This window comes from Blennius ocellaris, assembly GCF_963422515.1.
Source record: "Blennius ocellaris genome assembly, chromosome: 4".
Classification (NCBI taxonomy): Eukaryota; Metazoa; Chordata; class Actinopteri; order Blenniiformes; family Blenniidae; genus Blennius; species Blennius ocellaris.
In genome coordinates this window covers 7,265,101-7,553,458 of record NC_137653.1, presented here as the reverse complement: position 1 = coordinate 7,553,458, position 288,358 = coordinate 7,265,101, and the positions used below count along the sequence as shown (strand labels likewise).

General features: G+C 40.2%; 16 protein-coding genes and 1 long non-coding RNA gene across 32 annotated transcripts; 11 read left to right on the top strand and 6 right to left on the bottom strand.

The window, feature by feature from the left end:
- Positions 1–11,181: 11,181 nt before the first annotated feature.
- Positions 11,182–12,735, top strand: kcna3a (potassium voltage-gated channel, shaker-related subfamily, member 3a; the record flags this gene model as incomplete). Its single annotated transcript, XM_080494747.1, has 1 exon — positions 11,182–12,735. One exon carries the CDS (start codon positions 11,182–11,184, stop codon positions 12,733–12,735), a length of 1,554 nt encoding a protein of 517 aa, XP_080350873.1.
- Positions 12,736–28,027: 15,292 nt separating this feature from the next.
- Positions 28,028–29,524, top strand: LOC308129044 (potassium voltage-gated channel subfamily A member 2; the record flags this gene model as incomplete). The annotated part of the gene is made up of 1 exon (XM_080494796.1): positions 28,028–29,524. One exon carries the CDS (start codon positions 28,028–28,030, stop codon positions 29,522–29,524), a length of 1,497 nt encoding a protein of 498 aa, XP_080350922.1.
- A 19,530-nt stretch (positions 29,525–49,054) lies between these two features.
- Positions 49,055–50,746, top strand: LOC308129043 (potassium voltage-gated channel subfamily A member 10; the record flags this gene model as incomplete). Its single annotated transcript, XM_080494795.1, has 1 exon — positions 49,055–50,746. One exon carries the CDS (start codon positions 49,055–49,057, stop codon positions 50,744–50,746), a length of 1,692 nt encoding a protein of 563 aa, XP_080350921.1.
- A 9,772-nt stretch (positions 50,747–60,518) lies between these two features.
- LOC308129443 (uncharacterized protein) lies at positions 60,519–65,354 on the top strand (the record flags this gene model as incomplete). Its single annotated transcript, XM_080495385.1, has 6 exons — positions 60,519–60,657; positions 61,321–61,926; positions 62,025–62,135; positions 62,396–62,457; positions 63,499–63,759; positions 64,181–65,354. The coding sequence occupies 6 exons, from the start codon at positions 60,519–60,521 to the stop codon at positions 64,217–64,219; spliced, it is 1,218 nt and encodes a 405-aa protein (XP_080351511.1). The 3' UTR covers positions 64,220–65,354.
- Positions 65,355–67,221: 1,867 nt separating this feature from the next.
- On the bottom strand, positions 67,222–69,511 carry rplp2 (ribosomal protein, large P2). Its single transcript, XM_080495847.1, has 5 exons — positions 69,439–69,511; positions 67,963–68,086; positions 67,798–67,846; positions 67,562–67,666; positions 67,222–67,350 (listed from the first exon to the last, which is right to left on the bottom strand). The coding sequence occupies exons 2-5, from the start codon at positions 68,083–68,085 to the stop codon at positions 67,274–67,276; spliced, it is 354 nt and encodes a 117-aa protein (XP_080351973.1). The 5' UTR covers position 68,086; positions 69,439–69,511; the 3' UTR covers positions 67,222–67,273.
- A 4,616-nt stretch (positions 69,512–74,127) lies between these two features.
- Positions 74,128–76,107, bottom strand: LOC308129292 (adenosine receptor A1; the record flags this gene model as incomplete). The annotated part of the gene is made up of 2 exons (XM_080495171.1): positions 74,128–74,764; positions 75,752–76,107. 2 exons carry the CDS (start codon positions 76,105–76,107, stop codon positions 74,128–74,130), a joined length of 993 nt encoding a protein of 330 aa, XP_080351297.1.
- A 6,653-nt stretch (positions 76,108–82,760) lies between these two features.
- Positions 82,761–83,932, top strand: LOC308129442 (adenosine receptor A3-like; the record flags this gene model as incomplete). The annotated part of the gene is made up of 2 exons (XM_080495384.1): positions 82,761–83,089; positions 83,281–83,932. 2 exons carry the CDS (start codon positions 82,761–82,763, stop codon positions 83,930–83,932), a joined length of 981 nt encoding a protein of 326 aa, XP_080351510.1.
- A 14,264-nt stretch (positions 83,933–98,196) lies between these two features.
- On the top strand, positions 98,197–108,265 carry LOC308128980 (tubby-related protein 3-like; the record flags this gene model as incomplete). Its single annotated transcript, XM_080494707.1, has 13 exons — positions 98,197–98,211; positions 100,474–100,600; positions 100,699–100,809; positions 100,929–101,057; positions 103,894–104,013; positions 104,707–104,853; positions 104,924–105,003; positions 105,137–105,301; positions 105,571–105,683; positions 105,832–105,940; positions 106,057–106,155; positions 107,273–107,444; positions 108,132–108,265. The coding sequence occupies 13 exons, from the start codon at positions 98,197–98,199 to the stop codon at positions 108,263–108,265; spliced, it is 1,521 nt and encodes a 506-aa protein (XP_080350833.1).
- Positions 108,266–112,062: 3,797 nt separating this feature from the next.
- On the top strand, positions 112,063–145,629 carry tead3b (TEA domain family member 3 b). 10 transcript variants are annotated; one of them, XM_080495152.1, is made up of 16 exons: positions 112,063–112,208; positions 112,589–112,714; positions 128,013–128,262; positions 136,677–136,741; positions 138,053–138,115; positions 138,258–138,320; positions 140,932–140,943; positions 141,773–141,898; positions 142,009–142,052; positions 142,249–142,305; positions 142,695–142,759; positions 143,092–143,228; positions 143,391–143,564; positions 143,745–143,888; positions 144,012–144,164; positions 145,392–145,629. In XM_080495152.1, the coding sequence occupies exons 3-16, from the start codon at positions 128,112–128,114 to the stop codon at positions 145,503–145,505; spliced, it is 1,368 nt and encodes a 455-aa protein (XP_080351278.1). In that variant the 5' UTR covers positions 112,063–112,208; positions 112,589–112,714; positions 128,013–128,111; the 3' UTR covers positions 145,506–145,629. The 10 variants fall into 10 exon arrangements, with proteins under 10 accessions (XP_080351278.1, XP_080351277.1, XP_080351273.1 ...); XM_080495151.1 differs by having other exon boundaries at positions 112,560–112,714; XM_080495147.1 differs by lacking the exons at positions 112,063–112,208; positions 112,589–112,714 and adding an exon at positions 117,556–117,861 and having other exon boundaries at positions 141,773–141,892.
- Positions 145,630–148,744: 3,115 nt separating this feature from the next.
- On the top strand, positions 148,745–155,458 carry LOC308128934 (sphingomyelin phosphodiesterase 2-like). The gene is made up of 11 exons (XM_080494655.1): positions 148,745–148,817; positions 150,084–150,217; positions 150,335–150,431; positions 150,569–150,645; positions 151,101–151,194; positions 151,480–151,569; positions 151,641–151,723; positions 151,881–152,013; positions 152,425–152,529; positions 152,641–152,818; positions 153,199–155,458. The coding sequence occupies exons 2-11, from the start codon at positions 150,168–150,170 to the stop codon at positions 153,621–153,623; spliced, it is 1,332 nt and encodes a 443-aa protein (XP_080350781.1). The 5' UTR covers positions 148,745–148,817; positions 150,084–150,167; the 3' UTR covers positions 153,624–155,458.
- An 874-nt stretch (positions 155,459–156,332) lies between these two features.
- LOC308129056 (plakophilin-1-like) lies at positions 156,333–168,792 on the top strand. Of its 2 annotated transcripts, XM_080494814.1 has the most exons (15): positions 156,333–156,396; positions 156,516–156,566; positions 156,705–156,894; positions 158,703–158,785; positions 159,173–159,660; positions 160,707–160,848; positions 162,032–162,239; positions 163,469–163,637; positions 164,744–164,861; positions 165,622–165,795; positions 166,330–166,500; positions 166,608–166,761; positions 167,353–167,539; positions 167,708–167,792; positions 168,242–168,792. In XM_080494814.1, the coding sequence occupies exons 3-15, from the start codon at positions 156,705–156,707 to the stop codon at positions 168,314–168,316; spliced, it is 2,244 nt and encodes a 747-aa protein (XP_080350940.1). In that variant the 5' UTR covers positions 156,333–156,396; positions 156,516–156,566; the 3' UTR covers positions 168,317–168,792. The 2 variants fall into 2 exon arrangements, with proteins under 2 accessions (XP_080350940.1, XP_080350941.1); XM_080494815.1 differs by lacking the exons at positions 156,333–156,396; positions 156,516–156,566 and having other exon boundaries at positions 156,609–156,894; positions 165,622–165,753.
- Positions 168,793–169,449: 657 nt separating this feature from the next.
- On the bottom strand, positions 169,450–174,857 carry tnnt2b (troponin T type 2b (cardiac)). Its single transcript, XM_080494480.1, has 10 exons — positions 173,985–174,857; positions 173,846–173,867; positions 173,675–173,738; positions 173,469–173,585; positions 173,300–173,377; positions 172,865–172,966; positions 172,680–172,789; positions 172,509–172,599; positions 171,282–171,322; positions 169,450–169,869 (listed from the first exon to the last, which is right to left on the bottom strand). The coding sequence occupies exons 4-10, from the start codon at positions 173,565–173,567 to the stop codon at positions 169,830–169,832; spliced, it is 561 nt and encodes a 186-aa protein (XP_080350606.1). The 5' UTR covers positions 173,568–173,585; positions 173,675–173,738; positions 173,846–173,867; positions 173,985–174,857; the 3' UTR covers positions 169,450–169,829.
- A 171-nt stretch (positions 174,858–175,028) lies between these two features.
- On the bottom strand, positions 175,029–177,311 carry LOC308128810. Its single transcript, XR_013936584.1, has 3 exons — positions 176,985–177,311; positions 176,760–176,808; positions 175,029–176,660 (listed from the first exon to the last, which is right to left on the bottom strand). It is a non-coding gene; the product is annotated as an uncharacterized lncRNA (long non-coding RNA).
- A 3,321-nt stretch (positions 177,312–180,632) lies between these two features.
- On the bottom strand, positions 180,633–182,365 carry tnni1b (troponin I type 1b (skeletal, slow)). The gene is made up of 5 exons (XM_080495621.1): positions 182,228–182,365; positions 182,003–182,134; positions 181,820–181,909; positions 181,515–181,691; positions 180,633–180,861 (listed from the first exon to the last, which is right to left on the bottom strand). Exons 1-5 carry the CDS (start codon positions 182,234–182,236, stop codon positions 180,757–180,759), a joined length of 513 nt encoding a protein of 170 aa, XP_080351747.1. The 5' UTR covers positions 182,237–182,365; the 3' UTR covers positions 180,633–180,756.
- A 3,960-nt stretch (positions 182,366–186,325) lies between these two features.
- csrp1b (cysteine and glycine-rich protein 1b) lies at positions 186,326–188,873 on the bottom strand (the record flags this gene model as incomplete). 2 transcript variants are annotated; one of them, XM_080495476.1, is made up of 5 exons in its annotated part: positions 186,326–186,827; positions 187,528–187,621; positions 187,740–187,869; positions 188,176–188,344; positions 188,765–188,873. In XM_080495476.1, 5 exons carry the CDS (start codon positions 188,871–188,873, stop codon positions 186,751–186,753), a joined length of 579 nt encoding a protein of 192 aa, XP_080351602.1. In that variant the 3' UTR covers positions 186,326–186,750. The 2 variants fall into 2 exon arrangements, with proteins under 2 accessions (XP_080351602.1, XP_080351603.1); XM_080495477.1 differs by having other exon boundaries at positions 187,758–187,869.
- A 26,665-nt stretch (positions 188,874–215,538) lies between these two features.
- Positions 215,539–260,291, top strand: nav1b (neuron navigator 1b). Of its 3 annotated transcripts, none has more exons than XM_080495666.1 (27): positions 215,539–216,533; positions 221,804–221,906; positions 223,335–223,694; positions 238,197–238,347; positions 239,273–239,573; positions 240,404–241,166; positions 241,727–242,143; positions 243,201–243,361; positions 243,977–244,150; positions 244,946–244,998; positions 246,214–246,315; positions 248,122–248,205; positions 248,599–248,710; positions 249,242–249,363; positions 250,369–250,547; positions 250,649–250,805; positions 251,096–251,294; positions 251,773–251,870; positions 251,971–252,066; positions 252,449–252,617; positions 254,619–254,854; positions 254,982–255,136; positions 255,228–255,299; positions 255,453–255,649; positions 255,752–255,870; positions 256,511–256,708; positions 256,845–260,291. In XM_080495666.1, exons 1-27 carry the CDS (start codon positions 215,801–215,803, stop codon positions 256,926–256,928), a joined length of 5,595 nt encoding a protein of 1,864 aa, XP_080351792.1. In that variant the 5' UTR covers positions 215,539–215,800; the 3' UTR covers positions 256,929–260,291. The 3 variants fall into 3 exon arrangements, with proteins under 3 accessions (XP_080351792.1, XP_080351791.1, XP_080351793.1); XM_080495665.1 differs by having other exon boundaries at positions 251,770–251,870; XM_080495667.1 differs by lacking the exon at positions 246,214–246,315 and having other exon boundaries at positions 251,770–251,870.
- Positions 260,292–262,293: 2,002 nt separating this feature from the next.
- mybphb (myosin binding protein Hb) lies at positions 262,294–273,459 on the top strand. Of its 3 annotated transcripts, XM_080494471.1 has the most exons (14): positions 262,294–262,596; positions 263,377–263,433; positions 265,083–265,151; positions 265,321–265,455; positions 266,067–266,234; positions 268,273–268,361; positions 268,459–268,654; positions 268,734–268,873; positions 269,150–269,309; positions 269,948–270,084; positions 271,977–272,163; positions 272,248–272,303; positions 272,997–273,028; positions 273,123–273,459. In XM_080494471.1, exons 1-12 carry the CDS (start codon positions 262,356–262,358, stop codon positions 272,277–272,279), a joined length of 1,611 nt encoding a protein of 536 aa, XP_080350597.1. In that variant the 5' UTR covers positions 262,294–262,355; the 3' UTR covers positions 272,280–272,303; positions 272,997–273,028; positions 273,123–273,459. The 3 variants fall into 3 exon arrangements, with proteins under 3 accessions (XP_080350597.1, XP_080350598.1, XP_080350599.1); XM_080494472.1 differs by lacking the exon at positions 265,083–265,151; XM_080494473.1 differs by lacking the exons at positions 263,377–263,433; positions 265,083–265,151.
- Positions 273,460–288,358: the final 14,899 nt, after the last annotated feature.

The window sequence follows — 288,358 nt, the reverse complement described above, 5'->3', positions numbered from 1 at the left end:
TCATGTCATTCTGGGCATGTTGTAAGGACTGCTTTATAGCCCTGTTTGATTTTTAATGAGGCTGATGTACTAAAATACGTCAGGGTTTGTGATGTATTGGAGGTTTGTGGTTCCTTAATAAACTCATAATGATCCTTTGACTCTTTGGCTTTTTTCCTCTCTGTGAACAGGATTTCATGGATCTAGAATGGCAAACACGGGAAGCTGCGACACATCAGCAGACAGAATGATGTTGGCATCGTGACATTAAATATGAAATGGCCTCACAGAGGTACCTCTATCGGTCCTGATTTAATGATCCACTGGTGCAGCTGAGTGCATTTTGATTAATCAATTTTTTTTTTTCAACTGGAAATAGTTTATGCTCTTGTTTTTTTAAAGAGTTGGGTTGAACATGTTTGTTATTGAAAATATCAATGACATCATTGAAAATCTCATTTCTTATGAGATCCAAGTGTGATTACTCCTCACAACACATGGCTGTTAGGCCAAAAGATGAACCAAATGTTGAAGATATGACAATTGTTCATGCAAGTGTTCTTGAATGTGATGTACAAATTGCGGTATTTTAAAAGAAACAGTGAAAAAGCCACATTTCCACTGCACATTGTCTTTCTTGTTTCAAATTTCATTTAATTCAGTTTGAACCTAAGTTAGTTCAATAGAGTATTACAGCACGTCAATGTACAAACAAATAAATGCCATTTAATCATAAGAGCCAAAAGGACTAGAAAATAGGCATTTAGAAATACATTTTCTTTACCTTTTATGCTCATTTAGCTGCATTTTAGTGAAGCTTTTTGAAATGGAGTGAAACATGCTTTCATGCAGAAAAAATTACTTAATAAAACAAAAGTACATTTCAATCTAAATGTATCCCCACGTGTGCATTCACTTTGTATCACTTCTTTTCACATGCCAACACCTTGGTGCACAAAACACAAGTGTTCAATCCTCTGTCGTCCATAATCATAAAATTATTACCTCCTATTCGTACCTCTCTTTTCCCATGGTCATTTACCACATGAAAAGAAACAAAGCCAATAGCAACACACCCTGCAGTCTGAATTGTTATTTGTCAACTCACATCACAATGCATTATCGCCACCCACCGTTAGGGAGTACGACGAGATGCTGCCACTCCCACCTCCTCTTGGCAAAAGCTTGTGACTGACGAACAGAAACCGGGCTGGTGACCTGGTTTTGGGTCCTCAACTGCAGGTGCTGGATCCGGCCCCAGCTGAGTATGGGAAAAGACAAGTTTCACTCTGAACAGGTCACTAGTCCATCACAAGGCAAACACACAGAGACAGTCCGTCGCAGGCACTCACATTCACTACAAAGGGCAATTTTACAGTCACAACTTAATCTCAAGCACACATTTTTGGACTGTGTAAATCAAACGGGAGGAAATCCCTGCATCCCCAGGGAGAACATGCAAAGTCCACAAAGAGATGTCATATTGAATATGCATGCCTTGTGTACCAAATAACATGCAGTAGCTTTTGTAAAAACTACTAAGAAGTCACCGAGTTAGCAGTGGATGCTCCATGTTTACCAGTGGCAGTGGTGGTAATAACAGTCACAGCAGACAACACATGAGTTTTTAAGGAGGCAACAGCGTGTCCCAACACATTCACTGTGTCATCATCAATACACATGTGCTCACAATGTCAGGATACATTGCACTTCAGTCGAGGTGTAAACCCACACTCGCATTTTAATAACATGTCTTCTAACAGTCTGAATCACGTTTTGCGTCAATATCTATATTCATGTGCTGAGATTCTTCGAGGCTCCCACGTCTCTGCGTTTGCGGCGAAGTGGTGAACATGGAACAGAAGTGAATCAGCAGCCGAGAGAACACTGAAATTAAATAAGCATATGCGTGGTGTTGTTTATTGTGATAAGCATTTTAATTGAGTTCCTGCTCCACTCCATCCTGGTGATTCCTGCCGCAGACTGCCACATTCCCAAATGAGCCGTTCTGCCATGTCTCACTGCGATTTGGCAGCACAACACACACACACACACACACACACACACACACACACACACACACACACACACACACACACACACACACACACACACACACACACACACACACACACACACACACACACACACACACACACACACACACACACACACACACACACACACACAGCACCAGTCAGGAGTTACATTAGTCAGCCCATCTGCTCTGTACAAACTGTGGTTCACACTTCAAAGATGTCTCTCGCATTGGATTCTGCAGGGAGGTGCAAGCCTGATAATTTGCACACACACACAGAAATAAAAATAAAGCATGATGCTATTTTTGTGAAACATTCAGAGAGAAATGAAAGAAATAACATTTGTTTTACTTTTCTGTCAAACAGCCATTGCTCTACTGGTCAACTACCGAAAGATGACCTGTTGAATAGAACATTTGTTTTACTTTTTACTCAGAGCTGCAATGTTGTTTGTTTGTTTATGATACTTCCATTTTTTTTACACAATTTATTCAAATCTAAGAGGGCTCTGAACCAATGCGAACTTACATTTGGGTGACAACAGGTTATACACGCGCACACACACACACACACACACACACACACACACACACACACACACACACACACACACACACACACACACACACACACACACACACACTCTGTCATTGTATGTCAAACGTGGCAATCAGAGCATCTACAGTAGTAAATCTCACTTGAGAAAATCTACTGTATATTTTCTAAGCCCTGTCCTCACTTTCTTACACCTTTTGACATAATAAATGTCCACTATTAGCCCGAAGTCAATTAAAGAGTTTTTATCAGCAGCCAGGGCCGTGCCTGTGGTCTGAAAAGGTTTCCTCTGAGGTCAGGCATAAAGCAACAGTCCAATGCTCCAGGGGGTCTTTCCGTGTAGCCCCACCAATCCATTACTGTGACAGCATGTCAAGCCAGGGCCAGAGAGCTCGTTCTCCCCAGGGATCTCTAATCCAGGAGGCTGGATCTTATCCCAAACACACTCCCTCCTCCGTGCTCACGACCTTCACACTTCACCGCAGGGATGCCGTTTGGAATAGCAACGACACTGATGTGGCGTCACATCCCATGTCTGGTGCAGTAATTCATACTTGCTTCACATTCGTCCATGTGGACCATGGACTGTGGCTCTCACGTCCAATTCAGTCGGCGGGGATCATTTGGACCCGTGTGCTGATAAAAATTCAGATTTGATTGTGTCAGTTTTAAAGGTCGGGTGATGTTATTCATATTTAGCATTCATCAATTCAGTTTTGGGATTTGAGTCTCACCACAAACATTCTTGTTTTTAATTCTTGTGCATTCAGAAAAAAAAAATGTCTTGGAAAGCCTGTGTTGTTGTACCTGGGTGCCTCTGAGTGCTTTTGTATGCATAATGCACGTGTAAACATGCTATATATAGGTATGTTCTGGTTGGCAGCGTGTCTGTGTTTAGTGTGTTTGTTTTTGAAGTGCAACCATATAACATAAAAGCACGGGAGTTGATGAGATGCTCAGTTTAATTCCCTTGTGAGCCTCCATATGTGTCACACTTGTTTTATGCATCGCCGTGGAAGCAGCTGCTCGTGTTTCCTTGGCGTAGCAATGAACTTACTGGGGCATACAGCATGTCAAATCCAAATTTCTGAGCATCAACACACAAATAATGTTACCCAGGCAAAACTACTTCTGTTCACTCTCTTAATAAATGTTCCTCTGAGTGGTCTTTTAACTGCAACTGCATGTTCATGTCTCATGTTGTATTTACACACGCTTACTTGATTACATTTTTCATTTCCACTGGCAGAATATTGATGCTCTTTTATCATGTACATATTCATATAATTTTTCTATCAATATTAATGTTTAAGGTTAATTCTTAAGGTTAATTAATTTTTTTTAAAGGTTAAATGTTTAATGTTTAAGGTTAATTGGTGAGTGCAAGTACGTGAGTGTCTTTGTGTCTCAGTGTTTTTTCTGTAATGGACTGGTGAAGATGACTGATTTGAGATTAAAATTTTTGGGGGTTTGAATCTGTGTGATTGTCTGTCTCTCTATGTTTTCCAGAGTGAACACCACCTTTCGCCCAGGATCAGCTAGGATCAGCTGGGATCAGTTCCATTGTCCTAAATTAGAGAAAAAGCAATATAATTGGTGCTAATATTTTCAGACATTCAGATGCTGAACATTTTTTCAGCAACTGAATTCAAAAAGTCACTCATTGGTAATCATCTAAAAAGTGAAACAGCACTTTGAACATAAAAATGATCTCTATTGCATGTTTGCCTGTAACGCATGTCTAACTACCTGTTGCAAATCACATCTGTAACCACACAGGATTTGAACACAAGAAATTCTAGTACTGTGTCCACTGGGGATTATTTCAAATCAGAATGAGGCCTGATCCTCAGTATTTCTGACTCACAGCTTACATGAATTAAAGGATCTGCTGCTCATGTCTTGGTGCCAGTGCCATGGTGCTATTGGGCAGCTTTAGAAGTCTTGTTGGGTTTGTTTTTTTTCTATGTGAGGGGGGGGAGTGGTGGACAAAACATGTTCGTCTGGGTTGCTCATGATTTGCATTATCACAAATTTCAAAAACCAAATTACAGTTTTCAATGGTTTGAACCGCGATTTCAATTAGAGATGGTAATTTATCAGTTTGCCCTCGGGTAATTGGGTTCAGCGTGTCAGAGATTCAGGCGTGTAACTTGACGCTGTCTTAAACTGGATTTGATTATCACTATATTCGTTCATCGACTCGCTTGGCTTCTGAAAACTGAGGCAAGGAAAGTGTTTGGTGCCATAATTTTGACCTTGGCCTTGACCTTGACTCCTGACAGCTGTGGCATCGGGCAGCGTGGATGGATAATGATCCTGTGTTGGCAGGCATCACAGCCAATGCACAGCTGATCGATAGGGGCTGGTCCCTCTCTTTCAAGCTCCCTCTGCCTTTATTGATCCGCCAGCTTGTGCCTGTGAGTCAGAGAAACAGCGAGATAAAGGAGGCCTTGCTCCTCGTTACTCAAAAAGAAGCATTGTCATTCTTGATGGAAACCCTTCCTTCGTTCCCTGAGACTCGACATTGTTGAAGAATGAAAAATGCTGTTAAAATCTTTTTGGGAAGGGATTATTATATAAAATGGGCTCACCCCCCTCCAGACCAGACACACAATGTCATTTGTAACGTCACTTAAAATTCCAGCTTCTGCCCGCGTTAATAAGTCATTTTTTAACTTCCCAGACTGATAAAAATGGGCTATCTTTAGCTGCCTTCTGCTCCAGAGGTTTGGGTACATAATAGGTCTGTTTTATCCTCAGCGGGCAGCCAGCAGAATGAGTTAGAAAGCATTGGTAAAATGGACTGGGTGACCTTGTGGAATAGAATCGCAGTTAAACATTTATGATTGTTTGTGATATCAGACATAGCCATGTGCAGGCCAAGGTCAGCATCCATACCGCATCTTTGGCTTCGAACAGTAGATCACCTGTGTTGGTGTGACTGTTTAAAAAGAAAAGAGAGATTTGAGCGTGATAGTATCTGCACGGAGATGTATTCTTTCAGGACGGCTCTTCAGATTATTTTTTGTGGCGTTTTGTGAGTTGATTTATTCATAAAGCAAACCGAATGCACTGTACCTTGCTGTTCTGACAGTCATCTTGAAGGGTGGGGTGACATTGGATATGGTCTTATACTCTACATCCTTGTTAATGCAAAAAGACATTAACATCAAGGGTCGCATCCATCTGTTGCATCCTTATTTATCCCACTTTCTGATTGATGGGGGTTTTTTTTAGGGATAAAATGTATCTCATCTGCTTAGCGATTGAAGCTACTTATCTTTTATCCCTCTCCTGTATTGCAACAATAATCAAATTTTAATTGAATTATGCATTTCCTGTACTTTTAAAATAATTTTACTATATGCATCACATAACTATTGAATTCTGATGGGTTTTTATATCCAGAATGCAACTATGTTGCTCAGTATGAACTTACACTGCTTATTTTATCACCAATTCAATCATTGAAAAATGTGTGGTTTAATGAGTTCGGCGACAGATTTCCAATTCATCTATTTATTTTCATCATAATTTCTTTCTTGAAAAAAACAAAAAAACATTGTCATGTTGCAGCATCCTTGAGGGAAGACCTTCCTATGGGACTACACAAGAGTTTCTGTATTGATGTGGTACTTTTATATATGTTTTGTAGGTTTTATCTTTATCTTGTTTTTTTCATTTTGTAAAATTTTGTTTGTTTGTTTGTTTTTTACCTTGGCAAAGCTTCCTATGCAAAAGACATTGTCATCTCAATTAATGTACAATTAATGGATATCCAAATTGTGTTCAAATATTTCATTCTGAGCTTCAATTTAAAAAGTATCACCTGAATTTTCTCTAAATTTGAATCATGTCTGATGATGAATGAAGTGTTCTTTAAAAATGGAACAAAAAATAACAGTTTGTAGATTATTATTTATTAGGAAAGTAACTTTATTTGGTGAATTCCAAATTCCATCCAAACCAACAACAGTGACTTAATGGCATTAGCAGAATACATGAATAAACAAGTATGACACATTTTTAGATTTTGGAAGATAGTAGCTGGCCTTGTGTGCTTCAGATTTCTGCAAAAAGCAGAATGTACCACAAGTCACTGGATATGATCAATTTCACCTGGACATATTAGTAAATAATGTGGTGAAAGAAGATGTTTAGAATCACATAATATTCAAGTTAAGGCCAATTTGAAGCTACAAATTGTTAAACGCGTGGTATTCTGGTCATTTTCACAACTTAAAACAGATTTCATGAAGTTATTGACATGTAATGCTATTTATTATTACAGAGGTTTAGCAAGTCACTAAAACTTAAGCTTGAAAACCTCGAGGCTGCAAAGTATTTCAATGAAAGGTTAAAGGAATGTACATTTTAATTTTTTTAACGCTGTTCTTTTAAACTGAAAATCTGAAATTTGAAATAGCAGTTGGTAATGAGTGTTTTCAGGGTTGAAGCTTTACAATCCATCTTCTTCAGGGTTTGATAAGTGGCCTTGTGCTCAGCACACACACTCGCCCTCACACACAAACAGGTTGGTTCCTTTTAATACTGATATGTAATGTGTTCATTCCCCAGTGGGAAAGTGAAAAATAGTCTCCGGTCGACTCGCTCCTGCACGAGTTGGACCGGAAATTATGCAACGTCTTCAACTTAACTATTTTTCCCTCTTCGCAAAACACTTGATGTTGTGTTGCCATGGAGACCAAAGCCCAGACAAAACTTCCCATCCTTGCTCATTTGCAACCACTGGGAGGTCATTAAAAGCAGATGATTTGTCACTGCAATGGAAATATGCATGTACTATATTTTTAACATTTACCAAATTTGTACGCATCTTTTTAGGCACACCAGTGGGTTTTGTTTACACGAATTACAGCGGCGTTCCCAAAACATGCCAGACCTCGAGCAAATAAATGAGTGAAACAAAATGAATCTATATATGTCCATTTCACCCCGGCAGTGCTCCACTGACAGTCTCTTGAAATCAAATAGAGGAGCTGATCGATGGCTGTATTGACAAGTCTGTCTTTAACCCCTAGATTAACACTCACTATGGCACTACTCTCAATGAGTTCACACAAGAGGACTTTAAAAAAAAAAAAAAAAAGCAGCATATATTTGGAATAACTTGAACATCTGGTTAATTAATGCTGAGTGCATTCAGATCTACATCCACTTCATAAAGCAAAACTGTACATATTTGCTTCTGTTATTCTCAACTGGGCCTCATGTCTGATCCGTACAGGTTGGTCAAAAAGAAGACAACATTTGACATGTGTTTCACACATAGTTGGATTAAATGTGTGTATTTATATAAAAGAAAATCCTTTTCAGAAGTTAATTTAAAAAAATACAATGGATTCCTTGTTTAATTTTTTTGTCAATGTAAGTTATGGTTTAACGCTCGAGGGGAAATTTGGTTTCAAAGGTGCTACAAGATGAGAAACACTGAAGTGTCTCATATTCATCTGTGTGCGAAGCAGCAGCATTGGCATTATTGATTATTTATCTGACTCTTTTCCTAATCCTTTAATCATTGTCTGTCTGCTCTGTTTTCCTCAGTCTAGCCAGATTTCTTCTGTCACTTTGTTTTAGAACACAAATGGCTCAAATTCCAAGACATTTCTTGAGAGAAATCTGTCCATTTCCTTAACCTCGCTCCCAGCTGACCATGGTGCATCCTGGACATGCTGTCAATCACAGGGCAAACACAGTCACTCGAACTCACACACACAGGCACCTCTAGAGTCATGCATGTTGCATGTTTTTTTTGACAGTTGAAGGAAACGGTGCCTAGAAAACCTCATGTATGAACAGGAAGAAACCCCCTCTGCACATGAAACAAAAACTGTTTTGCTATGATATGAGAGTTTCAACCACTAAACCACCATGTAGCCACCTCTTCAATCTCCTATACTCTCGATACATATTTCAAGGGTAACACACCTCCGATAATTCAGGAGCCCATAGAAGGATATATGTTCTGCATTCACATCATGAGTCTTGATTAAACACACAATGCAAGCTTTCTTTTTCTTCCCTGCAGGAAATCAGACAAAATTTGCTTGTCCTACCATGTGTGAAGCTGGAGAGTCAGTGGCTCTGCACTTGATAAATGATCAAACCAGTAAATCCAATAACTGATTAGTTTTAATTTAGCTGGTTGTCTGTCATAGATTGGCTGTGTGTTTCAGCCTTGATGTAAAAGCTGATTCAGGTCATTGGTCCTGTTCATTTGTTGTGGGATTCGGTGGGAGCTACACTCTGCTCTGGATGATTTGGTTTTCTTTTGCTGCAGTTAACCTCAGTTTTTTTTAGTATCCATATTTGACATTATATTCAATTCTCTTACTTGCTTCTTTCTCTTGCATTTATAGTTTTCTTTAGTTGTATGATTTCACAATGAGTAACTGTACCGTCACTGCTACAGGCGTCTATGACTTCACAGTTCGGTGGGTCAGCAAATTGCTGAGCAGCGAGCTGCCGTTAAATTACTATTTGTTTATTCAAGCAATATTTCAGTAAAGGAAAACACTCTTTAGAATGTTGCTGTGTGGAAATACCATAATAAATGGTTTGGAGTGAGGTGGAGTGTCTGTCTGTGGGAAGCGGAGCAAGACTGAGATCAGACCGAGGGGGGGGGGGGGGGGGGGGTCACATCATTTCTGGGCTTCAGAGGCAAGACAAAAAAAATCCACAGTTTACTGCCATGGACTTATAGTCACGTACATCAGATGAACGTTTATAAAATCAATGTGTGCATGTTTTTGTGGATCTCTTTGATTTTTAATCTTTAGAAATACATCAACTCATGAAAAGAGATCAGAGTACCTGGAAATAGCATTTCATTCAGCACAATTTTAATCAATTAATGAAGTATTTCAAATACATTCTTAAATAGAAATGCACATGCCAGCCCTTCATCAGAGAGGAGATCTGATTGGTTTTTCAGACAAAGTTACATCACAAAATGATACTTCGTAGGCCTTGAAGAATTATTGTACAATGCAGTTAAAATGTTCAAAGAAATACACAGGATAAATAGCCGAGCAGAGAAAGTAATGTCTCTATTTTTATGGTAGCAAGTGAAGATCCTATTCAGAATAATTTTTTTTTTTTTAAACAATTTTCAGGTCCTTGGACTAATTGAAGACAATAAAGCAAATGGTCTCAGTAATCTGGTTTGAGAGCTGTAATGATGCAGTCAAAGAGATGATTTACTGCCTCACTTTCACTGCTCATGTGCTTGTCTTTGTATATGCTGTATTCCTCAGAGGGAGACTTTTTCCCATGCCCTACAACCGTTTTGTTTTCTTTTTTTCCCTCTCTTTCGGGCAGACCGAAAGGGGTCAGTAGGTTTTTTGGATCATTGTCATGCTTTAAGAGGATTTTCTGAGTATGTTCATGAGTACCAGTTATGGCCATATTTGGAGATGAGAGAGGCTGAGCTTTCCTTTTGGTCTGCACATGCTGAAATTAAAACCCAGTGTGGCACAATAAAAAAAATTTTTTAAATGAAAGGGTATTATGCATTCGCCCCGAATCCCATTTGAACTCATTTACCCCGCCTATGTCACCCTAATCTACTAATATTGATGGACTCCTTTGATGAAGCCCGTCACTTTGAATTACAAACACTGGTTTTACATTTTCGTCATTAATGACGGATTTACAAAGGCGTCGTCTTTAGGGCGATCCTATCAACACGTGGCGGCAAAGTTTTTTTCGAGTGGAAATGAGGTGACTGGCCACAGATCTTCTGTGTTTATGTTTTCCCAATAAGGGAGAGAGTAATCTTCAGACGTACACAAACACGAGCTGGTTAGAATAAACTCCGCTCAGCGCTGCCGAAGAGCGCGCACATTGATTTACAAGCTGGCGCGCGCTTGTTTTCAGCACCATGGAGAGCAACACTCCCACAACAAGAAAGAAGACGCACAAGAGGAAAAGCTCGTTAATACACTGATTTCTTTATTCGTCGCTTGTGGACAGAGGATGTGTTGACATCCACAGCGAAGCGCTTTGTTGTGAAAGATCCAGATTACATCAGTTCATTTTCAGCGGGAAGAGCGATGCGATGACTAATGCTGTCACTTTGTCTTTGTCAAAGCAGTTAGACCCAAACAGACAGAACCAAAACAAGAGAAAGAATCTTTATTGTTTCTATCTGTATTCTGTTTGTTATTCGTTGTCTTGCTAAATCACAAGAAAGGTTATATCCGTGTGATGAAGGTGAAAACAGGCGCACGAATCACATTTGGATCAAACAGGTGTGGACGTGATTTCATCAAGTGTGTTTTATTGTTTTTGTTTTCAGCACACAAGGGTGTTCCACATTGAGTGTTAATTTCCGATTGGGCGGGTGGTGGACGTATGTCAGACATATGCGCGCCGTGGGCGGGTGTCGACTTGTTGTTAAAAAAAAAAAAAAAAAAAAAAAAAAAAAAAGGCAATAGGGGTGAGCAGCGCTTTGGTGTGTGGATACACAGAGATAGGTGTGATGGTTAGACGAGATGTAGTCGGCATCAGCTCTCCAAAGCTGTAGGCTTTGGCTGGGAGTGGCGTGGCGCACTCTGCCCCGACCAGACCGAAAACCACCTGTATGGACGAGCAGACCTCCGGCGTGATCAAGACGCCCTCGTTTGCCAGGAGCCGCGGCAATAACGTGACTGACAGTCTGGGTTATGCCGGGGTGGAGAGGGGCAGCATGACGGTGGAAAACATGCTGGAGGAGTCCGCCGTGCTCTCGGCGCCTCACCTGTCCGTGGAGCGATACGAGCGCAGCCGTCAGGGCTGCTGCGAGCGGGTGGTCATCAACATCTCGGGTTTGCGCTTCGAGACGCAACTTAAAACTTTCAACCAGTTCCCCGACACGCTGCTGGGGGACCCGAGGAAAAGGATGCGCTACTTTGACCCGCTGAGGAATGAGTACTTTTTCGACAGGAACAGACCCAGCTTTGATGCCATCCTGTACTACTACCAGTCAGGTGGGCGCATCAGGAGACCCGTGAATGTCCCCATTGATATTTTCTCGGAAGAGATCCGGTTTTATCAACTCGGAGAGGAGGCCATGGAGAAATTCCGTGATGATGAAGGGTTTATAAAGGAAGAGGAGCGTGTACTGCCCAAACATGATTTCCAAAAGCAGGTTTGGCTTTTGTTTGAGTATCCCGAGAGCTCCGGGCCAGCAAGAGGGATAGCAATTGTTTCAGTGCTTGTCATTTTGATTTCTATAGTTATTTTCTGCATGGAGACTCTGCCGGAATTTCGGGATGAGAAAGACCAAGCGACAGTGGCACCAACAATTAATGGCACTGCTCCCTCCGCGCCAAGCCCGTTCACAGACCCCTTCTTTGTTATAGAAACGCTTTGTATTATATGGTTCTCGTTCGAGTTGCTGGTCAGGTTTTTCGCCTGCCCCAGCAAAACTACTTTTTCCAAAAATATCATGAATATCATTGACATCGTCGCCATCATCCCTTACTTTATCACTCTGGGGACGGAGCTGGCAGAGAGGCAGACAAACGGCGGCCAGCAGGCGATGTCCCTGGCCATCCTGAGAGTGATCAGACTGGTGAGAGTCTTTCGTATTTTCAAGCTCTCACGGCACTCGAAGGGACTTCAGATTCTGGGACAGACCCTCAAGGCGAGCATGAGGGAGCTTGGCTTGCTCATCTTTTTCCTCTTTATCGGAGTCATCCTCTTCTCCAGCGCAGTTTACTTTGCAGAGGCAGACGACCCTTCGTCCAGTTTTACCAGCATCCCAGATGCGTTTTGGTGGGCAGTCGTCACCATGACCACTGTGGGATACGGAGACATGCACCCAGTGACCATCGGTGGCAAAATAGTGGGGTCGCTGTGCGCAATAGCGGGCGTGCTCACCATTGCCTTACCCGTGCCGGTGATTGTGTCCAATTTCAACTACTTTTACCACCGGGAGACAGACGGAGAGGAGCATCCACACTACCTGAACACAGGCAGCTGTGAGCACCTGCCCACCGAGGAGCTGCGGAGGTCGTGTAGCTCCTCGTCCCTCAGCAAGTCTGAGTACATGGTGATAGAAGAGGGCATCAACAGTGCGTTCAAACAGCCCAATTTCACTACGGAGAACAACCAGAACTGCGTGAACATCAAAAAGATCTTCACGGACGTGTAAATGAGCCCCGATGAGCATGAACAAACTGTAGCTATAATATTTTTTTATATAGTCGATCGTAACGTGTCCAGTCCATATCTGTGGATGAACGCAGCAAATGTCAGTTTTAACAAGGCATTTATTACCCCATTTATACAAATATATGCGTTTCAATTCGAAACGTACCAAAACAAAAAGACAAACATGCTGCGCACGGACAAAAACGTAATCATTACGCATGTAAACAATAAGTAAATGACTTGTTAAAACATGCATTTCCTTAGTGTATAGTGCCACACGATGCCTACATATCATGTTGTTATAATGCGAAAGTTGTTGGTGTTCATGATTGGGATACACGTGTAGCTGTCCACTATATTGAATCTACCCGTCCATCAAAACCGACGTCTTGTGCTTTGTAAAGAGAAAAGTGTCATCGTCCAGTAACGTAGACTATGGTAATTTATATAGCCAAATATGCTTGTTTAGGTTATATTTAATATCATAACCTGTGGACATGTTGGAGTCTTTGATGACGTTATCTAGATAATAAAGTGCAGAGTGGTGTAGATGCATACACGTATCATAAAATATACTTTGAGCTTCTTTTTTTTTTCGTAAAAATGTATTTTTATTCAGAAATGCCTCTATAGCCTATATACAATAAAAACCGAAATGTGAGTAATCGCGTCTCAAACTGTCAATCTAATGTTTAGAGAACTAAGCAGAATCTTTGCCAACTTGCCAGAGCGATAAACGGATAAGCGAGTGAAGGGTGCATGGCTGTATTTGAGGTCATGCGCGCACTGATGAAAACAGCATGGATGAAAGGCGAGAGCACGTGCCGCGCGTCCCCGCCCTCCGCTGGTTGAACCCGCCTTGTGATGCAGTCTCCATGACGACGGTGGTTTCCTGGGCAACCCCCCCTACCCCCCCCCCCCCCCCCCCCTTTATGGTTACCATGGCATTGTGTTGCATTTTCACAAAAAGACTCCCCAATAGCAGTTGATTATCACCTTCACCTCCATTGAGAGGGGGGAAAAAAGGACTGACTACTGAAGATGCATATTTTTGGATGTCACTTAAACTTATTGAGTTTAATTATTCTGTTTCTTTCAAAATGGAAAAAAAAAACATTGGGCTGAATGTCAATATGGCTGTGATTCAGTGGCAGACACTACATCTGGTGACAAATATAATTACAGTCATAACAACATGACTTCTCGAGCATTTGCCTTTAGACAAACACTCATCAACATCACTGAAGTTAGATTAGTTGACAATAAGCAGCTATAACTGAATAATTAGTTGATTAATTTAGTCTGTGCTAAAACAAATAGGGCTGCGTGTAAACAGCAAGACTGTTGTTTATGTTTGATATTGTTTCGTATTGACAAGTAACAGGAGAATCCGGTCCTTTCAATCATGTTTATTTGTGAATTTCAGATTGATGAGAAAGACTGTGAGCTATGGCAGGAAGTAGCTGTTTTCTTTTGTGTTACACATTGTCAAGTCTCTCAGGGCTGGCATGCTAGTGGGGCATTCAGGAAGCTGGACAGTTTGTAATTTAGCAATTGGAAAATGTAATTTCCCTTTGGGGAGTGTTAACATAACAACAGCCAACGAACCAGCTCCAAAGAAATCTGCATGTCTGTAACAATGTCTTCATTACAAATATAAGCAATCACCAAGGCATGTGCATTTAAAGTTAATAACAATGATGACGTGTGTCCATGTAAATACTTTTGTCGTGTTTTTTAAGCATCCAGCTTAAAAAACTCATAAACTCCCATGTGCAATTTGCAAAGGATTATTTGAAACAAAGTGCTTAATTGTTTGGCATTTATCATTCAGATACAATGGCTTAGTGTTGCTGGACATCATCTGTCCTCCCCATTGGTATGTTTTAAGTCTGACAGGTTCAGACATATAGATTTTCCATTCAGAAACGGGGCATTTCCACCTCCCCATGCGCCCCAATCAGATTGATCTGCCACATCTAAGTGGTGCTGCTGTAACGTTGACATATGGATAATGTCCAGCGAAAGATTGGCCGTGGTCTCGTCCACTGTGTTGAAAAGCTGCAGAATTAATGCTCCGGACCCTTTTTACTAAAACATCATCAGCAACTGTTTTTCGGATGAGCTCCTTTCTTTGAGTTGGCATGCCAACAACATCTGACGTCGTCGATATCTTTCATCACCTCCAGCAGACCCTCATGCGTCAATTTCTGGTACAATCTGGCACAAATCTAAAGCAAATTTAAAGAAGTCTGAAAATTAATAAGAGCGCTGCATCTTCTATAACTTTATCATGTATGCTTCCATTATGTACGAGATGTTAGGAATGCATCTGAGACTTGCTTCAAAGCTGTACTTTCTTTTATAGCTTCATACGTTGGTTTTCTTCATGAAGAAAGGATTCATGAAAGGATTCATTATTGATTCGCAGGAGTTTTACAAAACAGAAAATGTAATCGGTCAATGTGACTCATTCAAATGTGATTTTTTTTTTTTTTTTACCTCAGAAAAGAAGAAATGGTGCAAACATTTACATTTAGCCGATGTGAACTGGTTATTTCTAGTAAACATCATCAAAGTCCTGGTATAGCATGTAGTTCACAAAGACAACAGGGCTGGTTTGAAGAATTAGCAGTGTTTCACTTCTCATTTGAGAGATTCAATCTCTAGATGAACAAAACAGTTGTGATTGTTTTCCAGCATTTGGTCCTTAGGGACCCCTCAATCAGCTTACCTGCTCCACCACACATACAAATGATCGTCTCATCAATAAGCTCTGCACGTGGATTGAAAATGAGCCATTTATTTGATTCCAATGTGCTGGTGGGGAAAGGAAACACTGAAACCGTGCAGGGCAATCTGTCTCTGAGGACCAGGGTTGGAAAACACTATCATATATCGACCAAACATTTCATCACAGAGCTGAAAGCTTCAACTGGCATTATTTTGTGTTTTGAAAATGTCACAAGTGGATTGTAACACAAGACATTTTTGGTATGCATGATTGATCATCAAAGGAGCCAGTAGATAATGATCAAGTAAAGACATTTCAGTTTTTTCAGTTCAGAAAACACTATTTGATCACCTTTGACATGTTCAGCTGAACGATATCTGCTCAACACGGATCTTTGAAAATAGCTCAGTACTGACATCTAGTGGATTGTCTCTGTCGTTGCAGTAAGAAAACACGTCAACATTGTTTGGGTTTCGAGTTCTTCTCGAGTAATTCTGTGACAGTCCCATCACGCACATGCTAGTGTTATCTTTAGACGTACCTCTCAGAAGTTGATACTTTGTTGTTTCCCTTGAAGAAAGTACTTCTTGATATTCAACCAATCTTACTCATAGTTAACTACACCAACTCAGAGCCGTGGGCTGCAGTAGTGGAAGGAGCTGTTGGAGGTCAAAGTGTGCCTCTCAGGGACCCACAGTGTTACCCTGTCAGTAGTGAGACACCAATCTCCAAACATAACCTTGCTTCTTGAACCTCAAGTCCACCTCTTCCATTACCAGTGGTGTTTTCCAAGTGCTTGTGAGAACCAATCACAACTGAGCTGATAGTATTTCAGAAGTCATTAACAGAAAATGTAGTTAAATTCTTGTAGTTTGTTTCCACTTTTGTTTGTACTATTACTGATGTAGTACACCATTTCTCGAATCTATGGCAGTTCTGTTTTTTGTGGAGCTATTCAGGGTATTTCCACCTTTTTTGTGAAGAGACCAGGGAATTCACATGCAGCAAATCAAACCAGGAAGGCACTATTAAAGGCACATGCAATTTCCACTGTCATTATATAATCAGTTCAACCACAAACAGATTTTTTGTTTTTCTCCCCAAACATTTGTATGTATTGATCCTTGAAACATTTACATATTACTTCTTTTGTCTCTGAGTCATGTATGAAAGATTCTGTCACTGATCATTCTATTAGGAGCAGTACTAAAGCCTAAACAAATTAAAGGATAACACTAAGCAATAGACTATCAATGTTTAAACTCAGCTTTCAGTGTCATGATTGGAGATGTGAAGGCATTTGTTCTATATAGCATTGCACAACATTTTAGCTGTGTTTTTGTATTAGTTCTTTTTGAAATATTTTCTTAATGGAATATTATTACCCTCTTATGAACCGCAGGTCAGGACATGGCTGTATATTTAAACTAAATGGGCTTTTTTTATGAGCCATAGTTCCTCTTTCAAAGACAGCGGTAGTTACAGTTTCCCGATTTTGGGAAATGAAGCGATCACAGAAATTAGCACTGGGATTTCTTGTGTTTCACTTGCTGTAAGCTTGGCTGTTGTTAAGAAAAGGCACATTTTTGCATCACATGAAACATGTGCATATTGTCAAAATGTGAAGAAGGAGCTAAGTATAAACCTCACATGCTCCAAAACAACCAGAAATATTTAGATGCATTGAGTGCATTGAATCTAAACATATGTTTATCTGTGTGAGTTAGCATTATGGATTTTGGATGACTTGTGATGACACATGACTGAATATTTACATTTAGGCCATTTAATCTTTCTATTGTGTGTCAGACTTTGTTCAGAACACGCATTATGTTAGCGTCTGTTGAGTACAAGTGTCTTCAATGCATAAGTCAGTGAGTGTTGTAAATAGGTCAGCATATGTCATCCTGCTGTGCTTTGATATGTTCGAGCATGCCGTACACATGTCAGTGTGTTTTAGAGTGATTGATGTTTTTTTTGTTTTTGTTTTTTAAATGAGAATCTGATGCATTGTGTTCGACTGAGGAAGCTGGGCTGATCAGCAGGGTTTTGTGTTGTACTGGTTAGTGCTCTTACCTCACAGTGAGACCATCCCGGGCTTTAAAACACAGGTACTCCAGTTTCTTCCATCAGGCTAAAAACATGCATTTGAGGTTAATCTGTGACTTTGAAATGTGCAAAGGCATTGATATGAGTGACTTCCTCGCTCTGTGTTCGCTCTGTCATGGACTGGAAACCTGACTTCTCCGTCGTCCATTCAAACATCACACCTGGTGTCATATAAAGTGGATTAGAAGATCCAAAGATCGGACTATAACATCATGCTTTCGAACCATTTCATATTTAAGATGTGAAGTCTCACACATTTGATTTTGTCTCTACTTCTTTGCTGAGTCTTCTGTTCTACGGGCCAAAGCGACCTCAGTCCTGCAGACAAGACGCCACGTGTGCTGAAGCTCCAGGTGCGTTGTTTCAGAACTGCTGAATGGCCCTGTACTCGCTGTCTCCCTTCGAAGAGTTAAAGCTCTTTTGTCAATGTATTTTTAACCACAGGAAAATGAAAATGTGCCCTGAAATTACACTGGCTGTTAATCTCTTGTTGCAGCTTGCCGGAAGCACTGGAGAGTTATACCTGCAGTTCAGAGTTTTTTGTTCTTCTGCGGCGTGTGGTGGAGGTAGAAATCGCATCAGAGATCAGTTTGTTAGACTTAATGGGCACCATGCTTCCTTATAAATTAATAAAACATATGTATTCAGTCAGGTCTACATTCATGCTCATCTTTTAACAATAAATAATATAATTAGGCAAGAAGACATTATTAAATTTTTATTCAATTATCAAGACTGTTTAGCCGGAAAGAAACGGCTGCATTGCTCTATAATAATGTGTTTTCCTTATAACGCAGAGGCTGGATATACATGTTTATATTGTTTCTACAGCAGAGAAGAAGGAAAACATTCAACTTAATGCCAATAGCTGCCTTAATATATGCATTAATCTAGATTTCTGTATTAATTAATGTAATGTGAAATAACGCACCCACAGTTAAGAGTCACTGAACTCCATAGTTGTCCTCAGTTACCTGAAACATGACTTCAATTTCACGTTCCTGTTGCTTTAATTGTTTGCCATAACATCTGGTGAGTGTGTGCTGCTTGATAAGAAACAGGCATTAAATATATGAGACTCATGAGAAAAGAGGAAAATATTATATTAGCTCAAGTCTCTACCATCTCTTTGACACTCTTCAACTTATAATTGTCTCAAGCCACAGAATATACTTAATCTTAAAATTTGAAGTAACAAACTTTCTATTTTACTTGTTACTTTGAGTTTCATTGGTGGAATAGGAAAACTACAATCAAGAGCTGCAGACATACCACACATTGGCTTTTGGCTCTTTCAAGTTTCAACACTACTTCTTTGGGCGTTTGCTATTTTTTTAGTCCACAATAGACATACAGCAGCCACATGGTGGCGTGGCAGTTCATACACCCACTTCACAGCGTTACAATCCCTGGTTTGAATCGTTGTTCATTGTTTTTGTTAAGAAAATGCTGGAATATTGTCAAATGTGTCACTTCGAACTGCAGGAAAATGTTTTTGTTTTTTTTAAGATGATTTGCTGTGCCAGAGTTTTTACTGTGCATTTACATGTGAAAGCTACAGTGAGAACCTCAGTTAGTCTCATTTAAATATTTTGACAGTTTTTGGCTTCTTTTGCTGAGACTATATTCTTGCACAGCTGCTCATATGTACACAACATGTAGTATTTGAAAATAATAGGTGAGTTTGTTGAATAAAATAACATTTTGTTAAAAAAAAAACAAAAAACAGAAGTGTCTGGGTATTTCTTTTAAATACATGCAGCCCCAGTTACATAGTGACAAGACTTGTTTGAAATTACACATCAAAACATTGTCCAGCACATTCAAGGCAGCATTGAACGAGGACATTTTAAAGCAGGATGCCAACCCGAGTCTTTAATTTGCATCTAATCCCAGTCCTAAAATGTGACATGTCTGATTGTGTTATTCTTCTGTGAGAGCTCAGTATGCATGTGCTTCTGTCTGTACACATATGTATGAGCATGCTGGAGTGCTGCACAGCTGTAAGTTGGTCACAGCTGGTGCGCCTCACTGCACTTTGCAGCAGGATCCTGGTCATTAGAATGGATAAAGTGTTGGTGAATGAAAGCAGACACATATGATCTTGCATGCATGGTGTGCATGCACAGAGAGAGAGAGAGAGAGAGAGCGAGAGAGCGAGAGAGAGAGAAGGGGGGGGGGCTCGCACTGTGGCCAGTTGATTCTGTAGCTGGTCCTCTGTGTCAACACTGCTTCAGGCTGATGTGAGCATGTAAAGGATCCTTCTCCGTTAAGGTGCGGGGGTGTGGAGGAGGAAGATATGGAGGAAGAGGAGGAGGAGGAGAGACCCTGGGTTTCTCCCTCTCCTCTCATCCGTCCACTGTCCCCATCATGCCAGTGTTCACCACATGAGAGGATCCATGCCTTGCACCGGCATGGCAATACCCAGCATGCCTGAGTGTCTGCCAGGAAACCTGCTTTTTGTCATATTGTGAATTTCACCAAAAGATGATCATTTCCAATTCCGATTGGACGAAAGAAAACACGGCGTCCGCATCTGCTGCCACCATCATTCATAACACTGGAGCTTCCTCTCCCTGAACTCAAGATATTTTTATGTGGTACAGTTTTTGCCCTAAAACTGTAACTCAGTGATGCCAGAAATAGAAGGCATGAGACATATTGCCATTTTTTCCCCCTTTCTCTCTGGGTGCCATTCATCCATCTGCTCTTTGGAGAACATGTAATGGCACTCTTGGGGCTATATATAAAGTTCACTCTTCTGCAACAAGACACTGTGTTATAGCTGTGCACTGTGTTATGGCCTTCAGTCAGACAAAGGAAGGCCCAGAAAGCATGCCAGAGGAAGCACTCCCCCCGAACCCCCCAGGGCTTAGAGGAAGCTCAGATTGAAGCTCCTGTAGCGTTTCATATAAACTGCACCATGTGCAGGAAATCAACGTCCCAGGTGTGAAACTGTGCGACAAGAAAAATAGAAGAAAAAAATAAATCCACATTTTACACTTGTCCTAAGCATTTATTTTTAAATGTGGCTGCGGAGAACTGAAAAGTGCTTTGTCATGGTGCTGTAACTTTACCTGAAATACTGTAGCTCATGAGTACCAGAAATGCTGTGGATGTGACATCATTGGCTGGACTCCTCCCACTGATGTCCCCAGAAAAATGGTCTCCGTAGCAACAAAAAGATGCTGAGCAACGGTAGAAGAGTCGCCCCACAGAGACGATGGCGACTAGAGACGATTTATAATAAAGAGTGTTGAAACATAGGTAGTACGCACGTGTGTGTGTGTGTGTGTGTGTGTGTGTGTGTGTGTGTGTGTGTGTGTGTGTGTGTGTGTGTGTGTGTGTGTGTGTGTGTGTGTGTGTGTGTGTGTGTGTGTGTGTGTGTGTGGCTCATGGGGGCCCTGTGACCCTGGAGGCTGTGCAGCCTGGAGCGTCCCTCAGGTGTCTTGTGAGTCAGAGTGGCCAGCTGCAGCGTGGACCTCTGCTCAAGGCTGAAACACATATTATTGTTCCTTGAGTCACAAGAAGAAGAAGAATAAGAAGACAACCCAGAGCATTGCATCATCACAGTGACACAGTAGCTGTCACTGTAAATCCCACAAGTCCCATAATGTGCATCTGTGGCGCTACTGCAGCAAACAAGTCACAGCCAGTCCCGACCATCACTATATGGAGCAAACCAAAATACTTTCCGTGTCTTTTTAAGAATGTGTCTTCTTAGTCCCAGTCTGCTTTCAAACAGGACTTAATTTTCAAATATAGGCAAAGTATTTAGGTAGATGGATACATTCTGGAGGGATATTTGTAGCTTTCTATTGAGAGTTCTCACTTTAGATACTCTCTGTCAACTGTATGCTCCTCTATCACTGCAATTCTGAATGTCCTCAATGACCATCATGTTCTCCTTATGTTGGCAGCGCCACCCTCACCATCCTTTTTCCCTATATGAAAACAACAAAAAGTGTCAAATATACAATATGCGCTTATTTAAATGCCGACGTTCATTACAGTAGAATTAACACACAAACACAAATATACACAAAGGTCAGGAAAGGATAGAGAATCTTAAACAAGAACAGAACATAATTGCAATGTGGTGTCGACATATGGGCAGTTTGAGTTTACACATACACAAATATGTTGTACTGTAGGTTATATTTTTGATGTTTCATCATTTATGTAAATCCTCCGCACTATGTCAGTGAACTTGCAAGGTTCAGGCAACGTCAAACCAGGACAATGTGTGTTGAAGTGTTTCCATCCTATTAAGTGTCGAAACATGTAGATATGATGTCGCTATCTTTGTATGTTTTATTTTTCTAATGTCACATGATTTACTTGAATGTAGAGAAAATGTGTTTAAATATACTCTACCTCTTTAATACCAAATTATTTCATGCACCATATCACAATTTTAAAAAAGTGCTAGTACTGGCCCTGCTAAAATATTTATTGGTGAGGCACAAAAGTCACCCCTGTGTGCAAAGCCGAAGTGAACCACTTCATTTTATAGATCCCTGCACTGAATGTAAAAACCTTTCTGTCATTGATACAGTGCTTGATTTATTTTGTCTCCTCTTTGTCTTGGAACAAACGATATCTAATTTCTGGAATGACCTTGGTGTAATACAACCTAGTGCTGCTGAGGCAAGCACTTGCTCTCCACTTGATTTTCACTTTCTCATACGGACACGGTGTATAATGCAGCATAAGGGTATCCCTGCAACAGTGACACTGACTCACTTACTGACTCATAGTCCTTCCCCTTCGCATCAGTATAGCATACTGAACTGAATGCAGCCAGGCATTTAGTTTTTTTTGTATTTATTTTCATGTTACTGTAGCTGTTGAATGGAGGAGCTCACGAGGAATGAAGGAGAAAGCGTGAATGGGTTTGTTTGTTGCAAACTTTTGTGCTGTATCTCAACAGTGTGTCGCGTGCTGTATACAAAAGCTTGTTGTCATGCTGGAAACGTCTACAAGGTGCCGCTGCTAATCTGCAAATGTGTATGGTCGGAGAGTGAGCTCATGCAGTGGGTGTACGTGCCGATTTCTCAGAGACGATTTGGCTAAGTGAGATGCAGCTTGGCAGAATGCGGCAGTGGACCTGTGTCCTTGTGCCTCTCCTGGTGCCTGGCTCTTATCCAGCATCTGCCCTCATTCTGCTGGACCTCAGTCGGAAGAACACGACTCTCTCTTTACCTCCCATTTTTTTTCTCCTCCCTCTCCTTGCACAATGCTCTCCCTTCCCTATCCTCACCTTCGCCATCTGCACCTTTCTCCATCAGTATACCTCAGACATATAGCTTGCTCCAGGGAGCACCCATGATGAAGGCTTTAAAATGTTTTATATTTGTGTACCTAAGCCATTTATTTATTGTGTCTTCTTTTCTAACCATATGGGTTTGTGTGTGTAACCTGGCCTCTTCTGCAGAGCACCTCAATTTCTGTCTCTGGAGCAGCAGTGCTGGAATGACTCATCTCCCAGAGGGTTAAATAAATGGAGAAAATGTACCGGTAAAAGTGTTTAGCAGCAAGGTCCTGGGATTATCATGTACCTGAAGAGTAGGGGAAAAAAAAAAAAACCTCTCCTCCCCAAAAATAATAAACTTATCTCATACCTGTGTTGCCAAATAGATTAACGCTGTGAAAGATAGACCAGGACCTAAAAGGTGAATCATAGTATAATTTTACGTACGTACGTGTGTGTGTGTGTGTGTGTGTGTGTGTGTGTGTGTGTGTGTGTGTGTGTGTGTGTGTGTGTGTGTGTGTGTGTTCATCCATGCTGAAAACCTGTGGCCCTGCAATGCAGTAAGAAAGAGCAAGCAGGCACACAGGACCTCACGAACACGGGAAAAGACCACTGCACTCCAGGGGCTGCGAGGGCTTGGTAGTGCCAGTATTTCACGTTAATATCCATTTACTGTGAGCCGTCTGGGCACGTTGAAAGTTAGATGTGAAGTGGCACAAACTTCGCTGTATGTCGATGGCAGAAGCCGAAAATGTATGCATGGTTCATGTAATTCAGCATATGATTTAATTGTGAATCTCAGAAAACTTGGATTAACAATTAATCAGTAATAAAAGCAAGTACCCCCACAAATGGTTTTATGTTTTTTTTTTACATCATTATAAAGTCAGCTCATGTTAAGGCAGCACTTGTGCTGCTTGATATTATTCTCTTACAGTGAATATTTTCAATCAGTACTTGCTATGATATGAAGCATATAGTTCATATAATTATTGTTTTGTTTGGGTGGGGGGTTGGATGACTTCAACTTATCAGAATACTACAGAAAACATCAACTGTCGTGAGTTAGTTCTTCATTCTGCTTTAGCAGTTTCAACACATTTTCATGTTCGTCATGTTCACGCGTTCACACACACAGTCACTGACACTCATCTGGCGATGGCTGCCTTTCATGAAAACGTAGAGGTCTTGCCCAAGGACACTTCGACATAAGGTTAAGGTGAGATGGGGGCTTGAACCACCAACCCAAGTATTTGAAGATAACCCGTTCTTCCAAATGCATATTTCATTTGAAAAATGCAACACAATTGCGCTGATGTGCAAAATACTAACTGTTTAAAAAATTAAAAAAAAATCTTCAGGACTGATCCACAAGATACTTAAATTTGCACGTAATTCCTACCATTTAAACCAACAATCTCGTAATGATATTTCAAACTGTGTGGACAAAAGTTAGTTAGTTTAATTTAAATATTGCTATTATTTAGTAGTTGTTTAATTATTCTGGTACAATAAAAATTGATGCATTGAAGTGACCACAACAAGTCTATTTTATAGTATTGTCTGTTGTCAATGAAATGAAATCATTTGATAATGATACAAAAACTATATATTTGTATTCACACAAAATGTTTGTATTTGCTCATACCTGACTACAATGAACTTCAGAATAGTATATATATCGAAGGACAACTAAGTTTACGTTTATTCATTGTAATGTACTTAAATATTTCATGTTGTATAAGATTAGATTACAATTGACCAACTTTTTGTTGTTCTGAAAATTAATTCAACACCCCCAGAAAAAAAAATTCTCAATAGCAAGTTAACAAATTATGGATTTGTATCAATGACTCTTCAGTTTCACGGTTCTAAAGTTTATTTTCTCTGCTTTCTGCCTCTACACACACACACACACACACACACACACACACACACACACACACACACACACACACACACACACACACACACACACACACACACACACACACACACACACACACACACACACACAAAGCATCTGGCAGAGACAAGAACAAAGTGCTGAAATCAATACCTGTTGGAAACAAATTCATTGCCGACACCCTCATCTGCCAACTATAACAATCAGCCAATTCATTTTCACCTCCCGGTATGATTAAAACACGCAGAGCATTTACGGCGCTGGGACCCTTCACTTTTAATTAAAGCCAAGTCTCCTAATGCAAAGTGAACTGAGCTTTAGAGTCCGCATTAACGGTCTTTGTAACGGGTCCCCGGCTCATAAATAATGGCTGTGCTGTCATGAGGAACCTGGGAAAGCCATTAAGAGATAGTGAGAGGTATCCGCCTGTGTGGCAGCAGGCCCGCCTGCAGGCAGACAGACAGCCGGGACGAGGTTGGGAGCTGCGATGGTCTCTGGTCTGCCAGGAGTAACCTTGGCAGAGCCGAGTCTCACACAAATCATCCCCATCGCTCCAGTTCTCCGCCCCATCACCTCCCTCCCGTCTACAACCGAGGGAATCCCGCTGACCTTTGGCTTCTGTGTCAGTCACTTCTGACCATGCTGCCTTCATTCCCAGCTTCAGTGTCGATAGCGGTGAAAGGATTCAATATTGATTGGTTTGATGCTCATTCTGAACATAGCAGGGCACACAAATGGAGGTTTTGCTCTATTTTTGTCCCCTTCCAATCTATTATTCATGAGGCTTGTTGCCAGGAAAGAAGACAAGTATGACTGTTGTGAACTAACAATGATGACAATTACAAGAATACAAATGCGTGTTTTGGCTTTTCAAAAGTAAAAAAAAAATTCTAATTTAATAAAAAAGCCACCTGAGATGTGCTGATCACCGCAATGACACAAATGTCTCACTTTAGCATGCATTGAGAATAAATCTGGAGGGTAGATACAACTGAATGAGTAGGCTGGATGTATGCATATCAATGTGAGGTCTGGCAAAATGGAGAAAAAAAATATACAGACTGTTTGAATAATTATGTGTTCTTAATTTGAACAGTATATGTAATGAGATGACCACCAGTACTGTTGCTGGACAATGCTGAGGCTGTGTACCCCTTTAAACTGCCTACACTGCAGATAAGGTAAGTAGTGTTAAGCCACAGTGCGGATGGGGAGCGCCTTTTTTTTTTTTTTTTGCCCCTGCCTTCTCGATCACCAGTACGTCTCTTGGTATGCATAGTAATGCCCGACTGCAGGTTTGACTATAAGCTGTATGTATAACAGCCCTGGAGCCCTGGTCACTTCTAAGATGTTACGCACGGATTTTATTCCCACGTTAAAAAAAAAAGAGAAAGAAAGAAAGAAATGTTGTCACCTCCTACCCAATAAAGATCCGCTTGGTGCGTGTATGTTTCTGAGCGCTCGGACTCAATGAAATTGCATAATCTTCAGTATCTGCAGACGCGCCTTTGCTGACCATGGAGGTGCTACGGGGAGTCGCCCTTTGTGCAATAAACGCCCCAAGTCTTGTTTAGATGCTGATTACTGTTGTGTCTGAATACATTTCAAATATATGTATAGATATAATGTAAATAGAACGCATGACGCATGAATAGATTAAAACTCTGTGAGCAGCAGATTTTCTTCCCACAACTGAAATGAAAGGAGGACTTATTATTGATGATCCCAGAACGGATCGGATTATTAAATCTTGGTAATGAGATTATGTTTTAATGCTCTGACCCCCCCCCCTTGCAGATGTTGCCTCTGTGCGCACCTTCATCAAGACTGTTTACCTTTGCGCCTCGTCTCAGTCGTGTGCGAGGAGGAGATGCTGAACCCCGCACCTTTCAGTTTTTTTAAGGGAAGCTCCCACACCTTCTTGATCGGATCCCTCCTCCTTTTTTTTCCTTTTTTTCTTTCTGCCAAATCGCCATCCCACGGCAGCCTACCCGGAGGAAAAGGAGTCGGGGAGGAGGAAAGCGAGGACACACCCGCACACTGTACGCGGTGTACACGGCAAGGGATGCTGCAGTCAACATGAGGTGAATATCATCGACTGTCCCTTATTGGAAAATCTTTTTTTTTTTTTTTTTTTAAACCTCCTCTGAAGACAGAAGACCTGCTTGTCGCAGTTATTTACCTTCTTGGTACCCGAGTCCAGCAGGGAGCGTTCACTCACATCCACATATGGTGGAGAAGATGTCTGCAGGTATGTACAGGAGCTGAAACATCTTCTCCTATCATCTCGATCTTGGTTGAACGTGACTTTCCATGGCGGCATTTTGCGGTTCTTTATTGATTTATTTTTTTTTTTCACTTAAGTATCGGACGCAGTAACAGGACAGTCTTCACCTGCAGTATTACTGTGGATTTATTTGTTTCACAAGCGTTTCATGTGCCCTCACTTCTGAGTATAGACGATGCAGACAAGAGATACAGTTTTTCCTCTCATGCAACCTATTTCCTTCTATTGATAAATAATTTAGAGATGTTTTTGAATATTTCAGTGACAGGAACCATTTCAAGACTAAAATGCCCCCATCATAACTAAACACAAGTCAGATTATATGAACTGGGTGTGTATTTGTTTGGAGCAAATCTTAAAAAGCGAGTCATACATTTGTGTTTCGACTGCAGTGGGTTTCTGTGATATTCTCGACAGGATGCTTGTCTGTGTGAGTTTGGTGTCTTGCTGCATTGCCATATTCATGCATGGCTTCACTGAAAAAGGTAGTCTCGTTCATTTCAGCAGATATTGCCCATTGCAGCAAATCAGTGTCCTAATTTATGAGCTTCTGTCCATTTTATTTGCCTCTTCGCGCCAGAGTTTACCTGCATAGGAGCAATTTATATGCAAGGGGGAAGGCTTATTTGCATATTAATGTTTCTGAAGTCAGGAGCAGGAGTGTCTGCATCAACTTCCCATGAGATCATTAATTTGTATCACCGACTGCTTTCTTATGACAGAGAATGATTCTTATAGCAAATCTTATGGCATTTCATACATGCTTCACCTTTTCTGTATATAGCACACTGTGTGATCTGCCAATTATGTCTCTTATTTACCTGACCTTGTTGTTTTTGTCTTTGCTTTGTCTGTCCTACATGCAGTCAGATCCTAGGTGACATCCTGTGGCCGTCAGGTCTCTACAGTGTTGAGCCCCCTCCCTCTCCCGGCCCCTGCCTGCAGTTCTCCAGGCTGCAGGACCCAGACTCACTGAAAAGTGCAGGCCTCCTCCCCCTGCAGAATGACTGTTGCCACAGGCGACCCCTCTGACGAGGCGGCTGCACACCCGGGGCACCCGCAGGACTACGACCCAGAGGCCGACCATGAGTGCTGTGAGAGGGTGGTCATCAATATCTCAGGGCTGCGCTTTGAGACACAACTCAAAACCCTCTCACAGTTCCCAGAGACTCTCCTCGGGGACCCCAAAAAGAGGATGCGGTACTTTGACCCACTAAGGAACGAGTACTTTTTTGACAGGAACAGACCCAGCTTTGATGCCATATTGTATTATTATCAATCAGGAGGCCGGCTACGGAGGCCGGTCAACGTCACACTTGACATTTTCTCAGAGGAGATTCGTTTTTATGAGCTGGGCGACGAAGCCATCGAGATATTCAGAGAAGACGAAGGTTTCATTAAGGAGGAGGAGCGACCTCTTCCTGACAATGAATTTCAGAGACAAGTGTGGCTTCTGTTTGAGTACCCAGAGAGCTCAGGTCCCGCTAGGATTATCGCCATAATCTCCGTCATGGTCATTCTGATATCTATTGTCAGCTTCTGCTTGGAGACCCTCCCCATTTTCCGCAATGATGAGGATGATATGCACAAGTCTCAGGCCCAGGTTTTCTCACCTGAGACCAACACCACCATCATCAGCTATACCTCCACCTACTTCACCGACCCCTTCTTCATCCTGGAGACTCTTTGCATTATATGGTTCTCTTTTGAGTTTCTAGTTCGCTTCTTCGCCTGCCCCAGCAAAGCAGGCTTTTTTGGTAACATAATGAACATTATTGATATTGTCGCCATCATCCCTTATTTCATCACTCTTGGCACGGAGCTAGCAGATACGCCAGAGGATGGTCAGGCGGGTCAGCAAGCCATGTCTTTAGCCATACTTAGGGTCATCCGCTTAGTGCGAGTCTTCAGAATATTCAAGCTCTCTCGGCATTCAAAGGGGCTTCAGATTTTGGGTCAGACCCTAAAAGCCAGTATGAGGGAGCTCGGCCTTCTCATCTTCTTCCTCTTTATAGGAGTCATCCTGTTCTCCAGTGCCGTCTACTTTGCTGAAGCAGATGAGCCTGAATCGCAGTTTGAAAGTATCCCTGATGCGTTTTGGTGGGCCGTGGTGTCCATGACCACGGTTGGCTACGGTGACATGGTCCCAACTACGATTGGCGGCAAGATTGTGGGGTCCCTCTGTGCCATTGCCGGTGTGCTGACCATCGCCTTGCCTGTGCCTGTCATCGTGTCCAACTTTAACTACTTCTATCACCGTGAGACTGAAGGCGAGGAACAGGCGCAGTATCTGCAGGTCAACGTGCCCAAAGCTGATTCAGCCGAGGAGCTGAAGAAGAGCCGCAGCGGCTCCACCATCAGCAAATCGGACTACATGGAGATCCAGGAGGCTGTGAACAACAGCAACGAGGACTTTCAGGAGGAGAACCTTAAGACGGCCAACTGCACGCTGGCCAACACAAACTATGTAAACATCACCAAAATGCTCACAGACGTGTAGTCATCTGGTATTTTCCTCCCTGTCATAGCTGGTAATGTCGAACGAAGCGACTGAGTGGGACAGGTGCACATCCTCCCACCTCATGTGTGCTGGAAAAATCAAGGCAATAGAATTCACGGTGTTTGATGATGACCGACTGAAAAAAAAATTGCAAATACCATCCACTCCCTCTGCTCTCATCCTGTCCTCACTCTTCACAACCTGCCCTTCAATCTCCTGTAAAATGTCGGTTAAATCTCAAATCTTGCATTTCTGCATGGAGTTGGCTTTGTCTTTGTGGCTATTCAAAAGAAAGAATGAAAAAAAAAACCTTCTGATTTCTTGCTCACAACAGTAGCCAACAGTAGTGCACAGAGAGAAAAGAAAAAGAAGACACAATGAGAAAAACTAGCTTTAAAACAAACAAAAAAAGATAACACAACACTGCTTTATTCCTCGCCTCCTCACCTCTTGGTCCCTCATTTCCCCAAGGCACACTGCTCTGCCATGCGCTTTCTGAAGAGCCCTTCTTGCGCACTACATATGCTGCTTCCTGGAGCCAATGAAACAGAACTGTTATGCGACACTATTTAGAAATTAAAGGATGTGGAAGCATAAAGCAAGCCCACTCCAGCGCTGATACTACGGCCTGAGGGTGACTTGCGACGAGGTTGGTGGTAAAGTGCACCAAGTTATTTCAAGGATGAATGACAGCCATCAGCGCTAAGCTTGTGGTTTGACACCTTTTTTTCCCGGTAGACATCAGTATCTGATGAACGACTGAGAATGGCCTTGAATTTTCACTGCTTTGGTCTTACATGTACTGTATGTATTGCAATGCAAGCTTACCCCCTCCATTCACCCAAGCTGGTCTTACTGCAGAGCTTTGAGGACAACTTGAATGTTTCTTCTCATTTTGTTTTCCACAGATTCACACTTGCCGTACTTATTCATATAGATAGGTTAACTGTGACTTAACTGATAGCCGACAAGTAGGTAGGTGCTGTTAGTAGTAAACATAGCCAGTAGATTATTGCATGACATTTTTACCTGAATGAAAATTTCCACTTGTTTCTCAACTGCCACCTTGCTTCATCGCAACACTGTATATTTGTCTGTTCACTGCCTTCTGTACAAATCCACGTTTTTTAAAGGGATGCCTGCAGGTAGTAGTTATAAGAATCTAAAGCTGTATGTTAGAGGGTTTCCTAACACGTAATCATAAGGCCAAATCCTGCACCGAACAGGATGTGGTATCCTTGTCAAATATTTACATTCCATGTAGACGTCATTGCCGATTAACTTTTTGCCAGGTCGCTGTAAACTCAGCTGTGATTTTTGGTGGCATAAACTCACAGTCATTTTGGACTTAAATATCCAGTCGCAGATGTGATAGACTTGTAGTGCTGTCTTTTTCACAGGATTATCCCATGACCACGTCCACATGATCAAAATAGTAACTTTTAAGGACTTGTGTGTGTGTGTGTGTGTGTGTGTGTGTGTGTGTGTGTGTGTGTGTGTGTGTGTGTGTGTGTGTGTGTGTGTGTGTGTGTGTGTGTATGTGTGTGCGTGCGTGTATGTGTGTGTATAGAAAAATGCTTTCCCTGAACTGCCTTTTATCTGGTTAACGCTACTCTCCTAGTGTTGCATGTCCTCAAAACATTCCTAGCATGCATTTAATCTTAATGAAGAAGAAGAAGCCTCTGAAACAAAAAAGTATAATTATTGCAATAGGAATATGTATTTCTTAAATATAAAAAAAATATATGTATACAGACAGAACACATATATACAGTGCATTCAGTAGATAATTTTATCAGAGAATATAAACTAACAATAACAATGTTTAAGAGAAAGCAAGAGTCTTTCCACCATGTGCAGATCATTGCCATGTTTTTTTTAATTTTTTGATGATAAAAATAACTCTTCTGAGCACAATTGTTCTCCTGTTTCAGAGCCTGTTCAGAGTTGCCAAAGACACACTCTCACTCGCCATTTCAAAAGCATCATCTCGACTGACGAGTTTTCACAAAACCTGAGACACGTCCTGGATTTTTCTTTTTAAAAAGTTGAAGTTTGCTTCACTAAATTCAAACCTGCATTCTGTGATATAGTTGTTGAAAGGCAGCGTGCCGCTCTCAGCTGTGTTCTCTAACCAGGATCTTTTATCGGCAGCCTTTTATTGACAACGAATTTGCCAGAATTGAAATGGAGTCTGGCTGTCCTCTGAGAAGTCTCTGATGCCAGGAGCTCAATCTGTCTTTAAAAGTTGGCATTAAATGTGAATTAGGTTCTGATTCTAGGAACACGTCCAGCTAAGATTTTCCACTGTTTGCTCATCACTGCCAAGGTAACATTCAAAGGCAGTAACATCAATATGGAAAGTGATAATAAGCAGCAGTGTAGCAGATATTATCCAACCTAGGGGTCCTTTGATTTCACTCCTAAATCTCTTGCCGTTCGACATCTTTTCACAGATGTCTTAAGTAATTAGAAAGGTGTTGGATTGGAGGGACAAAAATAAGTCTGTAGCAAGAAATGTATTGATGAAGTCTGTCAAACCAGGATGCACGTCTTTTATTCTTAGGGTTCCATTCTGCTCACTACAGTTTTAACCTGCAGTAGCAAAATATTTTGTCGTCATTGCTGCCAATATGTGCTCAGGATGCCTCGCACAACTGCCTGACATGAGGCTTCTGACGTCTTTCTGTCGCTCTGAATCTGTTCGCTTTCATGTATCTTGAAAAAGATCTTCAGAGATTTTTAGGACACAAAGACTGGAGCAGATGTAAGCGTTGTTTCTTTCCAAGGGTAGCTTAAAGGTGGATCGAGATGTTAAAATGGTCTGTAACTCAAAGTGAGACCAAATGTAATAGTTGTCTAGCAATATTTCCATTAATCTGTTGGAGGAGGGGTCAGTGTGAAGAACATTGTTTGTGTCTTTCTGTTTGTTTTCGAAGGGTTAACCTTTATGGACTTCTGAAGTTCAGCTAAGATCTTACTGATGTTGATTTTAGTATTTGGCTTGGATGTGCACAGGAAGGAGTTGAGTGTGTGTGAGTGTGTGTGAGGGAAGAAGAAAAAAAACCCCACTGAATGTCAGTGTCTTTGCCTGCTTGTACAGCTGCGTTTATGCAACATTCATTTGCATATCTGTGTATGTGGGAATTAACACTCACAATCTGACCAAAAATATTTGTCTATGCATGCAAATGCACCACATCTTATTGTTTTTTTAATTCTATTTGTTTGGGTAGACAATAAATGTGACATGCTAACGTGTTACCTGTTATGTTATGACAATGGACATGCTCGTGTACCTCAGACAAAGTCACTGTAGCAAAACTCATATACTGAAGTTCACCATTTTGTACTTTGAATATCCACTTTCTTCTGCTTAAAGCACAAACACAAGTAGAATCCTCATCATCTGTGCAACCTGCAGGTTTGAACTGCACAATGTTCGATACAGTGGATACAAATGTCAAATGGAAATTATGTTGTGTTGCTTTACTGGGAGCGCGATAGCCTCTAAGAATATATCATCTCTCACCTTCTGAGGGACCCACCAGCAAATCCACTTCACAATAAAAGGTACCCAACAGTGAAATCACTGAGAAATCTATGCAGAGGTTGATTGTCGGCTGGTAGTTTAGGATGACGCATGTCTAAGTACAGATTTTTAGTGTTTTATTGGGTACCGATTCCATGTTGATTCACAGAGTTGGCAAAGCATTTGAAAAGAAAACCACGACGCAAATGTGAAACACGTTGCAATATTCTGCTGCTGTACGTCAAACACTCACAACGTTAGCTGAATGTCGATGTGAGCTTTCTGAACTGTAGGTTCAGTTGAACTGCAAGATCAGCTCCCTGGTAAAAAGAAAAAAAAAGAATAATACATACAGGAAACAATATGATAAATATGCAATCAGTATGCATGTGTGTGTGTTTGAATTTTTAATTTTTTTTCTTTTCATTTGACCCCAGAGCCTGACAGTGTGGCATCAACTGACACTACATGTACAGTTCACCTCACCAACCCATCCTCCCCCATATCATAGAGGCCTGAAAACTTCCATCAATGTTGGTACAGTGGATAACGGATTTTCTTTCTATGAAATGAAATGAGTGAAATAATAATGTAAATACTTGCCGATGGATGATGGAGCAAAAAAAACAAACAAACAAAACATGTACTATATACTGTATGTGAAGTCTGGATTTAAAACATAGTATTATCTGCACTTTACAAGAAAAAGGACAATCTATGGAGAAGAAAAAAACATGTGAATTTAAAAATGCATATTATCCTTCCAAATGATCATAACCCTGAAAAAGTGATATCAATAATGAAGCCAATTATAATTCATCTGAAAACTGTGTTGAGTGTGTTTATTGTGTGTGTGTGTGTGTGTTCTATTTCCATGTTTCCAATATGAAATCAGTACAAGCTGAGGTGGGTTTTTTTTTTTCAAATGTTATTCCAGCCTTTTGTTTTGCAAATTATTTAGTCTGCAAATCATTTGAGGAGCTAATTTTAGCTGAAGAGCATCTGAGCTGATACAAAATGCCATGAATCCATCAAATAGCGCTTTGTTGCTATTCTTAGGACAGCCAGCGTCTTTGTAGCCACGGGCGGCGTAGAGGACATTTTCAAAACGCCTCCCGGTATCTACAGCTTCTGATTCTCTTTAAGTACATGGTATATGCTCCCAGCACCGTTAAAAAGAGAGAGCAGGACGTGCTATTAATAGTCTTTTTGTCGGAGAAACAGATAGGAGGAGGTGGAGGAGGAGGAGGAATGTGAACAGAGGAGAATCAGAGAGAAAAGGTGAAAAGATGATGGCAAAGGAGGAAAAAAAAATTTGGGCCGAAATTCTTCACACTGAAGTTTTCTGTGGCTCCGCAAGTTCTGTTTTCATGCACAATAACGGATTGTGTGGGAAGTTTTTCTTTCTTTTTTTTTTTTTTTTTTGCATATGTATGCTGGTTGTTTCTCCTGCTACAGTTTGAGAAAGCACGTCTTCGAAGACGATGTGATTCTTCTGGTGTTTGTGGCGTGTTTTTATCTACACCTCCAACCACGGTTTGTTGCCACCTCGTCCGCATGCTATCTTTAGTCTGCATGTGGCTTAACTACATCACTACGAGCCGGAGCACTCGGGGCCTCGCTGCTCTGGCTACGGCTCCACTGTAGTCATTAGTCTTGCTTTGATCCGTCGACGCAGCGCAGAAACTCTGCAGCTCGCTGCACTGAAACCAGGGCAAGCGGGCGGAGGCAGATGGGCCTGAGAAGCACAACCAAGGACAGACAGCAGGAACACGGGCCTGCTGCAGGTGGCTGCCACCACCAGTGTTGTTGTTATTGTCAGGGTGTGTGTGTGTGTGTGTGTGTGTGTGTGTGTGTGTGTGTGTGTGTGTGTGTGTGTGTGTGTGTGTGTGTGTGTGTGTGTGTGTGTGTGTGTGTGTGTGTGTGTGTGTGTGTGTGTGTGTGTGTGTGTGTGTGTGTGTGTGTGTGTGTGTGTCACTCAGGGATGGTAGCATGCCCACTGGAGCGTGGTTGAGTAGTCAGACAGGCTTGCACTGTGCTTACCAGCTTGTAATTAGGAGAGGAACGCAGTGGGACTTGGAGGTGATCCAACCAGAGGCCTGCTCCAGCTTCAGACCACACCCCATCGTTAGGAGTTAATTCGTTCATCACCTCCTGTCCTGAGATCACTCCGTGAGGTGTTTCCTGCCCTCACCTGAGAAGCACTACTGTTAATATTGCAGAGGCCCAGTTGGACAGTGATGTAAACATCAGCTGTTTTTTTAAGGTGTTTCCCTCAGGGTGATAATCAAAGTGATACACTCAGATATTTGTTTTTTTTTAGAAAGAAAACAGTTAGGTCATGAGGAGGGGAACAAGAAAAGGGGATCACTGCCCTCTAGAGGATTTGATCCTGTAACTACAACATGTTTTTATCAATTTTTGCAATGATTGCAAAAAAAAAAAGTGGCTGTTTTTAAATGCATATTTTAAGAGAAAGTGATTTTGTTGAGGCTCTGAATTAAAAGAACACAAAATCACAATCTTAAAAGGAAAGAGGCGCAAACCAGAAAATGTAATTAGCTGGGCTGACACATATTGATAAAATAATTACATCTTCTAAGAGAAGTTTGCAATATTTACAGGTCTTACAGATCTCTAATCGAACAGGGCCAGTGGCTTCAACCCCTTAATCCTAATTTATATCTAATTACACTGAACTTACTCTCTACCTCTGCTCGTTCCTCAGTCATATGGAGAATCAATATTCCCCAACAGTGACACACACACACACACACACACACACACACACACACACACACACACACACACACACACACACACACACACACACACACACACGCATACACTCCCTTTCCCCTCTGGGGGTGACAAATGGCCCAGGTTAAAGTCGGCCAACCATGAATCCCAGCTCACAGGAGGCAGCAGACCTGTCAGAGCATGCGGCACAAGCATTGGTCAGACAGATGCTCCAACGCTCACTAACGTGCATGAAATCAGGAGACATGAAGTCATGTAGTGAGGGAAATCTTCCTTTACATAATGACAAGGTTGCCTGAATAAGCAAAGAGGTGAAAGGTCACGTGGAAACTGGCGATTATCAGGCCACATGACACAGTAAAGCTGCAGTAGCAGGTGTTAATGTGGCGTTGATATAGAACACAGCAGCTCTCTGACCTGGCCAATGGAGGAAGTGTTGAACACAGAGAACCATGACAGTGGTTAGACATGTTTATGTCATTTTTTTAATTGTGAGTCGTATGAGGCGATAACGTGTAGTCAAAATGAAGCAAGTTGACACATAATGGATTTTTGCTTTTGTTGTTCCTCAATGTGTTATTTTGAAGAAAGTCCAGATGTATGAATGAATGGACAGTAATTTTACAATAAAACAGTGAGTTGTGAATGTGAGCATGTAAATAAAGGGCTGATATATGTGGAAATGTATCTGAAAATGCTACAAGGAGCAGAAATAAATTTAACTAATGTATCTTAATGATTACTTGTTGACTAATGCTCCATATGTTAAGGTAAGAGAAAGGAAGTCTTTGTCTCACTGTGGAGCGAAAGTGCTAACCTCTAACCACTTGAACTATTAGTTCAAATGGTTACTGGCTAATTAGCGACCCAACACTCCTTTAGGAAGAGCTGCTGTCCAACCAAATTTTTTCCATTGCATTTAAAAAAAAAAAAACATCTACTTAGACTTTTGTTTTCTCTTTTGTATAAGCCAAGCTAAGCTACATTTAAATTAAAATCAATATAATTGTTAATTACCTCATGACATATGTGTTGCAGATAAGCTACTAGTTAAAAGGGGAAGCAGTATTAGAAGAAGTGGGATAATCAAATGTGTTAACTAAGACATGTTTCACATGTTATAGCATGTTCACCAATTCATTCTCTAGTGAATCATTAATAGCAACTTTAACATCCTTTCAGTCAACTGAGCTCCTTACAAATTCTTAAATTCACCTAATTTTGTGAACACAAAACATTCATATCTCGGCAGTAAAGTCAAAATCAGTCCAGTGGACGTCTGATAGACGTTGTCCCTCAACTCAGGAGGAAGTCTGCATCTCTGCTGCTGGCTGCATGCACATCTTTGTGGAAACCACTTCCATCATGCCTCGAAAAAGAATGTCAGTGGCTTTAAATATCCTGCATGAGTTAATATTTTATCAACATTTCAGTCCCGGGGCCTCTTCCCCCTTTTCACTTCTCGCACTAAGATTGTGCACAGGGCAGGAGGGTACAGTGCGGTTTGTGTTCAACATGCCAGTTTGTTTTGGGTTTTTTGATGGGTTTTTTGCACCATAAGCAACCTCTGCAGCCTCTGTAGGCCTTTTTTTGAGAGCTACAGATCCATACAGAAAATATTTGGGCTCTTTTCGCAGAAGATATGACTAATTGTTGATCTGAATCTCACTGATAAGAACAAAGAGGAATCATAAAGTGAGAAAATGAAGTCTTGATTAAAAAAGATAACCTTTAAATATGCTTCGTAAGCAGTTAAAAGCATGATGGAAACAGCTCTGTGTGGATGTACGCATGCCTTTGCATTGAGAGCACTCATCCATTATGTACGCGGAGATCTCATGATGAGCTTCGGCCTCTTGTCTCAGACAAGGAGTCATAATCTCTGGATGGATGACGCCCCCTTTTCCCCAGAGATCGAAGTCCACATGTGTATGTGTGTTTAATTACAATGTCAGCATCAGCGTGTATGTACCTGATGCAAAGGTACCTGTGATTTAAAGGAACTTCTTTTCATTGTTTGACCATGACGTGTTTGTTTTTGTTGTCCGTAAATGAAGCTGTGAGATTTTATAAATGAAACAGCAGACAAACTGAAAACCTGAGGCATTCTGAAAACGACATATATTCCTTACATATAATCATACACAGGAAGGCAATAAAAGAGGAAAAGTTTTCATTTTAGGATTATGGATAAAATGATAAAATGTTGAAGAAAGAAGTTTTGAAGTGTTTGGAATAGAATTCCGTCTGAATTCAACAGAATTTTGATTAGAGGGATATGTCTTTGACATTTTCAGAAAATTCAACTGAGCATAATCTTCTTTATGTTCTTCTATTAATATGGCCTCAATCAGCATTATTGTCTTCAATATATACAAACTAAAACAATTCATTATATACAAACTAAAACAATTCATGATATACAAACTAAAAAATTCATTATAGACCAACTAAAACAATGTTTAAACAATCTGGTGTAATCACACTAAATATCATCTATGAACAGTATTTTATTAGATAATGTAATCTATTAAACAATCTATATTCTGTACCTATTGTAAACAATCGGTACAGAATATATGTCAGATATTTGTACATACCAAGATGATACGTGATACATAGCTTGGCTAACATTTTTGGTGTTGACTAACGGATCATTCAAGCGTACCTGAATAACAAAGTCAATACATTTGTTTGTCCATTGAAGTCTATCTGTTGAGAGTGGAGTTTTTTAATAATCCTTTTGTTATTATTTTTAACATCAGTTAAACTAGTTTTTAGGAAAAAATGTAAGTTATCACAAAAGTTTGAAGAAAATTGTTAAAAAAAATTTTTTTTAACATATTTGTTCCATTATTATGTTTATTTTTGTTTGGGTTTTTTTTTTGTTTTTTGTCAAACGATCTGTAAATCCAATTTGTATTTCAATGTTTTTACCATCACAGGTGATTTTACTCAAATTTCACACTGCCTCCTTAATGGATGAGTCCAAAATGTCAAACAATGCGACTTTAACAGTGATCATCTATTCTTGTGATGCCTGACCCTAAATGTTTGTATTATCCCATCAGAAACTGGAGCTGCATGCCTGCTGACATAATGAGGTTCTTGGGTGGAGTGCCTGCGTCAGGTGCAAGAAACCAAGAGGTTTAGCAGCTTGCGTTCATTCATTATTCATGTTTGATCAAAGAGAGTGATCCACGAGAAACCACACGGAGGTAAACAATGTCTTAATACAATGGAAGAAATTATGTTTAATCAGCATGTTACTCAGCAACCCTGTCACACACCGGTAAAAGATTCCTTTCAACAAAAATGTTGTTCAACTCGTTTCACAGGAACAGAGGAGGCTGCAAACACACTGAGGATTCCTCTGCTTGTATATAAGCTACCATTACTTGATTTATTTCATCATTCAAGTTGGCCGGTGTGTGAAAACCAGTGCTATCACTGCCGCAATCTTAAAGATTTATGGCTGCTCTATTCTACTGAAGCAGCAACCCGTGCAGCCACATCTCAACAACAATGGCCGACAACGTTCCACCAGTGGATAAAAAGACACTCGGGCTTCAGAGTTGAATACCTGTCTGTCTGTCCCCAGCAACACGGCCGCACCCGGGGGCTTTTCAGCACCTCTGAAGGGAACCACGCTGAGCTATCTGATTCCTGCACATACCATGGAGCCTACACAGAGCAACCAGAGACTTTGTTAGGGTGCAGCACAAAGGGTTTGCTGCAGAAATGCTTTGAAAAGCAAAGGAGTAAAGACTGTTAGCAGCCTGAAATTTAATTTACAATGACATTCTGGTGACAAGTCTGCATTATTTTAGAGCTATAAGCTGTATGATGGGTACATTTTCATTAATATGCCAATTAGTCTGAATGGCTTCTATTTTAAAGTGCTTTGGGAGTTAGCTTGACACATATATGGTCAGGTATACTTACAAATGAGAGTATTGAATTGTTAGGAAATTCTATTCAAATTTGTTTAATTCTCAATTTAGCCTCTGAGGCTGAATGTGTTGTTGATGGTGGCAGAATGGTGGTGGTAAATCAGTCAAATTCAACATGATTCATTGAAATATGCTGAAATTGAGTCAAACTTGTATGAACATTAATTTAATTATAAATTAACTTAAAGTATTCATAGCAAATATATTGCGGTGATGCAATGATTGCATTCACTGGAGTGTTGTTTTTTTGTTTTTTTTTAAATAAATTGCAATACAGCACATTGTAAAGAAGTTAACCAGGTAATTGGGTGAACATTTGATGCATTAAGTGAGCCCACTTGTTGATGAATGCATAATTCAATACAGATATATGACTACAATCTGTAACATGGTTTAAAAAAAAAAAATGTCTGTGTCGATTTAGTAAGTCTGGTAAAGCTACATATTTGTGATGACCCAGCTCCCACAGGTATAAGAATCCTTAAAAGAAGACATGTATTTCTTATTTCTGTTTTTGTTTTAGTTCGACCTTCACTTTATCAACCCTCCACTGACTTTCAACAAAATGTGAGTGGACAAGTGAAAGGGCAGAGAGGTGAACACACAGAAGAAAAAATTGGCGCGCGACCAGTGCATCCTACGCACGAGTGTGAAATATGATCAAGAGCCAAGCAGGAGCAACGGGCAGGCAGACAGACTGTCCAGGACTTTACTAGCAGTGGGGAAAAATGAGCTTCATGCTGCACAAACACAGGTTCACTTCTGTCCCGGGCTGATGAGGATATGCTGATGAGAGAACAAAGTGAGGGAAAAGAGAACAGGATACACATTATGTTTTGGGTTTTTTTTTTTTTTTACATAGAAGAGCTGAGAAGTCACAATAAGAACAGCACAGTGAAGATGTATTTATCTGTGTGGAGGCCACACTGACCAAAATGAAACCTTTACAAGATGGTCAAAACATCTGTGGCATATCAAACTGCAACCGCCTTCTGTCAGTCAAAACATCACGCTTTAAAGAGATTTACCGCTGCTCCTTAAGACATTTAATCCAACAGGATCCACCAGTGAGTTTCGACAAGCTTCTTTCACTGCTGGTTAATGAGTTCAATTTAATTTGAAGAGTAATACAGTATGTCAATGATCCAGAGTTGATTTAAGTAATTAGATAAGCATTTAAGAGGATTATACACCTTCAGCTTCTTACTGATGTTAGATTAAAAAAAAGGGAAAATTAAAGGTTGTTTTGGTTGTTTTTTGATATCAGCAAAATTATTATATTTTTTTTTCATTATTATATGTAATTACTTTCAAGAGTTTTGGGATTACAATCAAATCTTTCATTGTGCTTCATGTTTCACCTCCAAACGGTGGTATTTTATTAGAGCGTCACGGCATTTGGTTTGAAAAAACATTTCAGCTGAGCCTCACTCTGGTGAAGATCACTCATCGTTTGTAATCACTATGTTTTCTACACAACCACAAGCCATATGGGAACATGAGGAGGAGGCACGGTGTAGCTCGGGAGGCTTTGGATGAGCTTGAAGCTCTGGATCCTCCCCGTCCAACGGTGAGCAATGTTGATGTCAAAAACAGTGGGTGGTGTGTGGCATTCATCCTCCCTGCATGGCTGTTGGCTGAGAAGTCATTCTTCCCACAGCGTGCGATTTGAAGAAGTCTGCGCAGTGTTGTGAATTTAGAGAAGAAGAAACAAAAGTGCCCAAGAAAAGCTCATGTACTGAAGGAAAGCACCATTTAATCAGCAGGGGTGGGGGGAATTGCGGGGGGGGGGTGGGGGGGTTAAACCGCTGTGGATTGTGGTGTTAAATGTTGTGGCTTCGAAAGTGATTATAGTGAGCGTTCACCTCTCGGTGGCACGACGGGTCCAAGGAGTCAGCCAAGATTAGCACTTGTCTTTTTGATTAGTGATGCTGCACAATCCAGACATTTCAATTAAATCTGTAGTATTTAGTCCGGGCTATTCATCTGCGAGGGTGATTCTCCAGGCTGATCTCCTGAGTTACATAATCTCCTTAGTGGAGTTGCAGTCCTCTGAATGAGCACATGCGTTTCCATCAGCTACAGACCAAATCCTCAGCCCAAACAATGACGGGGAAGTGTGCATACAAAGCGCTCTCCCATTGCGATCTTGGTGCACTGAAAAATGGGGTTTCTTTATTCTCTTGTGGGACATTCGGTGTTTACATCGCAGAATAATGCAATGTGGTGAGTTTTATCTGAGAAAAGTTTTTCATATCTACTTTCTGACAGAAAAAAAAATCTAGACAAAAAAATATGGACAAGAGGGGAAATTTGTTTGTTTCTGATATTCTCTCCTATGCTAACATACGAAACACTGTACCGTGAAGAAAACCTTTTAAATTTGTGGTAAACAAAAATAGAAAATGCATTATGTTTCTGACTACTTGAAGAGGATCTGTGAGATTCTCCACCTGACAAATGTTGTATTACTGTCTCACTGGAACTGCATACTGTATGGTAGTTTGGTTATGACGTTTACAGGTTAGATCCTCTTTAAACAGAGTTTCTTTGGATCCAGTGGTGAAATTCTGTGGTCTTTCACAACAAGACAAACAAATCTACAAGAAAGTCACCTCTCCACACTGTTTCATACATTTCTGCTACTGACATATTAGTGTTTGGTTAGTGCAACAAAAAATGGCAATGAAAACAACAGATCCTAAATGTCAGCATTGAGATGGTAAAATAATGTCCACATGTCACCACACTGAACTGTGGGTGTAAAATAAACAGATCAGAGGGACTGCGAAGAGCAAGCAGTTCAGAGTCAGAGCTGGAGAAGCCAGGTTGAGACGGTTTGGATGTGTTTGGGCTGGTTTAGGATGTTAAAGATGCAGATGCCAGGCAGGAGGAGAAGAGGAAGACCTCAGTGAAGAGTCCAAGATGTAGTGACGGAGGAGAATGAGATGACTGGTGTAACAGTAGCGGATGCAGGGGATATTGGGTGACATGTAGGTTGATGGTCTGCAGTGGTGACCCCTTGAAAGGAGCAACGTAAAGACGAAGGTGGTCAAATAATTCAGCAGTGACTATCACCAGGGGTATAATATTTATGAAAACGTAAAAGCTATACCTTTAGGATCGGAAGTTTCATAATGTAAAAGAGGCTCGGGACCTGAGAACTTCTTCAAACTTTGAGAATTTGAGGTAACAAAGATAATACTGTACACAATGCAATACTCATACCTGGAGACTATTCTGTCTTTATGCATTGCTAAATTTCATTATGCAGTCGTTCATGGGCAGTAGTAGAGTCCTCTGTTATCCCCACCCTTATTTATGATGTTGACGTGCAGGATGCTGAAGCAAAACCGAGGTCAGCAGGGTATCGAGTGTGGAGCGAGAGCGTCTAGTGTCTGCTCTTTGCAGATGATGTTGTCATATTGCTTTCTTGGCACAGTGCCTCTAGTTAGCTTATACTAGAATGTGATAGTGAAAAGGGAGCCGGACTGTAAGATTCTCTATGTTTGTCAGACATCTGCATCTCCACTGTCACCTATAGTCACACACATTGGGTCATGATATAAAGAACAAGATCACAGATGCAAGAAGCAGAAATGAGTTTTCTTTACAGGAGACTTTGTGATACGGTGAGTTTAGATATCTGAAAGCAGTTTAAAATGAGAGATGACGTTTATTAGGTATTCAACCCTCAAAGTTGCTTCTTTATTCTTCTTATAAAGTTGTCACGTTTTGATGTGGTCTTCAATGATTGTGTAAACTGGCCATCATTTGTGACGGTAATGCTGTCCGTAACATTATTTACACTTAGGTTAGTGTGTTAAATCATTTATGGTGTACTCAAAGTGAGGTACCACGCCGCTGATAAGCCTGTAAACTCGGGTGGTGTTTTTTTTTTTATTGTCCTACAGTGTTCAGGCTGTCACATGAGTCTGAGTGTTGCATTTCTCTTTTCATGGTGATAGTAATAAGAAGAGAGGAAATGAGGACAGGTGATACACGGTGAACATCCACACTAAAGTGGGGGACTGCTTTTGAACGTGATGTGCCAAATTTTATTTCTCCTTGTGAATTGAGAAAATGGCTGCTCGTGTTTATTTTAGATACATCTTGGTATCCTAGTATCCTGCAAAATGTTCTTTGTTTTGTTTTGCTTAATGTGATGTGTTATGTAATTGTTATGCCTTTATATCTGTTTTTAAAGCTAAAACAAAAACCTTGAGGTGACCAGAGATGTTTATGCTGTTTAGATAAAAACTGAACTGAATAGAATTCCTAACTGAATTTCGAAACAATGATGTCTGGCTCTCAGGGTTTAGATTTTCTGCTATAATCACAGACAGTAGCTCTCAATCCACAATGCCTTTTGGCTCTCTGTGAGGTTTTGAATGAACACGCCTCTTATCTAACACTATGTTTTGTGTGAGGGTTTATATACGCTCGCTGTCACGCCCTTGCACCCTCCTGACTCAACCTTGTATGTTATTTGCAATGAAGGGAACCTCTGCCGCAATATATAGGATTACTAGACTGGAATAACCAGCTGCATTTACAACTGCTATAAGATTACGAGGCTGGAATATCTAATCCGTGCTACCTGACATGCACTTTGAAATCCTGTCACCCTTAATGGATGAGCATATGGGCATTTGAGGTAGAATTACCAAGATCATGTGTGCGAGACGGGTAGTTCACAGCTTTCGTTATTTCCATTGTCATTTCCCACCATCGGCAGAGAACTTATTCAAAATGACGTTTCATCTGAGTTCATCTTGGTGTTGCAGTGTTTGCGACATGTATGGAGATGTTCATTTTAATCATACAATAAAATGACGTGATCATTTTCCATTCAGCTCAGTCTTTACACCAAACATGTAAATAAATAAGTGGTAGAATGTAATAGAGAACATTTACCCAGGAACCTTTTAGATTAGCATTTCTACGTGTGTATAAGCATTTAAAACAGCCAGGTTTTTTGATAGCTAAACAGCCTAAAATACAGATAAATATAATTAAACTATGCCTTTGATCATTATGACATATTTAATATCCAGCAAGTTAGAAGCTTTTATTTTTTATAGTACACAAATTTAAATACTTGGAAATTAAATGTTAAAATTTTTGTTTTGTGACTCAAGTTTATCAAATTGAACACATTGAAACTGACCAAGAGGCATAACATGTTTTGAAATGGAATACGATTCTGCTGATTGAATAGCTTTAAAATGTTGTTCAGACAATATTGTCCTCAAAAAAAAGTAATTTATAAAATGCAATAAATAAATAATAAATAAACTAGATGAATATGTACTATGTATATTCAGTCTTAAACAAGTAATTTTGTTTAATGTTCTTCATTAACTGATGTCTTGGAGTCAATAGTTTTCTTATCAAAGAGATTCGGGTGAATATAAGCCACACATCTGGGCCATACATTTATTTAAAATGTTCAATTACACCAACTTGAAGAAAAAAAAAATCTTATACCATCATATGCTGTCATACAACCATTTTTATTAGAGAACTTACCAATTATTTAAGTAGTTGATTCTGCAGAAAATCTTGAGAGAAACAGCAAATCAGAACTATTTAGAAATGTACAAATCATTATTTTAATATCACCCATGAATACTCATTCTGCTTCGTATACCTCTTTGTACAATAAAATACAGTTGTAGTAGTAGTAAGTGTAATTTCATCCAGCCTCTCCAGTGACATGTGAGAAGTTTACAAAAGCCGAGTGTTTGATATTTTATCCAAATTCATGTGAGTACAAGGGCTGAGTGGAAAGTCCTAGGTGCTCCGTTCATGAAGCTCATTGTTTTTGTGTTATTCCAGCTAACATTTGAGTTAAACAGTTTTGTATCCTGTGTAATACAGTGAGATTCACATTGAGCACAGCATAAAATCTTCAATAAAACAGACTTACATGTGGATGTAAAGGACTTCTAGTATAACTTTTAATGTCACCTTGAATGGAGGACCCTTACCTCAGGATTTTTTTTTCATTGGGAAAATGCTGCTGCTGCTAAAGTTACATGTATTAATGGTTTTATTTTTCAAACGTTTCTATTTCGGTCAAGTGTCAATGGCTCAAAGTCAAGCTCCGTAAAGGTGTACAGGAGGTGTTTATACCTATGCAGCGTCAGTATAGTTCACATACAAGCTGCTGATGGAGGAATTGCTTTGTCAACACAGTCTGTTTACAGTTAAGGTGACAGTGTCATCAGAGAAAGGGCTGGATGCAGGGAGGGCGGAGGGATAGATGATGGATGGAGGGCTGTGTGGAAGGACAGAGGGAGGGATGTTATCCCTCTGGTATCCTGTCAGGACTCCTGAGACGACAACTGACACTGCAGTAGATGCGGTCCGCCTCATCCTGGAGCACATATCTCACGCATTTACCTCCCCTTCCCAAATTTTTTTTTTTCTGACACAAATCATTTTGCAGGGGAAAGGATCGATTATCTACCCTCTCCGTCTCACTCTTGCAGTCTATGATCGACTGCCTCGCTGTCTATCTTCCCGTCCGTTTGTACATGGAGAAATTTCTCTCATGACGTGTTCGAGTGACAGGTCGTGGCTCAACTGGCTGAATTTTCAAAACCATGTCCACTTTTGCAGAATCACACAAGGATAATAAAACGGTGCCTAAATATAAAAGACACCGTCAGCTCAGGGACGTTTCCCTCCACACATGCACATTCTTGTGTTACCGTCACCTCTCTGCATCAACACATCTTGTGTGCACATCTGAGGTGAAAACCTTTTTATTCATGGACGCTCATGTGACTGATGAGATTCCTCGAGCAGGTGAAGTGTGACATATGAGAAAGCCCAGGCTGTAAAGTCTTAAAGCACTTCTCTGTGACCTTGAAGCGGCGTGCCCTTGCCTGCAGTGGGTCCTGCTCACTCCGCAATGTTACAGGGGACCAGCAGACAGCCTGCTCCCAGCTACAGCAGTGAGATGAAAGAAGGATTTCAGGCGTCTATCAGGTAACACAATATTCAATGTGTGATGCCAAATTGGCCGCCCTTCTAAAAAGTACAAGATTAACTTTGATTAAAGTTTTTGCTCCTTGAGACAATTGAGAGGGCTGTTAAGAAAGGAAGTGTAGTATCTCAGTAACTGTAATCTAACCTTTCAATTAAGCTTGTCACAATTCTTCAAAGCTACAGAGCTATTTTATTTCACCTGAAGTTGTTCAAAGATGCAAAGAGTGAGGCGTTAATCTATGATACATGTACTGGATTTGTTTTTTTCAGCAAAAAAAATTCTATTCTTATACATCAACCTTATCTATTGTTCTTTTTTCTGATCAGTAATATTGATTTAAGTGCACTTTTAAATTCTTCTTACAACAAACAGGACCTTTGCAGATAGGCATCAGGCTGCAGGACTAATATAAACCGACAACTGTGACAGTTCAGTGGATATATTTTCATGGAATACTATTTGTCAGAGGGAATGCCAGTCCACATCAGGGTGAATTACTAAAGATGTAAACATAGAGAAGCTGAAGTCCCTGGGCAGATGTGAGCCGCTGCAGGTATTGAGAGCTATGACAAGTGCTGTAGCAAGGGAAGAATACAGTTTAATCCCCAAGGTGAGGGGGGATTGGATGATCCCGCATGTGGATGCTTACTCTGCAGGAAAGGGGGGGAAAAGAGTGGGTCCCACAGTCCCTCCGCCTCATCAAACAGTGATTGGCTCCTGCAGGGTAAATCTCCTATCACAGAGCCTACCTAGAGCTTCCCCACTGTCGGAGGAGGGAGCATGGAGAATAAAGCCAGGTGACCCCCACATTCAAAACACAGTGAGTTGCCTGCACGTGTTTTTTTTTTTGTTTTTTTGGGGGGGGGGTTGCCAGTGTTTCTGTGTGCATGAACCTGTGCATGTTTGCGAGTAGGTGTGGATACCTCTGGCATCTCAGGTTTCCTATATGGTGTTAAATTACCCAGTGGGAGCTTTAATAGCGCTAGAGACACTCTTGATTGTGAGTTTGGATGAGGGAGAGTGAAGGGAGTAAGGAGAAGCAGAGCGGAGCTGCTAGGCAGGATAGAGAGGCAACAACAACTTCTGCAGAGTCCGGGACAGAGGTGAGTTGTGCAGACATTTGCACACAGCTGGATTTACACTTTTCCACTTTTGCATTTCAGAATACATTTGCATGCATTTTTGGAGCCTTTTGTTGCTGCAACCTGAAGTGACGTCAATCTATCAGCTGTGTCCTTCAATGTCAATTCAGTGTCATATAAAGCTAAAATCATAGTTGTGATATTTTTGCAGGATAGAGTTGTTATTAGAAAGAAATTAAAGTTTGTAAGATACAAAAAGGTTCCACAAATTGTTTGGTTTTTTTTTACTCCTCTGTGTCTCTGTCTGCCCTTCATCCTTGACTCAGAGATCCTTTCATGCTGACACGGCACAATCAATACATGTATTTTTGCATAAGCTCTATATGATATCCTTTTGTAAGAAGACTCAAAGCTATATCCTGAACTGTTATGTTATCTGCTACACCTCAAGTGGAAAAGAAACCCAGTGACTCTCAGAGTCTCGCAGGGCCCCCAGTGTCAAGTGGACACAGAGGTTACGTTCTAAAAGCGTGTGTCGGGATTTGGTTACCTGTCCGAACCCGGCAAATGGAATGATAAACAGCTACTTAGAGATAAAGTAAATGTGACGCTGATAGACTATCCTGCACCTGAACAAGGTTTGAGATCTATTAACCAAGTGTGTTGTTGGAAACGTACAATTAAACATTTAGACACAGAGAAGGTTAAAAGTAGTTCAGTATTGGTGAGTTAGATTTGATTTCCATAAGGAAATGAAACTCTTTCGCTGCACCAGATCAGCAACAATACTATCCATGCTCTGGGTAAGCACTTTAAGAGCTAAATTTGTGGAGTTTATTGTTTTCGGTTAGGTCAAGGGAGAAAATTGAAAAGGGGGGTGAAAAATGACTGTACGAGCAAAGTATCAGATGACAGTTTTCCTGCTGAAGCAAACAGCAGCTGACAAGAAATTTCTTTACAAACAAACCTACGATGCAGAATAAAAAAAAAAAAAAAAGAATAGCATGACATTGCTTTGATTCTCCTATTTTTCTTTACAGATCACTTAAACTGCTGAGACCACAAGTAGCACACAACTGCCTGAATGATAACCAGGAGGAGGGGGGCACTGCCAGGATCTTCAGCGTGGCACTGGCTGTGGCGTCTCCTCCGTCTCCTGAACCAGGCTGATAGTCTGAGATCTGGCTAAAGATCACTCAGGCGATGGAGGTGCCGCTTGTTAACTTTGAGAACATGGATGATGTTGGCATCAACCTGGGCGACCCCAACGACTCCGGGTACCCGACTTCACCACCCTCAGAGGCTCCAGACCAGAGTCTTTTAACCCATCGACTGGCTTCTCCTCAGCAATCGCCACACCGAGGACGGCGCAGCCATCGGTCTGCTCAGGACGGGTTGTCGCCCTCCACTCCTCCAACTCTGACCACCAAGGCCAACTCCAGCAGTGGCAGCTTAATCTCTAACCTGAAGCTCCTGATCAACAGCGAGTCTCCCACTGATAGCGTCTTCAGTAGGATGCCCAAGGAATATTATGAAAATGAAGATTTGTTTGAAAAGATCTGCATTGAAGAAAAAGATGAAAAAGTCATCATCAATATATCGGGCCTGATGTTCGAGACCCAGCTCAGCACCCTGAAAAAGTTTCCGGAGACTCTGCTCGGTGACCCCATGAAGAGAATAAGCTACTTTGACCCAATGAGGAACGAGTACTTCTTTGACAGAAACCGCCCTTCCTTTGATGGAATTCTCTATTACTACCAGTCCGGGGGGAGAATACGCAGACCAGCCAATGTTCCGTTAGATGTTTTTGCAAACGAAATAGTTTTCTATGAGTTGGGTCATGAAGCGATGGAGCAGTTTCGTGAAGATGAAGGATTCATCAAAGAGCCAGAGGTCCTTTTGCCTACGAATGAACTCCAGAGGCAGTTCTGGCTCCTGTTTGAATACCCTGAGAGCTCCAGTGCAGCCCGATCTGTAGCTCTGGTTTCTGTGTTTGTCATTGTCATTTCCATCTTCATCTTTTGCCTGGAGACTCTGCCAGAGTTCAGGGACGACACTGACATTCTTTCGGGTTTAACCCAAAATATCAACGGCACCCAAGATGGGTCAGCCCCTCATCCGGCCACTAAAGACCTGATGGCATATGTCACAGACCCCTTTTTCATTGTTGAGACTATATGCATCATTTGGTTCTGCTTTGAAGTTGGCGTCCGATTTGTGGTGTGCCCCAGTAAAAGTGATTTCTTCAACAACATCATGAATATCATTGACATAGTCTCTATAATTCCCTATTTCGTAACCCTGGGAACAGAGCTCGCCACAACGCCCGATGATGATATGAACTCTGGTCAGAACATGTCCTTAGCAATCCTACGAATCATCCGACTGGTGAGGGTCTTCCGAATTTTTAAGCTTTCCCGACACTCCAAAGGCCTTCAGATTCTGGGGCAGACCTTGAAAGCCAGTATGAGGGAACTCGGACTGCTGATCTTTTTCCTTTTTATAGGAGTCATCCTCTTCTCAAGTGCCATCTACTTTGCAGAAGTGGATGAGCCACAGACACAGTTTGTTAGCATCCCCGACGGATTCTGGTGGGCCGTGGTGACGATGACCACCGTGGGTTACGGAGACATGTGCCCCATCACCATGGGAGGCAAAATGGTTGGCACTCTCTGTGCCATTGCTGGTGTGCTGACCATTGCTTTGCCCGTCCCTGTCATTGTCTCCAACTTCAACTATTTTTACCACCGTGAGACTGAGCAAGAAGAAAAACAGGTGATGGACGCGGCAGCCGAGGCTGCCCAGAAAATGTCTGCTGCTAACAAGTATGGAAGCACACCCTCACTCAACAAAAGTAATGGCAACTGGCAGAATGAGAAAAATGGCATGCACTGATAAAGACACTGACGTATTCATTGATTTAAAGGACGTTAATGCTGCTGAGGGATCAAACATATCCTTTAGCGAGATGCGCCAGGTATTATCACTTTGTTGTTCTCATTATTTTGTACTTCCAAGTATGACAGCATTTGTGTGGATAATGACAGTATTAATAGGCACTATGTGGCAAGACATACTTTACACAAGTTGTCTTTCTGTATGTGGATGTGTCAAAGTGCAATTAACACAACTCAGCAACAACAGTTTTAGTAAACTTTGATGAGAACATGTGAAAAATACCATTGTTGTCTCCTACAGTGCAATTAGCAGTAAAATGACTGAACTTTAAAATGCTGATTGTTGGAGTAAATAACGTGGAGGACCGGTCATGTCAATCTCTATTAGCATAGTAGATATTATGAGTCAGAATTGTAAATTGTAGCATTTAAGTGAAACTATAATCTGTGCTCGTATTACATCACTGCTCCATGTTAGTCTACACTTCATCATACTCAGCAGGTCCCAGATGGGACTTGGCATGATTCTCAAGGGCAAGCGAACGTGTCCAGTGTAAGGCTAGAGGACAGCAGCGCGCACACATTGTCTTATCAGTATATCTATAGCTGTGAACGCTCAGCCAGCCGCACTTCTCCGTGTGACAGTGTAACAATATCTGCATGATGAATAGTTGGCACATTAACACGTCCACTGTTAATCTTGTAGATAGGCTGCAAAGTATAAATCTTTGTATTATTGTGCATGCAGCAGTTGCATGCCTCAGAGTTACACCTTATTTTTTAATCTTTAAATGTGTTTTTTTTTTATCATTATGATATGGCACAGTGCTCCAAATTAGGCAGGTCTTGCTGCATATATTATTATGTGAATTCACCTTTAAAAAAAACATATCACGGCATTGCACTAAGATTTGCTTTCCACATATCTCTTATCTCATGAGCACTTTTAGAGCTTTATACGATGCACACACACACACACACACACACACACACACATATATATAAAAGTACAGAGAAAGACAGAAAATTGCACAGTTTTTTTTTTCTCCACTGGCTTTTGTTTCACATGTTTGTTATTTATTTGCATGGCATATTGTGCCGAAATGAGGTCTAATTCCTATTATCAGTCAGTGAAAGGTTGACTTGTTTATTATGGCTGAATGTAAAATATTATCATCTTCATATATTTAATGTGATAGGGAAAGCCACTACCTTAAATGGATTTCAGATAAGAGGAAGACAATTGATGAAAATGCACAGCACATCAGGACATTTATGAATGGATCCTATTTATGCATGCCACATTTCAATCTTGACAATGTAATGTATGTGAGATTATTGTATGTTTAAATACAGCTTGTTTTGAAATGTCTCTGAATGTAGATGTAACTCAGTAACTCAATGCCTTTCTAATAATCCTACAATATGCAATAATAATGATGATAACACGTGGGTGTTTAAAAAAGAAAGTTGCACTTTCCACCCACTAGGAAGAGCAATGTCTGCTGTTGAACTGAAATGCAATAAGGTGACATCATTTGGTCACATTGGTACTCAGCACTTTACTATGTTATGAAGCACTAAATATTTGAATACTGTTACTGTATGTGTCAACACTGCACAGTAAACAGTGTCACAATTTGCTTTGTTTTGTTCATTCTGCAAAGAGTGCCTTTCATTAAACGTGTATCCTAAATATGTTTCCCTCAGGTGATTTTGATGCTGGGATGAAATCCACTTGTTATTTGGCAAAAATTGCAGTTTTTATGTGTGCGTGTGTATGCGTGTGTGTTGTGAGGAGGGTTATTCGCTCCATTTTTGCTGTGTTTAAAACTAATCGTGATGAATGGAGGTGTAAGTGTCAGTGTATAGCTTCAGGGCTGAATATTCATTATCACCTCATGTTAGCTGTTATTGTCGCCTCCTCGCTGCTGGTTCTCAGCAATGATATCATGTGGGCCTCCCTCCCCGCATTTCTTTTTCCACACAAAAACAATTATCTCCAGTCACACCTGCCCTACAAATGTGTCACGTCACAAGACATGAAGAGGTTTGCAAGTTATTTTGTGGTTTGTTTGTTGTTGTTTTTTCAATTGATATTAATTGAAATATTCTTATATTTGCTGTTGTGATGCAGCTGTCAAACCAGAGTGGCAGATGTTATTCCCTGGGTGCTTTTTAATATGCCTGTTAACTAATATGGAAATGGGGAGGACACAGCCTGGCTAAAAATGGGTACAAAGTTCAGAATAGATTATCAGATCAAGCAGGAATAAAACGGATGTAAAGCAGATGCACTGAGGAGTTTTTGTTGTTGTTGTTGTTGTTTTTTTCTTATTGTCTGGTGTATTTATCAGAACTATGAAATCAGCATTTTTCTTCTGTTTGCAAAATGCCTCCATAGACAAAAAAATCCTAGTGCTGTGAGCCTGACAATGCCTTTGACTGCGATCACTTCAAAAGCAAAAGCACCAAATTAAATATGCAGACCAAATGAATCATTTATAAGATTATCTATCTTGGCCTCGGATAGGAGCTGGCTGTTTCACTTGATGCTTGCTGAATGCATCCACGTGAAGTCTTCATTCTCAGTCAGTGCGTGACGACAACACCAATGCTTGAGCTGTGCGCTGTTTGTGAGTGTAATGCTCATGATTTGACAAAATATTCAAGAGCGGATTTCGGCTCCTGTGAGCAGAAGACGTCGCGTCTTTTCCTGCTAAGAAAATGCTGGCTGTCGTCTTTTCCGTCTAGCGGACTCTCCGCATTGCCAAGAGATAACGCTCAGGTCCGCGGGCTGCCCTTCTGCCCAGCCGATCATTGATTCTGCCGTGATATCCCAAAGACAAGGCATTTTAGCAGTTAAAAGGCAGGTGGCTCCTGCAAGGTCAGTGCCAATGTGAGGCAATCATTTATAATTCATAGGTTGTTCCATGAGGAGATCACATCAATCCCGCCTTTGATAAAAGATTTCACCCCAAGAAATCCATTCGCGGACCGGCAGATGGTCCAGTCACTGTGACACAGCAAACTCTATACTGCAACCCCTTAATGGATCTAAAAATATCACCGTGGCATGACTCTGTTCTTCTCTTTACTCTCCGAGTTGGTGACAAGCTGTGTCCCGTTGCTTCCAGCGAAACAATGGACGGGTCTCACGCAAAAGCTCAGACAGTGAGTCTCATATCAGTAGATTGGGTTACTGTTTTGTCAGCAGACACGTTAAGCCAATTTCAGAGCTGCACAGACAGCAGCCTGTGTACTGTAGTTCACGCCCTCCAGAGGGCAAAGTCATCTGGAACCCGGCAGCGTGCGTTTCCATTAAATCCCTCAAAAGTCTCTCGTTTCCTCCAGTGTCAGTAACTCTTGTGACAGGGTGCACAATGGCCCCGGGCTGGATGACCTTGCCGCTATATTTTTCTAAATCAAATCTTAAATGCAGTGCAGCTATTGGAGACGAGTAGGTGTGATATTGAGTGACAAGGCAATCCTTCTGGTTTAATATTGATTAAGGTTCAGTTGAGCTCACCCACAGTTTTGCTCGAGTCATTGATTCTGTGCACTGCCTTTGCTGACCAACAAAGGTTCAGACATGCATTTTGCATTAGCATTATAGCTCCTGTACAAACCACAGGGCAAGAATGATTAAATGAAAAAGCCAAAACAAAAACATACAAAAAAAAAAAAAAAAAGACCAGGGTGCATTATAACAAATAAAAGGAGTATTTGTTGGCACGATATGAAAAAGCTTTGCACAGTACTCCATCTGCTCTCTGATCCCCAGAGGAAGGGGACAGACAGGTGGACACTCCCTGCTTCTGGGGTGAGGATCAGGCAGTCTGGCACAGTGCGATAACAAGCTCCTCCACAGAAGGCGCTTGCTTGAGAACTTGTTCTATTTACCCTTTTTTTAAATATTTTTGTTTGCTTCATCCTGCTGGAAATCCCCTTGTGTTGCCGAAGAATCCCACACATACTCAACTGTGGTGTATGCGAGGATAAGCACATGAATGAAAGTTATATCATCCTCTTTCACCTCAAAGTTTAATTTACAGGTTATTCTATAGTTATTTTTAGCATTTGTACATGTGTTTTGTTTTTTTCTTACTTTCACTCTCACTTCATCTCAAGTGCATTTCAGCAAACAGTGCTTCTGTTTGGTGCGAAGAGAAAAAAAATACTTTTACATTTTAATGGCATTTCATTTGCATTTGGTTCCAGAGGGGAACTATGTGTTTATGGATAAGTCTGTTGGTATATTTATACTCACTGATTCCACATGGTCTCTTTTCTTTTCAGCCAAAGAAAAAAAACAAAAAAACATTGTGCAGCCACCAAGATACACTGAGTGACATGTCCCTCCATAATAGATGAGAGCACTGACCGTTATCATTATAACAGCAGATGTAAAACAATTAACACCTAAACATAAAGATATATATATATATATAGTCATAAAAACTGAGGACCTCAGAGGGAAAATAAATCTCAGATACATTTCAAAATATGTACTGCCCCTATTTGTGATATCATTCAAAAGACTGACATCGCTACTTGAGAGCTCATGGTGGACAAAGGCAATTTATCTCAATCTTGGGTCTGTTTACAGTAACAAAACCTATGTCAGCTGTATCTCTCAATTCCAGCCATTTATTAATATCCTTTCTTGCCAGATCACATTCTTCACGAGTTAATGTGCTGCTACAGCCAAACAAATGGAGTCTGGATACAGGAGTCTCCATGAACTATATTTTCAAATGGCGCAATGATCCGTAGAGAGAGCAGGGAGCGCTGGAGAGGACAGGAATGAATAGAAGCAGGAATAAAACTGAGGATGTGGATTAGGACAGTGAGGATGCAGGGAGTGGAGGCAGCAAAGAAACGGGGGTTTTGAGGGTTTAAGAACCTGGGATCAATCTTTTGAAGTAGTGGGAGTACAAGCAGGGTGGACTTTGATAGACGGGTCGAGCCCTGCTGAGGAAGAGGAAGATGCACAGGAGGGTAGTGAGACAGGAAGCTGAACTGGAGGTGGAGGAGCTGAAGATGTTGAGGTTTTCAGTGGGAGGAAGCAGAATGGACGGGATTAAAAAGGAGTTGGCGGGACAGCTTATGTTAAACAGTTGGATGGGAAAGAGAAAGAGGAGGTTGAGAAGGTTTGGTGATCTATGTTGGGCAGATGATCTTTTATAGGGGAAAATAATGCAGAGGATGAAGGAAGCATACATGAGACAAAGGGGATTAGTAGAAGATGATACACTATAAAAACCTTAAGGCACTGTTACTGTGTCCATCATATACCCATAAAGTCCAGGCAGTTGTGAATGTGGCCAGGAAATATGAAAACATCATTACACATTAACAGATTCCCTCTTGCATTTTCCTCTTTCTTATACAACAAGATGCTCCTGTGATCCAGACTGAGAGTTCATTGCTGAGGGACTTTGTTCCCCAAATGTCTTCAATTATTCAAACACATTTTTATCCACTTGAATTATTCAGAGTTTCACGGAAAACTTTGAGTTGACGAGCTCTCAATACATCAAATAAGACATTACAATCAATAATAAAACACGTACAGTCTATTGCATGCACGGGTGATTTATAACTGTGAATGTGGACATTAATAGAATCATTGTAATGTCCAGTATCAGTTTGAATATGTTTGTTAGCTCTGTTCAGCCCTGCCTGGATACACCTCTGACCATCTATCATTTTGAGACCAGAGAGAGGCCGGGTAATGATTCAGGGAGATAAAGATTTACGACAGGTAAATGCACGTCGACGGCTCCACTGCAGTGCGTCAGGACTGGAGGTCAATGACCAGACCTTGTGAGACGAAACGTGAGTCTCGCATTTGTCCAGGTTAACACCCATGAAAAATGAAGAAGGTGACCTGAAGTATCACCCGGGTTCAGACGGTCTTTAAATGACCGCAGGGTGTGTTCCACATCTGCAACAGCCAGGAAGATGAAGTGGCTCCAATCAGATAATTAGTTCATACTGAGTAATTATGAAGAAGATGATGGTTATAAAACCGTAGAGTGATAAAATAGTAAATGTGGGCGGCAGACAAACTGTAATAATAGTTCCAATGATCTTACCACCACTATGGGGAATTGTGACCTCTTGTCACTTGTTTATTTCTGTGCAAATGGGATATTAAAAAAAGTAAACTAAATGTAAATACTTCCTCAAAATGAATGATTTTTGGATGACAGGGAAACAAACAACCTTAGATATAGTATCATGCTAGACATTTAACCTGCAGGTATCAGAGTAAATAATTCAAATATATGTCAAAGCAGCATGTCCCTGCCTGAAAATATAGTTTGGATAATAGTGAATAGGTTACTATATTCTCATAATGCATTGAAATAACAATTACTGCACACTACAAAAACACACTATAACAGCAGTGCACTCATTTATGACCCATAATTTCCCGTTGAAGCTGATAAAAGTCTGCTATAGTTGATCAGAATTACACAACCTCGGGTTGTTTCAAAATAACATAATAAAATAAATAATAAAACATAAAACAAATAAAACATTTTTGCAAATAAACACATATTTACCTTTTAAACTGCAGGACTGGAGATAGATAGTAAAGATGAAATAGTGGTTAACCTTAGTCCATTTTAAAGTGGGAAACATGAGATGCAAGCATTCTAACTAAAACAAATACTAGTTTTGAGGCATTCAGTTGCCTCTTCAATATACATTCCCAATAGATCCAGACAGACTATTAAAATGTGTCTATCTGTTAAATAGGATGACTTTCCGTGGCCCTCATAATGTTCTTAGTGGATCAACCTTGAAATAATATATGGCGCGAAGTCTTTTTTTATTATTATTTCCAATGCTTTCTTTCGTGAATAAATGTGACATGAATTTACCGACAAGGTTATCAAACTGTTTTACAATGCAAAGCGCGACATCTTGTGGCTTCGTTCTGCTATTACAAACAGTGCAACGGTGATTTGTAATTGGTGTGAGATTATTTAATCACATTCTTGTTATTAAAGGGTGAATGTAAGTCAAACCCGGAGCTGACGCTTTTAGGTTGCAAGGAAACAAGCATTGCATTGTGTTACTCCGCACATCACCAAGTGGCTTTTTATTTTTTCCTCATGAAGAAGAAACTAAACAAAACACATTTCTGTAAACTGTGAAATATTTGACTGGATGTAAAATGTGTGTAAATTTAAATGAAGAGCTTTTTAAATATATCAAAACTAATTTTACTAAAGTAAAACTAGTATTTAGTGCAGGTTGATGTATCAGACTGCATGACAAATAGATCAGGATCAGACTATTTCCGATGTGAATCCATAATCAAGGAGCTTATAATAAGTGGATTATTGAGAATGTCCTTGTTGGGTGCCCTAATTTGGGTCCAACAAAGTCATTTTAATTGTCCATGTCATTTTACATGTGCCACTAGCGGCTTGTGGGCCACATCCAAACCTTTGTTCCCTGTGACCCAGATAACAAAAAATTAATAAATTATTGGCTTCACAGTTAACTTGATCACATTTGAACCAACTATTATTTAAAAAGACTCAAAATCACTGTATTACTGTTTATTTCAAGGTGAACACTACCAATGTAAAAGTACTAATATTCACTAAATTAGTTGCCATCATTTTCATAAATCCTTGAGGGGGTTTGTGTGAGGAGCTCAGTTATAATTTGATCCTCTGATAGTCACATTGATCAGAGTTGCCCATCGTTGGTATATGGTCTCTGTTTCAGAATGTTTCACTACATAAGTTTGTAAAAATGATGCAGTTGTTAATATCATCCAAAAGTGTAAAACGTATTTGACTTGTTCTATCAGAAATCAATAAGTTCTAAGAGGATTTGTAGGCTGAAGGATGTCATGTGATGAAACACCTTTCAGTAACAATGCTTTCAGTTTTCATACAGGATTCCCGGAAACACAGCTGATAACAGATGAGTCATGAGGTCATCGGTACTGTCTGGTTATATCACAGCTGTTCCCCAGGGTGAATGGGGAATATGTGAGCAATAGGTACTATCTTATGAATGGATGAAATTGTACTTTGATCCCAAACACTGAAACTCTTGGATAGTCCTGAATTGAGCTTTGAAGGGCCTGTCAAAGTCCGACATTTACTGGAAAACTATGAGCGGAAAAGTAAAGATTACGCAAGCAGGGAACACGCCTGCGTTCAGAATGACTTCAATGATAATTCCCTTTAAACTGTGTGTGGTAAACCTTTCAATGCTGTGGAAAAACAGGGGTAAGATCGGAGTTGCCAAACCAGTTGTCAGGAAAGGCAACAATGGAAGTGAAATCTAATGACAGAAACCAGCAGAAAGTTCAACAAACTGTAATATGAGAGGATGTCAACTCAGGCTATTATTATCCATAGCCTGAAAACATAATTAACCAACAGAATATTAATCCCCGTCGGGATGAATTAGAATCTAGAGATTTTTTTTTCTGCTTCCAAAATAATGTGATAGCAAAGTAATCAAACATATTTCTGTGGGTTTTCAGCCGCAGGCGTCACAACACAACTTATCTAAATGTGTCCTCAGAAACATTTAAATGATTTCATCTGTATTTTTCTAATGTTGACACCAATGGATGGCTCATTCAATTGATGAAATATACAGAAATTCAGTCAATATTAGTGATTCAAAGGGATTTGGGTGTTGTGTTGTGTTGTGTTGTGTTAGTGTAAGAAATTTTTTTTTTTTCACCCTTGTCCAATTCGGCAGCTTGGGCTAACAATATTTTGTGATTGAGAGCCTTCCGGTGTCAGAACAAAACTAACTCACATCACTAAACATCTACATTTGCACCCGGACATCTTGGCCAGGTGACCCTTGTAAAATAGATCTCAACGATATTTTCTACCTGATTAAATGAAAGATACATAATAAAGTAAAATCCATTTGTTTATATGTCCTTCCAATATGGTTGGTTTACATCCATTTAAACAATTCTTCGTTTATTGACCCTGTGTGACTGTTTAATGTAGTGATCGTTTCTTCTGTCTTATACATTTGTTTCAAATAAATTTACATCCGTTTTTAATGCAAAGAGCAATGAGATCACAATGTGGCATCTTAACTGTGGAGTTTGTATTGAAATGGACTGGCAGAGGGAGCAGGCATCAGAGCAGCACTGCTTTCAATCTGTCCACAAAATGAAAAAGAGCTGTTTTTCAAATAAAATGAAGAAAGGCTTCGGGATGAGATGAATACATGAGGTGGAATGTGTCTTTTACTAAGTCGGATCTTACATGAATGTTTCGTGGAAGGTCAAGGAGAAATCAGAGCTCACAATATATATATATATATATTGATAATTTTACGCAAACTCATTGTTTACACTCGTAAATTCACGGTTAATGATAGATAGAAATAAAAATTGAAAAGTTATCAACATTACTTAATTTAAGTTTTTGAATTCTACAGTTTAGACTTGAAAACTACTGAATATTATTTACTGCCACAACTAAAACTCCTGTCCATACATATTTTGTTTTTCTTTCTCTTCTGACATTGGATAAGACAGGAAATGATGTGTGTGGGGTTTTTTTCTTTCCTCTCAGGCTTGTTACACGTGGTCGCTTCCAGCTGACGTTCGAAACAACAGTTCGGTTTGACGTCTTGTGACTCACATTCAAACCAGGAAGACCGTAGATTTCTGCTGCCTCCTTCCTCCTCCGGTGACACACGACGGCAACGAGTGAAGAAGAAAAACAATAGGAGGGGCAGCGACGTGTCCATACATGGGAAGAGAGGAGCAAGAGGAGGCGGAGGAGGAGGAGGAGGCGGAGGAGGTGCGAACAGGTAAGCGCACTTTGGCGATGCGCTCCAAGAACTCCATGAACACAGATCTAAACTCCGGGAGTGAAGCAGCTTCAAAAGGTGAGTGTGCTTTCTGACATTTTAACTACCATGCAAACACACTGTGCTTTTGTTTTGGAAACGCTTCCTCTTTTGACTGTAACTTCCACAGCTGTCTGGTCATTTGACTGTCTCTGCAATAAACTCTGCGATAAGAGACGAATGCAAATAATGTACAAGTACATTACAGTGAAAATAATACTTGTTTTTGATGCTTCTGTCTTTACTGTTGGTTAGAATGTATGACTATTCTTTTACAATTGATTTGAACGTTTGAATGAAAAGCCAAACTCATATTTGCACGTTGATTCTTTCGAGTCTAAAAACTGAACAGTGTTCTAGTTGCATAACACATTACTACCAAGGACTTTGTTTCGCAGGCAAATTACTCCAACTTGTTTTCTATAGATTATTTTAAAGCTATGGTACTTAAATACATTGCCTCATGTTGGGGAAAGTCCCCAGTTTAAGTCTGGGTTGGTTTTAGGGAAGCTTTCTGTGTGGAGATTGTCTTTAGCCGTGTGTGGGTTATTTCTAGGTTTCATTCCACACTCCAAAAACATGTTTCTAAGGCTCGCTTTTGATTGTGATTGCCAGTGAACTGGTCTGAATGCATTTGTCTGAGAATACAACTGAACACAACTACAGTGAATAACACAGTGTGTGTCTTCTTTTCCTCTTCAGGGCCCACCATGGAAACACGTGTAGAAAAATACAAGCCGTCTATCAGCCAGCTGATTTACGTGCCTCACAAGGACACGGTGCGTCTTCTGGAGGTGTACGTCAGACGCAGCCTCAGCCTGAACGACAGCACGGTTAGATACAAGAGATCGCCAAAAAAAGAAAAGTGGGTGACCATCCCAAAAAGGCACCGGCACCACTCCAGCGACCCCTCCCTCCACTTGAGTGACCCCTTGGACGAGAGGGAAATCGGAGGGTTTTCCGCGGTCGAACCACCAGAAAATCAGCTTGAGCCATGTGCCGAGGAAACGGAGAAGTCGTTCAGAAAGCCCAAGAAGAACAAGAAACCTTCGTTTTGGAAGAATTTGTTTGAGATCTTCTCCCGGAAGACCGGCGAGGACAAAGATGAAGAGCAGGACGTTCCTGCCGAGACGCCTGGGACGTCTGACGCCGCCATCACCTGCATACCGACCACCCCGGTCCCCTCACAGAAGAAGGCTTCGAGAAAGAAGTCCTTAAAGAGGAGATTCTCTAAAAAGAGACTTTCTATCATCAAACCAAATAAGCCTGGTAAAGAGCTCAACGCCGGTGACGTCAGCGGCGTTGAAGGTAGGTCCAAAGAGAAATCGTCCGTCGTGTCGGCATTTTGAAAGTTCTTTGTCGACCACAGAAGGGAACGTAAAAATAATCAAACTTTTGCTTTGCAGCCATCGTCAGTGTGAAACCCACTGACTCCTACTATGAGAACGTGTCGGCAGAGCTCGAAAAAATTGTACACGAGGTCAAAGTGAAAGAGGAAGATACGCCTCTATCAAACGGTAAGAAAAACTGCTTCTCTTTTTAATCTTTGAGCGGCTTTTAAAGTGTGAAATATCCCTTTTCTGAAGCAAAGGAATATGCATTAACAGCAGATTTAGACACAAAGTCAATCAAGTGGAGTGACTCCAAAACTGAAAGTCTTGCTGTCACTGTCTGCATTTCCAAGTATGACTAAGAGGCTGTTTTCTGTAGTATGTTGTGTTGTCATGACTGTTTTCATGCTTAATATATTGTTGTTTTTGTCTTTGTTTTCTTTCAGAGGAACTAATTAGCAGGATCATTGCTTTGACAAAGGAGCAGGGAGATGCCATCGACGTTAAGGTTGGTACTTATTACTCTTTAATATAGGAAACGCATGTACTTAACAGGCAAATACCCCCAGGATAGGGGATCCACTTGCTCGTGGTGCAGTTTGATTTGATTACAGTAATTTTCATTAATGATTACCACATCAAATTGAGTTTCAACTCAAAGCTCACCAACAAATCATAAACAGGCTATGAAGATTATGATATAATCTACTTCATATTACAACTACACGATAAAAGGAAAGCACAAAGCTGCAACTGTATTGAGGTCTTGCAGTCTACCAACACATATGTAAAGGCAAATTCACCTGACTGAATTTGCTTTGAGTTGTTTTTTTGCCCCTCAGCCTGACGTCAAGGTTTCAGTCTTGTCGCACCAATAGAAGAAGAAACTTAAGGCGGCAGGAGATGAGCTCATAAAACTGGCCATGCAAAACTGTTCTCTCATGAGATTTGCATGATGTGTCAAAAACTTTAAAGACAATGGCCGACATATTTTAGTGATCAGTTTAAATTTGAGCGAAAGCTGATGATGGGCAATGATTAGAGCCGCCTAAATGTAAACATTCACTGTGTTTATTTTTCCAATGCGATCGTAAACCGGCTGCATTGTTGCTGATTGGACTAATCACTGTAAATATCCCAGTGTGGGTGAAGAGAACTGTTATTGGCTTTTTGGTTTTTAAATATGTCCTAATGTTTTATAGACCAAACAGCCAATACAACGAAGGAGTAAATCAATAATGGAATCAATCAACAGCTGCAGGTTTAATAAAGCTGCCTTGGACTTTCCAGCTTTCTGCAGCTCCTACTGACAATTATTCAACCCCGTAAATTAAAACACTAACACTGCCAACAGTTCACTGCCGTGAGTCCCCGAGACAAGGAATTTACTTGTGCCCAATCAAAATATAGGACTTGCATTGATTCATTGTTTTTATCATTGTGATTGCCTAGTTTAATAACATTTATTTTCTTGTCGGCCGGTGTTGTTCAAAGTAACTCAGATAACTTGAATCGTCACTGACGGCTGTCGTCTCCTCGTCTCTTCCAGCTGAAGGAACACCCCACCCTGAACAGTTTCTTCCAGGGAATGACCTACTCGTCCTTCCAGAAGCTGGCCGACACCTATCTGGAGGAAGAAGTGGCGCCCACCATGGCTCCCGTCACCGTCCCCCCAACGGCCCCCGAGCTGGTCAAGCTGGCCTTCACGCTGGACTTCACAGCTCGGATCGCCAGCCTCTCCAAGCAGAACGTCTGCCACATCACCGGGCTGGGAAACCGCTATTTGCAGGACCGATTCGAGTACACACAGGTGAGAAGCCGATGGTAAAGCACACGGGTTAACATTCATCCATTTTAAACCGACGACCGAGTCCCTATTCTCAGGTTATTGTAGCTGCCTGTGTGCAGTATATTTATTTATTTATTTTGTATGTGAGATGACATGTATATGCTGTGGCTTACACCTCCCTTGTTATTAACCAGAGAGTGCTTTTTGTTTTATAATTTCATGGTGTAATATACATTGACAATCTCTATTGTCAATGTATGGAATTTCTGCAAGTTTAAACCAATTTAACATAAATTAACTTCACAGCACTTCATAGTCATTTAAGTATAGACAATAGAAAAAGAATCCTTTGGCTGGACTTCACTTCTGTATGTAAAGTAAATACAGGTGCAACATGTAGACAAAGTAAAAGGTTTTTTAAAACTCCTGTTGTCTTTTCCAGGCCTGTACTGATCATCCATGGTCCGACAGTGATGACTGAGACACGTAAATCCAAAACTGCAAGTGAAATATCCACTTTTGTCATCGTCACGTGTGTGTTTAAAGGATGTCACAAGTTCCTCATTTTAGATTTTGAAGCCGTGTGAAAACATAAATTAAGCTGTAACTCTTTGCTTTTTTTGTGAAAACGGAAATTTACGCTGTTCCTTTGGGGTTTTTTTTTCCCTGTTATGAGACTGAAACCATGCTCCAACATGATGTTTCTGTTTACAAAAAGAGACGTGCCGGGTTTTACACTGAGGATGAACTTAAAGTCGACTATGCGCTGTACACTCTTAGTTGTCTTGGACAAAATCTGGAGAAAAGTGTTTATCTGCAATTGTGGTTTAAGGTCGTTCAGTGATAAAAGTTCCACAGACATTTGTCGTCGGCATCGAGCGATCGCAGGAATGCTAAGACGATCATCTGACAGGGTTGCAAATTTCCCAGCCGACATGTCACTACATGGCAGTGTGACTGCTGCTACGAGCCACGGCTGGTCACAACCAGTGGAAATACAGCAGAAAATTATGCAACGATGAAATTGGCAGATTTCTACTGTGTTAAAATGGTGGAAGATTTCCACATTATTTGCTCCATGACCTCTATTATTATTTTTTTTTATTTTTTTTTACCCATCAGCACATACAAAATTCAAATCTCTTTACTTCATGGCTGCAACATGATTGAATTGCATACATGGAAATAAGGTTCTGTATTTACTGTGCTTAATGAAACTGAAAAAGCAAAGAAAAAAGCAGTTCTATACTCAATCATATCCATCAAATAACACTCAGACAGCAAACTTAAAAAGAAAAAAAAAATGCTGTGTGATTTATGGCACCCCTTATATGGAAGACTGAGTTTCATTTCCTGAAGGCGGCACAGGTACATGACGTACATAATGTTGGGATTTTTGCATACTGAGGTATGCCGTAGCAAAAGTTAAATGTTCACGACACAAGACTTTCAACCAACGACACTAAACATGTCTGCCAAGTCGGTGTTTTTACACTGATTTTTGTAATGACAAAAAAGAAAAATCTTTTTATACATCAAGAACTGTGCAATAATTTATTTTTAGACATTTCTTGTGTTTACCAGATTTAAAATGTGACTGTAAATGTTTGTTATGAATGCTGGCATTCTCACTATGTTCAAATAAAAGATATTTTATTTTCCTGACTTTTGGCTTTTTTCCTGACTGAACTCGTAGCTCTTAAACAAGGAATGACGGGGGGGGGGAACGCAAATCAAAACCAGGAAGGTAATCACTGTGAAAGTTCTTCCACTTATTAATTCATCAGAAAAGAAATGTCAGACAGCTCGAGGCAGATTTGTAGCTGCTCTGACTTGTTTTGAAGAGGGCGGGAGTGCTTTTTAATCAAAGAAAATCCTCTGTTGGTTGGATAGATCACTCACTTCCGGAACAATACGAGTAAGAAATACTATAAAAGCCCATTATAAGTGGTGAAAACCTATTGGTAACCCATTCATCCACTTCAACATGAGATTCAATCTTAAAGCAGCAAACTTACAGTGACTTTCACTTGTTTTGGAAAGACTTTTTTAGTCATTCTTGTCTGTTGCTTATATTCAACTTGGATCTTCTGTTGCAAATTCTCTTTCTTGAATACCTTTATTTCAAAAGCTAAGAAAAAAAGTTGTAAGGCACAGCTCCAAGAAAGAAAGGTCAAGGCAATCACAAGTTCTTTACTGGGCTAAACCTCTTTAATCTTTCCTGTGAAATGCTGAAACAGCAGCCTGCAGCGTAGGACTGAGCACATTCCTGAGTGAAATCAACACGTCATGGCAACAACTGCGACGGACGGTGGTTGGTAGGTTCCCCACAATATCCTGTCGTAAAATATGTAGACGTTCCATTACATAATGTCAAAATGGTTAATAGAAGTGCATGAAATCTAATGCAGCCATATTATCAGGACCTGAAGCAACAAACCAATGAAGCGAGTGAGATTTAGTGATGGAAAAATGATTTAACAGCCCGTCGGTTTCATGCACAGTGAGGAGTGACGGCCCTCACCTGTGGAACAGGACCTGCCACAGGTAATGAACTCACAGGAGATTGTGTGCGTGTCTTTGTGTAACCAGTGCAGTGCTATGCAACACATGCACTCCAGAGAAAACAGCTCAGTTTGTCTGTAAAGCCAACAAAAACAATTCATTTTAAATCCATCCTAAGAACCATTTCAGCTGGTTGTCCCCGTTATTTAAAAGTTTATTATATTAATGCGTGTATGCGTGTGTCAGGTAAAACAAACAGGATGTGGAACAGGTCAGGCAGTGGAAAGTTTAAGGTCACATTTCTCACTAAGATTACTAGACGGTGACAATGCGACACAATTCAGACTAAATACTAATGAATCAATTGCATCATGTAAACTGTGAAAGACTGATGACGAATGTTTTCATACGTACATTACGTCGCTGAATCTTTGCTCAAATTGAGGAAAAAACAAGTGATCAACTGCACACTAAAAACCAGCACAGCAGTGTTTGCCTTCACCTTAACCTGCATTTTCATCGCGATTAACAGCTGATCAGGACACTGAAAGTCAAACAACTTCTTGTTTGAGGAACATTATCACCACACCTCATTTCATAACGGCAGATCAACACATTTACCAGAAGTCTTTAACCTGTTTTCTTACAAACTTGTCTGCTTCACCACAAAGGGAACACACACAGCGACTCAAGCATCAAATACACAGGGTAACCCAACTCAAAAGTCATTGTAAGGACCACAATAGTTTCTAATCCTGTTTTGTATCTACTGATGTGGCAAATGTCGCGTTGACTCACTCAGACCGGACCACAATGTGGTTTCAGTTTGCTGACCGACAGCCTGACCACACACACTCTGGATTGCCTCATGACGACATACTGCCGGTCTTTTCTATTTTGAGCAGGCGGCAAAACATCTTGTATACAATTATATTAAAACAAATTTGAAACCAATCAAATGAACCAAATACAACGTGATTTGTGTAAACATTTTACATTTTTATTGCTTTTTAAACTCGGAGAAGGCAGATTAATCAAAGAGTCCGAAGCCCATGTCTTCATCCGACTCTTCAGATTCCTCTTTCTTCTCCTCCTTTTTCTCTTCCGCTGGAAAACAGAAGTTAAGAGTAATAAGATTTACAGGCCTTATGTTTAAACAAGTCAATTCTGGATGCATTTACAGATTTATTAAATCACTGGAATTACAGCCTCATAAGAGCAATCCATTTTAAAAGCACTTATTTTGAAAGGAAATGTTTTTCATTTTGGTTTTTTTTTAAAGAGAAAAATTAGGTCAGACTGATGTAGGTGTACATACCAGCAGCAGGTGCAGCCCCAGCTGCAGCGGCCCCACCACCACCACCAGCAGCAGCAGGCGCCGCTACAGCACCACCTGCTGGTACAGAGGCTAACTTGGAGAGACCTGCAGAAAGAGGAAGGAAATACAGCATTTCAGCAAACCTTCATGTGTGACACCCTGAACTTGACCCTGCTGAACGAGAGCCAGCTGACAGCCAGTGAGAAGGAAATTAATTATGGGTGAAAAGGCCATACCTGAGTTCATGACTTCATTGATGTCTTTCCCACTGAGCTCGCTTATGACCTGCAGAGAGCGGCCAAAGTATTGTCAGTGTGTGGGGGGAATAAGTGAAGATTCACAAACACACACACACAAAAAAAAAGAAAAAAAATCACACATCACTCAGCTAAATGGTTTACCTTATTTAAGCGTTCGTCATCGGCCTCAATTCCTACACTGCCCAAGATAGCTTTGATGTCTTTAGCTGAGGGGCTGGTGTTTCCACCGAGCGCAGCGAGGAGGTAAGCGGCCACGTAACGCATTCTGCAGAGGGGAAGCAGAAGATGAAGAGGTGAACAATCTGTGTTAAAGGTCATGCAGTCTGCCGGGGCGCAACAATCAAGTGACAGCAACGTCTCAATATGAAACCTGTCAGGTGACAAACAGCGCTGACTCTTTTCTCTTTTTTTTTTTAAGGATCAGGGTTTTATCAGGGTTATTAACAATCACAGAATATGTTAAACAGTTCAATTAAACTTTGAATTAAGGATTGCTTGTGTTGGATATTGAAACTAAAAACTTGGTTTTGAGCCCAAAGACACAAAATTTGATCATATGCATATTTGCATGCATCTTCTCAATTAATATAAGTTACCCGCATTAAATTGCATAAGACCCTTTCAAAAACTGTGTAACATTATTTAGAATCCAGCAATAGATGCATCTTATTTTACAAGTAATTCTCAATGAGTGCTCTACACAGGGATGGTATATGTGTCCACCAAGATATCAAGCTGACACTATAACGATACAAAAAACAGAATCATTAAATGAACCTCAATAGGTCTTTAGGAATACTGACATACAATATGGACATAAAATCCAGGTTTAAAAAGCATCCATTATAGGATAACTGCCAATTTTCTTGACCTTATTCTAGTTTTATTTATAGTTAAGATACAGACAACTGTTTAAAGTAGTCTTCACTCACTCACAACGAAAGATTTTAATTAAGAAAAATGCCATCTGACCCCTTATATAAATAGAACAAAACCGAATTTTTATAATAAGTTTGTTTGTTTAATTTACTCATAAATGTAAACATGATTATCTCGTCAGTACTTAAAACCATCACTAGATGGCTGCCTTAACACGCGATGGGTGTATTTTAATCAAAGTCGCATTACAACTTGATCCTCCTGCAAGAAGCAAAATCAAGAGGATTCCAAACAGCAAGACACTGAACAAAACGTCTGTAATTTGTTGATATACTACTGCGAGTGATGAATCAGATATATTCAATGTTCGCTTACCTCATGTACATAAGCTAAGCTAACGTTAGCCATTTTATCAATGAGTCTGAACGATGTCAGATGCAGATTACCCGCGAACAAAAACACGTGAACCCATTAGCGTTAGTATTTAGTTGATGAAACAGTTCATAATAACATTCCTATCTGGGTTAAGTTCTTTGAGTCGATGTGTTTAGCAGCTAACAGTAGCATCATGGCGCTCAGTCACTGTCTTCTCAGATTAAAAAAAACAAACAACGCGTCTGTCCCCATTTAAAAACGATTACAGAGTGTCTGAAGCCCACATAACAAGATAACGTGAATGATGACCAAGACAGGCTTGATTAAAATGTAGATTATTATTGTTGTTTTTCAGTTACTTACTTTAAGTCTAAAGAGACACGAAACGTCGGTCACGCTAAGTATTCAGGAAGAGGGGGATGGGCGGGACCGGAAGCAGTAGAAATCTGAGTGCGTTGATTTCATTGGTTTATTTTGATGTCAGTTATAAGACGTCATATAACGACGCATGCGTGAAATAAAAAAAAAAAAAAGTTTTACCTTTTAAACACGTATCCACACGTTTCATTAAGATGCCCCACCATACGTTGAACTGTAGTTCATATTAACGTTTCTGTGATCTATTATAGTTTAAGAAAACAATAAATTCAATTCAAGTCATATTCAATATAAACCAGAAATAAAATGTATAAATGAAGGACAAAGTCAGGTTTATTTGAAATGTCCGTTTCTGTGTATATAGGACAACAGTACTGAGAGAAGAATAAAACACAATCCAAAATAGATTATCAGGATTGAATACATTAACCAAATCTTGAACAGTGTTAAATATCTATATCCTAACATAATACTTTATTATCAGCGAGCTACAACATATCAGCAAGCAATATTTTGTAAAAATAGAAAAGAATAGATTCTTCTTTTTTTTTCATGCCAGGGGGGGAAAACAGTTCATACACATTTGATTAGCTTATCATATAAGAAGTGCATATTTTTGGGATTCAGTTGTTTTGATGGGAAATATCTGATCACAAAATGGAATGACAAAAAATGGATTGAAAGTTTGATCCAAATACACAATACATCTGTTTCATGGCATAACCAGGCGGTTAGTAGATTTCCAAATCTGTTAAGTGTCCATAATGGTTTTGTGCTTGAAAATAAGCACATGCCATTTAAGCAGTCAGAATTGGTGTTTTTAAAGGAACAATATGTATCCAGTCTACATACAGTCTCATATAAACGTATGTGCCAAATCAATGGGACACTTACCAAAACACTGGAAAACAAGGTGACATGCTGGAACACAAACAAGTGGGACTTGTGCAGTCTCATTAATGAAATGCATTTAATCGTGTAATACTTTTCTGCATGATTTACTTTAACATCGCAGATTCAGTTGTTGTGGAGTACTTTTTCTGCACTTAAATCAACAATAATTATCCTTTAGCATTTCTTATTATTTTGCAGTTCAATTTCCTTATCCTGTTATTGTTTTTGCTTTATTTGGCTGGCATTATCTGCCAAGTGACTGAAGAAGGAAATGAGCTCTAGCTGTAATCTTGTATATTTATATATTTAAGTTCATTATTTTTTACCGTCTCTTTTATCGATTAAGACATTTTAAAGTCAACACGTAATTTTCACAGTACTTGTTGAGCAGAATATTATCACTCCACAAAGTTTCATTATGTTGTTGCAGTTTTAGTTTTGTGGAGATCCATTTAGTTACCGGTATATCAATTTGTGATACTTTTTTTTGATGGATGATGCTTGAAGTCAGTGTGAATGTGAAGTAAAGTGTAAATGAAAAAAGCATTGCTTGATCAACGAAGGTTTTGATGTTTAAGAAGAAAATATATAAAGGTAAATCAATCTGGCATTCACAGTTACAATGCTTCAGTAAAAAAGAAGCAAAAGGAAGATTTGTCTCAACATGCTTTAAATTCATATATATAAATGTTTCTAAAAAGACTGGAGAAGAACAAGTTCTTCGCAATGCATTTTGGAATGTTGTCATACTACATTCATGAGAGGATTAAAGAAAAGAGCCTTAACTTCATGAAATGTTGGACCTAAATTGTAGTCTGGCTCTATGACATCATACGTTGCAATTTGTATTTAAGTGAACAGTGAATCGATTAATTCATCACTGAGTTAAAATTATGAAAGGCGACAACCAGACACAGCAACTTCTCCTGTGTGTCGTGTGCTACTGACACTGACAGGCCATTGAGACAGTTGTTTCAGGTAATATTTATTTAAATTTTTTCAAAAAATATCATCCTAAACACACTATTACACTGCATGTAGTGAAAATGGTTTATGGATTCGTGACTGAGTGTTTGTAAAACCACATGTCTGGATGGAACACAAAAAAATAATCCAGTTGAGGGATTGATTGTATTAATCAGCTACAACTCAGCCAGCTCTTCATGTCTCTCCTGCGTAAAGAGCCAGTCAAACAAAGACACCAAAGAGTCCAACACAAACTCTCCGATCTTATTCACGTTTGACACGTACCACATTTTATAGCCACACTCTCCCAACAGCAAGAGTAAGAAAGTGACGAGAAACCCCAGGAAGATGCGGTCCATGTAATAGTTTGCTTTGTCCCTGAATGTCCACTGCTCCCGTGGTAACGCACGCCGAGCTTCGCCATGTTTGCTGAAGTGCAGTAAGATTTGATGTTCATCCTCCAGCTCCTCCTGCGGAGCCTCTGGGTCTGGACCGCCCTCTGCTCCGTCACTCTCTGCCATTGTGCAGTTGCTTAGTGCTGCAATTTCCAAATCTTCTTCTTTGCCTGAGGATGTCTTCATCAACAAAGAGAGTACGATTGTTATTTAAATCAAAAACAGTGCTCAATGAATATATCTGGAGCAACATAAAGAGCCTTACCTCAGAGAAGATTAGTCTTTCACGTGAGTTGGAGATGAGATATACTCACAAGATTGAGACTCTTGGCTCGTCTCCCCACTCTTATGCCATGCTTTATGTGCCTGCAGCATTTGTTTGGGCCACAGGCCACAGTAGCGTATGGCTTGTGTGCAGTAAATGCCAAGTTGGGTTATGCAGTACTTGCCTCACTAGGATGAGAGCTGAGGATTAGACCACACTCAGCAGTTTCAAATCCCTCAGTGAGGATGAAGGTGACAGATGGTAATATACGTATTGATGAGTTCATGATTAAGAAGCACACAGCGACAGACAGATACACAATGTCGGCCTCACATGTTCATAAATTTGATTGAGGTAAATGTCATTTTGAAGTTCACCATAAGTTTTTACACTGGACCCGATGTTTTAATCATATAAAATGACAATGGAGTTAAAGCACCATATTGTACGCTTGATCGAACACATGCCGTGGATACTGTAGGACTGAAATCAGGCAGTAGTCAAAGTGATGACAAAGCAGAGTCGATGCAGCTTTAGCCAAAGCGTTAGCATTAGAGTTGGAATAAATCACTCCAGCATAATGCTCGATGGGCAATTTACTGAAATGCTCCCAAGCCTTTTCACAATTCTGCCAGAGCTTTTGAATTATGGCTTAAACCAGCTGAATTAGCTCCAGCAGTCCCTGCATCCCGTGATAAAGACTTACGGATGAATTGCTTTGATGTTGCCAGAATTTTGCTTCATTTGGTGAAGTGACTTTGTTATTAATTTGCATTCCCAGCGAAGCTTTTTCACTTCTCAGTATATTGGAGGGTTTTTCTGAAACACACACAGAACATACTGTGCTCTCCATCGATCTCCCTGTAATTTATCTTCCTGTGCAGACTCCTCTGCTTTGGCTAGTGCAACTTCTAAAATAATCAGGCCAAGCATTTTTTAAATGAACCTTTTGTGATGTGATCTCATGTTCAGTAAATACATCTTTCAAATTCAGATGACAAAAATCCATTGGGATGGAGTAAAATAAAAGTTTGCATAAACATGGATGTGGTTACAGTGATACACACATATCATATGTTTCAGTCTTGGCTGGGGACTTGGACTTGAGTTAGAATATTCTTGTGTGTCTTTGTTTGGGTTTTTTCCCCCACAGTACAAAAACATGCAATTGAGCCTAATACGTGTCCCGAAAATTGCCTCTTTATGTAAATGTGAATGTGTGCAATTGTCTCTGTGTCCCATAGTTAAAGTAGTTTAACAGATGGATGGATAGTCTTCAAAGAACAATTACATCACTTTTAATGAAGCATTGCAAGACAATTCAGTTCATCTCATCATAACGTTCAAATGAAAATCTGAAAAATTAAATGCTATCAATGTACCATGATCTCTGAAAACAATTACTCTAATTAAGGTGGCGGGTATGAAATAGTTGTTCTTCATGCTGTAAATATTGTGGACCATCTCATAGCATACTTTCTCTCCCTTTTTTAATTTTAATAAATCTGTCAATGATGAATAAAAACACTAGCAATTTGTATGTTATATGAAGAAGTTGTTCCTTTTTTCAAGTATCTAAAAGTTTATTCAACAAATTTCCACCAAGAAAAGTTCATCACATTTTATATGGGCTTTGTTTTCAGAATCTACATGTTTAATTCAAGACATTTCCACAGATACCAATTGAAGGAATTTTTATTTATGAGGAAGAAATAACTGCCCAGTGTATTCAATCTGAGTTTCACATTTCCTGGTTCCAGTTTTTTTTTTTTTTTTTTGACACAATAAAACTTTCCAAAAAGAAGCAAGTTATCCATAAAATCCAAGAAAGTTTCAATTTCCTGTATAATTCAATTAGATGCAGATTAGCATTAATGACTATGAATGGTCCCAGATGTTTGATATTTTTATTGTTCTGTTTTTTTAATCTGTTTGGTGTTGATATAATTGTTGAATTGAGAGAAAGCAACACAATTCAGTCTGATTGGGTTATTTTTTTCCATGTTGTTGCTCCATTTTTATTAAGACATGGCTGAAAGGATGATTGATGGGTCAGACATTTTAATGGGTCAGAGAAGTGCTTTGAACCTGTGAGTGTCTGTTGTTGATGTGTTCCCACATCAAGTCATGAACAATTAGGTGCTGGAGTTCTTTTTATAGGTTTACATCCACTTTTTCAGTCAGGGCTGGTGTGCTGGTGGGGCAAGGGGTGGGCTCAGCTGCTTTACATAACATGCAACGGCGAGTGATTCGGATCAGCGTGACACGAAACCGCTTTATCCTGAATGCGTAAACCATCGGGTTGAGGGCCGAGTTCACGTGGGACATGAAGATCCCGATGTACGTGGCAAACTTGGGAACGTAACACGTTGGGCAAAAGAAGTTGACGCAGTTCATGATGTGTATCGGCAGCCAACACACAGCAAAGAGGAAGACCACCAGGGCCAAGGATTTGGCCAGCTTCAGTTCCTTCTGATAATACCTGTCGGCGTCACACGTGGCCTCAGCTCGGCGGTTCAGCTGCCGCCGGATAACCCGGAAGATTTCACCATACAGGATGATCATTATTGTGAGTGGCACCACCACCCAGCCGAAGAAGTTGAAGTACACCATGTAATCCATCCTCATGACGGTGGTGAACTTGCAGGTGATCTCACTGGAGATGCTCAAGTTTCCTTGGGCATCGCGATTGTTCCAGCCGATCATCGGGACCAGTCCAGTGAGGAAGGAGAGGATCCAGCACAGACACACAGCCACATAGGCCCTCCCCTGGGTCACTATGATGCTGTACCTGAGCAGGAAAAGTGGGGGGAAAATGACAGGTTTTCTCTTAATCTTAGTGCGCACACAGATTTAACTGTAATTGTACAACTTCTGAACCAACGCCAACTTGTTGTTTTTTCATCTCTCATCTTTAGCTTTAGACATCCAGGTCCAACTGATGAACAAAAACCTGTCTGGGTGACGGCCAAATCCTTTAACAGACTGTGCGTATGTCAGTTCTTTAGACAGACACTGACACTTTAATTTACTTAAAAGGTTTTGATGTCCAGGCCATTGATTTGCATTAAACAGTGCTGCAATATACAGTGTTACTGTACAGACATCTCTTATCTGACTGCATCTGATGGAGAAAAAAAAGTGCACAATCAACAAAATGATGGTCGAGAGCTTCAAAACTAGAGACACGATTGTTGTGACTGTGTGGATTTATTGTTGTTTGTACTGTGAAGAGAAAATGGAAGTGGTTTGCTGTTTGAGTTCCTTTTAGTGGCAGTCAACAACATGTTGGTTTTAGGATCAATAAAAATAGAAGTGCTCCATTTAATTAAAATGATATGAGAAGGTATGCATGCTGCCCAGTGTCATAACAATTTAATTTGTTGTATAACACTTACTGTGGCAAAGGAGGCTACTGTCAGGGTGGGCTTGAATCAGTATATTTGTCAAAAGGACTGGGCCAGTCTACAATAATGAATCACAGATGACGCTCACATCCATTTCCTATTGCTCTGTGTTATGAATATTTTATTATTTTTTACAGTGAACACAGAAGCATTAATTATGATGACACTGATGTTTTTAATCGAACATAACCACAACACATTTTCAATGACATGATATTATTCCATAGAATTTATATGTTGTCTATTCATAAAAGTTATACCATTTATTTCACTAGCAGACAAGGGAGGTGGGGGTAGGGGGATGGGTTTTGAGACTCTTAAGAGTCTTCTCAACTGATCTCATGTGAAATGGTTGAACAACAGTTCCTCACCTGGTGGGAATCTTGACTCGCAGGTATCTGTCAATGGCTATAGCCAGCAGGGACAGGATGGAGCTCTGAGTGATGATGAGCAGCAGGCAGGAGAGGAAGAGGCAGGTGTAGAACTGAGTGCTAAATCCCAGACTGATGACAATAGCCAGAGGTATGACCAAAATTCCCACAGCGATGTCGGCCACGGCCAGAGACACAATGAAGGAGAAGGTGGTGTCACGGAGCGCCCGGTTCACACACACCACCAGCACCACCAGTACGTTCCCCAACACCGAAACCAGAGCAATGGCCGTCTCAATGGAGATGTACAACATGTCCACATGCTCCCGAGGCTTGATACCAGGAGAGGAAGACATCTTTGTCTCTTCAGATCCAGCCTACCTTTGTGGATATTATGAAAAAAATAAATTACTTGGAACTTCTTCTCTCCACTTTGGGGTCTTCTTCAGCAAAAACATCTTCTGATTTGTATATTATCTGAGTGGGAGCAGAGCACTTCCTCTCTTTGCCACATTTACACAGTGAGTTTCCCTTGTGTTCATGAAGGCTCTCTGAACGATCAATCCTGTGCATGTTAGTGAAGCTCTGCTCAGGGACTGGGTACCAGAGCATCGTCACGCTTCTGCATCCTTACTCTCTCACTCCCTCTTCCCCACACTCCCTGACCAGAGTCATAAAATTGAGGGGAGGGACTTTAATTTCTGCAGTACTCTGCAGTGATACAGTTGTCCCACATTTACTGTTTGTGTGGATGTGTCTGTGTGGTTTTTGAGAGGAATTGTGGTCTGTCATAAGTGGCAACTTTCATTGAGATGTGGTTGTTACATTTTAAAATCCCACTGATCAAATCAATCCATTTCCACATATGACATGATATAAATCAGAACTATTGGTCATTCCAATAGAATATTCCATTCCAGAGAAGTGTCAAAATGCACCACAGTCAAATGATACATCTTCCATTTATGGACAGATTTACACAATTGTGCTATAAATATGGTAATCTGTCATTTTTTTTTAAAATCTTATCTCACTCACATTTGTGTGTGTTTGGCTAACTATTGATTGACTATATCAAACAGATAAGAAAACAGTTTGAATATGTCCATTTAATTCTCATCAAAGTGTAAACAAGACTACTTTCTCTGGATCAAATGCTCCTCTCTGAAGGAAAATGAGCTTGACATACACAAATCACATTAAGAAAAAGCTTTGGAATGCAATGTCAGAATGTTTTTGTTGTTGCAAATTATTCATCCACCTTCTTTACTGGATTTATCTGCGGTCCTGATTTGGTGGTGACTACATGTCGCCATTATTGATGCTGTTCTGTGCAGTCTCATCAATCTCTTTTTATCCAACACCAAGTAAAATTATTGCTAGTATTGCCAATACTGATACGATACTTTGTACAAAAGACCATGTGCTTGGGCATATCTAAGCTAATGTGGTCAGAGAAAGTAGATACTGTTGTCCAATATCATCCATCACCCAATATTTTTCTCTTACAACTTTCAAGTTAATACCAGTTGGATATATTGTCCCCATTATGTCTTTTTTTATTATTTAAAAAAGGCTCTTAAAGGTTGCTTGCAGAAGATACAAACTTGATTGCCCAAAATTTTTTTTACAAAAATTAAATTATCCCACCAAAAATGAAATGCCTTTGGCAGCAAGTAGAACTGCGCAAGCAATCAATGGGATGGTTTTTACTTGCTTAAGGAAGCACATTCAACGTTGGCTTGTAAATGCATTCAGCTAGATCACTTTAAAGAAAGCAATGATTCAGGATGTTATGGTGGAACATGACAGTGGGATGGTGCCTCTAATCTTTGGCTTCAGTGTTTACATTAGAGCAAACAGTAAATCAGCTTTATTTGGCCTCTATTATCATGCTGGGACTCACCATTTACTATCACCTTGAGAGAAAGAGTCAGTGTCAAACCTTATGTTGCCCTTTACTTTTTGTTTAAACCATCCATCCATCGTCTCCCCCTCTCGCTGATGTCATCCATGGCAGCTTTGTTGGGAACAAAGCACACACACATGCAAAAGCCATCGGATATATAATAATGTCTTGTTAAGGTGGCAATAAGTTAATTACATAGTCAGTTATTGTATCAGGGACGTGTAAGTGCTCAGCTCCTGTTGCAGACCAAGAACAACAGTGACGGTAGTGAAACATTTCCGAAACATGAGCACAAAGGACAATATTGTATTACTTTTACAAAAAAACATTGTTCTAGCCTGTTTCAGAAAATACAATTAGCGAAATTAAATGAAAGTGATCCAGTAGACATAATGACAAATTGATAATTTAGGGCATTTTAGGAGACTGACAAGCTCAATCATCACACTTTGGTTTGGGCATCATACTTATATGTATATCATCCTCACATCCATAAATATCCCTTTCTATGGGTCCAATGCAAAACATTATCTAAAAACAGGAGTTATAAATTTGATTAAAAAAAACTGTAATTACATTTGGCTCTGCAGAGTTCCGCTTGTGCACATGCCAGAATAATTACATGACAATGAAGCTTCCATTACCGGTTCCAATTAATGAAATTATTCCCAACGTCTTCACCGAGCATGCCATATTAAAGCAGAATTAATTTCACCCTGACATAACAATTCAGCTGCTCTGTCGTCTCTGGTTGTGTTTATATTAATTCGTCAAACACCAACTTTTTCAAAAGGATATGCAGGTTCAAATTAATAGCTGAATGGAGGGCAAATAGACAATAAACAGGGGGGAGCTCTACCTATTAAATGTACTGAGCATTTCACTACAGCTGTGAAAAGAGATGAGATTCATTCCTGGTTGTTTGTTCCTTTGAGTCTTTTTGTTTATTGTTTTAATCGTTTTAACAGGATTTCTTCTTTTGTTTCATCATGAACAAACCGGAATTATATGAATGAAAAAAAATGGTATCATTCATATCCTTATGATACGGATGCTTTATTCAGAAGCTGGAGAGAATGAAGCAGAAAGCCAATTTTTTAATTATTATTATATTTGTATGAAATGAGATGGGAGGATGAAGGGGCAGAGGTGTAGGTACTAAGATTTTGATTGAAAATGACCAGTATTTTTAAAAAAAAAAGATCAGATGGGGACAACTAAGTCTGCACAGTGTCATGATACAGCAAATGAGGCCATGGTATAATATAATAGTGATATATTGGACAAATTCATGGATGTAGTGAAGGAGGACAAAGGTGAATCCATCCATTCATCCTCTATCCTACTGTAACATTTTGATGACATTTAATATTCGATAATTAAGATATTCACAAAAATTACCTTTGAAATAAATATTCGTTTATTCAGCATTAATGAGGCAACCATTGTCATTGTGGAAAAGAAATAGGAAACAACCAGTTTTACACTGAGAAATAAGCTCAATTGATTCCGATTTATTTATACCTTTGTTTTCCTCATCTTCAATGTTGCACATACTTCACATTCAGAAGCAGCTGAAAACTAAGTGCCTATAGAAAAAAAAAAAAAAAAGACAAGAACAGAGGATATTCTGGCTGTATCATGAGACAGCTATACACGACCATCACACCACCTAACCAGACCAATATCTCACTATCGTTGTCCAGTGCTCTCAATAATTTGGACATTTTTGCATTTCACAACATCAGATTTAAGTGATTAAATGGATATCAAGCTTTTTCAAAACATTCCTTTTGAATGGCGTATGTTGTGGTAGACAGATATGTTAAACTTCCTGGAAAGGAGTAATGTCACTGCTGGATTCATCATGTCTAGGATTTGCTTTTTCAACTTGTTAAAATTCCTCCTTCTGCCTCCATTAGCCTTTATGTGATTTTGTTTGTTTGCTTTTACCTGAATGTGGCCTGTAGACAGAACTGATCTTGTGACTCGCATACAAAAACAGGAATACTTCCTTGCTGAGGGCGTCAATGGTATCATTGTATTTAGGAAGTGTTTTCATTCAAGTAGTAATGACATGGAGACGTGTTGATAGGCCATTGCATTTCAATCTGCTGACAGGTTTTTCCTTGTCTTTTCAAAAAGGGAGTTGTGTTGGAATGAAGTGTGAATCATGTATGTATTCAGAATTTCAGCGATAGCCCAGTGACTATTTGCATGCTGGAAAAGATGCAAATTAATTCACTGACACGGAAGGAATTTTAATAAAAGTACAAAACAAAATTGGGGAGAAGAAATACATGTTCATTTCATAGTGAATATAAAACATATAAAGATATTTAGTCCCCTTCCCATTAAGATGTTTTAGTTATTGACAATGCCATTTTGATCATTATGTAATTTCTATTGAACATTTGTTTTTATCATAAAGTCTAACAGTTTTAGTGTCTTCTGTAATAAATATCTGACAGCTAAGTTTTATGGTCAAATTTCCATTTTGTGGTCCTCATTTAAAAGCATAAAAAAAACACCTTCCATAGACATGAAATGCACTTAAATCTGGCCAGGTGCCAAACTGAAGGCTGGATAGATGGATTCTCTCCCTTTTACTGTTTTAGGTCTCTGTTGTGTTTGGCTCAGAAGAGGACGCATAATGCCAAACACTGCCATCGGTGGAACAGGAGCTCATTTGAATTGCAACCAAAACGTCTGATTGATCAAAATAACAAAGTCCTTGAGACCAAAAGGAAAAAGAAAAGAGGTGCTGGGGAGTTTAAGCACACAGAACACATAGAAATAATGGCGAGCCACTGACACAGAAACACAGACAAACCAACAACAAGAACACAAACCAGACACTCAATATATACCCCAGCCATGCACCAGGTGAAGATGATCACACATTCAGGCACAGGTGAATTACATCAGGGCGAGCAACAGCAATTACACACGATGAGAGAAAGTCAAGAAACCTGAGACAACATGCATTGTAACATTACTCTCAGCGTCAAAAGGAGGATTGCAGATAACGATATAAACAAAGAATGTACAGATCACCAATGTTAATTATATAGTTTCGCTCATATTATTGTGTATGCTATAAAATGAATATGTATAACTGTTGCATGTCTTATAATCATTATGTCATTCACGCAACACGTCTGTTCTGCCTTTCATAGACAATGTCAGTGAAGACTGACAAGGTGGACAATAACAGGGTGAACGTTGGACTTTGAGTTACTCATCTTTGAAGGTGGCTGTATACTGTTTTGAAAAATTCCTGTATATATGACGAATAGATGACAGAGTGGACATGTTAAGTTTGACGAGATCCATGTTCAAACACGATTTAAATTATTGAGAACAAAAAAAAAAAAATGTTTTTAAAAATTGAATAAATACTCACAGTTGTTTCCAATAAAGAAAGGTTGATGATGACGTTACTCAGGAAATGAGCTTTGTTCTTAAAGAGCAAAAATCCCCAAAGAGACAGGGTGGACTTCAGGTACATGTGTAAAATATGAAATATTTGCATGAAAATAAGTTCAAAATGACAAAATTGGTGACAATAAAAACATAATGAAACCGGTTTTGCTTTGTTTTATTGAACCATTCATTTAACTGACTGAAGTGTAAAAAGTTACGCACCACTCAAAGAGCAGTGTGTATAAGTGTATAAGAGCAATAAAAACAAATTTCAAAAATGTTATTATTTTAAAACCCTAAACATATGTGTGTAAGTGTTTGCCAATTTATAATCAAGCCTCTGAATCTTATAATGTTGCAGTATAGTGTACGACAACAGCTGGAGTTTGTATCAGGACACCAAAGGCAATTCATGCTGATATTGTTCCTTCCATCAATTCACCCTCAGTTCTAATGCCGCTTACTTCACAAGCAATAAAGCAGATGTATCCACTATATCTCAGATCCGTTTTCATTGTTATGTCTGATACTCCTAGCACAAACAGTAAATCCCAGTGAACAAAACAGAAACTAAAAAAAATTTACAAAAAATAAAAAAATAAAAGTTAATGATCTGTTTGTTATTCCAATTTACAATTTCATCATGAGTGCTGAAATTAATCTTCACAAAGGCTTGTTTTGGCCCATGATTGACACCACTGAGCTTTGGACACAGGTTAAACTCCATGCTTTGATTTCCGTCCACACTGTCCCAAACAGGTGAGTGCATTCCAATTTATTAAGCTGGAACCACTGCATCTTGTCACTTACAGTGGGTTTTTACTAACTTTTCAGTCTGTTTTTACCGTTTTGTCTCTGAATGGCTGTTGTTTGGTTTTCAAAGCACTGTCACTGCAGCATGAGAGTTTTTTGGTCAGTTTCATGTAGCTTCTCTTTTCTTAAAAATAGATCAGCTGAACACTAACCACACAGTAATCCAGAATTCAAACAGCATAAATCCACCACAAGTAGTAAAATAAATTAAAAACACAGACATAGCCACCATCCATAAAATATCCACCTTAGCTAGGTTGCTAACTAATGTTTAGCCATTAAGGGGAAAAAGGGTTATTTACAGAATTCCCTGTGATCAGCTGGAGGATTAACATTGTTTTATTGATGTTATTGAATAAATGAAATTACTAGATTAATAAATCAAGAGTAAGCAGTTATGTTGTGTTCTTTCTCTTTCTTGTTTAGACAATGTTATATAATATGTCAGCATGTCCTGTACATTTATTCTTATTATTATTAATATAATTTATTATTATTATTATTATTAGTAGTAGTAGTAGTAGTAGTAGTAGTAGTAGTAGTAGTAATACTTTACTACAATTATGTTTATATAACCTGCATGATCCAGTGGAACTTGCCAATGGTTAGATGTATTTAAAAAAAATTATGTTTTCCGGTCTTCTACCCGAAAATAAAATGTTGTTGTTGAATCGGTTTGGGGGGAAAAAGAAAAGAAAACATTATCAGAGGGTGTCATCACAACTTGAAAAAAAAAACGTGTCATAGGACTTCCTGTAAAGATTGAAAGGAACGATAGATGGCACAGCACACTGAGGCTGAAACTCTAGTGTTGTTTTGCTCCTGCTTTCACCTTCAAGCATCAGTCAGAGAGGAGACACTATGGGTCCAGCAATGGTGATTTACACAGTGGTGGAGGTGTTCATCGGGGTCGGCTGCTGTCTGGGCAACATGCTGGTGATTTTGGCTCTTTGGACCAGTAAAAGTATTTACCAACCCACCTTCCGCCTGATCGTCTCCCTGGCTGTGGCAGACTTTCTGGTCGGCTGTGTGGCCATACCGATGGCTGTGCTGGTGGACGGACGAGTCCAGACTTCATTCCACTCTTGTCTCTTCATCAGCTGCGTGGTTATTCTCTTCACCCTGGTTTCAGTCTTGTGTCTCACAGCTATTGCTATTGACCGTTACCTGCGGGTGTATATCCCTCTCAGGTAAGAGTTTTTCTTGATTTTTAAACATCCAAACAGCCCAAATTGATATTCTGTGCATTATTATGTCAACTTCACAAACTCCTTATAGACTGCACACCACTGTAACAACTTAATGAGATCCCACATTGCATTTCTGACCTATGTCAGAACATCTGTCATCTATCATTACTTCTTTTTTTTGTTGTTGATAGGTACAAAAGGACCATAACATTGAAACATTCTCGTCTTGCGGTTGCAGCATGTTGGCTTGTTGCAGTACCTCTGAGTTTCACTCCCATGTTTGGATGGTACAACCACAAAACCTTATCTGAGTCTGCCAATTCTACAATCGTCTGCCAGTTTATTGCCGTGATCCCCATGTCATACCTGGTTTACTTCAACTTCTTCCTCTGTACCTTAACACCGCTGCTGGTGATGACTGTCCTCTACAGCTGTGTCTTCTACACTATTCGAGGAAACCTTCGAGGTAAACCAGGCAACAGTACTCAAAAACAGTCGGAGACCTACTTAAAGAAGGAGAAACAGCTGGCTGGGTCTCTGTCTCTGGTCATGGTCTTGTTCGCAATATGCTGGATCCCTCTCCACATCATGAACTGCATGACTTACTTTGGAGAGGAGAACGACGTACCAATACCAGCTATTTATGTTGGCATCCTGTTTTCTCATGCAAACTCTGCTGTAAACCCAGTTGTGTATGCCTTCAAAATAGAAAAAATCAGGGAAGCCTATATGAAGATCTGGAGACGCTTCACTTCTTGTACACCAGATAATCAAGGATTTCAGATAAGCCAGTCAACAGAAAACAATCTGAGCAGTAACTTGAACAGTGTGACCAACAACTGAGAAAGGACTTTTTTTCCCCCATTAATATGCTTCATTTATTCCCAACCGGCAATTTTGACTGACTGTTAACAATCAATTGTTTGTAAAGCATGTTGCATGTAAATACGTTGTATAATGTAAAAGATACTTTTTTATTTGAAGTTGATATATGTGTGCTTACAGTAAACATGTCTCGTCACAAGCACTGAACGATTTGTTATGGTGTGAATGTCTCTTTCTACAAGCGGGTGATTGCATTTCTGTCTATATTGCAGATACCTTGTCTCAAAGGAAATGACAACTTCCACATTTCCATCAAGCTTTAGCTTTTACACCAAGTTTCATATCACTGTTTCTTTTTTGGTTTCTGTTCATGTTCCCGTTCTTTGTGTTCATTTTGACTAAACTACAATCTTAGTGAAAATTGCTCAGTTGTTCTTTAAATAACACATTTCAACACTGTGCATATGTACAGTATGAATGAGTGCAATACGTGATGCTCTATTCAATGATGCAATCTAGAAAATAGCAGGAATAATTACTTGAAACTTTATATTTCACCCGACTGTGGAAGGATTTGGTAACCCAGCTTTTTAAAACCATCCAAACACCATTGAAAAAACAGTGATGTTTATTCCCACAGTGACACAAAATACAACCATACTACAGAGAAAACATTAAACCTTTCAAATTAAATTTGTTATCAAAGAGCACATAGATAAAAAAAAAATGGTGTTCTTTCTGTTGCATTTTGTATTGATAGGTTAAACTGGTGAATAGAGCTGGCATGGTGGTGTATATTTGAGCTCAGTTACATCATAGAAAGGATATTCAGGTTTTAACCTGGTCTGGAGAGTTTTTTTCTGCTTGGAGCTTTTCTGTTTTCTATGAGAATGCATGAGGCTGCAATTTGAATGATATGTTTGATTAATTGGCGCAGCTTGATCGACTGTATTTATGCACGTGTATGTAATGTATGATAGCCAACCTCTGTCTTATTCTGTGATGTATTGGCAATGTGACTTGAACATTCTCTGCCTCTTTCACTACAGCTCACATAAGTCATCATCAATTTGACTAAAAACCATGCATTTGAATTGTGAGAGGATGCTGGAGTCGCTGGAGGAAATCCACTCAAATATTGGATTGGATATGATTTAGATAATGTACCTCAATATTGTAGTTGTATAAGTCATAAGTTGGCAAGGTTGTGGTTGGTTTTAGTGGCTTGTATAATTTCCCCATAGTGTGAGTTTCCCTTCCTCTTTTAGACTCAATGGACAAATCTGCTTTCTTGATTTGCAGGCATTATCTCTTTTAGCATCGATGTCTGAATAATTTGGTGAAACAATACAGAACAAAAATGTGTCTTCTTTACCGTTAAAATTCTGTACACGTTGCCGGAAAACTCTGGAAGTACACAATAGAGGATCCAGATCGTCCCAAAAGTAATTATATCATTTAACCACAAGATGGCATCACTGTGGCTTCTTCATCCGCGAGAATCATCCAAGCACTCATTGTACCTCTCAAGGAAGGTAATAGACTGTATAGTTAACACCTGAGTAGGATTTACTCCATCCCACAAACTATACAACCTACTACCTCACCTTGCAAGGCTCAACCTCACGCACAAATCCTTTGACAAAAGACAGACTGTGGTCTTTAATCTTTTTACTTGAAAGTTGACAGAGTAGACCAGGAACAGCATAGCTTGTCCTTTGTCTTCTGCAGTTGTCTCTCCACGGGTTGATTATCTTGTCTGAAAGTGTCCTAGTCTGCGTGGCTTCCTTTGTGCTCGTCGGCTTCAGCATCGCAGCAGATTAACCTGTTTCCTCAGGAAAGACAGTAGATTGTATAGTTATCTCAAAAGGAGGACTTAAACCCCACAACTATTCAATCTACTACCTCAGCCTTAAGGACAGAGAGTATTGCAGGTGGTCATGGTGGAAACCTGTCGGTGGAACTGTTGGACACAGACAAAGGGGATAATGACTTCATTGTTGTGAATTCATCCGGCACAAACAGTTGCAGAGAGAGAAATAAAAGGTACAAGATAAGATGTTACCAAATCTACTGTCGTCACTCAATTCAAGTACATGTTTTTTTCTTGTGAGGCACATTATATTTTTCTCAGCCGTGACTAAATTCACAATTTAAAACTTGCACTAATCATCTTTAATGTCAGTTGCGTTTTTTTTGTTTGTGCAGAACCGAACTTCAAGGCACAGTTCAATGTCTCCTCATTCAATTCAACCTCACAACAATGCAAAGGAATTTTTTGTAGGTTATTTGCTAGATGGTAACTTTTTTTTTTTCTCAACTTTTTCACTCGCAACAAAAAAGACAGAGAGATTACAGCTATGTTCCAGATGAGCTGGAAATTAGTAAAAGAAAGTCTGCTTTCTCAATGGCCTCAACAGTTAATGTAATGCACGTCTGGAGCAGTGAATTGTTCAGCTCAGCAAGGTAAAAAGCACTTCACTTCAGAAAAGAAAATTGGCTGGCGATGAAGGGAAAGATTGTCACAAATTATTTCTTTTTTCACCCTAAAAGTTGGCTTGGTTCTTTCTGTACAGGAATCCAGACATGTGGAATTGCAATGTTAAAGTTTAATCGAATCTCTTCCCAATTTGGACCTTTCCGTCCCCACAGCCAGAATTTAAAGCAAAGCAAAGCAGGAAAAACTGAAAATAGGCAGTACCTCAGCCATATAAGGGAGTGTGGCTCAGCCTGTTCCAAATCGTGTCAATAATTTACATTCGTTATTTATCTTTTACCAGGTGTTATTTCAAACTATGTTGAGAGCAATTGAAAAAAAAATGTTGGTGTTGATTATCACAAATGCCAAAACCGTCCCGTCAGTTGTATTTTTGCATGAGTTGTTTTAATAGAGGATTGGAGGGTCTGACTTTGTAAAATTGCCCTCTTTGCTCAGTGTGAAAGCCACTTCAAGTCCATTGAAAACAAAGTCTTGTTTACTGTGCCAGCTCCACTCTGGGACACAGGCGGAGTAAAGCTGTCCAAGTCCAGACAGAACCATGCTTTGGCGGACATGTCTAAGCCCAGACACTGTTGTGGTAGACAACGACTGTCCATCCATGTGAAGGCGAGGATGCTTTGCATAAATTAGCATGTGAACCATGGTGGCTGAAAAGCGGCTGGTCTGTTCATTAACATTCTGAATTCCTCTTTGGCCCAATTAATGTCGACGGTGATTGAAATGTTTTGGCAGGCTTTACAGCCGCGGTGGCAGGGCGTGCTCACGGTGGGTGGGGGGGTAGGGGGTGGGGGGGAGGCACAAGGGCATGAGAGAGCAAGAGGCCTAAACTGAGATGTTGAATTAAGTAGACAGTAAACGGTATCAAACCCTTTTACTGGCTGGAGTGAAAACAAGAATCACTTCCAGTTTCCTTACAAGAAATGTCTACAAACAACATTTGCTCTGGTGTACAGCGAGGACTGATCTTCTACTTGTAGAAACATTTATTTGTGACAATTGCAACCTTCGTTTGATTTAAACTAATGTAATATAATGTGATTTACAAAAGAGGTAGGACAGAACCAGTAACACTCTAAAGTTTTTTTTACGTTTTACATTTTGGACATTTAGTCTGTGAACCTTTCAGTCAGCGTTGTAGGACAACGTGATGCACATCTGTTTTTAAGCTTAATCCTACGTGTCCATATTGTCCTTTTAGATATCAGGAGTCAGATGAACACATTTGCCCTACTACTGCAAGAAGTTGTAAACAATTGGAATACATGAGATAGATTATTCAGCATGAAGTGCAGAAATCAGTTTTCTATTCCCCTCTTCTTTCCTACCACCGGAAGAGGTAATTTGACTAATCAACCCACAAGCTGTGATGGTAAGAAAATGGCAACCCTGCTTTTGATTAATAATTTCAACTGAACGCTTAATCGGACAAAATGTACATGGCCATCAACGTATCACGTGAAAGATTATCCATTATGTTCAGTGCAGCTCGTCTTACAAAAGAAAATATTCAACTTAATAAAGATAACTCTTTTGCAAATTGCTCTAGAGTCAAACAACCGAGTAGTCAACGAACGAAGGCATGAAAATATACCCATCATAAACTGGCGCTCGTCCACGATGATCGGCGGAATACGGGGGACGACTGTGAGGGAAAGGACTGAGGTTGGTTCTCTTATGCGGCTCTCCCCAATATTTGGTGCCAAGAAATAGGCATTGTGTGCCTGCCAAGCTGCTTCTCAATGAGACAAAAGTGGATGATGTCGTGGATGCAGCATGGCAGAGCCCATCACCGAGGGTGGGGGGAGGAGAGTGTTGCCAGTCAAGCAATGAGAGGATGCCATGTCAGGAAAGGGGTATGATACCAGAAAATAAGGTACGGTGACGTTGCTTACATGCCAGAGGTTCAGCACGGTGTGCACTCATTCAGAGAAAGCTCTATTCCATAAGAAGACTTTGTGCATATGTCAGACAAGTGTTATGTTTGGGAACCGGATGTCTTTATGTGCGGAGCATCCTGATCCCGGTTAATAAACCCCAGTCAACGTCTTCACATATTCTGTTACTTCGTTATCATCAGTTCACTCAATGAATCATTCTCCTCTCTCAGAAGGTTTGATTTTCATTATCTTTACTGGTCAGAGAAAGGCAAGCAACAAAGAACCAGATGATATAAAAAAAAAAAAACTCTTTCCAGAAATGACTCCAAATGATTAGTTAATTTTTGGTTCAGGTCTTAGTGGATACAATTTTTTCCTCCCGAAAGGAATCTGTCCTCGACGCTGTGAACAACCAAACAACAGTGTTGAAAATGTCCCTCTGCTGTCCTTCAGACTATCATCAGCTGAAACCTTCGGAGAAGAACTAGTCCTTTAAAAGTGTTTGCCTCAACATCCTTTGAGAATTAATTAGGTGAGTTTTGAAATCATATGAAAGCTACTGTGGCATTGACATGATGTTTTAACTAAGGAAGGACAGTGAGTCTCTATACAGTAAATACATTTAAAGCAAGTTATTGCAACAAATTATGACTGTGTTTACTTTTAATCTGAGCAGTTTTTTCATAATTATCTTAAATAGCACTAACTGGCCTCCAAAGTGTTGCAAAAAATATAATAAAGTTCAGATGAGATGAAGCAGAAATTCTGGAAATAAAACATTTTGATATAATTCCACCATTCTCAAATATCTCGGCCTTCAGCCTTTTATATTTAGTTTCTTACACTTCTGTCATATATGGTGATATCCTCTCAATCCCACTTTAAGACTTAGTGCCACTGGTGTGCCACATGAATCTGAGGTTTCTTGCTGCTTTTGCTGAAAATTAAAATGCTTCAAGTGGTAGTCTCTATGAAGCAGCTGCTGGATCATGTGGTGTTTATGGTTAGCAAACACCGTGGCAAACAGGACGCGCTGAATGTGTGTATGCTGTGTGACCTGATAAAACCAACAGTCACAAAGAGACTTTGATCCTGGCAAGTACAGAGTCACTCCAACCAAGGGGAGGAGAGAAGCACAAATAGCAGAGGATATGGCTTCCCAAACAACATGTCATCAAGCAGCACAGCAAGTTCATCTGAGGAGAACTTTTTTTTTTATTGTTGTTTTGGGGGGGGTGAGTTCCTTTTATTCCTCTATGCCCATCCTCCCAGCTCCCTCCCACTTTCTTCTTCATTTACCCTTACTGTACAGTACAGTAGGTAATCGTTGCTGTTTATAACCCCTTTTAATAAAATCTAGACTCTAATAGCACACAAATGTACGCATGCATGATAACATGCTCGTCATAAGTTGAACTCATACAGAAGTGTAACCTTCAAAGTTAAAAGAAAGAAGATTTTTTTGTTCAATTTGAACACTGGTGTCAATTTTTGTAATTCATGCAGTTAAAATGGACCTAAAACCCATTAAATCTGATCCCGCGTGTAAAATTATATTATGTATAGAGCAGTGCCTCCAAACAGAGGGATCTGGTTCATACTGGTTTTTGTACAGGTCTATGAAACAGCAGCTTCTGGAATTATTCGCTCTTACTGTACGACACAACATTGTAAAATCCTCATTACACTGGTGTAAGCTTGGTTTTCATTTTTATGGTTAACCAAAAAAAAAAAGGTGAACCGTAGGCACAGTACAGCTGGGAAATGTTTTGTGTCTCCTTTGGCTGCAGCTTTTATGCACCTATGTAGCATGCCTGCAACACACGGACTCAAAAGCTTAATAAAAAAAAGGGCAAATAGCCTTTTATGACAAAGAATTTCCTGTTAGTAGCAGGATGCGATAAACACTTCTTGTCTGATCTGTTTGTTTAAGTGGCTTATGTTACAGTTTTTTCAAGCTATGACTACAACAACATGCTATCTTTTTGAAACAGCTAACCCCATCATGGATCAACTATTTAATTTAGCCCAATGAATGATTTATAGTTGACTTCCACGGAAACACACTTCTCACAACAGTTCATCTTTACCAGTGATTTCATCATTATTATTGTACCCCACTAAACAAACAACAGTGGATCCCAGTCAAACAGAAATGTTGGACATTAAAGCGCTGTTTGCAAGCAAAGCAGACACGTGTACAGTGTGAAGGAGACAATGAAAGAAGAAAAAAGTTCAAGTGCGGCAGATTGAAATAAAGGGAAACTTCATAGGAATATCAAGACCCAAAGCAGAATCGTAAATAAGAAATACCTGAGTTTTTGGTTTTTGTCAAGATCGGGTTAGTGTTCACCCGCAGGCCATGGTGGTTGGCGAGAGAGGAAAAAAAAAAAGGCGGGTTAGAAAGGAGACAACAATACATTTCCACATCGCTCTCTTTCGCCTGCAAGATGAGGGAAAGGCGGAGTGGTGTACCAGCAAGCAACCCCACTCGAACAGGGGCTGGAGCCTGGGAGCAGTTTTTTGGGCCATGCCCTTCTCTCCCTCTCCCTGCCCACTTTTGCCCCACTGCCAAGAGGGATGGCCAGCACGGAGAACAGGAGGCAGGAAAAGAAATCATGAAGTCACAGCATTTTGCTTACAAACACACAATCCCAAACCTCAACATCCATCAGAGTAAACCCGAGGTGAAGTTGGAATCGACCAAATAAACTGCCAACATACAGTCACGTGTCAAAGAGACGTCTCAATTGACTCCACGATCAGAAAACAACAGAAAGAGACAAGCTTGGGTAAAGTAGTCAGAATTAAGTACTTACATGCTGTGTTGGCATTGTGGTGACAGCTATATCAACAGTTGGCCAAACAATGCTGTGCCAGATTATCCTGAAACATTTCACTGTACATGAGTTAAAGTATTCTAATGAGAGCTGTGCAGTCAAGCCTTTTGTCAGCAGTTGGCATCATTCCCAGGTAGTACATGCCTCACAATTCCCATTTTCACCAGTCACTCCCAGCGCCTTTAGTCGTTTCTGCACCTGCCTGTGTTTTTATTCAGACTTAGTGCAAAGCGGAGACAACAACCATCACCCATGAGGTTGTGATTTTACTTTGATTTGAGGCCGTAAGTGGAAATCACTGTTTACTGTGTCAACATAGCATGCCAAATGAGTGGTCTGGGATGTTTACCACAGTGGATCATCAAGTGACAAACCATGTCACAGAGCTCTGGAGCAAAATGAGGGCCAACAGAAACAGTCTGTCTTGGTAATGACGCAAATCCAAAGTGGTGTTTCAAGTTTCCTCCTTGAAAAATTGAAATTATTGAGGTAATCCAGTGTTTTAGTCCTTCATAGAGTGCAATGCTTTTATGTTCAAAGGCCACAGAGTGCCCAAGACACTCATTAGTATCTTTCCTCAGGCAATATCCAAGACAGCTTGCTGTGTGACGTCATTAGACTGTTTTCTAAGCAATTATTTCCATACTTGTTCTTAAAAATCCTTTTTCTCCACATGCAGTCTTCTTTCCCGAAGCTTTTAGCTGGTATTCCTGAATAATTTGCGCATTGGGAAAACACACAAAAATAGTGTTTTGTTGTCGTATCAGGCAGTCCGAAGAAGGGGAGCGAAGAGCAATGGAGCTGAAAACTCCTGGTACAAATCTCACTCTGTGTCTCTCCCTTCCCGTTCGTGAGCTCCAAGCCTGTAAAAGTTTCAGCTGCACAGATTTGGACCTCCCTCCATTGGCAGCGATTCAAAAGAGTACTGCCTGTTTCAGAAAAACGACAAGGACAGCTCCGTGACGGGAGCGTTGCCTTTTTGCACTCTCCCGCCACCCTGTCGTTCTCTCTCTCTCTCTCTCTCTCTCTCTCTCTCTCTCTCTCTCTCTCTCTCTCTCTCTCACCCGGAGTAGTCACTGCGTTCATGACTCGTATTCTGCAGCCATGGTGAATGTCAGCTAATGCAGGCACAGTCCTTTCGGCATCCATTCGTTTGTTAGAGATCCACAATAGTTTGGATCGCTCCAGAAACCCTGGTCTCTGTCACAGACACTCATGAAATAGGAAATACAAACTCCAGCACTGTTTCCTGGATTCTCCGTCCTCCATTTCAGATGAGCATTGAGCTCTCATGAGACTCGGCGCTGCTTATGTTACAGTTCACGCAAGCTTCTTGCTGTTATTCTTTTTTTTTCTCTCTGGCAGTGTGGCTCACATAATCTTATCTTTGTTGCTTCCTCCTAGATACTTTCCAGCTTTTCAACTATCCTTTATCCATGCAAATTTCACAAAGAAGAATACTGTTGGCAGTTGTAGGAAGTATGCAAATAAAAACATTACGGTCACACCTCAGAAGGTCAAACGTACGCACATTAGTAATATACCCTTGAGCAGTCTCATATTTGAAGGGTAATCTGCCAAAGGTTGTTGTTTTGCTTGACTCACTGAAAGCCCTCATTGTGTAGGTGTCATTTGTAGCAGATTAATGGATGATACTACTTCACTGAGGCCAAACATAAACTGATTTTATAGATTTCTTGACATTTTAACTCAAACACTATCACCTTCCCAAAATGAGCACTTACAAAATATTGGATGTGAACACTGAACTCAATGTACACCTGCATACTTCTTTATCAGTACTCTAAATACACACCACTCACTGTTTACATCGCTAGCTATACACTGTAAAGATGTAAAGATGACATAACCAGGCTGTAAAATGTATGCGAGGAACCACTGAATGGGTTCCTCCCAGATTTGATCATTCAGGTGGACAGACGTATATAAATTCGAATTTATGACTCAGTTAAGCAAAGCTTAAAATTCCTTCATAGTTTTTGATTAATTCGATATTTGTTATTAGGAAACAGGCAATTTGCTCAAATAAATCAGTTACATTGTTGCCACATGTCAGTGTTTCACTTGAAACGAATAACCAACAATATATATGTGTTTGTTTTGTGAAACAATAGAGAATGTGCTAAAAAGTAAATACTCCCATTTGTAAAATCCCTGATTGTCTTTCTTTCCAAGTCTGAAGTTTACCATGAGTATGCCACAATCCCTGATGAGTTAGCTGCATTGTTCTGGACAAACCCAACTTACAGCACATCTCAAGCCCTCTGAAACACATTGATTTTTTTAATTATGTTTCAGAGAAAGCACAAAAGCCTTTTTTAGCGATTACAAACTGAAACCATTCATATGTAACGAGAACTTTAGAATGATTTGAATTAAATATTGTCAGCTGGGTTGTATCCGTGCTCTTTTTACATCCAGCAAGGACGTAATATAATCAACAGCACATGTTTCTTTGTCTGTCTGTATGCCTAGTTTTAGGTCTCAATGCACACAGGCTTCAAACTAGGCCTGCAATGGGTTCAAATCTTTTGAGAAAAGAGTACTGTGTGTTCAACGGGTGAAGGTGTGTGTGGGCCCACACAACAGTTTGTGATCTTTTGTTTATCTCTTATTGATGAAACTGGCATTTCAACAGTGTTTACAGTTAGTCTACCATAATCCACACGGGAAAAAATGAAAAAAATAGGATCCAGTTTTAGTTGTTGATGTAGTGATTCAATACTTTTCTGAAGGAAATTCGTTATTACACTCAAACATGTATTTCCAGCAATTAAATGTCACGTAATGTACTCGGGTTTGTTAACATCTTGAGTTCACAGAAACTCCCGAGGGATTCTCGAGGGATTGTGTCACAAGATCCCTTTGTATACTTGGGAGATCTCAATTCTTTCACGGTCGCGATTCTCTCCTGCAGAGACTGCTGAAGGCAAAGGAGTACTCTTACTGCGCATGCTCATATGTTCCCCCTCCCTTCCATTGAAAGTAGTGCTTCTGCTCATCTGCCTGTAAATAAACATGGCCGACCCATAGTGGTATGACTCCTGGTCCATATTCGAGTTTTCTGGTCCATATCAATAGTTTGATAGTTGAGACTCACCCCTGATAGCATCCGATTCGTCATCAGTCCATAAGAATGTCAGGTTCTTTTGATTTCGTTCCAGTTTGTAGCGTATTGTTTTCTGAACATGTCTGTGTGGTTCCATTATAAAAACAAGCAAGAGTGTCGTCCTGTGGCCCGGCATACTAACTACAACATCATTGTATGTGTGTCCACTGAAGCAGTGTAAATGCACTTTTTTTTTTGTGTTGTCACATAAAACATTGTCATGTAAACTGAACCTAAATCAGTTTAAATGCTGCTATTTTTGGTCTTGGTCTTGTTTTCATGCATTGGTTTATTCTCTGTGACAGAAGTGAGATTGATAAGCAACTGTTCAACATTTGTGTGCAAATATGCAAAATTGACCGTAGCAGTCTGAATTTTAGGTTCAAATAAAACAAATTGTAATTGTTGGGTGAGTTTCTCACTATGTAAATCCAAGTTACTATTTTTGTCCCTGAAATGGTGTATGGTGTATTCCACAAAGGAATTGAGGAGACCTCCTGCCATTGTCTTCCTTCTAACTTTCCACCTTTCTTTAAAAATCCCTCCTTCTGGGACACATTCATTTTACAGTGAATTTCCTGCTTTGTCTTCATTGTTTGAGCATCCTGAGATATAGGCCCTGTCTGAGTTGATGATTCAGCCGGCCGAACAGTGCCATGAGGTTCACGTCCTCACCAGTGTGCTGTTTCAGCACTAAACCCAAGAGTCAACTAAAATATCATCTTCATCGTACCCGCTCCTCAAGCACAGGTCACTGCCAATAGAAGCTGTACCTTTATACCTTTGCCATAATTCTTCCTGGAGGAGTGTTTGCATAACTGTTCTGAATGGTCCCCACTCTACCATAACTTTGATGAATGTGTTTTCATTTCATCCTGGCTTGTTGTTACAGTTGTCGGTAAAGTAAGAGCTGGTTTTACAGCTGCTCTGGTATACTCTGTAACGGTGCTTCTTATCGCTTCAACAATGTTTACCCTCTCACTCGCTGTAATAAAACAAAACTGACATGGAAATGGATTGGAGAAGCTGCACGTTAATGAAAAAAATAAAACCCACTGGTTCCTGTCTCTTTAAGTTCACAATGGCTTCCTCTGCTGCTCCCTGGAGGTCACTGGCCTTCCCCGGGCTGTCTGCCAACTGCTGTGTTTCTGTCAAGCATTTGCAAAAATGCCAGCAAAGCCATTAGTCCCGACCCTTTTCAGTCAACAGACTGAGCAGCGTGTGATGGGGACAACAGAGATTTCGGTCCTTTAATCCAAGCATTTCTTTTCCTTCTTTATATACTCCCTTTTGGCATTGCTCATATCATATTTGATAACTCTTGTCCTATGCCCTAAAGATAACTGTAATGCAAAATGTTGTTTATTACAGTTAATGTTCAGTAGTTTGTTTCTTTATTATTTTTCAAACTTTAAAAATGCATTACAACGTCTCCATTTGCCCCCGAGTGCCTCCTGATGCTTCCAGCATGGTTGTTTCTGTCTCCTGGGCTATAGCAGCATCTGGTGGTTGACTGAAGGAATCACACTATATTATGAACGTTCACACGTTTGGTTAGAAGTTTTGATTAATAGTATCTACTGTTCATTTCTCTGTGGGGCGCTCACACTGATATGCTCCTGAGGAGTCGAACACAGGCCACTGAGCAATTCCATCACAGAGAATGTCGACAAGATTATCAGAGGAATTATACCTAAAGCTGATAATGAGAAGAGTGATGGTATTTTTGTCTTCTATGCAAGGCATTCTTTTATTTATGTTTTATGTCAGACTCCACATTTGTGACCTATTGTCCGAGTACAACAACACAAACCGGAACAAAACCTGTTTGTTTGACCTGGATTCATATGATTTCCCCATCATACAGTTAACTTACACATAAAGCCACATTTCTGTTTCCAGGGAATCTGAACTGTCTTCTCCCTAGAAATGACCATAGATGGTGAATTCCTCATTAGAGTAATCCCAGTTAAAGGGTCAGGACATCCTGGATGTATGGTGGTCAACGTGTGGGACCTGATGCATTGTTCAAAATCCTCTTAGAAGTTAGATCATGTGACCACTTAGTGGACTTTGGGATCTTCACAGACTTTTGCGAGTGGATGGCAGCACTCACGCTGATTACTGGGAAACAACATTATCTAGGCCCGAGAAATGTTATTTTCTTGCAAATCGACTTAGTTTTTAAAAAATATTTTGGAATGTTATTCAGTACATTTATATATCACTGTGAATTTTTGAGATTTCTGATGGCTGTCATTGCATTTTGATGAGACTCAGACGTGGATGTGACTTCTCTCCACATCCGCCATGCCACTCCACAGTCGCACAGTGAAAGAAGCCTGGGCAGATGAGAGGTACTGCATGTCAACATCACCACACAATGACAGATATCTGCAAATGTGACTCGCATGTCAATAAGCGTAACCGATCCACCACATGCTTTCTGTTAGCCCGACCTGAAAGTTTGGGGTTTTTCTGAATAGCTATCACTGTTTTACCACACCCCCTTTCCACTACTATCAGCCAAGTGGTGCTAAACCAATAAGCATTAGCGGAAGCGTTATATGTTACTTTCAGGTAGCTCTGCTTAGGCCCAATTACAATACCCTGTGTGACCTGTTAATTTAAAAATGACTCCTAGGTGCATGTTCTTAAAAGATTGCTTTCTGTATGCAGGCACTTTTTTCAAGAAAACTTTCTATGCACGCTGTCTTCTATATACTGAAATACAAATTTTTTTTTTTACTTTAAACTGTGTGTCACAATCAAGTGACACACACACACACACGCACACACACACACACACACACACACACACACACACACACACACACACACACACACACACACACACACACACACACACACACACGCACGCACGCACACACACACACAACCACAGATTCTTTCGTTGCAACAGGAAGTTCTGATGTAAAGTGACAAACATACAGCCCGCAGGCCACCGGATAATCCAGTCCGTCCTGCAGAACGACTTTGAAAAGAAAAAGATTAAAAGGCAGCATTAACTTTAGGTTTTCCACCAATATGAATAATTGATGTCTCTAGTTTTTTCCCTGTAGATGCAACACAACACCGAGAACCAAGCCCAGACATTATAAACCAGTGAAGTCATCGGAATTGGCATCAAAGATCACATCTTTCAACAGATTTGTCAAAAAATATCAGAGTTCAGTCAAGTTTTTTTTTTTTTTTTTGATGCAACAAAAGCAGCAAAGACATGATATGGTTTTTGTAGAGTTCCCTTTTTTTTCAAGGGAGATCATTAAAAACAGAATAAGAATTAAATATAGAGTTTCCATTATACTTTCTCAAACATTTCACTGGTCTCGCCCACTCAAGATAAAACTGGATTTTTTTTTTAATGGATTCTCGATTAAAATAAGTTTGTCACTCCTGGTTAAATGTTCATACTGACTGTGTTTATGAATTATGTGTTTTGTTGTTGTTTTTTCAAAAGAATACAAGAAGATAAGGAATCTGTTTCTGGTTCTCCCTCTCAGCTGAAGGCCCAGGTAAACATCAGATACAGCCTATGCAGTACAATAGATGTAATAAAACAAATAAAAAATAAAAACAATACGATTTTTCTGACAGCCGCACTGAAGCGGAAAGCGGCCTCAGTACCCAAGAAATAAAAACGTGTCTCAAAGGTCTGAGTTGTGCTCACAATTGACAAACAAATGAGCAGCTCCCTCCTCCCAAGACTTTTGTTTGGTTTCTCCCGTTGACGTGTTCCTGCACAGCAGATGGCTTTACACATAAATCCTATTAACAACTTTCTGCTGATGGAGACACAGTGAGTACAGGGCTTCTGCACTCTTTCATTACCTCCCCGGAGAATCCTGCTTTTGTATTTTATTTTCTAACCTTTAAAAAGAAGCTGAGGTAGAGTTGAATCCAGAGGCCACATCATGTCGGCAGAGAAGGTAAATGGATGGGATTGTGATGTACTTGGTGTTTGTTTAGTTTTTTTGTCTATTATATTAAATCAGTTTTTCAGTCCATTTATCATTGTAATTATGACATGTAATCACTTACAGGGAGCAATCTAAAGAATCACACAAAATACTAATGCAAGACTTATTCAACATTGCTTGGTCATAATAATATTTATTATTGGACTTACCATGTTAATGTTGCAATTCAATTTTAAGAGGGTTTTTTTCCCACTTATTCATTCTATTTATATATTCTTTGAGAATCATTGGGACATATTTGAGACAAAGTTTGTGCAGATCCTTTGACCCACATATGTGGTAACTACTTCGTAATGCAAACACGCAATGGATGCTGTTATTCAGCTGGAATAACATTTAAACTTCACTTCAAAAGTAAGAATTACCTCGATACACCACAAAAGATTGAGTTGTTTCAATTTCCGACCCTTAACTTATATCTTGATAAGGAACATATAAGTTAAGAAAATTCCCTATGTCATTATATTGCTCCTGAACAAACTCAAACAAATTATAGTTAAAGCAATACATCTGTCTTGATAACTTACTTATTGCATTTAGTTTAAGTTTCCTGAGGTTTATACATTAATAAAAAAATAAAAAAATTTTTTTAATGCTCAATAGAGTTGGAAAAACCCCTCCATGTGTCGCAGATACATAAACAAATAAATATGGCTGTTTCTTAAAGATTTAAGGTTATTGGTCTTTAAAATAAAATGTATATCCTCCCAGTAAATTGCTATTATTTATATTAATACTGTCAGTTCACAAAGCTATGAAAGACTGAATAAAATATCAATATATTAAAGATTAGTTACTCGGTATAAACCAAACCAAAGAAAACAACAAAAAAGGAAATACTTGGCATTGTTGTAAGATATAGGTGCTTATACAATAGTTGGACACAAGAGCCAACAGTGATTAGACAACTTTGAACAATTGATCCTAGTATTACCAATGCACAGGCCTTCACTCTCAGTTGTGGATTGTCTGCAGACACAAATAGGACTTCATCGTTGCAGGATCTACGTGTAATAGGATTACATTTACCGTCTCCGCTCGCCACGATCACACTGACCTGATTCTCAGTGACTTTGGACACAGACGTATGCGGCCTGTGTCATCGAATGCAAACATTTAGTGCTCAAACTGAAACATGCCTCTGGAATCTTTACTAAAACACAAGTGGATTACATTTTATTTCACTCTAGAAATATAGAGGTTTTTGAAGGTTTCTTATGGGAAAATTACAACATAGAAATGAATAATTTTTGTCCGGGGCACATTTGTTGCCACTATCAAGGATGACTGAGAATCATAGAGTTCGACACCCTTTGGGATTTCACTTTAAAGCTCGTGTCTCAACGTCCCTGAGAGAAGCTTATGTCAGACATGATAAACGAAAAAGTGCATGGAGGAGAAATATTGCCAATTTAATGAAGATAAAGTGCGAGCAAAGTAATGCATACTCCCAGTTTTAAAGAACATATGAAAAAGATAAAATAAAGAGTCAACGTGAAGCAAACCAACCTTTTATATGCTCTGAAACTTTTTGGTTCTTGTTGCATAATCTCAGGGCTAATTGTTGGCAAATGCAACAGATAGTCACATTGAAAGTATTGACAAAACTGAATGTTGTTTTGAAAAAAGAGTGAAATATGTTGGTGACTTACTACTTTCGATCTTTTATTCTGGAAAAGTTATATAAAATGGTTACAAAACATGTTTGTTTCTTGTTGTTTTTAATAAGAAACAGTAATTCTGTTCTAAAACTGGCCTATTCGAAATAGCAAAAGATCAGTCAAACTGAATGCTCTCTTGAATATAGATGTGCTGGTAATTCATTCATGAGTTGAAACAAATGGATGATTATGGTGTCAGAGTCCAGAATCATGAATATCATAAGAATAATATCAGAAACAAATGCATACATATTTATATTTGCCGTTAAAATTAGGCTTTCTTGTATTACAATTTTTTTTTTTTATAATATTCACCTCATGAACATGGTAGATAGAGTAAAGATCTTAATCCTATTTTACCTTTTTATTCCTTGCTTTCGTATACATCTGAATTTCTTATGGTGAGTTTTTTCCCCCCTCTTGTTTATGTTCAAGTGAGTTTAGTCCAACTCTCTCACAGTGTTCATTTTGTGTTCTTCCTTTCACCGCCTCTTTTTCCAACAACAGTCTAATATTTTATGTCATTTGCATCCTAAAAGAAAATCTATAGAAGCCAAAAAAGAAGAAGGAGGAGGCCAACAGTGCAACAGAGGCCAAGCTGAATGGGACGGAGGCCAAGCCCAAAAAAGTGAAAACCAAGAAAAATGAAGCTGGAGACGACAGCTCTGCTGTTCAAAGTGAACAAGTTTAAAGAAACTATGATATTTCGAAACAGACCAGCCGTTTCTCCTTCTGATGTGATCCAATCATAATTATTTCCCTTTTAAAATCCTAGATGGGAAAAAAGTGAAGAAAAAGAAGCCGGAAAAAGACAAAGAAGAACCAGAAAAAGAAAAAGACAAAGAGCCAAAGAAAAAAGCCAAAAGTGCTCCCAAAAAGAAGAAGAGTGAGTCGATAATGAGCAACAATATATTGGCTTGTGTTGTAAAACTGGACTGGACACTTTAAAATTTAATGAATATAAATATATATATATGTATGTGTGTGTGTTGTCCACTCCTGCAGATTCAGAAACAGATGATGATGATGATGACGAGGAGGAAGACACCCCCAAAAAGAAAACAAAGAAAAAAACAACAAAGGATAGTTCTCCATCTGCAAGCTCTGCCAGAGAGAAGAAATCCAAATCTAAAGGTATGACATCTCGTAGGAAAACAAGTTTTCATGAAACATTGACTGTGCTGAAAATGGGCATTTTTTTATTTGACCAGACTCTCATTAAGAGGATTAGATGATTTCATTGTGGAAACGCTGACTTGGCAAGTGAGTTACCATAAACACTGCGGTTAAGTGTCTCATTCACCTACATGTAATTCACTGTGGAAACTGTAATTAAAATATTAGAACAGGCAAATCCTACATAATGTCTTTATGCTGCAATTAGACATTATGGAATCAGTAGGGACTGTGTTGACTAACTCGTCGCTTAGTGAAAACCTGACGTGAACAAATAAAAATCCAGTGCATTTCACCATTTTGTTTCTAAAATGAAAACGAGACGTGATGGTGTGTTTGGGTTTTATTTTTTTTAGTCTTGTTATTCATCCGGCCGCTCTCACGTTTCATGAAGATAAGGATATTTGCGGCTCTAACAATCTTGGCTTTAGTGAGGACAGTGACCACCACGTGAATTAGGCTTAAAGGACAATAGCTAATTGGTTTATTTCCAGGAAATTAAGGTCATGTGGAGCTGAAACCAATCCCAGCTGACAATGGGTGAAGGCAGAGTGCAGCCTGGAAAGGTCACTGTCTGTCACAGAGCAAACAGAGGATGACAGACAGTAATACACACTCAAACAGTGACAGCATAATACATATTACAGTTCTCTTACCTGGAAGGTAAGGCTTGTACTTTCACATTTATGCCTCTCTCCAGTTATGATGTTATAGTTCTTCGTGAGCCTGACACGTTACTGACAGAAGGAATTGATGAAAATTCTATTTTTGTGGCTGCTTGATCTCTGAGATGTATCACAGTTTTTGAAAAAAAAAAGATTTTCTGCCAGTCTTCGTCATGCTAATATTATTGTAAATATGTTACAATTGGAATCTCACTTCTAGCTGGACTAGCTGAACCTGACACTATTATTTCTCCTGTATGATTTATAGTTTATACAGACGCTCACTGTTCAGAGTTGCACATTTTTATGTACCGGTAAGTTATTCTTCTTTTGAATTGAGCCGAAACGACTTAATTGTTGCGTAGATATGGAATTACTGCAGATGATGAGCAAGTCTCCATTGCTATTGTTTTGCTTGGAGGATTTCCAATGTTCTTGACTCAAAGTAGTTTTAGACTTCAGAACCATCAGTGATTTCAGTCAAGCCTGTGCTAACTTGTGCTTTTGGCCCACTGTTCTCTCCTGAAAGGCGAAAAAAAAAAGTATTGCTCGGTTTCTGGGAACAACATTGGTCGACATGTATTGTTAATTCACAAGTTTATTCAGTCTCAGCAGTTTTTTCAACTTGATTTTTATATTTTACTTGAATTGTGACAGGATATATCAGCGTCATCAATACCAGCAGTGAAAGCTTTCCTCATTTTATAGAAGCAGAACATTTCAGGAATTAAGCTGGACATGGATTTATCATATGGAAAAAAAACCCAACATGTATAAATTGTGTTCCTCAGCTTACAGTAAAAATGACAAAACTCCCCAAATCTATGCTTTATTACATCATCAAGTCACAATCTGGAGAAATTGTTGACTGAGAAAGACAAGGCCAAGGTCTGTATGAAGTATTTGTGATACGATCAGCATGTTGTCTCTGTAGCTCTCTGATGTTGATGCCGTCAAATTAACTTTCTCATGCAGTGCTCAAAATGTTTCACTTACACATACTTCACTTCACTTTTGCTCTCGTAGAGAGCCAAAAGCTATGTTGTGTTCCTTACGTGTCATTTCTGCTTCAAGCATTTTATTTAATTTTTTTTTTCTTTTTTTAGTTCGGGATCTTGTTTTTGTGTTGGCAGTGGTTTGGAATTGTCACATCCAGACAACACAGCCACATACTCAGACTGGGTAAAATCCTCAGTTATCAATGTGAGTTCTTACCTTGGAAGATCTTAAATCAAACGTTTTCAGTCTCTGAAGCTCAGCACGGCCACAGACCTCCTGAGACAACAACCTATTTGAAAAGTCATTAGGCAGCGAGTTTAGCTGAGAGTGCATGTTGGGACAGATTTGAGCAGGTTTTAAGAGCGAGAGTTGACAGCTGCGTGAGTGTAATCAAGGTTTTGAGGTATCGCAGACTTGTGCCCCTAATTTCAGTGTGGAATTTGACATCTTCCACCTCCTTTTTGTTCAGGTTGAGCACTTTGAGGTTTGGGAACTGCATATGTATTATTGACATTTTCCTGAGGGTATAAATCTGTAAACTTCACATCCATCTTTGGTAACACTTTGTCCAAATAAGTGGGGGTGATTCCAGTTCAGTATGAGTGAATTACACTCGAGACACATCACCAGTCCATCGCAGGGCCGACACAGAGAAACAGACAGACACACGCATTCACATGCATTTTATACAGTCACATATTAGCCTCCAAAGCATGTTCTTGAATTGTGGTAGGTGAATGAAGTATCTGCAGAAAGCTTATGCACGCACAGAAAGACCCACAAGCCCACATTTCCACCAGGGATCTTCTCTTTGTGAGACGAGAGTGATAAACAATGACAAAACAGATGAACTGGAGCACTGGTATTTTTCAGATTCGCACAAAATCTAAATTTCATGTTCCAAACTGCTCTAATCCTTACATACATGCTGCCTAACTGATGTGAAGTTGGCACTCACTCCCCAAGTTGACTTAGTTTATTTCACGAGAAATTGAGATTAACTTTATCTGGCATTGGAAAAAAAAAGTTAAATTCCCCTTTGTGCGCTCACATTTTTCTCCACTCACACATCACATTCAAGGATAGATAAGATTTGTTTTTCCAACTGTGCACATTTCTCCCTTTTTCAGATGAAAAAGAATCAGATGGGAAAGAAAAAAAGTCCAAGACAAAGGAGAAAGAGAAGAAGAAAGAAGCAGCTTCAATGTTCCAGATAAATGGAGACAAAAACACAAAGAGCAAAAAAAAAGGTGATTACATTTTACACCCATCTATTTATACAACGGTGGGTCGTTGGAGAAGCTGGGGCCGATCCCGGCCGAGTTTGGGCTGGGTAGAGCTTGGGCCGGGTAGATTAACAGATTAACAGATCCTTGGTCCATTAAAGGGTTAACAGAGAGACAAAACGGTCACATTCACACCTACTGGTGATTGAGAATGAGCAATTAATCCACATTAACACATGTAGTTGGATTACGGGAAGAACACTCACACATGCTTAGAGAACATGCAACCTTCTTAAACCAGAAGCATTCTGGTTTTAAAAGCATAGTGCTTAATACCACATGTGGCCTCGTAAAGTATAAAAACTACAACACAAATATCCAGTTGCTTGTCATTTATATTAAAAGAAACTGAAGATCAATCAAACCAATAAACAATAAGTTCCACATGACGCTAAATTCTGATCATTTGTATTCATATTGTGAAATTTATACAAAATAATCCAAAATATTGGCTGAAACTTCTAACTGAACTAGACTCTTAGGTGGGATGACATGGACATGGACGCTTGGGTTCAGTGGAGAGCAAAGAAAGAAAACAAATCAGACAATATTAACCTTCACTACCATTAGAGTATAGACCTTTTGTTGACGTAACAACAGCCATCTTTAAAGCACACATTTGAATGCAGAATGTGTGAACATTTATTCACCGACCAGCTGCCAAATCTGAGAGCGACGACAGTGAAGAGGAGACAAAGTCAACCAAGTCCAAGAAGAAAGGCAGCGCTGCCTCGGCATCCATGTTTCAAACGACAGCTGATAAGGAGAAAGATAAGGAGAAAGACAAGAAGACCAAGAAAAAAGGTCAGTTTACCGAGAACGTTGTTCTCCGTGGTTCTTTAATGACATGTAACAAACCCGTGGTCTGATCCAGCAAAAGCAGAAGAGAGTGATTCCGAGTCAGAAAAAGAAGAAAAGTCCAAGAAGAAGAAGGGAAAAGGGAAGAAAAAAAAGGTATCTCACATTCCTACGTTTCACCCACAAAATGATACGTTTCACTTGAGTCGGATTGTGTGACACGGGCAGGAAAACGTTATGTGTGATTAAGAGTGAACCACATGGCAGAATGTTTGTTATTCTTCTCCAGGAGAGAGCTCCATCACCAGAGATCGAGTTTGACAACTTGGAGAAGTTCGTGATGGAGCCGGCTCAACAGGGGGTCACCGTCAAGTGCCGAGTGACTCGAGACCAGAGAGGGATGGATAAGAGCCTGTACCCTCTGTATTACCTCCACCTGGACAATGAAAAGAAGGTCGGCGGCCTCACAGCTGATCACTGGAACAGCATCCACATCAAATTAACACAATTCAATAGAATCTCTTTATTATCTCAAGACCTTGCACAGTTTTACGGATTTATATAAACTGAAATATGTGGTCTTCAGCCGAGAATTTGACTGGCCCAGAATATTTATCATACTCATTCAACAGATATAAGCCTATCCTTAGAACCATTTTTACAGCAAATCTGCTTTTGTGGTTAGCTTATATCAAATTTAAACATGGCTTTTTTTATCCGCAGACATTCCTGTTGGCTGGTAGGAAAAGAAAGAAAAGCGCAACTTCAAATTACCTCATCTCCATCGACGCCACGGATTTATCAAGAGGTGGAGAAAACTTTGTGGGCAAGCTGAGGTATATTGCATTGTTTATTAAAAGAAATCAGGAGCAGCACGGGAACAATGTTGGCCAAAGCTGATGTCACTTTGCTTCAGTTTCTTTTGGTGTTTCCTTGTGGAAATATCAGCCGTTAAAGGATTGCCTTTGTTTCCACATTGCATAGGTCAAATTTGATGGGGACTAAATTCACTGTGTTCGACAATGCTGTGAATCCAGAGAGAGCTCTCCCAGACATGTCCAACGCTCGACAGGAGTTAGTGGGCATCATCTACGTGAGTTATATCACACCGTTAGAACCGTTGGGGTTTTTTTAGGGGGGGGGGGGGGGGGGGGGGGGGGAGGTCAATAATGAAGTGATAATATTTATTTTTTGCATTTCCGGCCTCAGGAAACAAATGTTTTAGGCATGAAAGGACCCAGAAGGATGACGGTCGTCATCCCAGGAATGGATAAAGACAATGATCGAGTGCCGCTCCGACCGAGAAACGTGAGTTCTGTCATATACACACACATACACACATCACCAAGGTTTGACATAAAATAAATAATTAGGTTAAAACTGAAAACAATCTATCTGGTATCTTTTATCTCAAAAGCTTTTAATTCATTGTATTTTTGTGACTAATGTAGGGAAACTTCAGCTGCTCAGCAAAGTGTGAGGATGTCATTTCCTTGCTTCATTTCATTGAGTCTTTGCCATCAGCATTTCTCTGACTTTTCAAACCTTGTGATAACATTCACCAACAATGGGCTTCTCTTAGTAACCAACACACGATCTGGGGATGAAGCTAGCAGATGTCCATGGAACAGGAAAAGGTTATAAATAGCTTTAAAGAGCTTGCAGTCGACTGTCTGATATGTCATTAATACATGGCACTTAAACTGTGGAACTGTGGAAGTCAAGTTGACATATGATAGATCAAAAAATTATGCACATATGTGCTGTGAGCAAGATGGAAAAGCAAAAACGTTCACGTGTCTGCACAGAATATCTGCTAATTCTGTTTGTCAGGTACTAAACTGACACTGAAATAAGGCTGGTTTTGATTTTTTTTAAAAGACAAGGATCCAAAGCAGACCTTAACTATTTGCCATGAAATACTGGAAGAAACTGATTAGCTAAAGTTACTGGAGTGACCCTGAGACACATTTGCCAGAAGAGAGACGAAAGATTCTCAGCTGGTTGCAAATAAAAACCTTTGCAAGCACTCAAAAGTATGAACTTTATGACTTCATAGCTTTTGTAAACTATTGTTTTCAAAGAATGTAATTCAAATGTGTGAAGTCACTTCATTGTATTTCACTTTTGGCGATCTATTCATTATTTTCACTCAAAAATGACTGAACAGGCAAATTTGACAACACAGCTGCATAAATATCTCTTTAATTTTCTCTCTTGCAAGATAGTCTAATAGTTGTCAGATTGAATATTCCTAAAAAAAAAATACATTTCCTTAAAACAAAATAACTCACAAAGATAAATGTGTTCTTAACAATTGTACAAGACCAACATCTAAGCTGTGGCCTGCCAGCAGCTTGACTGACGCTCCGTGTGATGATCAGTTATCCTTTATTGGTACTTTTGTCTGCTCGTTTCTCCGCAGGATTGTGACGGCCTGCTTATAAGACACCAGAATAGAAGGATGGAAAATCTGATCGAGCTTCACAACAAGACGCCAGTGTGGAACGAAGAAAGTGCTTCTCACGTGCTGAACTTCAACGGCAGGGTCACCCAAGCCTCCATCAAGAACTTCCAGATTGTCCACACCAAAGACCGTGAGTCCTGTTTGAACGTCTTCCTATCGAGACAAACACTTGTTGTGTGATATACATCAAGACTTAATTAACACGTAGAAGATGCAGGGTGTGTGATTAGATCTACAGAGATGGATACATCATAAACAGCGATTTAAATTGTTGCATGATGAATATAAAGCAAAAACTTAAAAGCAGCTTATAGAGGTATTTAGTCATCGCAAGAAGTGATATTTTATTGAACAATTAATCTGAATCCAAAGCTTTACTTTTAAAAAATGTAAACAAAAAAATTATGCAACATCAAATGTTTAATCCTTATGGCCATGATATTGAAATTCTGATTTATATGTTTTTTTTTTGTACTTTTTTTATTGTGGATCACAATGACCAACTTAACTGCAGATAAACAGGTTAATGTGGTTAAACATATTTCACTTTCAGATTAAATGGCACATTGAGCGTGGCTTATCTAATTTGCTTTTATGTGTGATTGCTTAATCTCTTTGTTCTGTCTTTATTTTCAAACTATACCTGAGCTTTGTCCGCAAGTGGTTTCTTGTTCATCCAATGATCATTGCATATGATTTAAAAAATGTTTTTTTACATAATTGTGATTGGTGCACAGATAGAATATTCTACATATTTATATTTTTACCCACCCATCTTTCCATTAAAATAACATTTCACCCTTTCTTTACCCCCCAGTGGACTACATTGTGATGCAGTTTGGTCGGATAGCCGATGACATCTTCACTTTGGACTACAACTACCCGATGTGTGCCGTGCAGGCCTTCGCCATCGCACTCTCCAGCTTCGATGGCAAAATTGCTTGTGAATAACAAAACTTCCCCCGACCGTCTGTTCGCACCAAGTCTGAACCAAATCTGTCTTTGGACTCGCCGACACGTTCTGTTACATGTGCCGATAACAAATAGCTGTTGCCACTCTGCCACCTTCATTTGGCGTGCGAGACGTCCCCGCAACAAAATCCGTTTTGTCCTATCATCTGATCTTTGCTCTGCTCTAGTGAAGGGGAGTCCTAGTCCCCCCCCCCACAAAAAAAAAGGACTCAAGTGACTTTTCATGATACACCTTAATGATGAAGGTGTTTTAAGACTAACATCATTAAAGGATGTTAATCTCTGTCTTTAACTCTGTTAAACTGTGTTGTCTGGATGTGTAGAGCTCTGCGTAAACTATCAATAGATCAGTGTGTCAAAGGTGACTGGAAAATACATACAAAAAACTCAGTTTAAACAAGAATATCTATTTTCTGTGAGGTGCATTTATTCAAAAGAAGTAAATACATGACAAATGGGTGCAAATGGCACATATAAGATGGCGTCTTTTATTGGAGATAAACCTGGAACAGAAGTCTCGCCCCATCAACTGTCTGTTTCCAGACAGTTGATGTTTGTGTCGTTGTCTCGTGTCACCACAAGTCGGTGTACACTTTTTATTTTTGTTTTGTTCTTTGCCTCACTCACATAAATGTATCTGATTTCTGCTCTTTTAGGTTTTTCTATCTCCATGTTTTTGGTTTTGTTAAAAAAAACACACAAAAAAAACAAAAAAAAGCTTTATTTTCCTAAACGCCTTTGCTGCATTTCTAGACCTGTTGTGATAAAGTTGCATGTAAAATAAAATTTTAAAAAACCATCCTGAAGATCACCTTACATTGTGTGCACATGTTTTTGTCTACCTCATCTTGTTTCCAGGGGACAGCTTTGTGCAGAAAAACAACCCAATTGAAGTCGTTGCCTACTTTGCAATGGTAATATATCGGAATAGTGGCACAGATTCCTCTTTCACACTTTATACCTGAGATGTTTCTTATGTACAGGGATAGCTATAAATATGTTTTATGACTGTATCATCTGCTGTGAGGGAGGCGGCTGGCAGATAATCAGTCAGATTCCAGTGGCAGGTTTTCGAGACACCCACGCTTTCCTTCGGTTGTTGCCTGACATGTCGAGAAGAGCTCCTTTCAGGGTGAAAAACCTGTTTGAACCAAGGGCCTGGAGAGTAAGTGAGAGGTGTGTATTCTGCCTGAACCTGCTCAGGCAGTTGCCCAAACTCGCAGGTTAAATGGAGCCTGAAGGTGGCGGCTCCCCTGGACAGATGCTGCGAGCTTTGGTTCCTCCTCTTCTCTCCCCACTCATTGTTTCTCTCTCTCTGTGTTACATGACTTCAAACAACCGCCAAGATCACTGTTGTCATTCCCAAACATGAATGCGCTTCCTCATCTTACAAGTATGTGCTCAAATGTGTCTCTAAGCTTTGTGTGTAATTGGTGAATAAAGCCTTATCTTGTGATGTTGCAAACATATTGTTGACCAATAGAAGGAGCTGTTGCTGGATGGAAAGTGTTCATCAAACACGATAAGAAGATTTTTATTCAATCAATTTGCTTTGATGTAAGTGAAACAACAGCTTTTGTCTCCAGATTTCCTCTTGAACGATCCCAGTCAAACAGTGTTTAGCTTTTAGTACCGATTAAATCAGCCGCTGCCCTTTAAAATGTTAGACAGATTGGTGACAGATTTATAAGTTCCAGCATGTAAACAAGAAGAAAGCATCTAAAGTTAATAAAGTGTGTTTATGAAAGTAAAAAAAAAGGATTAGATGTACTTTTAGGAAGCTAAAATAAAAATCAAAAAAATTATAACATAATAACAAAAAGAGGAAAAAGTGATGTTAGAAAGTGGGCTAGAGCATAATGAATTAAAACATTTTATAAAAGTAAAAAAAAAAAAAGAAATTGTCAAAGAATAACAAAATACAAAAATTTCCATTTCAAACAGACCCATTAAACCAAATAAATTAACTTGAATTTTGATGAAAAATTTGAACTGTATACTTATGATAGAAATAGAAAATAAATGCCAGTGCCGAGTTTAAAACTGTGCAAGTACGTTATGGTTGTGCATATACTGCGAGGAGGCTTAAAAAACAATGCTGCATAACTGTGGTCTTAATATGCAACAATATGAGTTCAGGTCACTTTGTTCTGTTTCAGAGGTGTTACAAACTCTCCATTCTGCTGCTCCAGCACACCTGATTACAGTGATTTAGTGATAATGAAGTTTTCTTTTATTAGAAAGTAGAGTTATAACAACAAATATATTTAGCAATAAATAAATAAATGAATAAATACGTGGGAAAAGGGAAAACATCAACATGTGGCTCTAGTTTCTGTGCATGGAAAGACAATAGGAGAGAAAATAATCAGGCTGAAATGTTTAAATGTGAGGCAGCCACTCACTGGGTTAAAACCACAGCGCAAATGCATGCACATTTCAGGGAATCATATTTTCTCATGACAGAGAAGGATTTCAGGATTTCCTTGTTCTCTGTTCTATTGTAAAGGAGGGCAAATCTTTTATCTTTTTTTTTATGACGAGAAAGCATTTTTTTCTTCAAAGGCCAATTTTCAATCTTTGCTGTATTTGTACTTCCTAACATGTACAATATTTACTACAATGTGAGATGAATTGCTGTTTATAACAACATGGTTGGTTTGATCCCTCTTCACATACCATTTGAAGAATAAATTATGTACTTTCTCTCTTAACGAAGCTGCAACAAGGAATTACCTAAATTCACCAACTGACTGATTGATCGAACACAGTTTGTTTATCCATATGTAATATTCAAGTTTACAGTTGCTGATTGTGCCTTGTATGTTTGGAGAAAACACATTATTGGCTGAATCTCCACTTTGGACTTGGCTGATATTTTTTGGAGGTTTTCTGAGTGAAAACAATCATTTAAACCAAACTTAATATACAAACTTTAATGCTTTTTTTGTAGATTTCTGTCTGCATCAGAAGAGTTAACTTCATATTAGTGCCCGTGTGTGGACACTGCCATTTTGCAATAGTCACCTTATTTGCAAATTGATAATGTGTTAAATTTGCATCTTAAACTTAGGATTTCATAGATGTTTAAATAACATGAATACTTTATAAAAATTGATAACAAAACATTGGGCTTGCATGCTAAACTCTCATTGCGACAGATAATAAAATACAGTCCATATAAATATTTCAAATACATTCAAATGCAACTATCTTTTAAATAATGAGAAACGACATGCATTCTGAAGTGAAAATGATCAAATGCCTGTAATTTCATTCAATTTACTTTGTTAAACACTAGAATTTGGCCTTCTGGTAAGGAGGATGGGATTTTTGTGGGCCTCGTCATGATTAAAGCAGACCATCCCTCACTGAAATTATAAGGTGAAGTAAAATAAACACGAATGTGTGACGTACTTTTTGTATTAGAAGTTTTATTCATTCAATTTTGAACTTTTCCTGCACATATTTCTGGATTTAGTCAGAGATTCATGTGTGCGTAAAGTCGGTCTGACTGGTTTGTGTGTGCGTGTGTGTGTGTGCGTGTGTGTGTGTGTGTGTGTGTGTGTGTGTGTGTGTGTGTGTGTGTGTGTGTGTGTGTGTGTGTGTGTGTGTGTGTGTGTGTGTGTGTGTGTGTTGTGGGGCGGGGCTTGCCCTGAAGTCACTACCCCCCCAAAGCCTGTTGATTGACGCGCGCCTGTGGCTCCTCCTTGAAAGTCCTTTTTTTTCCCTCCCCCTTCATTTTCCAGTGTAGTGCGTTGATTTCATACCAAAGTCATACTTAACATTCCACTTATACTGTCAAACCTCTGAGAAATATTACGGAAAACAACGAGGCGCCAAATTATAACAAAGTTGCTAAATTGCCCGAGTTGCGCTCACTGGGGAAGGAAAAAGGGTGAATTGGCAGAATTAAAAGAAGGTAAGCGCTCCACAAAATGTTCCCTTCTTTCTGTTTTAGGAGCTGCTTTTTTTTTCTGGGGAGTTTTTTCATGCCGCTTGTCTCGGTGAAGTTTTCAGATCATTGTCATTTTTTACATTTTTTCCGCGGAGCTCCCTGCGTTGGGAGGGAGGAAAACATTCGCAGATTGATACTCTATTGTGCGCGACTTTTGCCCAGCGTGCAGGGATATCTTTTGACAAGCTCTGCTACAAATCTTGATTTCCAAAACCCGGCAGTTGTTAGGAGAAAGAGGAGAGGAAATAAAAGCTGCTCTTTGTGACAGGAGGAGAGGAGCGGGCAATCATGTTTGTGTCTTTGTGTCTCGCACAGTTCATACCTGGATCCAACTCTTCTTCCAGCCCTGCGCCTCCAGAAGAAACCAAAAAAAGCTGCACACACACAAGGGGAAAAAAGAAAAAAGAAAAGAAAGGGATTTGGAGGAATACACAACTTCAGTCTGGTTTGGACCTCTGCATCCCCCAAAGGTAGGACGACTTCTCTTCTGATTGATCTCTCTCTTTTTTCTTTTTTTTTTTACTTTTTAAAATTGACCAACATCACCTCACACACACAGCCTCGGACAATTTCTGATTTTAAATTTATAACAAATAAACCAAGAATGCTACAAATGTTTCACGTGATTTTCATTTTTCTTACATTTTCAGCTCTTTGTAAGCAAACTGTTTCCTTTCACTAACAAACAGGAAAAAGTAAATTTGATCAAACACACACAAAAAAACAAGTCTCATTAGAAATTAATTTTTAAAACTTATCAAACAGCCCCCCCCCCCACTACCACCACATTGTTGCTCCACTTCTGCATACTAACAAAAACACAGCTATTATATGTTTACAAATATCCATCTTCCTGTGATGACAAACAAAATCAGCCCATTTTTATTTATGGAACAGTTTTGATCCAAACATAATGTGCTTTTCATAACAAAAAACAAGCTACTGTGGTTTGTTTTGAAAGGAATTGCTGATGGGGACGTTGCACTAAATAATAAATGTATACTGTAATAACAAATCTGTCTTTGCACAACAGTAACAAGAAGCTGCAACATGCTGAATAATGCACAATTCTTTCAATCTAGCCTTTTGTTACACAAGGTTATCCTATTATTTACATAGTTGGCATAGCATTTATCTCACGTTTGTATTCCTTTGGTGCCGGCAGACGACACATGCGATGATACTTTGCAAAGTCCCACTAAGTCCATAATTCATAGGTGAGGATTTGAGATGCATGGATATGTAAGAGGGCTAATTGTTTAATTATAAACGTGCCACTTCAGCCTCCACCTGCTCTCAGTGTGTTTGTGTGAATGTGTGTGTGTGTGTGTGTGTGTGTGTGTGTGTGTGTGTGTGTGTGTGTGTGTGTGTGTGTGTGTGAGTGTGTGTGTGTATGTGTGCTTACAGCTCAGAGAAGAATGGACAAAAGAGGGGCCACATGTTGGAGTCAATTATAAAAAGTAACAGAAAAACAAACAAAAAAAAGAAAGAAACCCGGCATGTTAGCACCTCCTTTACCGTCAATGTGTGCAGTCATATGAGCCGCGGAGCTAAATCACTGACAGTCAACAGGTTTGACTGAACAGCAGAATGCAGTCTGTCAAGTTGGTCAGAGGAAGCAGACGAACCCGTCTTTTGACGTTTTAAAAAAAATGCAGTCACTATAATTCTCGATTGTATTTCTGAAACTTTTCTAGCCTCTGAGGAAATTCACCTCTGCATGAGACACACACACGCACACACACCGTTCTTTACACTGTTGCTGGTAAATTTAAACATAAATTAGCAGCGCTGCTCCCTTCTTTCTTTAGGCCTCCAGGTTTTGTTTTTTTTGCATAACTCTGATAAAGAGGATGATGACATTATGTTTTGCCATCCATCTTTGTTTTAATTATGTCCCTTTTGGTCATTTTGGGTCACTGTTGAGAGGCAAAATGTACCGTTGGAGCCCCTTCGTAACAAGCGCTTTCTATTAACATGTGGAATTGATGTTCTGAAATGAAACAACCCACCAGAGCAACCAAACAATGTGCCCTTGGTAAATGAGACACGCCAAGATGCCTAATAATAGATTTCAATGCTGATGGGTAAATCTGGAAAGGATTAAGCTTTCTGCTGCTCCGACAGATTCCACTTCATTGTTTTTATGCGGCATGAACGCATCAGACCTCTCAATGTGAATTGCATTTATTTGAAGTCTCACATCCATTGTGGATTCAGTATATGAGCTCTGCGGTGGTGATGCTGAGATAAAGCGTAACAACTTTACCCGTGTCAATCAGGTCACTTGGATTGGTTAGTTTCCCTCTGAAGTGTCTGTCTTTCTTTCTTTCTTTCTTTCTTTCTTTCTTTCTTTCTTTCTTTCTTTCTTTCTTTCTTTCTTTCTTTCTTTCTTTCTTTCTTTCTTTCTTTCTTTCTTTCTTTCTTTCTTTCTTTCTTTCCCCCCCAACTCTCCAGCTGTGTCCCTTCAAAATATTGGACGGACGGAAGAGTTAATGAACATGTGCTCATTTTGCTTTAACTGTGGGGTGTTTTATTTTTTGGTTTGTTTTTATTCCTATTAAATACCTAATCAGAAACTGCAGGGACACCGTAGGTATTTCAAATCACCTCAGGTTTTCAGCTCATCCTAGCACTTGAAGTGCATCGTCTCTGTGTGTGCGCCGTCGACTTGTTTACTTTGGATGCAGGTCTGTTGACCGTTTGTCAGCGGCAGCTTCACTCGTTTGTGTTAAACCCACAGAAGACCGGCTAATGAGCCCATGAGCTCATTTGTCCATTTGTGCAGACATATAGGTGGCTTTTTAGCACCGTCTCCAGAAGTGCTGGTCCAAATGGTGCACACCTACACCGCTGTCAACCCAGAACTGTTACTCACGTCTCTGCAACTGGGCGCTGAAGCACTAGAGAAAAAGGACGAGCTTTTAAATGACAACGGGGAACTCGAGCGGAGTCTCACTATTGAAGAACTTCCCATGAGATGGTAGAAATGTAAAATAAAGTGCACTATACAATCACAGAGTGGAACAACTATGCGTTTGAAACGGAGAGCTCCCTTCGACTTATCAACATTGTATTCACGTTAATGCACCGCACATGTTTACACATCCTCCAAACCATGAGGTTTGAGCAGATAAGCTTTCCGGCCTCCTGTTCGGACCACTCAGAGGAGGAGTTCTGGGAGTGGCCTCGGAACAGTGTGCTCTTTGTGTCAGCTGTCCCCAAGTCGCGAAACGTTTGAGTCGTTCTTCCTCTGGCGACCAACTGTTAGGCGTGATGTTCCACATAAATGTCCTCCAAAGACGAAGGAGCTCAGACTGGGAGCTTCTGTGAGGGTGTCTGCGGACTGCGGGACAGATAACAGAGGGCTTGTCCCCTCACTGGGCCGGTCTGCTGCTTCATACATGCTTGTGTGTGTGTGTGTGTGTGCGTGCGTGTATGTGTGTGTGTGTGTGTGTGTGTGTGTGTGTGTGTGTGTGTGTGTGTGTGTGTGTGTGTGTGTGTGTGTGTGTGTGTGTGTGTGTGTGTGTGTGTGTGTGTGTGTGTGTGTGTGGCCTGTGTGCTGCACTGGAGCTCCAGTGACCCAAGGGCACTCATGTGAAACTCCTTTAATCCCTCTGCTCTCAGAGTTTTGGGGTTGGGGGATGATCTCCTTCTTGAGTTATTCATTTTGGTTGCTGGTAATATAAAACAACACAGGTGTCCAAGTCATTTCGAGGATCTTCGGGGCCTTTATGTGTACCTCGAAAATGTACCAGTGAAACCCATTTAATCTCTTAAATCTGCTTCTTCTTCTTTTTTTTTTCCCTCATAGAAAATATCTTGTGTACGAACCTGATCAAAGCCATTGCTGCTCTTAATGTCCTGTGCTGTGATTGGTACGGTTAGATGATTTATTGGCTGGCGCATTCTACAGCAAAGTTATGCGTGTCTTAAAGGTTTCGCAGATTATGGCTTCAAACCGCTCCCCCCACCACAAAATGACCAACTCAGGCTAGAATGGCTTCTCTGCTACGTTCCTTGGAAAATTTCCGATTAAAATGCTGATTCAGGCTGTAAGAAGAAAAAAAAAATTGCTCTGGCACTTTCACCCCGCTTTGTGTCAGTCTTTCCTTCCTCGGCTGGATTAAGGCTTAATTCCGTAAAAGTGTGACATTTCAAAGTCGAGCACGTAGTCAGCAGCATCCAGTGATGAAAATAGAAGAATGAATGAATGAATCAGGCCTTATGTTCACGCGATGACTCCGTCTCTCATTCATCTGCTGAAGTTGACTCTTTCACAAAGACAGTATTCCTCTCTTATCACGCAGTGGGACAGCCCGCTTTTCCACGATGTGCCATTTATTTTAGAAGAGCGCAATAAATAAGAGTCGCTTGTCTTTGATTTTTGTGGCGTAAATATTTGAGAAACGTACGTCTTGGCTTTTTTTTTTTCATTTTCACAAGGAAACTCTGGATGTTGATTCTTGCCTGTGAGACATTATTCTTGAGCGCTATTGTTTTTCTTGGGCATGCAGCTGGTATCAAACTGTAAATGTTTGACTTGGGGTGCATATGGCGTGAGTGTGTTCATGTGTTTGCCTCAAGTTTTCTCTCTCTCTCTCTCTCTCTCTTTCCCCCTTGCCGTGTGAGCTGTTGGCTGTCCAGCCCTCCTCTCACTCTCAGCTCTGATTGTTTCCTGAGCGCCGTGCCAGATAGGAAGTAGGAGGAAGTTATTGGAGGAGCTGGAGAGAATTTATTAGGGCCAAACACAGACACAGGAGGAAGAAGGGAAGGGAAGGGTGGTGGTGACTCATATATATATATATATAGCAATATAACCAATATATATATATATATATATATATGTATATATATTATTGTCCACAGTAAACGCCCGGCAGACGGTCTGGCTCATCACCTTAGATTTATCCCCTGAATTAAGCAGCGGTGTTGCAGTCTGACATTTGTTGTAAATGTGTCTATGCGTCCGGCGCAATAAGGCCGTGTTCCTTGCTCTTGTCAGAGAGCAGCTTTCCTGGCCCGGAACCTAAAATGTTTTCTTTATCTGTAATCTGACCTTAGAGAGCAGCTGCTCCTTCTGCCGCCAAGACCTGTTGTTTCCCCTGTCAAGCATGAGTGTGTGCGTGTTTGTGCGCTTGTGTGTGTGCGTGTGTGTGTGTGTGTGTGTGTGTGTGTGTGTGCGTGTGTGTGTGTGCGTGTGCGTGTGTGTGTGTGTGGAGGGGTCTCACTGAAACAGCCAGCTCTGACTCGACATCTGTGAGCGCCCTTCACCCTTCAACAAGAAGTGCAGTTCTCACATGGAGGAGTTTTGGGGCTGTGATTTGTCACTGTGTCTGAACTTTAGGTTTGGCCGAGGTGTGTTTAACTCCCAGCTAAGCAGGGGGGGGGGCTTTTGGCTGCCAGCGGGGGCCCGTTCTCTGCCAACAAGTGTCCCCAAGGCTTACGGCGTCTAAACAAAGGCAGTATTTTTTTTAAAACAGGAACAGATCTTGTAGTGTGCTGGTTTGCGAACAGATGGGAGTGCTATATGTTTGGACTGAGGGTTGCCATATAGAAACAAGCAAACAACACAGGCTTGATGGATCAACGGTGGAAGAGACGGATTCAAGCGGGGGTCTGTTAACAATCTGCCTCAACACATGAGTCAAGTAGAACTGAGTCATTGTAATGAAGAGCATTGAGCTGTGGAGTGAACGAGGAGGATCTCATTTTTTATAGTTTGTGTAATTTCTCACTAAATTGCCCCAAGTGACTAAGATAATGCAGTATAATAAAAGGAAAAAAAAACCTTTTACTTGGCCCGAACAACTAGATTCAATGCTTGTACTTGGTGAGTTCCAGTGCTGATTTAAGTGTATAATTAACTGAAAAGTTCAACACCTCAGCAAGGCTGCACAGTATATCGGAAAATTAATGTTTATTGTGATATATCAACACTTTCCATGGGTTGTTCGCAGTGACTGCGTATTGTTTCTCTGCGAATTCAACATGACAAATGTTTAAAAAGGAAAGAAAAATCTAATACATTCTATCCCAGGTGGCCCCAGTGTGGAAGCACAAGAGTTCAAATGCAAGGAGTAAAAATGCAAGTCTTAAGAATAAAATGATTTATAACAAAAATTAAAACAATAAATTGTATAATATTCAAAAAATTAATGAAAACTGGAACAGAGCAGTAAAGAGGAGGTAAACTGACACCGTATAGCTGTGTGCAGTTTCACGTTTTATCAAGAAACAATTTCATTAAAACTTGACTTAATGATAATATGTCACTATTATCATTGCCTTTTCCTGATTCAAATCATTGTTACTGTGAGAGTCTTTTTGTAATGGACCTGTCCTTTAAATCAAACTCTCATCTCAGTTTGCTTTTACACATATTTACTGGACGTAACAATAATATTTTTGTCGGCAAACAATGTAATAATGATAGAGTTGGACAGAAAAGACAAGAGAGACTGGGACCAGTCGAAAAATGTATCTGCTGATATGCGAGTGAAAGGGAAATTGTAGAAGCAACAGAAACCTGAAGTTTGAGGAGATAATGTTGACTTGAAGAACAGGGTTGACAAATGAAAGAAATCCCTCAAACGGATTCTTTTTTACTTTCATATCTTTAGGACATTGAATGTTGTGTATTTTTTTAATTGAAAAGGAAAGTTTAATCCAGGATTTCAGGTCTTCCTCCGTCGTCGGTACACCTTATAGATGTAATTCACTTGAAAACATGTGAAATATATGGTGTGTATGCATCGTGCACATAAAACGTAGGTCAGGTGACTGTATTTCATTATAAAATGTTCATAAAATCATGTTTCGGGGACTTTTTTTTTCCGCAATTGATATTCTTTGAACTAAACAATTACCTGTAGTTTGACCCCTTATTTAACATTTTAACACGTCTTTATATTTGTATGTATGCAAGCATATATTTTGTAAAGGATTTTGAGCTGAATTTTATGCGACGAACGCTTACAGGTGATGCATATTAAAGCGTATTATTTCTATTATTCATTGTTTGATAGCCGTATAGTGTAAACACTGGATTAAAGACTCTTTTAACTGAAATCCAGTGACATTTCTAAGCTTTAATATTTGATGTTTTTAAGTAAGTGACATTTTTAAATGTCCTATAAAGGGTTAAAATGAGAAGATCAGCACTTATTTTCTTGTGTGCTACTTCGGTTGGAGGTGCAGGGATAAGAAAAGCATCTACAGAGTGCCATTATAAAACCGTGTGTGTGTGTGTGTGTGTGTGTGTGTGTGTGTGTGTGTGTGTGTGTGTGTGTGTCTTCTTGCGCTTCACTCCTGTGCACCAGGTGCTCCTGCTGCACTCCTGCTGCGCCAAGAGGCGAACGGGTGATTTGTGCCTCAACATTCAGCCTGATCTGACCTGAGAAAGTGCACGGATTTGATTGTTATGTTGCCTTCTGGTTCGGCTTCTCTCTCGCTCTCTCTCTTTTTTTTTTTTTGTAATTTTTTATGAGTTAACATCAAAAAGGTTGTTTATGCATCAGTTGGAGACCATAATGACATCATTAAAGTGGAAGTTTCACTCAGTGTTGCACCGCAGAAGCATAAAAACTTAAAAGTAACCTACTGGACGCATACTGAGCCTTTGTGGCGGTAACGCTGCTCAGCGGGCTCGCATGGTTCTCATGGGGGGGATGTTTAGTCTCTGTTAAAATGTATTTCTATGATCCATCCTGTTTGGTCTTAAGCATCTGCTGGTAGGGTGGATGTTCTTTTCCCACCGCTAAACTGGAGAGGACATGTTGCTGTTAGACCATAAAAATGGGACGTGACGGGGTAATCTTGAGTCAAGGTCTCGCTTCTCGGCAGCCTTTGAATTTTAAGTAGAAACCCATCTGGTTTGGTCCATCTCAGACTACCAAGATGGTCATTGGTTATTCATTGGTTAGATATAAAGATTACTCAGCTTTTCCCTTTCTAGTTAATGTGGTTATTATGCCAACCGCTACACGTCGTCCGTTAGTTACTGAAGCGCACAGACTCGGTTTGTGTTTCTGCTTGGAGGTGTTTAAAGGGGATTTCTTACACTTGGTGCCACATTAAACAAAACCTCCATCCTGATTCGGGTTGTCTATTGACAGCTTTTCCTTCAGCGCATGTGACCCAGCAGCTTGAGAGTGACTCAGTAGAATTACAGGAATTTGGTTGCTCCATTTCACAGTGCGCAATCCCCGTCAAGGAAGATGACGGGTAAAGCAGCTCCAGGGCCCTGGCGGAAAAAAAAAACACAAAAAAAAAAAAAAAAAACTCGGTGGGTTTGTAGATGGAGCTGGGACAGAGATAAGCCGATTGCTGGAAGAAGAAAAAAAAAGACTGCAATGTGATCGCTCCTGTCCGGGGCTGGGAGAAAATAGGAAGGCAGATTCTGGTGCATGAATGGTGCTGTTTCAGTGAATGTGCAAGGCGCATAGCTTTGCAGCGTTATTTACATTCCTGTTGCACATTGGAATTCTGTAGCATGTTGGGCTCAGAGTCCCATGGCCCGACTCCCAGAAAGCGGGAGGGGAGGTGTGTCCTTGATTTTTGTGCTAAATGAGAGCGCAGTGTGTAATTCAGTCAAGATACTCATTAAACCAGCTCGTTTGGCAACGGCCCGAAAGACTACGAAATGAAGTTTGTTGGGAACTTCAAGCAGAGTTTGAGTCAACTGAATATTTTCCATCACTAATCCATCCTTTTTTAAACAATGTCGGGAAAATGAGAGGTTTGTTGACTGATTTGATTACTCCAGTGTTGCGCATGAGTCGTCTGCCTAATGAAATCAAGAGAAGAAGTAAAATCAAAAATAAAATAAAAAATTACGAGTTCAAATGCTACCGCAGAGAACAAAACCAGACCAGTGTCACTTTATAAAGTTCATAGTGTTTGGTAATAAACTTTCTCATTATAGCGTTTGACGTTTGTCATGGGCATAAGAGTGTTCAAAATGCAATGAAAAATCACATCGTTCTAACAGTTTCTCCCCAAAATTTTAAACTTGTGTTGTTTCCAATTTTTTGGTTTTTTAAAATTAATAAAGCATGATAACTGTGATACAAATTGTTTTAGTTTTGTATTATGATACTAATATGAATGTTCTATGATAAATAAACACATCTTTTACAACCCTGACAGTCAAAATGATGGACAACAAGAAAGTCCGATGCCGCCTGTGGCCTCAAGGTATTATCAGCATCTATCGGTATATCGGTTATTTTTTTTTTCTTTTTTTTTTTTATTGAAAATAAATAGAAAAACGTTGCAGGTTACTGAAGTACAATGTGACGCCATCAAAGACCATTTTAATCTTCCTGTTCCCTTTACATACACATTCTTCCTTATGTTGCAACTCAAGACATTAAACATTTTCTCCTTTCTGACACAGTGATGAAAAGTTATGTTTGATGCTCAAAAGAGCAGAAATCTCTCCATTGTACACGGTGACGTTATGTTGCAGGGAAATGGCACTTTTGACTCCTGTCACATCCTGTTTGGTCTTATTCAGACATCTTTGTTGCATTTTACACTTGAATCACACCATCAAACCGTGTCAGTGTGTTTGGAAACAGGCCGGGACCAGCCAGCCTCATGTAGAGCTGTCAAGCCGTCAGCTTCATGTCCGCTCAGATATTCTGGCCAAAATGCCACCGCTGTCAGTGGAGATGTCACTTAGACCTGTTCAATGTGCAGCAGATGATTGGGGGTGGGGGGGGGGTGGGGGGGCAGTGAAACATTACAGCACATGAACTCGGTTCAATAGTTTGAATGGCAACTTAATTTTGGAGTTAAGTGTTTCTCAATCAAACCAACCAAATGTGATTTCCACCTAAAGTCTTCTGTTTTAATATCACTTTCAGCTTCGAAAGCAGCAAACTGTCATTATCGGATCTGGAGACTTTCGTGGGTTGATATGAAACCTCTTCACCTCCATTATACTCCCCGTCACGTTTATTTCTTTTTTCTGTTAGTGAGTTCAGTTTCATGTGCGTGTCAACGTATTTATCTATTGCCTTGCTCTTTGAGCCACTGCCATGTTGTGAAGGTTCTCAGCCGAACGGAACTCAAAAGGGAACCTACAATGAGTTTGTAACGTCCCCTCTGATACAACCAGCGTGTGAATTACAGCGGCTTTTCTCCAGAACGACATGCTGGTGATAAATCACAGCCCAATCCCCAAATAAATCTTCCCCTGAAACTGGCTGCGAGTTTTGAAAACCGGTTCATGAAACTGTTGTGTCTTAAGTTTCATTTTGTCATGAAGTTGTGATTATTGTCCTCCTGCCTTGAATCCTGTGACTCCACTCGAGGATGCACTGAAAAGCGGCTCCGCTGACAATGCCATCCCTCTAGTCTGAGCCCTGAGCGTCACGGAGCGCCGGCGTGTTCACTGCTGATGTTGCATTCCAGCTGGAACAATCCCACTGTTTTCCAGACTCCAAAGTGGACGCCTAAATTGGACAACACCCCCGCCGCCCCTCACCTCCCCCATGCACACCCCCTTCCAACCCCCCCCCCCCCCCAACACCCCTCATTTGCTCTTCAACCAACCAGCCCACCACCCACTCCTCCCATACACGCATCCCCTGGTCTCCTGTCCTTATTTGGGTAGAGACGTTCAGAGCGCTCAGTGGAGGTTGAGGGGGGGAGGTTGAGGGAGGGGGGAGAGGTTGAGGGAGGGTGGGAGGAGGGCGTTGGGTTGACACAAGGGAGGCAGGAGGAGAAACAGTGAGCACTCGCAGCCCTTTCTTAATAAGGACATGTCTGGAATTCAGGCCCCTCTCTCGGTGAAGAGCCTCTCTTTTGCGGCACCTCTCTCTCTCTCTCTCTCTCTCTCTCTCTCTCTCAGCACAATTCCGTGGGCACTCAGAGCTCCATCGAGGTCGTCATGATCTGTTGTGACGCCACACGCTGTTTGCTGCTCTTCGCGACTCGCAGTGCAGGGGAGGTTTGCGGTGTTTTCTCTGCTATAATTGGAGATAAACAATAGGGCCTCCTCTCCCTCCCTCCCTGCCTCCCTCCCCGCCTCCCCTTCCTCTCTCCCCTGACTCCCTCGCTGCGCCATCAGCCTTTGATTACTTCACTGGAGCTGTTACCCCACAGCACCTGCACGAGTCATTGACCATAAACTGTGCTGTTTTGAAAGACGTTTTTACAACCAGACATGTAACGGGCCGCTGTTGTACACGATGCAGACACAGAGACGTGTATTGGTGTTGATGTCTCTGCCTCTTTGAGAAGAACGAATGTTGCAAAACTACTCTAAATCAAGCTTGGTTGTCTCGGTAAATATGTTGAGTTCAGCACTTCAGCAGTGATGTTATATTAGCTCTCTATTTAATCCACTTCTGCTTTAAAAACAGGAAAGATTAGCTTTCCTGTTTTTAAATGTTTGATATTTGTCATAATTACTTCATTGATTTCTTACAAAAATAGTGAATTATAATTTTCAAGCTAAAACCTCACATATTTATTTGTACCAGTTTTCCCAATGTGAAGATTTGCCGCTTTTTTCTGCTATGCATGAAAGTAAAACTGTTGAACTGTTGAAGAAAAGCCAGCCTCTGAAGATGTTATATCATCACGTTTTTCACTTTGATAAAAGACGTGATTATTTTACAACTCAAATCTGAAGAGGAAAACAAAGATATTCAGTATCATTCTAATATGATAAACGACCGAAACAACAGATACTTGTAAATCCAAATATCACAACTTGATTTTCGGGACACTTATTCTCTCTGAGTGATCAACTTCGAGATGCAGATTTGGACGCAGACACAATCTGGCAGTGCAGACTTGTGATTTAACTCTGGTCATTTGTAGTTGCAGTCATTGGGAGCAATCCAGCCGTATGATCTGCGAAGGCTGAGATGGATCATTTGAGCCACTGATGAGTGCTCCGTTTCAGTGTTGAGTTTTAACACCGTGACCCTGTAGCAAAGGGCCCGCCATAACCGATGCCCTCTCGGCTAAAATTAGCGGCTCGACTTGTGGATATTTGTCAAACTCTCGTTTTGGGTTCAGTGACGTCCGGAGATTTAATGCCACATGTTGCGTGTTGTGGGATATCACTGCAGGAATAATGTTGCGGCGCTCCTCTCGCCTTTGATCTTTTATAATTCCTGTTAAACGATGATGGGGAGGGAAGCGTCACTAATCCTCCCTCTCTGCGTTTTACCACTTTGTGGGCCTCGTGTAACTGCAGCGGTAAAAAAGAAAGAAGGATTGCATGTTTCTAAATACTAAGAACTAATCAGTAGGAAGGAACTTTTATGAATGTGCTTCATGTCTGGATGAAAACATCTTGTTGACTGCTCAGATTAGTGTTGATGATACTGTGAAGAATCAGAGATGACAGTTAAGCAGTGACAGGTTTATTTTCTGAAAGATTTTCTGGGTTCAGAAGAATTTTAACTAAAGGTCTGAACTGTTTTTAACCTATCTGTCATGTTAACAAGGTGTGTCATTTATGAGCAGAGTTAAAAAAAAAAAAAAGTCATTCCTGGGCTTATAGTTCTTCAAAAAACAAAATGGTTTGTCAGTTTATTTCAGAAATGTACTTTTCACATAGAAAGTTACTTCTCAGTTCTCTCTGAATATACTTTGTTTTCAGACGAATGTGACAAATTGACTGTCTATATATTTTCTTTTTCACTGAAAAACGTTTTAATGCACAGCTGTATTTTTTTTAAATCCCCTTTGGAAGTATTCAAATTAAAAAAACAAACAAACAACGTTTTAAGTGGTTATATTTGTACCTCTCGGGAAAACAAATGTGAAATGTTCCCATTTCACTTTTTGTCGCAGGCTCATGTGACTGATTAAGAAATTACTTTTAAAATGAGCATTCTCCTTGTGTTTCATGCATTAAGTTACCTTAAGGTCAAAAATTTTGTTTCTCAATTAAATAAAACATTGAATGCTCAGATTTGGTATAAACACTCAATGAAGAATCATCTGGATGAGATTCACAAGGAATCAAAAACAATACTGTTTTTTGTTGTATTTGTCTGGTTTGGACTGTTTTCTTGGTCTTGACTCATAATGTTTGATTTTAATTTTATTTGATATGGATTCAAAAACATTTTCATGATGGGAAATAGATTTTGTGTCATTTAAGATTGAGGAATGTCCTTGAAAAATACTCCCAACAAGTAACTTATTCATATTCTGTCAGATGAATAACTCACCTATTGACTGTTTACTTTTTGAAGTGTATCTACTGTTTTCGTAGTTTAGTTGTCTTTTCTTTTTTGTTCAAAGTTACTTTACTTTTCACCTTACTGTTTTTGTAGATGAAGATGGCTAAGTGAAGTAATTATCCACTGGGGTTAATACAATTCTATTCTATTCTATTCTATTCTATTCTATTCTATTCTATTCTGCTCTGCTCTAACACAGCATGTTATTGATTTAAAAGCTGGAAACCGACTAACGAGTGTCTTATTTTGTTTGTTGTTCGTTACATGTACAAATAATTTTGACATCCTTTAATCAGGTTAACCATGCCACCCCCCCTGCCCCGTCCCCTCGTCCCACCCCATCCCGCTGTCCCCCCGTCTCCCCCGAATGACACTGGAAAATCGATTGAAGTTGATCATGCTTATTTTGTTAGCGGACCAAGCAACACGTCAACGACTCAAGCCAGCACTAAATGTTTTCTTTGTCTGGTACTTTCCTTTTCGCTCTTATTGTCTTTGGGATACAGAATTGAATAGTCTGTTAATGAGCACGTCAAGTGTTGAGACGTGGTGTAATGGCACTATAAGGAATCATCATTATGAGATTGAAGTGGTGTTGAAAACATGTGTTTTTGTATTTTTCTGCCCAAGGCTCAACTTTTCTGAGTTCACGGCTCAGGATTTCTAATAACGTTCATATTTAGTTATATTGAGTTTCAGTTCAAAACAAAAAAGTCAGTATATTATAAGTTGCCATCCTATGTGAAATATACAGCTCTGAATATCCAGTATATCTAGGAAATAATTACATTAATATAAGTCGCCCACAGCTCAGCATGTGTGCGAAGGCACTATGAAGACATTCCCAAATAAAACTTGTGTTATTTATCTTTTCATTTCTCTAACAAACTCAACCTTTCATTATTACTGAACTGTTACTGAAGTTCCACAGTTATTGCTCTGGCTTTCTGACCCCACTAAACCTCACAAAAGAACAAATCTTGGCTTATAATAATAATAATAGTAATATTAAAAGTCTGAAAAGACAAAAACGATCTGTGCTTTTTGCATTTTGTCATATAAACTGTAAATGTCCATATAATTTGATCATTTTAATTTACCGCAAGAATATTCATTTTTGGTGGAGTAGGTTGCTTTTTCTTTTATTTATCCATTTTTACTTTTCTGTCAGTATCTGCAGAAATGCTAAAGCAGAAACACAAGCATCCAGGGGGGATCATGGTTACCTCATACACTTCCATTTCTGAAACAATACAATGCTGAAGAGGCAGCTTGAAAAATACTTAAGATCTTTGCCTGCAGTCAGCCATGAGCCGACCACATTGGGACACAGTTCCCAGACCACAAGAATTCTTTGAGGCCAGCGCTGATTAGTGAGGTCTTTAAACTTCATTTTATGGAATATCTTGAATTCATCTGGCCGTTTCCGAGACATAAAATCAAGAAAATTATAGTAATAATTACAGTTTGCATTGTTTATTCATACAAATTTAATAGCGGTCATAAAGAAAATGTCACAAAATAGTAGCGGCATATAGACGAATGACATCTCTTCATATGTGAGACATGAACTCACTTGTCTCTAACGCCGGCAGCAATGCACACGGTTACACTCATTCCACTAAATGCTGTAAACTCATATCAAGTTTTATCAGAACTCTGCTCAAGGTTCACTCATGTCTCGCAGACCACAAGTCCAAATGTATTTGTGAAGAAAAACGGGTGTGCAACACAAAGGATACCAGAAACTCGCTCTTCCAACACAAACATATATAATAAAAAAAGAAGGTTTTTCATTATTCTTCATTGGCGGATTGCCTTTACATGTTAAAATAATATGTTCCAAGACAAATTATGGCCTGTGATTATATGTTGGAGCAAATCAAAGAGTTAGTTTTTATTGTTTGATAGTTTTACAGTCTCTTTCAAATATTTCTTCTTTTTTTTTATGCTGTTTAGTATCACGTGTAGTTACAACAATGACCGCAAGGCTACATTTGATCCAGTTCAAGCAAGTATTAATTTATGGTAATACTTGCAGCTACTGCACATGTGTTTCTTGTATATATTCAAACTAAATGTCTCATCTTGAGGATAAAGAAGCAGTTTGCATCTCTGTGATGACAACATCAATTTAAGAAAAGACTTAGTGGATCAGAGCTATGGTGGTCTCTCATTCAAGAAACACTGAAAAAACATTTAAAAAACCACCAAACTTTGAAAAGAGAAAACTTGCTTTGCTACTATAAACTTTCTGGCTTGCCCACCTTATTTATTCTTACTAAAGGTCGGTTGGTTTTATTGTTTTCCTAGCATTTAGTGACAATTAGAAAATATAATAAATGCTCTATATTTTGATACTATTCTCTCAAAACTGGAAAGCTTTACTTTCCAAAGCTTCCTTCCTGTGTGTTCCACAGCCTTTGTTAATCTGGAGTGTAGTCAAAGCAGAAAGAAAAAAAAAAAAAAGGCCTTTTCCACCTGAGGGTCACCAACATGAACAAAGCTGTTGTACCTCTATTTCAACAGTGATGACTTCTTTCTCCCACAGAGCTCCTACAGATCCTTTGATATTGGGGCTCGGGGTCGGGCCCAGGGGGAGCCGCCACCATTGCGTCCAACGAGTGGAGCGCCAACGGTAGCCCAGAGGATGGGCTGGACGGGGAGAATGAGGACAAGACCATCGACGGGGACGCCGAGGGCGTGTGGAGCCCGGATATCGAGCAGAGCTTCCAGGAGGCCCTTGCCATCTACCCTCCCTGTGGCAGGAGGAAAATCATCCTGTCAGATGAGGGAAAGATGTACGGTGAGTAACAGAAGAGCGGCAATTACATAAAAGTGGGCTCTGTAATGAGGGCGCGGAAATGAGGAAACCTTCCATTCCACAGACATTTGTGGCCGAGAGTAAAAACAAACATGCAGCCTTAAAACAAAATAGAAAAAAAATCAATGCTTTTCTCCCTCTTGTCACATCTTCGGCACGGAGGTGAATGTTTTCTTTCCACACAGAGCTCTCTTTAACAAGTCTGTACCTGTTGTGCTGTGACCCAGGGGCAGGTTCTTCCAGTCGCACCAGCGCTCTCGGAGCCGGTTATTGCTGTCCCGAGAGCGGCTCAGCTCCTCTCCCCTTGATTTACACCTGACTTTTTCTTTTTTTTTTTTCTTCTGAGTGTTTTTCTTCACAGTCAGATTTTTGTACTCACTGTTTTTACGACCCCCTCTCTTCCTTGGCTATGCTTTCAGTTGCAAAAAACTCATTTTTTTTTTTTTTTTTTTTTTTTTTATCATCTGAACGTCATCCACCACACCGGTATCGTTTACCAAAGTTTTACCTGCAGGCGGCTGATTGGAGCTGGTTTCTAGAGAAGTGTTGCGTTTGATGCTGGGATGTTTTTTTTTTTTTTTTTAAACGAACGATAATTAGCACAGCGGGAAACGAGGCTCGGGAACAAAAACATGGCGTCGGCACGCTGCTCTGTGTACGTTTTTTACACATCCATATGGTTTGAGAATAGTTATGCTGTATCCTGCGGTGTGTCCATTAAAGTGCAGGTGTTGAGCCCTCGATGTCCTTAAAAAAAACCCCAGATGGATATGTTGGCAACTTTTTCGTCAGAATCATTGGCATCCAGGTGGAGGAAATTGAACACACTTGGCTTTTATTATATTGATCTCACTTTCCCGTTCCAAGTGTTGAGACAATCCTGTTTTAATTAGGACTAGCGTTTAAATGTTGTGGCTCCCAATGCAACAAGGAAGGAAATTCCACAAAAAAAAAGGTTTAAATGGAAGTGCAATAAGTGCCGTCGGTTTGTACCGACAAGGTGAAAAATATGTACAAACCACATTAATCAACAGAAAAAGTCAGTTCAAGAAAGTTACACTCTACTGATTCTGGAGTATTTCTTGTAGCAGACTTAAGTATTTCCTTTTGTAAATAAGCTTCTTTTTACAACAAATCTGCACTACCATGACTGGAATTAAGCCTCTGGTGTTAAGTTTTAGTAGCTGCCTTCACACAGAGCCTTCAAAGATTGTCGATCGAGTCTCAAGGAAGGTTTTGAGAATCGGTGGAGGTCAGTTAACGTCACTCTGACACACTTGTGCCAATCCACTGGCAGGGAAACATACCGACCCACTGTGAGGAAGATGTAGAAGTAATCTTTTGAAAGTTAAAAAGAAAACGTAATTTCGTGTGTGTAATTGGCATAAGTGCTTCCTTCAAATCCAGGTTGTGTGCACAATTATTTCCAAAGAAAACGGCGGTCCAGACTCCTGCCCCCACCTGTGATTTCCACTTATGTTCACCAGTTAAATGTTGACCTTTTTTGGCTGTGCCCTCAGAAAACCTCTTTGGTCTTTCTGGAGTTGTGACCGTTTCACCATTGTAACTCAACTCCCTCCAGTCACGCTTTATAAAAACATTTTCCTGCCCTTCAATTAACGCCCATCCCGTCTGCAGAAAGTTGAAATCAATTCCTGTTTCGGTGTGACCATAAAAACAGCCATGGCCACCAGTGTCTCAGACTGAGTCGTGTGTATTTTAGAAGCGTTGGTGCATGTTTTTGAAGAATTTTAGGGTTTTTTTTGGGGGGGGGAGTGATTTTTGATGCTTGACATCAGACGGGATTCTTTCATTGTGACTCATTTCAAAAGGAATCTCACATTTGAATTTTGGAGGACGAGCACATACCGGAGATTACTCAGCTACCGTTGCAGCTTCGGTCATGACTCTAAACCTGATTAGAAAAGCAAAAGTGTAACTGAACGAGTTGTTAATTGAGCTATTCCATGATATACTTGCAGAATTGGCCTTCCTATTTGCATGGTTGTTGTTTTTTTTTCTTTATTATTTTTGTCTTATTTAGCAAACATTTCTGGCATTGTCAAGCATTGTGCATTGAATATTATGGCTGTGCTTGTTGTTTGGACCAATTCAGACTTCAATACTGGCCTCAGATCCTTTCTATTGTTTTTCAGAAAAATACACTGATTATCAGTGGGACAGAAAAATCAAAAGTAAATTTATTATCTTCGACAAAGTTATTTTAAACACAATACTTATAATGCCACGTAAAGACGTGCATACGCGAATCCTAAAGTGGGAATACTGGATTGCATTAGCAGCACAACTTGTTTACAACGGGCTTTTAATCTGATTTTGTATTGCGCAAAATAAAGAATAAGTGTTTCGAAGCCAACTTTAAATTTGCCTAAATGCCATCTCTGTCCTCTTTAGCGGGGCGGTGTTGTGGCCCGGACTCATGAGAACGTCAACAAAGAGGCAGACCGTGCACAAACCTGCCCCCTTAGCAACAAACTGTCAGGACCCCTTTTAGAGGCCTGTTTTTTTCGAGGGCACTAAACACCCTCTCCTCTTACAATAAGTCATTTGAGGCCCTGCTGGCAGAGCCGAGGCATGCCCCAGAAGAAGCCTTCTCACAAGGTGATTACCTCAGACATCCAAAAGCTGCCCTGACGTGGGCTTAGGGGAATGTTAACGATTGCACTGTATGTAATACTGTCTACCTTGCAGTCTCAGACTCCCAGTGGCTTCCAAAAACAGGCAAGTCATCCCACCCAATGGGATTTCCACTTTTTCTGCCAGGACCTTTTTTTTTTTTTTTTTTTTTTTTTTTGCAGTTGGTGGGAAACCTTTGCAAATTTCCATTAGCGAGTGTACGGCTTTATACATGTGTGTTCTCTGCTTCACAAGTCTGTCTAGACTTTCCAGTAGCGTTTCCAGTCATCGACATTGCTCAGGGGTGACAAAAAGTTCAAAGAAGTGTAACACTCAATTTTAATAAGTCACATGTGGTAATAATTACTGCAAAAGGGGAACAGTCAAAGAAGCACAGCCCGATAATGTAACGGCCATGGTTATAGTGAGGCTGTATCTTAGTGTTATTGTATATCAGAAATATTTGATATAAATAGTGCATCATATTATAATAGTTCTACCTCGTGTGTCTGTGTGTGTGCAGATATGTGTTCCATGTGCTGAACTGATATTGGTGCAGTAAGTAGCTCTCTGGAAAAGCTGATTTACAATAAAATAATGAACAATACTGAATTGTTTCAGCCCACTGCAATATCAGAATATCAAAATGTTTAGGTATTGTTTAAAATGTAGCCACGTGCAATCTATTCTAATGTTGGTTTACTTGTGCAAAACTGATGTTTTAACAACTGCTATGCTCAAATAAGAATAACTGCTGCAGGTAAAGCTTCTATGGGCCTTGTGCCGAAGGAGAGCCATCATTTAGATACGGCACAAGATTAAACTTTGTGAAAGTTGTGTTGTTGTTGTTGTTGTTGTTAAGGTAGTTTTGTCATGGGAATCTGATTAAGCAAATTGAAGTTTGGAAATGTGCAGGAAATCAAACAATATAATATGTAGCTAACTGACAATGATGTGATCAGTTTTGTGAGACGACAGCAGCTGGTTTGCTTAAGTTCGCTTTAACTCAACAGCTGATGATGAATCAGTCCAATGTCACAAAATATACTCAGCAACACTTGGGAAGTTTGCCAAATTTACACATAGTTGAAGGTAACATTTCTTTAAATATGTTGGAGAGTATTTAATTACTGGACCTGCTAATTCAACAAGCACATACACAATATCTACCTCAATGTAATCTTTGACTTTTTGTATTTTTTATACTTAAGCACACATTAGACAAAAGTAAATACATTTTTAATAATTGAGCTTTTCTTCTTTTGTGGCTTTAGTTAAAATTTATAGTGGTGCAAGCTAAGCTATGCTAAAAAACAAAGGTACATATATGACAGGATAACGGCATCAGTCAACTTGCCAATTAAACAAACAATTTTTCAGATTTCCCTTCATGAATTTCTAAATACACAATTGCAGATTTTTTTGGGATAAGCAGACAAAACAATAACACTTTCAAAGAATACCTTGAATAATCATATAATAGTTGGCACTTTTAAGTTCAGGGGAAGTATATCTCGAAAAAGATTGCGGGCAAAAATGTTGCCTGTCTTGTTTTGCCTTTGGGGCTGTGCTGACATGTTGTTCACCTGCGTTTTCTGGCCTCGGCAGGTGTGTCAAACCCTGAGCACACACCTTTTCCCCTCTCAGACCTGCAGCTGTCACTAATGCAAAGCACTCTGGGTATGCAAAAAGGAAAAAAAAAAGAGACAGATTTAGATGGTCGAGGGCGTTTCATATGTGCGCTGACCTTTACAGGCTGCATTGAATGAGAATCAGGTTCAGTTCATATGCACAGAGGAAAATGGTGGGGGGGGGGGGGTTGGCCAGCTTGCGACGATGACTGAGCAGGCCTGGTGCTTCCCTGTCAGCCCCCTCACTGAGATGTTAGGAATGTTTTCAGTCATGGCTGAGCAGTATGTTAGCAATTTAGGATTACCTCAATGTTATGAGAAGGGAGGAGGGAAGAGAAAAAGGGTGAAGAAAGCGTTCAGCTGAGAGATGGAGCAAGGGAAGTGAGTTGGGGGGGTGTATGTGCAGTGAAGAGAAAGTACCTTTTTTGCTCACTATCTTAACGTAGAAGTGGAAAATTCCAGTGGTCATGTAGTAAAAAGAAAAGATGGGCGTGTCCTGTCAGAGAAGAGGTTAAGAATGGCAGCCTGCAGCCTTCTGAGTGGGTGTTGAGCAATCAACAAGGGAGTCGTGAGCAGTTGGAGACCGGCTAAAGAGATGGAAAGAGCGAGTGTGTGTGTGTGTGGGGGGGGGGGTGATTAGATACGGAGAACAATGACACTGCATGCAATTGTAAAACAAAAATGTCTGTTTGCATGCACCTGTCATGATCTCCCGCTGTTTCTTTGAGCTCCTCTGTCATGTCAAGTCTGAGCAGATGTTGGCAGCAAACTGACAACAGAGATTTTGAGTAAATTTTTTATTAATTTTTTCCCCCTCCGCTGCAGTTTGAACCAACAAGGTTACCAGCTAATATAACCAGTCCTACTGGGTTGTTTAGTAATGAAAGAGCAGGCAGATGTACCAATTATCTGCAAAAACGCGCGGCTGCATACCACAAATCTTTAAGTTCACAGGAATTTCTTTGTCATATTTCTTTTTTTTCACACTGAAAGTACGTCATGAGCTCTGATTTATAAATGCTGATGTGTGACGTGTTTGATGAAGGATTTGGGACTTACTGGCTCAGTTCTTTCGCTGGTTTCCTGTAACCTGAAAACTTTGTTTCTGTAAATTAAGTCAAATTAAAAAAATAAAAAAAAAACTGTGGCAAAACGTTTTCGTGTTATCATCCAGTCACAACTTCCAAATGTAAAATCACAACATTTCATTTAGTTAAGATTATTGAATTTGAAGCTTAAACATACGTTTATGTGATGCTGTACTAATATTTAACATTTCCACCTTCTCAGCTTCTCCTACCGCAAATAAATCAGGTCAAATCTTTTTTCAGACTCTTTTGCGAGATAATTCCTCTTTTCGCCAAAATCATGCAAACTAAAAACAAAAAAAGTCTTGTGAAACAGAAGAGTTTGTTTTGTTGTTTCCAAACTGTACTCCATAAATAAAGTCGTGTTGCTCGATGCAAAAACATCCCTATGCATTTTGCAACACATGCACCTCTTCCTCATATACTTTTGAACTTCTCTGATCTCTGCTTAAGCGCTTGACTCGACCATAAAACTCTTATGATCCCTTCTCAGGTCCCTTTAACTAATGATTTAATTCTCAGTGCTATTTGTGTACATGCTGATACACATGTGTACACTGCATCTGTCTGCTTTCATTCTATTTTTCTGTTCATGGTGTGTTAACGCCATCGGATCACCCCTCTGCACACTGTATTCTTGTGTAAACTCTCCATGTTTACACACCTGTTGTGAGGTGGTTCATATCATCTCCAAAATCCCATTTAGTCTGATACCGTACCGTGAACCAAGGCAACTTTATTTGTTTTGCACTTTTCATTAAAAAGACAATTCAAAGTGCTTTAAATGAATCTGAATAGATTTGGATGGAGAGATGAAACATAAAAAGTGTTATTTTTAAATAAATTACATTAAAACAAAATAAAGAATATAAAGTAAATCCAAATAGAGATACAGTGCAACAAATACAGGAACAACATTTTTATATGTCTAATTCCTAAATCAAACTCCAATCTGCTGCATCCACAAACTAAAAAAAACCCAAAACCTGTAAAACTTGATAATTGAATCTCAAAGTCTGCAATCACATAATTATCATGACGTTTCTCATTCATACTTCAAACTGCTTCTTCAACCACAAACTGTTGCTGGATCTCTCATTTGTTAGACTTCACTATTGTTTAATATTTGTTTGTATAAACCGTTGACGGTGTCCTATCAATTTTATGTTGTTTTGAAAAGAAAACAATTCTCAATACAAACCAGATGTTTTCTCAGCTCCAAAACAAACAACTTCACTGTCTTTGAGTAAAACTTTCTGTTTTAATTACACCACAGCATATCATTTTGTTACACACAACACTGAAACTAAACAAAAGAAAACAGCTGGTTTCTTAAAATCTTGTATTGTCATTAACTTAAAATGAGAATTCTTTGATTTACTCAGCCTGAAAGTCCTGAAAATCGCTCTCGTTCCAGATCATTATTTTCTGTTGTCGAACCTGTTGCGCCTTGTTCACACTGTCTCTGTAATTTTCGATGAAATATCTGTGAAAATCACTGCAGAAATATGTGGTTGGGGCAGTAATGAGTGCTTTACGCCCCCCCCCACTCCATTTTTGTGGAGCTGAAGAGATTGAGAGTGACAGTTGGGTGGGGGTCGAACTGGCATTGTTCTCTTTCTGCCATCCTCTGCTGGGACGGCCGGCAGCAGGTGCTGCCGTCCGTTGACTGCGGGGTCACACTGTGGTGTTGTTTTGGGAAAAGGGCCGCTTTGCTGCCAGGTGGCAGTTGTTGGCAGAGACAGTTATGGCTTTGTGTTTCCTCCAAGAGTTACTGGCCTTTTCAGCTGCCCCCTTTGCCCCTCTGAACGACCCCCTCCACCGCCCGGCCCGATCACCCCTGCTTCTCCCGGAGCTAGAAGTGCATGCGAGCATGTGTATGTGTTCACCCGAGCTCTGGCTGTGTTCGCTGGCTCAGGCCAATCAGACTGGCTAGCACAGATGTGACAGGCTTCCAGGAATGCGAGGAATGCGGAGGCGCTGGAGCGGGTGTGTCCATCCTTGGCCCGGGGCGGAGGAGGAGGGGCCACCGCAGTATCGGCAGACAGTTCAGCCTCTCTCTGCTGGCCGATTGCCTGAACTGACTGGTTGGTGGGTACGGCGAGTGCTCCAGGCCGGCTGGAGATGGCCTGCAGTACTTTTATGGTAATTGCACTAACCAGGGCCTTCTGGAGGCCAAGTGCTAAAGAGTGTCTGAAAAAAACAAAAAACAGAACTCGTTTCTCCTGTCATTATGTGTCTGGGGAGATGTCGAACCTCTTTGACATTCTATTGGGCCGTTGTGTGTGCATCTGCACTGCATATGTTTAAGAAAGGCACATCTTGACCGTTTTTGCTGGTGTAACTTTCTGTCAGCAAGTTTTAGAAGAGTTTGGGTCATTATTCATAATGATGCCGCGGTTCAACCTCTCCCTTTGGCCCAACGTTTAGCCGCAGCAACCAACAGTAAGCGTGACTTGGCAGGGACGAGGGCTGAAAAAGACTGATGGACCGATCTCCCCCTGAAGACCACAAAATGATGCTTTTTGCACTTCTTATACACATACAAAAAATGAGATCTTTTGCATGATGGCAAAAAAATAGGCAGCCTTGAGTAAATCTGAAACGTTCAGCATGAAAGTCCAGACGAGCAGCGTTGTTCTCTGCACAACCTGTTTGTGCAGAATGTCGAGTGTAAATGTTAAGTCTTGAAAAACATGGATCTGTTTTCTAAGCTCTCTGTAATTAGGCTACAAGACTATGTGAGCACACTTTACACCAGTGTGAAATGAGCTAATAAAAACTGTCGGGTGAAAAAAAAAAAAAATTAATACCTGGTTTAGAAAGGTCCTTGAGGAGATGTTGAGGCCTCCGAGTCCTGGTGAGAATGTTTAACTGGGTCTGATGAAATAAACGTCACACTCTTTTTCTTTTGAGTTCACGTCTGAATTATAGAAATAACAATAGTGCCACCTTCTGTCCAATTTACAGCATTACTGCCAATCCACAAATATTCCATGACTGACTTCTTTTCATAATCTGCTTTGTGTATACAGGTCGCAATGAATTGATAGCACGGTACATCAAGCTGAGGACGGGAAAAACCCGAACAAGAAAACAGGTAAATGAGTTCGACTAACAATAATATCCACGTCATATAAAATCTGCATGATGTTTTAGTTACTGACATTTCTATATGTAATGAGCTAATCCGGTGAAAAACTACAGCGTTTTAACAGTTTGAATAGTTCCTTGCAAAATATGTATTTTAAAGTAAGTTACTTTAAGGGATAAGTTTGGTTTTATTGCCAACAAATTACTAAAAAAAAGAAACTTTGTTTTCCCATCTCAAGCCCTCAGCTCCGTATAATTTTCTAATCTTCACAAATTTGTGGAAAACATTTAAATAGTGTTGGTTTTCATTTGTTTGGGTAGAGTGGCTGCTGAGAACTGTTAAAGCTTCAGTTTTTAGTCATTTGTATTCACAGATTTGCACAAACTCAGGTTTTAAAGACAGAAAAAAGACTGTTATGAAATAACCCACAGATTGCATTGAAAGTGAAAAGTTGCAGTTGCCACAAGAAGAAGATTAATGTTTTTACAAACGACTGAACAGCAGGGATATATGATTGTAGGGTGAAGGCTCTTTTAATTGTTTATCATGACTGGGCAACTCGAGGATTCCTTGTTTTGGTCATTTGATAAAACAAGTTGTTTTAGAGGAAAAAATAAGGAAATAGTGTGTTTTGGTCATCAAACTTTCTAAAGGCGAGAATAAAATCCTAATCCTTTTTTATTCATTAAATCGCAAATAAAATAGCTTTTTCACAGCTCTTGCTTTTATGAAAAAGAGCTGTAAGAGTATAGATTTATATTCCTAGTCTGGCTTAGTAATAATCATGTGGTTATATTTAAATAAAGATGGTAGTGTTACTCGTGTCCATTATGGATTTTGACGACTGTCTTTTCTGCAACAAGACTCCTCATATTGAGGTCCTCAACCCGTGGATTATTTCCCAGCTGTACCTCAGTTACAGTTGTTAAATCAGCTCACTAGAAGGGAACCTGCCAAATAAATGAGTCTATTCATGTGAACAAGTAACAATTATCAGCTGCTTTAAGGCAAGTTTGGGTTTTGTAGTTGAACTGCAAGTTGAGGGAAAATCGGAGCATTAAATGAACATATTATTTTATTAGTAAATTTGATCTTCATTAAAGTGCCAAGCTCTCATATTAAACTACCCTTATCCTTTTAAAGCAACTTTAATGTTTGTGTTAGCTGTTGCGATGTATTAATGTGTTTGCCGAAAAAAGCAATAGACCTCTGTACCGGCGTGGATGTGTATATGTGTGTGCATGTGCATGCAAGAGGTGGAGTGCATGTTTTTTTTTTTTTTTTTTTATGCTGAAAAACTGTTTCACACCCCTTTAGGTGTCTAGTCACATACAGGTGTTAGCACGGAAGAAAGTTCGTGAATACCAGGCGGGTATAAAGGTAGGCGCCGCCGACCGGCCTCCCGGTAACACGGACTGGGCGTCTCTTTCCTCTTTGGTTACGGCTTCTCCCTTTCTTCCCCTGTCTTTTCTCTCCCTGTCTCCTTTTCCTCTTCCCTCCTCTTGGCTATTCTTCTGTGCAGGTTTCTAGCCACTTGCAGGTTCTCGCCCGGAGAAAATCTCGCGAGATCCAGTCAAAGCTAAAGGTATGCGCTTCACCGCGGCCTCGGCTGGGATTGATAAATGCTTGGCTTTGCACTAACCAGCTGATTTGTGAACGTGATTATCGGTCCTCGTCTTGATGTAAGGGCTGCTTCTGCAGTAGGTCGTTTTGCAACTTTTGTCATGTAGAAAGTAGGAGTTAGTTCTCTTTAAACAACTAGTCAATTCTTGCTTCCTTGCTGTGCATGCAGACCACCGACAAAGCTTTTCTAACCCACGCTGCAGGTTACAGGTGTTCCAAGTTCAGATCTAATCCAATTTCTAAAATTAAAGTACATTTTATAGCTCTCCACCCTCTGCTTTGTATGAATGTCACGCAAACTGCATCGATGAGCCCACTGAACTATTGTTTAGTTGTCCATGGAGCAACAGCTTTGGATTTATCTTTTGCTCGCCATGCTTCTGCAGCACACTGTACCCCTCTGTGACTTCTCCTTCCCCTGAAACTCCTCTGACTCTGATATTCTAATCTCCTACACTTTGTCTTTCACTGTTGTCATCATGAGACTCATGCTGACCTGTCTTGTAATTCTCTCTGATGTTGTCATGCTTTTTTTTTTTTTATTGTTTTTCACACATATATATATATATATATATTATAGTAATGCAGATCCTGCAGTATACTAGAGAAACTGAGGCATCCTGTAGTGCTAACCTGAACTCAAATTAACCCCATAATGTAGACTAATCATCAAAAGCAATGGTTCCCAACCTTGGACACGGGACCACCGTTTGAGCCTCAGAGACCAGCTGAGGGTTTGACTTGGTATGAGATGTTCCATATGTCAAAGAAAACCTATAAAAAAAGAAACTTTGTACAATCTAGATCAGGTCTGGGAAACTGCAGTGATTTCATTGAGATTGCTACAGCACTTGGTAGGTGTGTCTGCCAGCGTTTGGCTTCACTGTAATGCTTTTAAAACCCAATCAGGAAAAAAAGGGTCCACAGCTTTACAGAGAAGAAAGGTTGGGAGCCATTGCTCTTTGGGACACCACCATCCACTGCACTCATTTTATTCTGTAAGGTGATTTAGAAACATATTCATTCACCTGTTATAGGTGAGATGTTTCTGTTGTATACACTCAAAACTATGCTGTTGTGCAGTTTGCCCATTAATGATAAACACAAACTATAACCATGATCTGAACCTGGCATTGAAAACCTTCAAAGGTTTTTGTTTTTTGTTTTTCCTGAGGGAATCTGTGTCTCGGTGTTTACAGCAATACTGTTTTTCTGTAGTTCACAAGTGAAGACATTTTTTTTTTATTCATCTCACAAATGTAGCATAATCTTTTTGGAAAAGTGACACTAATTCTAACATTTAAGAACATGTAAACTCTTTTATTAAGAAATATTTGGACAACATTTGACGATATGTCTAACGTCGTCCAAATATTGGATGAGGATGATCTACAAGTGGCTCTACAAACATCACTGCATTGGTGCATGTTCCCTCAGAGCATATATGCTATTTATTTATATTTCTGGTCTTAATAATTACACTGATGGATCATAGAGACTTTTTTGTTCATCAGAAAACATCACCTCTTATGCAGACATGTCACAGATTGCATAATCCCTTCATTCACTTGTTTATCTTTACGCTAATATTCACATTTCCAACCCTTTTAAAAACATATTCTGCACTTTATCATAACATAAAGTTCTCTTAATGTTCAGTCAACGTTCTTGATGTCATGCATTCACATATTTTGATCACCTAGTGACTTCACTGCTCTCAACAGTATTATTTATTGTTCTTTATAACCTGTCTCATACATTTTAAATGGATATTAATTTGCATCTTCTTACTACAAGAGGTTTCCATAGTTATAGTCAAGGTGCAGTGCAAAGTATTTGTCCACTGGAGGAAACTTATGTTGTCCAAGGACGTTTGTAACAAACGGACAGGCACAGATTGGAATCAAATGAATAACTTTTCGATTGGTGAGCAAACAGGACCTGACCCGAAGCCCCTTGTTTCAAATGTTTAATTCACTTTTACCTGCTGCTCAGTTTTCAAGGTTATCAGGCCTTTATGAAATACAAGTAGTTTATGTGTTGCAAGGGGGGAAAAGCTGTGGTTTGACGTGCAGATGGTGGACTTCATGAGCTGAAGCTATTTTACAGCATCAGCTGAACAAACATGAAGTTAAAAAAAAGTGTAGCAGCTGAGATAGACACTGCATGTGAAGTATACCAGCTGCACATCTGACGTAATACGCTGAGGGCTTGTGCAGCAATAAACCTCTGAGGATGCGACTTCCTTCAGAATTTCATTCTGTTGAGTGGACGGAGTGAATGGAGAAAACAGACGCTAATCTAATCTTTTGCTTTATTGGAGTCTTTTTACAGCATTTTTACTGCCGTCCAATAAAATAAAGAAGCTGTCTTGTGTTTCCCTTCAGTCCCCCTACTGAACTTCATAACTCTTCCACCAGAGCAAACTGTCACTCAGACTATTATACAAAAATAGATTATCAGCGTAGGCTTTAAAATGCCCATCATGTTTATGTACCCAACAAAAGTTAAAGAGTCTCAACACGTGATTTAGCGCTGCATAATACTAATGGTTTTTCTCTTTTTCGATTCAGGCGATGAATTTGGTAAGTGAATCTGACTTGTGCAATATGCTTCCGTCCTCCCCCCTTTGTTTGGCAGCGTCAGTGCACTGACTGTCCCCTTGCTATGGCCCTCTGCTGGCATGGCACATCCCACCTCCCCCATGTTGCTATCCTGCAATGTAGCAATGCTTAGGAAACAGACACGCTCTGGAGACAATGCTGCTGCTGCCGCTGCTGCACACCCTGCCTGATGTAATCTCCCCTCAGCCTTTGGCAAAAAGTTCAAGTCTTGCTTGCTTTGCGTAAGGTGTCATTCTTTGATTTGGGCTCTCATTTCTGAGGCATCTCTTCTTTGATCATAGAGTCACAGATTAATAGATGAGAAATGTCTCTGTTTTACAAAAAAAAAACAACCCAAAAAAACAAATACAGATAATGCAATACAACTCAAAATGAAAGCTCCACACATAAATGTTTGGCACATTTAGGTTTGATCAAAGTAAAATTTTGTATTTATTTATTTATTTTGCTTGGAGAGTGCACAACTTTTAATTTCTTTGTTCTTCCTGGTGCTCCTGATAACTCACTGACCTTCAGTTTATAAACGCAAATGCCACTTCCTCCTCTGTGTCCTCATCTCTGCTTTATTCTTTATGAACCCGCTCTTCCATGCAAACAACCATGTAACAGTGTTACCACGTACTATACATTTTGCTTTACATTTTATTATAAAGGTATGCCCATAATCAAATAAAAATCACATGAATAATGCCACATTCAGATCACTTACAGAAGTAGATTTTGTTTTATTTTTCAGCTATATTGCCACCTTGTGGTTGAATCGCCTCATTTCTCCTCTGTCAAATTGTAGGATCAGGCATCTAAAGACAAAGCCCTGCAGAACATGGCAGCACTGTCATCAGCACAGATCGTCTCCCCGAGTATGATGAAGAATCATCTTCCTCCACTGCCTCCTGCCCCATACCAGCCAGTCAGAGTGAGACCTTCAATATTTTCTATTGGAATTCATGGCACATGAATATATTGTTTTTGCTTTCAGTGAAATAAAACTGGTGACGCTGATTTTTTTTGTTTTTTACTCTTTAGTTCTGGCCTGGTCCAGTCCCAGGACAGCCTGGACCTTCTCAGGAGTGAGTAAAACCCTCAAATGAACCCACCAGACCCTTGTTGTGTAACCTCAGAAGCTCAGAGGAGCAAAAGCAGTTGCAAATGTATATATTAGTATGAGCAATATAGGCTAAAGTGAAAGAGGGAATTTGTTTGTTTTTTTGTATGAAGTGAATATTGCAGGGCATGTTTAACAAAAATCAAATTTTTGCACACCAGGCTGGTTCTAGATCTCAACCCAGGAAGGACTCCTGGGCTTGGCCGCACCAGCCATGCGTAAGTTCTCCCTAGCTGAAGTCCAGCTGTGAGCACAAAGCAGCACTAACTCTTCTTCACAATGTACTCAACTGTGTTTCACTCACTGATGTAAACCACCACCAGGCAAAAAGAAAAAAAAAAAGTGCTTCACACCTGGTTGAGAAGAAGAGGAATTATCTCAGTGTTGGATGATTCAGCCCAAAAAAACTGAATTTGAATATGAAATTGAACTGTTGCTGCTTTGCTTCATTATGAAGCAACGACGCAGGTGGACTTACGCCTAGCTGGTGCTGCAACACATGCTTAAGCTTTGACACTAACACCATTGCACACAAAAAAGATGAGCAACCTTGTGCCACAAACGTCTGACACGCATGTATTTATCTTATTCATTTGTGTTCTTTCAGTATCAAACCTTTTGCACATCCCCCATACCCCAGCCTATCAGGTCCTGTACAACCATCCATACCAAGTAAGTGGGCGTACAACGAAAGGAGAAACAATGCTGTTTTTTTTTTTTTGTTTGTTTATTTTTCAGGGACCATATACAAAAGAAATGAATCTTAAAGAAAATATGCCAGATTTAGCCATTGCTTGTTTCCATCTGCAGTCCCCAGACAGGACCATAACATTATAATACATATTAGGAATATAGCCTACAGTAGCATTAGTAACATTAAAATTCATACAGAATAATAACAATCTTACGCAATACATTATATAAACAACGCAACGAGCAGAAACACAATATAACAATACACATGTGGTTGATTTGTGTTGTGGTTTGTATGTTTGCCGCTGCAGGTTACGAGCCCCTGGCACCCCCTCCGCCACCAACTGCTACTGCAGTGCCGGTGTGGCAGGACCGGACCATCGCCTCCTCTAAGCTGCGGATGCTGGAGTACTCAGCCTTCATGGAGGTCCAGAGAGATCCAGACAATGTGAGTTTATCACCCACAGGAGTATGCTTTATAATTTAGATCAGGATAACGTAAAAAAAATAAATACTCGTAAGTATATAGTTTATTAAGCACATCAGAGAAACAGTTGAGTTCTTCTTTTCTCTGTATTCATTTTCCCTTGTCTGATTTTCTCGACTGCAGTACAGCAAACACTTGTTTGTCCACATTGGACAGACCAATCCCTCCTATAGCGATCCGCTCCTGGAAGCTGTGGACATACGGCAGATATACGACAAGTTCCCTGAGAAGAAGGGCGGCCTCAAAGAGCTGTACGAGAAAGGACCCCAGAATGCCTTCTTCCTTGTGAAGTTCTGGGTGGGTTATTATTATTATTATTATTATTATTATTATTATTATTATACTTGTCTTCTACAGTCATGCAGTTTGTGCTTTTTTCCCCCCCTGTGGCATTATGTTTTCAATAGTGAAATGCATTAATTTTATCATAGAAAAATGTCTTTATGTTAATTCACTGACCATCTATATTAATTGCAGGCTGACCTGAACAGCAGCGGCATGCCGGATGGGCCTGGCTCATTCTACGGCGTCAGCAGCCAGTACAGCAGCATCGAGAACATGACGATCACCGTCTCAACCAAAGTCTGCTCGTTTGGGAAGCAAGTGGTAGAGAAAGTCGAGGCAAGAGCAGTGCTTCAGTCATTTCACATACACGTGTTTGAATGTGTGTGAGTGTGTGTGTGTTTTTTTTTTTAATTGATTCAGCCGATTGTGACTCTGCGGTCGTGTGTCTGTGTGTTCCAGACAGAGTACGCACGTCTGGAGGGAGGGAAGTGTGTTTACAGGATCCACCGCTCGCCGATGTGCGAGTACATGATCAATTTCATCCACAAACTCAAACACTTGCCTGAAAAATACATGATGAACAGTGTTCTCGAAAATTTCACTATCTTACAGGTAAAACACCGCCTGAGTCTGCTGCAAAAATATTTGTGTGTAAATCTTTGTACTACTGTGACTGTGGCTCCTTTAGGTTATAATAATATATTCATTTATTTATAGAGCACATATTAGACATAAATTGTGGTTCATATTGTTTTACAAGAGAAAATACGATGAAGAAATACTTCAGGTAAAGAGATTTAGGCAAAGTTTCACGAGATCCAGATGTCTGAAGCAGAAGCATTTCCTAAGAGAGCAGCTGTTTTCAGCACACCCATTTCCTGCTATTCTGCATTTGCCTGTTGCAGCAAATAAAGTTACCTTGCCTCACAGTGGATCCCAACTCCCTCAATTATTAAAGGTTCTATTTATACCTCTACAAAAGCATTGATCTAAGGACTTCATGTAATACAACACTTCAGTCGATTTGAACAAACCTTGTTGTGACTGTTCATCCCGTTTCCTGACCAAAGGAAACTTACAGAATCCTGCTCTTGGTTGTCTTAGTCACACACTTATACAATCATTTAGATACAGCCGTCTACATGACCTGGTATCAACCACAAAAAAATTGTTTGCATGGATTCGGGAACCAGACATTTTGTGTTAATTTTGAGCTTTGAATGAGCTTTTTTTTTTTTTTAATACTCTCACATAATGGACTTGTATGCATTGTTTACGTGGTTTTTAGCAAATTATATCGATCTGCAGCTCCAGATCTATGCCAGTGAAAGAGTTTCCATGAATATCAAATGTTTTTTTTCTTCCACAAAGAACGGAAATTATATATTGGTTCTGTTTCTGTAAAATCTTAATGTTGAATTAAGCAGTCCTGACAGCAGAATGAAAAATGGGGGGGAGTTTGTTCCTAAATAAACATCAGCTTACCTTTTTAAGAGCTCTGCGCTACTGTCTGCGGTTCATCTCACCAGTTTTGTCCCTGTTCATCTTGCTGTTACTTCATAGATTTGTTTTGTTTACTTCAGATTGAGGTGTATGACTGTTCAATAGGCCTCATTTTCAAGTGTTTGGCAAAATTTGACTTTGACATAACTTCAGCTGAACTAAATCAAACTGAGCTACACTGTTTAGCCGATGTGTCACAGCAACACGGACATTTAAGTTTCTTTTTTAAGATAGGATTAAAGGGTTAAAGAAGTATCTCCCAAGTTCTAGTTTTTAAGAATTTGCACAAACGTCTTTTCTTGTCATTTACTAATTTCTTTTCTGCTTGCCCCTCAGGTGGTGACAAACCGCGACACCCAGGAGACCCTGCTCTGTATAGCTTTTGTTTTTGAGGTTTCCACAAGTGAACACGGAGCTCAGTATCACGTCTACAGACTTGTTAAGGACTAACGGCTCATCAGGGACGTTTTTTGGAAAAGCCAGACACAAAGCGTCACACAATCGCTCTTCGACCAGCTCAACCATCCAGGAAAAAAAAAAAAAAAAAAACGCCTACAAAAAAAAAAGACAAAAAGATAAATAAATAAGCAAAACACTAGTCCGACCGAGCTAACATGGACACATTTAATGCTTTAAATAAAGTATGCAAGTGACTCTCAATGTGCCATCATGCCACAGCATTTTGAAGAATTGCGGACGACGAGCTGTTTCCATGTGTTTAAACATGCTTTAGATGAAGTGGGTCACTTTTGCCGAGGTAATCGATGGCACGGGAAATGTTTTACTGAGGGAATGAGAATGTGTTTTCAAGTGTTCAACAGACTTTTTTAGAATCCAAGGCGGGGAACACTCTGAGCTGTATATAAAGATTGAAACTGTGTAGAGAGAATAGGACCATGGAAGGGGAAAACCAGAGCCAAGTGGTGGTGTTGCAGTCGGATTTGTTTTGGAAAGTAAGTAAGTGCCTTCTCTCCAAAGATTTTATCATTGCCTGCCACTTTGGATTGCTTTTTTTTTTTTTTTTTTTTTTTTTTACTACCTCTTGTTTTTAAAAGAACATAAACTAGTCAGTAGTCACACAGGTGTATTTTGTTTAAAACATTTTTTGGAAAAGACTCCTCAGATTGACATCCTTCAAGGCAGTTTTTTTTTTTTTTTTTTTTTGAGGAGAGAAATGGGATGTGTTGACTAATTTCAATGTAGCCTGTTTTACATAAAATTGTCCCAAGATTAGAGGGAGAAGGTTAGGCATGTCGCTGTGTTACTATTGTTTTTTTTTTTTTATATATATTTTTTTATAACACTTAAATGTCAGGTCTTACAAGCATCTATCTATAAATAACTTGACACAAAGGATGCCTTGTACCATTGCTATCCTGACATGAATCCAGGGCTTTGCCTTACTTATGAGATCCCAATACTTCTGTTTTGAAGACGTGTGCTCTGTTGCACTTAAAAGATCAAGAAGTGGCGTGCAGCGACAGTGATGCTTATTTTCTGCCTTGAGCTATGTAGCGTAATTGAAATAAAAAAAAAAAATTAATTCTGTACTGTGACTCAGCAGATGCTAAAGGAATATGTGTTACATAGGAGTATTTTCATGGGGCTTTCTGTTCATATTTGTGATCAAGTAACTCAGCACAGAGACCATAGTTAAAGCAGAGAGAAGCTCGTCACTGTTCCTTTTGTTTAAAAAAGAAACGGTATGCTGTGAAGCCAGATCATTTGTTTCACCCTTCTCCATGTGATGTGTGGAAAAACTGCATTTTATGCAGAAATGTTTGAATTTGATAGGCTATTTAAGGCATTTGTTTGTTTATTTTTTTTAATAAAGTGACATTAACCATGAGAGAATCAATCTATATGGTCTTGAGTGAGAGCTATTGTCTCTGTGCTGTGGAGTATGACCATTGATTGTTATTTATAGGGTTGGAAACGATATGGCGGGGGGGAGGGCAGGGTGGGGTAATGGCGATGTGTTAATAATTTTCCATTGTGATGGAGATGTCAAAAGTATTGCAGGCCTCACATTAGAGACGGGAGTAACTGTCACCATGTGGGTCCTGCTTGACAAGTGTCTACTCTATGTGGTTCACTGGACGAGTCTGCTAATAAAGTTCAAAATTTAAGATATTTGTACGGTGGCATAATTGCACCTGGCTTTGAATGTCATGTTTCACAAGCTAGATACAATAACACTCCTCTCTCAGTTTTTCTTTTATACAGACTTTTTTTTTTTTGCCATTATCAAGATTAATGTTTTGTTTTGATTCGTTGTCTTTTGACTTTCAGTGTTTGCCATATGCTTCACTGAAAATAATGTGTGATTGTGCTGGTATTGATAATTAATATTGAGATATCTAATGTATCATATTCTGAATGGTGTGGGCAGTTTTTTTTTTGTTGTTGTTGTTTTTTGGTTTAAGGTGGTTTACTATTGTCTTTTACCATTGTGCATTGAAATTTTATACTTTTAAGTAGAGGTTGGACTATGTAATCAACAAATGTATCTAACAATACAAGACGCATGGTGCCTTTGGGGCCATTTCTCCCCAGAAAACTCATTAAACATGTTTGTAAATTTGTTTTGTCAGTTGTTACTTTTATAGCTGGAATTCAGAGGTATACGCTATCAAATGTTGCATTACACTGACGTTAAGGAAAAAAAAGCCTTTCAAATCAGATCATTAATTACTTGATATGTCTTTTAAGGATATTTCTTTCCTCATAAAATGTTGAGGGTGTACTTGAAGATAACGTATTAATGTATAATTTACTTGAATTTACACAGTTTGATTGGTATCCCTATTTCATTCCAAAGCCAATGTCTTCGTATTGTTTGCTGGTTTTGCACTATGAGGCTTTATATGAATCACCTACAGCTTTTGGATTATACAAGCATAACACATATATTTCAAAAGCCCACTTGAGTGACTTTAGTGAGACATATAAACAGAGCCTACTTCATTGACCCTGGAAACTTAAGTAGAACAAATTGAAAGACAAAACACAGAAGAGCTGTGCTCCACTTAAATCTCTTTCACGAGCAGAATCATATTAGTCTGAAATAAACCCTGCAAGGGGAGGTTTAAGAAAATATGCACAGACAGTTGTAGAAATCTCACAGTCTCAAAATTAAAACACTTTTGCAAACAGGTCTGAAGAGAATCATTAAAGCATAAACATTGCTGGACGCAACACCTGAGAATAGCCATCATTGAATGCTTTTTTTTTTTTTTTTTTTTTTTACTACTTTTGAAATAGTTTGTATTTATACTATATTGGTAACCTGACAATCTTTAGATTTTTCAATCTCTATTGTTGTGAATTAACAGAATTAATAGAATATATATTGTTATAAAGATATCAGAAGAATACAACTTTTTATTAATGTACACTGACTGTTATCTGGATTTTTATTTCTGAATTCAATCGCATAGTTTGCAATCGCACGACGTGTAAAGAACTACATCTCCCAGAATGCCCAGCGGCCGGAAACGATACCTTGTAAAGAAAAGTTTTTACTTGATATTTGAAACTATGTTTGTTTCACTCGCGCGCGTTTGTAAATATTGGATTAATTCCTCGAATATTATTGGTGTCAGTTTTACTGAAGAACCTCGTAAAATACCGCCTGGGTGTCTTCTGGATAATTCTGAACGAGTCAGCAGGCTAACAGGAAGTGTTTCGTGACTCACGGTAACCAGCAGCACAGAGTTTGACGCCGTCGGTCACGGATTCCTGCAGGTCGAAAACCTTAGGGTGAGTTAAAACTGATGAATGATATGAATTCATTATAATGAGTTAACCAATAACCCGGTAATCGGTCAGCACGCACCGGTTCTTGCAGCGTATACCGGATGGAAGTGAGCCGGTTAGCATTATTTAGCAGCGACTTCCTTAACGGAGGCGATCAACTCATTAATGGACCCGTCCGGTTCACGTTTCCATTAAAAACTCAGTGAGCGGAGATATTTACAACACATGTGAAGCAGAGGACGCTTTTACTTTCATTAAAACTTTATCCTGGCTTCTAAATAGTTAATGTTTCAATGTAAGTCAGAAGTCTGCTACCTTTATGACCAAAAACAATGGTTTTGTCCACTTTTCCTCCACACAGCATCAGTCTCACCTTCAGCATATAACGCAGCATATAATCTGCTTTTGTTGTATTTATGACGAGGTTATGCTGCACCACGAACAGCTTATTTAATTCTTTATTACCGTTTGTATTCTTATTGTCAATGTTGATGTTGGCTCCTCCTTTTTTAATTAATTAATTAATTAATTAATTAAGCTGTTTTTAGGTATTTTAGTTTTTTGTTCATTAATTTTTTTGCACATATCAAACATACAAGCATCGTTGGCGTTGCAAAGAAATGTCAGACTTGGTCAGATGGAACATTGTGATGGAATGAATGTTTCAGATGACCAATGGCCTCATTTAAGTTGGACATTTTTCACTTCAAAGTGTCATTGTTATGGTTATTGTGGTATTCACACTCTTTGTTATGGCTTGACCCCATGATGTTTATTCTGCACTACGTTGCTGCTTCCCCGTTTTTTCTCCAGACCCGAGCAAAGCTACATCAGCACTCTGATTGAGGTCTATCTTTTGTTGTACTCACAGAAGAATGAAGTGAATGCAAAGGTTTTAATCAGTTCGTACTCGGGGAAAACAGTATGGTACAGTGAGACCTGCCTGCTCCACTTGTTTTACGTTCGTCTTTTTTTTATTTATCTGTTATTGTGACATAGTTTTGCTGAACGATTAAAACATTGGTGACGTGTGCCATCATGCAAGCCGCAGACTGCTAGGTTTGCACTTTTGCCGCTTATGATGCAGTTTGTAATGTCATTTTCATGCAGTTCCTCCCTTCATTCACATGCGGTTCCCTTTGACCTACTAGTTCTAATCATCCAACTGTCACACAGTACTTGGGCGTATGCACTGGATTGTTTTACCAAACATTCTACTTAACTACTTCTAATAATGATTTATAACTTTTTTTCAATGTGACTTGTCAGGGCCTGCCGCAGCAACATCTCCTGACCTGACATTCCCAATCTGAAACTCTATCGTCACCTCCATTGATCCACTGATCTGCCAGCATGGCAAATGCAGACTCCGTCAGTGTGCGGGTGTTTTCCCTGAACTGCTGGTCAGTGGCTTTGCTTTGTACTTGCATAAACAATATTGTATTTTGCTCCCCCCCAAAAAAACAAACCAACTCACTGCGCTTTGTTTTTTGTTTTGGTTTGTATATTTTTTTTTGCAGGGGGATCCGGTACCTGAGCAAACACTGCATTGAGCGCTACGCCATGATAGGAGAACTGTTGTCTAAGGAGGAACATGATATTGTGCTGCTGCAGGAGGTTGGTGAAACTTATTTTTACAATATCGTGAGGTTGCAGAGACACTCTTTCCACTCATGCATTGCACAACTAAGACACACCGGATGTCCTGAATCTTTATGCAGATATGTCTAATATTTTTGTAAAATTTTTTCCAGGTGTGGAGTGAAAAGGACTATCTCTACTTGAAGAAGAAACTTGCTTGCAGCCATCCCCACTCTCATTACTTCAAAAGGTAATGTAACTTCTCTCTCCCATGCAGGAGAATCTCTCTCCGCTTGTTAATTTCAATGTCTGTGATTAAAATACATGGCGAGATCGTCACGTCTTCGAAAGATTACTGAATTGTCTTGTGTCAAAAAAATGTCCTTGCAAGGATTTGATTTGTCTGTAAAATGTAAATCAAGTCAAGTCACTATGACTGGATTAACTTTAATCTGCTTAATTTTTTTTTCTTTTTTCTCAGCCTTCATACCAAAGTACAACTCCGATTAATCAGTGGTGCTGCTTTTTGTAATCCCTTCTGCAGCTCCAAAGATGTTAAGTTTGAAAAAAGTCCTCACATTTATAGATGACTGCAAATCGCTCTTTGATATGATGGGCATCTATACGGGAAGAAGGAATGTGAGATATGTGTTCCAACAAACACCTTGTAATGGATGGATGATTGTTTTTACTTTGATTTTGCAGCGGAGTTATAGGCAGCGGACTGGCCATTTTCTCCAAACACAGAATCCACGACACGTTTCAGTATCGCTACTCACTCAACGGGTATCCGTACATGGTGGGTGCAGCATGTTTCATAGACAAAGAAATCCAATTTTGTACAGTAAAAAGTCTGTTTCCTATATAACAGTAATTTGTAAAAGCGTAATGCCACAGCAGCAGTAAACCAGCTTATGCTTTAAGGTTTTGAAACTACAGATTTATTTGAATGTGAGCAGCTTTTATGGTGGTTAGATAAAAAGTAAGCCATTTTAGCTACCTAGTAATTCAATTTAATATGCAAAAATAAAGAAATCACAAAGTTTGGAACTTCGTAAACAGTTTTTTTTTTTTTAACCTTTAGGCTCATCATGGAGACTGGTTTGGAGGTAAAGCTGTTGGAATGGCCGTCTTACGCCTCAACAACCTGACTGCAAACATCTATGTCACGCATGTAAGTTTTCATGATTTCAGCTCCACGGTTCCATTTGATCCTGTTACTGATCAAGATGTCCTCAACTTTAGCTGCATGCAGAGTACTGCAGAGAGAAGGACTCTTATCTACCTCACAGAGTGGTTCAGGCCTGGGAGCTGCAGCAGTTCATCCGGTAATATGTTTTCTTGTATGTTCTGCACCTAATCCCTCTTTATTCAGGCATAGGCTTGAATTCTCTCGTGGTGAACTCACCAAAGTCAATGAAGATGTTTTTTTTTCAGCCAGTAATCACTCAGTTGGTAATTTTTTGTGTTTTCTTTGTCCCTAAGGCACACCTCTGCCGGAGCGGACATGGTCGTTGTCGGCGGCGACCTCAACATGCACCCTCAGGATCTTGGCAACAGACTATTGAGGTCTTACACCGGACTGCAAGACTCTTATTTAGAAACGGCTAAGTTTGATGTACGTTGTCACTCAGTTTGTTGAGTTTCAGAGCGGCTTTCTGTTTGTTACATTTTGCTCTAGAGATGTGACACGCATAAAACGCAGTTGCAACGGGTTTATTAAAAGATATCAAGTTCAAATACCCGCTCTAAATGTTAATCAGATATAAATAGAAGTCTGTTTATTCCGTAAAAGTTTATTATGTTTATCCCTGATGCTTTAATGCTTCCTGCACACAGTTTTAGCAAGGTCAGGGCTCAGTCAGAAAATGGGTCATCACAATGCACAGACTGAATCTAGCAGCATCACTGTGACGTCATATCTCAAGATGTGTGGCTTTGTGGGCCGTGTGCCATTGGAACTCGCCGAAAACTAAATTGTACTTCTCGTTGAGTTCATGTAAAATATAACGGGTGTTTTCTGTTGCAGGGATGTGAGAATGGTATGACTTTAATAGCAGACAATCCTTTCATCAGTACCAAGGAGCTTGGCCCCTTTGAGAAAGGCATTCGAATCGACTATATCCTCTTCAAGGTCGGTGAAAGTTTTGTGTCTTCACATAAAGTGTTTATTAAGATACATCTTGACCTTTTTTTTTTTTTTAAATACGGCTTGATTGACATGTTTCTGTTCTGTGTCTGTCAGGGTTCTTCCATAACAGACATTCACTGTGACTCGTTGTCCACCACCAGAGGTTCTGTTCCCGATCAACCTTTCCCATACTCTGACCACGAGGCGCTCACTGCTGAGCTCCGGCTGGTGTCCCGTGTTCCAGCCGAGACCGGAAGTGACGTCAAATCAAAGAATCGGGACGTGGCGGCAGGTAGTTTCACTCATCATGCCTACTGTGACAGTGTCGGCAAACAATTTTCACCACATCCAAAGACCCACAGCAAATATTATACATATATGCAAAAGACAAGCTCGAATCTTGCATATAAACTTTAAGAGTTTAATACAGATTATTGATTGAGTGAGGTGAAATTAGATTATACTAAAGCATGCAACAAAAAGCATGGTCCTTTATGTGTCATTATCAGCATGCTTTGTCGGGTTAATTTGATGGTATATGCTGTCAAAAGTCTGATAACTAATGTAGTTTCCTCATACAGTAGCTTTTCTTACTTTATTTCTTCTTTTCACTTCCAACTCGTATCAAAGGATTATATAGATCATTGTCCATTCTCCGCATTCTGTATCCAGGGAAGCTGGCCGAGCTGATTGACATCGTGACTGAGGCCCGTACAGAAGTCAAAGTGGGCCTGCACTGTTCCGAGAGGATGCGCTACACAGCGGCGCGCACCGGAGTCATGGGCCTGGCTCTGTTGTTCCTGGAGCTGGCCATCGCGGCAGTGCCCTGGTTGGCCCTGGGGGCGGAGCAGCCGTTCCCCCGCACCTCCTTCTACCTGCTGGCCGCGCTGTGCTTCGCCATCCTGCTGACCACCTTTCTGCTCTACGTCTTTTACACCATGGAGCTGAAGTCTCTTCAGGGCGCCGAGGACCAGATGAGGCTGGCCATCGGGAGTCTACAAGAGAAGCTCCGGGGTTTCCCCGTGGCTCAGCCTCATAATGCCCCGCGGCGGCCCCCCGAGGGTCAGGAGCTGGGCACTTTTGATCCCGAGGAGTAACGCAGGAGCCAAAGTGGGTCAAAGTGGGCTCAAAGAAGCCTTTGAAGTCAGCTTTAAGATGAACTTTTGAGGGACGGCGCTCCTCTGAATGTGTTGCAGGCTTTCGAGTGACACTGCAGAATGTACTGAAAGGACATTTCCTGAGGTGCAGGGCACACGCTTTTCACATTTTTACGCTTTTATATAGTCACCTGCTTTAATTCCTCCTCTACAGATCTACAGAGCAAACACGTGCTTCCAGGTACCCGGTGAGACGCTTCAGTGTCCCCAACCAGAGGTGGTAAATGTGACTAATCATGCTTTTAAGCCTCAGGTTTGACTTGCATTCCACCAGCCAGTAGTTCCATTGGGACCAGTTCCTTTTTTTTTTCTGTTTTTAATTCATTGTGCTCTTTTTGCAGTTTGAAAAAAATGACACACGGTCATTGTGAGTCTGTTTTCATTGCTTTACTTGCAGGGCAGATTTCTGAACATTTAGTCTTGTACTGTGAGAATCCAGTTATGCCAGTGAGGAGTGATTTCTTGTAGCATATTAACTGTCTGCGAGACTCACTTCTTGCATTCACTGTTTTCTGTTTATGTTAAGGACCTGATGCACTCCTGTCTTATATCTTATGAAGCAAAAATGCAGTGGACATGCACTGAAAATATTCTGCACTTAAACTACTTTCTGATTTGATCACGTGAATCACTCTTATGAAGCACCACTTTGCAATTCTAAAGAAGCAATAATGAATCAAATAGAAAGCTTAATATATTCTTAGTGTGCATTGCACTTAGTTGATTATCTTAATCTTTTTTATATATATTTATGGTATCAGATTATCCAAGGTTTCATACTGCTGGCAAACCATTACTGTAAGTTTTACCATTACATTTCATAGAAGGGTAAGGCGGTAGATTGTGTCTCCAATTGAAAATGTTGACATTCTTGATTATTTGAACCAGAATATTGGCTTTTGTGATTGCTCCTGGTCTGTTGGATAAAAGTGAGAAATCGTCACATAATGTTATGTGACAAATTTAAATAACGTTATTTTATTTAGTTTTTTCAATTATTCTTTTTAACTGACGTTCACACTTTCTCCACCAGAGGGCATCCCGCGTTCATGTGGCGGCAGAGCGGTTCAAATGAAAGCATCTCCTCCTGTAAATGAATCACCAGTGACAGTGACTTGGCACAAAGCTTGTTGGAGCTGAATTTGCCAGATCCGACATACCAGCTGGCACTTGTACACCTGGAGGGTAAAAAAAAAAAAAAAAAACACCCATGGTGTTTTTTCAACGCTTTCAAGTTTCTCAGCAGACAAAAGTCATGCCTAAATATGGCATGGCAAACTTTTCAGAGTTGATGTTTGTCCAGCACATCAGAATGTGATACTTTTACCTCATTTACCACCACAACTTCACAGGTGAAGCTCATAATGAAGATATTCAGCAAAACAAAAACATGTTGATGCTTCATGATGAAAATGTACCTAGAAATGATAAATATGAAGTTTCCGTTCCTGTTCACTGTAAACTTGCACCTTATGGTCTTATACCCTCGATGAATTCCATGTCGGCTGTATTTATACTTGTTTCACACGTCAGTTTGTAGTTTATTTTCCTGTTTTTGTACACGATCTTTGTGTCTTCCCACTATTTGCAGTGTTGTTTGCTGTGTTTGACAGGTGAGGAGCGAAACGCTGCGATCGGCTTCGTATACACCTGGAACTCACTTTTACTCGACACTCACTGGGCTTGTACTGTCCATTTCCACTGAAGGGTTTTTCTTTCTCCCTCATGTCATATCCACTGTGTGCGACATTTTGCTCATTCGTAATGTGATTCTGTCACAGTGTGTATCTTAAAAAAAAAAAAGTAATAAAGCACTGGTGCAAGGATTTTTACTTTCCTTTTTTTTGTTTAAGATGAGGTCAGTGTTGAGAAGCAGAAATAGAGTTAACACCCAAATACCTGTAATGATTGCAGATTATTTGCCATGTGCCACGATTTAATATCTTACTTACAGATACTTTCATTGCTGCTTTTACAGTAAAAAGCAAATTAAATTTAAAAATCTTTTTTCAAGATTCATTATCAAGTAAAATGTATTTGCTGGATGGATGGATAATTCCACAAGTTTTCAGTCATTTTGTTCAACAGATATTGTTTTAATCTTGATGAATTATAACAAATATACATTTTTATAAAATGATCAAAGGTTCCATCATTGATAGGTATTGATATTTTGTTCTACATTTAATAGATGTGTTTTAAATGCAAAGTCATGATACTGTCCCTGTAATTATCCATAACCGAATAGAAATATAGGAGGAGTATTTCAGAAGGTAATTCTAATTTAGAATCAAGATTTTTGATCTATATAGGGGGAATTTGTGGGACAAAAAAGCAGAGGTGGTATTTCTGGTGAGTGTTACTTTGAAGGGATGGAGGTTAAAAAAATAGCAGTATAAAAATATAAAAAATAAGCATTTGTATAAATCATTGTAGAAGTAAAAAAGAAAAACAAAGTTATCAGTGTAATGATAACCAAATAAATAGAACACAACATATCAATCATAACTATGGGGGGGTCGTCTGATCCGGTCCTTATTCCGGTCCAATTCCTTTTTTTCACACTGACTATGATGTTCAGCCACATTAGGGCTCTGATGTGGGTCGAGGGCCTTGCTCATGGACCCCCAGTGGTGACCTCTCAGCAGTAGGATTCGAACCTGCGGCCTCCCGAGTCCAAACTCCTTCAGGTAGAAAATGTGTATCATCAAAAGTGAGTATTCTAAACTTAACTATTTTGGTTTTAAGGTCCACCAGTGTAGTTGTGTTCCCATGTGTTTAATACAAAGAGAGTGAGAGTGAAGCTGTGGCGCGCCTCGTCTGGTCCTGCAGGTCTTCTATCGTGGCGGATGGGCGCGGTCAGAGCGCGCGGGGCAGGGCAAGGTGCGCTTTTATGACTCCAGATACTCTCCGACACTCACCGACTTCCCTGTTTGGATGTGGCTGCGTCAGCTGGATTTTTTTTCTATTTGTGTGTTTGTTTTTCTATTTTTTTTTTTTTTTTTTTAAACTGGTGAAAAGATGACGACTCAAAATCATCTGAAATCGGCGATTTCCATCGGGAATGTGGACGACACGTCCCTGGCTGTGCCCTCCGGGACCGGGTCCGGCCAGCGCTCCGGGCAGCAGCGCGTCCTGGAACAGGTGCAGACTATCCGGAGGAAGTCCAAATCCAGCACCGGGAATGGCTCTAGCTCTCTGTCACCCACAAGTAAGAGCAGATACAACTCTCTAAAACCTTTCTGGCAATTATGTGCCTTCAGGTTAGTGTCTCAGTTTGACGAGTCTTTTACCTGTTAATCAGCCGGTGGCGCGTGGGCCTCATGCGGCCCTTTCCTCCAGACTCACTAGTTGCACTAATAATGATTTACTCGTTTCACAGGTGATGATCATTTTAAGTCCAAATGAAAATTATACACAGTGGAAATAGTCGGATATATTATCTCGTGTTACCGAGGTCGTTTCAAGATGAAAAGAAAAGAAATGTGTGCAAAGTTGAGTCAGTAAATGAGCTTCCTCTGTTCCCATAAAGTCCCTGCGGTATAATGCGCTAGATGAAACTTTGGCTGCTTCTCAAATTATGTCTTGGTAAATATTTAAAACTGTATCTAAAAGTGACAATAAGAAAAGATAAATGAAATATCAGGGGAATTATACTACTGGAGTGTGTTACTTATCTAATTGAAAATTAAGTTTAAATATTATAGAAGCTTGACAAACAAAGTTGGTTTCAATCATTTTATTGCCAGAGATGTACAGCTCCATGTTTACTGCACTAAAAACCAGGAAGGAAGGAGAAGGGAAAAAAAGCGCTTTATATTTGCCCCAGATCTAATGAAATAACATGTACATAATATACATAATCAGTAAACAGACAGCTCCAGGATGATGGAGAAGAAACAAGTCAGCACGTACATCATTGAAATGTAAAGATCCACCCATCTTTTATAACACTTTATCCAATTCAGCGTTACTGGATACTGGAGCAGACCCCTCATCCAGACTGGACAGGTCACTAGTCAGAGAGTATGAGTGATCACATGAACTGTAAATGGACATAAACCCCACTATTTGTACATATTAATGTAGAAACATGAAGTTAGTAAGTCAGGCGTCTGAAATGCGTCATGCACGCTAAACTAAAATGAATGAGTCCATCACTAAATGCTGAAGATAAAGACAATAAATTAATTAAAAACCCCTACTAAAGTTATTTTATGGTGATGTTTTGCAACTAAGGTTAATTCCATGCAAGTTAAGAATACAAATAAGCCATTAAACTAATGATTTGCCAAGGATTGAAATCTTCCTCACCTGTGAATCAAAGCTGTGAGATTTAACAAAGAATGAAAGAAAAAAGATATCACGAAGTTTTCCACAGTTGCAAATAAATCTGCTTGCTCATGTGGATTCGTTGGGTTTTTCTCTTTTCTCTGTTAAAAGCCCCTAGAAATGACTTTGTTGTATTTGGTGCTTTATAAATAAAGTTGAATTGAATTGAAACTGAACCATTATAAAAAAAAAAGCTGTTACGCAGATATCCGTGGCGGGTTCAGTGTTTCTCAGAACCTGGATACAGGTGAACGATGAAAACGCTTTCAGAAGGAAACAATATTAAAGCCTAAGCACTCTTTAATAATTATGATGAAACCATTAAAATCCTGATGGCAGCTTTAAATATTTGTATTTTTATCTTCCCTTTCTCCGTAGGTCAGTTTTCATGAAAACAGAAGGTGTTACTACTGATTAACTTAATGAATTACATAAAAATCAGTGTTTTCTTGTGGCTTTTATGGACTAAAATGAGGATTAATCCATTCAGACTTTGAGTGATTCATGCTGTTACCTGAAATCTTTTGTATGACGCTTTCTCTAAAGTTTACCTGCTCTTATTGTCTTCACATTCAACAGGAAACAAAGTAACTTTCCCTCCCTCCACACGCAATAGATTAGTGGTTAAAAATCAAACATGTGTCTTACAGACGAGAACAACTGATAACCCTGAACGTTTCTCCTCAGGCCCTTCCTACGACTCCGTGTTCGCAGAGTCTTTCCGGTCATCGAATGGAAGCGTCTTCTTTGGGAATGGCCTTTCCAAACCTGTGAGTTATTTCTGTGCTTGAATATATTTCTTCATCACGCCAGGAGGGAAACATTCCAGTATTTTTTTTAAATCTCCGCTGTGTCGTGACTTTTCAAAGTAGCTGAGTTTATGTTCTAGAAGTTGGCCTATTAATAAGACCACATTATTAGTAAATGTATTAAACCTAATTGCAATCTGTGTATCTACAGCTTTTGTGAAATTGAGCTCACGAAGCCATAATTATTTTTTTCTCCAAAATATACGGCAAATAAAACAAAACTCTGTCTGATTAAAACTGGTAAACTCGTAGACGCTGCCAGGGTGGCGAGCTCATATGATCGGTCTCAATTTGAGCTGTCGGCTTCAATGTTTTTCTCACACACTTGTGCGCTCTTTGGCCCTGCAGCTCAGTCCAGACAAGACCTTCAACCGTCAAATAGTCAACAGCTCCAAAGGCTCCGCGACGATGAAGGGCTCCTACGTCTATGAGAGGAGTCAACCCCTCATCAGCGCCATAGTGGTCAATCAGACCAACAACACCAGCCGCAGTGAGGCGGAGCTGTCCCGGCACCGCTCCCTGCCGGCACGCTCCGTGCTTCCGACGAGGACGACGGTCTCCAGTAAAAACACCTACAAGATGCAGAGGTCCAGCAGTCAATTTGCTTCCAGCTCTAGGCATCAGCCTCAGCTTCCCCTTCAGCCTCAGTTTCAGCCTCAGCCTCGGCTTCAGCCTCCATCTCAGCCACTGCCTCCGTCTCCACCCGCATTTGTTGGCAGTGCTGCAAGTCCGACCAAAGCAACCAGCCAGTTCATCGTCACTCAAGCCGATGTCTCCAAAGTGGCCTCAAAGCCCCCCGCCACTGAGAGTACGTCCAAGAGCAAAGGGGATTCTGGGTAAGCATTATTACCTGTCAGGTTTTCATTGAATTGCCAACAGTTAATCACGGTTTGTGGCGGCATGGCTCGGTTGGTTGGGCGATTGGGTTGCAGGTTCCCATCTCCACCTGTCTACATGCCAAAGTGTCCTTGGGCAAAGCACTGAACCCCATATTGCTCCCATGGGAGTGACAGCGCCTTACATGGCTGCAGCCTCCATTGGTGTGTGAATGTGATGAACTGTGTATGCTCACACAGCTATAAGGCACTATATAAGTGAAGTCCATTTACGGTTTCAGTGCTCATTTGACATCTAATGATGTAACATTAAAGACATTTTAAAAGCCCTAAAAACTCTCAACATAAACCCGCTAACATTGCAAACTCATTGTTGATTTTACGTGTTCCAAATTTAAAGTGCATAATATGTTTGTTGTGCAATATTGTTCTGGCACTCAGTGTTCTGATCAAAACTCTCACGATGAAAAAAGTAATGAACATGTATCAGACTCTGCTTAGACTGGTTGGGTTAGAGCATTTGAACTGCAATTAAAAACAAACAAAACCTGCCTCCTTTTTCCCCCCAAGGGAGTCTCAGTCTTTTAATAAGAGTAGCTTATGTAACGCAGCATTGAGATCCTGTCTTATTAGTTGAATAGCATTGGCATCAAAATCACATGCGCGCTGCAGAAGGTGTGGTTATTGAAGCAACAGGTTTTTGCCAATATTTGTGCAGAAAAACACTGTTGAATAATATTTCAACAGTGTTGAAGCATTAATGAAATATGGACTTTTTTCTTTTTTTTTTTTAAAGTGCTCATACTTTTTAGGTCTAAAATTGTGAGGTTGTTATGTAACTTTTTTTGCTTGTACAACTCTTCTTGAATCAGACCGTGTTGTATGTTTGACACTCTTTTGCTAGAAGATCGTAAAAAGAGAAAATATCAGGGCCTTAAGATCCACCGCCATAAATACAGATTTGCACCACGCTGCAATGGAATTCTCACACTGTAAACAACACATATAAGAGAAGATCTCTTCTTATCTGTTTGTTCCCTTGACAGGATGAACGCAAGCAGTAAAGTGGCTGACATCACCATGAAGGAGGCTGTGGAGTATCTCTCCAACGACGACGAGACATATCAGCACTGTGGAGCTTCCTACATTCAGCACAACACTTTCATCAACGATGCAGCCAAACAGGAGGTGGTTTATTTTGTTTTCGTGGGATTATTTTACAAAGTTGTTGAACTGTTCATGATCTCTGTAGTCCATGTTGGCATTTTGAGATCTTCGTAGTGTTTGACATTATTATGGGAGAGATAAATGACATAACGTCCACCATGTGGGATTTCAGTCATTACGTGCTAAAAATATTTTCTAGATCATTCCCCTGTTGTTCAATGTTGGATTCACTTGTGATGACATCTTACTCACCTCGCATTGTCACATGTGTCTTTACTCAATAGGTACAAATGTTTTTCCATGTAGATTGCTTTTAACAAAGGCTGTGAGCCTCTTTCTGATCTCTGCTTTGCTTAGCGGGTGAATCACAGGCAGACACACCCACTCTCACAGACACACTAAAGTCTGAGCCTCACAGGATTCTTAATATCTTCTTTTTCTTGATGTGCAGATCTAAGTTCATCAGGCAAAATCATGGACAACCCCAAGTGGGTCTCAGAGCGGTGAAGCCAATAAACAAACCTTACTTCCTGTATATACTAAAGTAATATCATGACCTGGTTACACTGCTGCAGGAGGATTTGTTTCCATGGTAACTTTCCTCCAGTTAGTGTGTTTGACGTGATTTATGTGTTTATTTGAAACAGAGATCACCTTCAGAAACACTGATGAAAAGCAGGTCCATATCTGATAACAGCATAGTGAAGTAAATACACATGATGTGTTCATGAGAAACATATTTAATGTCGTTCAGCAGGATTTGGAAATATTTTCATTGGCAGCTTGATGAAGCTCACAAGGAGTGTGTGTCAGCACTACACGGTTTCTATCGCTGAAACATGTCTCTTGTGTTTGGGCGGGTAATTTGATTCCAGCACGGGAATGACAAACTGCCGCACACCGTGAAAAAAACGTAACTGAAAAAAATCTTGAGTGTGTTTATTTTATATCACAATATTTAGAAATATAACTTTAACTCCCATTTATTCCACCTTTGTTCGTGGTTTTGTGCCACCAGCTGTGATTACACCAGAGTTGTAATCAACTGTTGTTGCTAATGTGTTTTGCAACCTACCATTTCTGCAGCAGAGCCCTTGTTCGACACTCAATCTGCAACGTAAAATATAGGTTTCATAACATGAATGACTGTTAATTATTGCACTCTTGAGCTGCACTTTACCTCGAGGGCTTTTTTCTTCTGCAGGTCTCGAAGCTGAACGGCATCCATCCACTGGTGAACCTACTGAGCAGTCCCAGCCCCCGAGTTAGCTGCACGGCGGCGGCGGCCCTCCGTAACCTGTCCTTTAAGAACGACAAGAACAAGGAGGACGTACAACGCTGCCAAGGCATCACAGCGGCTGTGGCCGCGCTCAAAGACACAGACTCTGTGGAGATGCAGAAACAGCTGACAGGTACACAAATTCACCACGCACTAAGAGTATTCACTCAAGTACAAGTACAGGTACATGTGGAAATATTAAGTTTGATAGATGTGCTAATTCAACCTCTTTTCATGTAGAAGTACAGGTACTCTTATCTACTTGAGTAGAAAACTTAAAAAAAAATGTTTTACCTTTTTGTTTGGGTGGTGGTGGTAATGATAATGGATTGGTCATAAGTACACACACACTTCATTGTACTCTGGGTTCCTGAGCAAAACTATTGGCCACCATAAGGTCTTCCTGAGGGTTGTCTACACTGAAAAATGAAAATACTTAAAAATGTGCCTAATTGCTTCAATTGGTAACACCGAAATGAATCAAGTTCTTCAAACTTAAGTTAATGAATCATTTTAAGTTCAAAGAACTTGATTTGTTTAGGTGTTACCAATTGAAGCAATTAGTTAAGTTGGTCCAGGTATTTTCTTTTGTCAGTGGAACAGTGGGTCAACATTGTCATGATTCATCTCGTTTCATGCTTTTGCATCAGAAAGTAACTGGTTGAAAACATGGATTCCATTTAAAAGCTTTTTTGTTGGAATGACTTATTTCTGGAATGGAAACAGGAAGACTTTACAACACGATCACTCTCAAATGTTCAGCTTTGGTGTGGATAAATGTTACCCTGCTTTGATCCTTTCACTGCAACTCTCAATCATCCTCTTCATACCTCTGCAATTGCATAATTGTATTTGGTGTCAGATCTGTTCTTGCATGCTGATTTGTGTTGATGGTATTTGGAGCGGGATGCCAAAATCATTGCTAATATGTTGTATTATCGGACGTTCACATGCCTGAGAATATAATTGCTGTACTATTAAGAGAAGTACTGGATCTATAAAGCAGTGGTGGTCGAGATGTGATAGATATGGTTTTGTATTTGGAGGTTTGCAGGTTCACATCCCACTGCTGACAGGTTATTGTTGAGGGTCTCTTAGCAAGGCACTTGAGCCCCCAGCAGCTTCCTGGATGTTACACTGTGTCGGCCCACTCCTATAAGTATTCGCAGTTCAAGTTAACTGTGATTGGTTAAATGCAGTAAAGTGAAATATATTAAAAAAAAAAAAAAAGACTTTAAATATCTAACAGAAATTAAATATACACAGAACCTAAATCTATAAGATCAACTTTTACTATAGGTTCGCAAGAAAACTATTAATTTGACATGATGATAACTTCCCACATTTTCCCATTCCTTCCAGGTCTTCTGTGGAATTTGTCCTCTTCAGAAAACTTGAAGCCAGACCTGTTGAAGAGTGCTCTTCCCGTCTTAGTGGATCATGTGGTCCTACCTTACACAGCCAGTCCAAACAGGACCACCCCCAACAGACAAGACCCTGACGTCTTCTTTAACGCCACTGGATGTCTGAGGCAAGCAAAAAATGAATTAATTAATCGTCTTTCATCTTTTTTTGCAATTTGTAAAAGGTTGTCTGATTAATTAATTTGGATTTATTTCAAAAAAAATTTTACTTTGACAAAAGGAATGTGAATACATGTAGCAACTAGTATTTAAAAAGGATGATCGTTCTCTTGTTTGGTTTCTGACACGTGGAAGCTTTAAAAGATGGTCCGAGTTCATAGAAAATAAATTACTCCTAAAAAAAATAAATGCAGTTTCCTTATGTGTATATTTGTGTTTATGTACACATTTTGGCAATCAATCAATCAATTTTCAAACAAAACCGAATATATATGTTTGTTTTGAAATATGAAAAATAAAGAAAAAAGTATACATAAAAAAAATTAATGAACAAAGCATAGAGTGCTTTGTTAAAAAAAAACAACAACAAAAAAAACAGTTTTCCTGCCAACATCTTTTCAGACTAAATTTATGCCCAAATATATTTTGTCTGAGTTTCATGACCACTACTGCTGTGTTTGCTCTTCCTATTACCGAAAAATACTTCTATGGCATAAGATAAATGATGCAAAAACAAAAAGGGACCAAAAAAGGTAAATATATCAGTAAAAAGAGTTTTAGATTAAATACATACAGGGGAAGTCACAGATTTCTTTGCAGTGTAACCATGACTGTTTTAACAAGCTGTCAGTGATGACGAAGCACAACAACAGTAATCTTCCTCATGAGCAAACATGAGTAACATAAAATGTTAAACTCACTCCCTGATCTCTCTGTGAAAGCTTGACAGGTGTGTTTCTTTTGCTCTGTGTTTGTATAGTATTGATTTAGTTTTCTTTTAAAAAGAGGTGTGTTTTATCTCAGATGAGTGTGAGATTTCGTCTTCAAACTCTCGCCTCAAGGCCTTCATATGCCAGAGTAAACTTCACTCGAATGAACAGACCATTACAGCCTGTGAGAATCAATAAAATACCAGACGTACATGTACTGTACTTGTACTGTCCCACTTAAGTCTTGAAGGAAACTGTGTGCTTGCAGATAGTATTTTTCACTCTTATGTGTCTTATGAAAGTGTCCAAACATTGAGACAAACCCTGTTCTTAAATTTCTGCAGAAACCTCAGCAGCGCGAAGCAGAGCAGCAGACAAGCCATGAGGAAGTGTCGAGGTCTGATTGACTCTTTGGCTACGTATGTTGATGACTGTGTGGATTCAGAAAAACCAGATGATGAGGTGAACATGGAGCTTAAAGTGTCCTGTGACTATTTTTCTGTTCCGCCTGGTGATTCCCCTCTGCTCACTGCCTCGCTTTTTCACTGAGGCTTGTGTGGCACACCGACATCATGACAACTTAGTCTAAAGCTGGATAATAGATCGGTTTGACTGCTCTGACATTTACTGATACTTTCATGCTGACAAATTAATTAGTATTTTTGTGACGCATGGAGTACACATGCAATAGTGTCTTATCCATTGTTTTATTCATTAGGTGATTCTGTGCATACTTTAAATGGCTCTTATGCCTAAACAATTATACAACAGATGCATCACAACTTTTAATGTTTACATTTTTAACCTTTTAATTACCTTGAATGGATGAATTTATGATGTGGGTTTGATTCTATTCTGGTCTATTCTGTTCTGTTCTGTTCTGTTCTATTATGTTGTGTTTTTTTTGTTGTGCCTGTTATTTGTTAATTTATTCTTTTCTACCCCATTTCTTATATTCTATTTTTTTTCCCTGTTCTGGCTAGATCGATTCGGTTAGAATTTGTTCTGTTCTGTTCCAATATGTCCTAAATTATTATTAGTATCCCATTTATTGTAGCCTGTGGTATTTCCTCAGTTCTACTCTATTCTGTTAAATTTATTTCTCTCAAGTATATTATTTACTTCTCATATGTTCGGTTTAGATTTTCTACAGGTTTATTTTGCATAAAGGTGAATGTCACAGTGCAGACCTGTGACTCTTTCTCTCTGCCTCTCGACACAGTCGGTAGAAAACTGCACCTGCATCCTGCACAATCTGACCTTCCAGCTGGAGGCCGAGGCTCCGGCTCTCTTCAGCAGGATCACGGCTTTGTCCAACATCGCCAACAAGAACAACCAGAGCAACAGCAGTGAGGTCGGCTGCTTCAGCTCACCGAGCAAACCCACAGAACATGAGGTGACCCGAGTTCATTCAAGAGAAATGAGCACGGAGATAAAGTCAAAGGATTAACTGACAACTCATCCAAGTACCTGTCAATTTTCGTCTAGACACAACCCGTTATGGTCCCTCAGACACGTTCGTTAAATACTGGGGCAGATTACATAAGTTAATTCTTCCTTCTGCTCTGTTTTATTCATAACTTTAGTTTTTTATTGTATTAAATGGCCAAAAATGTGCTATTATAAATTAATGGGCATTATTTCATAGACTTGGGGTGGTAGAGTGAAACTGGGTCCAGTTTTTCTTTGTGCTGATTCTTTGCCAACCGTCTAGAATTTGCCAAAATCGTTTTGCCCCAAACTGATTTGAAACTGCTGCTGAATTGTTCGCTTTTTTTTTAACCGATTTGGATCTACCTGTGTTGCTTTTATAAGGCACGAATAACTAGAAAGTATTCAACTGTATGTAGCTGTGCAGGCGACTCCCGAAGTGTGCTGAAGAGCTGATGGAAAGAAACATGTTGAAGCTGGTCTGTTCTTTTTCGTTCAGCCTAACTTTGACTTCCCAGTCATTGAGGAATCTCAACCTACCGGAGCAGGCTGGCTCATCCATTCCAAAATGCTGGGGAATTACCTGTCTCTGCTCGGTACCAGCAAGCGGGAAGACACACAGGAGGCCTGCTGTGGAGCGCTGCAGAATCTCACCGCACATGACAGCATTGTAAGAAAAGACTTCCTCCGAACAATGACCTGGAAATACATTATTGGCTCCCATCTGTCATTAGCATTATATTCTCCGAGTTGACCACATTCCTTCCATATTCACAGGTCTCCAATGTGATGGGCCAGACCATTGTGCAGAAACTGTATGGCCTGCAGATGATTAACCCCCTTATAAAGTCAAACAAAGTCAACTTGCAGAAGAATATAGTGAACTTGGTGGGGAACCTGAGCCAAAATCCCAACCTGCACAACAGCATTGGTAAGCAGCAGGTTTGACAGAAAGTGGTATGATTTTAAAAGTATTGCATTGATCTGGTGTGAAAACTGTGGGGTTTTATTTGGGGGTTTATTCAGCTCCAGTTGCTTTGCCGAGTTCTGCATAACAACAACACAGTACATATTGAATCCATGGACACTTCCAATAACAGTTAATGAACCTTTAAAATGTGGGAGGAACCAGAGCAGGACAGCAGCATGGCATTAGACTGTATATAACATATGTATTTAATTGTTAAGGGTCCATTATGGGTATTTAAAAAATGTTTACAGCAAATGTTTAAATCCAGTATATTTTTTTAGCTTTATTATAACACATCTTCGTAAAGATATGAGAATGGGGTCGACTTATAATCAGAACTGTGTTGTTGATGGAACAATATCGTCATCACTAATAAATCCAAAATAAGAGTAACAAAATGCATCTGAGCACATTGCTTGCAAATTTGCCTGGAAATGTTTGATGTGATTACATATATTCCCGTTGCCATTGTAATGATTTGTTCTTTATGGTTTTACAAATTTTTGCTCATGTAAAAGCAGTCAATCGTTTTTATTTCCTTTCTTGTTCAAGCTCGTAAAGCCCTCCCAGAACTGCTGAGCCTCCTCAGCAGAGGCAGCGCAGAGGGGAACGAGTCTGACGACACTCTCGCCATGGCCTGTCAGACTGCTAGCTGCATGCTTATGAAGAAACCCGGCATCAGCAAGTACCTGCTCAACCACGGCCTGATACAATCACTGAATGACCTCAGTCAAACCAAGTAAGGCGGCACAAGAGATTTCGCTCCTTTGTCTGGTTTTGTACGTGTGTGAACACTAATAAAAACAGACAAAGATCAATAAAGCACAAGCATTTCCATGCTTGTTAGAAATTCACAAGTTCAATTGTGATCCGATATTATTGTCCTGAAATCCGGTTTTCTTGTCAGATATCTCCCCAAATCGAGCAAAGCGGCGGCTCTGTTACTGCACAATCTCTGGTCCCACAAGGATTTGCAGAACTACCTGAAAAAGGTGAGTTGAGGCGTTTCCCCGGGTGCCAAGATCTATTCGTATGCGTTGGGTGTGTCCTGTCAGTGTTTTGAGTTCAACCTGAAAGCCCACGCCCAGCTCAGGTATTTGTGAGAAAACGGAGAGAGAAACGTTTTGAAGGATCTGGCAGCTTTCGCAAGGAAATGCCCTGTAAAAGTGAACAAGACATTGAAGTGATACTACCGAGGAATCCAGCAGCTCAGGTTCAGGGAATCACAAGCAGGACTTTGTCTGCACAGGAAAATCAGCACATTAGCGTGGCTCATTGTCAGCCTGCAAGCGGCGACGTGCACATTTTGAATATAAGCGGCAGCGCAGGCTTGTTCGTCTGGGAGCTTCTTGATGTGTCACTCATGCTCAGTGAAGTATAATTACAGAGGTGGGACACTGATTTTGTTTGATTTTTTTTTTTTTAACCATTTGTCCTGCAGCAAGGGATGAGCAAAACCTCGTTTGTGAACGACATCACCACAGCGGCACACAGGTCGGTTCAAGCCATGGATTAATTCAACAGCGTAATGGATCTCTGGAAGATTAGCACTGAAGTTAATTCACCTGCAGGGTCTCTGCACAACCACAAGACGTACCAGCACTGAGGCTGAGCATTGATTTTCCTTTGTGGAAATATGTGTGCATTTAAAACTTCAACCTTATGCATTTGATTGCCTGACCCTGTATATGCATTAAGGTTATGATTTTTTTGTAAGAACAAAGGTGAAGGTTGAAATGTAAACACTTTACATTTTGATTTCTATTGTGAAATGTTTAGCTGCATTGATATGTCATAACAATATGTCTTGCTCTAAATATGTATGGGTTTTTCTTGTTTCCTAACAATTAAGATTGATATTCATCATGTGAAATGAACCAGATAACATTAATTCAGGATGACGATTGTTGGTGTTTTGTTTTTGTTTTTTTTCTGTGTTTTTGAATCAATTTACTTGTTCTAAAATTTTGCAATAAAGCTGACAGAACTATATTCCTTGAGTGCTCAAAGTGGTTGATGTACTATTCTCAAGACTTAATAATTCTTATTCATTGTTGCTTCTTCTTTATTTTTACTTGGTTCAAATTTCTGATCATCCTTGCCAGCTTTGACTTCTGTGGTTAAAATGTTTCCTCTTTTCTCCAGCCCTATGATTTAGTCCCTCGCTGTAACAAAAGCCATTACAAGCAGGCGCTGCAGCTGTCGTTGCTTTTGTTTGGAGCGTCATATAATTGCTGACCAGATTTGAACTTTGGTACTTCGCGGTTTGATATCACGTCGTCCGTCCAACACGGTGAGCTCATGGGTGACATTTAGATCAACCAGACTTCTGGCACAGCTGGTCTTTTTAGTTAATCGTTTCATTTTACACTGATAGATTTATGTACCCTTGTGTGGTCATTTATAGAAGATGGGTAAAACGGCTGGGAGCACAGATTAAACCTGCCTGCAACTGCATGCATTGTTAACATGAGAATAGGTGGGATGAAAACCGGAGATCAGCCAAAGTAAACTGACCTGAATCCACCTCTGTTGGCAGAACCACAATCTGACCTTAAAGAAGGTGCAGCTTTTATAATTGTCAAGGAATAGATTCGATAGTAGAATTCATCCTTGAGATCCTACGAATGAACGCAAGCCCATACAAACTTGTTGCTTGTAAAATAAAAGATTTATTCAATGCAGTCACAAAATCTTGCACCCCAAAACAAATGCAACCTTATTTTGAGTTCACAAGGACAGTAATCCAGGCTTGATTGAAAAAAATATCGCGTCCTTTAAAGTTACACGTGGTCAAATGAACTTATCACTAGCCGTCTTACCTGCTCAGTCACCTAAATTACTGCAACTTCTCAATGGAGTGACTTTGCATGCACACGTGTTCACAGATCACACTTTAAGAGCATTTTTATGATATTTATGGTGAATTTGTTCTTGCACGTTCAAGTATTTAGAAAACAATATGCAGTTGGTGTTACACTCAATACTTCATGGATGTCTGACATTGCCACTCTGTCCTGGAGCCGATTTTACTTCCTCAGGCTGCCCTTCCTCCTTCCTCCCTTTGAGCTGAGGATGAAGTGAAGATCAGTAGGTTAGTTGCATCAGCCCACTCACAACCACGCCCCACTGATGATCGCCTGCATTGCTCAATGCATGTGTGGGTGTGTGTGTGTGTCTGTGTGTGTGTGTGTGTGTGTGTTTTTTGAGCCCTGCTGAGCTGCTTTGTTCTCAAACATTTCTCATTCAACTGTCTGAACTTGAGAAGCAGTTCGTGCTCATAGTGCAGAAGTTTGAACATGAAGTGTTCTTTCAGAACTGAAAAAGAATGACCTCATCCTGATATCATTGTTTTACAGTCACATGCACAGCAGTGTCCTATCAAAACTGGGAACTTGTACACATTACCTTAATACTCTTGAAGGTTTTTATGAAAAAATGGTTCACTTCCGTCAGAATTTTGTAGATCAAAAAGCATAAATTAACGTGTTTCACTGTTTATACACCGACAACTACTCGTAACGGTCCCTGCCACCAGTTTGGGATCTGCCCCCTCCTCAGGAAGCTGCTGTGGTCCCCAGATACTGGAGCTACCGAAAGCTTTTCATAGCTGTGTTCTTTCACAGGAGGATTTGCTGGCAAATTACTTGTCTGCTATCTTTATCTACTGTTGCTACACAGGTGCCTGACCTGTGTCGAAGCTCATTGATCAGTTTTAGGAACAACAATGAGATTCCCTGCATATTTCAAGTTTAAATCCTCACAGATCAATTTCTAGAAATAAAATATCAGCTCTATTTCAAAAAATTCCTGTATATTTGCTGTTACAATATTGTATTATTGTTGTAAAAGTCCAGCACTGAATGCTGCAGAGAAACATCTTTGCTCAACAGGAGATCAAAGTGAGAACATCCACATGATTTAGATGGCAGTGACGACGGCTCACTGTGTTATTGCGAGCTACACGAACACGGACCGTATCACATGGCGTGTGAGATCATGAGCTCTCTCAGCTGTTGCACCTCCGCTGTGGAACATCCCTCCTTCGAGACCGAGGGCTTCCAGATTGCTGAGACGCCATGACCTGACCTTTGTTAAAACGCCTCTGGCCTGTCGGCTTTTTTTGTTTTGTTTTCTCGATTCTGTTTGGCTGCGAGTGCTGAGGAAACTTTAGCTCGGCTGTTGGGCGGCTGGCACAAAGCACTGTCACTGATGCGGCTTCAAACACACAGAGAACGGCTTTGTGAGAAAGGAAAATGGGAAGTGGAAATGAAAAGAGGCTGAAACCTGATGAGACAAGACACAGCACTGCTTGCTGAGTGTTGATTCTTGCCTCTCCTGACTCACTTTGGTTAGTTCTTATGTTTCTATCCATGTTGATGAGAGATGTTTGGTAACCTGTGGACCATGGCGGAATGATATTATGAGTGACAGACATTTGCCGTCTTTTTACAAAAGCAAGTAGATCTGAGAACACTTACACTTTCTGATGGTCGCTGACCCGGTTTCTCAGCACGGTGACCTGCAAAGACGAGTTCAAAACTGACATCCGTCAAACTGTGATTTATCTTTTGTGTCAATCAGTAAAAGGATTACGCCCAATATCACGCCACAAAGAGAGAGAAAAAAAAAGCTGCACACAAATGTAAACGGACTAAACTGATGCAATCTTTGTAACAATATAAAACTATTAGCAGCTCTGAGCTTGGTCTTTTTAAATCTATTGTCTCATCTAAGTCGAAAGATGTAGATGTAGAAATACCTCGAAATGATTTTAATTTTAATTTTTTTTTAAAGACATGATTGCTCTAAAGGTGGATTCTGGCAAAAGCATTTTCCATCTCTGGGATCCAGTTTATTTTAATAAGTTATTCAGGAATCTATCCAGAACTGCAGTAAATTATTTGTAATTAAAAAATAAATTTAGTTAAATAGTATTTGTTTTAATCTGCTAGCATGAAGTGGCTATAAATTCATGATAGGAATGGATAATGACATAACAATAAGAAAAATAAGTTTTGTTTTGGGGTGAGTGGAACATTCTTTCTTTTCCTTCAATTCTTTGTAGTATTATATAATTTTTACAAAAATATAAATTCATCCATTTCCTATACCGTTTTTACCAAAGGTGAGGTGCTGGAACTGATCCCATTAACAACATTACATGTTTTTTTATGGATTGTAGGAAGAAACTATCTGCAACACACAGGGAGAACATGCAAACTCTGCACCAGAAGATTCTGATTGTAAACTCCTAAAGGTGAAACTGGGACAATTAGCAAATACACAATTAGCTCATACAGCTGTCAAAAAAGTATAACTTAAAAAGAAACACACACACACACACGATAGAATGCGCTAAAGTTTGTACTTTGTCAATCTTTTCAAGAAGTCATAAATCAATTGATGATATTGCATCTTATCTTTTGATCGGTTTCCGTGCCACTGTAGTTTCCAAGTTTGTTTTGTTTGGGCCATGTGGGCAATCTGATGTTTGCCATTAAATCTCTTTTTTTTTTTTAAATCCATCTTTTACAATGAGTCACCAATCTATGGTTTGATCTTCCACTTTTTCATACCTGAGAAAAAGCTATGGTTCAAAACTGTTCTCATAAACCTGTCATCTTTACTCTGGCCTGCATCCAATAACCTGTCCGTGTCAGTTCTCTTGACCGTTTGAACAACATGACAGTCTCAATCTATTTTACCTCGTATTTCTGCTTCGTGTACTTGTACTGAAGTTCATATTTCTCTGCCTCCAGTTGGCGCATCCAGTCCCACAACGCTTTGGCTTTTTCCCTGTATCAATACAGAGAGAAACATTGATTCCGCCTTCATTCGTGGTGTTGATCTTGTGGTCGTTCATTGTTTGCTTTTACCTGAGTTTGTCCTCTCTCAGGTTATCAATGTCCAGCTCCTTGCGCCGATCGCTGAGGATCTTCTTCTTCTTTTCTCTTTCCGTTTGTTTTTTTGTGCCATTTTGTGGCTGCTGCTCAGGAAAAGAGCACTGAAGCATCACGAACAACACCAGACTGAGTCAGACGAATGCAAACAACACCAGCACCTTGTATCCGGTGAAACTCAGGTTAGAGAGGATCATCTTCTTCCGTGCGTCGTCAACTGCTTTCTTTTTGGCCTCTTCTTCTTCTCTTCTTGCTTTCTCTTCCTGGTGGAGAATTCATATTTTAATCAGGGACATTAAAGCTTTAGTTTATTTCCCAGTATATACATTTTATTAGCAGTTGCTTTTTCATTGCATGATCTGTTTTCGAATACTTTATATACTATATAGAGTTCTGTTTTATAGTGCTTCATTTTTTACTTCGGTCACCATTTTAATTATTTTATCTTGTTTTGACTTTCAATCCAGTTGGTCTTCCTTGTTCTGTCACTGCGTCAGTTTCTTTGAAGCGGCTCCAAATGTTCCAACACATATGAACTGCTATCTGAGGATTGATTGATTGATTGATTGATTGATAACATTTGTGTTTGTACTCACGGCCAGTTTGTTTTGACGCTCTCGTTCCCTCTCTGCTCTGATCTTCGTCTGCTCCGATCTCTCCGACCTGCGTTTCTCCTGGTAGCGAAGTGAAACAAGAGACTTCTGGTTCAAAGCTGAATGACTTAAAATGTTACTTTTACAGTAATTATAAAAGGTGTTATCGTACAATCCGATCTGTGAGGCTGAGTAGCTCCTCTTCCTCTTTCTTCCGTGCGTCAAAGTGAGCTTCAATAAGCGTCTGGAGTTCATTCAGGTCCTTTTCCATTCGTTTTCTATGAATGTCCTGACATTTTTTTGGTGGGAGGCAAAACACTGAAATTGTGAGCTCATGATTTTAAAGTGTAACTTTGATCAGTTCTGAGTTGAACTCACATCAAAGTCAACTTTCTCTCCCTCTGGGATTTTTGGTGCTGCCAAGCCCGGCACGAAACCTGGCCTGAGGAAGATTAAAAAGAAAAAGAAAAAATACTTTATGCTTTTAGGGGTTTTTTTTTGTGGTGAGTGGTATTTGGCTTTTTGACACATTTTCAAAACTGTTCTTACTTTTGCTTTGGCTTGGCCTCCTCTGTAAATCCGCAACAAGAAGAAGAAATGTAAAGGATTTAGTGTATGGGACACAGTTTATTTAAGAAAATCTTTCTTCAGATGTAGTTTATACACTTTGTGAGTAAGCTGTCCATACCTCCCTCATTTTCATCTGCACCGTTCGCCGACAGACGGGAAAGCCAAAATGAAAAGTCAAGAGTGAGTCAAGCAGAAAAGGTCACAATGGCACAGTCGACTCTTTGATAATAAGCTCTGAGGGATAAAACTGACTATACAAGAGTCCAGTAAATCATCCGGAGCTTATTTATTTATTATTTTTCCTCCATTTGACCTGATTTTGTATTAAAACAATTTTTTTCCCAATCAAACTTTCTCTCTACAAGCTTTCCTTCAATGATTGACACCCAGTGACCTTCTAGTCATCTTAAGTTTCAAGAAAGGAACGACTCAGTATGACCTCAGGCATGAAGCATTGGAGGGAGCCAACATGGCTGACCGTCTCCTTTCAGAGGCATAGGAGCGTCGACTGAAACGTCCTGTCAAACCTGATGAAAGGGCTGCTTTTAAAAGATCAATCTAATCTGGGCCATTTTTGACCACAGGAAAAAAAAATATTGCATTGTGTCGAAAATGTGTCTAAAATCTTTCACTTACTGAATTGGACATCTCAATGTTATAAAAACACACTATTTTTTTTTATCAATATACCACACTATTCACAGCGATGCTGGAACCTTAATTTCAAACTCCTTTAGGGTGTATGTGCTCAAACTCAGAATTTCTGCTCCAGAACTACAAAAACCAGATTTCTGAGTTGGACGACAAGTAGGCACTAACCCCTTATCAGTTAAAATGTTTTGATAGTTTTAACATCTCTCCAGCCCTACTAAATACTAAATGCATTTTGAAAATGTAAATCATTTACAAAACAACTGATTTACCAGAAAATCTTTCATGAAAAAGTCATTACTTGTATCTTTACATGTGCAGTTATGTTCACTATCATTAATCTACATGCTTTTTTATGACCAACGGTAAGTTACTTTTGTAGTTAGCATGCAGAAATATTAGCATAAGCAGTACTACCTTCCTCCTCCTCCTCCTCCTCCTCCTCCTCCTCCTCCTCCACCACTTCTTCCTCCTCCATCACCTCCTCCTCTACTACCTCTTCCACCTCCTCCTCCTCCTCTTCTGTGCAAAGCAAGCATGAAGAGTTAGCAAGCAATCAGTGTGACATTCTTGTAAAGCATAAAACTCAACATTTGTGTGTATTTTTGAGAGTGCCTTCAAAATCAAGTGAATCTTATTTTGCTGGGTTTTATTTGCTGTAAATAACAGTCACAAGGGAACTACAATAAATCATGTCTCGGCGTTACATGGACATTTAAACTGGGTGCAAATGACTTGATGTCGCTTTTTAACATGTCACCATTACATGTACAGTAGCAGATCACATCTATGGCACTTTAAATCATATGAGCTCACATTACAACTTGGGAGAGTGACACAAGCTAGTGTAAGTTGTGTCACAGAAATCCAGTGATTTCATTTTGAGGAATCTCGAAGGTGATGTTTGATTTTGTTCAGTTTTATACATTCAAACAAATTCTACCTGGTAACATTATATACTGACTTTAAACAGCCCCCAAAGGGAAATTGTCACGTTTATATATTTTCTTAATGTGGTTTTGCTGAAATTCGCTTCCATAGTTTCCATTAATTCTAAGCCATCAGCAATCGTTCATCGTTACCTTGAGCTTTTCCAGTTTCTAATGTAGTATACCGCTGTGTTTTATCCTCACTGAGCCACTGTGAGGGGGAAAGTGACACTAGACCTTTAGTCTTTGGTCAAAGAGGGAAACTCAACCTCTTTCACCTGCGGAGGAGGTAAGCCAACCTGCATTTAGCCGGGCCTCTAACAGGCATAAAAAATGAAAGTGGCTATTGTGCTCCCCTTGCTCTCTTCCCAAAGGCCCTCTATAGAGAACATAAACTGACCTACATTGCTCAGTAACACTGACTGTGGACCACATGAAGTGAGGCAGGTGCTGCTTAGTTGCAGGAGCTCTTACGGTGGCACGCTTGGTGAGCCCCACAAAGGAGAAAGAAATAGAGGTACCTCCCATTTATCTCAGTGATGTTGCACTAATCTAATGTTGCACTTCTAAAATTAAATGACAGATCCTCTGAGACGATTATAAAAGGTGAACAATCTGCAGTCCCAGAAGTAGAGGGGCTGACTGGGGGGACAAAGGTCAGACTGGCAGAAAAGCTGAAGGACAGCAGCTGCCTACGCAGTGCCAAAAATACAGTAAGCTGTGCAGTGAAGCCAGCAGCTTAACAGATGCAGTGTGTTAAGTTAGTAAGAATGTAAAAATGCAAGGCTCTCAAGTGTGTGAAGCAGGTAACAAAGTAGCGGCACAAAAAAAACCCATAAGTTGTCTTTGATAGTTGATCAATTTAGAAAGTTGTGCTTTTGCATTGCTGTCAAAGATATTGTTTGTTCAAGTACATACCAACAATATCTTCCTCTCCTTCACATGACAGAGAGAGGTAAAAAGCAGAAGTTAAAAATAGCAATGAACTTCATAATCACAATATATATGAGGATGATATTTCTAATGTACACACATGCAGCAAATTTGCAATGTGCATGCATTACTTTACATTTTCCACAGAGGCTGGATAGTATCTCAGATTTACAGCATGCAGCTGCCTGAATCTGCAACTCATATTATTCAAACTATAAAGACTTATCTGCTTTTTCGGCTATTTCTAGGTCCAGTGAACAAAAACTGACTTACGCTGTCCTCTGAAAGAAAACAAAAAACAAAAAGTGTGCCGTCACAATTTAAAAAATTTGAGTCAGCATGGAGTTTCTTCAATTGACAGAAATGGATGATGTACTCACTCGTTTGTTGCTTCTTCTGTATCTGACATGTTTAGGCTGCTGCACCTGTCTATCGCACAGGAGGAGAGTTTTTGATTTTGCATCTAAACCTGCCTGTACTCATAAAATGATTATATCCTGATCATGCATGCATTAAAAAAAATGCTCACAGTGATGAATAACAGCACAAGTCGCTTGGTATTCATTTAAATTCGAAATAACACAGAATATGGCGCACAGACTTACCTAGATGTACTGTAATGTGCTCTTCAGACGATTCCAATGGGGAATTGCATACTGTGTCCTTCTCTGTGGGCCATAAGCTTTTAAACCCAGTAGCGGATCACATGGCGGCAAACTGCCCATATCTACAATGGGTGGGCACATACCTGCAAACAGTTGGCAGATAGCATTAACTAGAATGGGAAAACATGCATTCTCAGTGGACTTGCGTTGTCTATTTTTACTTTTCAAAACCTCGCCCGAACAGCGTGGGATTATTGCCCTCAAAAGGTTTCAGTATGCCAGGTCTGCCAGACGTGGGGCAGGTTAGAAATAATCCCTTTAACCCTATTCCTGTTGGCATAGCTCAAACACAAAGGCGTCATCAAAGTGCCTCTTATTTCCAAGAAAATAGCTCCCTTTCATACAGTAACTTATTGAGCGAATCACTCTACATTCTGTCTTCTTAAATGCCGATTATTCCCTAAAATGGCTGTGTTATGCAGAAAGATCACTGACACGTATTCCCACAGCCAGTTATCATACAGGAGCCTGAAATAAAACTCCGTTACCAGCTTGATTTTCTGCCCCTCACCTCCTATTGACTCTCTGCCCTTAGTCCTGACATGCAACCACATGTTATCAACAACTCCCTTTATGACCATGCCAAGCCTTTTGATACTCCCTCTGCTAGTTGTAATGTTGTCTCAGTCTCCGCCATCAGGATTATGACTCAATCAGATGTTGCAGCCAAAGTGTAACTCCGTCCATGCGTTAGGCTGCTTCAGTGGGAGTTTCCCCAAACACCCAAAGGCTGGCTCTGCTTACAAGAGAGATGGATGCTCATTTGAAGGTTTCTGGGGCAAATTCAAAACATCATGTCAGTCAAGACTGATTCCAGTTAGGGATCAGAGTGAGCTCCAAGTGTTGGAGATGACAAGAGGTAAAGTTCAAAGTATTGACGTTAAAGAGTGCTGCAGGACTCAGAGAGAGAGAGACACTGACATGCTGGCATTACAGCTAAGTTCACAAGTTTCTTTTATAATATGGCTAAACTTAAACCACCAATTTCTCTCAGATTACTACCCCACTTTTTAAAGTGTATGTCTGCTGTTGTAGTGATCTGGCATTATGTTCAACATGTCACATGAATAATGTTTGTATTTTGTGTTGTCTTGATTTGTTGTCCTCTAAAAGGTTGATGAAGAAACCCTTCCACCTCTGACTCAGGCTTCGTTTGAGGTTTCAGTCATTTTCTCTCTTTTTCTAATGCAGACACGTTATAATTTTTTTCCTGGAGTATATTACAACTGAACAAATTGACTGTGTTGAATCCCTTGAGAAGATTGTGGTGCAAATGACACTTAACAAATAAAAATGTTAGTATTTGGGAGCAGGGACATTGATGGTGTAGTGTAGTGGTTAAGACATCTGCCTCTTAGTATGAACATCAACTAGTATCTACTCTCTCTCTCTCTCTCTCTCTCTCTCTCTCACTCTCATCCTACTTGTAAATTCAGTGACAGTCATACATTGTCCCTGTAATCTGTACTTTGTCTGGATGATTTAGTGTAGATTTCATTCCCTAATAGGTTCAACCTTCTGTAGCTGCAGGCATAACGCTTACTTATATGTAGTATGCTTGTTATTCATGTAGCTTATTCATTGCTTCTCGCAAACATTTTCTCTGATTGGAAGGTCTAAATTCTTCTTTCCAAATGATTGGTCATTTTTTTTTTAAGTGCGGTACATCCAGATCTACACATTCACAGGAACTAAAAATGTTTCAATTCACTAAAATGATTAATTATAGTATGCTATGTATGTCTTGAGAAACATTTCAGCCCCAAAGCATACATGATGTAAAATATCTGCCTTATACAGCCCGAGAGAAGTGAAGTAAAAACTGAAGTCAAAGTCAGGTTTATTATTTCTAAAGTTATTAGTGTAAACAGGTTAAACACATCTGTTATGTTACTCATCAGTCATCATTTTCGGGAAGTTCTGCCTTTTTACAACATACTAGTAGGTAATTATCTTACTGACAAGTTTGCACAGATTCATATCAGAGTTAAGGGGAAAAAATGTCATAAATATTTTGTAAAATTTCAACAGAAATGTCAGTCAGATTAATTTGTTGAGTGAATGTACAGCCAGCTGATGAACTGGGGAGTGAATACCTGGAATCCACATTAATATCACTTGCTGATTTTGATGTAAGAGAAGCCAGCAGAAAGATTTATTGACTTCGTTTACTTTCACTGAATAAACATCAATCGGCTGGTTGTCTTGGTTCAAAAAAAATTTTCTTCTGTGTGAAGCCTTCAGATCCTTAAGGCAAACAGCTTAATCATCAGAAACAAAAGTGATTTTCAGTCAGCATTAAGTCCACCTTCACAGACAAATATTGGAAACGTGTTTGTACTAATGTGTGAGCTGATACTGCCACCTGGTGGCAGAAACGAAGACATGCAGGAATCCGTCCTGCAGTCGCTCTTCAAGTCTCACTTTTTGATCTAATAAAACAATATTCATTGAGCTTCACAAGTGATGAAACAAGAGATCACCAAAGGATGGAACATGAATGCATATGTTGCACGTTACATCATCACCGATAAATGCACAGTCAGAATAACCACCGAAAAGCACTATAAAACTGTAGTTTGAGTTCAAAACGGTTGATATATGTGGATGCACGAAAATACACTAATGTTATTGGTTTTGAAAGAAACTATTTCAGCACTATTGTGAGTGTGTATTTTACAGGATACTTATTTGTGTTCTGTTTAATGTAAAAGTGATGGGTATAAGGTAAAGATTACACACCTGATGACCACTGTTTTACTGGCTCCAATTGGAGCGATGATATTAATGCTGATCCTGCATTATGACTGAAAGACTGCGCCATGTGTTTCTCATCTTTTGCATTTCTTTCTCTTCCGTCCACTGCCACGTGACCAGTGAACGTTGAACATAAATCGACACAGGTATGTGACGTCATTGCGCAACAGGAGTCTCACAGTGGAAGTTGCGGCCGCCCGGAGTATGTAAACAATTACAAACGATTCATATATTTAAATTGTGTGGGCTTGTCGAGAGTGACGTAAATCATCGACTTAGCAGAAGGCTGCCACGCGCTGACCTGCCGTTTTGTTGTTAATTCAGAAATATACACAACAAACTCAAGGATGGCGTTTGGTTGGTTCAACTATGCCGTTTCTGGACTTTCTCCGGGCTCTTCTTCCTGCAGGGTCTTCATCAGACTCCAAACTTCCACCTCACATGGAGGTAAGAAAGTCTTGCTCGTGCCAACATAGAAATGGTTTCAGGTTGTCTTGATGAATGCACGTGTAGATTTACTGGCTGTCCTCATAAATTCCTCTTGAGGGAAAAAAATGCAAATGTGTTGTTTTTGTGTTTGCGTGCTGTTAATTAGAACGTGGATTTGTTACTTCGTGTGTTGTCGGTGGCTGTGTTGGTAATGCCTCTGCATGCTTTATTGGCGTTGTGTCTTAAAAACTCGTGTTTCTGCACATTTGCTGGAAGCTGCGTGCAGCACAAGAACATGCACACTGTGCAGCAGAAAAGACTGAAACACACACACCAGTATAGAGACAGGCCACAGCTCTTCATACTGTTTATTTCATGACTGCTTGAGCTTGTGGGGGAAAAAAGATGCTGAATATACGATACCAATAAACTATCTGTGTGGACCTAAAAAGTTTGAATCGATCCAACTCTCTCTGGGTTGTTAGGCGTGATATTTGGCTGTTTTCCTTTCTTCTGCACCACTTGTTTACTGGTTTGGGCCTTTTGCTGCGTCAAACATCTTCTTGCGGCCCTCCATGCCTGACATGGCCTCCACGTTCTTCCTCCAGTCACTCACCTCCGCCGTCTTCTCCTGCAAAACACACACACACACACACACACCGCTCATATCAGAGCGCTGTTGTTGACACTTCCGGTATTTGTGTAAATGTCAGGACTAATATTCCAATTGTGGGATTAAAGTCTTATTTTTATCTTTTCAAAGTATAGGGAGTTGAACTTCTTCTCACAGCTCTCAGTCCTACACCTCAATTTCTCATTTGCTAAATGTATTTTTTTTCTCATCTTAAGCTCATTAGACAATGTATAGTTGTGTATGACACATGATGATGATGATGTTTTGCTGGGAAACATGTTTTTGCCTTCAAAGTGATGAAATTTCAGTTGTTCGGTGTGTGAAGTAATGCATTGAGGGACTGAGGAAATACAAAAGTCTGTAAAAGCTTTTAAATGTGGAATATTTTCAGATGGATTTCTTAAATATGAATAGAAGCAAACTTGTAATGGGAAGGTTGCTTTTTGAATCGGGCCGTTTACTGGTCGCCACTTCTTGAGCTACCAGATGTGGCGGAGCGAGCAGTCAGGTATGCGGATATATAAACACTGATTACATTCCCATGAAGCTTTAAAGGCTGATTTAACCTGATTAAAAACAACCCAGCTGTATATTCAGTGTCACCTCTGTGCTACAGCTTTTATTTGTCCATGTCTCCTGTCATGTCCCACCTTTTCCGTGTCCTCCTTCTTCACGGATTTGAGGTTCGCCCTCAGGTCCAAAGAGACCTTGTGTTTGGAGCCGAGTAGGGAGCGCAGGATGGCGTCAGCGGAGACTCTCACTCTCCGCAGGTTGGGCCGTTTGAACTTTCCTCGCAAGTCCAGCACCTTGATGTTCAGGTCTTTGATCTGAGCGGAGAAGACGACGGAGCTTATTCTCCTCGCATTGAATTCGGACTGTCGAAACCACTGCTGCCACTTGTCAGATGACATCAGATGTTATTGGGACATCTGCGTGAATATATCTGCGTTGTTACCTCTCTGGTGTTGTGCATGACCTTGGCTTCAATGTCGTACCGCTCCTCGTCCACCACGTCGATCTTAGCGTGCAGCTCTTCACATAATGTCTGTTTGAGGAAACGGGAAAAATCTATGTGTGAAAAGGCGGCTCTCACTTCCAACCTTGCTTTTTTTTGTTTTGTTTGCCAGTCGTTTGTTACCTGCAGCTCTGCTAAGGACATGCTGCTGGTTTGTATGGGAGGAGCTTTTTCTTCCAGGTACTTTTCTTTCTGCTCCTCTTTCTCGACCATCTCCTGCTCCAGCTCCTCTTTGGCCTTTGCAACCATCAAGCTCTGAATGGGCCAACACAAACCCACTTTATCTGCCCGATGTTATGCTTTTAATGGTTAAGGGCTTCTTTTGCACGATTGATGCAGGGAACTCACCTTCAGCATGAGCTTGCGCGAAGCAGAGATTTTGGATTTCCTCTGTAAAGAAGCACAACATTACGCATCATAGTGGGACATTTTCTTCTCTGTGCTTGTCATTGAAATGTTGGTAAAATAGTGTGTTGTTATTGCGTACCTCAGGCCTGTGGGGAGAACAAGACACAAAATTAAAAGTTATCACTCACTCACTCACACTCTGTTATTGTCTTTAACTTCTGTTTCTTGAAAACTGATGTCCTCATTAGGACATGGAAACGATAATGGAAACACAATACACTTACGCTTTCTCAGGCATCTTGGCTATTTCTATTCCCCCTGGAAGACAGAAATAAAACCTTTTGATTCTGAAGTGTCTGGAGCCCAGATCGGTCTTAACCGTGGTTTCCATTTTAGCTCGGCGACACATTCGTTCCACCACAGTCAGCTGTATAGTGTTACACCTGGGAAATTCACACTTATTTATAGATTTTCTAAGGATGGTCATCGCTGATTGTTCCCATCAACACTTTTGTAGAATTTTGTCATTTTATCAGCTACTTAGTTTGTAGAATTTTGTCATTTTATCAGCTTCTTCGTTGATTTTTAATGAGTGAATTTTCTTCTGTTTAGTGTAGAAGGTCATGATTTATCCGTCATCACAGGGCTGCTGGAGCCGATCATCCAGCCACCTCCCAGTGCTGATAATGCACTCCCCCTGCCAGAACGTAAAGTGATGGCAGACGGGGAGAAGCACACACGAACCCCTCCTAAACAAGACTGCTAATCCAGATTGATAATATTTTCCATTTGCACCCCTTGTTTTCTGCTGATTGAAGACACAAATATAGACGAGGGCCCTCACCCCTCAGAACGGTGTCGTCTGTATAAAGTTCAAATTACAAAGAAGCAAATATTTAGACACCAGAAGATGTTCAAAAAGTATGATCGACACATGTTGTTTTGTAAATATTTATCCAGTTGAGATCAGTGGGTCTGTTTTCTTTCTTTTCCTTATTCATTCACGTGATTCTTGATGCGTTATATACGTAATGTAACAGCATCAAATTTAAGCATTTTTTTGTTTTTCTTTTTGCATCCTTAAAATATTTTATTTTGGGAAATGGTTGAGCTACATGTTTTTTTTTTCTTTTGATAAATTGATAAGTGATTGACCAACTATCAAACATAAAATTTGTATTATTTTAGGTCTTTTTTTTAAACACAATTTATTAAGGTAAATTCTCAAAAATTTACTTTAAGCTTGGAATACAGTGAAAAAACTAAAATAAACTAATTACAGACTTCTTGGGGAAATAGATTAATACAACCTAATGTGTAGATTACCTGCCATGATAAAGGTGAAAACCAGGATGAGCCCCTTATTTTTCTATATTTTTGAGCCAGTTAACTGCTTTTTTCACACCAAATAACTGGTTGACACATATTTTGCTTTGGTAGTAATGCTGTAAATAAAATACATTATGATCTTACTGTTGGCCAATAAATTCCAGGTTCACATTTATTAATGTGGTATTATTTACAGTCGTTCAAAAAAGTAGTAAACTAGGTGTCTTAGACACAAAGTAATATCTCCCTTATGATGGACAGTCTTTTTTTTTTTCTAATGTCAACCTGTTTAATGTCCAGAGAACATTAAATTACAATACTTGATCATGAATCTAGCATAATTGTTCATGTGTGGTATTAAAATAAAAAAGTATTGAATAAGTATTACATAGTAAAAAGTAAGAAAGATGTGGCCTTACCTTTTGTTTTGCTGTGGATGCAGGCAGAGACAAAGTGATGGAGAGGAGAGCACACTACAATATTTATCTCCTGCTCCTCTTTGTCCCTCCTCTTTATCACAAGGAGTAGAACACACACGCACACGCACACACACACACACACACACACACAATGAGAAAAGGGTGGTCTCAGGATAACCCTGATTGTGTTGACAGATCACTGCTCCCGTATTGTCTCGTTATAATGTGTGTGAACCTTCCTGTGAGCCAGGCCGGGATAAACAACTTCCTGATCCACTTCCACTTGAAACATGCTTCAGCCTCCCGTGAATCTGGTTTTCCTCTCCGGTTCATGCACACCCACCGAGGCTGCATGTACAGGAAGTTGGACTCTTTCCCCTTCTCACTGAAGCAGCCAACAGTTTTTCCTGTTGGATGATTTCCTGAGTATTTCTGTGGCTACTGAGAGCGATATTGGAGATGTGCCTCGTCCCCCTCTGAGACAGCAGGGCCCCTTGGTCTGATTAGGATAATAGCTGCAGACAATGCTAAGCTGTGGTTTTAAGGCAGGAATGCATTTTCCAGTGTGCATTTGGCTACGGCCTCACAACTAAACATAGAGACAAATTGCAGGAACATGTGATGCTGCCACTCTTTGATTGCGGATCCCGGCTCATATATGTGTGCGCACTTAGTGTTTGGTGCCTGTGTGTGCAGACTAAAATGTAAACACAGATGCATGTGTGTGTGTGTGTGTCTCTGTGGACATGCATGCGAGTGCTCAATTCACTCATACAAGGACAGTAAGTCTCTGAATTAAGCCGAGAGATTGCCTGTCTGGCTTGTGTTTATGTTAGATTTGTGCAGCAGTGACGCAAATTTAGAAGTCAAGTTGAATGGACACACACTCTCTCACACACACACACACACACACACACACACACACACACACACACACACACACACACACACACACACACACACACACACACACACACACACACACACACACACACACACACACAGTAATGCTTATTGAGCTGATACAGCAGCTTTGATCTCCAGTTAACCTACTTGTAAGCAGACGGACAGAGACACTACTGTCCACGGATCCTAAAAAATAAGCCCTGCTGGATCAGAAGTGCCATCTGTTGGCACCATGTCACCAGAACCACTGAATCTTGTTCTATCCACATACTACCAATACTGTTCAATTACAATCAAATTAGCAGCTGGGGAGGACGCTGGTCGGTTGCCCGAGACAGAAGTGTTCTCGGGCTTCTCATTGGACGTCTGAAGGTTCTTTGCATGTAATCTGAAATTGCTGTTCCTATCATGACTTTATAGTAGTTCTTAACGTATGATACTAATCTGTCTCCATTTCTCGCACAGCAAAAATTATTTTCGAGATATAAACGTGTGATTCCATCTATACATATAATATACATTAAAATGTATTTGTCCTAAAATAAAAGCTGTGCATCTAAATTCAATCAACCAAAACATACAAGTAAAAATGGCTACAGATATATAATTAGAGACACGAAAACACAAGATGCATACAATCCATTGCACTAGTCTTTTGTAAACATATTGCACATTAATTGTTTTTTGTAGTGTTGAGTAAAGTGATTGTAGTGGGGTGAAAACTGTTTTTCAACCTGCATTTGTGTTTATTACTCTATAACGTTTGCATGATGGCAGCAGTTCAAACGGGGAGTGTCCCGGGTGTGAGTTGTCTGTGACAATGTTTTGTACTTTTTTGATTCAGAACTTGTGCAACTCTTCCCCTGCTCGGTTTGTGTCAGTGTTGACGAAGTTATATCCTTCTGCAAGTGAGCATTTTTTTTCTTTTTCAAACGAATGCTTCATGAGGCCTGGTGATACCCTCTGGCGCCCTCTGGTGACGATCAAGCTTCAGTTAACTTCAATGTTGAGCATTTTCTTCCTCTTATTCATTGTGATCATGAGCTCATGAAACCTCTGGAGCAGATCCCAGGTCTCCAGCGGAACACTTTTGGCTCAGTTTTGTTGTTGATGTGAGTCACGCATATTAAAGATGGTGCCAAAATCAACAATAACCCACCCCCACCCTTCTTCCTGACCTCTCACCACCCCTCATGCAGCTGCCTGCCCCTCTGGACACAGTGCCAACTCCCCGGAGCAGCCAGAGACGGGGCTGAAAACTACGACTCTGTTGTTCACCACAACAGCTGGCAGTTTACTCAGTTTGGTGGAATAACAAGGACAGACTGAAAAGCACGCTGATTTCATCAGCTGGTAAAATAACACTTTACAGCTGTTGTGATTTGCTTCATGAGGAAAAACATTTATTTCTTTTTATTGTTGTTATTATTATTATTATTGTGTTTAAAAGGAAAGGAGTGGGGTTTTTTGTGTACATTGTCACATGTGAGGCAGTACAGACAAATCTTGTTCTTCAGTGTAACTTAAGCATTATTTCATTTGGACTAACATGATTTTATCTGCTTCTTTCTCACTGACACAAGTGCATTGTGATCATGCTTGCGAAACATTTTCTAATGACAATTGTATCTTGTTCTATGGCAACCAATGCATTTCCATTTCCAAACCCGAACACAGATGTCGGTGTCTGTAATGTTCAAAAGCCAGATTAAGGAAAGAGACAAAAGAGCTCGGTGCACAAAAAGCGGCAAGTTGCTTCTGTCATTTCTTGTTGTTGCTTGTAGCCAGGGTGAAAGTGCAGAGTCACATTGGTAAGAAATTAAGGTTAAAATATTCAGGGGAGCACCAGGTGTCCTGAAGCTTTAGGCTTCACTGGGAATGAGCCAAAGCTCCTGCACCCTGACCGAAGCCGAAGCCTTTGGGACCGAAGTTCTTTGCATAGCAACCTGTGAATAAAATCAGAAAGCGAACAGTGAACTACTGCGATACATTGGCATCTTTGTTTTATCTGAAGGACAATTTATCACCAGAGTTTAACATAGTTGTGATAATCGTGCCACAGGGAAAATAAATGGTTATATGTTATCTTCTGTGAAATGCGATTATGTGCTTTGTGATACTTTTCCAGATAATTTATGTAATTGGAAACATAAATTCCAATCAGACTGAGACTGTAATACAAACATTCAGTCAAACTTTTTTAACTCAACTAATGAGACCAGCAGCAATTGATTATTAGGCTGTATATAGAAAAACAACTGGACGTGCTGCAGTAGTTCTTGTTAAACTCCACATCATCTTATTTTACTAAAGACTTGCTTCATTTACATACTTTCATTTGGCATATGTGAGATTAGCAGGCGGGATAAGTTTATTGTTATCTTGAATCTGATTGCAATCATGATCATTTCCTCACGCAGTTAACTGATTACTTTTATAAAATACCCCAAATTAATTATATGGTTTGACTTAAATCACAAGGTGACCAAAAATGTTAAAACACCTCATCCTCACTAATAGGCCGACCACTGCCTCGATCACTGAAGTAGCTTGTTGCTTCTCATCTGTGCATTTATGGTTCACTATGGGTTAGAGTCAGGAAGAAAAAAAAAATTGACCATGGGGATCAATAAGATGCTCACTGACCTTTACAGTAGATTTCCCCGTCTCTGTCCGCGAGGGTCGTGGACTCCAGCCCTTTGCCACACTTGGCACATCGAAAGCAGCTCTTATGCCACGACTGCAGTGAGAGAGAATGAGAGACAATGCTTCATTCCAGCATTGAGCTAAAAGTGCTATATTTTGTCCTCCTTGTATAGATCATTTTGCATTAAAAGAAGAGCTTCGGTCTATCTTACGTTGCCTCCTCCGATAACCTTCTCGGCTAAATACACGTTTTTCCCACATCGGGGACACACGTCTGAGCCTCCTGCTTTCTGGGAGAACTTTGAGGCATTTGGGTTGTTGGTTGGACGGTGAGGAGCCTGCCTGTGAAGGAGAAAATAGGCCTTTTCTTTTTTCTTTTTTATAACGACATGAAGTCACAACAGAAATGTAAAATCCGTCCGGAATTTTTGGAGTCGCCAATAAACTCCAAATCCATTCTTTGCTTGTTTTACATTTAATGGAAACTGGGACTACAATGTTTTATCTCATTTAGTTGAACCTGATTAATAAGCCATGTGTAGAAGTTTGTATGTCCTCATGTTTTGTGTCTGCTCATTGTGGTCCGTCAACCGGTCCAGAATGCACCCTGCTTGGTATCGGTAAATAACAGGTAGAAGTGATGCTCACTCTTCAGGTTTGATTCCAAGTCCCTCTCCTGTGTCCATGCTCAATGTGCCGGCTCCTCCTCCGAAGCCATAGCCTTTTGGCCCGTATTTCTTGCCATAGCATGACTTGCAGTAGATCTCATTCACATGAACGGCTACTGTGGTGCTGTCTAAGTTCTTCTTACAGACCACTTACAGTAGAAAAAAAAAGAGGTGGGGGGGTGAGAGCATTCAGTTATTTTTACTGAGGAACAACAACAAAAATTGCTTTCACAAACAGTCCATGTTACTTTAAAAAAAAATGTTTAGTTGTTATAACGATTACTAGATAATTTTAAAGAAGAAAACGGCACCGCCACAGCGTCATGAGCTGACTCACATTGATACTTGTGTGCTGGAGGGGGAGAGAACATCTACCTTCCTTTTCCATATAAGGAAGACCTTTATCACATGTTTCCCCCAGATCCAAATAAGGACTGAGATGTCACAGTGAAAACCTGCGGATGCTCACTCCCCGTACGCTTCACACCAAATACTCTACATTCCTGCTCACGATTTAACAGATTCAGCAAACAAGCCAAAGCGGATCACCTGAAAATGTGGACACTTACTGCAGAGGAAACAGGATTTGTGCCAGCTCTTCCCTTCGCACTGCACTTCCTCGGCGAAGTAGACGTTTTTCTGGCAGCAGCCACACTTTTTCCCTCCTCCAAAAGACATCCTGCAAAACACAGAAGAGCCACTTGTGTACATTTTCTCATTCACTGTATATATTGGGTCCAGAAGCCATCTGCAACACTTCAAGTGAGCCACACACAAAACAATACCTGTAAAAGGAAAAGCACCAGCTTGTGCTGGTGTGCTGTGCTCATGTGTTAAATATCTCGTCAAACGTCAAATTATATCGGACTCAAAACCTCAGCAGACTGTTTAAATAGCCACTGCATCACGTAATGTTTGAGGTACGTCACTACGGGGTCGTCATACACAGAATGGCTGTAATCTTCTGGATTGCTGAAGACAAACAGGAAATTCTTCTCATTTTATTTTGCAATCACACATCTGACCTTAGAAAATCCGAAGAGGCTCCAGAGCGGAGCTGACAAGTTTCCCTAATATGGTTAAACAAATTATCTTAATGATAAGTACTTTAAACCTTAAGTTTGGGTTCAATAATGTCGAAGGTTGAAGGTGTTTTGATTGTTAGAAAATTCCAGTCAAGTACTATGGGAAAATCTTGAGAAGCATTACATGATTTATTCAGCTTTATATCAGACCTCATAACTAAATGTTAACACGAAATAATGTCCTTTTTGTTTTTAATAACTTTTAAAATATACAGTTTTTATGAAGTTTCTCCATTTTTTGCTTGTTGATTTTTTACGCTGATGATGTGAAGTGTCTTGGAAAGTGCTATATAAATAAATACAATCATTATTAATAAATCCCATAGAATATTTCATCTGTTTATGACAAACATCCTCTGCCTTTGAAATCACAGTCAACTCATGGATATTATCTACATGTATATTAAAGCACATTATACTTTTGTATCTATAAATTTATATGAGGAAATGTATACTTTTGTACATACCATACTGCATATGTCTCTTTTTTTTTCATTTATCTGTTTTCATTCACAACAATGACTTTTCAAATTCAATTATTTCTTTCCTAAGCTTTCAAAAGATGAATACATGAATCCAACATGTTGTGTAGCAAAAAATATCTATAGGTGTGTGTTGAGTTGGGAAAGTTATTCGACTCACCTGCATCAGAATTAAATGCTGCCTGTTAAATCCAAGAGACGTCTGAGTGGAGGAGAGACACTTTTCTATGAAGAAGCAGATGGAGGCTGAGATGACAGCAGGCTGGACTGAGGGAGGAGTCCGGACACAGACAGTGAAAGATGTAGGGGAGGATGTGGAGGAGAAATGGGGAAAACTGGAAGAAAAATAAAGGGAAGACGATAAAATAAACCACCGCCTTTTTGAATCTAATGTGTCCTTATAAGACAAATCCACGAAGGTTCTGACAGGAGGAAAAAAAAGGTCAAATGTTTAAAGCAACACATGAATGGTAACTTTTCCCAAAAGAGATTCAAGTTAATTGTGCACATTATTGCCCCCTGATGGTAAGAAGAGGTATTTCAGGTAATTTTGTTTGTATTTGTTTAAAGGCTTTATGAAATAGTGTTGAAATTTGATTTGATTAATTGCAAATTGCATTTAAAAAGCTTTAATGTACAGGGGGCCTGTTCCAGAGCTCTGTGACATTTTCAGCAGCATTTTCATCCCACATCCCCTTCAGCTTGAGACATTATTGGAAATCAAAGCTATTGTTTGTACAGAGGAAACATCAGTAAGCTCTACGTGTTTTATTGGATGCATAATTAGTGATTTCCAGTGCAGAATGATCACGTGAAATTTGACACCACTTCATAGGAAGAGGGGAACGAAAGTCACAGATCAAGAAATAACTGAATATAAAAAACTTTGTTCCATCTCTTTAAAAAAAAAAAAAAAAAAAAAAGTGTCCCATTTTGAAAGTCTTTTTGTTTTCTTTTTTCGCCATTGTATATTCACACTTATCTCTTTTACATCTGTTGTGCATTTGTGTGTCTCACAGTATTTGAAAAGAACTACCACCGAGCTTTGCTGGCATTTTGCTGCTGATCTTGTGCACTGTGACATTCAACAACTGTGGAGGCAGACATTCACAGTCTTTCACACTTTGCTCCAAACATCGCACGAATGACCTTTTCCGTATCAAGAGGCTGATCTCGGAAGTCATCCTGCTCCTCCACAAACTAAAACCCCGAGGCCCCTGCTTGCATTTTGGAGTGCCTGTCTTCCTTTGCATTTGACCAGTAAAATATGATGTGAATGTCAGCACTTCTTATGTGCTTTAAACATCCAACTACATAAGCAGAAGGATGAGAGAAGGTGAAACTGATAGAGGGAGGTCGTAGTCAATATGAGAAGGGATCTAAAAGCCTGCAGATACTGGTGCTGCTGTTTGGTCTGCCTCCCTCTCCTCTCTCCAAGCCCTCCAGGCTCCTCACCATCATCAGAAGAGACAATGATGAACTCAAGAAGCCTATTTTTAGCCTGCGATTGGCCAACACTAGCCCTCTGTCTCCGTTCGCTGGACATCCGCCGTGGCCGGTCGTAGAGCGAGCGTACATGTGATTACGCTCATGACAGGGAGGGAGGGAGGGAGAGAGAGAGGGGGCTGGATTGACAGCGACTCAATGGATTCATCCCGAGGAAGAGGAGAGGATAAGAGGCAGAGTGAGATAAGAGGCTGGGCTGTGGTCCATCCATCACTGAGCGGAGGAGTGGAGACTGCTCGCTGGAGTCTCATGAAGGAATTCAGTGCGTTCTCTCTCTTTTTTTCCTATTTATTTGACTAAACTTGAAGCCATGACTCCGCTGCTGCTGATAGTCTTCCTCCAGGTAGTTTAGTCTTCATAGAGGCTTTGCCAAGTCGTCAAGGTGCGGAGGAAATCTGGAAAAGGTGAGCTGACTTCCTGCTGACAAAAGGTTTGTGCTGTATATGCTGTGTGTGCACGGCACAGTTCAGACTGCTGTGTGCATTTTTCTGATGAAATAACCCCTTGTTGTCTACCATCTATTTTGTTATTCATGTGTTTTTAATCACTGTTGCACTGGTTAGTCAGCAAATTGATAGAAATTGTGGTACATTTGTTGAATGTCTTGTTGAAGGGAAAAAAAGCAATATTCCAGGTTTGGGCTTCTGTAAATTTTTTGTCATTAACTTTATTAAATGCAATATACTACACTAGTTTTGTTTTTTTAGCAACACTAGATGATCAAAGATGTAAGCTTGAAGTGATTTTTTTTTTCACCTGATAACTGAGGATCAACTGATAGTGAATACAGCTGTGCCCACACTTTGTCGTCTCAATAGTTAAATGATGTGTCATAGTTTGAAAGTGCTGTTTAACAATATCACAAGCTTTTGTTTTTGCTCATTGTTGAGGGACTTCAGTAATAGAGGGACAAATCCAGCTAATTTTAACTTTTTTTGTTTTTTTTTCCCCCGGCAAAGCTTTCGCTCGCCCTCCTGCCAACTCTCTTGTTCGTTATGAGGAAACAAAAGCAAGCTGTTCAAACACAATTAGCCAGATTGCTTTAGTATTTCATGCAATGTCATTAACATTGGATTTGGATATTAAAGTATAATCCTCAATTCATTGCACCAACGGGGAGATGTGATATTTGCACTTGGGTGCAGTGGAGGCTGAACGGTCCTCTCGATTTGGGAAGCAGCATTTTGTTGTTTGACTGAATCTGATGTGCTCTCTGCTGACTCCTGCTTTGCAAGCGCGCACTGTGGCCATGGTACGATCCGCAGGCATGCAGTTTCATGAATTAGTCAGTAGAGGTCACATACGGCCAGAGATTATGTGGAAGCCATGCTGAGACACGCCCTGTTTTCCTCTCTCTTGCTCTCTGCCGGCGAGTTGGGCTGACTGTAAGCTGTGCTGTTGCAAAAGGTGACAAGGTTTATGAAGTGGAGCAGAACGTGCACGCATCAGACTGTGAAGTGCACAATTAATAAGCTGTGAGAGTGTGGAGTGAAGTATGAAGGACTTTGCTATCAGTCCTATATTCACTGGGGCGGTTTTGTACCTGCGTGTGAACCTACAGATTCTTTATCTCAACACCTCTAATTAAGCTGCGATTGTGTTCATTCCTCTGCAAGGAATTTAATAATTCAGATAGCGGTTTGTATCTCTCAAGGTCAGATGGCAAACATGTGTCTGTGCGCGTACGCAATTTACACATTTTAGAGTATTTCTGTGTCTCACCAGTTTGTGACTGTAATCCTCACTTATCTCCTGTTTGGGACTCGACGCGGAGGATGTAGCGCTCCCATTTCGAAACCGCCTCAGCTTATAATCTCTCCTCTTGAACCTTCATCACCCCGCAGAGCTATTTATTTTAATCGGAGGCAATTTGCTCAAGTGGGCAAGAGATATAAAACCTAGAATCACACCACTGATTGCCTTCAGGCTTCAACACCAGCATGTGTTGTTGTGCTGCTCGTGGCACACTCTAGATTTAGTCCAGTTTGACCACGTGTCCTTGGCCCTGAACAGTTTGACCTTGCAAGCCGTGTTGTGCAAATTACTGAACATCTACAGTTGCTTGTTAATTGTTAGAAGAGGAGTTGCATATCTCTTGCGTCACTGTATTGCCCCTAAAGATGTTTTAATGTGCACAAGAGTGGAAATTTCAGGCCATTGTTGGGAGATGATAAAAGGGGGGGAAAAAAGTTCAGAGCAATTAATCTGTTTGCTCTTCATCATCCAGTTTCCTCTGGGGGTAAATAGTTGCTTTTCAGGTACATGGTGGACATCTGAGACCCCTGAATGTGCATATAGTTGGATTGCTGTAGTCCTGTGCTAACATCATGTCGGATTGTGTACATTCATTGAGTGCAATGGAAGTTACAAAAGTTAGCAGAAGGAAAATCCTCTAAACTCTTAAAAGAAACATGATGACAAGGAAGCAGTAATAAAGAAGCTCCAATAAATCAGAAATATTCAGAAAGCCCCTCTCAAGTTAACGTAATTTTTCCTGCTGTGGATGCAGCCTAACATGTGGGATATCTTCCGTGTTGCTGGCTGAGTTTGTTCAAGCTGATTAGACACCCGTCCTCTCGTAAACGGGATTTAACTGACATGACAACCATTTAGACAGCAGGTTCAGCTGAATCCTTCAGTTCAGTGAGAACAGAGACGGCAACTCTGCAGATTTACAACTGTATGTAATGCATTATTCCCAATCCCAAGACTGTCACGTGTCATTCTGTAAATTATTTGCCCTCATTTCACACAAAGGGGTAAGTATTTGGTCACTGGTCGTAATGGGTACCTCAAAGATTATGAGGGGAGAGTTTGTACAGTAGTGTTGCCAAATTATCGCTCCAATTTTTGTCTTTTTTTCCCTGTGAGAGACACCTCTTAGTCCTGTGGCCCAGATTCCCCATTGAGGGTCGGGTTGAGGGAGCCTGTGCCCCGTAGGCAGCCAACTACAAACATGCAGTGACAATTCAAATTAGTCCAGTTCACTGGGTCTGGCTGTGACTCGGGACAATGAGTGCCGGGCGGAAAAGATGCATACGCAACCCGCCGTGACAGATGAAAGGGAGCAGGAGCTGTGAAATGCGCAGAATGGGGCAGATTTATGAGTATTTCACCAGGTGTACAGCCCAGTTGAAGCTCGGCACTTTCACTCAGAGGGGCTCGGACTGGAGCTGCGCCAGGTCCATTTGCAAGTCAGAAAGAGCGCCCGCTGGCTAAGTAGTCTGATCCACAGGCACCAACTGCAGCACAGGATCTGTCTCGAGTATTGTTATGCAAGCTGGAGGAGAGCAGGCTCACTTTGATCCAGGCGTCGGACAGCGGCTGAGATGCTTCGGAGCTGGAAGCTGCTGCTCTGGGTCCCATCCGGGAATTTGCATATTGGCCAGTAGACAGGCAGAGAGATCGGAGCAGCTTCTCTGCACTGTCTGATGGGCACAAAGATAAACCTCATCGCTCAGCATCCTTTTTTTTTTTTAGCTTCTTTTTGCCCTTGTTACCACATCACTAAGTTTTATCTACCTAATCACTGGTAAGTTTGCATTCCTTACTCAATACTGTGGAATAAAATACTGTTGGTTTATTAAAGTAAGAGGCATTGAAGAAATTAAGTTAGATTTTCACCATTAATCTGCATTCAAAGTAATTTCACAGCCCATGATGTGCGACAGTCTGCTATAAACAGTCATCTCTGTGAAGTGCATGATCCTATAGCTGACAGACATTTAACAGCGTCTCATGCTTGAGTTGACAATCGTGTGTATGACTCGAGGCAGAGAGGGGGACACCATCGGGCTGCGGAGATAATTCTTGCAGACTTTCTGGTCCTGTGTTGGACTTTCATTGTCTTGCCTTGGACGGGGAGTCATGTGCCCAGTAATTGTCTGGGATGAACTGCTGACTCATACCCACTTAGTGCTACCGGCTACTGCTGCATCAGGATCATACTTCTCACTACTAATCTGCTTAGTTTACTCTGACATACAGTATACTGCAATTATTCATGCTCCGCTGTTTGATGTCCCCATCAAAGCCTGAATCAGAATGAGCAGATTCCTCCAAGCACCAAATTCCTTTTGAAATGTGAATATTCAGTAATCTCTCTCTTTTAAATGTTGGTGCTTGAAAGAAAATTTGAGGATTATACCACTACAGTGATGTACTGTGAAATGTTATTGTACGTTAAGCCCGTACTACACGTTTGATTCAGAAATGGGGAAACCACACATTTAATATGTAATATTCAAAAGAGATTAACATGTTTTGTTCAGTGCCAGCACAAATTTTGCTATTACACCCACTGGTCACTTCATTAATTACTCTCATTTGATTTTGTACAGCAGCTCTACCATACATTGTGCACCTGCAATGATTATGATGTTTAGTTTTTTCTTGTCATTGTCAGTCAGGCTTATTTATTTTGAAGGTTGTAGTTTGCAGTGACGCTGACCTGGATTGCGTTGTATTGAGAGATGTTTCTAATATTTCAGACACGGCTCCCATTAAATTGTAGAAATGTGTCTAATGATGTGGCTGATGGATGTTTGTTCATGGAGCATTTTACGATCTTTCTTTGTGGCTCTCCAGCTCTGAGATTTACTGTTTTGGTCCACTTCCATGCATCATTTCAGTGTCCCTACCTGACACAGCAGGCGCCTGCTCTCATAAAAACAGAAAACCTTCTAAAAACAGACAGCTCTGCACCAAACAGACAACACTGCATTGGACTGCTGTGGTGTTCAAATGTCCAGGTATTTACTTCGGCTACTTGTAATGATCAAGCTACAGATTAAAAATGTATACTGGACTTTATCGTTGGACAGCTCTGATTCATCTATCCTTCTATGTTTACTCATACTTATCCAGGTCAGGTTTTGTGGTGTTTGGGGAAAAAAATACATCCTGAACAGTTTGCAAAGTCATTAGTGATACAATCATACACATCATTGAAAACATGCAAACTTCTCTGGGAAAGTGACCATCAGTCAGCAGGTGGGGTGAGATGAGGTGACTGTGCAAACCGTCAACATACAATCAAATAAGAAGTTTTGAAAATGCAGCCTCTTGACCATAAGGAGCTAATAACTACACATCACCCTGGTTTTGACTTTTTTGCACTGGTTTCCAGTGAATTTTAGAATGTAATTCGAGACTTTAACTGTTGGGAGCTCAGCTCAGTAAAGCATCGCCGTACAATCCACCCCATCCAGAGCGCTGTGGTGAGCCGACAAACTGCTCTTACAATTCAACAATCCAGGTTAAATAAAACATTGTCTGTTGGAATGCAATATACTACACTAGTTTTGTCTGTTGACTTTGGAATAGCCTCCCCTACGAAGTAAAAGCTACCCAGAGCATAGATCAGTTCAAAGCGATGATTAAAAACCTATCTCTTTGAAGTGGCCCAGTTGAATTGAGATTACTGGTTTACACATTCCTTAACCCCGCAAAGTTTTATCCTGTTGTATTATCCATTGACTTTATTCAGTTTCGTTGCATTGTATATTGTTTCATTTTTTAAACGTATTACTTAAAATATGTATTTATTTAATTTATTGTTCTATTTTATCTTTGAAAAACCAGTTGTTCTTTGGGCAAGACTTCGTTTATGTGCTTTTAAGGGATACTTTGAGTTTAAATCAAACTGTAAAAATCTAGATATTTGATTATATCTTATTCTGTTGCTCCATAAATGGGCAAAAATCATATTACATTATTTTATGATGTCCTAGTTAATACAAACAGAGCTGGTGATACTGATTCTGTTGTTGCTTTAACAGATTTCTGATCAGGGGAAGGCTGTTGAAATGTGTTTAGGTGAAAGCTGTGTATATTTGAGCACTTTTGAGTAAATAGCAGAATTAACTTTCAAACCTGACATGCTCAGATGGGTACACGGATCACAGTCCCCACATGACTGAATACCACTAATGGCCTGTGATGCCATCGCAGTAGAGATGATCGGGTGTGTGTGTAACTTGTCCAGATTAACCCCTCACAGTGTCAGCCTGGATTATGACATGACACCACTGAAACGATGTCCTGTGGTAACACGGTATTCTGTCTGTTCCAATAAAATCCTGCAAAGTGCATAATTTTGCTTCTTCCAAGGAGTCTGCTTTATTTCCTCAGCTCTTTAAGACCTGCTGCAGATGCTTTTCATCATCCTTTCAAAGAGGCAGTTTTGTAGACTTTGCGGTCACACTGAGCTGCTGCACACGGGGATTCGTATCTGATTTAAGGTTGCACATATCATCAAAATCATTATAATCGCATGCATGTGTGGAGATGTCTTGAAACACCAGAGAGCATCGTTTTCATCTTGTTGTCTGCGTAAATGCCACGTCTCAGCTCGTCCTCGATCCAACTCCTTGCATGTGTGCCTTGGTACGTGTGGTTAGTCTGGTTTGGAAAGTCTTGTCTACAGACATGCTCCAGCGGCAGACACTTTCCACCTCGGCTAACCCAAAATGACATGTGTGCCGGCCTCGGAAAAGTTAATACATATTTCATACATCCATTTTAAGCTGTTATATAAAAACAGGAATAAAGCTTTTGTTAGAGATGCACACGGTGTAACACGGGATGCAGGTGATTGTGCCCAGCTTGTGCAGCATCTGGTTTTATCTTGCCTTGATGCAGGCACTGTGATGGGTGCAAATATGAGTGGTTAAACAAACGGAAATGGTAATTTGTTCATGTGTGTGTTTGTAAAAACAAATACATAAAAGTAAAGCACTCTGAGTAGTTTAATCCAGTAGCTTCTTTTGGGAAAAAAAATACAATATATATATATATGGGGGGGTAACTCTTGAGTATTGAGTCTTCAGGTTACAAGATTCTGTCACTGTGCACATCTTGTCAGCTGTTGAGTGACATCTCACAGCCTCTGCGGCTCCCCGGAGTACTGACATTTGAGTGCAGTTTGTCCCCCAGCGAGCAGAAGTTGAACTGAGCAAGACGTTGATGAATAAACTCGGGAGACTGCTGTTGAAAACACAGTGGAGGAAAACTAGGACAGAACAGGTTATGTCAATTTTTTTTTTTTTTTTGGGGGGGGAGCATGAATCACAGGACCTCTGCAGGCTGACCTGACTAATTGTATTAACTGTGATATAAAATCTAGCAGCTGAACTGTAGTTTAATTATTTTTCTTTGCTATTTGTTCATCTGATTGAAACAACTGGCTGTGCTTTTGTCAGAAAATGAGCCCACAGTCGGAGCGAGAAATCTTCATTGTACATGTGGTAATGACTCAATTGTGTATACTTTCCAATTCAGAGCAGAATGGCATAACGGTACAGTGATTTGCTCTGCTGCCTCACAGCAAGCATATTGCTGGTTCAAACATGCTGGCTGGTTTTTTGGAGTTATGTTTTCTTCATGTGCCTGTGTGTGTTTTTCCAGATACAAAGGCATATTTGTTTAGTTAATTAGTGACTGAAGACTGCCAACTTTGGTGGGGGTCTGCACTGCACTGGTGGCTTGTGCAGCATGTGCTCTGATTTTCACTGTGTTTTTTTGGAAAGTGTCCAGGTCAGATGGTTGGATACATGAAATCTATCACATTCTGATCATATGAATTTACGTGTAAGGTCTGTTGTGACTGAAATAGCGCTGTACAAACATTTGCCTTGCTTTAGTAATGATGAGCTTCAAGCCTCCGGTCTTGATAAAGTGATTAGAAAAGCTGATCGTATTAAACCTTTAAAAAGTAAAAGTCCATTTTTCTGAAAAATACTCTTTCAAAATGAGGGGGGGCCCAAGTGGGAGGCAGAAGGAAAATTCTGCCACAAACGACATAATATTATGTAGTAATCACATGCAGATATAGTGACATTACACATCAAATTGACCCCGTATAGGACATTCATTGGAATAATTTGAATTGGATAGTTTCAGCACTTCACACAATGAATATTTTATCTCTTTTTTGCTTTTTTTGTCTTTAATAACAACAACTAAATATATAAGAAAATATTTTGGAGAGAGTAAAACTGAACAAAATGTCATTGTAGAAAAGAAAATGCACAATAAATGAGCTGATAAGTATCCCAAAACCTGTTGTCTCCTCTTGATCACCAGGCACTACTAGTGTCCTCCAAGAAAATGTATTTTTTTTTTTATCAAAATTGATTTGTTCTGTAATTGTTGTTAATCATTGTTTTTTTTTGAAGAAATACATAAAAGCTGTAAGTGATCACATATGACCATTTGCCCCATAAAGGGTTAAATGGGATAATCTCCACTACAAGAGCACACAGTATAACCATAGTGCCAATCTTAACTCCAACTCCAACCAGATGAAATCAAAATCCATGAAGCTTCATTTCATCGTCCGACCTGCTTCATTTAGGATTTTTACCACTTTATGCCACAAACTTTACCAAAAATAAAAGCACAGACTCCAGAGATTATGAGAAATTAAAGGGTATATCATTAAAAAAATTTTTTTAGTAGAGTCCTGAGTCCTTTTAGTAAGAGTTACTGTAAGTTGACTCAGCAGGGATAAAAGTGTTGCTTTAAAGGAAGCTCCTTTTTAATCTGGTGAACCTACTGACAGATGGAGAGGATTCACATTTCAGTGAATTTTGGTTCTGCCACGCTAAAGGTTGAGCTGAGTCATGCCCCGAAGAGCCATATGTACAAAGTTTCTCACTTCATCTCTCACCATTTTCATATTTTCACCGATTGTTTCTTCTCTGGTGGATCATGTCATGTTTGTTTTCGTTTCTTTTTAAGAATAAGGCCATGGTTATAATGGATGTCCTGGTTCTCATAGGATGATCACAGCACTTAAAAAAGTGCTACACTTTGGCAGAAAAATTCTGTTTTCCATGTTTGTAAAACCACCCAGTGTTTATAAGGCTATCCAGCGCCCTGTTGGCTGCTGTGACAAGTGGACAGCGGTGGCAGTTTCGGGAATGAGGCAAGCAGATGCTCAGTCAGTCATAAAAACTGTGACTTTGACTGTGACAACTAGGACAGACTTCATTGAGTCTACTTTGTCTTTTGAGATACGATGCCACCGATCATCAGATGCAGTATTTTTATACTTCATCAGAAATAGATAAGACTTGCCTTTTTTTTATTGTTCCCATTTAATCAGCAAGCATGAACAAATGCTGTTCCATGCTAAACGAATAGATCATTTTGTGTTTGCCTGAGGCGTTTCTCCACAGCAGCTGTCACAACAATACGTTGCCTATAGTATGAGATGTTGGCCAAACAAATGAAAGTCACCATTTGCATAGTATTGTTTAAATCATTGTGTCCTTATGATGAGGCTTTTAGACCAACATGTCTATTATAGTAAGAACACACTTATGAACTGTCAAATACAGTTTTAGAGATCAGACTCGAAGGTTCTCGCGAAGATTTCATTCTGAAAGTTTTCACTGTTTCCTGACAAATCCAGCAAATTTTATGATTCTCCTGAAAATGATCCAATGTGAGTCACTATTTTTTTTAAATATCTGAGTTCTCCAGAGGTAATAATTCACATTTTCAGTGGCATTCAAAAGAAAAACAATGGGAGCTGCAAGTTTTTACTTGCTGTGCTCTTTTTCCAGTAAAGCCTCTGGGATAGTGAAAAGCCATGTTTTATTTGCTTATGCATGAACTGAATCACTCAAACTTGTATCATTTCTTTTGCTGCAGATTGGATGGTCGGATTAAAATGAATTCCTGATGCACGGTTCCATCTCCTACCTGCTCTAATAACCCAGTTCTCAATACCAATGACACATCAGAGACAACTGCCCACAATTTGACTCATCACAGATCTGCGGTATACCTTCCAGTGTCTATACGAGCTTTAGTTCTCTTCAGAGAAGTGTGTCAGTTGCATAACGGCAGCCTAGCTGCAGGGGCAGGCTGTTTTATGCACGGGGGCTTTTATAACACAACATCCTTGTGATCCCTTTCTGGTCCTTCAGGGGCTCGTGTCTACATTTTTTTCAGGTAAGGGGAAATTATTCATGTCAGAGCTGCAAAGTAACTTGGGATATCCGTGAAAAGGCCTCATTGACCCACCGCTTGAGCTTCGAGGCTGCAGATACTGCAAGGTTAACAACCTCATTTTAACTGGGTGGCAGCTAAAACAATGACCATGTGAGGCAGTATTGCATTTACGTTGGCTCAGGTTTTGAGTAAATTACTGTTACAAACTAAATGACTGGCTAGAGGCACATCAGGTTAGTTGTTCACAACATTTATGCTGTTCTCAGTTGGGTTGTGGTTACACCAAGAACGTCCATGATTTCAGTTTGCTTTTGTGTATGGAGTTTGCATAAACATGGTTCTTTTCTCCGCAATCCAGTTTTCTCCCACTGTCCCAAAACATGCATTGAGGTTGTTTGGTGACTCTGAATTGACCCCTTGTGTGAATGTGAGAGTGTCTGACTGAATGTCTCCTTGTGTTTGTCCTGTGATGGACTTGTGATCTGTCTAGGTTGTAACCCGACTTCACCCGTGGTCAGCTGGGATTAGCTCCAAAACCTCCATGATCCTATAGCAGGAACGGATACTGTGAAGTATTTTTAAATAGGATGTATTGAAATGAACAAATAAAGCCTATCGTGCATCTTATATTTATATTTTCCGAGGGCTAGTTGTGAAGCAACAATGCAACGGATGGCTCATTGTGGTTGATCTTATCTCAGGTTATCAAATTGTAACAGAGACTTTTGAACCATGTTGAAACCAGTAGGTTTCTAAGTATGGAGGTCTGATTTTATTATATAAAATTTAACGTAAGGTAGCACAATGGTATGGTAGTTTTCCTGTTTTCCCTCCATCATTTCATAATGACATGTTCACATTTGCTGCCAGAGCTTTTCTACGTGCAGTTTGCATGTTCTTCATTGGTCTGCAAGACCTTTCTTTAGATGCAGCCTCGAACAGGCCAATGCAGCATACTAGGTTAATGTATGCAGATGTTAGTGTGACTGTAATATTTGTGTGGGCCACAAGTAAGAGGGAATACATATATTCTGTAATTTGGACCTTTTAATGGGACTAGGTTTTTAGAAATCTTCAAAATTGTCAGTTATCTCAACAGGTCCCTAACACGGTTGACTCTTTACTTTGTTCAAGCTGAAAGTACAGTTTCAAATAGATTATGTTTCCAATGTGAGGTTCTGTTTCCGACTCTTTCCTGCTTAAATGTTAATGTTTTATGAATGTTTCATGATGTTTGCTGTGGCGGTCCTGGAGGAGGCTCAACTGTGCTGGAAATTAAAGAGACACGATATTTCCGATTAAACCTTTGGAGCATTATGAATATCATTAAATCATCAAGAGTGGTATACTCTGCACAAGTTACTTCCTCAATAAGTTCACATTCTTAACAAAAAAATCCATAAAACACCCCCCAAAAAAACCAGAATAAAAAATCTGCCTCTGTTTCTCTTCACATTTGGGAAATGTATTTGAATAAATGCTTTTTGTCAGATCATCTGTCGTATTACATGTTTGTTTGTTTTCTTTTTGAGCTTGTGAATGGTCAGTGCTACATTCAGTAATCACTGAATAAAATGAAAACAAAACCCTTTCCAGCAGATTGTTTATGTGTAAACGGGTTCTGGTACTTGCAATACCCTCATTTGAATGTTCCTATTTGCATGTTCATCAGTTGCAAAATTTAAAGCACAATCCATTTACATGAGCATACAAATAGGGATAAAGATCTTGGTGTCCTATCAAAACTTCTATTCAAGAAGGAACTGCAAACTCTTCATAGAGTTGAACCAAGAATTCTCTCACAATGGGGGAGCCTGTACTAAAAACTCTGTCACCCCACCACTGTAACAACTTGAATACATTAATTCGACAGGCTTGTGTTTGTTTCTGTTACATCACTAAAAAGATGTCATGCATTAAAAAGTAATTATCAGCCTTCTGCAGATCTTCACGGTGGCGCATTCCCTTCAGCAATGCGAGGTGGAGCAGGGCGGAGGTCTCCCAGGTCCAGGGTTGAGAAACGGTTTTAAAACATAAAGATCAGTGCAGCAGCAGTGTTTCATAATGTGCTGCGGTGTGAACTTCCCCCCACTGGAATAATTTCCTTCCAGCTGAATTATTATTTCTGCGCTGTTTTCTAGCAGTGCTAACAGGACGCAGCTGCCTGAAGCTGTTGATGATGTCATCGCATTACTGACCATCGTTAATCACTTAAAGTGACTTATGAGCGCTAAATCCCTGTAATGGGCCAACAGATTAACTCACTCGCCTAAATGCACAAAGTAATCTTGCATGCCACAGAAAGTACAGTAGGCTTTATTTAAAAAGACAATATGCCAATAGTTAATGGCTTTATGGTAATCTTTCACGAATTGTTGATTGACAGACATCAGATAAATACCTGAGAAGTGACAACGACAGATTGCAGGACCGTAAAATGTATTTTACACACGACTCGAGCCAAAGACGCACTGTAGGTGCATGCTGCTGCAGAGAGTTGTGACTGTGATAAGGAAGTGTCTCAGATCAGCAACGCCAGTCAAATTTGGATGTTGATGGATTTATCCGTCGTCTATACTACGTTATCCAATTTATGGTCACAGGGGTCTGGAGGTGATTCCAGCTATTTGCAAAGACATGTTGTACCCTGGACCGCTCACCAGTCCTTCACACGGTAAACACACACAGAGAGCAGACCATCACACACTTTCGTACCTACCAGCAATTTAGAGTCACATATTCAAGGTTCCAGCAAAAAAATATATTTTTTAATTCTAACTAGAACATTCTTTAATATGCTGAGTTTACAACTAATTGCTATTCCACAAAAACTTTCAGATTTCAATTTCATGACAAGGATGCAGAAAATGTTATTTTGATCTGAGTTTCTAAATTTGTTGTTTCTTTCTTTCTTCTTTCTTGTAATTGCTTTGATTCACTGTAAATACCAATTCATTTGGTTTCAATTAAAAGAATTGACAAAACCAAAAAAAAGCCTCTTATGTGTGGAGTTTGCATGTTTTTCTTTTGGCTGCGCAGGTTTTTCCATTCTGATAACATGCTGTACATCTTAGGTCAATTGGTGGCCTTTCCTGTGTAGCTTCACATTTCTAACTCTGTATCATCCAATGTTCAGAAAACCACAAATCTTTATTGTCCTTCAGAAAGCACATGATTTTCACACAAGATTAGACAGGGTTGACAGTAACGGTAGGCATGTAGTCAAATGTGAGGAGATCCATTGTTTACTTGTATGTTTATTTTTTTATCTGAAATGTGTGCGTCGACGTGTGTGTCGTTGAGTTCATGTCTTTCCCAAAAGAGTTTCTCTCTGTCAGGTTTTGGACTCTCTTGAGGAAACGATGAAAATCAAGAATCTGGGACTCCGTGCTATATTTAAAAATGAGATCAGGTCTCTTGTAAACCTAGATAACTTGACGGTCCCCAGAAAATTGAATTATCCAGATAATGTAATCATGCACTTGTTCAACTCCGTACTGGAGCCGAGGACCAATGAAGAGAAACCTGAGCAGAAAGTGACTGTGCGTGTCTGCAGGAGCCAAATTAAACCTTTCAGCTGAATTAAAAAGTTAGGTAACGCCTCACCAGTCCACACTGGGCCCAGCACAGAATATTAATTACAGATTATATTAAGAGCTTCTTAATGACTGACTGAATTATTTCCAGATGTGATCATCTATATTTCAGCCATTTTCCAAGATGGATTCCGAGCATCAATAACTCCCGACTCCTCTGATGTCTTCTGAGTACATTATCAGACTCTTGGCAGTGCCGCACCGGGTTTTACAGCAGTTTTTCCGGAGTAAAGTAATGCTTTGCCGACATGGTGCCGGTCATCACGAGTATCTTTAGTCTGGCCCTCAGGCTTGATTATAGGTCTGGAGGTTTAGGGCAGTTTTAGCTCCCTGTAGCTTTGGCTGCTTTGATGACGGCCTGTTGAAGGACTGGTATGTGGGGCGGGGGGGGGGAGCTCAAAGTCACATTCAGTTTGTGATAGAAACGTGAGCTCGAGGGGAAAAACAACACATGATGTCACCAGGGGAAGATTGAAACATGAGTCACTAATAAGTCTGGTCATAAAAGGTGAAATGTGTGTGTGTGTATGTGTGATAGTGACCTCAGGGAAGAAAGAAAGAAAGAAAAAAAAAACTGGAGACGTGAAGACATGTAGCTTCCCTCTCATTGTCTCGCTGTTGTCCAGCATTGATTTGCTCCCACTCTCTCTGAAGCAGCATCGGGCTATAAATCGTATTACTGCAAACTGCCTCATACTGTTAAGTGAAGCTCGTCTCGGTTGAAAGCACGTTAGTCTGCATGGAATCACACTGTCTCCTCATTGTCTGTGTGCAGAGGATTGTTGGACGTTGAGGTAAGATGAAAAAACAGCTTGTCAGTACTGTAGACTGGAATTTGATCTTATTTGATATTTTCATGTATGTAGGCAGTAATTTAAATTTATGTCAGTAACACTGCATCATGCTTTCATCATTCCTCATTTCTCTGAGACATTCATCCAAATGCTAGATATCAAACGTGAAACAGAAGTAAATATTTGTTTTATTTGTGTTTGTTTTGTAAAAAACGGTAGCTTTGACTTTATTACACCTGAAAGCCTGCGTGTACATATATTTTCAAAAGCATGTTTATATGCAGCAGTTGTTTTTCAGGCACATCAGAGTTTTTCCCAGCTTCACCTCAATTCATGAATAAGACATGTGGAGAGAGGCTATTTTAGGACAGGCCACGCGGGGACAAAATATAATATTTGCTCATTTCCGTTACGGTAACCGCATTACATTATTAAAAGCAGCTACTAAAAGGAGACAAGTTTGGATTATTTATTTAGTCGGAAATTGCATGTTTTTTTTTCTTAGAATTTGCATATCTATATTAGATACTTTCTGTTCTAGGAGTTTTACTGGGGAGACGGAGAGGGAATCCCTCGAAACGAACATGATACAGATATCATCTGAACTTTAGGGCGTTTCTGCCATTTTATATTAATTTTTACCCAAAAAACTTGTTGAATTGATTATTTAAAGCTGCCAAACAGTGTTCGATCTTATTTATGTATAGGATTAGTACAATATTATGAGGAAAAACTTTCACATTTTATTCAATAAAGAAAATACACACTCATGCGCACACAGACGTACTGTACGGATTCATTGCTCACGATGGGCAGTGGTGCTCATTCACCCTCCGTCATTGAGCTCTGATGCTCTGGGTGGACTAGAGTTTGTCATAAAGATGAGCTTTTACAGTAAAGTTGAGTTTTTAATGATCATCAGTGACCAGGATGACTTGGCGGAGGGTTTTTCCCTCATTTTACCCTCCTGTTGGAGGTGCTCTCTGCAGGCCGGTGCAGCAAGGACAGCCAGTGTTGGCATGGCCTGAAAAGAGCTTTTCTCCCTGCTGCACGTGCCAAGTGGTGTCAGTCTGTCGCCGGCTTTCACAGCACGCTTCACACTGGAGGTTGTGGCTAAAAGACTAGGAATACATTAGGAAAACCTGTTCGGACATATGGAGTCTTTTCAGATACACGTGTTGCTGTGATTGATTCAGCTTTCATCTGGCCGTTTGTTGACCTTATTTTAAACACAATATAGTGCAAAAGAAAATGAAAAATCGCTTTGGATACTTTAAATTCATGTTTTAATTGGTATTTTGTTCTTAAGATCAGCTGTGTCACAGAATCGTTAAAAATGCAGCTGGAGGTAAGATAAACATCGGACTCACTTCTGATCTCTTCCCTCTGGTGAGAGATTTAAACTTGGGACTCATCTGGTTTTCAGACCTGTCATCTACTTTGATGCTGTAAACGATCCATAATGGTATAAAGTTCCTTCCCCTCAAACCATCATCTCATCTTTCTTCTTTCCCACTCACTCATACTTACAGTCACTTAGTGTGGTTTGTCACTTTCTCTCTGTGAGGCAGACACCCTGGAATGTGCAGCTGTTTTACACTCTTTGGTTCAACAAGGACCATAAGTGAAAGCTTTTTGTCCACCGTGCTTTGTCTTTAGTTGACAGGGAGCATTAACATTACAACAAAGAACAGTCAAAAATATGACGATGTTTAGGTGTATTTTTTTTTCACCTGAAATATGCAACTTGCCCCTTTTTTAGGCACCATATGAAATCATCATGATTTATTGTTAAGTTCTTTACATGGATCGTCATTCATTAATTTTTTCATAATTCACTGCTCCAGCTAAATACCCAAAATTGCATCATCTATATGACAGTTAGAGAATTAGACATTTTCAAATATCTATTTATATTCTTTTGTACAAAACATTTTTGAAACTGGATCTCAAAATTGGACGGCTCTGATGTCGTCATTCTGTAACATCAGAGCCTGTCTGGAGCCAGAACCAGAACGTATTGTCTATTTTTTAACTCCGTTTCAGTTCTTAAATATGTCACTGGGAGTCAACACATCCAAACATACCAATAGCCAAACAGTATTATTTTGGAGGTGATTGTTGATTTTTAAAGTTTTAAATCTTAATTGAATAGAGGTTAAAAAAAAATGTGATCTAATGTACGGGATGGTGTAACTTGCTGTGTCTCTGGTAACCTCGAAGCAAATATGTGGATTTTCTTTTCTTTTTAGTTAAACTTTGTCGTTTTAATTAGTGAATGGCTTAACATGGTTGATGGGGTGATTGCCTCACCTGCAGTCAGGACTTTGTGTTATTCCTGGTTCCGAGCACAGAAAACTTTAACAACGCCATCAGAAACTTTTTTCTTTTTACGTTGACTATGCTGGTCTTGAAAATCCTCTGAAATACGTTGTGCTATAAAGTGTGGAGATGGAGGATTATTAACACACTGAAAAATGCACATTGAACCTCTGGGATGCAGTCACACCTCGCTGTTATCTTTTTGACACAGGCATACTTCATGTTTGGCCCATGAGAAGTATGGATTAGTATAAATTCAAACTGATGTACCGTATTCTTTTTTCCTGTTTCTTTCCCAGATCTCAGTCCCCTGACTGTCAACAATCATGAGCGGTGGAGTGAATATCAAAGCCATAACTCAGAGCCAGAATGACGCTGGTGTCGGCTCGAGTCTGCCTTTACCTCGAAGCATGATGCCTCCCCCCAAGCAGCAGTACGGCGGTCTCCCCAGTCCCGGTGCGCCGTATCAACACAGCACCAAACGGCGAGCATCTGATTCATCCACGTCCACCTCCACAGGCCCTTCAGAGCTGCTGAGGGGCTCGGCTTTGAGAACCCACCTGCTGCAGCAGAAGACTGGGGTGTATAGTCACAGGGGCCCGGCAGCTACAGCGCGAACAGACGGTACTTGTTCGGCGTACAGCAGCCCTCAGATACCAAAGAGGGAAGTCCCACGCTCCAAAGACACCTTGGATCTCCGTACTGGCGCCATGACCCAGAAGGCTTTGCGAGACCTCCAGTTAAGAAGAAACACCAACAAGAACTGGACCTTTGGGAAGTGCCGTATGAGGAATGTGGACAACGCACGGGAGGGGGACTCCTTACGCCGCCTCTCGGCCAACGTTCAGTTAGGCCATGGACGTGGACGCCTCCTTTATACCAAAGGTGCAAATGGGAACGAGATACCAGTCGTTCCTTCTGGTGTGATGGAGAACTTTCAAAGAGAGGCGAGGAGCGTCTCAAACCAGGGCCCGGGAGCTTTTGACAGACAAATGTTCAACAAATCAAAGTCTTCCTGTCCGACTTTCAACGTGGCGCGTAGGGCCAGCGAGCCAGGAAGAGTCAACATGGCTGCTGTCGCCCCGTTCAGGTTCAGGTACGGGTAGAGTTTCACTTCTCATGACTGAAAAATTACAAATGTCTTTTTTTTTTTTCAAGCCTAACATATATTTGTCAGCAGGTTTCAGATTCGCGATGACACAGACGCCACCCTCGATGACCTGAGTGACTGCTCCTCAGACTCAATGGAGGTCTGTTGTGATGATCTTGGTGAGTTTTGACTTCTAATTTAAACACATTTAACATATAATGATGACGATAATGGACTCATTGGATGTTATTTATTTCCTTTAACTGTCAAAATAACTTTTAGAGCTGTCAGACTTTAGCGTGTGAGTGGAATTCTGGAAAATAAATAAATAAACCTTCAGCATCCAAAAGATTGAAAGAGTGAACATAACTCTGTGTGTCTGGTTGGCATTATGGTGAACACAAAGCTCTTCAATGACAATGTTGCACCTAATTTTCTATTTTATCGTCACCAATTTGTTATTTTCATTTATGTGGATCTTGAGGCAAATAATCTGAGAATCACTGTTAAATTCAGTATTGCTAGTTCATACACGCAATATTTGAGGTTTTTACTCCCAAGATCTTAAACATAAAGAGCAGACAGTTCATAAACTTTGACATTGCACTATCCTTGAAGTGCTCTTCTCCTGCTCGCAGTGCATTTGTCTTAAAAGAAGTTTCTTCGATCTTGTCAAAACAAACTTGTTTTCGCAGTTCACAGAGGGTCAGACAGTTGGTTTTGCACAAAAAAGATTTTTCCATTTGTATTATATTACATCCTGTGACACCCAAACTTTAATACAGCTGGCTGTTGACTCTGGACTCTGTTCAGCACGGCAGTTGTTCTCACAAAGTTTGCCGCCAACTCTCAGCAAACGCTTCATTCTGTTCGTACCACCTGTTATGTGCATCAGGATTTCCTGAAGTACTTCACGTATTTCTTTATATGATTGTGGGAAAACAAACTCTTGGCCTCGAGCACTTCTCTCAGCTCCGGTCCACACAGAACGATTTCAATCTTTTTTGTGTGTCTCTGTTGTGCCATCATAATCAAATTTTCATCATTTATATCAGTCCTGTGTGAAATATTATATGCTGAATATGTATTTGCTCAGATTCCTGCAAAGCCCTGGGAATTATGTCTTGTTACTTAGAGATTATAAAACAAATAGGCAATTTTTACACTTCTCCTGCCTCTTTGGTCAAATTTTCAGTGTTTTCAGAAATTATAGAGTGATCAAGAGATATCTGTCCAAGTATATATTCACAATACAGGCTTCAATCACCTAATAGAAGTTATACTTGCTTGTTTAAAAGAGATTAAGTCGCAGTGTTCCAAAACTCACCCTGTGTCATTTGATATTAGAACTTGCTTTGCATATGTGCATCATTTTAGCTCATCACAAATAAACAACTACATGTCTTACAATACATTCATTGTAAAAACATAGAAACATAAACGGTTCCATGCAGGTTGTAATAATTCCCTGATTCAGAAACAACTTACTTAATAAACACTTATTTCACCACATGTGCCCTCTGTAGGAAGAACATGCCATTGCACTCATCCACAATTGACATTAGAACCAGTGGCAAATAATGGTGATATATACCTGAGCCACCCTTTTCAACATGATGACAATTGTAGATTAAATTCTAGCAGTTTTGTTTGGTTTAGTTCCAAATGGGGAAAACCCTTCTTAAGAGACCACAGGTTTTATTTTTATATATACTTGATTCAAAACAAACTTTATGACTTTTATCTCCTCACAGGCTTGTAGCCATATATTTCTCATCGGTCAACACACGGCCAATGCAAAACTGACCCTGCAGAGCTGCACCGGGCCAATATAAAACCCTCTAACTGGCTTCTTAATTATCTTAATGACTTTGAGGGGCGAAACGCTCCAGCCTGCCTCCTCTGGGAGAGATGAGGCCAGTGACTGAGTGATCTTCCGATGAGGGTGGGAAGATGCAGAAAGAGAGACTGAGTGGTTTGATGGGAGGATCGGCTTTCACCTCCAGTCTGGGAGTTCCCCATATCCCCACTGGACAGACCTATGGGAAGTCAGTTTTGGACTGCAAAACAAAAAGACGTGTCTTAGTAGGCTGTCATTTGGTTTCAGCTACATATTTGCTATAAGATGAAATATGTGTTGTTCTAATGAAAGTTCCATACAGTAGAAACAACTCAGTCAGGGTCTTTTGTGAGAAATTTGACTTTAAAATGACTCAGGTTTCAGAGCAGGGAGACTCACTGCTGCAGGACTGTTGCCAGACGGAAAATTAATCACAGTGATGAATGTTTTAACTTAGATAGGATTTTTTTTTTTTTTACCTTTTGTTTCCTACAGCTTTAGTCCACCATAAGTGAGCTGTTGCTCAGTACATGAAGGGGATTTCTGCCAGAAGAAAAACCCTCCATTCATCTTCATTCCTCAGGCTCAGACAAACTTTTATTAGATCTTCATTCAGAGGCTTTTCTATCCCAATAATTACCATGTGACTTAAAACAGCATGGACATTATATACAGCACTAAAGTACTACATTTTTGATACTGAATGTATTGTATACCTAAAAGTGCCATTTAGAGTGAGTGGATTTATGTTGGGACATGATTATTTATTTTTAAATGACTGCATGATGCTCTGATGTCATGATTTCGACATCAGGATTCTGAAAATGCTGTAAAATCTGTTGCTGGGACTGTTCCTTGTGACTTGTCTGCTTTCCTTGCTGTCGATTTAGCATGACACTGATCTTTAGTGTGATTAAGTTTGAAAGAATCTAAAAAAGACTTTCCTGTAGAATTTGCACACTTATATGTGTGAGGATCAGAGTGTCGTGGAACTATGGGTTTAGACTGTGTCAAGGTTTTAAAGGACAATCTCAATTGCTCTGTTCAATTCATCAGTAGGGAAGTTAAGGTTGAAACTTGGCTATGTATTAAACTTCTAACAGTTTTAATTTCCTTTGAAACTTTGAAAGAAGAGCTTCTATTTTGAAGTGGATTCAGAAAGCCAAAGATTTTTTTGGCCAACCGCTGGTTTAATTTAATCACTTGCTCAAAGGCAACCTCGGGCGTTCTCAGTTGCTGTGACTCTTTGTCTGCTGGTTACACACACACACACACACACACACACACACACACACACACACACACACACACACACACACACACACACACACACACACACACACACACACACACACACACACACACACACACACACACACACACACACACACACACACACACACACACACACACACACACACACACACACACAGCTTTTTTTGTTGAGTCCTTTCACTGCAACTCTGAATCAAGATTCAAGGAACTGGTTGGTAGAATGACAGTAAAACAGTGTTTACACATGTTAAACTTTGCCATTTAGTGCCGGTTATGTGCGTGTCTAACCGTGGGAAATGATCAGTGTGGATAAATTGTCATCCCTTCATGTGTTGCACGTTTCCTGTGTTGTTCTCTATGCCCCCCCCCCTTTGAGCACATGTGGAGGTCTCCCTGATTTTCTTTAGTCTATTGCATCATTGCAGCAGAGCTGCCCAAAAGTGATTACATGTGCTGACCTGGGAGACAAACAGACAGCTGTGTGGCTGCCCTGCAATTTGTGCACATCCACACATGTTTGTACTATGAGAACATTCATTGGCACGTTGCATCACCATGCATCCTCGCCCTGAATCCTAAAATTAAGTCTTAAAATTTAAACACCCCAACAGATAAAAAAAACATCTCACCGTCCCAAATGTCTTAATTCAGTTTATATAACAGTCAATCTGGTTTTCATGACGATATCAAATATATTCTGAAGTGTATACACATACCTGGAAGCACTCAGTCAGCCACCTTGAGAATATAAACAAGGTCCAGATATGACAGAAACTAAAGGAAAGTTTGAGCTTTGCCATCTTCTCTCCTGAGAAGTGGTGTTGATTGAAAGGTTTTAGATATAATCAACAAAGACATTTACCACAAACTGAGGACAACTACGAATGAAATAAAGAATATGTTTAAAACTCCTGTCCAGACATTTCCAGTGTATGGAGCAAATAAGGAAAGATTTTCTTTTTCAGGACTATAACTAAGTATAACTATTTTTTTGTTGTTGTGTCGCTCTCCATGTTATTACAATTGGACATATTTATCAAAATATACCGGTACGTGTCATCTGAGACTATGAACTGCTTCCGTTTCACAACAAAAATGGTGGCACAGTACCACAGAAAACCCTCTGTTGGTACCTTATTTGGCAGTGAATACACTACTGTATAAAAGGAATAAGCTGGCAAAGCAGAATTTAAACAAAAAGAACTTTAAATGTATGCAGCAGAAAATGGAAGCTGGACTTCAGAAAGAGTTCAGAGTGTGTGAGAAACTTGTGATGGACTGGAGAAAAACAGAAACTGCTACCATGATGAAGAAAACAAAGATGACTAATCCTGGACCAAAAACACGATGGCCAGACATAGGGAGGCAAATTCGTTGATGAAGATTGGAAGAGCAGCTGCTCCCAGAGACTTATTGAACTGCTTGTACGTCTGGGCATGAAAAAAATTGTTAAATAGTGTTTTATGCAACTATCGCGCAAAACAAACCTTCCATGTAAACAGTGGTGTGAACCTGCAATAAATACTTGCATAGGCTGTCCATCTTAATGATGGTATAATAGCATTGTAAAATTCGCATAGCATTTCCACAACAGTAGGTGGTTAGTGATTAACTAAATATTTGAACCAATTAAACAATGTTATCTATCCACCCATCTTTTGAAAAACTGCTTTTGTAACACAAATCCACCCAGTGAGAATTTATCCTCTGAAGATTACGAAATATGTATTTAAGTCGGTAGTTTTTAAAAAAGCTAGCTCACATTGGCTGAGTGATTTCATAATCGATGAGTTCATCTTGTCACTGTGTGGCCACAGCCTCCCGAGGAATTTCTCATCATATGACTTTTTACAAAAATCCCCATCTTCCAAAACAAACCAGCTATTCACAGTATCATGAGAGTTGAGGTCACCTAAAGTGATCCAGAGTCAACATGGAACTCATGACGAGGAGGAACAACACTTGACATTGTTTCCCGAAAGTAATTGCCAGATCAAACAGGTTTGTTGATCCATGACATGCCCCAGGTATCCCCAGAGGCAAATAAGAAAAGCAGTGGAGTGTGCCACAGTGCATTGTGTGAGGTAGCATGGTGCCCTGTGGACATTGTAGCCAGCAGGTCAGTCATATCCAGAGGATTTGAACCATCTTGCATGGGTGAATTAATTCATGCTGGCTTGTGAAAAGAACAACCTTTTGAATAAAACCTACCCCTGAATGATTGAATATGGTGCATGTACGTTTGAATAGATTCAATAGGATAGTACCATAACAACATGCGAGTTATATGACAACAGTTTATGAAAAAGGTAACGTTTGTGTAACAGCTGTGCTTGTGCAGTGAGATCTGGTTGCAGATGACATGCGGGCGATGAGAGAGGGCGGTTTCCATGGAGCAGCCCTGCATGCGAGCGCTGCAGAGCCTCCTGAATCCTCCTCGGAGACGATGTGTGGAACATTTTAAAAAGAGGATTACACACATGTCGGCAACCCTGCACAAAAAAAAAGGGGGAAAAAAATGTAAATGGTGTTTCATTATACTCACACATGCCTTTTTGGTGTATGTGTGAGTGCATCTTTAGACTTGTCAGGAATATATTTCTAAAGTGTGGTTTTGGGCGTGTTACTTATTAACACTGGCACATTTTGTCATTCGCTCAGCCACCCTAAAAGTGAAGTCAACCATTTGGCTAATACATCAAATTTGAAAGCCAATGTTTCTCATTTTATTAGGGTTGTGACCAAAACTAGGCATTTCTTTGTCTCCACTTTTCATTAGAATCTTCACATTATGTATATTTTTACATATTACATTTCACATAAACACAGCATCTGCAAGCTCATTTAGAGGAGGATAACATTTTATTTTTAATGATTTATCTATATTTATCTGTGTATATTGGGAATACATCTGAATATTCCAGTTGTGACAGTATGTGATTGTGACAGTGATTATAATTCATGCTAAAAGCATGCAATTACGTGTCCAACTGTGCATTGTTTCACACATTAATAACCCCTCGACTTTTGCAAGCCATGCCTGACGTTTGGAGTATTGAACAGTGAACGCTGGAGGTGACGAAGGGGGAGGGGAAGAACAAAGGAATCTGAGGAGCTGGTGGGAAAACATGGTGTGTTCCAGTGCAACTGTGCCTGATTTTAAGAGAGACAAACCTTTATTGTGTCTCACATGCCATTTTGCGTTTTCTGCTGAGACATAGCAAAGCATCTTTAAATGAAGTAAAAATGACGGGAGGAGGAGGGAGGATGTGAGGGAAGGCGGAGGCGGAGGCGAGGGAGAGGCAGCAGAAAGGAGGAGGAGGGGGAGCGCTGTTGCGTCTGCCGCCGCTGTCATTCTGCTGCTGCGCGGTTCAGCGGCAGGAGGGTGTGCTGAAGGGAGGAGTGTGGAAAAAACGGAGTAGAGGAGGACAGAAGGGAAGGAGAGAAAGGGAGCGCCCGGGCAGCACGGCAACAGCTGCAGCTGCAGCAGCCTGTCAGGAAGAAAAAAGAAGAGAGAGGGAGGATACAGAAGGAAGGAAGAGAAAACTGCGGGATTGCCTCAAAGAAAGCCTTTTTATGCATCATTTTTGCACAAGAAGGAAGCCCGTTTTCTTCCTCCTGATGTTTTTTGATATGGTCTCATGCAGGAGGCATGCTTGGAAATAGTGTGAAAGGCAGAGAAGGAGATCTGAAGATGGAAAGGATGGATGGCACAAAGGCATACGGCCAAGCAGATGGAAAAGGAGTTGGCATGGCAGCGAAGAGGGCCAAGTCCGGTGTGCCCCAGAGCACACAGCGGGGTGAATTAAAGGTTTACCGGGCAGGTAGCTCTGATGGCAGGCTACCTGTGTCATCCAATCTCCGCAAGCAGAGGTCCATGACGAACCTGGCTATCCTCACCGACGCGGAGAAGAAGTTGCACCTCTATGAGCCGAAGTGGTGTGATGACATGGCCAAGCCTGGAGCAGGACAGACCAAGACCAGCAAGCCAAAGACTGCAGGGGGTGGCAGCAGTGCCGGAGGAGGCGCCCCGCTCTCCCGAAACCTTTCCAAATCCGAGCATTCGTTGTTTCAGGGCAAACCCAAGCCTTTCAGTCCTCTAGCTGCTCCCTCGGCCCTGAGCAAGCAGAGCCGCATACCTCGTGGTCCTTACGCTGAGGTAAAGCCTTTGAGCAAGGCATCTGAGGATGGCAAATCTGACGATGAGATACTTTCAAGCAAAGCTAAGGCCAACGCAAAGAAAAGTGGAGCTGGAGCTGGAGGGGATTCCAGTTCCAAAGGCCAGGGAGAAGAAGGGGGAGACAAGCCCTTCCTGAAGGTGGACCCAGAGCTGGTAGTGACAGTCCTGGGTGACCTGGAGCAACTGCTCTTCAGTCAGATGTTAGGTGAGTACAGAAGAGCAGTTTCTGTGCCTCTGTCCGCCTGGGCCTCATTCAGTAGGTTTGAGAATTGTCCAAGGTTTTGGTCCGTCGCACGCCATCCAGCCTCGGTTGCACGCCCACTTTGACACAGCCGCCACGCTGAAATTGCTGTCGGCTGCAGATTCACGTTTCCTTTTACCAGATTCTTTGATGCTCATCAGACGGAGAAAAAAGAAACGTGAAGACTTCATTGTGCCTGCAAAGCATGCCACTCTTGTTTTACCGACTGCTGCCCCTTGCTTAGCATTTAATGAAACCAAATGGTTTGTTGGCCACTATGATGCACCATTCTTCTTTCACCTGCAGCATGTTACTCCGGTGTCTGAGGATTGGCGGCTTTGATGCTTGCTGTAGTTGTATTGCTCGATGATTGCATGTAGCAAGGGTTTTTTTTTTTTTTTGTATTATCACCACAGGATTGCTCTTCTCTCTTGTACTGCAACATGTGCTGATGTGCTGCAGGGTCCATCCACTACCAAAACACCAGGAATGAAAATGAAAGCAAATTGAATTTGTTTTAGACACAGTGACACACATTTAGCCACCTCCCACCTCCATTCATCTGCAGAGCATTGATAGATGATTTACACCCTGTGTACTACTATCGTGTAAATGGCAAGGAAAATGGCTTTCTCTCTGAGGGTGTAGGGCAATTTTTTTTTCTTTTTGATAAGAAGGGCTTAATTATTAAAAAAAAAAAAAAAAAAAAAAAAAGGCAATTGAGCATCATAATTAAAATGCAGATTTATTTTTCCTTTTGTATTGTTTGAGTAGGCCCTGTGTAATTTAATCATCACTGATAATGAAATGACTGGAAAACAGATGTAGATATGTTTTTTTTTTCCCTATAGTCTTTTCAAGACATTAAAGTCCCAGTAATCACAGCCTTCAGACATTAAATCTGATCGTCTTATGAAAGCTCCTACAACCTTTGTGACAAAAATGTTAAATCTTATCTCAGGTTTTGTCAGCGAGGATAGAAAATCAAAAATTGTGATGCAATTATGCTTGAGTGCACATTCCTCTAGTCAGTGTCATTACATACCATACAATACATTCATATGTCATATTCCATGTATTAAGAAGCAGTAGAGCTTCCTGTTGCATCTTAATGAACACATCTATGGTGATGTGATTGGTTATCCACACTTCATTATCTGATATGGACATCTATCACTCACGTTAGTCACACTGACTGTGTAGACAAGTCAGAACTGTATTCGATTCAAGACTTAACAGATGGTATCATGCACACTGGCGCCCTTTTTTTCTTCTTTTTTCTTTTTTTTAAAGCGATTGAATGTGGAACCACAAACCAAAATTGCCCTGAGCTGAGTTGACTTCTGCACCACACCCATCCTTGCTTCATTAACCTAATTATCAAAAATTTGCAGCATTGTGCTGGAGTCTGAATACCTTCTCTGTTCAGCATTGCATTGATCTTTGCAATATCTCAAAATCAATTGAAAGTCACTCTTGCTCAGAGAGATAATTCATCACTTAAATGAATTATTTATCGGAATTTAAGATGACGATCCCACGTGGGCTCAAGTCAGGCGCTTTGTTTATTAAAGGACAAAAAAAGATGTCATGGCATGACATTGATTACAACTCTTCTTAAGCGACATTGATCGGACGGGGGGGGGGGGAAAAAAGTCTTGTGCCATTTGAATTCTGCATACTAAACTTGGACTTTTTTCTTCATCCTTCCTGTAAGTGTACAGTAGCCATGCTTGTTACTGTAAATAGATGCATTTATTTATAGGACGCAGTGCTTCCAAAGCCTGGATAATGCATAATGCTCTGCTTCAGTAGCATCTCATTACATCCTTCCTGAAAAGATACTTTTATTTCTGAACACAGAAAGACTCTTTGTTTACAAATATGACCATCAAGACTGGATAAATCAAGCTCATTTATTCAACGGTTGATGTGTTTTTGTGCACTGAATAACTCTGAGGCATTCTGTAGAACGTTTGTATCACAAGACCAGCCTATAAATCAACAAGGAAACATAAAGTCTCACTGAAAAATCATGATGAATAAGAATAGTTGAGCTTTTTCACAGGCTGTTTCAGTAGAGATTTCAGGTGACTCTTGCAATGTTTATTCACTCAGTTTGTCTTCCTTCGTTTTCTCATGGAGCAGCAGGGTTTATTCGGTCTGCTGTGTGGTGAACTGGAAGAAACTACAAATCACTAGCGTGAGATTGTTTTCAAACAAAAAAATAATTTTGACAAACAGATTCTACGTAAAAGTGAAGAGAAGATGAGAGCACTACGGACGCCACTGCTCATCAAAAAGGGAAATGTCATTTTGTGTAAAAGAAGAAAGCCATGGTCATAGATTGAGTTATTTTGAGGAATCCAGCTTAAAGAGGCACATTGGATTCAAAAATATTAGTTAGCAATACGGTTATACATATAATACAGCAAACAATAGAAATCCTACAACACCATGTTGATGAAATATTTTAGAGGACAGTATCATCATTGAAGTTGTTAGTTGTAATTGTCTTTGTAGTGTTTCTTATACTTAAAGCCTGTGACCCCCCCCCCAATATAAACAAATATGAATAGCAAAGTTTCGACAATTCTAGTAAGACAAATGTGAAGGATTAGAAGTAATTTATTGAGATGGATGGATGGTTGGATGGATCTCCGAGGAAATTCATTGTCCAGGCTGAATTTTGCTCCAATGTTTTGAATACATGAGGTGGTTTTTTGTGGTACTTTCTGATATACTTGAATTCATATTTAAGTGTCTTGGTTTAATTATATACACTCTCCTCTCTTGTTTACGTGCGTAAAATATGACATTTTCACCTTGAACTAATAGATGATAAAAGCTGATTCTATTCAGAAACAAAATTGAGGAAATAAAATGCCAACAAGGAAGACAATTGGGCACAAAATTACCATAAGAATAGTATTATATTCTTTTGTAAAACTCATGGTTTGAGCTTATTGTGAAACCTGAAACAGTGAGTTGCTCCAAATGGCAATCAGCTGGTGGGTTTATTAGAAGGGATTACTTTCAATCTCATATTCAGGTGAATGTTGTGTTTAGAAAAAAAAAAAAATCTTTCATCTCGTTCCTGACCATCATCACTTACAGTTTATTTCAAATTAAGGAGAGAAATTACTTTTCTATTGGCATTTGATTGCTCTACCTGCGACTTCCTCGCAAGTATAGCTGTCTATTTGAAAACTGTCGATTTGAACAAAACCTGTCATTTTTGCCCTTTACCATGGAGTGACCTCTGTTTTTCTAAATTCATCCTCATGTGGTTATTTTAGATATTATGCTTAAAGGTGATGAACGCTGCCAAAACCCTTGCTAATTATCTTATTATCACATTATAAAATGACTCACGTAACCTCATCTAGAAATGGTTTTGAGGTCAAATGGCTTTTAAAGAGTGGATTTTGTGCCATATTTATTTTCCTTTCCCACTGTGTGGATATAGAGCACTTCCCAAAGTGTTGCATCATTCATAAGACTTTCCCGATTGAGGTCTGTTTCAGTATTCTGCTCAAGTTTTCCTTCTTTATCAAAGGCATCACTGCAATGCAGGGTGCCAGAGGACACAATCAGACAGCAGCCCGGTGCATTATACACACAGGATTTACACTAAGCAGATGTGATTCACACGTGGATCAGTACATGTACATTTCTGAGGAATTAGTCACTTAGTAAATTAGAAGCAGAGTAAACGTTTGTTTTGTCCCAAAATAGAATGTGTCTTTGGTACTTGGAGAAAGTGTTTCCCGTATTAGACATGAAATTTAAAGCGATTATTGTGTGTATTTCTACCAGAAATGCCAATAAACTTCAAAGTTTTTCTTTTCCCTCAGTATTTTGACAGCAGTTAAAGAAGAAAAAAAATTCACTGCGCTTGCATTTTTTTCATGTCAGAGATTTATTTCCTTGGGTACATCATTAATTGCAGTTTCTGAGATAATTTGTGATATTCTCTTTAAAAGCATTCCGACTCTGCAGTGTTATACCTTTGGCAGTTTTCATGCCAAAAAAAGTTATTCAGTGTCCAATTCTTCTATTCAATCCTAGGTACATTCAGTGTCACCAGTTGCCTTTCATATAAATGATGAATAAATAAATGAAAAACCTTCTTTATATCATGTCTATTGGCCAGTTCTGCTCCTGATGTCCAGCTGTAACATCCAAGCGTCACAGTAAATAAATCTGTCATAAAACTAGCTAATTACAGCTAAGCAGTGACAGTAATCTGTTCGAGTGATATCTGAGTTGAAGTTAATGGCTCATTGTTTCAGCTCACATTGATTCAATAATTACGAGCCTTGTCAATATTTCACACGGTGGGGCATGGAGCCACGCTACATTGTGTTTCGATGCACAAGTTTCTATAAGTTTTCTCCCCTATCAGCCAACTGCATTGGATATTATAGAAATAAGCTTTAAGTTTGTTGCAGATTTTGAATTGTTATGCTGCTTTTACTAATCAATATATTTGCATTCTGCTGAAGTGGTTTTTTTTCTAGCTCAGTATATTTGAATAAACTTGGTCTCTGGGTTCCCAGCCTCCCCTGTTAATGTACTGAATGTCGATACAAATATTTTCAGCCTAAATGCAACAATAGAAAATCACGGCCTCATGGAGGCATTTCTCTTTTGTTGCAGTTGACAGAAAAATGGTTAATTGTGCTGTAATATTGATTTGACATGGACATTACCCACCGACTCCAAATAAGCTGACCTGCAGTACAATTGTTCTGGCTGCAGTTCAACTCACTGTGAGCCTCTTAAACTCGAGCTGAACAACTGTGTTATAGTGCTGCTCTGCAGATGAGAGAGCAAAATCTCCACAAAGAATATTTGAAATAGATCCTGGTGAATCATGATTCCCCCTGGTGGACAATCGGGGGTTACAGGGAACATTTCAGTGTTTTATTATTAGCCTGTACCATGTGTGTGCAGGGGAGAGGGGGTGGATTTAAGGTAATGATGGTGAAGCAAACCACGGAGAAAAAGAAACGTATCCACCTAATGAAGTGAACATAATGTGAGAGGACACCTGTCACATCTGTCCAGACAAAACTAATGACGGGGGGGGAAAACGTTTGTTGTGGCGATAAATGCTTGTGTCTGAGCATGCATGACCTGTATGAAACACAAGCGGCATCATGTATCTGAGCTCTATCTGGACTCTCTGAATGTTTCATGACCTTTTGTCCCACGTGTCTCACCCACAGATCCCGAATCTCAGAGGAAGCGCACTGTGCAGAATGTCCTTGACCTTCGGCAGAATTTGGAAGACACTATGTCGAGCCTGCGAGGCTCCCAGCTCAGTCACAGGTTCGTACAACAAATCTGCTGTTTTTCATTGTTCCACAACAGCATCTGTATTGGCCAGTGGCATACACCACCCTCAGACAAAGTATGTTTTGTTCATAGAAATTGTGTAATTAAAAACATCAGTGTAATTTAATTGGAAGAGAAGAAAAGAGAGTGCACAGAACTTGTTGGATCGATATGTAACAAAATCATGTGTAAACAGTTGTGCTCTGACCACTTGGACAGTCGCCACCTGGTGCACATCTGGCTCCTATCCTTACAAAATGGTTTCATCTCTGTTGCATGCTCATGACTTCATTTGGCTCCGAGGCATAAGGCCTCAACAAGAATTTGTTGTCATAACCACAATGTAACAAGATACAGGAAGTCAATAAAGCTTTTTTCTTTTCTTTCGGATGTTAAAGTGAGTATGTATTATACGTGAAACAGCAGAGATCTATTGTTTGTTCTTTATTCTTAAACTTTTATTTATTAAGTTTTTATATGATAAAACATAATTCATTGTTTGTTGTAAAATGTAACCCATTGCTCAACATTACTGACAGTATTTGTAACGTATCAAACTCTGAAACTTCATAAAGCCTTCCAGCCTCTTTTTGGGCCAATGTTGAGGTCTTTCACCCTCACATGCTTTGTATTGGTGTTTCTAAGCTACTCCGATGAATGCCTGTTGGCAAATGTGAAGTGAAATAGAACCCCCACAAAAAATCACTCCTGAAGCTAAGATATTTTAGCTTTCCTAATCTAATTTGACTGTGTGTGTCATTTTTACCTCAAAATTTCATTGGGCTCAGGAAACAGAACCTCAACTAAATGATAGTGTTGTTCAGATTGACAGACAAAGCAAAAACTGTCAACTTCCATATTGATGAATTATCTATGAACAATGGATAAAAATACTCCCCCGGCCTTTTACATTGCAATATTTATTTGGCTGACCTGGTAGATGCAGTTATGTAATCGACGTACGGAAGATGCTCAAAGCCATCTGGGTGGACATTTCCAACCCTGACCCACTTACAGAGGAGAAAAGGGAGAGCTTCCCAGCTCTATAGAGATCGAAGACTAATGCCTGATGAAACTGCATATTTTTTTCTTTCTGTTTGAAAAAGAGAGGCTATTGTAAATGCAAATGGACAATGTGTCACAATACAATATGCATTGCAACACAAAGATGTCATTCTCCTTTTTGTCTTTGTGGTCTCAGAGGTAAGGCCTCTAGTTTTTAGTGCCTGAAGCCAACACAACGGCTGTATCTGTGTCAACAGCAACTCAATGTCATTGAGGCCTTCTTTAAAGGACTTGATCTTTCTATGGTTTTTGTACTCTTCTTTTGATTTGAATGATTTTATGTGATTTGCCACAATGTGTCCAGCCACTGGGTTAACCATACACTGACAGTTCTCCCTCCTCCATGTGTCTCCATAGCTGTCTGGACAGCAGTAACGTTGGCTATGACAGCGATGAGACCAACGCTCGTAGCATATCCAGCATGTCCAACCGATCGTCACCTCTCTCCTGGCGCCACGGCCAGTCCAGTCCCCGCCTTCAAGCCGGCGACGCCCCGTCCTCCACAGGTGGAGGATACCCCGGGGGCAAGAGCGGCTCCCAGTACACGGCGCAGACGATGCCGGCCCGCTGCTCCAGCCGCCTCGGCAGCACGTCTCGCATTGAGCTCATCGAGAGCCTCGATGTGGATGACACCGACCTCAAGTCTGGTTACCTGAGTGACAGTGACCTTCTGGGAAAGAGCTTGCCGGATGACGATGACGACAATCTGGCTAATGGGTAAGAGAAGCACGGGGTTTGAAACTCTTGTTACTATGACAACGTGAGCCAATCAGTGGAGGATGGTGGCTGCACACTGGTTTGCCCTTTAGACCGCCACTTTGTGACTTTGAAAAGGTCAGCTGCGATTTGTTGTCAGATTGTATTTTAGAGTAAGCAATAGGTTGACAGACATCTCATTGATTACTGGACTCGCTTAAGGCTGATATTCATGTTTATTCCTCAGGCACAACTGGTAACCTCTGCATTGCTTCCTGTGTTTTTCAAAACTATAAACAATTGCAGACCCCAAGATTTAATAGTTCTGTTAAACATTAGGGTAGTAGTTTGGGGAATACTTGCATAATTTGTGAAAAAGTCCTCATATTTACCCAGTCACTGATAATTTATCTTTATTAAAGCAAATTTTATTCCCGACCATTGCACTTGAATGATACATTCAACGAATAGTGAAACATTTCCTATCAGACCATTATTTCAAATATTATATACAAATTCTGTCTGATTTTGGTCAGTTTTGCGCCTGACAACTGAGTCAATCATATATAATTGGAAAAAACCCCACTGCTTATTTGTTCTGACTTTAAAAAGTAACAAAATTAAAAAATGTAACATGATATTGAGAAATGACTCAACGTCCCCCGAGAGGAGAACGTTTTTAAGTGTAGGCATCGCCTGTCTCACAAAGGCTTAATCCCAGCTAACACAATATCTGGGTTTTTACTGGAGCTCTCGAGAAAAACTTCCACAAAGAAAACTTTATTTTCATGCCGCCGGCATGGATTTGTGTTCCGTGCTGGTATCTGATGTTACTTGGCAGTCCTATCAAAGAGCTTTCATCAGCAGTTTTGGCAGACGCTTTTTTCCCTTTCCTCTCCAGGATTTACTAAAGTGCCCGTGACATTGTCAGAGGTTGTTTCTGCTGACTGTGAGCACTTCCAGACCATTTTTTTTCACTTGACTGTAGAAATCATCAGGTGTTTTCTCTCAGCTGCACAACAAAAACTCTAACTTTACTTGCAACTTGCTGATAAGTATGTCAACAAGTTGCGGATGCGATCAATACTTGGGAATGGAAAAGCCTCATTTTTTTTTCTTCTTATTCTTACTCTTTGCCATCGCCTTAAGAAACCTCCTTTCACATTCATTGTGTGTTTTTATCTGATTCTCTCTCGCAAGTAGACAGTTGACCGTGAGACTCGAGCAAAGGAGGAGAAAGAATCAAGGCCAGAGCTTTAATGTGCTGTAGCTGCTTTATCGCTGCTGCACATGCAGTGGAATTTAAGCTCAGCCTCTGGAGTGCTCGCTGGGTCCTGCATGCCAGGTCACGTTCCTACTACGCGCATGAAGGAGAAGAAACGAGATGCGACACACTTTAACCGAGTAGAAATTAGAGCAAAGGGAGAAAAAAAAGAAGGAATAGAAGTGGGCTGATTGTAAGTTAAATTAAGTCCAACCAGAATCCAGGGTGACCACTTGCTCTATATTTAAAGGTTTTTAAAAAAAACAAAAAAGGCAGAGAAAGGAGGTGAAAATGTCAGACGGCATGGATCTGATAAGGTTAGGATTAAACCGGGATTATATCAAATGGGTTCATCCCTGACTGTAGCATCCATGCGTGTTAAATCCATTTAAATCTAGCCTGTGTTTTGCACTGTCCCTCACTGCAGGAGCTCAGCTGTGTGCTTCCAGAGGTGAGTGTGGGGACATCGCTCTGCTCTTTAACAACACCACAAACAAAGATGTTAATCGGCTTACATAACTGGTTTTGTGTTTAGTTTATTTGTGTAAATGCTCTGTGTTAGGTCACTAAAGTCAGAAGTACCCAGACATACTGTCAAGGTCACTGTGAGACACTATGATCGGAATAACTGCGTTATTGTGGAGTAATAATAGGTTATTATAACTGACCAACACGCGAACAAGGGAAATGTTTTTAATGTTTTCTTTTTACATTAAATAACTTGCATAGTTACATTATACTTGTTAAGGTCCATCAGTGTAAAATAAGCAACAACAAAAAAAACCCACTCCTTCTTGATTTGTGTTGTAGTTAAATTAGTTATGCTTGCTTCTCTGCAGGAATACTGGGATGCTGGGGCTCCATATCAAGAATTAATTCTGCCTCATAAACATACCAGCAACCCTTGGTGTAGATGACTAGTTAATCCGGTTTTTTAAGCAGGCGTGGCAGCCCTGTCAGCACATGCTCTAGTTTTCTTCTTACAGTATCCTCTTGCGGAGTCTGTGGTAAATTTGTATTGCCACTACATCCCTACATGTTACACACTTACAGTTCAGCCCATTGAGTACCATCAGCTACCAGCTCTTGAAAATAGATCAGGCTCCTCCTTGCGTAACCATGGAAACCAGCTGAACATCGACTGTAAGGAGAGGCAATTTCTCTCTCCTTTCAGTATAGCTCCAGTCTTACATGCTTAGGCTTTGCGTTGATATAATATTTAGCTTTCTAACAATAATCCACTATATCTGAGTTAGATGATGAAGTATATTTTAGCGTACAGCGCTTGGAGAATGTATAGATGCCATATTGTGGGAACAATTTAATAAAGTTATGGCGTTTGGATGGACCTTTATGACACTGTCTGTCTCAGTGGGACTGTACCACATTGCTCAATGTGTAATGGATAGTGGCTGATCCAGACCAGACAGCGATGGCTATTCGAGGCTAAATGTGTTCACATTGACACTAATCACTGCCTCTGCACTTCTTCCTCATCAATAACCTGATACCAGACACATCTCACCCTCCTCATCAGCTCCATCGTTCCATCAGCACGGAGCGATCACTTCTGCACGCCAACATGCGGCTGAATATTAATGTGATTAATCCCGGATTAATAAAAATGAATTCTAGAAGTGTTTTATGGACTGTGAATTGCAGCCTTATCACTTGTGAAAAGGTTTGTTGCCGAGACACAAGGACTGTGCACTGAAGATTTGCTATTATCGCAAGTAAAATGTCAGCTTGCAGCCCACTGACTTACAATAACAAAACGCTTCATCACGTAACAAGTGTTGAATTTCTAGAATACAGTTCTTGGAAGCCAGTAGTACACACAGACGAAGAACTTGCAAACTCAACAAAGAAGGCTGATAGTGCAAAGTCCATCACCACCTTTCACATCATTTCTTTTTGTTGTCTGCAGTCTGAGCTAGGTAGGCGGGGATTTCTCTAAACGTTCTGCTTGAAAATGAATGGCTGCTGCTGAACATTGTGGTGATTAATGTGGTGATAAATATAGACTTATAGATGTTATTCGTGAGCTAAAAAAATCGGACCAAATTCACTTGATTTAACTTTGATGCAAAATCGAATGAATTTGATACCTCGGTTTCATCTTAAACACTCATTCACATTAATTTATGTACGCATTAATTTAGTAATGGAAATCATATATTTAGTTTTCCCACAGGCGACGCTGTGTCTGCTTGAAATATCGCTCGGCAAGATATTTAGTTCTCTTTTCCATTTTAAGACTGAGAAACAGGACTCAGTGATTGAGTGACTCTCGTTTAAAGAAAAGTGTTGTGGTGACTTCCTATGTATCGGTGACCATGTCGAGAACCATAAATGTTTTCTGTGGTCAAATTCTTCACACTATATTTCCAACGGTTAACCATGAGTCTTATGATGTCATTGCTTTGCAAGCTGTATTTTAGGAGGCTGGTTTAAGGGGCAGTAAACACATTATATTACACGTGTATGGTTGGTTTTTCCATATCTGGTATTCAAGTTATGATCATTTTAAAGCATCCACTGTCCTTTTGTGGGTTTTACTTTAGTTATGGTGGATGTTTTACAGACACTCAGCTATTGTTTGTGTGTAAACACTCTGGTTGTTTTATATGGGATACAGACATTCCCACAGAAAATTCTTAGTTTTATCCATAATTTTATAAAGTGACATGAAAACGGGATTAATATTCAGAATATGTGAATCTTATGAGAAACCACTCTGCATGAAGCTGTTGACAAAAATATGTTTGCTTTGTTTTGTTAAGTGTTTGAAAAGTTTAAAATGACAGCTTTTTCTTTTCATGAAGACTGGAACATCTCTCAGCATTTGGCAATCGACATTTAGTCATAATAAAGACAGACTGATGACAACTTGTCTCACTTTATCCTTTCTCATAATCCAATAATCATTGAGTCAGCTTCTTGTTGGTTTAGACAATATGGAATTGCGTTAGGAAGACTGTCGCTTTTAGTTATTCATTGTTAGTCTTGGGCTCTCGAGGAGCCAATTTAGCTAATTTTCCCACAACTCAAGGTATAAGCATACTCTGCATAAATGGCATTTTCTTTAGGGTGAAGAGAACAAAATCAGTTAGTTGTAGCAAGAACGTTCCTACATACTACACAAGAAACTAAAGCACCAAATGACTGGAAGTACACGGTGGGAAAAATGACAAAATGTAGGTGGTCTGGTCACTTTACCACAGTAAGCACCATGCCCATGTTGAATCACATAATGGTCGTCAGACACCACATGAAAGAAACGTCCTGTCAAAAAAAAAGCGAGGAGAACTTCCAAACCCCCCAAAAATCATAGAATCATATTATTCTTTTCTCACAGCTCGGCATGAGAGAACCAATTTCCCTGTTGTTGTGGAGCATGTACATAACTTCAGGAGCAACTGTAAATACAGGAATGTATTACCACTTGGTTAAAGTGATACAGGGAACATGTTGCAGAACATCCAGCAAACGGTGCAACATCATCTTTCATTTGGAGTTATGTTTCTGTTAACCTGATCAGTGTGTCTGCCTGACCAGTGTAACCACTTCCTCGTATCTTTTCCACTGAAACCAGAGAGACACACTTCGATAGCAGTGTAAGGCTAAGCACTGCAGAGCTGGGTAATTATATGCTATGTCCATGTGAATTTGTGTTTCACCAATATCATTTTGATCCGTTTGCTAAAATAGAACAGTGTTGCCGCTGTGATTATTTGATCACTCCTAAACATTTTCCCAATCATTTCTCTATAATATAACCTTACAATTAACCATGTTGGTCTGGAAATGTTAACATTAAATTACATGGCAGATGTTACAAGATGTCTAAATAAATGGGATATTGAAATATTTTCATTTTGATGACAAGTTTTCCAGTTGTTCAATATAAATATGGTATGTGTGGTTTTCCTTAAATTATGATAATTATTGTCTTACAACAATTCAGATACGTCGTGCTTAAAATGCACAGCTAAATGCTTTATCTCTTTGTGTTGCTTCTCCTTATCATTCTGTTGTGTTCTGTACAAGCTAACAGCAGCTCTGTGGGCCTGCACTATACAAGGTCCCATTTCTGAAGAGCAGCATGCAGGCAGCAATGCAGTTTGGAGAAAGGAGGCTGGTTCAGCAGCATCACACCTCTGATCATGCGGCAACATGGCTCCGGATGTGCTGCCATGGCAACAGTCTTCCACTGACCCAGTGATGGGCTGATTTGTGTGTCAGTGTGATAGCAGCTGAATGTTGGAGGGGGCGTGGATGTGGATGTGTGTGTGTGTGTGTGTGTGTGTGCTCGCATGTGTATCGGTGGTTATATATATACAAGATGGAGGGCAAGAGGGAAATACACAGAGACAAAAGAGATAAAGAAAGAGGACTGGGGGAAGATGCCATGATAGCCACATAATGACATTGTTTTATAATTGCATTTTGGGGAATGGTCATTAGCTTACAAACCTATTATCTGTATTTGCATTAAGGCTGTGTTTTTCAAATGGGGGGGGGGGGGACTTTAAGGCAACAGACAAACATTTTAAAAAAGATAGTCACAGGGTGAGCTTAGGCATTCATCTTCTGCAACTACAATGACAGAAGAGTCGGCACAAAGAAGGGAAAATGTGAGAATGATTACTTAAGTTCTCGATACACGAACTTGTGATACCAGTGTTTTTTGCAAGGGAGCTACTGAAGTTAATGAGGTAGAACACTAAATGAGCTTCGGTGAAGAAAAAAAACAAACTAGTTCAGACATTTAACACCGAAAATGGCACATCAATTATCAGCTGCACACCAGGTCGTCTTGTGCATCAGCGGAGGCGGGTGAACCTCAGACAATTGGCATGGACTTCATTCCTCCCTGCTTTCAAAGCTCCTATCAAGCTGAACTCAAAGACGCGTCTAAAGCCGAATGCAATAATGTGTTCCTACACTCTTTTATTAGGCTTCTGCAAGGATTCAGAGTGGAAATACGTATATGAAATATTTTTCCCAGGAATGTGTTAGTTTGGAGCACTAATGCAAAATTAGGTGCTAAATGCGTGTCATTGCTATCTTTTCCTGCTTGACTCTATATTCTGGATAAGCCCCTGGCTTAGTTTCCTTGTTTTGCAATGTCATTCCCCTGGCAACCACAATAAAGCTTTTCATGTTTCTGCTATAGGTTTGCTATGAAAGTCTTGAGAGTCAGCACCGTTTCCCAAGTATTGGAATACTTCTCAGCCCTGCTCATGGAAACTATGTGTATCACCAAACCCATTCTATAATGCACAAAAGGTTTGATGCAGTTATCTGATACTGGATGTGTGCCACTGGCAGTCTGCACTCAATTTCCTTTTCCTGCCTCAGTTGGACCTTTCTATAGTTCCTAAGTGCTTCCCTGACTATTGAAGCCTCACACATTTTCTGATCCACTTAATCGCATCTGCACCAAATGTAGGTCTGTTGCCTTGGTGCTCTGCTCCTCTGCAGGCGCTGCTGAGGTTACAGCTCAGTGAGGCCGTTTAGTGTGTATCACTCACGATCCTAGTCCTGGATGGTCCCCCCTTGTCCACTGCTGAAAGAATTACAAGTCACACATTACTGCCGGGTGTGTTAAGGCAGGAACACGTGGCGGTGACCATAAAGGAGTGTGGCCCCGTCCGGTTTAAAGGGAAGTGGGTTTCGTGCTTCACAAATTCAATTAAAATGTTTTTAGGGCTGAGTTAGCGTCTAATTTGCATTTGTTTCAAACTGGTTGGCCAAGGGGCATTCGTGAGGGGAAAAAAAACAAGTTGTCTCCATTACCCTGTGTTTCATGGTACTGTACGGAGCACACAGTCAGCAACTCAGACACATCTGGGGTCAATATGGGGCTCTCATTCTCCAACAAGGGTCAGTAAAAAACAGACTTGAAAAGGCTCCCCCAGCACCAAATGTGCCTCCACCAGCATCCCCAGCCATGTGAATAATGGACCATTACACCAGCCCTCCCCCAGGGAGTATGAATCATCCATGTATCATGTCTGCGTGTGGTCGACTGGTTGGCGTCCAGCAGTGCACAGCACTAAGCCGCAGGTGGAACATGTGATACATCCTCTGTTTTTTGTTTTTTTAAACATCATTTTCCTAAAGCCGTGAATCACGTAGAGTTAATCCATCATTGGCTAGATTTGGAATTGGTTTTCTGATTGAAAAGTCACACTATTGACTTTCAATATGGTTAATGAAGTCTGCCTGGCTTGGTTTACTTCAAATTCTGTCTCTTTATGATGGATTTGGCTCCGCTTCGAATTTGCTACATTACTCAGACAGCAAAATGTTTACTTTCAGTATTAAGTGCCTTATCAATCGGAACATTAAAAAAAAAAAAATAGAGTGCAGGATGACATCACGAGATAATACAACATCATAACAGAGCAGATTCTCAGACCACCAGGCGGTCAATGTGGCTCCACCTGAGTCTGTGGGTCTCGGGAAGACGTGTGCATCAGCTCTGTTGTGAGCTCCATCTGTGAGGAGGAAGTTTGCTTTTCTGAGGATGATGGAGACTACATTAATTTTCCAGTCCAATAATCGCACGACGAGTCAATTTTCTGGGCCTTGGCGGAGATGCAGCGTCTACCGTCTCTGAAGCGGTCACTGATGTATCGCAGGAGCATTTGCTGATGTACCACTGCTCTCGGATGTGAAGGCTGGCCAAGATCCTTTTGCTTTCACTATAGTCAAGTTCAATACAAATCCAAATTAAGCACCAGGAGGATCAGAGATGTGTAGCTTTCTCATCTGTAGGTTTCGTTTTTTTTTCCCAGAGAGAGTAGTATTTGAACAGACATAAATCACTGGACACAGAGCTGTGCTGTCTTTCTCAAGTCATTTCCCACATTGTGCTTCTTGTACACTGTACTGCTCAGTGCACACCACGTAGAAATGCCGGATCTACCACTGCATCAAAGGGTTCAAATCCCAAGTCCCGATTTTTTTTTAAATTTCTTTTTCTTTTTCTTAAAAGCCACGCCATGCCTCATTTCAATTCTCAGTCACAGAGCATGTCTGGAGGGCTGCAGCCATGCATGCACTGCTTGAAAGCATAGTGCCTCCTGCTGGATATCTATGTTCATTGCATCAAATGGAAACATACTGTATGAAATACTAACCACAAATATTATTCATGGTTATTATTACAGTCTCCTGCATCATTACAATTTTATTCTCGTCTACAGTATTGTGACTATAACAGAGCAACTGTAAATTAATTTTGTGCCAAAACATTTATAAAAGAACCCAAAATCAACTAAATAAATAAAATGCAGGGACACGAGTGAGACTTCCCAACGGTGAAAGGAGTTTATTAAATGTGAACATTTGTGTGGTTTTTAGCAATATTTTGGAGCCTTCACTTTTTTCTTATTTTTCTTAAAGTAGAAATGGAAAATTTCTGTTACAAGTTTTTGTGTGTGTCTGTCCATGGAAACATGAACAGACATAGAGACCCTGTCTTTACAGTTCCATCAAGACGAGATCAGTATACACACCCGCTTCTCGACCGTCGCACATTCTTGTCTCCTTCCATATTTGAAAGAAACGTCCATCATATCACTCTACATTCATACTTGTGATGCTCTTTAGACTGGATGTTAGCAGACTTTTGCAACCAGGTTTAGAAACCCTGTTTCACTGCTGCATTAATATCTGTGGTTTTTAATTAGATCTCATATGAGTGGGTTTTAGTCCAGATACTTGATGCATAATCAAGATTCTCCATCTTGTTTGTGCTGTTCATTGCAGGAAAATTAAAACCCTCACATCATGTTATTCTAATGTACTGCTCGGATTTAATTTACTGCTCTCTTGTTTACCGTTTTGCATTTATCATTTGAAACTGATGAAGAGTGGCCTCAAAAGCATTTGTTGTTTCCATCTGTCTCATCCACTACATGTTTTTTTTTTCCTTTTTAAATTGTTCAACCCCACATGATGCATAGTTTATAAAAAAACAAAACAGACACAGCGATAGATTAAAAGTCACAGCGGTAACGGTGACATCCTGGCAATGGTTTCCTGTGTCACAAAAAAGGAGGTGCTATGATTTCTCACAGATGGCTTGAATGGCTTTTTACAGTCTGTAAATATCCCAGACCCGCTGGTAGCATTACTCAGTGGCCTGTCACCTAAGCAAACATACAGACACAAGGCCTGTGACACAAGCCACTTGGTTATCAATGGAGGACAGCTGTTGCTTTACAGTACAAACATGGCTCCGAGGCTTTTTAGATGACGCTTGTGTAGTACATTGCAACCTGGCTCAGATAAACAGATGTGAGCAACACATTTTTTTTAACCAGTAAACAATTTAGATCACTCTCCATTCTGGGTAATAAATGAGAATCTATGTTTAGGTAATGGACAGTAAAGTTTGGAGGTCACCAACATGGTTTTAAACAGAATTTTCTTTTTTCTGGAAAAAAAAAAAAAGAGGAAACAGGCAGAGAAGCATTGCTCTTTTTTGAAAGATGAGGGAGTTGATATGAAGGGATGGAGGCAGACACAACAAGGTTGTTTTCTTTTTTTTTTTTTTTTTTTTTTTTTTTTTTAATCAAACTAGCATCTTATTTTGCTAAAGACATTTCGAGGCATGTTTATCAACTGCTCACACTGACAGCAAAATATTTGTGATTTTTACAAAAAAAAAAGTGAAGCCATAGTCATCTGAAAGTCCCTGTGCAGTGACTTTATTTCTGATCGTTTTAAAGCTGCAATCCCCAAATGTTTTCGGCCAACATCTGATAGAAATGCAAAAGGAGACATATTCAATTTGCTGACTCATGACAAGATTTTTTAAAGCAAATCCATCTCTGAGACATGGACTGAACTGTGACGGGGAGTGGGAGCCTGGTGGCCCACAGACTTTCACCACCCGAAGGTTCACAGAGCACCAGGTCTGGTGAGATCATCACTGTGAGACGTCTCCACTTCTAATGAGAGGGGAAAGGAGGCTTTCCAAGGCTACTCATGAACCACTGGAGGTCCTTGTGTCATCTGTGGTTTTGTGGTTGGACCAGCAGTGATCCAGGCTTTACCTTAAACTGAGTTTTTCCAGTGAGACCCAAAAAAGGTAATTAGCAAAAAATAGAAGGGGTTTTATTTTTAGGGGCAATTCATCATGGGATGCATCTCTTTGATGTCAAAGAAAGTCAGACTGGAAGACCTATTTAAAAGAGACTTTTACATTCTCTTTAAGACTGTGTGTTCTTAGGATTCAGACTTATTTCTCACCATTAGTCCAGTTATGAAATGAGCGGAACACTATGTTAAAGTGGAGTTCAACTTTTCCAGCTGAAACACCATTCACAGTTTCTGAACACCGAGGAGAAGAGCAGCTACAAAACAAAGGCATAATAGACTAATTATAATCCTACAACCTCCCACTTCTTGTGGACAAAGTTTCCATGACTTACAACTCCTCAGATTTGAGGTTATTCCTTGTCTATGGCAAAAACTGGCTAATGTTCACCTGTTAACTGTTAAAACATACGAGTTATTTCACTGGATGTTCCCATGACCAAGTGGAATACTGGCTTCGGCTGTCTGTTTTCTTCCCTTAACCAGAGGCTCATTTTCACACATTGATGGCATCATACACGTCATGATGATCATAACAGATTGAGTAGTTGCCCCAATCAAATCAATGCCGTGATATTAGTGACATGGGTTTCCCTGAGGCAAAGAAGTGCTATTAATATTATTTGCTCAATTGAGACGGGATGATAAACAAAGATGAAAACATTTGCATGTTGCAAAATAAAATCCCTTTCCCGAGGGATAATTTCCACAGCATTCAAGGTGTTAAGCATGTCTGTAGTTGTCACACTGGCCTGGCTTGATGGCACTTAGTTTGTGCCTTTAAATAGAATATATTTGATATTGTGGTTTTTTTGTTCAGTTGAAGATAGCCTCATCGTTACAGCTTGCGTATTATGAATTTTTTTTAATCCTTGGAGGTCTTTCTTGATAAAATGTGTTTCTGGTTTTAAGCTGACCCCTTTTCGCTTTGAGGAGTTGGATCACTACACTGTCTTACATGCTGCTTTTGCTTCGTACAAGAAGGTTACTCTTTCCAACTCTGTTAGTTGACACTGAGGTTTCATTCCCCATTTCAGAGTGATATGCTTGGTAAAAAAAAAAAGACCAGTTTGATACAAGTGATTACGTGGATATTTTGATAATTTAGCAATGTAAAGTCACCTTGGAAATAAGAAAAGAGAGAGAGGGCGAGAAGGAGACTCCAGGGAGAGAGAGGAAGATAGGGAGAGAGAGAGGGAGGGAGAGAGAGGAAGAGAGGGGCAGCAGGGAGGGAGAGGGAGGGAAATGTATTAGGGTCTCTCTTGGTCTCGTCATCCTTTTTTTTTTCCCCTTTTGTCTTTTTTTCGGGAGGGGGTGTTGCCTGCACACGGAGGCAGAGGAAGGCTGGCCGCTTCCTTTTCTGTCCGCTGAATGAGAGGAAAGGAGCTTTTGGCTTACAGAGGACATGACTCTTAATCTGCCACAAATAATTAAAGAAGCTGCGTTTGCTCGAGGGGGGAAAAAGAGCCATAAACATCTCCAATGAGTGGACGTATTTTGATTGGGAAAGTACCTCCGCGTCAGGCGGAGAGAGGAGCCAGAAGAACTTTCTTTTTTACCCCAAGGTAAAATAATAATGTTATTTCAGTGGTGCTTATATACTATTATACTTACAGTTGTAATTTAGTTTTTTGTTGCATCCAAGCAGTTGCTATGTTTTGTATCTCTAATATTGTCGTGACAAAACGACCTCAGCGTCATCTGCTGCCATTGATTTGGCATCAGGAAATTGAACATCTGTGGAAAGGCATTTTCTTGTTGGAGGACAATGCAGTGCAGCTACCACAGCTGTCCCTCCACGATGAAGGATGTCTTCTCCTCTCATTCAACTGCACTCGTGTGTTCCCTGGGCACACGTTGACAATGACTTTATGCAGAAAACACACACTGCAATAAGCATTCTGCCTGTGTTTTTTCCTCTTTAATCTGGTTTTATAGTTGCGGTATAACCAAGATTCAAAGACTGAGCAAGAAAAAAACCTTTTGACTGTAAAATGCAATGCACGCTTGATTTTGTTGTGTCTATCTTTACTGTGCCACTTCCAAACCTGGACAGTGATTGTGACGTGTCCCCTCAATCTTTTTAAAACATAATGTTTTTTGCAGCAGTTGACTCACAAAAACACACATCAGGAAGACATTCGGGTCATGGCACTGGAAACAAAACGTTAATTGGCACACGTGTATGAAGTATGACTATGCTAGTGTCCTCCTACACATTCCCTATCCGGCTTAACCTCCGTGAGTCGACAGCTTTTAAGATCAACAGTCCACAGACCCTTCTGCCTCCTCCTCAGGCTGACATCCCTCTGGGGTTATTCATGGCCTCTCTGTCGGTCCTAACAGAGGCGGCATTGTTCACACATACCACCAACATCTGCACTCAATGCATATGATGGAAATATCCTCACTGGTGATGGCACTTGGAAAGGATTTTTTGTTTGTTTTAGTTTTTTTTTAATCAAATCAAACCTTTGTTAACAAACTGTTCCATCACTTTTGGCAATGCTTTTTTGCACTGACCTGCTCAAGGCAGAAATGGGAATATGTTTCCTGTCCGTTTTACTACAGTGAATGCAACTCAAGGCAAGCCATGTGATTAAATCCCATTCTGAATGTGTGCATAAGCCATTTTTGTCTCCCTGTATTTTTCTGTGCAATTCCATGTTCCGTGCCTTTGCTAATTGCAGAGTGCAGACCCACAAAGAGCATTTTCAGTGCTGAGGGGAAACCGAGGAAAGGGAAAAGAACTGCTTCAGCTCAAGCAGTGACTCCGCTTTAAAGGGTCATATTAATTTACCTTCTCCACTGTGCCACATTCCGTGTGCCAACACAAATTTGATTACCACCTGTGGTTGCCAGTAGTAATGATGGGGAACGTAATTACACAAAATCTGAGTTGGACTTGCATTTATCTCTCAGGAGATATTAATTCTAAATTCAACAAGACATGATTGCTTTTCTAAAGCACATTAAACATGTTTCCTTTTCAATCTGAACTCCACTCTGACCGTTGTTAATGTTTTGGTTGAACGGCGGGCTACATTTTCATTAGGCTCCACCCATTTTTCTGTGTTTTATGTATATTTCTTTTTTAAATAAGTCTGCAGCCTGATTTCCAAAGCCCAGTGAGCAGTTTCTCATAGCCCTGCAGGGACTGGCCATCCCTTCTGTCCTGAGGGAACGGGGCCAGTCTGGCAGCATCTGTTTTAGGTCATCGCAGAGCCTTATTAAGGGGTGGAGGAAAGGGTCATCGAGGGTTTAGGAGCCCGTCACTCTGATTTCTCTCATCTTACATCTTTAGAAAATACCAGACTGCTTTCCAAGCCCTTAGCTGTCTATCACCGTACGTTTTATTCTGCATGATTTATCAGCATATCCTGTGAAAGTTTCCCTTGAAACTACACTTGATGGCTGCGGTATATTAACTCCCATTTTTTATAAACTCTTCGCTTTGCCGTCTATGTTATTTTGTTGAAGTATATACTTCTGAACTATAAATTATCTACCTGAACTGAAAGTTTTATTTCCCTCACTTGCTCTTCAAAATTTTTTGGTGACGAGCAATTAAGTTTCAATTTTTCTTCATAGAGTTTGTGAATGGTTGAAAAGAGTTGCAATGTACTTTGAGATGCTTGTTTTCAGTGTTTTGCTTTTTAATGCAGAACATTATGATGAATAAAAGGTCTTGAAACATATGGCCACATATAATCTCAAGATACTGCAGATTATGTGCTTGTCTGAATAGATGCATTGCAGCTTTTGTCACAATTTATATATATTTTTTGCTATAGCTCTTCTTTAAATACATTAAATCAGAAGTTTTTTTTTTAATGATTTATAAATAACACGATTTGAGGAAATCTTGAACTCATTCCAGAGGATTATTTTCACCATATGGCCCTTGACTGTAATATTTGAATAAAAGCAGATGTAGCCAAGTCAGAATTACCTGCTTCTTTGAGCACAGGACCACCGTCTGAGACCGTTGACTGCAGACAGATGGGCTTATTAGTGTTGGTGCTGACTCTTTCTTAAACACAGAGAACATTGCAACTATTTACATTCCACATTCATACACTTGGTTTTGACCCAATACTTTCGCACTTTTAGTAAAAATGATCATCCTGTCTTTTTTTCAGTTGGGATGAGAGCAGTTCTATCAGTAGTGGACTCAGCGATGGTGATGGCGATGGGTCGGAGAACCTCAGCTCAGAGGAGTTCAATGCCAGCTCATCTCTTAACTCCCTCCCAAGCACACCCCTGGGATCCAGACGCAACTCTTCTGCTATGGTGAGTTGAAATGTTGTACCAGTCTGTAATACAGCATGTGGCAAAGTGCCTCTGTCTGTCAACGTATTTTGTTGGTGGAAGCAGTGATTGCAGCTTAGGCCTTTAAGCATTTCCAAAGCCTCAATTTGCGATTCACTTTGTTTTGTGTTAAAGGCAAGCCGTTTGATTTTTGAGGCCACAGAAGACACCTCAGACCTCACCTCTGTGATATTTATAAACCTGAGGTCGCCCCACAGGCCAATGTCCTCATCTACTCAAAAATGTGTTGTTTTAACTTTAACAAGCTTATTGATGCACTACAACATTTAGCGAATGTCTTACATTTCAGTTCGATCTGTATATCTATGCAACAGTACACTGTGTGGTGGGAGGCAGACAAAATTTTTGCTTCGATTTTCAGCCCAAATGGACAAACTATTAAAAAGTTTGAGTGTTCTGTTGTGAAAAAAAAAACAACCAAAAAAAACATTAGGGCACCTCAATGAGCCATCTGTCACTCGGGATTGCATTTATAGGCTGCCAAAAAACAGCATGCTCAATTTTGTCCTCAGTGCTCCCTCTACAATGCACCACATGATGGTTTTTCTATTATTGAGCTGCCATTTTAATCTCTTAACTGCACATTCATAGGCTGCTGAGAAAAAGGTCTATGCTCTTTTTCATTATTCAGTTTTCTTCTTGAAATAACCCACTGACTTATCTCTCTGTGTTAAACCAATGAATATATATTTTTCTTACTTTGTCTTTCTCTGTGGCTTTCTTAAATCCATTGGGGCATATCACAGTATCTGTTCCTCCGTCCCACTGGAACGCAGTTTAGATGGAACCCAGATTAGAGGACAGTCAATGCCAGAGATAACAGAGATAACCGGCACCATGTCTGACATTTACCCACACTGCGCCTCTTTTCTTCCTCCCTCTGCAGCTCCGCACTGATGCAGAGAAGCGCTCCCTGGTGGAAAGTGGACTTTCTTGGTACAGCGAGGATGGCAAAGCCAGCCATAAGCTTCACAGCAACAGCTATGACACGGGAAGTCTCAAGACAGAAGCACCAAGCAAGTGGAGAAAGAAGCCTCCCGGCCTCAATGAAGATTTTGGGTTGAAAGGTGATCTGAAGAAGCCTCAAAGTTTGGGCCAGCCTGGGAGTTTCAAAAAGGCCAGAAATCCTCCTGTGGGCGTGACATCTCCAATCACCCATACCTCCCAGAGCATGCTGAGGGTCGTAGGTAAGTCCTGATGAAATCTGTTATCTATGTAACCCTCTTTGTGTAAATTCTCTGCTGTTATTGCTAAACAGAAGTAGAAAAAATGTAGCCTCAGTGTTCCACCATATTGCAAAGAAAAGCCTGGTACTGTACATGTCTGCTCGAGGATATATGCCATCGACATTGAGGTCATGACTTAATTCCAGTAAGATTTGTCTTCCTTTCTAAAGCAAGTTCCAGCATTAAGCTTTGGTGAATAAAATTATTTCAACTGCACTTTGACAGGGACACGCTCTGACAAAGATTTAGAGGCTGGTTGTTTTGTGTTTTTGTTTTTGCTCTTGTTATTACTATAATATTGCCTAATGGATCATAGTAATTGCTCCTGCAGTCCTGCTGCCACCACGCCAGCCACCCTGATAACATTGATTGATTATTTAATGATGTGCTGTGATGTCCTTTTATTTTCAAGTCAAAATTAGTTGAGTCATTCTCAACATCAGGTGAACATAAAAACTCTTATAGTTTATTCCGGAGTTTCAGGCTTCCTGTGCTTGGTACTTAGCATTACTCTGGTGTGAAGACAATGGATTATGAGCGAGTGTAGTGCTACCTAATTTTTTTCAATACTAGAATAAATCTCCATATTATACTGGTTTAGTAATTTATTAAAAAAAAAAAAAATACACATTTGTTTTTGCAGTTTTTGTTATAAAACCATGGATGTGTATAAATAAATATCTGGGTCTTTGTAGCTAAAGGACAAATTGAGAAAACTGAGTTGCAAATACAGGGCCATTGTTTGCATTTTTTCCACAATGTAGTCAATTCTCCCTTTCTTTCTCAAATAGCACCTAAAACTGAGAAACCCCTAGACAAATGCAAGATGTCCATCAAAACTGCGGGTCTGCAACGGTCACGATCAGATGCTGGGAGGGATCATCACCTGGGAGAACACCGAAAGCCCCCATCTGGTTTAAGCAAACCTACTGCCGGAACCTCCTTCGGTTACAAAAAGCCCCCGACAGCCATGGGTACTGCCACCGTCATGACAGCAGGGGGCGCAACAATCTCCAGTGGCTCTGCGACTGTGGGAAAAATCCCCAAGTCATCTGGTATCCCGGTGAAGCCTGTGGGAGGAGGGATACCCTCAGGCAGAAAGAACAGTTTTGATGCCAGCAGCGAGCAGAGCTTCCTGGGGCCAAACGCCCGAAACAGCATTCAATACCGCAGCCTGCCTCGACCGGCCAAATCAAGCACACTCAGTGTGATTGGTCGCCCTGCAAGTCGGCCTATCAGCAGCACGATCGACTCCAGTCTGCTGAGTTTGAAACCTGTGCCCATGGCCTCCACCGGGCCCAGGGTGAAAGAACCCAGCAGCTGTAGCGGCAAAATGACTAATCGAGCGAGCACAGGCCCAGTGAACCAGACGGACAGAGAGAAGGAAAAGGAAAGAGCCAAGGCCAAGGCTGTGGGTGCTGACATGGACTGCTGCTCTCTGAAGGCAGAGGACACGCAGTCTGAATCCACTGGAGAGTCGACTGTGAAACTGCACGGCCTGAGGCGAACTAGCAGCAGCAAATATCCTGAACTGTCATCGCCAACCACACCAAGGTTTTTCAATTTAAAAGCTTTAACTGCTTGGATCACACAAACCATACAAAGTTTTCCACAGGATTCTATTCCCCCAGTTGTAGTATTAATCACACACGTCACTCGGTTTTAGTATGCCGATTAATTCGCTGCCCATTATTGCGACAACACAGTTCAATGGAAGTGCCATTTTAGTTGTGGCACTGACAGAATGAAACAAAGAAAATGAAAATAAATCTTGTTTACGAGTAACATTGTTCCAACCTGGGAAAATCATTTTCTGATGAAAATCTACAGGACTCGTTTTAAACACTGAATCCCTTTCAATGAGTGTAATAGAAACTTTCTATGTTTTTGAGTACCAACTTTTGAGAGACAGCGCTAAATGTTGTGGAATATCTGCATACATACATTTAAGCCGTACAGAATTAGAAATGCCTGAAATCTGAAAAAAATATATACATAAATGACATATCATGGTTAATATGTACATCAACTAGTTGCAACAGTCTGCCTATGATGCCGGACTTCATCCTGGTTTGTTTTGTGACATATTGCCTCGCTTCTTTCCTGATTTCTAGAATGCTCAACACAAAGTCTCTCGGGCGCCCCCCCGGCTTGGCTCACCTCGACAAGGTCAATTCCAACAGTCTTGACTCCTGTGTGACCATCCACGACCTTCCACCCAAAGTCCCTCCGTACTCCAAGCTTCAAGACCTGGCAAGTTCCCACACAGCCACCCGCCTCACCCCCAGTCCAGCGCCCATCCTCCACATCGACTCCGCCAGCTCCTACACCAGCGAAAGCCTGAGCCTGAGCGGTTCACCCATGCTCTACCCTAAACTGACCGGCATGCACCGGAGTATGGAGTCGCTGCCCCTCCAGATGAGTGTCCCCTCCAGTGCCAGGTTTATCACAACAGATATGATGAACAAGGAAGAGCGGACGACTGGAACGTGGGGGGCCAGCAGCAGGACGTCTCTCACCCACTCAGAGAGGCAAGTATCAGAAAATCTTCAATCTGTATTAATGGGGAAATATGATCACTGTACAGTATTTGCCTCATGAAATTTCAACATGCATTTCCCAGGTTTTCAATCATATTGTTATTTTTTTTGTGAACTTAATTTCCTGTTTGTTTGTTTTTCCGCGAAAGCCCTAAACACTAAACATTGTCTCATTCTCCATGTGAAGAGTTCACCAACTTGTTCAGTTTCAGATAGCATTGATGGAACTGTGCTAATCACTACACCTCTGCATTCCTTAAATAGAAAATTAAATTAAAAGAGTATTTATTAGTTATTTAGTCAGATATAATGTCCCAAGACTAGTTGTCAGTAATATCGCTACAATTTCATAAAACATTAAGAAAACTAATCTTCTTTGATACAAACACAAGATAAAACCACCAGGAGAAACTAAACTGTTGCTCTTGATTTTTGTTGAAAAATGAAGCCACTCAGTCAACGAGACACAAAGTTTGCAATGCCTACTGTTAGAAATATGTCCATCTGTTTTCCACTAATGGTGGGAATGGGGGCATTTATTACAGCAGCAACTCCCCCACGTCCAACTGAGAGAACGTTGAACATATTGGTGAGCAGCCAACATAGTATTTTTTTCCCCCTCAGATTGGAAAGTCCCAGCTCTCATATTGAAGATGAAATGCTGGATTAATCATTGAAAGTTCTGTTTATGAAGGTGGAGATGGTCCAAAATACTTTTTGCTAAAGGATCTTGCATTTAGACGTTCTGGTTTCTTAAACTTTTCACTGTTTTAACACAGACTACATGTTCAAACTGGATTTTTTTTTTTTAAAGCACACATTTCTGTATGCACGTCTTTGTCTTCACGAAGCTCAAAATATCAAAAAGTGTTAGTTAAATTGAAAGAGTTAAAAATATTGATGTACATTTTTGTGTCTTTTGTCATCTATGTCTTTTTTTGTACAGAATATTTTGCCTAAGGAAGCTTCAAGACAGTATTCTTCCTTTCGAAGGGGAATGTAAGCAGATATTTCACAGTTAAAGTGAGAGTTCTTTTTTGTTCCACAGACGCTATGGCTCAAGCCTGTCAGAGAGTGAAGGTAACAAACCAGGAAGGCGTCACTCCCACACCATATCCAACATGACGGAGAGTGATAGCCCCCCCCAGCTGCCTTCTCCCACTCGGCCCTTCCACCCCTCCTCCAGCAAGAACCCACTCACCAACGTGGGTGAGTCTCCATTTGGCAGCCGGATTCTAAAGAAGTCCTAAAAAGCTATTTAAGCTTCGAAAGTAATTAGACGAGAGTTCTTTGATAAGCTGTCTGCCTTAACGTTGCGTTTTAGGACGAGGATACTGAGATCACGCTGGGAGAGAGAGAAGTTCTCACAGCTGAGCAATGTTGGCACAGGTTGTCAATAATGGATTATTTCATGTGAGCGATAAGGAGCCAAATACAAGGGAATTAGATTTATCAGTGTGTGCATGCGCACACGCTCTGTTAACCTTGAGACGGAGGCTGAACGCTGCAGAAGCACTGAGGGGGTCAAGTCTGTCTATATTTATCATTTTGACTGTTGTGGAACCATAGGGTTGCCTTACACTGACTCATCGAAATAAGGGGGCTATACCAAGGTGTGTGTGTGTGTGTGTGTGTGTGTGTGTGTGTGTGTGTGTGTGTGTGTGTGTGTGTGTGTGTGTGTGTGTGTGTGTGTGTGTGTGTGTGTGTGTGTGTGTGTGTGTGTGTGTGTGTGTGTGTGTGTGTGTGTGTGTGTGTGTGTGCGCGCGCGTTTTTGTTTGTTTGGCACCGACTCTTGATGGTTTTTATGCATCTTTCTCATTATAGTTGCCCCAATTTCCAGTGGCAGCCCGAGGATATCTCGCTCCAACAGCATAGGCCCCCCCAGTGAGTCATCCTGCGATCTGTATGGATCCTCCCCCCTGGGCAGCAGTATGTCCCTGGCTGACCGGCCAAAAAGCATGATGCGGTCTGGGTCTTTCCGTGAACCAGGCGATGATGGTGAGCCTGTTCAGCTCTCCTCCCTGCAGCAAGAAGTCTTGTAATCTTGGCTGAACGAAACTAAGCTCTCTTCTCTCATTACGCACCCAATCTGTCAAGCAAATTATCAGAAAGACGTTTGTTTTTCCTTTGCGATGACAGTACAGAGGTGACATGAGGTTGTGTCAGGATTGAAAGGGACTACCTTTAGTCAAAATGTAAACAAAACATGAGAACCCCTGGTGATAGTTCAAACCTGCTCTCAATTTCAGATAATTGGCAAGCTGTCTACAAAACATTGTAATACGACACTACTACGAATGTCAATCGCATGTAATATTCCAATGCTATAGTAATTTCGTGTTTATGATTTGTCCTGATATATTTTGTTTACCTTGTTTTTCTATGGATGCAAGTTAAAGTCCTAAACCAATAACACCCGGAGCAAAATACTCGTAATCCTCCCCCAAACTAACTGCAAGCTAAGTGCTTTGTAGGTGCTATCTTTAGAAACCCATATCTGGAGATATATGCCTTCAACCACTAAACTGTATCTTTTCAAAGGAGAAGTTGCATTGTGTCGAGCTCTGAAGCAAGACGCAAAGATCAGATGATCATGAAGGGATACACAGAAATATTACATGAATGAGTATCCTGATATCCCCTCAAAAAAGTAAAGAGGACTTAATCTAGGATTTTTAAATATCGTAGTGTTTCATTTGAGCAATAAAGTATTAATTACCACATTGACATTGTTTCTAAAGATACTCCATCAGTTTTGATGTTCATTCTCATCTGTATTTTTCTTGTTTTTAGTACATGGCTCGGTCCTCTCCTTGGCATCCAATGCTTCATCCAACTATTCCTCGGTGAGTGTGTGTTTCATGTAAAGCAACAACTGAAAGTTTACCCATGTAAATAATGTCTAAAGAAAGTCTTTATTTTTCTTTTTTTTTTTTTGTAATGGGAAATGTTCACGTCATGGCTAAAACAAACAAGCTGTTTTGCTATTGTAAAGAAAGAAAATGTCAAAACACCCCCATGACCTGTTAGAATATTATATCATATATCTTGTAACCCATTAACATTTTGGGTAAGTTTCAAATTCAATTACTAAAAATTTTTTCCAAAGAAGCCCCATTTTATTTGTTGTTGTTGACGAGTTCGCTTCACTTCACTGCTCCTAAAGTTAACCTACTAATCCCTTTTGCTTTTCACAATGCTGTCTTAAGAATGAGGAGAGGATACAAGGAGAGGTGAGGACATTGTGTGAGAGGATTCAACTCTGTGTCTTTGCTGTACATCATCCATTCATCATTTCCTGTTTAAAATGATCCAGTTATCAAATCGTGCATCTGTGTTCTCGAAAGTCTGTGACCACAGATTTCTATCTGGAGCTCATAACTTGGTTCATTTTGTCTTATCTCTAATATTCTTTTTTTTTTTTTTTTATTTGCACCGTCATGTAACATTTATTAAAAACAGGCTACGTAACATTTTCGCATGAAAAAAATTCAAGAATAACTTTATTTTTGATGTTGTGCAGGCATCTTTTAAAGGATGTGTTCATGCTTGTCAGGTGTGGTCTGACCTGATAGAACTGAGGCAGTTGCAGTTATAGAATGAGGAAGTATAAACAATGGCATCCGCACCCCGGTACAGACAGTCTATTTCCAAATTCATTTCAGTGCAGTTTAAATTATGTTTGACCGAATCCTTAATTGCCACATTTTTTTGTTGTTGTCAATCATTATCTTAATACGACATCTTTATACTCTTTACACTTTTTGCCTTGTAAAAGATATCACCACAGTAATTCAACATACAAACACAACACAACATTTGCATCAAAACAACTTTTAGTCCCATTCCCAAATTTCAAAGTCTCTTTCTATGTTATTTTCATCCAGACCAGAGAACCACAAGGCTGAACACTGCCTTTAAGAACCCCCTCCTCCCAAAAAAATCACGATATTAAGGTTGTAACATACATGACATATAGTCAGTCAATGACTAATCTCTGCAACAGTTCCAGTTTTCTTCCTCTATTTGGTCTCTTTATTCACTATGTTCTTACTGCTCAGATGCAGTCTGTGCTTTGTCCACAGCAAATCCGTACATTGAGGCGAGAGCTGGAATCCTCCCAGGAAAAGGTTGCCGACTTGACCATGCAACTTTCTGCCAATGTGCGTATGGCATTTTTAGTTTATTTATTTAATTATTAATATTTCACTTTGGGGATTTAATATCTGAGGGGAAATAATTGTAACTCTCTCCTGGCCTAAGAAAATAAATATGACTCAAGTTAACTCTGCATGCTGGTGCAACTAATACGAAACTTACTTTTACGTTAACCCCTCGAACTCGACTCTGCACTCGTTATATTTTGACTACCGGTAACTATCTTCTTTCCACTTTGCCTCGTTTGTAAGATCGAGCAGAACTTCCTGTCTACTCTTCTGTTTTGAGGCATGAATTAGACGTGGCTTTAACTTTGTTATAGCCTTAGCAATTGCAGATCCTAACTGAAGTCACAGCCGATGTTATTTTGCACATTTACTAACCCGCTTTGCTGACAGCTAACCCGCGTGGATTGAATATATCAACTGACTGTATGATGCCCGATTCTGATGGGTGTGTGACTATGTCTCTGAGAGAGCGAGTGTGTGGGTGTGTTTGAATTGTTTTTTTTTTGTTTTTTTATGGGAAATTTTTCCCTCGCCTAACACCCGTGTCCCTCTCTTTTACACTTATGGCTGTGTTGACTGCTGGACTCACTGCTGCCCCCCCCTCCCCCTGCCTGCCTCTCACTGACCCACACCTCTGGATGCTGGGTGTAACAGCTAGGCCAGGTTTGTTAGTGTTGCTTTCAGAGCGCCGTGTCACTCTCTCAGAAAAAATTGTAAATATTGTGTGATGGTCGTCTGACATCTGTGTTTGGCTTGCGTTTTGGTACATCCCGACCGAGCCCTCCAATTTATTTCATGTTTACTGCAGCTGTAACTATCGATCACTTTTGTTTGATTGAAAAATGTAGTTAAGGTTTTCTTTTGAACAATCCAAACTTTTTAATGGTCTATTTTCCAGATTAAAACATTGTAAATGTGTCACACACTTGCACTATGAATTTACATTTTCAGTCATCTTATAGAATATGAGTAGTGAATTATTCATCTTGTTTAACTATGTGCATGTGTTAGTAGTCTTCATTATAAGTACACACATCACTACTGTTAAAATGCTTATTAAATTAAATAGGCAACAATAAAAGATAAGACAAAGAGTTTTTTGTTGAGCTAAAGTTACACTTTATTCAGTTGCTATGACCAGATGTAAATAACATTATAGTGAAGCTCTGTTGTTTGTCTACTCACAAGTGAATTGAATGAAATTGATTCTTTATTGATTACGCATTGGATAAGCTGTTATTTTTTGTATTGCGATATTCCCTGAATATATTTTTATTTATTAAATATATTAATATAAGTATTAATAAAAACAGTCATTTTATCAGCCTGGTAGACCTTTGTGATGCTCTTAAACTATCAAAAACACCCTAAAAAGAATTGTCTGGCACAGTTATCTCAAAAACAACAAAAAGAGATTGTATCATGATCTTGCGACTGATGGTGTCAGCCGTTGCCTGGAGAAGATATTTTTCCTTCCTTCACACTTCCATCATCAGCAGTGTTGGTCGAGCCGCAAAGGTCAAACTGACGAGCTCAGGTTGACAAGGCTTATCCCCGATGCCACACCACTTCTTTCCTTCACCGCCATTACTCTAATGTCCTGTTTCATGTCTGACATCATCCACAGCTGTCTGCCACATCATCATCCCCTCCTCTACCCCGGCAGATGGAGGAAGTCCATTTGTTTGTTGTTTGTGTGTGAGGTGGCAGACCAATTTAATTTGGCTGGTGACTCATACCTCCCTGCTTACACCCGTCCGCGCAGACTCACTCTCCTTCTCCCTCCATGTCTTTTTCTCGCAGGCTAATCTGGTGGCAGCATTCGAGCAAAGCCTGGCGCTGATGACCGCCCGCCTGCAGACACTGTCGGTCTCCTCAGAGCAAAAGGTATCCTGTACGGATGGCACCGATGAATGCTGCAAAGTTTTATTTTTACATCGAAAAATGTGACTCGTTGAAATCCAAAAACAAACCCCTGTATACTGACTGAAAAGTTCACCGGAGCCGAACACAATTGATTTTTTTTTTTTATCACAACATATGCAACAAGTACCGGTATTTGTGAAATTACCAATCGGATGAGTTTCACATTCACTGAAAGAGAAACTACTTCGATAGTTGATTTGTAATTTAGACGGGGGTCAGAGGTTTGCATAGTGGGAGACCTCCATGTTGTCATCTACCACTCAGCAGTGTGACATCCCTCACCCCGCAGGAATCTCCTTTCAATCATCAGCCTGTCAGCAAACACCAACACGTATCATTGTTTCACTTCTTCAGGACTCTGAGCTTAATGATCTGAAGGACACCATCGAGATCCTGAAAGTCAAAAACACAGAAGCCCAGGAGATCATCCAGGGGGCTCTCAGTAACCCAGACATCACCCCAAAAGGTAGAGACTGTGGATCAACTGTGTCTTAAATCAGATTTTGTTTCAACGACTGTTTTTATCATGAAATTAATTATTTAACGGAGAAAGAAAGATGGGTTTTTTTTGCAATGAAGTCTATTCTATTATACTTATAATTCTATTATTAGTATTGAATGATTACTTGTAATTTACCCACTTTACTTCAAAAACTCCACAGCTCATGCCCATTGTACTTTATTCCAATGGTGTATTCATGGATTTAACATGTTTTGTCCTACAAACATCCTTAAAAAAATGTGCTTAGTTGAGACGTTTACTGCCCAGGAGAATTCACCCTCTCTTCCTGTATTTTGCAAAATAACATTTTCTCCCAATTCCTTTTTTTTGAATGTGCTAATGATAAAGCCATAAGTCTCATCCAGTGATGAATTCGGTGATGATGAGCTGGCACGGATCGAAATAGGTCTTTACCTAAGCCCCAGCAGCGTGACGCAAAAGTGTGTTTAGCTTCTTTTTTTATATATATACTCATCCGTCTCTTCTCGGTTTCAGAGCTGCTGATCAATCGGCAAAACTCATCCGAGAGCATCTCTAGTCTTGCCAGCACCACAAGCCACTCAAGTGTTGGGAGTCTCAAGGAGCAGGAAGCCAAGAAGAAGAAGAAGAAAAGCTGGGTGAGGAGACACTCGCGGATGCCCGTCATCATATTGAGGATGAACAAGAGTTTTATCAATTGCAACCTGAGCTCAGAGAACATGATTCTGAGGTTTACAACATGAGAAATGATGACATACAGTGTGTGTTTTCCTTGCAGTGATTTGACAATCAAATCAATCTGCAAATTAAATGAATGCATAAACACATTCCATTTTAATGGAAACCATTTCAGATACATGTAATAAAATTTATATAACTTGATATCAGCCTGCAGTTTTGTTTTGTTTTGTTTTTTGTTTCTTTTAAATAAGCAGTGGGCTACCACCAGATTCTGTTGTGTTGTGTTTCATCTGAAAAAAAAGTCGGTCAGCTGTTCTCTCCTTGATTTTCCTGCATGCGCATGTTGAGTTCGTGCCTGTGTGTATGTGCGAAATTCTCCTCCTATCTTGTTCCAAATCTGTTATTAAGTATGACTCTGGTCTCTCCCTCATGCTGCCCTGTTTTTTATTTTAGGTCTTTGAGGTGAGTGATGTTGTTGCTACAGTAAACAAACCTCAAACTCCTTTCAACACTTTCCTGCTTGCGTCTGCCTCATGAGTCATACTTGTGAACTGTTTGGAAACACCCTGTCATCTGTGTTTTAATGAAAAATGACCAAATCCCTGCGTACTATGTTTCTGTCATGTTGTAACATGGAATCATAGAATTATGTTTACATGTAGTGATAACTCCACATTTTTATGTCGGGTTGTTTGATATTTTTGCGAACATAGCCAATTCTTTGATTATAAAAGTGTTGGCAACAATAAGTAAGAATAATACTTGTGTCATCGGGACTTTTTTTTTTTTTTTATCACTTCACTGCATGGAGAAGGCTTGGTAATAAATGAGTGTGTCAGAAAATTTCTCGGTTTAAATGTTAGCCAATACAACAAAAGACAGAAATCAACAGAAGTACCTCTCTTGTGGTGTCGAGAGATGTTTCTTATTGCATCTTTGTTTTGTGTTTCATCTGTCAACAGTTGCGCAGCTCCTTTAACAAGGCTTTTAGTAAAAAGGGATCCAAGTCGCCCGGGCCGTATGCTGATATTGAAGAGATCGCCACGCCAGAGTCCTCAGCACCTTCCTCCCCCAAAGTCCACCATGATGGAGAGAGCTCCTCTTTAACCATGAAATCCTCAACATCTGCATCATCATCTCGGTAAAGCCCTTCATAAAGGACATATATATATATATATACACACACACTGAGAAATGAGGTTTGTTACAGTTGATTGTCACTTCCTACCTGTATGTCATCAGGCTGTGTGAAGAAGAGGATGTGCCTGATGATAAAGTGGTAACAGAACTGCGGTCCGAGCTGTGGGAGAAGGAGCGTAAACTGACCGACATCCGGCTGGAGGCTCTCAGCTCTGCTCACCAACTGGAGCAGCTGCAGGAGGCCATGACCAACATGCAGGTATGTATCAATCTCTGTTTTAAATTGGATTTGAATTCGGTTTATTTTGAATGTGTACCAAGTTTGGCGCTTGTAGAGCAAAGCATTGTCTGGTTTAATATCTAATGAGGTTAGAATTGGTTTTAGCCTAGCTGTTTGCAAACAGATTCCCTCATTTGGACCGATTTTACCAAGGTTATAAGGACTCCAATGGGCTTTCAGCCGTTGGGCCGCTACACTCCAGCGATTTCTTTGGAAATAGTGCATTGATTACTGAATAGAGCACTAACAGTCGTGATTTGTTTTTATAGAGGACAGTGGAGAACCTGAAGGCTGAGAATGACCATCTGAAGACCGGCACTCCGTCCCCCTGTCCATCTCCCGGACCCTCCAGCTCTGTCTCCCAGTCATCAGGTCTCACTACTCTGGGAAACTCTTCGCCCCGGCAGTCTGTGGCCATTCACATGCCAAAAAGCTACAGCAGAGGGTTGAGTGAAGGGAACAGCTCAGGTACGGTATTAAAAAAGGGAAAACTGCAATGGAACCGCATGTAACACAGCGACTTTAAAATTGATCAATTGATCTTAACAACATAGAAATAAGCTGATCTATAGCCAACGCTACGCAGCATAAAACTTCTACATAACTGGTCATAGAATGGACACGTTCACCAACATTGTTTTTATTTCATTCCCAGTTTACAAGTAAGGAGAATTTTGACACACAACAGCTGTTTTCTGCTCTTTTCTCGTATGATAAATAAATGCTAAATTATATCACCACCAATATCTTTAACCGTGTGTTTCTCTTGATTTTTTTTTTTTTTTTTTTTGTGGAAGTGTCTACACAAATTACAATTTTCCCAATATAAATTCTCATTAAACTGTTCAAAACACAAAGGGAAAAATTAACTAGATGCACAAGACCACTGGTTGGCACAGACTGGAATTAAGGTTCAGTTTTTTCTCTTTAATTTCCCTCTCAGCAGAGACCCAATCAGCCGACTCTCTCAGCCTTTCTGCACAGAGAGACGACCATCGTGTTAGAGTGGTGGTTTGTGTTGCAGACCTGCGCGTCTTCAAAGACGTGAGTGTGCTTCATAAATTTTTTTTTTTTCTGAAAGCTTCTCCTCTTCCTTAAATATTCTCTGTCAGCTAATTATCACACCTTCACTTTGTATCAACAGGATGTCAAACAGCAGGATTTCTTTATTGGGACCGTCCGGGTGAATGGCAGAATGGACTGGGTCATGCTGGATTCAGCGGTCAGCCAGGCTTTTAAGGTGGGACGTCTTCTTCTGGTTCAATGTGACCCGTTCAAGGACTGAATGTACACTTTGCATGAAGCACTATTGTGATTCAGCTGTCGCATTAAATTTAGCAGGTTGTTCCTTTAAAGAGCTCATCTGTTGCTCAGTGATAGAAGGTCGTCTAAGCAGGCATGGCAGGTTTGTTTGTAGCTCTCCATTCCTGGTATGGATGGCATCCAGTAAAAGCCAACATGTCCTCGGCAGAACCCACACTGCTGGAAACTTACTGTGAATATTCACAGGGGATACTTTGTCCCACATATTGTGCAAACTGTTTCCTTTGCAAACTCAAAATCTCCTTTCAGCATTTTTATCTGTTTCAGTTTTTTTTTTTTTTTTTTTTTTATAATTCCAGGTGTACATCGCCAAGGTGGATCCCACCTCCAGTCTGGGGCTGTCTACAGATTCAATCTACAGTTACAGCATGGGACACATCAAGAGAGTGCTGGGAGGAGAGGCCCCTGAGACTCAGCCATCTCGCTGCATGTCCCGAGGACCTGGCAGCATCACAGTGGCTTTGAAAGGTCTCCACACAAGTTGCAGTTGTGTTTGTTGTATTTGTATATCAAACAACCATTTCATGGCATGGAGAGAAAAAAAAAAAATAATCCCACATAAGCAAGCCTTGGCGACAGCGGTGAGGAAAAAGTCCCTGAGAGAAACCTCTGCAGATCCAGGCTCAGAGGTGGCGGCTTTCTGCTACACCGGTTGGGGTTAGTGGGATCGTGAATGAGGACAGACACTGGGAACAATAAACAATGTTGCTATTCCAGTTTTCAGATCTTTTGCCCAGCCAACCGCAGCAAAAAAAAAAAGTGTTTATTACCTTTGATTTTGTCCTATAACAATGTGTCAGCTGTGACTTTGGTGGTTAGGTGAGGTAATAGCACCATGTTTAATTCTGTAGAAAAAAGCCAACGTCAGAAAGTATCTATTTTCTTCATGTTACAGAAGAACCCTAAAGTTGTCCGTGTGTCCATTCGTCCATCCACACGCCTTCTATACCACTTATGTTGCCCCCCCTCTCAAGAAATACTAAATACATATCTAAAAAGAGAGAACATGTAAATTCCACACAGAAGATCCCTTAATCCAGGACATTTGTTGCTGAACACTACACCACCAAACTGCTATGAATTAGGTTCCCACTAATGGTGAGGATACACTGTCACTGGTCACCAATCTATCAGAGGGCTAACACTGACAGACAGACAATCACCTCTACACACATTTACACCTCGGGGTAATTTAAAGCCGCCAATAAGCTTAACAACTTGTCTTTGAGTTGTGGAAGGAGGACCGAAGTCCATTTGCTGTGAGTCGATGCTCGTCACCTGACCACTGTGAAAGATGTCACTGGGTAAAATCTAAACACAGCAGGAGATCCATTTTAATTTTAGTTTACTGAAGTTTGAGCTCATAAATAGTTTTGAAGAATGTGCCTTGCGACTCGAGCTTTGATTTTCATACCACAGATATGTTGATTGAAACCTCTGTCCACATAAGTAAATACCGATGTTTACTTAATCAGGTTTCATTTCATCCATCAAGAGATTTGCCTTAGCTTTTCGTTAGTGTTTATTTGAAGTCTTAATTGCAAATCCTTATGCTGGTCTGTTTGTCAAAGTGACTGCATTTCTGGCTGTCCTAACTGGTGTTTGGTTTTCTTGTTTTTTTGGGGGGGGGGATTTTTTTTCCATGTCGTCATCCTAACCTGAAGCACTTCAACTTGCATGACCTCAGGGCAGCTGATGAACTCATTAATATTTCAACTGTATATTTAAATTAAATTCCCACTTGATATAACCTGTTAGAGGCATTTTTTGGCTTGAGCATGTGATAAGCAGACGTCGTTAATCACACAGAATGCGGTTTGAACTGTGTGTGTGTGTAGATTATGTGTATATCCACAGAAGTGTTTTGTTTTCCGAGCAGTGCAGATGAGCAGTCCATCAGTGCCTTTAAACTAAAGCTGTGATCAGCAGAGAGAGTCAACGGTCTAGTTTGGAAGTTGACCCCTCGTCACCATTGCATGCAGGAATGTGAGGACCGGCGTGCGAGGAGCGCTGGGAAAGCAGTGGCAGCCCAGACGGGGCTCTCAGTAACCTGATCTGAGCCCAGTAGGGCCCAGCTGGTGGACCGGCCTCAGACTCTTGGGCCCCATAGATGTTAAAGCACACTGCACTCCTGCAGATTGGGGGTTGGGGGTGTGCTAACTTCCTGTACTTGATGCAAAGCTATTTTCAGAAAGACATGCTTGAGCTTGATGTTAAGGTACGAAGGACGTGTTAGGTGGTATAAATTAATTTCACAACATCTTCTTACTTAAGCCCTTCTTGTTAGTGAAGTGTTTCATTTCTGCCATAGGTATTGACAAAATTCCTCTCAATCACTTGAACATTATACTCCTCTTTATCACTTGATTCTATACAACCTGGGTGATTAGCAGATAGCCACCTTTATTTATTCCAGTAGTCCATTCTAAATGTCATATGTCTTTTTTTTCCCCACCTGCCTTCATTCAGGTTTGAAGGAGAAGTGTGTGGACAGCCTGGTTTTTGAGACGCTCATTCCCAAACCCATGATGCAACACTACATCAGTCTCCTGCTCAAACACCGCCGCCTCATCCTGTCCGGTCCGAGCGGCACGGGTAAGACCTACCTCGCTTCTCGGCTGGCTGAGTACCTGGTGGACCGCAGCGCCCGGGAAGTCACGGACAGCATCGTGGTCACTTTCAACATGCACCGCCAGTCATGCAAGGTAGAGGATACTGATGCTGCATAAAAATCAATACGACAGAGTGTGTCTGGTCTGTGATGTCAGTATCTCTTTATATGATGTCAATTACCCATGCTTATCTCATGTGGCTCTCTCTATTTCTCCTCAGGATCTGCAGCTTTATCTGTCTAACTTGGCCAATCAAATAGATCGGGAAACCACCACATCAGAAATACCTCTGGTGGTCATTCTGGATGATATTCATGATCCCGCTGCTCTCAGTGAACTTGTCAATGGTGCTCTCACCTGCAAATATCACAAATGGTAAACATACACACGTTTACAGTCAATCCAGATGTGTTTATTCAAGCATCAAATATAAACTGATCAAACACTGCTTTTTTTCTCCATTTAGTCCTTACATCATCGGAACAAGCAATCAGCCTGTGAAGATGATAGCAAACCACGGTCTGCATCTCAGCTTCAGGTTAGTTAAAAAAAAAAAAAGAAATCTTTAATACAGTGATTCACTGTTGTCAAACAATGTGAATAACAGGAAAATGTACACACGATAATAATCTGTGAAGTTGATGTTCACTCTCATTTTGTTCATCCTGGTTTGTGACTTTCCACCTCCCAGGATGGTGACCTTCTCCAACAACGTGGAACCAGCCAATGGTTTCCTCGTGCGATATTTGCACAGAAAGATGATGGAGTCCGAAGATGAGAGGAATTTGACCAACGAGGACCTCATAAGGGTGTTGGACTGGGTTCCCAAACTGTGGTATCATCTGCATGCCTTCCTGGAGAAGCACAGCACATCTGACTTCCTCATCGGTACTAAGAGCAGAGAAACTTTAACACCTTTAACAAAACACAAAAAAACTCATTTTCTCACTGTATCCTCACTGTTTTTCCCCAATCTCATTCTTTCTTCAGGTCCTTGCTTTTTTCTCTCCTGTCCAGTCACAGTGGATGAATTTCGTTCATGGTTCATTGATCTTTGGAATCACTCTATTATTCCATATTTGCAAGAAGGGGCCAAGGATGGCATCAAGGTGGGATCCCACAGCCCAGAAAGTCCATATTTAGAGTCAGTTTTCAGCACATCAGGTTGAGTCACAGCCTCTGTCACACAGCAGCATGTTTTTTTTTGTTTTGTTTTTAATGATATATATACATTAAAAAGGATTTTTCAGAACACATAAATGTAATCGCAGCCCATGTTCAAAAATAGCTTTTAAAATGAACAGGGGAAACCAATCGCGCCGAGCAGCACGAGAGGCACGTGTATAAACGTCTGGTTAAGAAATTATTCTTCACAAAGCTTAGAGTGTCACGTCAGCAGACGGTTCATCTGTCTGCTATGTCTGACTCCTTTTGCGGGTGCGTGAGTCAGCTGCAATTCCACTTACATTGGTGAACTGCCTCTCATGGTAGTACAATTCAAAGTGTGTCATAGATATGTGACAAGGTGATAAAACCCAGCAAGTGAGAACCATAAAAACAGTAAATACAAAATAATAATGGGAGGTGAAACCTCTCACTGAAAACTACATATTTTAAATGTGGAAATGAATATAACATTTGGAACAAATACATTTATAGAGTCAAACTGAACAAGCTATGAAAATACTAAAGGCAAGGCAAAACTGTTGTTAAATTCTATATGATTAAAGAGATGTGTTGTGCCTTCAGGTCCATGGCCAGAAGGCAGTGTGGGAGGACCCAGTGGAGTGGGTGAGAGGCACCCTCCCCTGGCCCTCTGCCCAGCAGGACCAGGCAAAGCTGTTCCATCTGCCTCCTCCCAGTATCGGCTCCAGTAGCCCCTGCCAGCCCAGCGAGGAGAGGCCTCACAAGGAGACTCCACCCAGCTCAATGGAATCTGACCCTCTGGTGAGAAAAACTCTCAGGACATTTTTGTGAACGTTTTCATGACATTTTCAATTGCCTTAACAAAAAAAACTAAAAAAAACTGAAACAAACGCTGCAGGATTTCTAAAGTTTGTCAACTTTTTCTTCTCCATTGTAGATGGCAATGCTTTTGAAACTTCAAGAGGCTGCCAATCACATTGAATCCCCAGACAAAGAAGACCCTACCCTGCCTAAACTTTGAACAGAAAACACACACCTAGCACCTTGAATTTAGTTGGTTTTTTTGTTCCATTATAATTACAGTAAACATTCAGGAAGAAATGGACCCTCAGATTTCAATTTTAATTCCCAGAGTCAATGGCTGAAAGTATAACCTGTTGACCCATGAAAAAGTATCAAATGGAGATTATATCCTTTATATAAATATAATATAAACATTCAACTCACAGTTTATAACCATGTTATGCCTCAATTGTCTTAGATTGGTGCTAAAAGATCAGTATTAAATTCATCATCTCAGCACTTCAGCTTCAGGGGATTCTCTCTCTCACACACACACACACACACACACACACCGCACACACACACACACACACACACACACACACACACACACAGTCTATTATTTCTTCTGCTCCAGCGTATCATAGGATGTCTAGTGCTCGTCAAATAGAGCTACGCTCCAATAATGGTGACTTTCAGAAAAGAGTATGACAGCATGGAGAAGCTACTGTTTATTGCAAAGTTCCTCAGTACATATCAGCTGTATAAGTCTTTGGAGGCCAAAATCATACACATATGCAATCCTGAACTTTACAACTCGAGCAGGTGAAACAGATAAAATGCCTTAAGAAGTCGGCGTCACCTCAACTTCAGCAGAGTATTATGGTGCTTTCATCAAACTTCTTTAGGGTGGCCAGTTTTCTCTTTAGTTCTTCATAGGATTTCTATAAATCATTGTTCCACTGAGTCCTTGTGATGGACTGGCGATATTTTCAGAATGTATCCTGCCCATAGTAAACTGGGATTGGCTGCAGTGCCCCACGACCCTGCACAAGATTCCGCGTTATGGAAGATGAATGGATTCTTCTATTGAATGCGACAGCACCACTTTCAGTACACATCGTCACATACTCTCCCGATGTCTTGATTTTGCTCTGTTAAAATAATTGAAAACTTGCTGTCATACTCTTTTGCACAAACAAAACTTCATCTATGTGATGTGCTTTCATCACATTGTTACTGCACACTCCACTTTTTTTAAGCACTTAAGTTAGTTTTACTCACTGCTTTACATAAAACAAGCAGCGTCACCAATGTGACCATATGTATCAGGTATTAGATACTTATTACACAGGGATCAATATATATAACAGAAACAGATGGAGCAAAAGCTGATTGAATCCAATTCATTTTTTTTTGTGAGATTGTTTATTCAGGAAAAGGTACAGAGCAGTTTATTTCAAATATTTCCCCAACATTCAGAGTAATTACTGTATATATGATGTACATACAATCAGGCTACATTGCAAAACTGCAGTTATTTTATCTACATTAGTTGGTGCAAATATCTAATGTAATAAACCAAAAAACTGTACTTATAGACTGTCGAGTTAGGAGTTTAAGTTCAACTATGAATGTATAGCAAACAGTTCTATGACCATGTCACAGTATCGACCATCTAGTGGGTGCTTTTTTAAAGGACGCCTTATATGAACTTCCATTTAGAAACACTTTTAACAATAGCTGAGTGACTCTAAAGTAACATATATCCATTTCAGTTCACGCACATAATAGACAAAGCTGAAAACTACATGCTTTTTATTCTCATTTAGATACATATGGTGCTCTTTAAAAATGTCCCGGACCATAGTAGTGTTAAATGGAAATCGCATAGACGTCGAGGTTAGGCTAGCAAAGAGTTTTGTGTCTTTTCTGTGAAACACAAACAAATTTATCTAATGAGTATGGACGATAGTTTTCCTTTCTTTTGTTGGGGGTGTTGTTGACAGTGTTGGAGACATTGCGTAGAGACAGTGAAGTCATGTGAGACGTATGGTGTAAACCCATCTTGATGTCGTACATTATTCATATGTCACAACATTTTGGATACTAAAAACAAATGCAACAATAGACGGTTAAAAAAATGACAAGGGTGCAGTCGAAAGGTGAACCATTTTTTTTTTATGGCGCAGACTATTTTGTAAAGGAGCTCTCGTGGAGCAAACGGCGGATGAAATACAAGTGTTAAATAACTCATCTCAAACTGTGTCATTGTTCCAGCACTCGGACTAAAAACTTCATAAGAAGTAAATCCTGTAAATGAATGTCAGATCACTTTAAAAGAAAGCTTCAAAGGAAGATTTAGATGTTTTATACTGTCTGAGCTGCTTAATGCTTTATTGCACCAATTGAGTAAAGGCTGATGATAAAGCTTCAAGCTAATCTGTCTTGTCTGTCTTGTCAAAACTAGATTAAGACGAAGTGAATTCATGACATTGAAAACAACTAGATGTCAAACAGCTAGTGACTCGCACTGGCAGCCTGCCAAGTATAACTACGATTACTGTAAATAGTTCAGGAATCAGCCAGGATTGCCAGCCCCACTCTGATCTGATCTGTTTCTGCAGGTTGACTAAAGCCATCAGCTCCAGCCTGTCACCTCATTCACTGGTTGTTGTGCCTGTTGCTCTGTAGTAGCTGTGATTTGTGTTTGCTTACTAGTGTATCGGGGACTATGCAGCAACTTCTACTGGTGTTGGCAATCAACAAATGTGTGAACTTCGCGACAGCTTTCTCAGTCGGTCTGTCTTGGAATTCCAAAATTTGGACCAAACTAGAGAAAGCGTGTTTCAAGCAGGTGATAACTGAGCCTTAAAGAGAACGGTGTCTGCCCGGCGACGTGGGAGTGAAGACAGGGTCCATTAATGTAGTTTAAAAAATTAACAGTAGTCAGATGTGTCTTGTCCACATGAATCGCAAAAAAAAAATACAAAATGAATTGAATGTGTAAATGGTCAAACCATGAAAAATATTAATAAAAAAAAACCTAATTAAGATCTGTCCTGAAAAGTTTGGCAACAAACGAACAAACCGGATCAAGATAAATCTGAAATTATGGGCCAATACAGGTTGCTGAATAGTCATATTTTTTACAAAGCTTGCTGTGGACTAAACGGAGATTTAAAAAGATGTTATGCTGTATTTAATGTCACTGATGTGCTGATGTTAAGGGTTTCTAAGTGTTGTAAATGCATGTAAACTTGCTGTGTGACAAGGAAACAAATGTTAGCATTTACGTATCATTTAGGAAAATCATTCTAGGTAATGTTTTCCTTTTTAATACTCAGATATTTGATATTTCTTTTTTTTTCTAAAGAATACTTTGTAAAACTTAATTTCTCTATTTTGTACAGAACATCATTGTAAAGATTGTAAATAATGCGGCATTCTGGATGCAGCAACAATCATTGAGGAGGGGGAAAAAAATGTCCTTGAGAAAAAGGTATAGTTCTGCAGAGATGGGTCCAAGTACTTGGAATAAGGCATGCTTCTCAAGGCTTTCAACCACTTATCACTGTTTGTTGGAAATAATAAAATACATGTTATATTTAATTCCTTGTTCTCTTGTGCCAACTTGTCCATTGGTCTGTAAAAATATACAACAATATTGTCATTAATGAAGGAATTTTGCTAATAGAATCCATCACATCAAATATTTTGTCACTTTTGGAAATGAAATATTTGAAATAGTTGAATTACTGAAAATGTGAAGAAAACATAAACCAATAAATCCTCAGTGTACTACATTCCTGTTAACTGGAGCTAAACACAAGTACATTTGTGTTTGGCAGATTATTTGTTGTACTAGCATTGCTTTGTGGCAGTAAATCTAATAGTATTTGAAAGCATTTTTAAATGGTGTCACATTTGTTGGATGAGCAGCAGAGCTGAGGATGTGTTTTGCACCCATGAAAAATGTTCCAAATGTTTCTCCTTTTTTATTGTTTTTTTTTGCTCTTGGGATGGTGTCCTGAACACCAACATTCTGGAGGTAGTTTCTGAAAAAATCTTGCTTCGTTGGCATGCGCATTGCCAATACTGCAGGCTAATTTGGTGCCAGACTGTGAAGATATGGTGTTCACAGTAGTTTTAGTATTTCAACAGAGTTAAATCCCAGACACCTGATCGCAGCACCATATAACCATACTCCTTATAAATGTGACACTATTTAAAATTAAACTAAACAGGCTTTCCAATGGTATACAAGCTATTACCAAGAAGTGTTTTTAGTATCAAATAATCTATCACATGTACCTTAAAAAAAAATGATCCCTGCCCATAAGCATTAAGTGTAGCTTCTATTCACAGCACAGAATGCATGTGCGGGAAAAAGGCTTTAGGGTATCTTAATATTTCCTATGTGGGTCATGTGGTGGTAAAGAGTCCAGGATTTCTGTGCGTGGTTTCTCTCAGTACTCCGGTTTCCTCCCACAGTCTTAAAACATATATGTGACTCTAAACTGCCCCTAGGTGTGAATGTGTTTGCCCTGTTTACACCCCACCACCTTGTGTTTGATAAAAGCCGCAGAAGGAGAAGGATGGATAGATGAATATTTCATGTCTGCATCTTGGTTGCTTACCTAAGCTATTTTGTGCTGCTTCATCTTCTAACTGGTTCAGAAATGTGCCTCTTCATCTCCTACAAAATCTTGTGTCCTCATCAACCTCCAGCTTGAACATCAGCTGAACATGAAGAGTGAATCAGACATCAGACTGAACCGCACAGTGCTGACAGTTCAGCTGAGGGCTCACAGCAACATGGTGATGCAACACAATATGTACACATTACATTTCACAAGTTACTTATTTTTAACCACTTCATTTAAAAAAAGTAAATGTTAATCGTAACTAATAATGTTAAATAAGTGCGCATGACAGGAGAAATTATACTTCTTAGTCTGACAACTACAGGTGACAAACCGAATGATCCAGATATTTAGTAAACTTTGGATTTAAACTTTACAGAACAGTCACTTTTACATTGAACGACAAGATAGCAAATTTAAATACAAAACAACATAAAGACTTACAAAAGAATGCTGGATGCAAGGCATCCTGTTTGCATAAGATTATAGGTATAAATGTAGGTATAATACGTATAATAATGCAACTATCTATGCAACTTTATAGGAAATAAATCAATAAGGAGTGTCTTAAACAGGATGAAGCACAGGTAAATGAGTGTGAACTATTTAATGTCATTTGAGTAAAATATGATCACATTTAGTGAAAGTGTGAATTAAATGCGACAGGTAGAACATAATGCAATAATTATGTTCTGAAAAGGTTACTTGTGATTTGCAATGCAAAGTCACTGGAGGGTAGCGGGTCCAAACAAGCTGTATTTTGTTTAGTAAACTTCAGGATTGATTACAGTATACTATCTCGGCTCGTTTAACGATGCAGTGAGAACTAACGAGTGAGATAAACAGAGGTGGTGATCTGATCTTACATGCTGCTCAGTATCTCTTACATGTTGAGTATTAACGGGGCGGCGCCCGAACCAGCTGCCCCCATATAAAAGCCCGACACCCGCACAGGCACGATGGCATTGGATACAGTTTAAAGGACTTAACCAGTTGGGGAATTAGCTGCCATCGCCAACATGCCGTCCAAGCCTCCCCCAATCAAGAAGGCGCCCAAGAAGGAACCAGCCAAGAAGGAGGAGGAAGCGGCCCCGGAACCGGCACCCGCCGAGGCTGCGCCCGCCGAGGCCGCGCCAGCTGAGGCCGCTCCGGCCGAAGCTGCACCCGCTGAAGGCGAAGCGGCTCCAGCGGAGGGAGAAGCCGCTGCTGCTCCACCGGCTGAGGAGGCAAAGCCCCCCACCCCTCCTCCCCCCGCTGATGGTAAAGCCCCGCAGCGCGTTTTCTACACTTTACCGTCCAATATACAACATAAATTATGCTTTTGTTTAAACTTTCCTGGGATGACCCTTGGATAAGTTGTTTGACCCTTGAATCAAAGCCCAACGTGTTGGTACAAGTCATGGTAAGCACGCGGTGACCTTTACGCACGGGCGCTCGGGCGCGCCCGGGCGCATGGTCCTTTGGTTTATTGGTAAGAAGCCACTACGAAAGAAAACGAACGCAAACTGCATGACTACTGCATTGAACCGTCTGCATTTACCCTCCGGCCAACTCATTCAAGTTACACGAAGTGACGCGCTGCGATGTTAACTTGTAAAGCTGCTGTTAATATGCGCTTTCAAACATCCGCACCACATTGGAGGTGATTATCTGCATAAACCTGCACTGATGTGATGTGCTCACAAATGGATGTTTGACGCATATTAAATAACGCCTCTTTCACGAAAAACCAATATAATTTCTAATCTTTAATGGTCTCCTCGGAAAACAAACAAACTCCAGAAAACACTGATTAATAAATCTGGCTAACATCTAACATGTAAATCAGCTGCTCCCACGCTGAAGGTGCTACTCCTGCACCTTCACCAGCCACGGATGGTATGATATCCTGATGGGAGAGACTCACCCACTGCTGCACATTTCAACCTGTCTTCTTTTCTACATTTCTCCAGATTTAACCCTTTCTTTTTATAACATCTTGAAAATGTGTAATATTTTCAAAGTGTTATATGTCTGACATCTTCTGACCTCTAACATCAGCTGCAGCACCTGCTACTGAAGAACCGCCAGCTGCTGCCGCTGAGTCGCCTGCTGATGGTAAAACTGATCAGTGGATTAACAATGATATTATCTGGATCATGAGAACCCCATGCATCTTACAGTAATGCTAACAGCACTAACATGTCATGTAAATAATCTCTAACCTCTAAAATCAGCTGCCGCACCCACTGCTGAAGAACCAACAGCTGCTGCTGAGGCTCCTGCTGATGGTAAAAATGACTATCGGTGGATAAACATAGATCTTACTAATATTACGAAAGTCTAACACACTATACTTCATTTCATCGCACGAATAAAAATGGAGTTCTAAGGTCTTCTAACCTTTACAATCAGCTGCACCTGCTGCAGAGGCCCCTGCTGAGGGTAAAAAAAGAAGCGCATTAACATTTTATCAGTGTTACTAAAACTCATCCACTCTCCAATAAAGGTAAATTCACTAAACTCCTCTAACTTGTGATATCAGCTGCTGCACCTGCTGATGGTAAAAATGCCTATCAGTGAATTAACTAATATCCTCTTAATACTACTAAAACTCTCAATCCTAGATGAAGCTAACCACTGATATCAAATTCAAATGTCTTCTAACCTGTAACATCAGCCGCCGCACCTGCTGCTGAGGAAGCACCAGCTCCTGCTGCAGAGGCCCCAGCCGATGGTAAAAAAACAAAACAATGAATACATAAACTATTTGAGGATTAACCAACATTTTTGCACTGAAGCCGAATCATCTACCTCTATCAAGAAAGCTAACCACTGATATCAAATTCAAATGTCTTCTAACCTGTAACATCAGCCGCCGCACCTGCTGCTGAGGAAGCAACGGCCTCTGCTGCCGACGCTCCCGCCGAGGGTAAAAACTACTATCAGCGAATTAACAAACCTCCCATTCATACTGTTGAACCTCCTATAGTGAAACTAACTACTAACATCTAACTCCAATATCTTCTAACCTGTAATATCAGCTGCTGCGCCTGCCGCTGAGGAAGCACCAGCTCCTGCTGCAGAGGCCCCAGCGGATGGTAAAAAACAAACAAACAATGAATACATAAACTATTTGAGGATTAACCAACATTTTTACACTGAAGCCGAATCAGCTACCTCTATCAAGAAAGCTAACCACTAATATCTTCTAACCTCGACTACCAGCTGCTGCTCCCGCCGCCGAGGAATCGCCAGCTGCTCCTGCTGAAGCTCCTGCTGATGGTAAAATAAAGACAACAAAGTATCACTTCACCCATTTGAGTTAAAGCAATTTGCTCTGTAAGACAACTATTAAAGCATCACCCGAAAGCCCTTTGGATAAAGCCAACAGCACTTTTCTTCTTTCAAACCCTTTCTACACAATTTACACGCACATTTAAAACATGTCCCATCTGCTTCAGTGCACTAATTATTAATATCTAACATTTAATAATAGCTGCTGCTGCTCCGGCCACAGAAGAAGCTGCTCCTGCTGCAGAAGGCGAAGCTCCTGCCGATGGTAAAACAGCTTGCCATCCTGTGTCATTCTTCCAGTCCTCAATAGCTCAGATGTTACTGTGTCATGGGAAACTTGAGTGGATAGAAGTCCTCAGTGTAATAATGGCGTAAACTCTCTGATAGGGCATAGCTGGATCAGATCTGATGCTGTCGCTCTGCTTAATTGTCTGCTGTCAAAAATAACACAAATGCCTATTTAACATCAGCTGAAGCTGCTGAAGCGCCCGCACCAGAAGAGCCTAAAGCACCCACACCTCCGCCACCCCCACCCAAAGGTAACCATCCGGAAACTTCATCAGAGAGTGAGATCAGTCTACCTTCATCAGATCTCTCTTTTTTGTTGTTGTTACAGTGTGGATGTGAGGATCTGCTTTGTCACGATGCGAGGATCTGCAATATCAATTTTTGGAGCACTTTGATGATTTCTATGTTTCCTCTCTGCAGAGCCCACCAGCGCACCAGTCGATCTCTTCATTGAGGACAAGAACGACACTTCCGTTACCATCATGTGGAGCCAGCCTGAGAACATCGGACCAACTGGTCTGGATGGATACACCATTGAAGTCTGCAAGGATGGAAGTGAGTCCTGTTCTGCCTCGAACCAGGTGCTCCATAAACTGGCATGTGCACGAAGTGGGGGTCGGATAGTGGTATTAATACACCTCCAGAAAAATGTCAGCTGACTCCCAGTTATTTTAGAAAGTGTTCATTTCAACGGCTGATTTTAGGCTCTTCATATCTCTCATGTTTAATTGTTTCTTCTGAATATTTCTTCCCAATTTCTGTTTTGAATTGGGTCAACCATATCAGTTGCAGCTGTCCCTGAAGTGTCAGCCATACAGTTACGACACAAGCTACCTAACTTCTCCCTACAAGGAAAGAGGCATTTCAGGAGGTCTTGCTTGAGGTCCTGCTTTTAGACTTACAGCTTGAAGCTAATGTCAGCAACTGTCTGGTGCAAGCTGGATTTAGTGAGGAGACACACAGCGAACTAATGTCACACAATATCCCAACTTTTGTTCCAAACACGCAAAACAAAAACTGTTTATTCCATTAATCTAGTCCTAATTGTTTGTACAATGAGATGCGTTGTACTGACGGCCCATAATTTGTGCTAATTCATTCATTTTTAATCACAGTTTGTAAACTACTCAGTTCATATCTTCATTCTTTGTCATTTTCTCATCTAGCCGAGGACTGGAAAGCAGTCAATGAGGATCTGCAAAAGTCCTGCCGCTACATTATCAAGAACCAGACCACTGGTGACCGTTTGAAAATCCGCGTGGTGGCCGTGAACGCTGGTGGTCCCAGCGCCCCCGTCTGCCTACCGGAGGCCGTCATGGTGAAGGAGGTTGCTGGTAAGAAGTGTTGGCGAGTAGTTATTTCAGCAATATATATATATATATATATATATATATAAAAACACAGAGAAAGAATGAAGTGTCTTTCCTGCACATGATTTCCACCTGAAATAGTGTTGAGGTAGATAAACTTTGCGTATTCTTTGGCTGTGCATTGGCTTTATACATTATGTAGACCTACAGGGAGGAAGCATAAACAACTATTTACAATGCAAGAAAAAACAACAATGATATGCATCACGTTAGATTAAAATAATAGTACTGTACCTTCTATTCTTTACAATAAGTCATCAAACTAAATTGTTAATATTATTACCAAAAAGAGCCTCAGAAGGAGTTCATCTGCTTTGTTATTTTAGTTTTCATACTTTACGTATGAACTCATACCGAGTGTCCGAGGAGAGGCTCACCGTCTGACCCAGGTGGAGTCTAAACTTTATGGAGCTGTTTACTGTCATAAGGAGGAGTAGTAAAATGTGGATACAGCTCAGGTATGTTTTCCACCTGTTGGCTCATTCCTGGACCATTAACAGTGTAAAACTCTTCTCTCGTGTTTCATTTCACGCTGAAACACTGATCCAACCAGCCCCAGTGTGATGGTGAGACACTTGTTAAGTGGACAGTTTCACCGATGGTGTACACCTTGCCATGTTAATCGTAGACGACATCTCCAAAATCATTTGTGGTAAAATGATGATTGGACCCTGAGGGCTTTAAAAAGATGAGCTGAGATGATGAAATGGAGAGTCATACAGGGAGGGAGGGGAAACCTGATCCTCTCAGGCCTGGAAGTATTCCAATTAGTGTGTCCAACTTCACCTCAGCAGGTGGTCTGCATGTAAAAACCACTGATGAATGGTTTCCCACAGAACAAGTAGAAATTTGTTGGACGTCTCTGGTGTTAACGGGGGCTTTTCTGTCGAGGGTTCGGCATTGCTCTGTGATCCCTACTTGGATCCATGCTGAGGGGAGTGTCGGGCTCTGCTTTGTAAGATCGATGGTGTCAAGTGATCTGACAGGGTGGGAGTGGGGGGTGGAGGTGGGGGTGCCGAGGACACGCCGAATTCCTGCATGTCGTGCCTTCGAGTTGTGAGGGGGGCGGACGGTATGCATCCACCTTCTCAAATGACGAACAAATCTCATGGCACTTCCAGTGAATCACTGTTTGTGTTGAAACATGCCATAGACTTTACAGGGGGAATGTTCATTAAGTCTAATCCTTTTTGTGTGAAGCGATAAGATACTTGACTTGCAAGCATACTTCCTCCAGTTTACAGATGAACTCCAACTCATCCCTCTTTATGTTCTGCTTGTTTTCCCCCCCACACGAAATAGATCACATTCTACTTTATGTTTACTGAGCTACTATAGTTGCTGGAGAGTTTCAGCTATGATTTTAATGCAGTCTGATGTGCGGAGGCAGTAACTGAATATCCGAATCATGCGTCACGAGGCGAGGTGATACTCCTTAGTCTGCTTGCTTTATTTAGATTCCCAACAAGTGTGGCCACACTGCACTCAGCAGGTGGTCCTCCTCGCCAATTCACTTACAATCGAGCCTCGACAAGATACTTCCAGCAAATTACAGTCTACAATATCTGTGTAAGATTGACTGATGAACTACTTATTTGCTTTGTTGCCTGGACTACTTTTGAGAGTTCATTAATTTACCTACGTATTGGCTGATATGATCTACCCCCATTTTCTGTATTCATGTTGTGCTTGCAACGTATCTTGTGATTAAAATGAAAGCCACGTCCCACAGAACATTGGGAATAAAATAGTACTTGTGAATTTTACAACCTGTTAAAGTAAAGAAACTCCCTGGTGACAGCAGCTAAAACCCCTCTTCCTTCCACTGGATCAGATCAGCTTTGCTTGGCTCATCAATTTTGAGATTTGCTGCAAAGATCTTTGAATAGATCTCCCAAATCCTGTCGAGGCTGTTTCAGGCCTTTACTCACAGCCCTTATAGCCTGGAGATAAAATGGACTTCAATTGCGGTGATTATTCTGTCACATTTTTCTCTTTGTAGATCGCCCCAAAGTCCGTTTGCCCCGTTTCCTCAGGCAGAGATACGTCGCTCATGTTGGAGACAAGATCAATCTCACCATCCCCTTCACAGTAAGCTGAAAACTACTTGTATTTGTTTTGCTCATATATGGTATACAATAATAAGCAAGAAGCCATAGATGGATTGTCTCGTTTTTTAATTTCTCAGGGCAAGCCCAAACCTGTTGTCTCCTGGACAAAGAATGGCGAGGCCTTGGACACTAAGCGGGTGAACATCCGCAGCTCCGACAGAGACAGCATCCTGTTCATTCGCTCGGCCGAGAGAGATGACTCCGGCGTGTACGAGATGTGTGTGAAGGTGGATGACTTTGACGACAAGGCCCCTCTCACCCTCCAGATTGTCGGTGAGAAAAATGGTGACACTGTGAGATGATACCCCAAACAGCAATGCTTGATACTCAACCCGCGGCTGTTTGCTCATAGAGCTGCCAGGGCCACCCGCCAGTGTAAAGATTGCAGATACTTGGGGCTTCAACGTTGCTCTGGAGTGGACCGTGCCCAAAGACAACGGAAACACAGAGATCACCGGTTACATGATCCAGAAGGCTGACAAGAAAACTGGAGTAAGTTCTCAAAAAGTAGCTGGTTGTCATCCAGCCAACAAACCACCGTCACACAGTGACAGATAGACAAACACACATTTGCAGTGATGTAAAATGTAAAGTTAAGCTGATGTGCCTGTCTTTGGCTTGTGGGAAGAACCTGGAGTCAACCCCCACACACACACACACACACACACACATGCAGTCTACATACAAATTACATCAGTGTAAACATTGAGTCCTTAACACAGCTCCAAAGTATCCATCATGCGTTGGCTGGTGTTTGTGTTTTTACAGGACTGGTTCACTGTGTTGGAGCATTACCATAGGCTGAACGCCACCGTCTCTGACCTCATCATGGGAAACACTTACAAGTTCAGAGTATTTTCTGAAAACAAGTGTGGAATAAGTGAAGATGCTGCAGTTACAAAGGATGAATCCAAGATCCTTAAGACAGGTACCCTCATATTTCACCTTTCTTTTTTTTTTCTTTTTCCAAAAAGTAAATAGGATTAAGGCAAAGTTAACTATTTAATTTTTTAAACACGTTATTCAAGTTAGGGTCAAAGATAGCTGGCGCCAATGCCAGCTCAATATTGGGTGAAAGGCAATGCCTGGTATAGGTCACCACAGTTCCCCACATACAAACATGTATTTAGTAGAGGTGTAAATCACCAGCTTCATCACGATACGATACAATATTGATATGTTTGAATGGCGATATGATGTCTGCCGATATCACAAAGTCTGTCATGATACGATTTCGATTCGATTCACAGGCCTGCGATCGATATGATGTGATATCATATGCCCATCTCACACAATCATTTACATTTATATCAACTCACAAGAAACCACGGAAATAATGATGTTGTCATTGTGCAGCAATGTAATTGTATCATTAATAAATGAATCAATGTGGACTGATGGCACCATACAGAAGTTTTCTTACTAAAAGTGTAGTCTCCTTTGATATTTTTACCAGGCTGAAATGGTGCTGGCGATTATCAAAATCATTCACTAAATCTCTGCAATATATCTTTAACCTCACATCCTGCTGATTTGCTTGGTGTCGTTTTCACCTCCATCATTCAGGCATCGAGTACAAGCCACCTGACTACAAGGAGCACAACTTCTCCGAAGCACCCAAGTTCACCACGAACCTGAGCGACAAAGCCACCACCGTGGGATACAGCACCAAGCTGCTGTGCTCCGTTAGAGGCTGCCCAAGGGTACGAAACATTAACTCTGCAAGGGGAGTTTGTTTTTGTTCTTGGAAGGGCAAATCTCACATAATTACTCCCATTGTATTTATATGCATTTTTACTCACTATTATCCTTGACAGCAATATCAATCTACAGAAAACGGGCTGAACCAGCCAAAGAGGCAGAATAATTTTTTTTTTAATCTGATACAATAGACTTCATTGTCCCTGAGGAAACAGCAGCACTAGTTAGAGTGTTCTGGATTTATTGCACAGTCTGCTAAAAACAACGGTATCATTCATCAACAGCCAAAAACAAATAGTAGGTAAGTAGCACACATTAAAATGGAGCATTAATACATTTATTGATTCATGGAAAGGGGATATTTTCTCAATGTTTTTAAACTTAATCTTTTCTAAAATGTGGATCAGTTTATTAACATTCATAACACTGAGCTGGTAAAACCTAAACACTGAACTCTGTCCTTAAACCTCTTTATCAGAACTGTAATTTGGTTAAAAGTTGAAAATGTCAACCTTTGGGTCAGGTTTTAAATTTTTTCTGCTAAAATATTTTATAAATCTCATTGCAAATGCAAATTGCCAAAAAAAACATTTATAGCTTAACGTCTGCCAACATTAGACTTTTGTCAATGTTTATGCAATCTTGTTGACACACCTCATATATTATTTGTAATTAATCCTTCCTCCAATGTGTGTCCTGTCACTTATTAATCATGGTGTTGCAATTTTTCACATCAGTCAAGCATCAGACAGATCATCTTACACACTAAATTGTAGTAAGAGATGCTTTTCCTTGGCAAAACAGCAAAACACATGATTGTTTATTTGGGAAAAAAACAAAACAAGGTAGTTAACCAAATACAGTGTGAAACGTGGTGGTTACATTATTTCTGCATCTTTCTTTACTAAATCATTTTCACATTTTGACACAAAAAACATCTAGTGAATTTAATTGGACACCTGAAGTGTGTCTGACTTTTAATTTTTTTTATTTTTAAACTGACCCTTGCCTTACCATCGTATCAATTTATCAGGTGAATAACCTGAGCTGGTCAGCATGGTCCACAAATACATCTTCATAGAGTTCGTCCAAAAAGAAACAAGATTTATGATCATTTTATATTAGGAGATTTCTTTTTTTTTTTTAATCACAAAAAAGTTCGACATGTTTGGTTTATTCAACTAATGGCCTAATAGTGACCCTATGTTAGTCTAACTCTGTAAAAATAATTATTTTTCTTTAGTGGCATGTGGATGATGATGTTTTAAAGTATATTTGATCCTGCCTCTCCAGATGAGTCTAGACGTTTCCAGTCTATCCAGCAGGTATAAATGTAGTAGTTAGATTATCCTGTAACACCGGCAGTGCCAAATGGTCAAACTTTTGCTGAGGCAGCTTGTCAGCAGCAGCACCTTCCTGCCCTTCCCTCCTACATTGCTGCCATTGTGGTGGCTTTGAGCTGACGATGTGAAGATATTCACCTGCCCCTGTTAGCCTGCTTTCTGAGCCTCTTTAGGCTCATAATCCCCTGCCTCATCAACAGGACGAAACATCACCGACCTCCATGCGAAGGCTTAGAGTGTATTCCTGTTTTTTAGAGTAGATTATGAGGAGAGTTGCCCAAGAGAGACTGAGAGGTCACCAGGAGAAGCGGGATCACATGAGTGACATTCTCCTGTGGGGCCCGTTGAGGGTCCTCAGCATGCCGGTGCCATTAAAACTCCCAAAGCGGGTTTGCACGGTGTGTCCGCTTCAATCAAAGCGTTTGCACTTGCCAAGTGGTACGATTATTAATAGAAGCACTACCGCTGCTCATTTGGTTGCGAAGCATTGTAATCGAATTACTGTACACTTTCCTACCACATTCGATGTGACAAATGTGCATTTTTAACAGCCCAAGATCCAATGGATGAAGAACCAGATGATCATCGGAGATGACCCCAAGTTCAGGCAGATCTGCGTTCAGGGCATCTGCTCACTGGAGATCCGCAAGCCCGGTAACTTCGATGGCGGTGTGTACACCTGCAAAGCCAAGAACGATCACGGAGAGGTGACGGTCAGCTGCAAGCTGGAGGTCAAACGTAAGTCAGAATCCCTCTAAACTGAACCAAAAGGCGTTTGCATTGAGTATTAAACTCATCTTTCCATTTCTTATTATTCAACAGAGCCAATTGTTGCTGAAGCAGACAAGAAATAGGTCAATATTCTCACCCTCCAACAGGTCAGAAATTTTTCAAACATTGTGTTGCAGAATATGTGTGGTCTAAGTGTGTGGTCAAAGAAATTAAAACCTTTATCAACTCATTAAAAAAAACAACTTGATTTGTACTGGAGTTGTACCATTTTTGCAGGTTTTTAATCGGAAGTGGTTTGTTGAAGGTTTGTTTAACAATTGAAGTGGCTCTGTTGGAGGGGATCTATATGGGTGTTAAGGTGACACCTATCCTCCTCCATGACTTTCTTTCCATACATGGAGGGCACTAAACTTGGAAAAGGTGGCCTCTGCTGCTGGAAGGGTCCAAATGGCAACACCCATAAATTAAATCTGTAATGAGTCCCCATGCGCTCAGTAACGAAGCTTAATCACATTTCCTCCAGTCAGCAGGATCATTTCTTTTTGGACCCGGCAATTGATTTGTAGGTTTCTGTTTTCACACCGACACACTTTAAAGATGAATATCTCTAATTAGCATTGAGAAAAAGTTTGAAAAGTCTAGAAGGGTTTTAATGCTTTTATCGTCAGTTACAGTTTTAAATGCTTTTAAAAGAATTTAGTAAGCATGTTTAAATGCATTTAATTAGTAGTTTTTTTCCTCTGAGTTGATCTGATTTGGTCTTGTTTCTGCAATCAGAGTTGTGACGCCCTCCTAACACCAGTTGTTATTTGTCCATCTGTTGCTCTCCCTCAAAATAGGAGCAGAAGGAATGAAGCCTTTGCAGCATAAGGTGCGTGCCGCTTAAAGTGTTTCCAAAACCATCTTCCCCAATGGTGAAGAAAAAAAAAGAGCTTATGGGTCACATTATTTCTTTGTCTCTGCAGGAGAAGGTGCTGGATTCCTGGAATAACATGTATATATGGCTAGTGCCCACACTACCACAGTGTTGTAGCTTGTGACTGCTCGCCCAATGTTAACATAATGAACAAATGTCGCTTTATACCTACAGCTACAATATGAAGTCCATATCCATGTCCACGATTCGTGTTTTCTTTTCCAGTCAGCTATTTTCCCAACAAAACCAGGAGTAAATGATCACATTTCACATATTGTAGCTTTCCAGGTGTACGGCAACAATTCTGCAGCATGAGATTACTCTTCCTCGTAGGAGAACTACATGTAACATCTACGTGTTTATATCAATAAAATATTTAATTTCTGGTTTGTTTGTTTTGTCAATACAGTGTTTTCTGTCAAATTTAGTCCCTAGCTCTTTAATACTATAAAGCATGTGAATATAAAAAAAAAAAAGTGAAATATATTGTGTATAATGTGTGAAATTGTATTACAGCTACCCAGTGGTCTTGTTGGTTTTCCCACCTCATGGTGAGATATTATTTGATTCTATTATACCCCCCTGAGTCTGGCGGACCCTGGTTTAAATCCTGGTTGTGACAGGAAGTACACAGTCATGAAAGTAGCCAGGTGCTATGGATACCCCTGCTCAAACTAAATAGAATAATCAGTCTATGATTATTATGTGGTTGAAGTAAAGAAAGACAAAATCCATTCCTCAGATTCATGTACATTTTCAATATCATTGTAAATTAAAAAACATTGGCAGTAAATATGCTATACAAATATAAAAAAATGTATTGGTTGGTTTCTGTCGTGTATTCCCAATCAATTTCTTTCATTTCATTATATCATCAAACTTTAGTTGTTGCTATTTAGATTAATGAGTTCTAGTTAATAGTAATAGGAAAATAACACAAACGTAGTTAAACAGAACATACTGTGACAAAACTACTGCCATCACAAAAATCACAAGAAAAATAATAAATTATCAAAAGATAATGTTCATTTTTTATTGGATAAAATATGTCAGACTCGTTTGAGTGGCAGGAATAGTTTTAATCATTACCCCCTCCAGTTTCTCTCACCTGCTGAACACATGAAGCTTTTCGTTTTTGGCAGAATACAAGTGCAAATCTGGACTCAGCACTTTGATTCATTTGGCTCATACAGTCGCAAGAGTACATCCCAGCATAATGATAATGCCAGTCTATAATACTGATCTTGTAACTATTTGGACTTGGAGTTACTGGCATAGTGATACAGGGCAGAGTGCCAGAGATATCCAGGTTACAGAGAAATTTGAGTTCACGCAGAGGATGACAAAATTAGCCCCGTCTCTCCATCCTGCTTGGTTTATTTCGGGAATGAGTTTCTCAACCGGCAAAATGTGCTTTTAAGTGGCACTGTGGAAAAGTCAGGATGGACTTAATATATATATATAAAAAAAAAAAACCAACAACATAATGACAATCCAAATAACAGTGCAATTTAATTGAAAATGGCTTTAAATTGGACATTTTCTCTTTTTACTTCAAAGTCTTCACACTCCTGGGACATTTTGAGGCAGTTTTAACATCTATAGCACTGTGTAGAAATGACCATTGAAGGCCTCAATATCAAACATGTACAAGCAGCTTAAGAACATCTCAAACTTCGATCTTTGAGTGTGGCACCCTCTTGTGTTTCAGTTGAGTAATAACACTCATGCACTAAAAAAAATGTCAGAATGAGGAACTCCATTCATAAGATTACTTAAACTCTTAAAGCCAAAACACACACTTCAAGAAAAACAAAACAAAACACCTGATTCTCTTTTTATTCAGAAAGCTCTCCTGCCCGTCACTGTTTGAGCTCTGTGCTCAGTTTGTGTAGTGCAGCTTTAAACTCTGAGCTGTGATTCATAATGGGTCTCAGGCCTACTTCTCGTTGGTCCCTGGATGCTGACACGCTGCAATAGGGTCACGGAGCAAGAGACTTCTGATCTAATTTAGATTCTGCACTAAAACAGGTTTATACCCCCCAAACGTCTCGGTGGGTGTTATTAAGTCCGTTCATTAATCTATTCAAACAGTCCAGATGCTTGAGAAAGCTCACACAGTGCAGGACACTAACACAGGGGCCAGTAATACAAATGGTGTTGCACATAAACTGCATGGAGTATATTTTATTCCATCCTTCTTCTGTAGCAGTTTGTAGCCTGTGCAGGATTGCGGGACGCTGCAACTCATCTATGGGGGAGGGAAAGACACTCCTCAACAGGTCACCAGTCCACACACACACAGAGACAGACAATCACATGCTCACATCCACACTGATTAACCTCACATGCATGTTTTATGACTGTGGGAAGAAACTGGAGTACCCGGATGAAACCCACGCACACAGGGAGAACATGCAAATTCCACACAGAAAGACCCACCCGGTATTTGTACCCCATAACCTTTTTATTATCATGTTTCCTAATGTAACATATTGTTTTCATACATGTTTTATGCTTTTCAGTCTCATGCTATGTTGTGTCACTTTTATGATGTGATCTGTTTTTACTGCTCTTTGTTCTGTTTATGTTGTGTTTTATTCTATGTTGTTTTTAATGTTATGTTGCATTGTGTTTCGCAGTTTTAATGATTGTATTGTTTTTTTTTTCCGGTTGCGTCTTTGTTACATTATGATATGTTATGTTGTGCATTCATTTCTGTGTGTTGTATGTTATGATTTACCTGATATTTTTTTATACTGTGATTTTGATACATTCTTATAATTCTTTTGTAATGAATTCTAATGTGTTTTCTCTTGTCCTGTTGTTTTTTTTATGTTCTTATGTATTTCTTTAGTCATTCATGTTTTGCTTGAATGTTTTTTTATGTATGAATAATACTATACTATACTATACTATAGGGTCACCTGGGTTGGACTAATATCAGCTGATACAGTGTGAGAGGAAAAGCACTCTTCATCCAATACTGAGCTAAACAATCATTCATGCTCACACTCATGCTTACAACCTCTTTATCATCCTCTGGTTAGCAGTACAGTGAAATTACAATCCTGTCCTCAGAAAGCCCTCCCATCTCTGCAGCATCTAGGATTTAATTTCTTTTCCACCAGCTGCACCTGAACTAATGCGTTTGCCTGTAATTGGTAAACGTTTCTAAAGAGACGTGACCCAGGGTAGTAAAACAGTCATCACCAACTGCTCATCATAAATTCTATATGTTGTGAGTTTATATTGTGCATTTTTCAGATGTAGTTCATTGTTCTATTCATGCACTTTGTCTTGATTCACACTCAGCTTGTCATTTTAAATGCTAGGCTCATTAGGCTTTATGAAACCAGACCTTCACGGTTGCTTCAGGCACATATTCCACGTCTAATCTCCATCCTGAATTACCTCTGTGCACCCCCCCCCCCCCCCCCCCCCCACTTCATCTATTACAATTTGAAGTTCTGCAGGAGGCAATCACAAAATATCCTCTTGGTTGAATGATTGGATTCTATCAGAACTGTCCTCCTTCTTCTTCCTCAGCTTCATCCTCCTCTTCCCCCTGTTCCTCCTCCTTAAGACACGAACAGAAACAATACGTGCAGCAGGATGTGGAGTTTATAAAGAGGCAGGACGCTTCGGTGATGCAGCATCTCTGACTCATCTGCTGGTGTTGCTGTCTAATCGTTGGTAATGCACTGCTCGCCGCCTGGTCACTGTTATGTCAAGGGCAACGCCAAAGGCAATGATAAGTGCCCATCCCTCTCAGGGCGAGACTGGATGCTATTTGCAGCAGAGTTTTTTTTTTTTGGCAGCTCTCCCAGAAGGTTTTAATAAGTATAATGGTGAAACTGGCACTCACACCAGTGTCCTGTTGTTGATTTTTTTTCATTAAGAAATGTTCCTGCGCTAAATCAGCTGGACGCACTGTCTAAGCACATTGATTTAGCCAAGATTTGAGCAGTTCAGGAGGCATGAGCAGGGCACATTGCCGTGTGCAGGTAAAGACATTATATATCCTGTCCTCGACATATTCAGCACCATGTTGGGCAAAGGTGGTCCTGAAAACTATCTGAGGCTCCACGCAGTGGCTCTCGCAGAGGGGCTCCATAGTGTGTGAATTGCTGTGGAGAAGAAGCCTGCTGTGCTGGTGAGAAGCACTTCTCTCAGGCTGTGATTTCAAAACAAGACTTCATTAAGACCTTCTAATTCAATTTCAAGCTGGATTGGTATGTTGTTGTATGAGGGAAAAGAGCGAGAGAATTGTCTCATATAAATGTAAACATTATGTGGCGTAGTGTGATCAGTCGTTAGAATACTTGCCTCACAGTGAGAATATCCAGAGTTTAAGAGAGACCGGTCTAACAAGGACTGGCTTCAGGGCCCTTTAACTCCTAAATCTGATGAATGAAACAGTTTATAGAAGAAGGATGGATGGAACAATACATTAACCCTTAAAACAACAACAACAACAACACAGTGCCAATAAGTTTTTTAATTGGATGTTTTGTCTGCCCACTTCTATTTGCTCATAATAACGACATTAAACCTGCATTGACTGCGATCTTTTACACCATTTTGCTCTTGCATTTGATTCTATTGCCTTATCTGAGTATGTCTGCAAGCATGCATGTAGCATACACGCTACACTGATGTTGCTGCTCTACAAAGATTAAAAAGTAAGTACTTAGTGGGACATCTACCTCTCTTTGTTCAAATGTGTCTTTCATTTAAGACATATTAACAATGTGCATTTAGCTGTTAGCACAGTTTGAGGTTGGACTGGTCAAAGTCACCATTCATCATCAGTTATTGTGATATAATGTGGAGTTTGCTGTTCTTGCAAAGAGGAACGGATTTGACAAGGGGATGAAGCAGCACAAAAATAGCTGGAACAAACATGCAGGCAGCGGCAGACCGATCATGGAGGTTTGCTGATGTTTTTTGTGAGGCTGCTAATGCATGACAGATACTGTGGGTGCTATACTGTTACTTGTGGTTGGTAGTTTCACATGTTTCAGTCAAGAGTTCATGGAGTTTGTTTAAGATCATTAAGATTCTTTTCCTCCAGCAAGTGTGTATTTAATGAAACTACTTGTATAATAGTTTGTATAAAGTATGAAAGAAGGGGGTAAGTAAGAAGCTAATTGATACTAAAGTCAGACTTTGTGATGTTTAATAGTAAAGAATTTAACATGTAACTGACAGAGGAGTTCATTTTATCATTCAGAATGTCCTATCTGAGTTTAGGTGTATTGATTGTCTGATTCGTTTGTCTATTAAAACCTTCATCCGTGTCTCCCCGATGAAGCAGATGTCTCTTCGGCAGCTCATCCAACCTTCTGCACCTTTGAATTATTCATCGCCTCTACGTTCGATGCCTGCATCGGAGGACGGGAGGAACAAGTTGCCTTTTCGCTTTACTGCAACTGAGAAATAACGGCAACAACAAAAACAGCAACTACTTCCCATCTGTGTTCTGCCTGCCTCTACACTGCAGCAAAACCAGCCCAAGCAGACCGGTAACCCCCTCCCCTCCTCCTCCTCCTCCTCGTCCTACCCCTCCCCTCTTCTTCACTACCTCTCCTCTCCTCTGCTATCCTCTCTGGTCCTCACACCTCACTGCACACATGCACAGGGTTCTGCACAGTTCCTGCAGCACACATGAGCCTAAAATCAAGCTCAGTTAGAGCCACTGCAGACTGCTTGTTACCATCTTCACCTCTCTTTTCATCATTCTTCGATCCCTCCGCTTTTGCATACACCTCCCTAGCCCCCCCTCTCCCTCTCCCTCTCCCTCTCCATCTCCCTCTCCCTCTCTCCTCTCTCCTCTCTCCTCTCCTCTCTCCTCTCCTCTCCTGCGTCTAATTCTCAAAGCTCAGCACTCCCCGTCGGCCCGCACCGAGGGGGAAAAAAGTGATAGAGCAAGGAAGAAAAGAGGAGGAGCTCCGTTGTTAGTGCACCAAAGAAAGTCTAACCCCCCTCCCTGCCCAATTGATGACAAGCAGGGTTTTTATTGAGATGCTCCTCGGCCAATGAGCGAACAGTGCCGGGAAATACAGCAGTGGAACTGCACCGGCTCGGATGCTTGTGCTGATTTCAGTGTGTCAGAACAATGTTAATCTGTGTGAGTGCTGCCTCTCCTCCCTGTCTGATCTAAGTGCACCTCAGCAGCAGCAGCAGCAGCAGCAGCTCAAACCAAGAAAAGTCAGCATCTTCTTGAAGGGGAAACACCCCAGTTCATACTGGGACTTGCCTGTATTGGGGTTTTTTTCTCGTGCCTTTTTTTCTCTTCTTTTCACAATGTCTTTCAAGGGAGGGATGAGTGCAGATTGTTAAGATTTTTTTTTTCCTCCTGTCTGACCAGCATCTCTGCTTTCCCTCCTTGTTCAGGAAGTAGCACACCTCTACTCAAGGTAAGCAGCGTTTTTCATTCTCTCCATCCAAGGCAGCAACATCTGTTCGTGAGGCTATGCTGCATGGCAGGTTGTCACAGAGGTACCCAGCCTCATTACACACATCCTGCCTGAATGTGGAAATAAAAAAAGCTCTGTGGAGGGGAAAAGAGAATAAGTGGCTCAGGGGTAATTAGAGCAGACAGAGTCGCTTCTCGATTTAATACAGACGGTCTTACTGTAATAGGAAATATGTCAGAGTGGAACTTTTACAAGCGTGCCGGTAAGTCCTCACGGCTGCTGCGTAATACCATGAAGTGCTGCAGTATACAATTACATAATAAAAACAAACGTGTGTGAAGGTAGAGGAGGAAATTTCTTGGACTGCAGGAGATAATCATTCTTCACTGGTTGACAACAAATGTAATATTGGGATTTTTTTATACAGAGACAAAGAAAAATGAGTATTAAATCCTGAAATTCACAGATTGCCATTTGTTTCAATTTGCATTCTTTAACTGGAAGTTCTACAATGGTGTTTCAGACATTAGTTGGATCACGGGAGTCATCTCACTGTTATACAGTAAAATCACTGAGGAGTGCATGTAAAGTCAAATCTGCTGAGCCAGCAGGAGTGAGGGGCCCGCGTAGAAGTCTGCAGAGCTCAGGGTGATCAAGCTGTATTCATCAAACCAGTGAATCCATCCAGCACGGTGCAACCTCTTCTTAAAAGGTACACGTGTGAGAGGTATGTGATCACTGCCTGCGTCGGTGGTTTACGACAAAGCCCACACTAATGTGCATTTACATTTTTTTTGCGCATTACAGCCTCAGATGGACGCTGACTAAGCTGGAGCCAGTAATTTGGCTTAATGTTCTTCTTCTGTGATGTCTCATGTCTCTCCACTTTTCCAATCAGGTAGGAAATATTACATTTGTGGCCTGGGAGGCGAACATTTTTGTGTACTCATGGTGATGCAGGGATGTGAAGGAGTCAGGTGATGCAGTGATTGTATTTAGTCCCCAGGGGGGTTTGTGAGTACATGACGGGACACTCCGTGTGTGTGTGTGTGTGTGTGTGTGTGTGTGTGTGTGTGTGTGTGTGTGTGTGTGTGTGTGTGTGTGTGTGTGTGTGTGTGTGTGTGTGTGTGTGTGTGTGTGTGTGTGTGTGTGTGTGCGCCAAATGAGGACTTCCTTTTGGCATCAGCACAGGTGAATCACAGGGTGTGTGTAGCTGCAATATGTCAGTGGTCGTACTCGCCCTCATGCTGATGCACAGTGGTGCAATTCGTGCTGCAATAAATGTTTAAGAGGCTCAAAGTTGCATGTCTTCATGCAGCAGAGAGCGAAGTGGGTGTGTGACCCAGTGACGTTAAACTATGGACATATGTATCGATCTACACCTAAAATCCTCTTCCTCATATAAACTTTTTTGAAAGTCAAGATTAAGTTAATTCAGTCACTGGGAATGAACAGGTTTCTCTCTTTTAATTGTAACCACAACAGAACAAAATATCTCACATCTAAGGTTGTGTTTTCTTGCTGAGTTTGCATTTGGCTGCACACTGAGAGAGGATTAGTCACACAGTTTTGCAGCCAGTACTTTGTGTCTGGTGATGAAGTCAGCAGTGCATCTCTCAGATAACAACCTATTATTGGGTGTCTCATTACAAAAGACTTATGTAAGTCCCTCGACAAACATATGGATGCCTTATTTTTTAGTCACTCTGCCAGTGTACCCCATTGATCCATCGCATTGGTCTCAGTCAAATCAGTTTAGATAGATGGCTATGAGAGCCAAGTTCATCCTCAACCTGTAAAATATCTTCACCTTTAGCAGGTGAACTAGAATGAAATTTCACACGGGACAATATTGGTGATCCTCTGTCTAACGCAACAGGAAGTTCACATTTAGACTTTTGGCTTGTGATGTTTGGGCATCGGTTGAATTGTTTGTCACTTCGGTCCTCTTTGGAATTTGCTCGAATAAATACAGATCCCCTGAATTTTCCTCTTACGTTGTAATGACGCCAATGGTTCTTTATTTCCAGAAAGATGACTCATATTCCCAACACACAGCTCAAAAGTGCTTCAATTGTTAATCAAATCATGTCAACGCAGCATCATTTTTCAGCTTAAAATCCAATTGGACTTTGCTTAAATTGTGACGAACAAATGATACTGTACCACGTTCAGCTAAAAATTGAGAACAACTTTGCTTCATCGTGTTGTCATATTTTGCGAGCTCAAGTCTTGTGATGACGAGTATTTATTGTGTTTGGCATTATTACATGTAATAGAGGATTGGGTTAACAACCATTTGCCTATAATTGTGTATTTGATTAATTTGTGTTTGTTGAGATGATGAGATTTTTCAGCAGGCTTTTTGGTCACATTTTGCCACTTAATGAAAAATGCTCCTATGTTTAGTTTTTTTTTGTAATATAGGTTACTTCATGTTATGAATGAGTGAACTGTGAAAATATAGTCAGCCTCACTTCATTGCATGGGAAATATTGTCTAATAATATAAATATACTGTATCTTTGGGTTTTAGATTTATTTGCCTTTACGAGAACAAATGTTGGAAAACACAAGATATATTATGTTAAATTATTATCATTGATGTAAAAATGGAATTTGTCGATTTTTTTTTTTTTAATCAGCGATTTCATTGGGAGCAAGCTAGCACGAGAGCTATTGCATAACATGATATCCTGATATTTTGGAATTTGGTGAAAAAAGACCAAGGGCCTTTATCCACTTATAAAACTAAAATATATCAGCTTAGAAACATTTCAGAAGGTTTAGTTGCAAATGCTGCTCCATATGCATTATGTCCAATGCAGGATAAAAACTCCTAAACAGCTACGTTCCTGAATACTAATAATGTTTTGCTGGTTATTGCAATTGTTGGGAGTCTTTAGTGGAGCTCCTTTGCGTTTCCATCTTACGGCTCCTCCAGAGGAGTGGTGTGGGCGCCCGGAGCACTTCAGCTGCTTGATGGTTCGTGAAATGGGAGGCTTCACTGCAGCATATATTCCTGCCCTCACTAAACTCAGATCCTCGCTCACCGGCCGCCGGATGCTACAGTGTACACAAAACCCTCCTAAAGTAATTTTATTTCATTTACACACAAAGTGGTGAGGGTGTGTGGAGACTGCTGCACATGATGTGGTTGCAAACAGTTCATGAAATGGCTTTTTTAGGGGGGGGCGATTTTTTTTGTGTGTTTTGTCCAGTCACCTTTCAACAGCCAGTAGTCTGTAGTAGTAGTTGCCCACATTTTCAGTTTTCCTGTGAAAGATGCTGACCTGATGTGTTCTGCAATGTGTTTTCTAGTGAATGTCATCAATACCTGCAACACACGAGGGCCTGAGGCTTATTAGATTTCTGTGCATAATGGCCCTGAAGAAATGTTTCAATACATTGCTCCAATATTGACTCTTTGGACTTTAGTTTTTATATCTGAACTGCAATCTCTCCTTTTGTCACTTAAGCAATGACAACAATTGCAATGTTGGTTAATATAGTATTTTTGTGTTCAGCTTGTGGAGCTTCGTCTGCAGGAAAACTCAAATGAAATCTCAGAGCTTCTACAAGTGAAATTGCAGCACAGCAACACCGACCATTAGTTATGTTTGTCATCAGGTCATTTCTCATGTAACCTTTTGTGGTTCCAGCTTGTCCAATGTTAAGGTTCTGCTGTGCAACTTACCCCTATAAATATTAGTAGCGCTTCTGTACTGTAAACAAAAAGGAACTAGTTACCTCTGAAAGTAACTCTTGTGTTTCAGCCTAATCGGAATGTACATATACAGTAGCTCTGTAGATACGAATTCTACTGATAATCATGGTTGTTGTCCGACTTTCAGTAAACAGGGATTTAGTGAAATAATAATAGAGCTACTTCTTGCTTTGTGTAATATTATTGCACTGTTTTTTTTTAAAGCATGTTGAACAGATTAGAAGTAAACGGCCACTTGCAGCGCTGCCGAAGTAAAAAGTATAGAAATCAGTGATAAAAAACAAGTCCTCACAGTAATCGGTTACTAACACATTGACGCTAAAAGCAGGGGTTTTACAGTAATGTGCTAGTTTATAATGCAATATTTAGAATTCGAGATCCACCATATTGAATATGTGCCGATATCTGATATTGTGCCGATATCATCATGCATCCCTGTTTATGATACAACTAGACCTTAAGAAACCTCCTCCAATCCTCCTCTATCCAATTAAGTCATCATTGAAAAATAAAAGTATTGACTTGGCCATGAAAACATAAGAGCATTATTTAAACTATTATTATCTAAATCCACAAGCTAAAGAACTAGTAGCTAGTAGAATATCTGGAGAAATGTAAAATATATCCTGAAGAGACACAATATCTTATATATAGTCTTCAAACGTTGGGACTTTGTGTAGAAAACCTGAAGCCTGAAATTGTAAAGTACTTTAATTCTAACAGCCCATTATATTGTTTATGTTCAGTTCTCCTCAATGAAGACTTTCTCTTGTTTATCTGCATTTTACACACTGTGCCAGGCTTTTGGATTCGGCGCTGTGCGTTTTCTCGTTATATGAATGTGACTGTGGCAGCAGTTTCGGTCTAACCTCTCAGCCACAAAAAGATCAATATGTTTGGAGCTGATCAATTTCTACTGCGTCAGGGACAAGTTAATATCTTTAAGTGCCAGGCTGAGGAAGAAACAGTTTGTGTGCTCGACATGTACATTTGTGTGCTTTTAATTACTTCAGAGATTCGATTATAACTGTCCCTAACTCTCTGAATTCTTTATTGGGCTAAGTAAACATAAATAGTCACTCCCGGCTTTTTCAAACTGATTGTTGGGATTGAAAACAGTTACAAAACACTTCACTTTTATGATAGAAGCAATTTTTTGGGGGGAGGACATTAGTTGTGTGAAATATATTTTTGTCAAAAAGTTTAAAATAGCTGGTGTCGTTCAATGATTAGAGAGTTGGCCTCTTACAAAGATAAATCTGAGCGCTCTACAAGATTTATAAAATGTGTAAAAGTGATTGGATGGATCAATAATGCACAGTTGCAGTATATCGATTTTTCAATCACAATGTTTTCTAATATATTTGATTAAAGTAAACCTGTAAGTAAGTAAGTAAATCTGTTAGCCTTAATGTGCAGTTGATTATAAACATGAATGTGTGATTGTTAGGGCCTCTACAAACCTATTTTAGTGATTAGCACACATTCATATATTACAATATCAAATTGTTATAATGCAATCTCTAAACCACATCCAAAAGTCTTTCATGCATTTCAAAGAAATATGTCAATTTACAGACTAATTGTAGTTTTAAATATTTACAAATGTAGCAAAAATAATTATTGACAGCCACATTGTCATCACACTGTATTGTTAGTGCTCTCTGTTGGCTGTGCTGTGTCCTACACAGTGACCACAGCTAATGCAGTGGTTTAGATCTTCAGATCAGAACAACAGCATTACAGTAGCTTTACGTCTGCCTATCAAATGCAAATCAGGGTGAATGAAGTACGCGACCACTTTAATCATCAGAAGAACAAAGCGTTTCCTCCTGCTTTTCAACATACTGTGCGGATTTGCTGATGAAGGAATTTCTTAATGACACCCATTCGTCTTCTCGTCTCCCAGCACAGCGCTCCAGACAGAGCTGGAGAATTTGCAGCCGCAGAAAATTGGGGCTGCAAAGAGAGAGACATATCTGTCTTTTAAAATTCCTGGCTGGCCTTTAGACTTGAGCGATGCGCCTTTAAAAGTTCCTCCCGTCCTTGTGTCCCTGGGAGTGTTTTTAATGAAGCAGGGAGAGTAGATGGGGAAACAGCCACTCTCTCTTTAATGTGTGTCTGCTATGAAATCTGATGTGATGTAGTTTTTCTGCAGACGAAATCCATGCAGGAAGATAATTACCGACCTGTAGCCCCCTTCTTGCTTCTCCTCATGCTGCACTAGTTTGTCATGTTGCCCCAGATCTCTGCAATTGGGTAACCCATCCTGTACTACACACACACAGGTTCTCTGAACATCACAACCTGAATGCACCAATGTCCAGCGCTACCATCAGCCTATTTCACCTCAACTCCCATCTATCTGTGTCAGTTATCCAGATGCTTCACTGGCTCTGTTTTTGTCGCACAAACAAGAGTTTGGCTGATAAGATTCCACGTCTCTTGCAACAGAAACTGTAAAATGCTGCTTCTCTGATCACAAAAAGTGAGTCACCGTTTAACCCTCATCGGTTTTGGTGGCATTTATTCATGATTTATGTGGCCTTCAAAACTAAAAGTGCTCATTAAAGGGATGCAGCACACTGAGAAAGATATAACTTGTGCAGGATTTCTCGGATTGCATGAAAATGGACGACAGTTCAGCTTTAGGTTTCTCATAGTAACAAACATGTACATCTGTTTCCAGATGAAATGCATACTTAAGCTACTCATTATTGTTTTTTTGTTGTTTTTTTCCCCCCCATTTCTCAAGAGTGTATCAAATGTGGAAAACATTTAATGTAACCTGTTACAGAATTTTCTGACATTTTTAAAATGATAACACATGAATATATGTGCCCTTGGTCAGGTTTTCTAGTGAATCCAAGCTGCATAAAATTATACTTTGATAAACTATCAAAGTAAAAGAAAAAATAACCCAGTTACTTTAACAAAGTAGTTTTTTTCTCAATGAGGGCTTTCATGGAGTTTTAATAGAAGCCAATTCTATCCAAGTGGGCTTCTAATATGAAGTAAATAGATTTTGTATGATTTTGATGGTGGAAAGGTCCTTGTTTAAACATTGCATTAAGAAATATACTGTGGAGAAAGTTCAAAGCTATTTCGCATTCTAATATTTGAAAGTGAGGGGAAAATTTCATAGAATGTAATGTTGGTTATATTCTGCAATATAGGTGTGGAATTTACTTTCTATTGCTAAAATGGTGTACAAACTGGAGACAGGGCCCCGGGTTTGAAGGACCGGCAGCCTGAGCTGGAGGTGGCAGAGATGGAGATGCTAGTTTTCATTGGGATGAATTAAAAATGAAGAGGATGTCAGAGATTAAGCTGCCAGGCAGGAAGAGAAGAGGAAGACCTCAGAGGAGATTCCGTGGCTGTGGTGAACGAGGAGATGATGATGGTTGGTGTAACAGCAGAGGAGGAAGAGGAGAGATCAGAGGTGGAGGCGGATGATCCACAGCTCAAAGAAGATTGTTACTGGAACCCAGTTGTAAACGAAGCAAACCATACGCACCATCTATTGTTATAATTTTCAACATTTCTTTTGTAATTACATACCCAAGAGATAAACACTGACGGCAGCATTGTTTTCTGGCCATCTAAATTAATGCCACAGTAGTAAACCAAAATACAGAAATCGTAGGGCTGACTGCTTAATAATGAGCTAAAATCAAAGCTCCTGACACTTGAGTTGCAGATTAGGGTGATGGTTTTTCTCTGGCTTCACATGTGAGTCCTTTCAGATTGTCACATTATTTGGAAGATTAATTTAACATGTTTACCAGTTAGTGATCAGTGATCTATGATCAGAATAATATTGTGTTAGGTACAGTTGTATTAACAACAAAACATGTAATATGAGCTTGTTTCAGTTGCATTTAGCCTAACCTCGAAATACTTAAATGACTGCCAGTCTGTTTACCAAATTATATTATATAATTTTAATGTATTCAGAGTGTGCCTACTTTGTATGTATAGAAAAGTCAGTCATATAGCTCTCTGTAACCATAGATACAGGTTACTTAACATGCCTTCCTATGCCTAAAATAATCCCTCTCTGTCAATTAATACTACAAAATAACATTGAAGGTATTACCAGACAAACAGATGCATGCATATTATAGAAAACAATGTGATTCACATTGAATAAAACATTTGATGTTGGGTTTTTTTATGGTTGTTTTTTCCAGTATAATTTAAACAATAAAGCAATCACTCAATTTAAATTCATGAATTACATTCCCTTGAAAAACTATGAAAGCTGCACATTTTAATGAATTTGTGAAACTTCCAAGGGCCAAGACAGGAAATAACAAATGGACAGCTCCATGAAAAAAGACATCACCTGAGGCAACTTTTCCGAGTGTTTCTTTATCTAATCACTTTTCACTTTTACTTCAAAACTTTTGCTATCATGTTTTTCACTTTTTAGTATTAAACAAAACAATCCTCCTTATCTTTCTTTTTCTCCTTGTATCTAAATGTGACCGTTGCTCGGTCAAAACATTTGTGGGCGTGATGGTTGGAATAGTTTCCATTCAGGCTTAGTTATCTGGAGGAGCACAACGGAAACGTACAGAGGATGCCGTGCGGTCAATTATTTGGTACCCCTGTGGTTTCAACTGGTTTCCCACGCCACAATTTAACTGTTGGTAATATACTGAAGAAAATGCTTAGATCTATGTGTTGATACATCATTTAGATTGCTGTTATCCAGCAGTCCCAGCTGAGAGTGGGCGAAGGCAAGATGTATCGTGGAAAGGTCTCAAGTCCATCACAGAGCAAACACAGAGAAACAGATGGTGAAACACATTCACATTCACCCCTACATACGACTTAGAATCACCAAATAACCTCAACAAATCTTTACTTTGACAGTTTCCACTGATTCCTCCGACAATTCATTGCTTTTAACTTTATTTATATAAAATGATCACACTGTTATTGACCACACTGTGGAAACAGATGTATGAATATCACCGTATGGAGCTTTGGCTGAATATAATTCACTTTTGTGCTGCTGTGGATGGTGCCTCTGCCATAACACTGCCACAGCCTGAATACTTGAATATAGTAGCTCTACAAGGAGACCTTATTAAATTCCTGTTCTGACAACCGGAAATGTGAGAAGCAC

Bases quoted from the DNA above. Each gene is read 5' to 3' on its own strand.
- rplp2 (XM_080495847.1), bottom strand. From the start codon at position 68,085: ATGCGTTACGTGGCCGCTTACCTCCTCGCTGCGCTCGGTGGAAACACC. The intron at 67,667-67,797 runs GTATGGCCTTTT...CTCTTTCTGCAG, and splicing joins CAATGAAGTCATGAACTCAG to GTCTCTCCAAGTTAGCCTCT. The intron at 67,351-67,561 runs GTATGTACACCT...TCTGTTTTCCAG, and splicing joins TGGGGCTGCACCTGCTGCTG to CGGAAGAGAAAAAGGAGGAG.
- tead3b (XM_080495145.1), top strand. From the start codon at position 117,826: ATGGATCAACGGTGGAAGAGACGGATTCAAGCGGGG. The intron at 117,862-128,012 runs GTCTGTTAACAA...TTTCTCCCACAG, and splicing joins AGAGACGGATTCAAGCGGGG to AGCTCCTACAGATCCTTTGA. The intron at 128,263-136,676 runs GTACGGTGAGTA...TTGTGTATACAG, and splicing joins CTGTCAGATGAGGGAAAGAT to GTCGCAATGAATTGATAGCA.
- LOC308128934 (XM_080494655.1), top strand. From the start codon at position 150,168: ATGGCAAATGCAGACTCCGTCAGTGTGCGGGTGTTTTCCCTGAACTGC. The intron at 150,646-151,100 runs GTAATGTAACTT...TTGATTTTGCAG, and splicing joins CACTCTCATTACTTCAAAAG to CGGAGTTATAGGCAGCGGAC. The intron at 151,195-151,479 runs GTGGGTGCAGCA...TTTAACCTTTAG, and splicing joins TCAACGGGTATCCGTACATG to GCTCATCATGGAGACTGGTT.
- LOC308129056 (XM_080494814.1), top strand. From the start codon at position 156,705: ATGACGACTCAAAATCATCTGAAATCGGCGATTTCCATCGGGAATGTG. The intron at 156,895-158,702 runs GTAAGAGCAGAT...GTTTCTCCTCAG, and splicing joins TAGCTCTCTGTCACCCACAA to GCCCTTCCTACGACTCCGTG. The intron at 160,849-162,031 runs GTGGTTTATTTT...TTTCTTCTGCAG, and splicing joins ACGATGCAGCCAAACAGGAG to GTCTCGAAGCTGAACGGCAT.
- tnnt2b (XM_080494480.1), bottom strand. From the start codon at position 173,567: ATGGAAAAGGACCTGAATGAACTCCAGACGCTTATTGAAGCTCACTTT. The intron at 172,600-172,679 runs GTAAAAGCAAAC...GTATTGATACAG, and splicing joins CTGAGAGAGGACAAACTCAG to GGAAAAAGCCAAAGCGTTGT. The intron at 171,323-172,508 runs GTAAAATAGATT...TCGTCTTTGCAG, and splicing joins ACACGAAGCAGAAATACGAG to GTCACCGTGCTGAGAAACCG.
- tnni1b (XM_080495621.1), bottom strand. The intron at 181,910-182,002 runs GTAACAAACGAC...TTCCTCAAACAG, and splicing joins TGTCCTTAGCAGAGCTGCAG to ACATTATGTGAAGAGCTGCA. The intron at 181,692-181,819 runs GTAACAACGCAG...TTCTCCGCTCAG, and splicing joins TCATGCACAACACCAGAGAG to ATCAAAGACCTGAACATCAA.
- nav1b (XM_080495665.1), top strand. From the start codon at position 215,801: ATGCTTGGAAATAGTGTGAAAGGCAGAGAAGGAGATCTGAAGATGGAA. The intron at 243,362-243,976 runs GTGAGTCTCCAT...TTCTCATTATAG, and splicing joins GAACCCACTCACCAACGTGG to TTGCCCCAATTTCCAGTGGC. The intron at 250,806-251,095 runs GTATGTATCAAT...TTGTTTTTATAG, and splicing joins AGGCCATGACCAACATGCAG to AGGACAGTGGAGAACCTGAA.
- mybphb (XM_080494471.1), top strand. From the start codon at position 262,356: ATGCCGTCCAAGCCTCCCCCAATCAAGAAGGCGCCCAAGAAGGAACCA. The intron at 268,362-268,458 runs GTAAGCTGAAAA...TTAATTTCTCAG, and splicing joins ATCTCACCATCCCCTTCACA to GGCAAGCCCAAACCTGTTGT. The intron at 269,310-269,947 runs GTACCCTCATAT...TCCATCATTCAG, and splicing joins ATCCAAGATCCTTAAGACAG to GCATCGAGTACAAGCCACCT.